The sequence below is a fragment of the Gymnodraco acuticeps genome, unplaced genomic scaffold (genome assembly GCF_902827175.1).
Source record: "Gymnodraco acuticeps unplaced genomic scaffold, fGymAcu1.1, whole genome shotgun sequence".
Lineage (NCBI taxonomy): Eukaryota > Metazoa > Chordata > Actinopteri > Perciformes > Bathydraconidae > Gymnodraco > Gymnodraco acuticeps.
In genome coordinates, this window is record NW_022990082.1 from 1,659,927 (window position 1) to 1,917,811 (window position 257,885).

Genomic DNA, 257,885 nt, shown 5'->3' on the forward strand with positions numbered 1-257,885 from the left:
TGTGCCATCCTGCCGGTTCTCTTTGTGTTGAATTATGCATAATTGCAGCCACGTAGTAACACACATGGCTATAGCGGTTATTAGCATAAAAGATTTCTGCAGGAGATGGTGTTGGGGTGCATGTCCTTTTCTTCCTGAGAGTAAGAGTGAATGGATACATTCATACACGCATGATATGGATTAGCATGCAAGTGCGTGTGCTTCTGTGTTCATTCATACGGTATGTGTACATTAGTGGGGATGGAACAGTTAGGATGGCCGACTAGCATACCCTCTAAAAAACATATGGTCCACATTTCAATTAAAATATGCAAATAAAAATGATAAGGGCTCCAACTAGTTAATCCCCCATGAAGACAAACTACTCTTTATTCTTGGAAAGACTGTGTCCTCCCTACATCAAGAAAAAAACGATCTAGTGACCACACCGACTTCCACATTCCAAATAATGCATGTTAAACACACTTGTTAAATTGTCAATTCTGCAGATTTTATTTATTTTTGTTCACTGTCTTTTTCTTGTTGATCTACAAATCTAACTCTTTCTTACTTATACTAACTACAGTAAGCGTGGGCACTCGACACTAACCTGCTCCCCACCTCAGCCTCATCAGTGTCACTACGGGCTGATTAGACAGAGAAGCTTGATTAAAACTGCCCGAGTCTGATAGAGAAGAAGATAACAGGGGTGAACCAGCCTTTTGTGGATTGCTAAATGACAGCAGCGGTTACCACGCAACTTAAAAAGATAATTTATTTTCCAAATCCCTCCAAGGCTTTCAAGGACAAAACGCCTGCATGTAAATTGATGTACCATAGGCAAATATTTAAAAATATTAGCTTTTTGTCATGGGCTCTTCTCTCGAGACAGCATGTGTGTGTGTGCATCACACTCCCTGTGAAGTTAGGCTACACTACAGACTAAAAACACAAGGCATACAGCAGGTTTTCAGAGTGGATGAGCCTATATCCAGGACACGGACAATTCGCTCCCTCAAATAATTAGCACTGACAGGTGAAAACGACCACGAATGCCACTGGAGATCACAATGTAACGGACAATTTCACAAACTATAGACATCAGAAACACACACACACACACACACTTACACAAAAACATAAACACACATGTCAAAGCACAACAGCAACAACAGAGGATTCATCAGCACAGCTAACACCACATTGACCATAAAGAACCAATACATCTCCTGCTCCACGTACACAGCCCGTATCCTGCTGCTTCTGCACTGATACCCCTGATACCCCTGATACCCCTGATCCCCCTGCGCTTTGACAAGGCGTAATAAAGCCTGTATGAAGCGCTGCATTGTGTGGGGAGAACACAATGTTGCATGCTGAGTGCTGTGAGAAGGGCGTACACCGGTGGGTCCCACGGCGCAGCAGCGCACCAGGGCCTATATCGGGGAGTGCAGAGCATGCTAATGAGGTCATTATGTTATGCCTCTCCCTCGCCCCTGCTCTCCTTTACAGTGTGGGCTTCGCCTGTCACAGGAGGCAGGGTACCCTGGTAATGCAGCCAACCACAGATGTCACATGTGACACAATGAGAAGACACATGAGCGTCTCCGAATGAGTTGCAGAGAGAAAGACAGGGTGACGCTCCATTTTTCAGCTAGCATCAAAAGCACGGCATCAGTGATTTGCATAAGGTGAGATTAGAGCACAGTAAAGAGGAGGGCAGCGACAGGCGACATTCATTTGCTAATTGTTCCTGCTGTGTATTCAATCAGCAGCCGCGCAGGATTGTGTATCCTTTTTTCCTTTTTACGATAGCGCTATTATTTACAATCGAGTGGGAGGGGTTAAGTACCAAGCACATGCAAATGCAATTACATGATATTTGCATAGCCGTTAACAATTAGAGGGCAGATGGCAAACAGCGGGCATAAAAAAGCGACTGAGCGCCATCTTGGCTGAGGAGACAGCTGGCAAACAAGAATCGGCCATTTTGTAAGCACGGGGCGCTGCCAGGCTGATGCGTGGAGAGGCGCCAGTCTCTCTCTGTGTGCCAGGAGATTGGCAGGCTCCCTGGTAGAGGGAACAACAACACACTCCTCCAACAGTCAGTGACAGTATGATCACAGCCAAGGGCTCCTGCTGAGAACTGACTGAGGAGATCAACTGCAACATTATGTGTCTGTGTTCACTTTAAAAACACACTCTGAGAAGAGATGGTATGCTATCATAATACTGTTACAAGGGGGAGGTTATTTATGATCTCCTTGATTAGTTCAATATGTAAAATCACATCTGTGGTGTTGTTAAACACACTACAAGCAATTAAATTAAGACATTGTACTCACCAAGAAGTATGAATCCCGTTCCAACCTCTTCAAGTGTTGCTTCTGGCAAAGCTGCTCATCTGTCCTGTAATGTCCTTCCAGCTCCAAGGATATGTACAGTACAGTATGTTTTGCTGCTTGACCTCTCAAAACTTTTTTTCAGCCGGATGTTTCTGCCAGTGCATGACAAACTTAATTTTTACTCAAAGCTTTCACCTCTACGCTGCAGCCAAGTATTTTCATTCCTGAAGATTTTGCCAATTTTCTTTAGTCACCACCAATTTTGCTAAAACGTCTGAGGGGCGAGTCTCTGTGAAGGGTAAAAAAGTCAGATGAAAAACCTGGTAGTAGGAGGGGGACACGGATCAGTTACAACTACTGTCCTTTTCATCTCTCATTCAATTAGCAGCCATTCACTTGTGCTGCCATGGGATCCCTGCTGCACAGCAGTAAGTGGACTTCAGGTGCTATTTCCACAGAGAGACAGAGAGAGAGAGAGAGGCAGAGAGACAGAGAGGCAGAGAGACAGAGAGGTATGAAAGCCTGGGCCCACCTTCCTCTCTTCCACCTTATAGATCAATACTGCATTGCCATATCCTCTGATGGGAGCTGCTGTAGTGAGGGTAAGAAAATCTAAGGCGAAAAGACAGGTTATGTCTGATACAGGGGATGAGAGAAAAAGTTCAAATTGTTCTTTCATCCTGGCTCATGAGATCTTAGGAATATTGTGCGCTACGTGCTTGGAAGTTGGACTGAGCAGAAACGTCGTGTGTACCGTCTCCAATGGATCCTTATCAAACAGTTCAGGTGGAATGGGTAATAAGAGGGAAGAAAAGCGACCTTCAACGTCCTGTCTTATTCTTCTTCTGTTTTCTCTCCCTCCCTCGCTGTCTCAGTGTCTCTCTGACAAAGTTTTATCAAGTGGTGTTGGACGCAGCAAAAACCCCTCCGGCTGAACCACACACAAAGACTCTCTCTCTCTGCCTCTTCCCTCTGCCTTTTTCTCTCTATTTTACACACAAATGTGCACCTACTGACACGCACACTGCGTGTGGGGTGGTAAGGGCCCTGGCCCCGGCTGATGCTGGGACTGTTGGAGGAAGATAGAAAGAGAGATGGAGAGAGGAGCTGTGAGCGGTGGTGCTGGTTGGTCCCTGGGCTCCGGGGCCTGCAGGCGGTGCTGGGCAACCTCTGCTAGCCTCTCTCCTCTGTATTGATTTCTGCTGCTCCGCTCTGCCGTGGAGGCTCCTAGCCGGCGGGGATGAGAGCTCGCCTCACCCGCCTCACCTGCCTCTCTCCTGGCTTGCCTGGCCTAGCCTGCCCACTCTGCCGCAGTGTTGGCTGGCCCCTGCCGGCTCCACGGGACCCTTGTATGCAGTGCCGGGGCCACAGGAAGAGGGCAGCCAGAGAGCCCATGGCGATCCACAGCTGTGTTCACCTGCTCTGAGTTCAGCCGCTTCCAACCACCTCCTCAAACTGCTTCTATCCTTCTCTCCTTCCATCCTTCCACCCACTCTGCTTCTCTTGTTCCTCCTCCACTGCCTCCTCCTCCTCTTCTTCTTCCTTCTGTACACAAACAACCAGAGACAGAGAAAAAAACAAGTTAGTGTTAACTTTCAGCATTTTACACACTCTGAATGTCAATCCTGGTCTTTGATCAGCGAGAAGTTGGGGGTGAGGATTCTGGCATCCTCTCTCAGCCGGTAATGTGAACCCGCTAACCTCACAGAGCAGAAACTGCGGGGATTGGAGGCCTGAGAGTTAAGTGTGTCAGGCAGAGAGATGCTGCCTGCCAAAGGTACTCTCAGCTATTAGATTCTGATGTGCTGCAGATAGCAAAATATAGCAAGAGTGGGCCCATTATAAAAATCACCACCGCATCAATCGAATACATTAGAAATATTTACAGGAAAAGTTTCTCTTCAACAACCTCCCTCATTTGCTCCTCCTTGGCCGCACAAGCCCACTGAGATGTACATTTATTTGCCCTTAGTGGTTATAAAAAACAAAAAGCCACATTTAAACTGACAGGCTTGTTTTAAAGACTCCCCTCTCTTTGCGCCATAGTGAGTGTGGAGGAATGGAAATGTTTTGGCCATGACCGGTGGTGCTCTAACGAAACTTTGTCAAAGAAAACATCTCAGCTTTTGTATCATCTAGAATTATTCAAATGGGTTCAGCAACCCTCTTCTTATGATAATAGCAGTTGGGGGGACATTTCTTTGAGGAGTCATGGTCCCATTGTGTTCATCAACAGGGAAAGAGCCGTGGCCAAATTCAACCCCCAACACCCCACATTGCTCCGCGCCGCACCAACCACACAATCTCTGAAATATCCTGGCCACAGCCACCACAGAGCTGTGACAGCCCTTCTGTCCACCTCTCTCCACCTCCTCTGCAGGACTGAAAAACAGACTTAAACCCACGGGCCGACTGCCAGGGGAATAGAGAAGTAAAGTGCGGAGGTTTAGAGCGGGTGGGCCAGCAAGGCTTTGGGAGTTAGCGCTGTCTGTTAAGGAAAAAGCAAAGGGGGTGCAGGATTGGCATGGGGGGGGTTACACTGCTTGGACAAGAGAACCAAGTTTGGGAGAGGGGGGGCAAGTTGAGTTAGGGGGACATGGATTGGGACCGGGGGTGCGGTGCATGTCTTAGACACAATAATACTATTCATTGGGCTCAGACATGGGTGTTAACTCCCCTCTGACAGAGCACAATGGGACTCGGCAGCATTCAGGCAGCCTTGGTGATATTGTTAGTTCAGGGCTGCATTCTCCCTGCCGCAGGATAGAGCGCCCGCATTGTACCCGTCCAGCAGGATGGATGGAGGGAGGTTCGAGAGGTGAAAGGCAAAGAAAGAGAGAACAGTACGTTTGTCTATTCGTCAGTGCTTGAGGAGCGAGGGGCAGAGGGAACTGAGGGCAGAGAGGGAGGGGAGGACGGAGTGGTGGCGTTAGGGGTGTTTAGCCTCATGGCACGAGAAAAAATAAAAAGGACAAAACTAGAAGTAAAAGGGACTGCGCAATAAATATAACCCAAGCAGCCGAGTGCAGAGCTAAAGAGGCATTACAGGGGGTGGGGACACAGATGTAGCGAGGAAGGCATGGTGGCATTTTTATGGTAAAAAAACACAGCAGGTTTGTATGCTGCCTCGGAGCCTGGATGCATTATGTTCAAAGAGGGAGAGTGGAGAGGAGTGGAGAAAATGAGAACTGTGGAGGTGGCTGTTTGTGCCTCGGATGAGATGACATGCAAACACCACGAGGCCTACTTTTCCAGAGGAGAGGAGAGGCCAGGAGATGCATGAAACTGAGAGAGTTGAATCAGCAGTCTAAGACATGAGGCAGACAAATATCAGCAGTACAAATATAGTGGCAACATTGGTATCTGAATGAATGTGCATCCATTGAGATCTGCTAGTTTAACATTATAACAAATTCTATATGTTTTTGTCTGCAATTTGGTTGTATAAACCACACGTTGACGTCACCCTGGTCTTTATAAATATGTGAGGGCCATTTCTAGACATTTTTCTGATGTTACAGGAAAACATTTCCGTGATTAATCACAAAAATAATTGGGAATGAAAATGTGCATCAGTTGAAGCACAAATGTATACAGAAAAGGAAAGTTTGATACGTGGGCTTATAGACCAGTGGCGAACTGTCAGGGCCTTAAAGGTATTCAGAGAATACCCTGGAACACTCAGACAAAACAAACAAAAAATCGATTTAATTATATAAATAAAATGTATGTCAAATGAATAAATGAGAATGGTATCTCTGTTGTTGATCTGTAATATTACAGTGTTACGTTGATTTGTTTGTCCTTCTCGGACCATGCACTGCGCATTTCAGTGGTTTTGTGTTAGAAAAGAAAGCAACCAATCAGATCTTGTTCTGGGTCTCTGGGTAGAATATCCTTCAACCAAGGTATTCTACATCCTTGATCGAATGCCCTGGCCGTTGCACTGAATGAGAGCGTACGTTTGGACTGACAGTTTGATCAACCAATCATATATTGATTTGTCGCCAATGGGCGTATTCTTTCAGTTCCCCTCGGTTCCAGGGTATTCTAGAAGGCCCGCTAGTTAACTGGCTCGAGACAGAGGATCTAGAATGCGACGAAGCAATTCATGCCGTTTTATTGTTTTTAACGTTGAAAGGACAAGTGCAACAGGTGAAGATGAAGTTGTTGCGGAATTGTTGTGAGTATCCTTTTCAAGACGACAATTCAGTGAAAAGACGGACATTATAATGCCGCGGCGGGTGTGTGTGTCTACAGAAGGTCCAGTTGTGATAGACACGGTTCGCCACTGTTATAGACATATCATCAAAGGGCTTTGGAAGCTGCAGTCACTGAGCCTCTACCTCCCACTGAATACTAGCAGATATATAGTAGCATATATGGTAGCAGTAAGGTATGGATATAAAGGGCAGAAATATATAAGGGTGAAGTATGCATGTATCTCATCACTCACTAGACATGACACACACACCCCCCCCCCCACACACACACTCAAGAGTATCACTGCTCCTTCTGCACTGCACAACCTGCTTTCATGAACAGTACTTTGTTTGTTTCCCCTCTGGTAAACTCTGACCAACCGTTGCCATAGCAACCGTACCTAGTGTTTTGCTGTTCATGTGTGTGTGTAAAAAGAGAAAAAAGATTGTGGGGTTGTGAGGAGGATTAGAGCAGGAATTCCTGATCCTAATATGACAGATTTACTTCCGTGTGCCTTTTTATGTGTGATGATTACGGGGTGTTTGAAATACAAATCAAGGGACCCCAATAACGTATATAGGCCTACATCTTAATGTCTGATAAACTGGTGGTGAATCTGGCTTAGAGCAACATGCCAAACAAACCAAACATTAAAACGTGTTCCCCTTTTCCTAGTCATCTGCATTGACTCTCAGCAGTGTGGGTTTAACCTGCCTGGCCAGAGGAGGAAGAAGTCAGTGGGGAGATGCTGGGTGTCAGGCAGCAGGGGCACGGCTCTCGTCAGGGAGCTAATGCCCTTCAGGGGTGGCTGAGGTAGGTAGGGTATGGCCCTTTGTCCCTGGTGGGGGGATTACACCGGTCAACCAGCACAGACAATGTTCCCCCCTCCTGGGAAGGGAGGACCAACCTGCTCTCTACCAATGATAGGGGCAGTCAACTGATCACTAACTTAATTAAGGACAAGGGAAAGTAAGAGAGGAGGAGGAAGGGTGAAGCAGGAGACAGAGAGCAAGGTTGGGAATAAATCAAGGTAAGGGAGATAATAGGGGGGTATAAAAAAGAAAGTGGAGGGTAAAAAAGCGATGCAAAGGAGCACAGGGATACGCTAAAATAAGAAGAGGCATGGAGTTAAAAAGAGAATAATGGTAGGAGGCGAAGGGGAGAACAGAAGGCTTCTCTAGCACAGGATTAGGGGAGGGAAGATGAAAGGATCTGGTCTAACAGAGGACAGGAAAAAGGACAGAGGAGGGAGACCAGCGACTTAAACTCAAAGCAAGGAAATCAAGTAAAAGAGTGAGAAACAGGGGGGGGGGGGGGAGAGACAGCTCAGGTATCCATGACCTCAAGGCACTGGTGGAAGAGGCCTTTTCTTATAACAAGCGCACCATGTGAAACCCCTCTCTCTGTTCCCTATTTATGCCACAGCACACACACCTATTCAAATCCAATGAGAAATGCAGCAGATAATTATATTACAGAGGACTGTAATAGAGGATATTTAGGGGACAGTTAGCGGGCCCAGGTAGCATAGCTCAGCCCGCTGCAGACAGATATGGCTCTGCAATACTTAACAACAGGGATTTGGCAGCACTGTTGATTGAACATGCCAAATCCCATTTGTCGGAGGACTGTGCGCGGTTGTATCGACACTCTGTAACCTTGTGGCTCCGTAAAAGGATACCAGAGTATGAGTGAGTGTGTGTGTGTGTGTGTGTGTGTGTGTGTGTGTGTGTGTGTGTGTGTGTGTGTGTGTGTTCCTGGCAGGCAGGTGGGTGGCACGGCTCTAAACTCTCCTCCATCTATGCTCTCCTCTATCCCTTCATCCTTCCATCTTTATGCTGTCCGCCTCGATTCCCTCTCTTCACAAAAAAGGGTGACAAGAAGGAGATGGAGAGGCCTTCTCAACACTTATTTTCTTGCTTTCCCTCCCTCCTATCCTCCCCTTTCCCTCCCTCCGCTCCTTCCATCCCCTATGGTAGAGCTGCCAGACAGGAGTGCTCAGCAGCTCTCCGAACGTTATTGATCCTGAGAGCAAGCCAGCCAGGGAGTTGGTGTCTCTCCCTCTATCTTCCCTTCCTCCAACACACCGCATCCCCCACCACAGCGCCACAACTTTTTCCTCCTTCTCTCACTCCCCGCCTCTACTTCATTTATCAAGGTTAAAGAACTCTTATAAAAAAGGGAAGAGGGGGTCGCCTGGATGTTATCCGACTTCATGAAATGAATCCCCTCAGGCCACTCCACTAGAGGAAGATGCTCTCTGCCAGATCCAACTCTACACACACACACACAACACGCTGTGGCACCAAGCAGCGGCCCACTCATCGCCAATCAAAAATAGAAAGTAGCATGTCCGGTTTGGTAAACAGAAATAGGACAATCAGAAATAGAAATGAAGAGGATGTATGAATAGACAAGGGAAGAGAAAATGAGTCACTGTGGGTTATCATAGTAGGCCAAACATGAGCGTTAAAGTGCTAATTTATTTGAAGGCACAATTTAAGAGTTTATATCATTTAAAAGCCACTAATAACAGTTTCTGTTGCCTCTCCTCAAGAAGGTAAGAGCTTGAAAAGTTCATTTGGCTTGAGGTCAGTAGCATCATCCTGGAGGAGGATTTTTGACATCCTGGCTAAACAAATGTTGCTTGCCTCTTTATTCAATATGTTTGCCAAATTATTTTTTTATTTTACCTGCACTGTCCCTTCACCCAAAATGTTCCCAGAGCGTGACAAATAAATAATTTCTGATTTGTTTTTAAACAATGTGTCATTAACATCAGATGGAGAAGGCCAAAACAAGTTCCTCCTTTCTTGACCGTAAATGTATCATCAACTAGAACTATTAGCTGTCGCTAACCTTAGCAAGCGGCAGCTAACTAAGCTAACGCTAGCTCCGAGAGTTGTTTGAAATGCTGTCCGCGGCTGACTTTATAATGTTTCAATTCCTCACATTCTTTAACAAAAACCTGGAAACACAATATTAAATTCATTAACTTACATTTCTGGTACACCCCACGTTGCATATTACCGAGTAATACAGCCCCAGAAATACCGCTTCAACAGGTGGAGAAATTCAAAGCTAGTTACGTCGCTAAGCAATGACTGAATAATCTTGGGGGAGGGGTTTGAGATCACGTGATTTACATATTTTCTAGATTTAAAGACTAAACTATGAATTACTAAAATAATAATAATCACCATAAGTGACCATAGTTACTTGGATTAATGAATATAACAGATGCACGCCTATCAATTATTAATTAGGTAAATAAAGCCATTTCTATAGGGTACCTTATTAAAAAGCTGTAACAAGTCCTATAGTAAAAATCCTCAGAAAAGTATAAGAAGTACGGCTGAGAGGCACAAAGCCACCAGACCTGTACATTTTAAGCTCCATTATCCATCTGTAGGGGAAATACAGAATGCATTTTCGTTCTTTAGACTGTAGCAGCTATTGTCGCTGTTTGTAGCCTAAAAGGACTGGAAATGGCTCTACGCGTGGAGTACATCCAGTCTTCCATTGTTGCTGCTTTCACTCTACCCTATAAAAGCCTGCCAGCACTCCAGGCTACAACAGCAAGGCAAATACACACAGCAGCACATTACACAGCCATACTTTCCCCTCCCTTTGTGCTCAGTAATTGCCACAATGCATCTTCTCGTCCAGCTAATTAAGTGAGTCTTTCCCATTGTCTCCCAATACTATCACCTCTTTACACAGCCAGAGAGAGAGAGAGAGAGAGAGAGAGAGAGCGAGGGAGAGGGAAAGAGAAAGACACAGCAAGGGATGGAAAGAGCAATCGGGTGGAAGAAATACAAAGGCAGGGATCCAAATAGAAAGACGATGAATGACAAAGGCATGTGTCTGTGTCCTAGTAAATGTTTACCTGTTGAAAAAGGTACAGTGTCTGTGTTTGCCGGTGATCTGTAAACAACGCTTTTCTGCTGTCAGAGTAATTTCAGGAAATTCACGAAATGACAACATAAATCCGGAAAGATCCCTGGCCATTAAAATTACCGAAATTGGAGTGCATGAGTTATTTGGCTGAGTACCATGACAGGGAATGCACGTGTGAATGTATTTTGTTGTTACGTTTCTCAAATGTGTTACCTTCACTGTACAGAGCGATGTATGTACACTAAAGACAACCATGGTCCCATATTTACCAAAAGGTTGTATAATGTGAAAATAGACTTGAAAATGGACTTTATCAGTAGAAGGAGACATCTTTTGTCCACATTTGACATTAACAATATTTGCATTTTAAAATATTTCATTGTTCTCAATGACAGAGAACATGTAGATGTAGGCCAAATTCAAATAAAATGTATGAGGTAATTCAACCTTTTGGGAAAACAGCATTTATATATTATTGTCTGACACCTACTCTCTTTATGCCCATTAAGTCTTCCAAATTCAAGAAAACAAGTCTTCATGTAGGATCACTGGTCTCTCTTATCCTACACACAATAAATAAGAACAATTATATATACAATAGAGCACAATAAATGAATGTAAATACGATTTATATATGAACACTTCTGGAACAAGTCCAGGGGTGAGCCTCTGTGTTTGAACTAAAATGGCCCACGCCTTCCACATTAAAAAAGTAAAAACAAAGGAAATATTAATAGCTTCACTTTGAAGCTTTACTCTAGCTTCACTAAGAATGCATTTGGTTAAATGGAGCACTGAATTCCACTTGTATGCAATAACAGCTCTTTCGTGTGGCTAAACAAGGTTTTTTTTAACTCATATTGTCCCTGGCCACCGTGTGTAAAGAAAAATGTTCATCATCATTTTACAATTTACAATTTTGTTGAAGGAGAGCACTGAATTCCACTCTTGTGTAATATCACATCCTGCATTATGCTGTTGCATCAGTAAGGCTTCATGAGCTTCAAGCAGTCATGACTTTACGTCTGTGCACAATGGAGGATAGTAAACACAGGTGCTTTTGATTCCCCTTCTTTATATCCTCAGACGTCTTGTGTGGCTTACCAAGGAGTTTGAACAACTGCATTATTGGAGGACACAGACCAAAAAACTCATCTAAATTCCACTTCTCTTTAGAGTTGCTAGGAGAGTCCCCCCCTACAAAACACACACACACACACACACACACACACACACACACACACACACACACACACACACACACACACACACACACACACACACACACACACACACACACACACACACACACACACACACACACACACACACACACACACACACACACACAAGCTTCATGCTCAAGTCCACTTGCTGACCTCTCAGGCCAGACACTCTCTACCCAGACCCCCCCCCCCCCCCAAAAAAAATCCCCTCCCAATCCTCAACCCCTCCTTGAACCTCTACAACCCCCACCTCCACCCTCCCATACTGAAGACCTTTCCTTCCCACACTCAAGTTCCTGTCAAGGCCCTGACAGACAGACAGACAAGTAGGGTGACATCATGGTGCAGCGAGAGAGAGACAGAGGAAGGGGGCTGCCTGCCTGTCTGCCCTCAGCACCCACACAATACAGCAGGGCATCTGGCACTGGGGTGGTGGTGGGGGACTGGGTGGGGGTCTGGCAGGACAAAGCGTTTACATCCCCCTCCCTGGAATATGATTATAGTTTGTAAATGGTGGCTGAGATGTAAACGTGTGAGGAGAAGAAAGGGGTTGAGATGCGGTGGCGGGAGGGTGGGTGGACAACACAGTTATGGGTTTAACAGTGATGACACCAACAGATATATTAGTCCTAACATAGGAGGAGGACTTTGGGATGCTCTCATGTCTATATGGAAATTATGCTCCAGTATTTGCGACAAACTCACATTAAAAGAACTGCAAAATGTAAATGTAAAGACTTCTGGTTATGCAGTTTTTGTTAGATTTCCTCACAAAAATCCCAAGAAATGATATTGAAACTTTTTGAAACGAGCAGGTGCATTGGTCATTTCTATGTATGTGTGTGAGTGTGTGTTTGTGTGTGTGAGTGTTTTGTCACTCACATCTTATTAATTTGCAGGACGAAACAATAGTGCGAACGGTGTCATAATTCTCTCCCTGCAGCGACCCCCTCCTCTGTCTCTGTCTGAGAGGCTGTCTACTCGCTGTGTGCATACAAGTGTCTGTGTGCATACATAAAATAAATGAGCTGTGCGTATGCATTGTGCGAGTCCACAGGCCCAGTGTATATATTAGAAATGTGACTTGACCCTGGCAGGCTGAAGCAGGGTTTCTGCGTCGCACTGGGCGTGGGAAAAAGGGGAGACCTCTTTTCACAGCTGCTTTGGCCGTTGCATTGAACCAATGGAGGCCCCCACCACCCCCAACCTGCCTCCGCCGCTAATGCCCCCCTCCCTCCCTCCCTCCCTCGGTCCCCATTTCCCATTCACTCCGCAGCCTGCTGCCTTTCAGTGGACCCCCGTCCCCCCCTCCTGCGCTCTGTTCGTCACCCGGCTGCACCCCACCACAGCCACCACCAACCCTTTTTTTGCAGCCACCTCGCCTTTCAGCCAGTGTGCATTGAGATGCCAGAGGCCTTTAAGGAGGAAAAGATAAATATTGCATCTAAGTGACTTATGAAATAATGTGAGTAGCCCCAATGCAGAATAAGTCAAAAATAAATGGGCTAATGAATGTTTGTACTGACAAAGCTCAACATCAAAATCAGATCTTATTTCTCACTCTTAGAAGAAGAGTGAGATTCAAACAGGATTTGACTTCTTCACATCATGAGATCATTAGTTTCTTCTTTAAACTCTTTTTGTGTTCTTCAAATCCTATTTTTCTCACTCTCACATTCTCTTTTCTATATCCTTCTCTAAGTCCTTCTGCGATAGACTTTAATTTATGTTAACATACGCCACCACTCTACTCTCAGTGCCTGCCCCCCACACATTCCCCATCCAGTGTATTCATTTGAAGAGATTTATTTCCTATCAAGCTGCATAATGCAGAGGGTATAATTCAAATCAACTTTTAAGAACAGCCAAGCAGCGCAGTTTATGTATACAACATCTTGAAAGCCTAGTAAGAAGAAATTATAATTCCCAGCAAACAGCAGGGTGTTAAAAGCAGATTGGCAACTTTAAGAAGCCATGGGTGGGCGGTGGGTGTTTGGTTTTGCCATTAAAGATAACCTATTACTGATAAACCTCACCATCAGCCTGTTTAAACACATAATACAGGCTTCATTTGCTTCAGATACTCTTACTAATCTGACAGTATAACCATGGAACGGCAGGCTCAGAGTGGAATCGTTAAACAAACACACCCACAAGCAATTTTAGAGAAACTTTAAAAGGTCACATAATGTGCAGAATAACTCCAGCAGATTCTCAGGAGCAGTCCTATCGTGCTGTCGAGCTACCCCGCTGATACGCCAGGCGTGTTGCGGAAATGTTGAGAAGCAGCGAGGGGGCAGCGACGGGGGAGGAGGGAGGGAGGTTGTAGCCGAGAACCTGAAAGGACTCCATCTCCCTTGGCCAACATGCCATGACGGTGTGGAGCAGCCGTCTGAATTGGTTTCTCTGGGGTGGTGGAGCTGGAGAGGTGATGGCAAGATGAGCCCGAAAGGGGATGGAAAGGGGTGGGGGGGTTATGGGGGAGGAGATACGGTGAGGTGTGTTTGTGTGTTAGAGAGAGAGACTGGAATCTGAGGTACTGTAAATGAGCGGGTTACTGCCTTCCTCTCTTCAAGTCTTTCCATATACATGAGAGTGCTCGGCTGTGGAAGCACTTCTATGTGGGAAATCACGCATCCTGCACTTCCTATATGAACTATTGTAAAAAAAAATGCACATATCGTACATGGGTCCTGTAAGGGTAAAATGATGCGTGAATGCAGACCTGTGCGGGCTAGCTCTTAATTGCTGTTATGAATACAAAGAGGATGTGAGGAGTGTCACTTCTGGATTGATGTGTCTCTGCGTCAGATTTAGCCTGTGGCTACGCCTTCACTTCTGAAGCCCACGTCTAACCGAAGCTTGTTTGCATCGATTTATCTAGTTTGTGGATATGATATTGACTAAGTAGACCGGCAGCCCTTATCGAGTTGGAGCAAAGCGAAGGAGGTTTAAGAGGTGGTCGAACGCTATGGAGAAGGATAGCCACAGGCTGTGAAATCCTCTCTGATCTTCCCTTGTCTGATTCTCAAACGCAACTCTTTCTCTGGGGGGGCATGCTGATATAGAAATAGGCCAATGTCACAGAACGCTCATGTATCCCTGGAGGGAAATAAAATCACTTCTTCTGTTTCTCCCCAATGACGGACCTCAATCTCTGTGGATGAGGCTTCATCTCCCTCTGCTTCCCTATTCAACGCTCCCTCCATCACACCGGGTACTTTGTTCTCCGCAGGAGGTTGAACATGCACGAGCTGAGCATCATTCACGGCCTTGATGGCCTGCTACAGCAGCTGTTAGAATAGCAAAGGTAATCTTTAGTCGTGTCACTCAACACTGAGAGGGAAGCGGAAAGTGAGTGAGTCACCTAGTTCTGGTTTCAGCCGTTTATCATATTAAACATTATGCGCTGTTATAAAACACACAGCTTAGATGTTTGGACAACTATAGAGCTATGGCAACTGGGGCCTTACTTCTATTTTCATACTTTACAATAACTTGTTTTTTTATGTAATTGTGCAAACAGTCAAAGATCTGCTGCATAAAATCTCTTTTAAAAACCCTCATAATAATCATGAATTATACCAACAACCAAAATGATATGGCTACTTCATATTTAAATTGACAAACTTAAACAAAACAGTTTGAATGTGTTCCATGCTCACAGAGAACTGCAGCAAAAATGTAAACAGATATGAAAGTGCATCTTGAAACTATTTAGAAAACTTAAAACAGAAAAAGAGAGTTTTTTTATCCCTGTAAGTGTGGAAGAGAGTACAAGGCCTGGACACAGAGCAGAGGAGAGGAAAGTAAGTACTTGGGGGGGGGAGTTCAGAGGCAGGGAGGGTGGGAATTAGAGAAGTAAGGGACTTAGCCACCCTGGCAGTCTTTCCACATGAGTACACCTTGAGCACACATCAGGCCAAGGCCCCACATTCCTACCCATGTATCCTTAAAGGGATAAAAAGCATGGACAAAGGAATTAAAATATAGATTACACAAGTGGCCACCCTGCGTCTTATCTGCCAAAACCGAAGAATCTAACAAATTGGATCAGACGTTATAAAGCAGGGGGCGAGAGGCCGGCCAGTGAGAGGGTGAGGAAAGCACACAAGAAAGTGAACATGTAAAGAATTAGAGGAACAATCTTTTGTGGGGAGATAATTAATAAAAACACAAGGACTTTGTAATGTATTGTGTGACTTTTTAAGATTGACAGTAATGATGTAAAAGTACTGTACTGAATAGTTCAAGTTCAAGTGTGTTTGTAGTGTGAGGTGCTTCACTGTCTCACCTGTAACTGAGAGATGAAGTCTTGTTGTGACCTGCGACCTCTGACCTCAGAGCAGGAGGGGCTGGTGTCTCTTCTGACCTTCAGGTTCAGGCGCAGGCTTTCAGATGGGGAGTGTATATTTCTGTGTGACTGCACTCCTCTGAGTCCTGCAAAAAACATAAAGCATTAGGTTAAGAAAGGGTCTATTTCTGCAGCAGGTCACATGTCTTTCCTTTCTAATACACTGTGTTCTTGATACTTAATGAATATCACTCTAAAAACATTTTGGCCACAATTGAAATACTTTATACGCATAAAATGAGTTATGCTCAATTTTAAAATATACTTCTATCTTTAAATGGTAGTATTATTCGTAATTAAGAATACCCCATATTCTGCCGACGGTTAAATAAGAAAAGAAAAAGCCAGGAAAAGTTTACTTACTCATATTATACAGAGCAATAGATTGTTAAAACTACAAAACATACGTAAAAAAAAGTATACATGACACTGGAAAAAGAAAACAGGAAATGCCAAACAGATAAGTCTAACGTAACCAATTAAGATAATTAAATTCCAACATAAAGACAGTGTAAATTGTAAAGAAAAGTGCAGCAGTGTTATGTTGGTGGACTTCTGTGTGGAAAGTTTATTATATTTCCTTCTTCAACTGTCAGCAATAAATGCATGACAATAGCAATCTCCATGTGCACACACACACACACACACACACACACACACACACACACACACACACACACACACACACACACACACACACACACACACACACACACACACACACACACACACACACACACACACACACACACACACACACACACACACACACACACACACACACACACACACACACACACACACACACACACACACACACACACACACACACACACACACACACACACAAGTAACAAACACACTTCACAAGCGATTACAAAAAAATACTCAAAGATTACATCCGCTGAAACCTGATGTCCTTTGCGGGTTTAAAGCCTCCACGTCAGCCTTTCAATTTTTTTCTCTTTGCCTTGCATGGGTCAGAGGCTGTTGCTAGGCTACCAAACCCAGAATTCATAAGTTCAGAGGAAAGGTTTTTATAGGCCATTTCAATTCAAGGTAAAATGATAATAGAAAATTGATAACGCTGTAATATATGGACTTTGGTGATATGGAATCAAATAGCCCATGAGCCATAAATAGTTTCAGATCTGAATCAAAGTGTAATGTTTGTGATAATAATAATACAAATAACAATAATATTGCTAATAATAATAACAACAATCATTATTATTATTATTAATATTATTATTATTATTATTATAATACCAGTCAAGTGTATAAAGTTTGAATAAGAAACGTAAAACATATTTTTTAAAGTAAAATATAACACTCAAATAAATAAAACCAAATGAAGATGCATTTAAGGACGTATTGTTTTTCAAATTTAAATACGTAATTTAGAGAAGCAGATTTTACTAAAATACACACATACTCAATCACAGTCCTGCAGTCAGTTGAAAATCAAAAGGGATTTCACCTTATTTAAAAAGACAAATTCTATATTTGACAATATATCAAATCAGGTGCAGTAGGAGCCCGCTTGAACACATGCAAAGAAGCACATGTGCAACTGTACAAAAACATGTGCACAAACTCATACACACACTCATACACACACGCATAAACACAGCTCTGCAATCTAGTTGCCAGGTGTGACACACACAAGATAACATCTACAGGATGGGGGCTTGGAAATGCACCGAGCTGCAAACCTAAAACAATGGCTCAGCTGCGCATTGGACAGAGTACAGGCAGGCTGCTTTGTTCCCACATTTCTGTCACAAACAACACTCACCCCTATGCAACAACCAAAACCAGGACATGAAAATATTCAACGTTATCAATACAGTGCAGAGAAAGAGAAGAGAAGGAAAAGAGAGAAGGGGGGGCATCCTGACATATCTACGCTTCAGCAGGAAAGGCTACAGACATGACAGGTTGGTTAGAAATGCACGGCATGCATGCATAAACACTCTCTGCTCTTCTCACCTCATTCTTCTACAACATTTTCAACGCTATTCTCTCCAGCCATGACCTTTTTTATTTTATCTATTTATTTTTTTAATTCCTCCTTTGTTAAAGCACACATAAATCCAGGCTGGTGAACTAATGAAATTACTGATAGACGTTTAAATCACTGTGCAAGACAATGGGGAGCGCAATGCAGCCTTATGGCAGGTGTTGGTGGGCTAGACGTAGACTAGACTGGGCTCCATCTGGTGTGGAGGGCCTCCTCCTGATGGTGGAGAGGGCCCAGACAGACACATATTAATGTGGGAAAACCAACGTCTAGCCTGCCTCTCAGACTGCATTTCAATCTCAAAGGGCCCTCCCCATCTCCTCCATTTATTACCCCTCAGCAATGCATTAATTTATACTGCAACTGGGCCAAAGCTGGGAGGGTGGAGCTGTTGGCGTGGCGGTTGGTGTAAGTTATAGCACAAAACGCCATTGTCAAATCAAATGGAACCATGCCGTATTATTAATGCTTTTGCTGAATATTGCAATTAACCCTCAAAAGGACAAAGGGGAAACACATTTGCAAAATATATGGCAAATTCTGAACAAGGATATCCTTAAATCCGGACTCTGCTGCACCAGAATTACTGCCGTTCACAGACCATATGGGTAACTGAAACTATACAACTGTTAATTGTGTGTATTAAAAAAACAGGGTCTCAATGGGACATGATCATTTACTGGTTCCTGTCACATTCAAATTGAGACACGGGTATCCTGACACTCCTGCAGTGTTTCCTTGATGAAAACATTCATTTGCAATGTCCCATTAATATCATAATTACAACAGGAAACAAATTAGGTTTGTAGCTTATTGTTACACATCACTCACAACATTGGGATATATTCAGTGTGGATTAACACATACAGCAGTATAGCATGTTGCCACAAAAGCGAGAGAAAGCATTTCCTTGTTCAGTTCATGCTAGCTCCTTCTCCACCTGCGCTGCTCTGTGTCGCAGTAAGCTGGGGCCTAACAGTAACACCATGCTCTGTGCTGCTACACACTCACAAATTCTCCACCATGCAGAGCACTGCCACCACGCAGATCAGCTCTGTAGCTGTTAGCAGCTAACACAGGATTGGCTTGTTTAAAATTCAACAGGCTCCACTTCAGAGTGCAACCTATCACTCAGGCAGTGCTGGAACCAGACAGGAGCTCCTCTCTGACTCGGATGGAGTGAGGAAAGAAAAAAGATGATGTGCAGCCCAAACAGCATTTTAAAACAGAAAGACCTTGTCATCCTCTTCCTCCAAAATCCCTGCTTGGCATACTGTACTTCAGCAATCAAAATATATATATTGGTGATATGTGTTAGTGTGTGTGTTAACATAGTACAATTCCCTGATCAGGTACGAAATATTGTTGATGAGAGAGAATACATGTCAGCAACTAAAAATGTTATTTTCATCCTGTGGGAATAAACTATATCTACAAAAAAACAGTTTATCAGCAATTGTAGCCAAGCTAGCAATGCATTTCGTTTTAAAAGTGTACATTATGTTGCCCTGACATCCCGCAGGCCTCTTCCTTAGCAATGTGACACATTGTTCTCCGGTTTTGTGCATGAGACCTGAAAGCTGCTGTTAATAAGCGCATCAATCAAGCTAAGTCCTGGGATATAAGATGATCCCATTGACAAACCTGAATCCCAATATTGTCCTCCTCTCCACCTCATAACCTGTGACACATTACTTTGATGACCTACTCATTCTCCTGATCTTTGCTGTACCTGCTGTAAAGCACCACACATACTAAGCTCAGGGAATGCACCTGATAGAGGGATTATTTCTCCTGGCATCCATCATTGGCACAGTAAATGCATCATAGCCACCTACAATCCTCTCTGGCATGTCGCAGTAAAGCTCCCCACATCAACTTTTTGGAGACAAATTAAACATGCATTTGCAGAGGCACAGCAGCTTGCTAACACAAACAAGTGCATTAGTGCTGATTGTTAAAACTATTTTCCATGATACTACAAAGCTAGTCCAGCATGCAGCAATGAGATATGGGGGCTACTGGTGGAACACGTGACTCCCAGGATTCATCCAATCAGGTGCTTTCCCAGCTACAAACCGTGTTCATCTCCCCTCCTGGTTATCAGCATCCAACTAACTATAAAAACACATCTAAAACATGCTAGTTTAACTGCTATTTTGTGACTAAATGTGTGTTCCGGTAAGAGCAACAGCAAAAGCACCACTGCCGAATCCTCCTCCTCCTCCTCCTCCTCCTCCTCCTCCTCCTCCTCCTCCTCCTCCTCCTCCTCCTCCTCCTCCTCCTCCTCCTCCTCCTCCTCCTCCTCCTCCTCCTCCTCCTCCTCCTCCTCCTCCTCCTCCTCCTCACTCTATGAATGGAGCATGTCTCCGGTTGCTAATACTGTCACTCCATGCATCCCCCGTGAGAGAAATAAAAACTACATTAATCCGTTTTTGTATGGTTTCGTTCTCCTCCGCACCGCTTCACGTCCAGGGAAGCAGGAGGCGTTTCTCGGTGCAATGCACGGACGCTGCTGCGGGCTTCCAGTCTCTCCGTGAGGGCATGCATCCATCCATCCGCTCCGCCAGCAGCCCCCTCGCCATTGGTCCCGGTTCCGTCGTGATGAATGCAGAATTAGTTTGTACATTCGGTTCTCTAGCTTTATGATATTACATAACTCATACAGCTAGATAACCAAAGAGAAAAACTAACCCACGTCTCTTAAAGGAACCGCCGCCGCCGGAGCTGCTTGTGTTGTGGTCACATGGAGCCATTGCAACCCGCCTGCATGCCTCTCTCTCCCCCCTTCTCCCTCTTCTGCTGCTCTCCCGGTCGCTCTGTCTCTCTATCTCTAACACACACATTACTGCCCGCATGCACAAACAGGTTATAGGTAATACCCGGTTTTATTATTACGCGTAATGTTCGATTTTATTCAAAACGATGTCCCAGACTGCGTTGGGATAGCTGTGAACTGAAAGTCTATGACCATAACCTCCATCACCATCAGTTGTATGATTTTCAACAAACGTAAATCCTTTTCGTGGTTACACTACAATCTCAGATTAATACTAATTTCCATTATTTAAAACCATGGTGATCTTCCTCCACTACAAGCCTGGAAAGCATCTGCAGGGTAAAGTCATCCAACTGCAGGAGGAGGGTGACACATTTTCCTGTCATCCATGAACATGCGTAACAGGAAAGGCTTCATGCCACTAATAACCTTAATATAGCGTACATTTCCCCACTAACTATACCATAGCATGTCCAGTTTGAGCTCCTGGGGATTATACACTCATACACCTCGTAGGAGACAGTGTTACTTCAACTGTCTCCCTAAAATATCACAATATGGCCCTCACAAACAACCTTATTGTTTTTTTCAAATGCCAGCTCACATCGACCTATTTCAGAGCACATCGTTTCCGCGTTGAGTGGATTAATCCACGAATTGTTAGAAAGCATGACAAACTATAAAGACATACAGTATAGTTTACAGTAGAGGGGGATCCAGCTAAATGTCAACATGAACAAGTCCAGGCTGACTGAATGTCACTATGGATTAGTTCATTACATGTTACATCTTGACAAACTTGCCTTTATTATTTTGTAATCACCAAATAATGCTCTATAAATATGCATCTTTAAAATCTTTAAATCTTTAAAACAGCTATAGGCTACTGTTAAGCGTTTAAAATCAAAATTTAAATTCAGAAAAATGCACATCGTAGCATACATAATAATGGTCAAACGAGAGGATAAAATACTTTTGCCACAAGTCTTACGTTTAAACTACTTTCCCTTCATTAAAACATGTTTTGAATGTTATGAAGCGGCAGTCTATCTGAAAAAGCATACCTTGCATTTAGAATAACCACAGTATACTCACATATTCAGTCTATTTGAAACGGCAGTTTCATCAATCGGACAGTCATGATGCTTCGTTATTAAATCATTTAAAAAATGATTTGAAAAATTCACAAGCGGCCGATATATTCTTCAACACTCGATCCGGGACGGGAGCATCTCTCCCCGGCTCTGTTCAGCCGTAATGCTCCCTGTTTGGCCATGTGGGATGCCGGCACATTCGAGAAAACAAAGCACATTTTACACACAGCACCACCATCGGTGTATGAATATGAATCCTCAGAGGAAGAATTGGGTAGTAACGTCCATTCTTAGCCGTCAAAAACACTGCAGTATGGCCCAAGGAAGGGAAAATGAGAGTGAGGAGAGAGCGCCTCGGCTATCGAAGTGTCAGAAGAGGGGCGCAGGAGGCGGAGGGCCGCCCGGGGGGCCCGGGGTCAGACTGCCAGGGGAGACGTGCGGTGTCCGCAGAATTAGGCATGCTCATTGGAACACACTTGGGTGAGCAACAGAGCTATGGGGTGGACGTAAAGGACAAGGGGAGGAAGCATAGAAACTGGATAGAGTTTCACTAAAACGCGTTGACATCATGCTAGCTCCAGAATACTAATAAAAGGTATTCACTATTGTCAGCAGAGCTTATAATTGGATCTCGATATGGGGCCAGAAGCCCTCCAAAAATAAATTGAGTGGGTCTCAAGAGCCTCCCAAAAAAAGTGAGGAATAATTTAAAATATGATCTAATACATCCACTTAGAGAATGCATGCATGGTGAATTCACAACCAAACGTGTGCAGTACACGCAGTAGCCATTTTCAAATTATCGAGACAACATTCACATATTGTCCTGAATAAAATATAGTTCAACAATTGCAAAGTCACCTGACAGGCTTTGGGCAATACATGGCAAAAGTGGCCATGTTTAAGGTGTGGGCAATGTAGCTATACCATCCGTCTCACAACCTGTCTGTGTAAATAAGGACACAACGTTTGTTCCAAAGAAACACTGAGCCAGCAGTGAGTCATGAGTACTGAGCAACCTGCAGGTTACAGGACAGAGCACTACAATGCTAAAGAATGACAGTTTGAAATACAATTTAATTTAAAATCGAAATTATAATAAAAAATCACCATCATTTTCTAGACGCCACTTTTATGTTTCAATGAGACATTTCAGCTAGTCTGATGAACCAAATGCAAATCTGAAGCATTCCGCTCACTATCCATTTGGACCACAGCCCAGACTTTGCTGCTATATTTCTAATGGGAGTCCATGTGTTAGCGTATAGCCTTTGCCCTTTACCATTCTCACTGTATTAAAAACAGATATTCAAAATTATGAATTTATTTAGAAACGTCAAGGGCACACAGTTCACTTCTAAATGCTATATAATGATGATTGCATATATTGTCATGGTAATTGCAGTCTTTGATGTTTGTGTTTGACCTGTGTTTTAATTTGAATATTAATAAGACAGTTTTCTTTAGGCCTTTATTATCATGGATTCTTCAAGCTGCATGTTTTCTTCACTTATATGGTAAATGTGTTTCATATTTAAAAAAAATAAACAACATTCTCATTAATCATTATTTGGTAATTAATTTTGGTAAGTAATATTTAAGAAATACATTTTTTTTTAAATGATTATCTCAACTTCCATTTAATGGCAAATAAAACAGCCTGGCAATAACTTTGTAGGTATTAACCATTTTTGGTCTTGTACAAAACACGGGTTGGATTAAGTGGAAATAATAACTATTCGAAACAAAATGATGTTTAAATTAAGTGAATAATTAAAAATATTAGCACATTTTAAAGATCAAAAGTCAAAGAGTTTGTGTGTGTGTGTGTGTGTGTGTATTATTTTTGCTTTGCCTTGATTTTACTGTACATTAACCTGACTCTCCGCTCCGCCTTTCATCAGCCTCACGTGAATTCATGTGCACACGCCCCCTGACTGCGTCACTTCCGGCCACAGGCGTACAGTAGGCCTACGGCACAGTGCAGTGACGACGAGCTCAACATTCCATTCTATTAAGTTATAATATATTCCGTTCTATTGTATCCCATTATATTCCATTCTATTGCATCCCATTATTTCCCATTCCATTATATTCCATTCCATTCTATTCTATTGCAGTGTATGCACATCTTGCTTGCCCAGATTTGTATTAGAAATGTAAAAAAAAATGTAACGTCGTTGTGTTTATGCTGTCTGCTAAACGCGCAGTAAAAGAAAGGATATTTTTTGATATCGCTTTTGTTTCTGCCCTGAGCACAACCTCAAAACGAAATCTAAAAGAAAAAAAAAAAGTAGCAAAAGCAGTGTCTCAAATATGTTCGGTAAAAAAGGCTTGAATTAAAATGTTTTAGGGCGTTGACGTTGTATTAAAGAAAACTAGAGAGTGGAGTTCAGCACCTCTGAGTGAAAAGTACAGTCTCTGTCCTTGGTGCTGAAACGAATGTAATAAAAATAACGGCGCTGTTTAAAAATGGAAGGGTGAAAAGAAAAACACTTAAACAATTTGGGTTTGTTCAGGCAAGGTTAAACCTATTTGGTGTTTAATGAAATGTAAGAAAATGTATTTAGAAATTAAAGTTACCTTATTAAAACGTATAATAATGGTCATATTCTGATGCGAGTCACACCTTAGCATTCAACTGAACAGTTCATGTACATTGATACATTTCCGTTTTAGCTCTTTTTAAATGAAATAATTAAATAAATGAGACGAAGAAGTATCATCTAAATCTGCTAATTATAAGAAATCAAATCTATTTTTTATTTTATTTTAGACCAGAAGAGTACACTCGATTTGACTTAAAATCTTATATCTAAATATTATAATTTATTTGGCCAAATTTGATGTCTGATGATATAAGTTGGAATGTTAATATAAGATGCTTAAATATATTATTGATCTTCATAGGCAAACTGTGTGTACTGTCTTATCATTTCAATTAAATCTCGTTTATTAGAATGAATATCACGACTGTTACATGTTTTTATTTGGCCAGTGAAATTATGTGTTCAAAATGATATATATTATAAAGGGGGCTAATAGCTTAGTTCTGTCAATTCAGTGCACACTAGGCCTACACCTGTTGCACTGCAAAGAAAGAAAGAGTGACATTTAATACTTTTAAAAATGTTATATTCATTTGATGGATTTATTTTGCCTATAGGTTTAAAGACTACACTTAAACATCTTAAGATAAAAAGAATACCATTAGTTACCCGATTGAAACCTGATATTAAGTAAATATCAAGTATTTTAACTTGAATTATTATGACTTAACCATTCATTTTGCTGTGCTAGTTTTGTGGGAAGAAATACCTCTTACCCTTGAAAATATCAACCCTGTAAAAAAATCCCATACGTTTTTTTGTCTTACTCTCTTTAAAGGGGTTTGAGGAACTAAACTTTAACACTACACATTAAACACCTGAAACCGAATAAAAATGTGTGTTCCAAGAATATAATGCCTCTCTATTGTACTTAACTGCAAAGGCATGATTAATACATTTCACACTGTAGCTCCGGAGAAGATTTTCCCACAAACAAGTGACCCAAAAAAAAGAAAAAAGAAAGAAGAAGAAAAAAAAAAACGCCCAAAAGAAAGAAAGAAAAAAAGTCAACATCAAGTTCAACAACGTGCTGGTGCTCATTAGCATCACAATGCTGTCTGGGAGCACTCAGGTCTTCTTAACAAGAGGCTCTGGCGTCAAGTCCCTCCACCTCCCAGCCAAGGGGACATTTTCCCAGGCTCTGCTAACAATCACACAACTGTTTGCTTTATAAACGCCAGCTCAGGGGCCACTCAGCCCCCTCATCACCGCTCAATGGAGGCTCCCGCTAATATGGGATGGAGCAGCCTGCTGCCACTCGCCACTCACCACTCCAGGCTGCTCTATTTATCAAAGTGCAGTTTACGGTTTTTATCATAATGTCAATGAAATGTCATATTGTTAAACATTATTTTGGCTTATTATTTATTTATTTCGATAATTATAATTTAACATTGGTATAACATTTTGTCACTTGCCAATCATCCACATATCTCATAGCCTCAAGGTTAAACATCCACACATAACACATTCAGAAATCATACTCACAAGGCACGAACTTTGAATAAATCCCGCAACTCCGGTTCAAGTCCATTATGTATTTTTGACGCACGTTTCTATCACCTCTCAGCTGTAACCAAACTATAAGAGCCAGGATTCCAGCGAAACTCAAACGCTGCATTCACTGTAAACCTTCAGAAAGGATTTTGTTATTTAAACACTGGCATTACTTTTAATTCAGTGACTAGACACCAGCCGAGGCCGAGGCGATACTGCTGCCAGCATCCTCTCCGCATCCTAACATCTCCTGCAGCCTCGGATGACAGTGTGCGCGGAGCTGCTGCGTCGCAGGTCCCCTCCTCTCTCTCTCTCCCCCACTCTCTCTCTCTACCTCTACCTCTCTCACACACACACACACACACACACACACACACACACACACACACACACACACACACACACACACACACACACACACACACACACACACACACACACACACACACACACACACACACACACACACACACACACACACACACACACACACACACAGCTATGGACGACGTGCACAGAAACCCAAACGCATTTTGCACCGCTTATGCATTGACCATTGTGAACTGGTGTCCATTGTTCTGTTTGAATAACGCGTCTCCCTCTTTAGTGGCACCCGGCATGGTTTTTGGAAGCATTTGATAGACGTGCTGAGCGACGTGCACCTCACGGCTGCTGCGTCTGTGGCAGCACGTCGGTGCATGAAGGGGTGGAGGGAGACACCACTGAGGACTTTTAGCAGACTGATACGACAGAACCTAATTTTGGATTGTATGGGTGTAGGCAGGAATGCATGAAAAAGGTCGATGCCGATGCCACGTGATGTAAAAGCAGATCACATCAGCTCAGAGGGTGTGATCCCAAATGTATAGACCTACACTTTTTTTATCATCAGCACACTCCATTCTCGCCCTGTCCCCCAGCTGCACATCCTGAAGGCACCGGACAGAGTCCGTTTTTGGCAAGAGAAGCAGGCAATGATCTCCAAATCTGCACCTTGCTGGACTGAAACACCTGAGTCAACAGCTTACAGGAATACCGAGCCAATACGAGCCTTAACCCAATAGAAACGACTCCAGGTTTAAACGGAGTGATGTCCTTACGTTTCTAGGCAGGCTGCAGGAAAAATGCGTAAAAGAGAAACGATTTGCCAGAGATGGGCACGATCAAAGCGCAGCAGCAGTCTGTGGTGCTGTTGCCGCAGCAGCGCCAGGAGAAGCAGATGCTTTCCTGGACTCCTGCGGGTCACGTTGCTTTTACGTGGAGTGACGTTTCCTTCCTTTCTGTGCGTAAGGGAGCGCACGGTGGACATTCATGTGCCATATGCTAATCATAAGCAGGGTAAAACTAGTGAATTAAGCCAGTTACACAATAACTTCAGACTGAATGTGCACACAGATAAGACTCAACGCTGCGTGCAACAAATCTAGCCCTTGAAATTAACGTAATGTTTACGCGATGACGTCAGTGTCATGGATAGGTTATTCCAAACGTTATCCGATGCGCCTGTGTGAGGGGTCCACGGTGGAGGATCGTTTGTGGGGTCTTAACAAGGCTGATTTGTGTTATAGGTCTAATTTACTGTCTATGGCACGGTGGCATTTATAGGCATAGCCTATCTGTAATGCATTATATTTAAGGAGAAATAAATAAATAAACGTATCTTGCAATACATTAAATGAAAAAAAACTTGAGTATTTTTTGTAATCGCTTGTGAAATGTGTGTGTGTGTGTGTGTGTGTGTGTGTGTGTGTGTGTGTGTGTGTGTGTGTGTGTGTGTGTGTGTGTGTGTGTGTGTGTGTGTGTGTGTCTAGCATCTTTAGCAGAAGTCACAATTGTATGGAAACTATAGAACATTACAAAACGTTAGGATGATTTCCATTACGTGTAACCCAAAAAGCTTTTTTTGGTGCATACATTATTGTAAAATGTTAGCATATAGGTCACGTTTTTAGCTCAACGTTTTAAGCCACCATACGAAGACAAAATGTTGGACCACATTCTCAAACAAGGGTTGTGGGTAGTGCACCAGCATGTTCATATTCACATAATTAATTACGACATTAAATTAAGCTTAAGGTATTTGATACATGTTTTTTTATATCGGCTACCTACATTGGCCTTTTTCTGTTCTATCGTATTTTCTACAAGTTAAAAAGCTGTAGTTAGCTAGACAAATAAATGGCCAACCAGCTTTGAGCCCTATAAAATAAAGGCAAGTGTGTCCTATTTCATGCACTAATGTAAGGATTTATTTTTGTACAACCTAACTGGACGGTATGTCTCATAAGGCCTGCACAATTCAAACATTCAGGGAGGTTGAGTGAGCTGGGCTGACAAAACGTTCCTGAAGCACTGCACACATCTCATCATGGGTATTAACAACCAGATATTCAGAGTCCTCTAGAATCTTCACATCTTAGAAACTATAGACAATACTCATAATCCAACATGTCAGTGAATATCGACTCAATATGAGCTAAACAGGGACATCTATTGGCTGAAAGCAGTACTGCAGCTCGGGCCTGGTCAGGTCTGACTGGCCTAAATCCACAACACGTTAAAACATTTAAAAAAACAAGAAAATATTTTAGCAACGATATAATTACAACACATCCTCTAAATTGATGAGGGGAAATATGTAAAAACATCTCTACATTGGCAGACAGATTGATCGTGTATTTGATGCAGGAAGTGACAGGCCTTTTCGAAATGTGTCCAAAAAAAATCTAAATAAATAAAAAATCCAAAACGAACTTGAGTGGAATGTTGGGCGTGTAAAGATAATTATTTATTCGTTATTAAGGCCCCAAAATACGTGAATATTAACGAATAATGACCCAGTGGGTCCACGTGATGGTGCAGAATAGAATAAACGATTGTACAAATGGAAACCTTAGCTCGAAAATGTGATTCACGTTTAACAAACGACCTGGAAACGTACATTTATACAACAGTGTGATCTAGTTAACATTTTGGTTAACACAACAGGCTATCACCTCTTTCAGAACTGTAAAGTCATATTTAAAATGAATATTAATTAAAGAGATGATAAGTTATGAAAACAAAGCTTCGAAGGTCTTGTTGTGTATTGAGTTGTAGTGTATAGAGTCTTTTGTTTGCATTGCTCTAGCAGGTGATAGATTTATATTCATTTAAGTAATGGCACAAAATGAAGGACTTTATATTCCTAAAATGCTCTAAAACAATAAGGGTTTACACAGATTTAAATTACATTTTAAAAAGGGAATTATGTCGTTGTGATTTTAGATCATCAATATTATCATCAATACATCTTGTTATTTGAGTTACTGAAAATAAATGCGAATTATTATCCTAATAGGCTGTTATCTGAGTTTCAGTCTTTTAATTCAGCCTATTATTGTTCTGGAAATGTCTGGAATTAATTGGCTTAATACTTAAATAGGTATTGTTTTTAATATTGTATTTAGGCTGAAATGTAACCGACACAGCTCAAATCATTTGGTAGCAACATACATACATGTGCTTACATGACTTTAGAGGACTGTTATACAAAGAAGGCACGAATATAATGTTCTGTATAAATTAAATAATTTTTTCAATTCATTTTCAATGTTTAAGTATTATATTTGAGTCTTTAGAGTCAGTAAAACGAACAGGCAAATACACAGAGCCAAACGATTAAAGCAAATTCAGCGCAAATAGGCACTTAGTGAATGAAGCACATTGATGTTCATTAACTTCTGAATTACCTTTATATTTCTGCTCTTTGATTTTCGCTTTTTATTTGTATAAAGTTAGTGAAATAGTTTTCTCCCCATTTCACTTTTTTTTTTTTTTTTTAAATAAAGATGTATTTAATAAATGGATGCCCTTATGTATTTATTCAGTAAGCATGTCTCTCTTATGTTTGGTGTATTTTGGCATTTTCATTACAAATATGTAATAAAATGAAAAAATAAAGATATATATTCTTAAGTAATTAACTTCGTAAAATAATTATCATTTGCTGAGAACAGATACTTTCAAGATTTTATTTTCAAGCACATAATCCAGTATAGCCTGTCAGTATTGAAATAAATGAATTGATACTGTCACATTTTACACACACATTCAGAACACCTCAGGCAGAAAAAATCAAATCCTAATTCTCCCAGTTCAAACATGTCTCCATCATAAATTCATTCATTTCTGTCAAACTTGTATGACTGTCATGTGGCCATGCGTGACCACACCGAGCCCTTTTGGGTTCACTTGTTAATAACTGGCCAATTCAAGTGGCCACTTCTGGGAATTGTAATGGCCGCTCTTCAAAGAGGCTTGACCTGACACAGGGACATAAAGGAGTCAGAGGTCACGCATGAAGACCAACAGGGAGCAAGTGTTTGTCCTTCCCAATGTCATGCCCATCAATTAGCAACTAGCTGCTGATTGTAATACATTATTATTTTGTTATGAGGCTGCTGTGGTGGTGGTATTACAAAGGATTTTAATCAAATCCAAGAAGTGAACACTAAAAAGTGTGTGCTTTTTAAGTAAATTCTGTGTATTATTCTGCTATTGACTTTTAATGTGTATAAAGGAAATCCTTGTGACAACTAACATTAAAAGCGTATATTTGTCAGTAATACCACTTGCATGAAATGCATATTGAGAGCAGCAACAGCGGGTGTCTCAAAGTCTCCGAGCTCTCTTAAATCTATTCTGAATTCCCCGGTGGTTTAATGGAGCAACATTATATAGATCTGTTTATATGTTTATAAGAATGTAAAGCCCTATTGGGTTTCTATATTCAAAGAGTGCTGCCTCATCAGACAAAGCAGCATGATGGGAGCATTTTTCATTATAAACAACAATGCATTCCATAGGCAGGGTATACAATTGGCAACAAATGCATTGTTTACAAATGATATAATACCTCAATAGTCACTGCAAATCCAATTCCCACAAAAGATAATAGGAGATTGTAAGATTTCACAAACAGGTGAGTAAGGTAGATCTAAGACTGTCAGTAAGAAGCACTTAGAGACTCGGCTGACATGACCACACACAGCAGGTCTACTGTAGATTCACGCAGCAGCAGTGATCAATAGGCATAATGCAAAGACTTTCAGGAGAACAGTTACCTATAAGAAATCAAGTAGACCTGGAATTAAACCTCCACACTCGTAAAAAGACATCAAAGGTGCAGCATGTCTTACACATTCAGGCAGACAGGCTGAAGCAAGAGACAAACTGTCATGTGAACACCATCATTCCCACAGCAACAAGCCTCACTTTCATGAACAGAAAGCTGATGAAAATGATAACAAATACTATAAAAATATACTAAATGTAGAGTAATTCCAGCATAATTTTCAAACGCAGATTATAACTTTGAAATTAGTTTAAAAAACATAAATAATATACATTTAAAACAATTCCAAATGAATAAAGCAACTTACATTGCAGCTTCTTCTGATGCTCAGAGAGAGAGAGAGAGAGAGAGAGAGAGAGAGAGAGAGAGAGAGAGAGAGAGAGAGAGAGAGAGAGAGATGCTGGTTCATTCTAAGCCATGTACAAACAGACTGGTCCTCTTACTGCTTTCCTGGTTTAATTGGGAACAGGCTGAAGGTTATGCTAATGAGCGCTGACATCAGTCTTAACGCCCCCCCCCCCCCCCCCCCCCATAAAGGAGAGGAGCAAAGGGCCAAAGTCGCGCCTCTTTTCCCAGGCAATTCCGCCGGTCAAGTTCAAGCGCAGCGCACGATTGTCATTCAGAACACGATAATGCACAGAGCTCATTCATGGGGGGGGACACACACACTGTTGGCCTGCAAACACATTTAGCTTAAATCGTGAAGCACGTAATCAAAGCTTATAATTTAAAGCACAACAAATGCATGATTGTCAAGAAGCAAGTCCACAAACAAGCTAGGTGTTTTTATTTAAAAAATGTATATTAAGACACATTGTGCATTTTAACTGTGGACAGAAAAATGACAATGTAACAGATAACAAGCACTATAAATAAATAAATGAATATATGCATTCATACTGGTTTTTACACCCTTTTAACTTTAATCAAAATGTTGTGAAAATGCTCGTTCCTGTGGGAATGAAGAACATGTCTTACTCGTTTTTTTTTATATTGACACTTCGGTACTTTCTGTTATATTTTCCTAGGCATGCAGTGTTACTCTGGGTTGGGAAAACACAAGGAGCTTCTTTTTCTCATGAAGCATGAAGATGATGAGAGTCCAAGCCATTCTTACATTTATTTACATGAAATAAATACATTCAAATAATATTCATATGCATCTATCAAGAAGTAGGGGATATCATAAAAGAAAGAAGTGTTAGAGACTTTTAAGATCAAAGATAAATGAGTTTCTGTAAAGGGGTTGCAGGTCAGTAATAGAAAGATGTCTAATATTCATCTTCTTATTACAGACATATGCATTTCCTAACATTCGGTCTATATGCTGTAAAATGTATTATCTCTTCGATTTACACACGGCATCTATTGCACGTCTGTCCGTCCTGGGAGAGGGATCCCTCCTCTGTTGCTCTCCCTGAGGTTTCTCCCATTTTTTCCCCTTAAACTGTGGGTTTTTCTCTGGAAGTTTTTCCTTGTACGATGTGAGGGTCTAAGGATAGAGGGTGTCGTTTTTCTCATACTGATATTCTGAACAATCTGTGCTGTTGTATTAGCTGTAAAGTGTCTTTACTGTAGGCTAATTTGATTATATGTACAGCACTTTGGCTCGACCAAAAATCGTTTATAAATGTGCTATATAAATAAAACTTGATTTGATTTGAATATTGCATTTATTAAGTATTAATAAGCATGTGTGCACATATTTTCACTGGCACAGATAAGAAGAAAATTGTATACAAATAAATCCTAGTAATTCTTTAAGCACAAAATGACACTTGTGTTTGTCTTTGTGTGTGCATCGCCCATCTGTGCATGCTGGATCATCCATGGAATCCTCTGCAAACTCTCAGTGAAATAGAATTAGCAGCATGCATTAGGGTAATTACAGTATAAGTGTGCAACGATTCATGTCGTCCAAATCCAGAATCTGTATGAGGACGAGCCAAAGTACCGGCTTAACACACTCAGCAGAGTCAGGCCGAGCTAATTCTCTTCCATCTGGCTCTGGACCTGGAAATCAGACGAGCCAGATGCAGTGAGTCAAAATGCAGATATGAAGCTTGTATGCATATCTTCATTTCATCTTATTAAATCCATAGCCCTGGTTTGATCTTGGGCCGTTACAGGAGGAGGAAGGTCTGTATCTGCACCTGTGACACAAAAAAAGACGGCTTTTTAACTCTTAAACTACAGGTGAATAACTCCACGTTTAAATATTCTTGCTGTGGGATAAATAGACCTTTCTCACTGGAAACAATGTCACAATTAACTAAATAAATGCTGGCTCAATCCATTTGGTTGCTTTTGGAGGAAGAGTCCTATTGTACATAATGAAATAAGTCATCGTTAGCAGCAGTAGTCTAAATATCTGCTTTTAAAATAAAGACGTATGTGAAACTAAGCTACATCTAATTTTGTCTTAACGTAATAGAACAATGTCTACACTGTGTTTCTTGCCCTTGTCTTAGAGTACAAAGTCAGACTCCAAATTAAAGCCAATACGCCATATAAAAGGTTCTTATTTTTACTGTAATCAATAAGTCATGTGGTGTATTTGCTTGCCTCATGACTGCATGTTTGATTGAAAGGCATGCATTAGTCTGGCAACATCTTTGCTTTGACTGTTCACAGCAAAGACATTAAGGAGTTGAAGGATGGTGTATTCCCAATACACTTGTTTTCTCTCTTCCTTGAGATATACAGTAAATGTGTGTCTTTGTAATTAACAGTCATGAGACTCACTACTAAATAAATCCCTGTGACAAAGCAGATCTGGCCCTCCATCGTTGGTTCCCACAGCATTCCCCGCTCAATGCAGCATTTAGGAAAAGAAACAAAAAGGAAAAGAGCGGGGAAAATGAAGGGAGACGGTAAGTAAGAAAAAAAACATGGTGGTGGCTGTGGGAGTTTCCTTTGACGGGGCACCATTGCAACATTTGCATATATTCAAATCAGCAGATGAATACCGTGCATGGGAGCAAACAAAGACAAGCCAATGGGAGGGCTGCATCCCTACCGCGGGCTCCGAAACAGCCGCCGGTATCCCAGCAGCACCCTGGGAGACACACAGGGAAGTGGTGTGGGAACCGAGAGGCCCCCCGAGCTGGGCAGAGAGGGGGGGAGCCACTTGTAGCCCGTGGTGAATTAGCATTTTATTTGTGTCCATTTTCATCAGTAATTTCTGCCCCGCCACTTCAGCCACAGATGGCTAACATGGAAGAAGGATTAGCATTGTGACAAAGATGATGGTTATGGAAGTCTTTTTCCACCCAGAGAGAGACATTTCCTCTCACAGTGTGACTGACAGTTTAATGCCAGAGATGTTGGAAGAATGTACAGAATATTTATCGTGTTGTCAAATGTTGATAAGAAAAGGGTACATGTTAAGTGATGTTATGGCAGTGAATGGAACAACATGCATCTTTATGTTACACTATCCATATGGAAAGACATCCAGATGGAGAAAGAAGACACTTTTTGATTTAATATGCAAAAATGTGATCCTAATTAAAATGTGATCGCTCCATTTCCTCTTGTTCAAAATGGCACAGACTAATTGCCTCAGGGTATAGGCTGGATTTGGATAAGCAGGACTCATACGGATCAAAACACAACACAGAGTTTGATATTGAGCTGAACAACTAATTTCATGTGATTTATGTTTACAGATGCGTGCCCGTTGGTGCATGCCTGCCCACCTGAGATGCTGTTGCTTCATCGCACAAAGCTCCATTTGATCAAATTCACAGCTCTCATTTGAAACGTCATGCTCTTTTGCGCAAATTCACGCGGCAAAGGATCAGACACATCTTCAGCAGAAGGGGTGGCACCAATTAGCAGAAAGTGGGATTTCAATCAACTTCTGCAGACCACCCAAATAACATGCTAAACACAGATTTGAATGTGGTGAATGGGTTTGGTAAAAGATCTTTTGGAGGGCGTGCGACTGGAAACCCTCCGCACTGTTGGAGGCACAGGGGCCTCCGCTTTACAGAGGATGAGCTGACATTATAATGCATGTACAGGCCAGCGTGTGTGTGTGGACAATCATTCTCATCCAGAGTCACCAAGCATACCACAGAGGATGCATCAGTGCACCAAGAGCTGTTGTCCTTTTACCATAATATTCCCAAAACACCTCATGGTTATAATAATCTGTGGTTTAGAGGTCATATGACATAATAAAACAAACACATTGCAAAGATATAAACATGCCTGCCGGCTTGATAGTAACAATGTTAGTATTATGGGGTTTTTCCTTAATTGTATTCATCAAAATGGAAAATGTATACTTTAATTCTTTAGATTACATCAACTCCCTCCTGCTCTCGCCCCCTCCCTGGTGGCTGTGTGTTTAATGCCAAAGCAGAGAAGCATATCTGAGACTTTAAGCTTCACTATTTGCATACTGTTTGTTTTCATCCAATGAAATGTTAAGATGCATGATGGTGCAAGCATCAAACATGGAGATTATTATTAGGAGGATCTCACAGAGGTGGTCTATAGGCAGGAAAAACTCACTAGAGACTGAATTTGTATACGAAGGATATTTGAATTTGTCTTGCTCAATGTGAATAATTGCATAAATACTAAATCTGAAAAGGCAGCATTTGAAATTATATTCATTAGTTTGGAATTCAATTTCAAAACCTAAATGTTTATAGTATGACATTGAATTCATTTGCTCTGAAAATGTATTTGATCCTTGCTGAAAACTCAACTCCCCATACATTTTATACTACCACATTCAGATCATGCAATTACATTTAAGCAAAGGACACTACCAGATGTGTTCTTGTTGTTGTCACTTTGCATGTAATCTGGTGTACAAACTCCAATGCAGTGCAAACTGAATTTGAATTGTAAGAACTTTAAGTATTGAGAGGGTTGCATTTTTCAGCGAGGATCAAACACACTTTCATTTAGAGGCCTTGGTGATTTTAGTATACAGTGATCCTAAATACATAAGTAATTTTGTTCTAGATGAAACAAGCTAATTAAATGTACAGAAAAGGACTATCACTCTTTATTGGACATTTTAACATTCATTCAGACCTGGGAGAAAAGGTAGCATTCATTATTTAATATTCAATAAGATAACTTGTTTGAATTCATACTGTAAACTCTATTAGCATAATAACTCAGTTTTTCCCAAAAGCCCCCTAGTGGGTAAATCCAGCCCTGAATGTATGCTAGACATCTAACAACATGACAAATACACGGAAGTGTGGAAAACCAAAAGACTAACAAGTCGTAACTTACACTTGTGTACATGTCATTGTATTGTATCACGGCCAGTATTAACTTCCCTGAGGCCTCTCCCTATTTGTGATTCTAGTTCAGATTTGAGTTAATGTCCCATTTGTAGGGAGTTATAATCACGTTTGAAAATGTCCCCAAATTATCATAGCAATGTCCAGACATGAAGCAGAAATCTTTGTAGGGCATTGTAACACGAGAAACACTCACCTGTTTGACCTGCATCACCTTGAAATCACGTCAATGGAAAACAGGGCAAAAATGATTTACTTCCGTGTCAAACCACCTTAAAAGGTGATTTTTCTTTTTTTGGAGGGCGAGGGCATGACCCGCCCTCCTCTGCTTCTGATTGGCTGGCTGAACAATTGGCACAGGTAAAATGGACCATGGAGGCTATTCTTTACATTTGATTATCACTCGTTACAATACTATGATACATATGTAGATGTTTAATGGGTTCTTCCTAAAAACATAGGCCTACGTACCCCGAGTGTATCTGTGTTCAGAAACGTCCATTGAAATGGGGAGAAAAGTAAATGTGCAGCATGATCTGCAACCTGTTGTTATGGGTGAAACAAGCAGTATTGCACATTATTTTCAAGTCAACTGACTTTAGCAATAGCTTTGAAACGTAGCATGAAATCAATTGGAGGTCCTTCTAGGTAAATATTCAACCCAGTCTCATGGCATTTCGTGTTGAAATATTGTATATTTCCATTGATTCTCTATGTGAATAAGGCATAACTCAATTTAAAAAAGTTCCTAATAACCACAACAGTCAACTAAATGGTTGGCACACAGTCTCACCGTTGCACAAAAGTAATTCAAAAGTAGTTTAATTTCCATTTCTGAGAGGAAGCAGCATAGATTATTAACTTTTATTAAGCGTCAGTAGAAGCTACTGTTGTGCTGTTATAAGTCTTCTGATTTACGAAGCATGGGGAAGTACCTGAAAGCACCGCGCGACTCCACTACTACATCCGGGACATTCAGGTTTTCACATGTCAGTTGGATCAGCTGTCAAGACTTTCCTGCATGTGAAGAAGCTTCGGCAGCTATTCTGATTTACAACACGTATTTCTTTCGACAGAAGAGATGGTAAGTTACCCCCATTCCAGTAAATCCACAAGGATCAAGTTAGTGTTAACAACCTGCTGTAAAATTAGCCAGCGAACTGTTTTTGTTTCTATTTCTTACAATGAGAGCTAGTATGCTAATGCTAGCTAGCTAACGTTTGCAGCAGCAATGACAGGTGGTGAAGTTTAGCTAAATTTAGCTCGATAGCCATTTGCTAACTTTCATTCATTTTGCAGGAGCTTTCAGCACATTCTTTACGGTTGTTAAACGTGGTTAAATATGGTTATTGTTATCTTTTTAGCATAGTATGTGACTAAGCTTCTTCGACAGGCTTTAACTCGAACTGTTTATATGTCCAAAGATGGGAGTTTGAAAGTTGGTTCTCCTACTTAAACATGTGTGTTTCCTCTGACAGGCGCTGATGGGAATTCAGCTGGTGGTCAGCTTGCTGGCTGCCTGCATTATGCAAAGGATGGCTCCACATTACTCCTTTGCACGCTGGCTACTCTGCAATGGCAGGTATACTTACCCTTACGATCAGGTTATACACTATACAGTACATATCATTGGATGTGCACTATACAAACGCATGCCTGTTGTTCCTTTCAGTCTGTACCGGTTCAAACACCCGTCAGAAGGAGAGCTGTGTGCCCTGGCCGGAAAGCAGATGCCCAAACCGACCAGGAAAGACAGGTGGGAGTTGGGGGAGGGTCTGGTAATGTAGGAAGGACTAAGAAACAAGTAAAGCTGCCTAGAAACAAACAACTAATAAGTAGATATCTGCCTTCTCTGACAAAAGCTACAGAGTTTTACCTTTTGTTGTAAATGGTGTGCTTTACTTTAAAAAACAAACACGTGTTACTTTAAGACTAAAAAAAGACTGATATTTTTTGTTTTAATTTTTTTAACATAGTCATGTGTCTTTGTTTGATGACTAGGAGACAAAATGGGGAGAGCAAGCCTCTCACTGTGCCCAAAGACATCGACCTTCACCTGGAGAAAGCTCCAATCAACGCTCTTGACGCTCTTGGTAAACGAAACACTCCTTTATCTTTATCACCGTGACATTGAACAATTACAAACGCTGCCACAGCTCAGCTTTACTCGCTATGCATTTACATTTCAATGTTTTTCTCTCTGCATCATAAAATGTATGGATCATAGTTCAAACTGACTGGTATAGCACAAAATAATGACTCGATCTTTTTTTGCCTTGTTTCTACTTTCAGTGCTGCGGTTTTTCCTGGAGTACCAGTGGCTGGTAGACTTTGCGGTCTATACTGCAGGCGTCTTCATCTTCACTGAGTGTTACTACAGTTCTGTGGATGCCAGCACAGAAGTCAACATCGGAGCCATCTGGTGTGTCCTGACTGTTCTCTTCAGTCTGTATCCTTCAACTGTAAAGTGACTCATCATGACAGATTAATATGTATGTGTCAATAAGGTTTGCTATTACAACAAATTGGAGAGAACGCACCTTTTGCACAGCTGTAGAAGCCTGCCGTTGTCAGCTGATTTGCTGTAGCTTGCTGATCAGTCTCATATTTATTTCTTTGCTGTTCAAATTTTGGACGTGTCGCTTGGCGGTTTTTACACCGCACACAGAACATGCACGTTTCACACACAGTACAGCCACACACACACATTACATTGCATTTAGCTGACGCTTTTATCCAAAGCGACTTACAATAAGTACATTCGACCAGGAAGACACAACCTTGAAGAAAACAGAATCATATAAGTACATCAGGTTTCATAGAGCCAAACATTTCAAGTGCTACTCAACTGGCTATAGATAAGCCAGTCCTTTATTAGTATATAAGTGCTCTGTTAGCAGTTCTTTGTTAATAATTCTATCGCTCGAGGTGGAGTCGAAAGAGATGAGTTTTCAGTTTGCGCCGGAAGATGTGCAAGCTATCTGCCGTCCTGATGTCAATGGGGAGCTCATTCCACCATCTTGGAGCCAGGACAGCAAAACCACGTGTTTTCGCCGATGGGAACTGGGGTCCCCCTCGCAGCGAGGGTGCAGCGAGTCGTTTGGCTGATGCAGAGCGTAGTGCACGCGCTGGGGTGTACGGTTTACCATGTCCTGGATGTACGAAGGGCCAGATCCATTCGCAGCATGGTAAGCAAGTACCAGTGTCTTGAAGTGGATTCTAGCAGTTACCGGAAGCCAGTGAAGGGAGCGGAGGAGCGGAGTGGTGTGGGAGAATTTAGGAAGGTTATTGTAGAAGTGTTTCAGCATGAGTAAAGAGGACATAACACTTGCAATTTGTAATACCAGCAAATTCCAAATGAGCATAGGAGTACAACCCCTAAAAATAAACAACAAGCCCTGATATAGTGTTGAAGTTTTGAAAAGATGTAAGTTTTGTAATTTCATATGTTTTTATTATGAACATTCACCTGCATTTTTATTGTGCATAAAAGAAAAGAAAGTATAAACATTTTTAAATATGCTTTCAGTTATTATTTTTAGAAAGAAATAACATGTGCATCGTCAGGTCTTTTAAAAAAATGTTTGACCTGACCAGGAAAATCGTAATCACTGCATCTCTGTAAAACAGAAATATCTCATTCTACAGCTGCAGCCTTTCGCTTTTTATATGAAAATGTAACAGACTTAGTAAAGTATCAAAACACAATTCCAACTTCTCATCATGATTTATGCTAAGAAAAATACATTTGATTAAAAATGAATGTTGCTTTTCCCCTGGTTGTTTTAAACTTGACTCAAACCTTCAGAAAGACTCTTAAAACTCTGATGAGTCACTACTTCAGCTCTGAGGAGGGCGGTGAGCGCTCGGTGTGTCTGGCCTTCGGCTTCCTGTCTCTGCTGGTGGCCATGCTGGTGCTGGTGGTCAGGGAGGACTACCTGGAGTTCGGCCTGGAGTCGGCCTTCTCCAGCCTCTTCGACAACTTGGAAGTGTTCGCCAGACAGCAGGGTTACGCTGAGTGGTCGTAAGTATCTGTTCCAGGAATTTGTGTTGATTTATTATTGCTTGACATTGTAACGTGCATCAAGAGACACCACATTGGTTAGAGGCAGAGGTGTGGACTCGAGTCACATGACTTGGACTCGAGTCACATGACTTGGACTCGAGTCACCAATTTGATGACTTTGGACTCGACTTGACAAAATCACAAAACACTTGCGACTCGACTTGGACTTGAACACCAATGACTCGGGACTTGACTTGGACTTGAGCCTTCTGACTTGAGGTGACTTGATCATTTAATTCAGAGGTCTCCAACACGCCGATCGCGAGATGCCGCTAGAAGAGCAGACTCCCGTCGGGGAGAGCAGAATCTTCAGCCGCACCTACTCTTGCTGAGAATCCATGCAGGCAGGGGCGGGGCTTTATTTAGCTGAGCCACCATGCGGCCAATAATATACGAGGACACACTCGGATCATACCATTATGTGAAAGAACGGTGGGGGGGCAGACGCTCCAAATACAGCAGGTGTAGTGGTACAGGCCAGCTACACAGAGCCACGGGGAGACGGGGAGCCGGATTGAAATACAAGCGCGTCGGAAAAAGTCAAGAAATTAGCGAAAACCAAAAAAAGAAGCAGCATCTGGCTGCTTTTCAATGATATTGGAGAAAGCAAAGCTGAGTGCAGGATTTGTAAAATGAAAATAACCTTCAGAGCAGGGTTTTTGGTAACCACTCAGGATTTATTGTCAGAGGTGGGAGAAGTTCAGATCTTGTACTTGAGTAAAGCACCAGAGTGTAGGAATACTCAGTTACAATAAAAAGTCCTGCATTCAAAATGCTATAAGTAAAAGTGCAATCGTATTAGCATCAACATATAGTTAAAGTACCACCTGCAGAGGGATCTAGATTCAGGTGTTCTTTTCCCCATAGCCTCGCTGCACATTATCCCTTGTGTAAGAGAATATTTTAATCTGATCTGTTTATAGAGCTTCTTATTGTTTCTTAGAATCTGTGATACTGCAAACATCTGCTTGTAGTCACTCAAAGACTCCTCTGTAAGTTGAGGTCACAGGTCAAACGCTTCTCCTATATCCGTGGGGGAGGGTTGAGACCTAGCTGCATCTCTTTGAGACAAGGAGATTATTGTCTCCCATTTAATAGCTAATTAGGTATACGCGGGTTTCTGTGAGCCCGCCTTTCCTCATGTTGATGCGTGTTGGGTCTATTCTGGGGCAGAGATCAGGATGGTGGAGCACGGGACGGTGTGAAACTAAGTGATCTCCCCGGCCGTATTAATGTACTGTGATCAATAAAACTCTCAGTGCTTTGGCTAATCGACGTTCCAGACTCCTTCATTCTACCTCAACATTGCAACAACAGAAGTTGACCTTCACACCTTGCATAGAGATATATTGTGGGTCCCTTACAACATGTTGTACACAGTGGAAATAAACATTCTGGTTACCTCAACATCAGGGATCTTATACATTAAACTCCTTCTGAATCAAACCGTCATGGTAGCCTTACCTTACTGATCCCTCTTCAATTAGAAAAACACACGTTACTTTACCAGCAGAGAGAAAATGGATTATTAAATTATTAATGTGACTAATAAAGAGCAGTTTGATTATTAAGTATTATTCTGTTGATCGATGTCATTACATTTGGTGAAAAGCACATAATGACTTGTTTAAGACTCGTTTTGTCAAAGTTTAGGACTTGAACTTGACTTGAACTTGCCCATCCTGACTTGAGACTTGACTCGGACTTGAGCGCAAAGACTTGAGACTTGACTCGGACTTGAGCGCAAAGACTTGAGACTTGACTCGGACTTGCAAAACAGTGACTTGGTCCCACTTCTGGTTAGAGGTCCCCTAATATATGTTTTTCATCAAATATCTCAGATATATACAAAACATGTCTCTGAAGTGCTTGGCTCCAAATACCAAACAGATCATGGATTGTAGCATCCCATAATCCCCTCTGTTTCAGCCCTGTTTCCAAAGTGCTGATTCTGCGTCCGTTATTTTAGATGAAAATAAGGAGCCCCTCCCCACGCCCCTCTGTGAGAGATTTGGTTAAAAAGAACACAATGGTGCTCTAGGAGGAGATTCAGGTGATAAGGTGGGGGGGGTTACCTTGGTTGGTGATTGGCTAATGGTTACACAAGACACAAAATCGTTATGACATCATAAAGTGGCCAAAATCTGATCAGCTCATTTTCAGACCGGTTTTTATAGAAATGGATCAGGACAAAAAGAGAGAATCTTTTTTCCTGACATTTTCAGGGGACACATGTTTATGTATAAAAGACATGAAAAAGTGGATTTTGCACAATAGGTGACCTTTCAGTATTATTATTATGCATGAGGCAATAACAGACTTTACGTGACAAATATCTGATGCCTAACGTTTGGTTGTTGTTTTCAGAATCCCAGTGACCAAGCTGTCAGTGAAGCTGGGTCTGGCCGCTCTCTGTGCGTACATCGGTGCTCTGCTCGCCTTCCCCGGCCTGCGCATGGCTCAGACTCATCTCGATGCTGTTCAGATGAACACAGGGCGGCCACACATCCAGTAAGAACTGAAGTATTAAGAATGGCAACAAGCAATGTACTCCATGTCTTAGCAAATACATTAGCTGTGTTGTTGCTCTATAATGTTTCCTGCAGGATTCTGCTGCACATGAGTTTCCTGTCTCCAGTCATTGTGATGATTCTCTGGGTGAAGCCCATTGCAAGGGACTTCCTGGCCAATGCACCTCTGGGGAAGACCACTGTCACAATGTGAGGGCACATGCATATCGCTATATATCCACTAATCTCTCATAAAAACAAAGGACACTAATGTAAGTTGTCCTCCATATGGCTCATTTGACTTTTCTGATCCTCTCCTAATCTCCCCCTTGCAGAGTTTCCAGTGAAACCTTCGACAGCCTGCGCCTGTGGATCATCGTGGTGCTGTGTCTGCTGCGGCTGGCCATGACTCGCTACCACATGCAGGCCTACCTCAATCTGTCTCAGAAGTGGGTGGAGCAGATGAAGAAGGAGGCGGGACGTATCGCTGCGATTGACATTCAGAGGAAGGTCAGATATTCAGACAATGAAGGGTTGAAACTTTTAAATTCAGAAGTTTTGACATGGAGAAAGAAAAGAGTAACTGAATGTGAGAGAGTAAACTGAGAATACATGTGTTGTTTTCCAGGTCACTCGTATCTTTTGCTACCTGACTGTGATCACTCTCCAGTATCTGGTTCCTGTTTTTCTCATCCTCTTCTCCACACTTGCTCTTAAATCACTAGGTAAGTAAAAATAACCCCACCACCAAAACTACCACTACATTGAAGAAGAAGAAGAAGAAGCCACACTTGATCTTATTGTTCTGCACTTTTCCCCAAGTGTAGATTTGTGGCAATGATTTGCTCTCTTCTGGAGAGTTAGATGAGACGATTGATACAATCTAAAAACAAAAAAAAGAAGCAATTTACGGACAAAGTATCCCCCAGAACATAACCCCCCTGTATTTACACGCTAGTTTTAGAAAGATTAAACAAGATTTAGCAAGTTAATTAGTGAGTTTCTGAGATGCTTGTATATTTTGTAACCTACTCACTGAGCAAGAGCAGCTGTTAATAACCTGAATATCTAACTAGCTGCTGGCTGTGGTCATCTATTTGTAGAACAAGTGGTGAAGCATATTTCCCAACATGAAAGACTATTTATACAACAATATTGAGACATTTGCATCTGCAGTGGAGTTTAAATATTAAAAACATCCAGCGTCGGTATTGACTGATCTCTACCGGTCTTGTAGGGGACTTCTCGTGGAAGGCCGATGCAGATCAGACCCCCGGGGTGACGCCAGCGCTCATACTGCCGATAGCAGCGCCCGTGCTGCCCGGTGGTTTCGATGAAGATGAAGAGGGGATGGACGACATGGAGGAGGACGTCCAGGCCACAGTTGCCCACCTGACAGAGGCCTTCATGGCGCTGCGCTCCGTCCTCACTCCACTTTTCTTCCGAGGTTTCTTCGCCTTCCTGACGTGGTGGGTGGCGGCCTGCCAGGTCATCAGCTCTCTGTTCGGCATCTACTTCCACCAGTACCTGATGCAGAACTAACTGAGGGAGACGGAGTGCCATAGCTCTGCAGTCACAGCCCTGTCTGCAGGTATCCTGTGCAACGGCATACCAAAAGCTATGGGGACATTAGTTTAAAACACACAACCACAGATAGAAAGCACCTTGTTTGTGGCTGTAACCGAAGTTTGATTGAGGAGAAGGGTGATGAACACTGTCTGTTGCCAAAGTGGCTACCTGGTTGCCCTTATGGCTTTTTGTCACCAGCAGGGTACTGGTATTATAACACAAATGTACAGAGAGCACTGGGGTCTGCATCACCAAGCAAGTTAAGCTTAGTCTGGCTGTCCCTGGGTTACCTAGCTTCACTGAGTCTACCATCAACAATCATTAATAACCAGAATCATAAAGCTTGTTATCATCTGGCTCCGGTAGCTCTGTGTTTATTGATCCAGCTGCAGATGCGTTCATGTGAAAGAGAGTTTTTAATTACATTACAAGAACCATGAGAGAATTACTTATAATGACACAGACACCCACAGGGAAATTAGAAGTGTTAGTTTGTTTATTTCTATGGATACTCATTAGTTACTGCATTGCAACAGAAGCCATCTTAATCAAGATATTTTCAAAAAGGTTGAAAAGGGAAATATTCAGTAACATCGCACACAAGTAGAATAGGATAAGAAGTTAGGAAGATACTTTTTTTTAAACATGGCTCTGAATGAAGAATTAGGCTTTTTAAAAATATTTCTGGCTTTTTCAACAGCTGTATAGAAAAGTGAAGTGTTGTTGCTTTTGTTCCTTATACTGCAAAACACTAATCTTGCTTTATGATACAGACCCCTGCCCGATAGTCTTCTAACATATTCAAGCGAAACATTTTTCTGCAAGTTTTCAGATGTGTCCATGCCAGTGTTACCTGAATTGTTCTTCAAACAACACTAAATGCTGCATTTCATGTTATAATTGGTACCAGGGAAAGTAATAGTACTTAATCCCTGTGTAAATGAGACTTTATTTTTGTGAGGGACTATTTGTCCCCCAAAGAAACCGATTTAAGAGTGCTAAATGTTTTGTTTTTTTAATCTCTTCTCTGCTGTAACGGTTTGATTGCAAATACCTAGTAAAGCTTCTGATCCATCCTATTAAATGAAACGCAGCTAAATGTAAATCCAAACTGTGGTTGTGGCTGTGAATCGGCCAAAAACTGAAGAGCTGTTGCTTTTATCTAAAAAGTTTCTTCAGTATTCCTAAGTGCCTGGGAGTTTAGGGATTTTAAATCAATTTAAAAATCTCCTGTCTCCTTGATCTTAAGTATTTAGATATTAACAGTCGTAACTCATTTCTGTTTTTCCCATTCATTTCAAACCACTACACAATGGCAACATTTTAGTTGCAGTGTCTTAATTAGATGCATTCATTTTAGGTTTATTGTTCTTTTTTATTGCCAATCCATGTGATGTAGCTTACTTTAAACCAGTTTTGCATCAGTGGCTTTTATTTATTTATTTATAATACATTGCCTCACAAAATATATATTTTTTAGTTTTTTTTTTTTTTAGAAATGATACAGATGATTTAAATCTGTTCACTCATGTATTCTGTTTGTGGCAATTTCTCATTTTGATTGTGCTTTTTCTAGTTAGTATATTTGAATGGAACGCTCTGAAATCAATATACTGTGAACTTCATATGGAAATGTTGCTTTTTTGAGAAGTTCTGAATGCATGGTGTGCAAACTTTTGGCTGTTTTGTTAGTATGGCTCAATAAAAATAATTTATTATTTTCAGTCACATGTCAGTTTGATATTCCCACTTAATTCTGCCTTCCCTCGAGGAGCGTGGGAGATACTGCGGATAAAACCTTTCCTTTTTAGAAGTCGGTGCGGCAATTGACAAAAGCCATCGTGCATGTCAATGGAGTGTCTCGCCGCTGAGAAGGGTCCTGACCTCTGACCCCCACCCTCCTGAGAAGATCATTCTTTAATCACTGATAATTACTATGAACCTGATGCCCCTCAACCGTATTGGAAAAAATATTGCTCTTGGATGCTCAACTTTGCCACAAGAACTGTACTTTTCTGCCAATCTTCCTAATCCTCTCCATTCTCCATCCAAACTAGATTTATAAGCTTTATGACATTATCAAAACATTCAGATTTACATGGCAGTCGTGAAACATCAGTGGAGGAATGTGACCTTTCTTTGGAGCGAGGCTGGAGAGGCTCTGTCTGAAAGCTGACGTGATTTATTGGTGATATCATTTGACTTCCACGTCCACTTTGAAGCCACAAAGGTTCTGCACTTGAGAGAGGGACGGCCACTTCTCTCTCTTCAGGACTGACTGCTTAACTGGAAGATATATAACAAACACAAGACAAGTCGAGATATTTCGGAGTGTACGAGTATCCGGCACCCTTTATCTATTAGCATGGCTGTTTAAGTTTTAGCATTGATGATGTGCATCAATTGTACTTGCATAAAAGAACATTTCCAGGGTAAAAATGTCCGTTACTGTTAGATATCATGTTTAAGGAGCAGTGGCGGTAGAATAGAAGTACTTGGATTTGTTACTTGCATAAAAGTAGCAATACTCATTGTACAAATATTATGTGAAAGTGACAAGTGAAAGTCCTGCATACAAAGTTTTGCTTAAGTAAAAGAACAGAAGCCTTGGCATCAAAATATAACTAAAGTACTAAAAGTGAAAGTACTCGTTATGCACAATGGCCCTTTTCAGAATCATATATTTTAAATAACTGAATTTAGATTTTGTATTAACTGAGTATCACAGCTTGTAAAGGGAAGCTCATTTTTAATTACTTTACTGCTGCTAGATATATTGACCTATACATAGGTTTCAGTTTTTATTTATTAGATGATATATTTTGTTTTAGCAAATAATCTGATGCTGAAAAGCAATTTATTGAAGGTGTCTGAAAAATGTAGTTCAATATTTGCTTCCAAAATGTACTAGAGTAAAAGTACAAGGTATATGCTCAATGAAGTACTACCAACAGATAGTACACTTGAGTAAATTCTTTACTCATGTACTTCCTTACATTAAACCCCGTTGAGGGGTACAGTTTGAGGTTAGCATTGGGATCTTCTGCATCATTGGTATTTACTTTTCCTTAACATCCAAAAAATTAAAGGAAACATTTTTCTTATTTCTTTTTAAGGTTAACGACTAGTTTGAGTGAGTTATAAAGGATGCTTGCACAGCAGTGGAGTGTGTGTGTGTGTGTGTGTGTGTGTGTGTGTGTGTGTGTGTGTGTGTGTGTGTGTGTGTGTGTGTGTGTGTGTGTGTGTGTGTGTGTGTGTGTGTGTGTGTGTGTGTGTGTGTGTGTGTGTGTGTGTGTGTGTGTGTGTGTGTGTGTGTGTGTGTGTGTGTGTGTGTGTGTGTGTGTGTGTGTGTGTGTGTGTGTGTGTGTGAGCTTGTGCTGCCTGATGTACTGAGAGGTGACAAGATTGACATATCTATATAATCACATTAATTATGTGCATCTGTGCTGCAGGCCTCAGGCCGCCTCAGTCTGAGGACTGCAGCGGGCCAAGTCAGGCAGCCATAACTGTGGTTGCTATAGACACCGGGATTTGTGTGCCTTGTGTGTGTGTGAGGGACACAGACATGCCCTACAGACCGGGCCAGCCTGGTCTCAGGGGAGCAGACCAGACATGACCCCAGTGAGAGCCTCTATCATTTGGGAGACACGGAGGAGGCTCCTCTCTGCTGGTCGCTGAAATGCTCCGTAAGGAAACAGTCTGGCAGGATGACTGTGAGACATCCAGCTGTGGAAACGAGCCTCTTTGTGCCCAATGTATTTCATTTGAAGACATAAAGGTCTACAGGCTTTTAAGTTGTCCATTCTTGTTCCTCTCGTTCCAGGGCTGCGTGCTGAGCAGCCTGACATGATAATGAGGGAGTGTGTGTTCAGCAGATGGAACAGAGGTGAATGCCACTAAATAAATGGACACATGAAAGCTTGATAGCCACACAGTGGATGGTGTTTTATGTGTCCTCAGATTAAATGAAAACTGTGGCAACGGAGTCCCATTTTTTTCGGGGAGAGGAGAGATGATAAACATGAATTCCCTTTGAAGACAAAAAGCAGGTTAAACGTACAAATCAAACCATTTTTATTTTAAAAAGAATCACTACAAATGTCAAATACACATATTTGTTGTATTTTTCCTGCATTGTATTGTTGTTTTTGTTCTATTAGAGGCATTCGGCAAACATCAGAATACTGATCATTTGGTTCTTCATGCTGATATTTATCCACATACATTTTTTAAAGGACTAATTCCACTGCAGCTCTCTCGAACTTGGAGACCTCCACCAATAAATCGTGCACAGTTTGTCATGATGTTTTTGTTAAATGTCTTTACGGTGAACCACTGAACCTGTGTCTTGTCAAAGAGATTCATTAGATAATGAATTGCCTATACTTTAGGCTGGTAGTCTCTGCTTTGCACTTTCTCATTCAAATCTAAATTGTGGAAATAAGACGACCCCTTGTGGACAGTAACTGGAAATCCATTCAAACCAAAGTTCTGAGTATATTTTTTCATTTGCAGAACAAAACTATAACACACATAAATCCAGTGCACAAAAATACAGTGCAAAGTAATTTTACAGATAAAATGAAAACAACATACCTCAATAATACAAAAAAATGTCTATGACTCATTCATTATATATTTGTAAATATCACAGTAAAGCTCAATAATATTAACTATAGGCAGTAACTAAATATAGCCCTTCAGCGATCATTACTTACTTTAATTAAATTAGACCCAATATAGATAAACACATGATGTCTTTGGCTGCTGTTGATTGTAATGCATAGGGACACTATTTAAACACTTTGGTCTTTAGTTGAACTAGATTGCCATTATTCCATTGATGGGGTGAAGTTATAGTATAAAACTAGAATTATTTGGAGGAAAATACAACTAAAACTTAGCTTATTCACATTTACAGTCGCAAAAACTAACATAGACCATTTTTTTCATTTAAGTCCCTGAGAGACACCCAGAGTAAGGATAGGTTTATATTTGAAGCAATACCTGCATGTGATCTCTGTCTTCAGATCTCTGCAGCTGCCAATTGGTCAAATTTTAGACTGCAGTTAAAATAGATAGTTTTTGCTCTCGTTTCTTATATTAGAATATCAATACAAGGGGAATTTTTAACATCCATACTGGAGGGACAATTTCATAAACAATTTTAGTGTGCGAATGGGATTGTAAGAATTGTTTGAAACATACTTATTGTCATCATCCCTTAAAATGTCCATGTGTATTTAAAAAAGAGGTCAAGGCTGAAGTAATGGGTGACATTTTTTTCTGTCGGGTGACCATGTCAGTGATTTTGGGTTAAAAGCGCAAACATTAAAGCTTATACAAGAGGGGCATAAGGTGTAAAGATATATTTTACATAGACTAAGTTGTTTATTCTGGCTACTGTGATGAATCAATTCTCTAATGCGTTTGCCTGAAATAATTACAGTACATGAAGGCAGTGCTGTGTAATTTTACAGCTAATTTCCAATTCTCACACCTGCAGCTTCAGTCAAACACAGTTTTGGAGTAAACTCAGCTGGTCCCGCTGAAGCTAACTTCAACAAAGTCACAGAAAACCAAAAAAAATAATATATTTTTGATTCACACTAGCTCCACACAGAAAACTAAAACTAACCAAACCAAAATCAAAATGTCTGTATGCATCTGTCTCCTCGTGGCATCAATCAAGTGACGCAGAAAAAAAGATTCTCCATCGGCCCGGAGAGACCAGCTCTGAGTGAGGAGACAAAGAGAAGCGGTCCTCTCTGGGATGAAGGGGATAAATCGACCCCACCTCGCTACCTTCTGGGTTATATCTGTGTGTGTGTGTGTGTGTGTGTGTGTGTGTGTGTGTGTGTGTGTGTGTGTGTGTGTGTGTGTGTGTGTGTGTGTGTGTGTGTGTGTGTGTGTGTGTGTGTGTGTGTGTGTGTGTGTGTTGTGTGTGTGTGTGTGTGTGTGTGTGACAGGATGTGATGGAAGATAGCTGATTGGATGGGAGATGGTGTTAGACAGCAGATAGTTATCTCTGCCACCCATCACTTATCTCTAATTGCCTGAGCGGCTGCCCTCCTTCCTCTCCATCTTGTGGGTATCCGGCTTTGGGAAACTCCTTCGTCTCATTGGCCGGTCGGGCTTCTTGAGGGGTTTGGCGAACTGAATCGGGGTTGCTGATTGGAGAGTGCTGTCTGAGGTGGTGCAGAGGAGGGGAGGTGGGTGACGACATGTGCTCCGGAGAGCTACGCTCCAACTTGATGCTGAGGTTGAGGGAGGGCTGATGTGGAGAGGTGGTGGGGCAAGACTGAGAGGGGAAGGAGCACCCCCCACTGGACATCCTGGAAACAACAAGACACAACAAATGTCAGAGTTGAAACATCGATTCTGCAATTGTATCAGATGACAATTGATTGCATTATGTTGTTTTTTTTATATGTTTTTCACTTTTTTGTTTATTTTTTTTACTTTGTCTTACTGATGGCCATATTGTTTACCATTGTGTGGTCACAGCAGAAAGCATTTTTTTTACGATTACTTAGTTACTACATGCCTTGGGCTGATGATTGACATCATATTGAGATGTGTATATTAAATGTGATGTTTGTGTAATTTTGCACAAGAATGATGATCTGATTGATCAAAACATTGGACAGAAAACAAGTAAATAAAAAAATCTTTATCAGAGCAAAAAGGACAGTGTGCCGATTCAACCTCCTGCCATATTTTATCCTCAGAGTCAGAGAGGTACCATATCATGCATTAATATCCTCACCCTGGGTTTATATGGGGCTCCTGAGGCGACTGCCAGGGGTTCACTGATCCTCGCTGCAGACTGACGGAGTGATAAAAACCAGGTTGGCTGTACTCTGAAAAGAGAGGTAGGAATTAAAAGATGATGAAAAGGAGGACACAGACCTGGATTATAATAAACCAAGATCAGTGAATGACAAGATAGTATATTTTCACTACAAGAAAATGTTTCAACGTTTAAGGAAATACAGGTTTGTAGAGAGTCAGAAGAGAAGATTGACACTTAGCGCAGGTTATTTTAGATTGGCATAAACACTGGAACATGGGGAATTCGGTAGTTTAGAATGTGCATAACCTGGTAGTTATTATATATATATTTCAATTGAATCAATTGTTTAATCAATTCGATCTGCGGTTATGCGCAGGAACATATTTATTTGGACGAATGTAGTAACTTCTGGTTGGTGAAATCACTGAAGTTTGGTGTCAACAAGCAGAGATTTGAAGAGCTCACAGCAGCCGATAAAGAATAGTCCTGCACAAAACTCCTGGTAAAACCACAACTTTTGGTAAAACCACAACTTTTATATTTTGTATATGTGCTGGTAGGCAGATTTTGTATCTTTTGGACAGATCCAGGCTAGCTGATTCCCCTGTTTACAGTGTTTATGCTAAGCTAAGCTACAGAGTTGCTGGCTGTAGCTTGACCTTTAACAGACACATATGAGGGTGCATCAATCCTCTCATCTAACTCTAACCAATTAAAGCAACCACCATAGAATAGATGATTCACAGAAGACGTACCAGAGACCCCCGGAGAAGGGAGGCCATACCCTCCCAAACTGTGACCCAACAGGCCTGCCTTGCCCATGGCTACCATGGAGCTGCCGCTGTGCAGGCCCTGGTACAAGACGCCCCTCTGACCAACAGGGAAAGAGAAGAATCAAACCAAAAATCTCAAGTTTGTGGGGAGAGTGACAGCATGACACATTTACTGTAAGTGCAGGCTGGATAGTAACAGCTTCTTACAGAGTTGTGGTTAGCTCTCGTGGCCCCCAGCCCCACGTTAGCAGCATCCCCCCGCAGGTTGTCACTGCCCAGGTTCACAGGAGGAGGGCTCTTCATGTCCAGAGCTCGATTCAGGTTACCATGGGAGAACACGGAGTAGCCGATACCTACACGGCAAAAGAAAGGAGCAGGAAGTGAAAAGAGATGTGATCTTGTTTCACTCACAGAAGAATAATTTATTCTCTGTTATACATTCTTCCCCCCCGCTCTGTTCCTGTCACCAAAAGTGTGATAAAAATGAACTTCTTCTTTTAGTTTGAGCTTACAATTGGTAGATGTTTTATAAGACTAAGGCTTATGTTAACATTTGAATATATTATTAGTGCATTGATGACTTGACAGAATCCATTTCTAAGCAATCACAGAAATCAGTGTCATATATTAAAATAATAGAAATAATACATCTTAAAACACAAAGGCTGTTAATGATCGGTGTCTAATGTGAATCACGGTGTTAGCTATGGGTGTTAGTATTAAAAGAGGCTGTAATGACTGGCAGGTGTGATACGTTCTGTACAGAAACTACAGAACTGGTTGCAGCCGCTGGTGTAGGGCCAGTTTCATAAAACAGACCAACTGCACGTGTGCCATAGTGCGCATACACACACTCACACACGCACACGCACACGCACACGCACACACACTTCCTGTGTGATCTCAGCCAGCTGTGCAGTGTTTGACAGCTCACATAAGAATTGTACAGCAATTTTGAACAAGACTTAGAGGAGCTTTAAATCAATGATCATGCTTTCTACTTTTTTGGTGAAAATGATATGTTAAACATTTTATTATTAAGTTAGATATTGACAATTTGAAAATCAATAGCTGTGAACTGCAATTTTTTTATATAGAACATTTTTTTTCCTTTTATTTGGGAGTTTTATTTTAATAACATCGATCCTTTTTCCCCACATTTTTCACATAATTTACATTTAATTTTGTAATTAAACTCTTTAATCAGTCAGTCACAAAGAAGTAAGATTGTGCAATTGTAAATGAGTATAATTGCATTAATCATTTGGTTGTCCTTCAAATCTTCAACCTTGTTATTAAAATCATTCTGTAATGTTACATAGCACTCTGCTCACCTGAGTGTGGAGACATGAATGCAGTGTGTGCGTGCGGCACAGCAGGACTGGCAGCGCCCGGTCTGCAGCCCAGAGATTTAAAGCCAGAGGGTCTGTGGGACGCCATGCCGGATCCAGAGGAGTTAGGAAAGCCGTTCTCACAACCTGCAGACACCAGAAACTGGGCCTCCGGGGAGAGGAGCGACGGAGCCTGGAGAATAACAACCATGTATAAAAACAGCCAAAGAATTAAGATCAAAAACCTGTCCAAAAATTAGGAAAAGTGTCAATATCTTATTGTATCTTTGGACATTTTAACGTTTTACCTTTTTTATTTCATTAAAATTATAAGAATTAATTTCAACCACAGATCACCTCAGCATGCGTGTGTGTGTGTGTGTGTGTGTGTGTGTGTGTGTGTGTGTGTGTGTGTGTGTGTGTTTGTGGTGAATGTGCAATTGCAGAAGTGTGTGTGGACTGACATAGAAGCGTTGGCGAGCCACAGAGAGATCCATGCCCTCGCTGAGAGGATATCTGTCTGCAGCCACCTGCATGCTCTCCTCACTCTCCAGCTCTGAGGCTTCCAGACCGAGGCCTTTCCTGCGCAGAGTCTGAAACAGAAGAGAAAGTGCATGTGGAAAATTACCCACAATGTTATCAGGAAGACTTAGAAAGGCAACATATAAAGGATCTTTGTATGCATTTGAAACCTGAATGCAATGTTAAAGCTCCCTGCTCTGAACCAATGTATTATTTTGTATTGAATAATGCTTCTCCGTCATCTCCTTTAATAGCAGCGTGCACAGTACCTCCAGTATGTCCGTGTTGGTGCGACTCTCGTGCGGCTCGCTGTACTCCGTGTACTTGAGAAGCACTTTGTCCATGTCTGTGCTGGCGTACTGGAACAGACGGTTGGTGCTGTTGAAGATGATCAGGGCGATCTCACAGTCACACAGCACACTCAGCTCGTACGCCTTCTTCATCAGACCAAACTTACGCTTGGTGAAAGTCACCTAAAAAAACACACCGTGGTTGGGGTCATATTCCCTTTAACTTCAGCCAATTACTAAACATTAAGAGGAAGATGTCAAATGTAGGTTGTTAAATCAATCAAGTCAAATTGTCTAAATAATTTAGTACGCACGTGCTTAAATATTTCTGCAGGAATTAATAATAAATAGAGCCAGAGTGGGTTGTAGCAGAATGGACAAATGAAATCATAATAATAATATTTTTGTACAACTTGGATTCGCTGCCAGATAATAAGTGTTGTAAGATTAATAAATGTAATCTTGATCTTGTATAAAAATAATACTTCTTAATTATAGTTAAAACAGCAAGTTTGCTTTTTTAAATGGAAAAGCCAAACACAAAAATCCAAACTGATTGCTAGCAAATACTGAAGGTGTTGACAAGTGGGTATATTTATAGTGCCAAAAATCACAAGTTTGTCCATGAAGGGTTTACAATCTGTACAGCATACAGCAACTGTCTATCATCAGAGCCTTAATACAGATAAGAAAAAAGTAATCCCCAATAAATTATCCATATCACCAAAAGACATTCAGTCCTGAAGATCAGATAAACATATTGTATTTGCCAGTACTCTGGGCAATATTTAATAAAATATTCTCCTTGTCTACACGGATTCATTGTGTGTGTTCGATATATACTAATGAACATATGAACAGGCCACGTCTATGATATGATATTTTCTGTCACATCGTGACATTACCTCAGTCTGTGTGGTGACTCATACACAGTCTGCAACTTCAGACCCTGACATCGACATTTCACACTGCATATATAATCTCCCTTATCAGATTCATCTTCCATTAAACCGATACAAAAAGAACTTCCTCTAATGTACAGTCGACTCTGTCTTTACACTTATTTAAAAAGCTTTACACTTATGTTCAACTTCAATGTTACTCTGTTAAAGTGGTTGGTTTAGTTTGTATAGTGTTAAAGAGCATATTACTGACATTTTAGCATTGAACAAAATCTCACTGTCACTGTAAGACCTTTCAGATTTTTGGAAATGTACAGGAAATGTTCAATTCTAATTCTTCACTCATGTTGCATCAATATGCAAGTTAGAGCATGCATGCTGCAAAAATGGTAAAATGCTACATCATCCCATCTGATTGTTCCAGCTGTTCCACCCTCTTTGCACTATTAGGAACTAATTCATTTAATCAAGGGTCATAGCTACATACAAAAAACAGGACATAATGCAACAGAACAAAAACAGAAGAAGTGCATTCCTGAATTGCTATTATTTTTAAATGTGCAAGAATGTATTTACAGCTGTCCGAACACGCCTTGAAATTACCCGCTAAAAATATGACTGTCGCAGGCAAACTTTGTACATATGTCGTACATATAAAGAAAATCTTATGATAAATGAAATAATGCCCACCTGTCTATTTCTCTGGTCCAGAATACGAGAAATTTGTATTTTCTTTCTTCCCATTTTTTCTGCCGTTCTGCTGCACACTTTGACACCTGTAAAATAAAACATGACAATGTTAGAGTAGCAGAAAGAAATATGTTATTGTTCATCTGCATTTAACATCAACAAATACATCTGATTTCAAACACAACACAAACAAATCCTTATGTTAAAAGGATTTCTTGAGGTTAACATTTGAACGCAATGGCAATTGAACTAACTGTTTATTCTTCTGCATGTATGCATCTACATTTTGAATATAAAATAAGCCATAATACATGTCATAAAATTCTTGTGAGAAAGTGGCATTCATTTGTTTTAAGCGACTCAAGTCCCTTTCCCCGTGGTAAGGGCAGGGTGTTTATTTATACCACCATGAGGCGATGCGGTCTAAAGTTAGAGCGGCCCTTGCCGGGCCAGCAGTCCACACAGTCTGACACCCCCGCAGTCTGGGTTACCCCTGGGCCAGCAGCACGACTCCACTGCACCGCACAGCCCCAAGAGACAGGGTTAAAAATACAGTCCACAGCTCCTTTTAAAGGTTCAGCAGGCAATAGCTAAAACCAAACAGTAAAAGGAAAACGGTGTGTTTTTGAATGATGGCTGAAGCTAGAAACCACCCACTCCTCTCTCATGCATGGTCAGAAAAAAACAAGCAGAAGGCAAAGACATGGATGGATTGTGGTTGGCTTGAGAATGTCCAATGCACAACCGCTGTTTTTCCTTTTTTTCTTGGTCTAAAAACCCCCGCTCCTGTCCCTGCCCCTGTAGGACTGTATAGAGCTGGACACTATAGAGAAATGTAAACTCAGCATTTAGTTTTCTCTGAAATTGTTTGCATTATGGGAGACAGCCATAAAACATTGATGCTAAATCATAAACACTAAACCTAAATGCATATTTGAATAAGCTGTCTGGATTACTTGTGCAGGCTACTGTTAGTAATACGACTATGCTAAGTGGTGGTCTGACTCCTCTGACCTGACAGTGCTTCTCCAAAACCCAGAGCAGTTTTCACTGGTTTTCCCCCTAATACTGAACATGTATTGGACTTTTCTATATTTAGTCCCCTGTCCCTCCTGATGGTGCCTGAGCGGATATGGCTCCTGTGTTCCCACGACCCCTCAAGTGCCCGCTGTCCCTCAATGTAAGCTTGCCACACAGGCATCTGGGGCATTTTCGAGAGGAATCCACCTCTTTGCCCTAATTATTACCTTATAAAGTCCTGCATTATCCACTGTGCTGAATTTGCAGCAGAGACCAGACACACCTCAACACTGACAGCAGCAGATAAACCCATCATTGGCGCTGTCTGGACGGTAAAACAAGGCATGCTGAGGACAAATGGCTCTAACTTATAATGAAAGGACCAGAAAAACCAGTATTGGTTGGACTTACTAACACTTTCAGCCAAACTAAAAAAAAATGAATGTCACACAAGGTCTGTCTCTCAGACATGAGACCATTTATCCTCATATCAAGGCCGGCTCATGCTGAGAAGAGAGGGAAGTGGGACATGTGTTCTAAACAGGGCAGAAAGATCATTATCTCAGGGTTTTACAGAAAGTTCCTCTCCTACATCCAAACGACCACGATCACAGCCCCGTTAAAACACATGACTAGCTGTATAAATATAGCTACACCTCCAGCCAAACGTGGAGTTAGCTATAGAACTGTATGTGGTTTAGTAGGTTTGTCGAAGGCCTAAAGGTCGAGACAGGCAGGAAAAGGACTGGCTGAGCCTCACACATCAGCTAATTCTGGATGATTTCCCGCAGCACAACTGTCGTTTGAGGTCTGTGAATGCACCAAACACACCTTCTGTCTGTGACTCTCTAAGGTCAACACCTGATCGTGTCATCCCTGAAAACATTTGGAGAGTGAAAGAAGTATCAGATCTTTCTTTTCTAAAACATGTCAGCTAGTGCTATGATAAGATGTAAAACAGAATCGCTTTGCGTCCTGTAATTGTGCAATAATTGCACAAATGAACACTTGCCCCTGGGTCTCAGGCCTCTATAGGGATAGATAAGACCTTTGTCAGACGCCTTCCCAGAGGCGAGAGAGTGGAAAAAACTGAGCTCAGCAGCACACAGTCGCCCTGCAGCTTCACACCCTGGGAGCTTCTGGCTGATCACCGGGGAACTCACTGGGACAACAACGCACATGCAAAGAAAACTAAACGCTTGTGCATCAACAGACATGATCACTTTAATAGGTTTAATCAGATCACGTTAATGCATTGCACTGGTGGGTTTTCTTGCTGCAGTGAACTGTACGCATGAATGAGAAGGGAAATAAGTCGGGCATTTGTAGAGTATTGGGGGTTCTGCTTCAACGGTTTTCTTTCCATGAGTCATTTAGTGCATGATGGCTTGATAATGTTTCAAAAACATGCTAAACACGTGTACGCAGATGAACCAAAGAAGCTCATGGCTTATGATAGAAAAGCAGATTCCTATAAGTGCCAATCACATGTTGTCCATCACAAAGGAATATTTGGAGTTTAGCTGTTGTAGTGTAAAAAAACAGCAACAATAAACAATGTAGTTAACACTCTAAGTGTGTTTGTGAACCGCTGTGTTCCTGCTGCTGCTGCTGTGAAATATTTGTTTCATATGTGTATTGATCATACTATGAAAGCAATCAAAGCAGAAGCTGTTTGACTGCTGCGCTACAGCGATATAATGAACTCTGCAGCAGCAACATTTGTGTGTATGACACATAACCGAGCCTTGTTTCTTCTGCTTAAGTCATTTTAGTCATGCCTGTGTTAGTCACATCACTGTCCCGTGTTAAACTGGTCAAATGTGAAACCAGGACCAAAACTGGAACCTAATTTCACATGAAACAATACAGAATTCCTGTCAGAAAAGCCAATTACCAAAGGTTGTGACTAATAAAAACTGACACATACTATAATAATAATAATAATAAGCCAATAGTGTAACTCTTCTTTTACTACTGAGTGTTTTGTTCAAAGCTAAGGAATATCATTTTGATTAAAGCATCAATACATAATGATAAGTAAATAACGGGTGTTTCTATGTGTGTCATCTTCAGGGTCAGACAGTTCATGCACTCATTGGGTCTTTGCTGAGTAATGGTGAGGAAATATTTGTCTAATTTTACCAGCAGATAATTGAATTGCCTTGATATTACCAGAATAGCAATAGTACCAAGCAGAACATTGGATCTTTCTATGAATAGAAAGAAAAAAATGTTTTCATGACTTTTAAAAGTTGTTCCACTGAAGATGAACCACACCTTAAAGGGAACTGACAGAAGGAAACGTAACGTCTGCTCATTTGAGTGAAACACAGACAGACAATAAAGGAAATTAAATAAGTGATATTTTGAATGATATCACACTCAAAACATAACAATAATCCATGTATATTTTGAAGTGATCAGTGAAGTGATTGGAAAGGCAACAGGTTGAAGGGATGAGAAGGATGGAAGAGCCATGGGATGTCTCTATTAACAAATAATTCAGTATGCAAGGCAGGCTTTTTCACGCTCAAAATAAAAACTGTAAAAATACATAGCATAAAAAATGATACTGGATAATTAGGCCTGATAAATTGCTGACGTCATTCAAAATAGACCGTTTAAGAATAGCCTGTCTGTCTCCGAGTTGCCAAGCATCCCTGTCTAATATAGCCTCATCTATACACTGCTTTCAAATACACAGCAAACAGGTAACTTTACTCATATATTGCATAAATATGTGCACACTGGAAGATTTAATAACATCCTAACAAACTAAACGCACAAGCTTTAATAAAGAAGCAGAAAAACATCTCTTCTCACCTGCTATCGATCTCCTCTTGTTCACCTCGGAGATTCCCCCACTGGCTCGAGACAAAACAAAAAGGAAAAGTCGAAAATAAAATAAAATGTCTTACTGAAGTGTTGTGGTCTTGCGCTGATGCAGAGATACAATCACCTGGTGCAGTAGTAGCGGATGGTTCAGCTGCTCTCCAACAGCTGGCTGCTGCAGCCCGCCTCTCGCTGTCATCTCTCCCCGCCTCCTCCGCCCGCCATTGGACACTCCTCCGCCCCCCTGCTCCTCCAGAAGCACCAGCACTCACTGCAGGCTGACAGCGAGTTCACAGCAGAAGTTACACCTACGGTACATACACACACTCCGGGTTTTATAATGCTGTGGATAAGATCCACGTTGCAGAGCAGAGTAAACATTTGGTAAGATTGTGTCCCGATTAGCCTCTTTAAACAAAAAGATAACAATAATAATAATTTAATCACTGGATGGTGAAGAGGTGAATATACAAAAATATGTATGGCTATATTATGTTAGCATCTTTGGTTACTTTTAGCATCAATTTATGAACACACGGATATATCCACATTTGTGCAGTTTTGCACATGTGAATATGTACACATTTCATTGTATTGCATTTTATTGTCATTGATGCATCCTTTACTTTTAACACTTTTTTAATTAATTAATTTCTGTCTATTTTTATTATTGCATTGAGAGATGAAAAATAAATTATATGAATATCTTTATTGTCACCATACTATAAGTTTGTATGATGACAACAAATATATTCTGATTCTGAAAGTGGGCCCCAGTTGAAAGTACTGTTGTATTGCGATACGTGATTTGCTATGTCTTTGTTTTACTGTTTAAAGGAAAGGTGTAAACATTTCTGCAAAACCACATAGGCCTACAGTAAAAAGAATTGTAAAGACATGCATGAAAATTGTAAATGTGCAATTAAAATACGACTGGCTGACAGGAACAGAAGCTCCCTCTTTGACTGTCAGAGGCTCCATGACCGCATTTTGGAAACCATTAGTTGACATAGTTGATTTCCTTAAAGCTTCAAAACGTCTTAAATAAAATCAATCCATAAACATTATTTAGGATTGGGGGGAAGCTCTTTTTCCTAATTCCCTAATTCAACAACGGTTTCTAAATTCAAGAGGACATTTTGTGTCTTTTGGGTGTTGGTGATTAAAGGAGCCTATAGGATGAGAGTGTTTAGTGTCTGCAGATGAAAGTGAATGGACCCAGGTTGAGGCTACAATCCTTGACATGCTTGCTGTATGTGAATGATGTGAAAAGACAGAACATTAATGTAATTTTTATGCAACAGAACCTTTTTTCTCGTTTACTCCCCTGATTTATGACCTCTTAATTTAACAATCTGAAAGTCCCAGTTAAGTTAGAGAATCAAAACAGTTGATTGGCAACAGATTGTTCCAAAACAGGTTTTTTTTTAAAGTTGGTGCACATTAATCAGAATCAGAAACAGGTTTATTACCGGGTAGGTTTACACGTACGAGGAATTTAACACAGAGAACTAGACAAATATTAAAAATAATTAAAAAAATATAGTAAAATATAACAGTAAAATATAACAGTATTTACATTGCAATGGAATGAAATAGAGGAATAACATAAGGAATAAAAGTCAGCTGTAATACAAAATAATGTTTATTGTGTGCATTAATGTATGCATATAATCTAGATCAATGGATCATAATGATATATTTTTAAAATGCAGAAAAAACATGTGTCCGTCAAAGTAGCCTATATCAGAGTGGCCTTCTGGCATAATAGACCTTCTACGAGGGAGGAACGTTCACATAATTGTCAAACAGTCACTCCAATAAAATGTCCTCAGGCAATTCACCAAATCCCTACAGATTATGTAGGTGACGTGTGTTTAGTATCTCAGTTTCATCAGGTAAATAAACTGAACACAAATAAAGCTGTAAACTGAAACTAATTATGTGATTTAGCCACCTCTGAACATACACTACTGGATGAGACTAATTCATTACAACACCACCCCAAGTTACAGCCCCAATACAACCAAAAGTGAATTCAACGACTCTGATGTCTCGGCATACACTTAACATGAGCTTCAAAGGGGGGCAGCATAAGAGGCAAGGCTGCAATATTACAATGCTATATCGTACAGGTTTGACTATTGTGTTTACCTACTAAACACAGGGCCTAACCATGAACACAACTGTTGTACAGGCTACCACATTTCTGTTTGAGTGGTTTGTGCCCTAACTGATGCATAGTCCACCTTGCTTTTATTATGTGTGTATTAGCTTTTCCTGTGTATGAATAAAGACATACAGTGGGGTGACAGTGTAAAGTAAAAAAAGGAGGAATAAAAAGCCCACCAAAGCTGAGACACTTACACGCCACAACATTATTGGAAAACAGACACATGTCAGCTTAATAGATATATTAATAACTGCATCACTGCATGAGCTGCATTATTGACTATTTTTGGGATGCGACACAATGTGCTCCTAAAAATAATATAGCAACAAATGTGCTAATACAGATCATCTGTTTAAGTGTGGATAACAGCTCTCTCACACGCACAGTGAAAAAACACAGAGACACAAACACACACACTTTCCCAAGAGGCTACCTAAACTGAGCATCATGATGCAATACTTAGCAACATCCCCGCAGACTGCTGTAGCCTTTACCTCCAGGATTCACCTGCGTGGGCCCCATCAATCCAACAGGGAATAGTGCCAACCCACATCTGTAAATACAGCAATAATTACCCGCAGCTTAGGGGAAATTATACCTTTCCTCAGTGTGCTGTTTACGCATGTATCTTCGTACATTTACTCTAAACAAGTGAGAGCTCCGTCAAGCTGAAGGAAGGAATAACAACCAGTTACTTAAAATGAATAATGCAGCAGAGATGTGGAAAGGTGCCTTTGAGAACTTTCCGTGTCAAGTCCATTTTTTTTTTCTTTTTCCTGAAACTTCTCACTTCTGCTTTCGACAAGATCAGCCACGGTCCTTTTAGAGCATGTGGTGAGGCTGTCGAATTCAGAAATAGCCTCCATGGTCAGTGTACATGTGTGAGAGCAATTGTTCACATTGTGTACCTTTATAGCTACAGTCTTATCTACATCTCAACAGAATAATGGCTACACCTTTACTACCCCCTCCCCCCCTTCACCAAACCCCAAACTTTAACAGAACAATAAGGCCTCTGTAACACAGGTCACAGACTTTAAGGTGTTTGCGGTCCAGCAGCGGTATGTGAAAAGAAAATGGAGTTAATTTTAAATATCAATGCTATGAACTCAGGCTGGACAAGTAACTTTCACAAGGTTGCAATGTGCAAATAAAAGCAAAGGTGACAGCTGTTTTTTTGTAAAATAAGTGGATGCAAGGGGGAAAAAGTGCATCCCCATGATAAATTGTGCTTGTTTCCGTGGCAACTGTTGAAAAGATAATTAGATTCAGAGAGTCAGAGGAGCTGCAGGAGGAATACAAGGGGTATTCTGCAATGATGAGGGTCTGCTAAGGTAGCCCCTGCTGCTTCAAATTCCTCAAGAGTTAGTTGAAATGCACACCTGCCGCGGAATCATCTTGCAGAGGAAAAACGTAAGGACTATCGGGACTTGGAGTCACATTTGATTTAGCTTTTGAAGTTAAGGTCAATTATTTGAGTGTTTGTATGAGCAGGCAATTAATTGGCCCTGTTGAAATGAGCTAATAAATATTTGTAATCACTTGGAGGTGACATCACATCATAAGAAGTAGACTAATCTATTAGCCCAGGAAATAAATGTACTATTGATATTTTATAAATCTGTATTATGATCTGTTTTAATTATTAGTGTGAAAGGAACTAGGAAATGTTTTAATGTTGTTATGTGTGTACCTGCAGGGATTGATGGAAATTAGCTTTTGGCTATAATCTGGCATCTCTTCTTTTTGTCTTTTTGAGATCATTGTATTTTATGCACAGTCCTTGTTTAATAAAGATATAATAATAAACATGTAGTCTACATTTTCAGGTCTGTTTTTCTTTTGGAGAATGCCCTAAAAGTTAAAGCTTTAAGTATGCATTTCTCCACTTCTCACATTATAAAAAGTCACTTTAATTTGGTAAAAGTGTGTAGGGGGGACTGCACTGTTTAAATGTCCTTTGTTCTGTCACGGTGTTTTTACTTTGGTCAGTGAGCTCTCCCTTTCCCAGCAGCGCGTCGACACATTGTTTCCGAGGATCCAAGAGGAAAAAGTCCATTGTTGTTGCGAAGTTTATAATCTGGGGATTTAAAGCACATCACATGCTCAGACTGAGCAGCGGGCGCTCTACCACAACAGCAAACTACTGCAAAAATCCATGCTGCAGAGGGAACCATTCATCCCGAAAGGACCGAGAAATACTTTTTATTCGCACTGAAATGCCTGCGCACTTTTGGGGAGTTTAGGATCGCCGGAGAAGTGTATTTAAAGTAGTCCGAACATTTATTCTCTGGAGAAAGCGCCTGCATTTGAGGATAAAAGATGACGCTCCAGTACAGCCAGCGGTCCCTCATAGTTCTGTCTCTACTGGGGATTTTATCGGCCATCATGTCTGTTTTATCGGTCATTTTGATTTTCCAGCTTCAGTCTCAACAGGCGGCAGTGAAGGAGTCTCCCCCGTCCACCTCCTGGTTGATCCCCGCTCCTATCTGGGCCGTCCTGCTGCCGGTGTCCACGGTGCTCTCCGCCCTGTCCCTCACCCTCCATCTGAGCTCGGTGGTGGTGTGTCTCCTCCACAGCTACTTTTCAACAGAGGTCTGCAGAGGAGAGCAGGACACTGAGAGGTATTTTAGCCTGTATATAACGCACCTCCTCTACCACACAACACCTAGCCGCTTCACTCACTTGTTGTCCTGGTGATTATCCAAATGGTTCAGAAACAGATAGTTCCGGTCAGTTCTGAAAAGCACCTGTGTTCGCTTTTCAGCTAACTGCAATATTAATACACACCGAGAAAGTGACATTTATAGAATATCTGTGCACGTTTTTAAAGAAGAAATAACACAACTTGTATTTCTGTAACAAATACAAGTTGAATTTATAAGCAACAATCTCACCATTGCTCAATTCAGTTGGCTTGGTATTATGATTAGCTTTAGTGGGTAGTGGAAACGCGCCGTTAGATTTCTAACTGTCATTGACACTATGCTAAAGAGATATTCATTCAACTGTACTCATTTTTTAAGGTTGTTGTTCATGGTGTATATGGTTGACCATACACATTTAAATGCAAGGCTACGTTTGGTAAAACGTTTAAACATAAGGTATAGCAAATCAAGGGTAAACAGAGTCCAGCATTAAATAAGAAACAATAATTCAATAGATGCATTGATCAAAAACATAACGCTTTAAGAAAGGTAATGATTAAAATGATAAAAGAAGCTTTTATTTCATCATACGTAGGCTACTATTTGCTGTTATCTTATGTAGTGTTTACAACACTTAAACAAACATTTAATCTGTTTTGCATGAGTTTCTTTCTCTGCCCACACTTTTCTTTAATTAATCTCCGTAAAACCCAGCAGATTCTAGTTGACTACATTAAGTTTCATTAAAAGAAACACAGTTTCAGAAGTATAAAGGGCCTTCCTTATGTGTCAGAGTGCAGAGGCCTGTGCTACAATGTTGTTGGCCGACCCCCACCTCTCAAACCCTCTGAATCCCGTCTAAACAATGGCCTTCCTCTCATTATGCACCCAGCACACGGCTTCTGGCTGGCCCTTTCCCACGTCGCTTTATAAACCCAACATAACCCAGGACCTCCCTAACGACAGAGGGGACATTCCCAGAAAATGTGAATAATAATGAGCTTGTATAGCAACCAACCTAGATAATCAATAATCAAATATTATAGGACTTTTATATACATATATTTTAGGGGAGAAATAAAAAAGGACGGAGAGAAGTTGGATGGTTTTGCACAAAATGCATTGAATTGTATTCAAATAAAAGAGTTTAAAAAGGAAAATGTTGCTATAAATGGTCTTCATTTACGAGCTGGTGATAAACATTGAACTTTTTTGTTTCAACAGAGCAGACTGGTTCCTTTTGGATAGCAGAGGTGTGCGACACGTGGCCATCGGACTCTTCTGCCTGGGGGTTTCTGTCTACTTGGCAGGTAACAATAAAAAGAGTGAAAAACAAGATGTTATTGTAGTTGTTTATTTTAAGGTTCCTTTTAAAAACATGGCACTTTATATATTTAATCCTTAAATAAAGTTTACCTTGTAGCAGATTTTTGAGTTTAGCTTTTATAAATGTGCATGCATGGGATATCCTAGTTTTTGACAACAAATTCACAAAGACTAAAAAAGTAGTGACCAAAACATTGGCTGTGCTATGGGTTTTCGACAGCAGAGGCAGAACCAGCACGGATGCTTTCTCTCTGGTTTGTCCAGCGAGTCCACGAGAACAATGCATTCTTTGAGCAGCGTCCATGACTTAAGTGTTTTTAATGCTGAATCTGGCAGCGCTGTGGTGCCCTGTTCCACTGAGCGGCTTGTACTGGGGGGGTCACTGGAGGCAGCCACTCCATTGTGATGAGGAGGTGTCGGCCTTCTGACCCCACTTTCAGTCTCAATCAAAAGGTAGTGGAGCAAGAGACTGTAGATGCAACACACCCAACTCAGGAAGTCACGTCACATCCCAGAGTTGTGCTTCTCTCCCCCTTCCTTTAGCATGCCTGAGTCCATAGTCCTTTTCCTGGAGATAAACATAGAACAACTCTAAGAATAGCTAACCTTTATATGACATTTCAACAACATTCAATACATTTTTCTTAAGCATCAAATTGCTGTGAAGTGGAGAAAGTAATGTGAAAATGAAGCCACATTAAAGAAGCTAGCAGCAGACCCAGATGCAGCTTAAAAGTTATTTTGTTTAAAATGATTTCACTCACAGATCAACATTGTTTGTGGTTATTAAATGTATCTGTTTTAAATAAATTCTCTATTTGTCTTCCATTTCAGCTATGTCCATCTTTATGCTCCTCATATTTGAAGTGGAAACAGGCATTGCGAGCGCTTGCGTTCTCTCATCGGGGATCCTAATTCTGCTGGTCGTTGTGATCCACTCTCTGGTGAAAGCTTCTCAGAGTGCCAAACACTATCACAGCGACCACCTCGGCACCCTCTACCAGAACGACCACAGAAGCAACATTACACCCGTCTCCCGACCCTGCGAGCTTAAAATTGGTGTGGATAAACCGAGGATGCAACGCAGTCAGTCTCACCTCCAGCATCAGATCGCCTACCCTCAATGTGGCAACCCAAGGCAGCAACAGTACCAGCAGGAGCATCAGTACTCCCCTGCTGGGGGCTCCCAGGGCCACGCTAGTGATAAAGACGGCTACAGCAGCAGTAGCAATTGTCCCCGAATGCACAGGACCCTGTCTACTGAGTCAGGTCTACTTCAGGCCCAGGCTAAACCCTGGAATGGGGTCAACAATGAGATGAGGAGTGTCCTTGCACGCAAGTCAGGGATCACTGCAAAAGACTCTACTCTTGTTTGAAACAAAGGAAGCTGAGCTTGTGGTTAAAGACACTGATGACCTTTAAGCATCAAACGGGGACTGCTAGCAAGAGTGTGACTAACCCCTCGATTCCACCGGGTCCGTCTGCGTCGCGTAACGGCTGCGCCGCGGTTTTGGTCCGGCCTCCTCCGGCGTCATACCTTACCGGTCGCGTTTCAGAAGCATTTCAGAAGCATTTTAGAAGTATTTCAGAAGCGGAGCGTCTTGCCTGCCGGCTCGCAGTATTTGTTGATTTGGGCATATTTCCTGGACAGGCCACTTTGTACAGACAAAGTTAATAATAATTGTAATATCCCAGTTATAAACGACATGAATTAAAGATGTGTTGCTGTATTTTAGTGGTAAAAAAAAAATGCATTCATCATCATAATTATTCTATATATATAATTTACACAGTGCCTGTAAACCGGAGGAGAACGCTGGCATTTCTCCTCCTACTTGAAAGACTACGGAGGGATAGGGTCTGCAAATTAGTTTATTTGGGGGATGGGCCGGATGCTGTCACCGGTCCACTTCCTGCCCGCCGCCTCTGCAACGCCTCGCGTCGAAAAATAGACTTGAATCCTATTTTGAGCGGAGCCCAGCGGCGAGACGCTTCGGGGCCGTAACACGGCGCGTCTGGTGGAATAGCACCCATTGACTAGAGTGGCCGCGATCCTTGCGGACGCCGCCGTAATGCGACGCAGACGGATCCGGTGGAATCTAGGGGTTAAAACTGTCAGTTTGTACCATTTGACACTCAGAATGCTGATCCTGAACATATCGGACTCAGGTGGAAAAAACATATAACATGTTCATTTTTATCAACTGATTTCTCCTGTTCCGATTTTTAACTTCACAAAAACTTTTTGAGCACACATTCGGTACAATGTGTAGTGCTTTATGTGAATGAGCTTGATTTAAATCTCATCATTGTTGCCCAAATATCAATCTGGCAAATGTATATCTTTCATTGTAATAATGTGAATACTTTATTCCACTGTGTATGGTGGCCTTTGCCAAATATTTGTGCAGAGATGTTTCGTAATGCTTTGTTCAAAAATCTAAAATTGTTTCATATCAACTGTAAATTAAATGAATTTAGAGAAAAAGTGAGTGCTTTGACACCCAAAATGAGATTAAAATATTGTGCACGGAAAAAACTTGTTGACTTTAAATGTCATTTAAATGCACATTTTAATCATTTCTAAAAAAGAAAAGAAAATATGTAATATCATCCTGAATGTGATTACATCAAGTCTGGGGAAAATACTGACCTTGGACACCTCAGTCCAGAGGTCATGAGGAAGTGGGCGGGGCATGTGGAGGGACATCATGTAAGCTGCATGCAGGTGTCAATGGGAAACAAAATAACAAATAAAACAAAAAATGAAAATGAAAAAAATGATGTTCCCATTAACTACAAAATAGTTCAGAACAGACCAGATAATTATTTTTGCAGTTATTGGGAAAATAAAATGGCAAGAACTGAACCAAAGTTATATTAGCTGATGTTCCAAAAATACTAACGGTCATTATTATAGGATTATACAAAACAAAGGCAAACAAGGATTTGCATGAACAAAAAAAAGGTGTGATGTGGAGCAAAGACTGAATCAAAAGGGGATAAAACTCAAGAGTCACTAGTCATTTTACTCTCAAATTAGTCAATTGCGTTAAAGATATAGGGAAATATGAAAGTACAGTGACTGACAAGAGTATCTTTGACACTTTTAAAAGGTGTGGATGCTACAGCCAAAAAAGTTCTAAAATAATTATTATCTGAAAATAACTATTTTTAGTTTGGAAAGATTAACATGTTTAACTGTTCCTTGTCCAAATGATTGAAGAAGTAACCCTTGATTTGTACCCCTACACTTCAGACATCAATGTATCTCAGTCGGCATGTTCACTGCTGCCTCCTACCTGCGTCCTTGAGAGTTGCTAATCTGTTCCTTCATGTTGATGGCCTGACGAAGGAGGCCGTCAATGTTTTTGAAATACAAGCTGCTGTTCGTCATGCTCTTCACAGCACTGCAAAAACATAGAGATCAATAAAAGTGTTAACAGTCAAGACAAGAAGTCTGCGAATATGTAGGTCTATGCTTCTCCTCACCTGCATGCATACTCTACACTGTAAATAGCTCCTTGACTCTGCTCCTCCCAGCTCTGCATGTCAGTCTGTGTGAAAAATGATAACAAAATACCAGCATCAAATATACAGGAAAAATATATAAGACTAGTTGGTACTGTCTAGCATTTGAAAGCAAATAACTTGTTTTAACACAAAACACAAAATCCATGATAGTACAAATCCAGGACTGGAGAGCCGAGTTCCCTACATCCAACTGATGCATTGTTTAGGCAGGTAAACAATGAATTATAGTAATACAGGTGGGAGGAAGTGAAGGTGTGGATAAGTTGTTCTACCATTTTTGGGGAGATCTTTGGTTTGACTTGGCAATATTTGTGTATCATACAAAAACTACTCCCAACCAACAGGCATAATTCAATGTTACCACAGTGTTAAATGTCTGATTTAAATAACAATGGTCTTTAATTAAATAGCAGACATACAGATCATGTCATCATAAAGAGAACAGGCGGAACACATTAGGGGACTGTGCTGTTTGCTGTGTTTCATAAGTCCATATGAAATAATAATAATGACATTTACATTTTTTGTTTCTTGATATAACAATATTTCTTCTTCCTAAATATACTTGAACACGAGAATTCTTTTTAAATATATTTGTGTTGACTTTAACTTTAATGTGGTAGCTGTTTAACATGTATTTTGCTTTCTCCAACAGTATAACAAAGCAGGTTGTTTACCTTGTGTTGCACCAGTTCGGGCAGGGACCTTCTGACGTGCTCCTGCAGTCTGTACAGAGCCACTGACGGCTCGTTAGCTAGCACGTACATGCTCTCCGTGAATTTATCACTAACTGCCGAGTCAACAAAGTACAGACAAAAGCAGAGAATTGGGGACATAGGTTAGAAAAAGAGGAAAACATTCAACATCACGGGAAATGGACAAATACGCGATGTACAACACTTGCATAGCATTAGCTTAACAGCTAATTTGAGCCAACAACTGCTGGCTCAGTTACAGCGTTTACAAGGTAACAATGATGTAGGTTTATTTAATTGAAATTTACCTCGTCTCACTTTCAGTTGCATCTCCTGGTCCTCCATAATGCACGTAGTTAGACACAACAAAATGCAGATGTATGTCAGCTGATTCTAGCTTCTTCCGTATTTTTGTTGTCATGTGTCACACGACAATCTTCCGGACAGAAACATCGATCATCAAAAGTCAGTTCTCCCTTCAAATAGCACAAACGGCAGGGATACGGAACACGATTAGATTCAAACCTTGATTCATTGTAAACTACGATTGTATAACTAGTTAATCAACTGAGCGAACATATATATATCTCGGTACACTTCAATGGTCAGAAAGACCCATCGTGCGAGTGGAGATTATTCACTTTCAGTTTTCACAAAAGGAAGTTAGCGCGCATTAGACTGAGCCTCGATGTGGTGAGTGGACGGGGAAATGTGCTTTACAAAGTGATTTTTGCTACTTTTTCTTGTCTTGAGAGCAGTGCAAAAATGTTTGGGTAGTTCATGATTTGTTTTTATTGCAGTGATCATGGAGGGCATAGGTGATGAAGAGGTTGCAGATGGCCAACATATTCGGTCATCAAACGCTAATGTCTCTCCTCCCGAGTCAACAGATGAGAGGTCCAATGGTATGTGTGTGTATTTGTATCTTTTAGTTTAGGTTTCCTATCTGTGGTGACTTTCTTGATACATGTCTGGATAGCATCTGTCCCCTGACGTTTGTAGTCTTAAAATAATAAATAGCAGTGACACAGACATGACTGTAGTTGATCTGCTTGGGCCAGTGTCTCCAGAAATCATGGATGTGGATGAAGAGTCCATACATCCCACCACTCTGACTAACAAGCAGCGTGGGAATGAGGTTACAGTCCGCCCTGCAACATTGGACTGTAAGTAGGATGCTTGTTGGGCAAAGTGCTTATACAATTTGTTGGAATCATGGTATTTTTATTGTCTTTAGCAGATTAAGTTATTCATATTTTATTCCCCTCAGCTCTGTCTATACATCAGTTGGCAGCTCAAGGCGAGGTTTCACAGGTGGCTGCACACCTGAGTAAAGGTGAGACATCTGGCTGTCACTAAGCAGTTATACATCATGTTTATTTTGCCTGCCAGTAAGTTCTACAAAGATTCCCACTGATCGGAAGTGACTGGTTTTATTTTGCAGACAGTTCACTGCTAAGTCAACAGGATGAACGGGGCTTCACGCCTCTCATGTGGGCAGTAGCGTTTGGAGAGAAAGCTGTGGTGGATTTCCTATTGGAAAAGGTTAGAAGTAAGCGACTGCTGTCCATAAAGACGTGCACATATTATCAAGACCAAATGCACCATCTTACCCTGTGTTTTGGGGATTTTTTGTTCTAGGGTGCAGACCCCAAAACCATTGCGAGGGAGCGAGAGAGCGCCCTGACCCTGGCCAGCTCCGGGGGTTACGTGGACATTGTGGAGTCTCTTCTCAGACATGGAGTAGACATTAACACATTTGACTGGGTACATCATCACTTTCTTTATGTCTGGCATTTCATCACAAGTTCACAAGATGTATGTCTTATGGCAAGCAACACACATGTATTAAGATGGATACAACATATTTAAAGGAAAATATAACTAGAATGGGATAGTTTATCTTTTTAATGAATTCTTGTTTTTTTTAACAGAATGGGGGAACTCCTCTACTTTATGCTGTGCGAGGGAACCACATCAAATGTGTAGAGTCACTCCTAGGTACATTGCATGCTTATTATGTAGAGCCATGATTGTGGAAACATCTGTTTGAATGCTTAATAATTACCCTTACTCTCTTTTTAAGCCAAAGGCGCAGACATGACCATCGAGTCTGACTCTGGGTACAGTCCAATGGCCTTAGCTGTTGCCCTTGGACACACAAAGAGTATGTATTGTGTTTTTAAATCTAACAAATATATATTTTTTAAAGGTTTACGTTTTCTAAAGGTTACCATCAAACATTTTTTATTTTGTTTTCTAGTTCAGAAAGTGTTGGAGGACCATATTCTGAAGCTGTACACACCACCTACATGACAAGAATACAAAAACGGTCGGACGCTGTTTATCTCAGATCTACTAACAGCTCTTCAGAGACATTACCATCATTTGCTATTTTATACCTATTGTTTATTCCATTTGTATGCATTACATTGTTCATCTACTATGTACAAACAAGGACTAAATGCTTTGTTTTGCAGCAGATTTTATTTTTGTTTGGCTGAAGCACAGCAATGAACAAGTTTTAATAAAAACATATTTTTATACTGTGTTCCACTGGTCTGAGGCTTCAATTCAAAGGCACAATATAAGTAGAAAAAAAGCACCATTACAATATATTAGGAGAACAAAATACCCATTCAATCTGCAATTAAAGCTCAGATTCAGAGTCAGTGCCAAGTCTTATGTGTTTGAGTAATGAAGAGCGAGATGGCTTGACAGGTCCCAGAAATAGTCCATACCAAAAAAGGACACTTTCACATCAGTTCATGAGGTGGCAGAACAGATGACATGTTTCCCAAGTGCCTCCACACCATGCAGCACTTTACTCAGGAGCCCCCTCCTCTCTCACGAGAGGCCTTCAAAAAATGGTCATGAGGTTTTCCCCCCCAGGATGTCTAAGGAATAAACAATAATCCTCCCAAAAAAGTCAGCACTATTCTCAAACATTATTTTTACTTTGTCCACAGCAGGGGCCTCCTGTATGGGAAAGATGTGGGTGTGGAGTTAAGAAAAAGATAAGCATAGTGAAAGGCATAGCCAGGAAAATATTGTCTGATGCTTATTATGAACCATGTAGAACAGTAAAAGGAAACACTGTAAGAGTGACAGATACAGCCAAGCTGCTGTAACTGAATGAATGTTTGAATGAATTAAATTCCAATTGAACTGGAATATATTTCTGATACAGTGGCTTTTTCATGTTATATTTGTGGGAAACATCCTCATTTGTCATTATTATAATTAATGCAATGAATGATGTTTTGTAGAAAATGTAGGTTAACTATCTAAAACATTTAGCATGGAATATTTCAAGAAACTACAGGGCTACTGTCTAATGCTGCACAGTAATACTGAAGGATATCTGGAGAGAGTTGTCGTCCTCTGGATACAAATCGCAGATCTGGGTAAAGGCTCCATCTTTCGGGCAACCTGTGGAAAAAAAGTGGAAAAGAATGTCCCTTATCTTGTTACACCTTAGATCAGGGGTCGGCAACCCGCGGCTCTTTAAGCCCTCTGCTCTGGCTCCCTTGAGCTTAGACAAAAATAAGAAGGAAATAAAATTAAAATATTTGTAGGACTATTTATATTTTGTTACACGGTTGAAAATGTTTCGTATCTTGTATTTTGACACATAAATAAAAAACAAAACGGTTTTAATTAGGTCAACTAAAATATGCATCATATCCTGCTACGGTCCCGCACCAGCGCCTTTTCTTGCAGGCGAATAACCTGACCCCCGGCTCGATGAGCGAACTATGGATAAATCAAAGAAAATAAAAGTATCGGAGGAACACAGAGGGTTTCATTCTGCGTGGACAGAGTTATATGCTTTCACAGCAAACGATGCTGGTTTACCGGTATGTTTGATATGTGGAGAGAAGTTGTCAAAGGTGCTGCAACCTTTACGTATTGGAGGAAAAACACGGAAGAGGAAGACAGCTGACGATCTTCAGTCATAATTCAATCAGTAAACTCTTTTTAGGGTGCAGCTATATGTTTAATTTATTTCAAAGTGGGCCCATTTTAATTATATTCATTTTCTTCAAATGTGCAGAGGACTCCCCAAGTGCTGTGTTGATTTATTTTAAAGTAGGCCTGTGTATTTTTTTTAATTCTCCTTATAAGAGTTATTTGTTTATTATTAGAGGTAAACAGTTTTCTATAATGTAATAAATAATAAATGCAAAAAAAACTGTAGTTTTTGTCTATGATGTAACAATATATACAACTTTATAAGCAATCAAGCTATCAAATATGTTTTGCGGCTCCAGACAAAAAAAATTGATGGAAAAGGGGGCAAAATGGCTCTTTCGGTCAAAAAGGTTGCAGACCCCTGCCTTAGATCGTGTCTGTAAAATGAAACACGTGAGAACACTTAAGCAAGTATGGATAAGTAAACAATTTGTGACCAGGCTTAAAGTTAGAATATTTTATCTCTGAGTTTTACCGTGTAGTCTGCATGTCTTGGCAGAGAAGCCTCCCTGGAACTGGACCTTTAACTCTGACACTTTGACAGATTGAGGGAACTCCAGAGACACCCACTGACAGTCACCCTGTCAAAGAGAAGATGTGAATAACTCTCTGACATGTACAGTAGAACAATCACTTTCTGTGAGAAGTCTTAAAGAATATTTGTTTATTGTTATTTGGTTTTTGATATGAATTGTTAGTAGTTTTGAATACCTAGTGTTATTGCTTACACTGGAAAACCCACCAAACAGATGTGACTTTGTTCGTTTTTGTATAGCCTAAACCAGTTTGCCCCACACAAATTATGAGAGGCCAGGGGGATATTTAGGGCTTAGCAAGGACCACTTTTTATACTTTTTATATATAATGCAGGAAAAGGAGGTAAAGTAAAAAAAACTAAAGAAAACATTATTTTTTTCTTAAAGTGTTTACAACCCTTTGGAATTGAACTAAGACAGCTATAATATAAGAATATAAAGTACATATACAGTATATGCAATACGTATTTTTCATGCTACTGGGACACATATGCAAATGTACCTGGTCTGAGTTCCAGCACGTCTCTTCGTTGCAGTCAAACATGTACTTCTTTCCATACTGCTTCACATCTCTGTTTAAAACTGTACTCACCCTGAAATGACAACAACACTAGCCAACAGGAGGGTGACATACAGCAGAACATGTAGCATGATCTACGATGGTTGATTTAGCGTGGTATTTTAAGTTAATGAGAGACAGCCTTACATATAAGTCCATTGGTTATCTTTAAAGTAATAAACACGATTCATTTACAGTTGTAATTTACCTGCTTTGAGTTTCGCTGCAAATCAATGAAGATGCCATGTCGAATTTTAAATCACAAACTAACGTAAAGCGATGTTTGTTTGTTTTTGCGACAGTGACGTCAATGGGTAGCTTTTCCTTTTCCCGCCACAAGATGGCAGTCACGTTTCGGCCATGAATGAACACACTTTGAATGGCATTTCTGCTTCTCTGCTGCTGACCTAAATGAAGGTAAGACATTTTCTTGATTTATGACATTTTCACTGTTTACGAAAGACAGAGCTTGGATTGTGGGGGGAACACCACATGTGATAAATAAACTCCAGCGTATCCAGAGTGATGCAGACACAGTATTTAGCAAAAACAAAATGTTTGGACACATGGGTCCTATTTTAACTTCTCTTCACTGGCTCCCATCAAAACCACATCTATAAATGGCTTATCTCTACTTTGTTAAAATGCTCAGTGAACTCATGACATCTTCCACAAACTGACTACAACACTGTCCTCTTTTCAAAAACAGACTAAAACATAGTTCCCTTTGCAAGCTTTCAGTTAGCTTTTAACAGTAGTTGAAGATTCAGATATGTTTCTTACTTAGTAAAAGTAGTAGCCCTTATACCACCTTTTATAATTATTCTGTTACAGGTAAAAGTCCTTCATTCATGATGTACTTAAGTTAAAGTTGAAACGCATTAGCATCAACATAGATTTAATGTGGTCATTGTGCAGAATTGTCCATTATGAATGACAATGGTGTATTTGTCATCATCACAATGTTGCAGGATTTATTTTTTACTAGATTAGTCTACTGTTGGCTAGCTTGTGAAAAAAGGGATCTATAAAAGGCTTATCTTTAGACATAATTTGTTGATTGGAAATTGTATTGCTAATCTCAATCTTAGATAGATAGCATTTTTTTTTAGATAGGAACTTTGATGTCAATTAACTAAAGCTAAGCATAGCATGCTATACAAAGTACAATATCACCCTCTGAAATGTAGAGGAGTAGATAGGACCTGGATAGATAGGTATACATATAAATAGAGAACCGCAGTGACGCGTCCTAAAACCCGGAAGTAAGTTAGCATTTTTACCACGTCCGGTTCCTTCGAGAAAAAGCAATGCAATTTCTCCATAGGATTTTGGAAAATAGCTCCAAATAAGGTCTGTGTTTGACACAAATTGAAGAGATGGATCACGTTTTGTTCTACGACATTAAATACATCAGCAGTGATCCCGCTGGTGATTTTTGAAGAGTTTACGTGTCTGAAAAACAATGGTTGTTAACAAGTGGCTGAATAGGACTACAGAAGTTGTCCAGGCCGTTTTACGTCATTACACCGAACACGTAAAACACTCCCGCTAAGTTTGTTTGCCCTGTTCTGCTTGAAAGCAAGTACCTGCCTCCTGCAAACTGTTCAAACAAACACTTCAACTTGTACCATTTACAATCTGTATGTTTGAATATGGATCTTAAGTTGGCGTGACGTTGAAGCAGCGACCCTGCTGTAGTTCCTTTATAGCATAACGTTAGCATTTTGCTTCTTGCGACTAGATTTATGATTCGAAAATTATAAAAGTAGGATAGACATGTGGATATTATCCGGCTGAACAAAACGTGATCCGTCTCTTAAATGTGTGTCAACCACAGACCTTATTTCGAGCTATTTTCCAAAATCCTATGGAGAAATTGCATTGCGTTTTTGACGAAGGAACCGGAAGGAGTTTACATCCGGGTTTTAGGACGCGTCACTGCGGTTCTCTATTACTCGAGTAAATACAGTCAGACACATTCTACCATCGGTTTGTGTGTTGTCTAAAAGGTTATACTATTATACTATTATACTATTATTCCCCTTTTAATGATGGCACTAACAACATCATACCTCCTTATTTGTTTCCCTTTTCTGTAATAATGTATATTACATTATTTTACATGTTTTATATAGACTATCTTATGCATCATTTATGTTATCATGTTATGTTTTTGATTTGTCATGTATGATTTTTGCCTATTTTCTGGTATTTTGAAGCACATTGAGTAGGCCTGTCGTAAATGAATAATTAAGAGCATAATACATTCAACATTGGCTCTTGCACATCTGTTTGCCCAATAGTCTGGCCATAAGAGGCTACGTGCTGTTCCCCTTCATATTTGGACCTGCATGTCTCACTGTGTCTAGGAGACTCAAAGGTCAAAGAATCGATTAGGAAGAGAGGACTAGCCTACAGATACTGCTTGGCCTCAAAAGAAGGGGATCGATCAGCTAACCAATGACAACCTTTAGATCTAAACATAAAGAATAATATAGGAAAGATATCTTTAAATAATACATCTGTGTGTGTGTGTGTGTGTGTGTGTGTGTGTGTGTGTGTGTGTGTGTGTGTGTGTGTGTGTGTGTGTGTGTGTGTGTGTGTGTGTGTGTGTGTGTGTGTGTGTGTGTGTGTGTGTGTGTGTGTGTGTGTGTGGTGTGTGTGTGTGTGTGTGTGTGTGTGTGTGTGTGTGTGTGTGTGTGTGTGTGTGTGTGTGTGTGTGTGTGTGTGTGTGTGTGTGTGTGTGTGTGTGTGTGTGTGTGTGTGTGTAGATGGAGGACTCCTGCTGGGGTTTTGTCACAGTGCGCCCCTCACTGCAGATAATCAATAGGTCTGAAATACAAAACCTGATGAAACCCAGCCTCCGTGAAAATTGCACAAGGGATGACTGGATTTTAAGGTTTGGACACACACACACACATATAACCCCTTACCCATTCTATATCAGCACCGCACTCACACACACTTTGACTTTGTGAGCCTTGCTCTTATATTACGAATGATGATGGTTTATACTACAGGTTTGGTTTTACAGTCACCTGTCAAGTGAGATTGAGTATAAATTGTGATTTAAAGCAGCTGTAATATTTCCATAACTATGAATGAACCTGATGTAAATCATTGGGATTTTTGTAGTGTCGTTAATCAGAAACCCTGGCACAACAATTAATTTTCTAAGTGCTAAGAATCTGGCATGTGCCCAGCATACTCATGTTGTGGTTATATGGGTATAAAATGCCAGCGCCATTTTGGTCCCATGTATGTTTTACCCATGTGGGCTGCTAATCAGCTCAAGGTGGGCTGCCATGGATTCATACAAAGAACCCTCATGGGCTCTTTTTGTGTCAAATATCGAAATAGTTCGCCAGGTAACTAGTGGAGACTCCAGGAAGTAACTGCATCCACCTGAGATACATTCTGGCCAAGTAACAAAATCACAACTGCAATCTAACCACACTTTGTTTTTTGTAGTCGTCAAGCAAATTAGATATAGTGTTCAGTCTGAGTTTTAAAGGTGTTTGTAGTCAGATTTTGTTACCTTCGGAAAGAGCTGGTCTAGCTATTTCCTCCTGTCTCCAGTCTTTATGCTTTAAGCTGAACTATCTGATTGTATCCTTTTATTAAACAGACAGGCGTAAGTGATATTGATCTTCTCATCTAACTGTCAGAAAGACATTCAATAAACATCCTTTAATAAATGACAAACTATTCTTTTTACTTGAGCTCATGATTGGGCTCATGATGGGCTCAAATAGGGGTTCTTTGTGGTTGTCGCTACTGTTTCGATTGGTTGTTTTCAATATATCCCATGCAGAAAAGCAGCTATTTTTTACATCTCCTGTCTAACATCTCATGGTCAACTTTGATGAAACATTGTTGTCCTTTCTCGCTCGCTGAGCTTGTTAGAGGATTATCTTCACCTCTTTGCTCTCAGTTTTTGTCACCTCTGTTTCTGGGTTATGTCCCATAAGGCAGGATAAGCGCTGAGCAAACTAACTCTGGGCTTAACCTAAGCTGGCTTTTTGGTCTCACTGCAGTAATGCAACTGAGCAATAGACCAAGTGTAGCACATGCATCCCTATTGAATTAGGGCGAATACAGCTTTATCATTACTACACCACTTTTAGGAAAAATAAATTGTCATGCTATTTTGTTTTAAGCAGCCCGTATAAATGATCATTTTACGATTTCAAGAAACTCACAAAAACAGGTAATACAAAAAAAAACTCACGCTGGCTTGGACCTTTAAAAGCACCTTTACACACCTTTTTTAAAACTTAATAATTACTTTTGTTTAGCTGACGTTAATAGTGTTACCACCTTTACTTTAACTCCTCTATAACCTCTGTGTTTTGTCCAATTATGTCTAATATGAGGATAATTTGCTGCCACGCTCTCTCCCTCGCCCTGAACCTGCTCTAAACCTCTATTAGAGCATGAACCCCTTGTTCAGCATGTTTTCCATCTAACCCTTCACCACAACTGTCTAAAACCAGTGCAACCCTAAGCTCAGCACATCCGGCGAGCAAGGGCTATTTCTCAGGTGGAGCTCTCCTGAAGTGGTTTTAGAAACATTGACCCAGAACAACTGTTGAGAAAGTAATCCGGCCAAAGTTATAAGAACTTTATTCCTATTGCAGGGAGGGATCTGAGTGGGGAACAACAGACATTATCCTCACGTCAAATATCACATGACATGGGAACCAATTAAGAAACAGAAATAAAATGCAAAGTGGACCACTTTATAGAAATAATCTAAATATTAGCCTGAATTAAGGGATAATTGGCTTGTCAATATTTGAGTGAATATTGCATTATTAATTCAAGGTCTGTAATGCTCGTTTGGCAACATCAGGGAACTGAAAGCCTGCTGCCTGAAAATAGCCAAAGTGCCCATTACCAGCAACTAATGTGTTTTAATTTCAGCTAACATTAAGCTGCGACAAACAAAAGGAAATACAACCAGGAGAAAAGCACCAAGTCTACACCAAGTATCATTATTGACAGTAACTTACTATTAAGTTACGATTCTGATTATCAAATCGTCCTTTAAGGAAAATGAATCTTAAGAGTCAGGGGAGAGACAGGTGGAGCTGCAGTGAGTCAGACGAGGAGAGAGGCCAGTTCAAAGGGAAATAAATGGAAATGGCTGATTGTTCGAAAATCATCCTGAAAAATTAGCCAACATTTTTTTGTGCACTTCGGATACAATGTCCTTAATTTGGTATTACAGGATGTCACACATGAGGTACATCTTGTACTGGACACATTTGACCTTTTCCAGGATAAAGTGAACTTTGTCACAGGTAGTTTAAAGCATCCTGTCAGGTTCTTTAGTCCAACACATGTGGAGTTATGAACACCTCGCACACTAAGCCCCACAAGGTGCACCCGCCAGAATTCCTCTATCAGAAGTGTACTAGACAATGACCAAGCTTTGCATGAGGCTCTGCAGGACATCTCAGAACATGACAAAGGACCTGCTGGAAGTAAATGAGCTGGTCTGGCAAAGCAATTCCAATCTTTTGAAATGTTATTTGGCATGAACGTTTGCATTAATGTATTCTCAAGATCAGAGTTATTCAGCAAGGCAATGCTCTCCGCTGGCTTTGTCGTTGTTTTCCTATGGTTTATTGTTTACTCCCAACTGGCTCAAGCACCGCTTTAAATTGTAGAAGAGCGCAGTGTTTGAAGTTGGAAATATTTCAATTCTGACCTCGATTGTTGCTGATCTTTCAAAGGGAAACCAATAATATGAAAGCTGCATGAAGGGCACCGGCAACCAGGGAAGGTAACCATAAAACTAAACTAACTAGCTGTCTTTACCTCAAGGCTCTACATCTACCTCACTGTGAGCAAAGAGCACATCTCTTATCGTGTGAAGGCAGCTCTAAAGAAAAATAAACTTGAACTGAGCATCTTTCCTTACCCGATCAATATCAACCCAAACACAGGCACCACTGAGGTGGTGAAGTTGGCAATTGCTAAAATACAAAATCTCAGGGAAGCTTGGAGGCTTTTCAGTGAGGCCAGGACTCTGCTGAAAATACTGTTGGCCTTGCCAAGCTCATCAGCCTCAGCCGAGGGGAGCTTCTCACCACTCAGACGGCTGAAGACATATTTGAGAAGCACAATTTCACAAACAAGGCTGAATAGACTACTTGTCCTGCAAATTCAACAGGACGAAACTGACAATTTGGAACTTAATGCTATTGCTCAAAAATGTGCTGCCAAGAATATGAAGCGCCAACACATTTTTGGAGAGTATCAATCGGAATAAATTATGTTGCATCCCATTCCCTGCATGCCTCTAACTGAAAAGTTGAATGTACAAATGTCCAAACAAATGGTAATAACGCAAACATACTTGTTTCCAGATATTATAGGAATTGAACTGTTGATACTTTCACACATTGTCCTATTGTTGCCATGATAAAAGCATTTGATAGATCTCAAGGGTATCTTTCCTAACATAAAACATTTCTGACATTTTGTTTCTAGGGATGGACAGTCTCAACCTACGCCAATCTTGTTTCTTTCAAGTTTGTTCCCCTATTTTAACACATAACCAGGCTCCCATCACCATGGCAACTTAAGTTGTACACGTAACCTACGGGCCATTGATGTCAACATGGAAATGTTGCCTTGAGAAGAGAAAGGATATACAGTAGTGTGGGGGGAAACTTCTGTAGCAATGGAGAGTCAGGACTTAGAGAGACGCGTGGAGAGCTGGAGCTTTGATGGCAAACGCTGACAGTTTATTTGGAGCTTCGGCCGGAGAATTCACAAGACATGTCACGGGCCACGAGTTGACCACACGGTTGAGATGCCACAATCAATTCTCAAGAACCCTCCTGTAGTTCTAGGTTTTAACTAGTTCAGAGTGTAATAATCAACATTCTTCAATAGATAGACTAAACAGCTGAGGACACTGAATCACATTTGTTGTCGCTTATGGCTCGGAGTCATCTACGCCCCGAGAAGGATGTGTTCCAGGTGTCCCACAACAATAACTATTTCTGACCGAGAATTGCCCGGTCATAAACTGGTAACAACAACAAAATGCTTGGGCAGCCCCTCCTTAAGGGAGATTGCGGCTGCCCAAGGTTGGGCATCTGCGTCAGAGGGCAAAAGGCAAACATGTATACAGAATGATTCCCTGACAAGTAGAGAATGGCATTGCTCATTTTAGAGGCTTCAGGCAACTTCACACAGGTTTTTCAAGAATAAAACCTTTTTCTACCACATCACATTACATGTCACTTGTTAGACGCTTCTATCCAAAGCGACTTACATACTCAATACTGTGGCCAATCCCCACTGGAGCAATTTGGGGTGAAGTGTCTTGCCCAGGGACACACCGACATGCTGACTGCAGTGGGGTTTGAACCTGTTTGACCTCCTGATCCGAACACCAACGCACAACCCACTGCACCACACGCCTCCCTTACCCTAGGTGTTCAAACTTTTTAACACTTTTTACAGTCTATTTTCACACTCACTTATCAAGAGCGCCTCTACCAAAGGGATCTTTTTACCACTTACGAGTGGGAGATTGCACCTGTAGTGTTTTAAATGGAGCCTTGGGAGAACATAAGGCTCTCCGTGTGAGCAGGAAAATATTTTCATAGCCTCAATGTGACCATGAAATATTGTCTAATTTGGAAAGCATGCAAATTGTCCCTGGATGGGACCTTGAGTGCACTATTGTGTGAGCTGTCTTTTTGTGTGTGAGCTTTCTCCGCTCTGCATAAACAAAGCCTTGTAAATATTTATATTTTACATAATGGAAATGTTCAGTATTTAGGCTACACTCTGCAGTTTACCTCCAGCAATTCTCTCCAGCCTCTGAAACAGAATTAGGATGTATTGCTCATTTTTTATTCATTACAATAGTGTATTCTTCTCGACAGAAGTGAATCAATGTTAAGAATACGTTTCTGTCTCGTATTACCCTTTTACGATTTCAGTGCAATTCCTCGGTCACCAATGTTATTGATTAGGATTTTGCTTTTATTGTTCTCGCATACCTGAAGAAAGACAATGCCGTGTGCTATGAATAAATATAATGCAGATAAACAGCCTTCGTCATCTGCAATGGGCTGCTTGACTGTACTGAGAAGTAAATAAGCAGATGCTTCAGGAGGTAAAAGCCACTATGGTCTATTCCAGAGTTTATGAGCTGTGGGCACTCGGTGCAGATTGTCTTAATGAGTTTGGTGATTAATGGCTGTGCGGCTGTCAGCGGAGGGAGACTGTGTTCAGGCTGGGGCACCACAGCACATCGGGCTGTCCCTTCAGGTCCACAAGACACTTTATAGTTTAGTTTGATAAAGTCGGCCTTCAAACTTTGTGGGGATTGGGGAGTCAGTTGGTGTTTAAATACTAGGTGAGTTGAGGCTTAACAAAATAGATCTGAAACCTCTGAAAGAGGTTGTTTGAAGTTGTACCTTTTTAAATGTGTAATTTGGGACAAATCAGTAGCTGTAGTTAATGATTCAACACACGTTCAACTGCCTGAGGCCGCAGACAGCATGCTCTCTAAACCGAATAAAGAATGTCGGAAATTATAACGACATGATGCATCTTAGCGGTCGTAAATCATTTAGTTTAGGAAGACAACATTTGGCATTTTCGGGGGCTAACTAATTTTGATAAAGCAGGAAATGGGCGGAAACGTGAGGCACATCTGTCGACTGCTGCAGCAATTAACACAGGCTCTTGAGTCGCGGTGCTGTTTTCTGGCAGCGCTCCTCGCTCATCTCCATGTTCGAATTTTCTGCTCCAGTTTGAGTGAGGTTCTCTAATTAAATCATTAAAAGCAGAGCATTTGCACAATATGCTCCGCTGCCTTCATTACAAAGCACAATCACTTGTAATTTATTCACTCAAAATGGGCGATTGTTTTTTGTAGCTCTGTATCTGTCTCTGCGATATTCGTTGTGTGTTTTGCTTCCAGGCAGTGCAAAGGTAGACATGCAAGCTTTCAGAGCTTCAAATGACTGAAAGATTGATGGATGTCAGGAGCATAATGCAACTCTAGGATTACTTAGTGTTGTGTCCAGGGGGTTGGACACACTTTTCTTTACAGAAGAGAGGGAACAACCTGTCATTTCAAGCAAATACAGAGCTTCAGATGTAGGTTTTAATTAATCAGAACTTGTTTACAAAGGCAAGATATAGCAATGTAATAATTCTGCTGGCTGATGATAATAGACTACACTTCAGGTGTATGCCCACCACTACGTATAGCTGAACACAACAAGTAAGAACTGCAATTATTTTGTTCCCACAGCATCCTATGTGCAGCCCCGCGATGAGCAGGATTTATGAAGTGTGGCTGCTTCGGCTTCATGCTCCAGCAGTCAGAATCCCTGCCTGCTCATGATGTGGTTTGGGCCCACAGGACATGCCTCGCTCACTCCTCGCAGCCTCGCTACCATTACGCGGTGTGCCCAGGCCTCTGATATCTCAACAAGGAAATGGGCCTTCGGTAATGACTGAGCACTGGCAGGCGCTCGCAGAAGACAGCAGTGCAAAGAGAAACCGGAGCGTATCATTTCACGGTGAGGTCACAGGGATTTGTCATGAGGAATAGCCAGCAATATTACGTTTGAGCCGATTTCACTTAAATGTTCAGGTTAAAGTTTAAAACTAGAATGGAAGTACGTTGGCTCAACAGTGCTGTGACATTCAGATGTTACTATGTTTATAAGTGGTGTTCTTTGAAGTCCTACACATTGTCGTTTTCACCTCTATTCAGCTCCAACAGTCTAGACGATCAGGAGGACTAATCCTCGTGCTCTGTATTCCAGCGGGCTGGCGCAGCTGCAAGCATGACCCCACCTCCCATCCTCTTAATCTCCTTGTCTCACTTTATTCGCAGGAACACACCTTGTGAACATGAGCAGCCGCGCATCAGAGCAGCACTTCACACACCCTCCTCCTCGCCTGTTTTCTCAAGGTAAGAAGAGGCAAAGCACTACATCGGCAGAGATGTCAGTTGTTGTTCTCAGTGTCAGACTGGATCATTGCTGCTGGTGTGTAGTATTGGATATTCTAAGTAGTTGTTGTTAGACGAAGCAGAAATCTTAAGTGCTGGTTCCTTTGACTTTATTTACCTGCTTTAGCTCAGATGTTTCGTAAGCTTTGGGTTCAGTTATACCAAGCTGAATCTTCTGACTAATAACATTATCCACATGCACCTCTAGTGATAATGTACACTTTTTATTTGTACTGCCAGAAAGTGTGTGTGTGTGTCTGTGTGCCTGTGTGTGTTACAAAAATATACTTACAACACAATAAAAAAGGGAAAACTCTTGCTAACTTGTGTAAAACACCTGAGGTTAGGTGTCTTTGTCTGCAGTATATATTTATTAGTAAATCACTTTATAACAGGGAAATCAATACTGGTTTGTTGTGGTTGTTAAACTGTCAGAATGCAAAACATGTCATTACAATACAGCATGAACACACTTTAGATCATGTACAAAGATTTTAAAAAACAAAAGTTAAGGAAGTTACATAACGTCTGCTTCCCAAGTTGTGTTTTAAATGTCTCTAAATAAATAAATATTATATTTTATAGATAGCTATACCTTTTCTAATTATCACACAACAATATGAGGTAAATTGTTTTTCCAAGCACAGTGCAGTTATTCACACATGAAGTAGATAATGATGTAAAGACAGGTGGAGAATAATGGGAACATAAAAAGACTGTAATAGTGAAAAGATTAGCCTGCTCTCCCGAGGTCGAGTCTCAGTGTTGGAGGACCTGCCACAGAGCGAGGTCAGGGACACAACCTCCTGCCAGCCGTGATTGTGTAGACACCTGAACAGCCACTTCGTCTAAACCGGCAAATTGTTTCTACAACAATTAAAAAAAGATGACACCTTCAATTAGGAGCTCCCATTCTCATTATGGCTCGTTGTTTCTTCCTGGATGTGACAGACAGCAGCGGCAAACACCTGCCGTGTGCTGTGTTTTTGTGTGTTTGTGTAGGTGTTTATATGCCGTTGTTAGGGTCAGGTTTATTGCGCTGACAGATGTGTGTGTACGAATGTGTTGCTGAGTGTGTAAGGTAAGTTGTTACACTATACAGCAGAGCAGTCAGGGGACGTACATGTGCAGATGTCTGTAGGCTGATGGGGTTAGGTGTACCATTTGCTTTGCACAGAATAATGTGTGTGTGTGTGTTGAAGTGTTTAGCTGCTGTCAGATGGCTGCCTCTTTAATCGGTGCAGGCAGCTCTGTAATTGGAGCATCGAACAAAGAGGGGGGACTTGCAGCTGATGCTACACCCACCTTCTGAAAGATGGAGAAATAATAGAGGTGGAGGATGGGTGTACGCGGTGTGGGCGGGTGTTTCTGAGAGAACAACGACTGGCGGCAGCAGTCCTTTTATACGGCAGAGTTTATTCTGCTGTTTTGTCATTAATCTCACTAATGCACACCCCATTTAACGAATATTAAGGAACAAAAGGACATTATTTTAGGAATAATTGGGATTATTTTGTTGTAAAATCAGCTCAATCCCCACGTCCACAGTCAGCCGCTCATTTATTATCAATTGATTAATGCATTAAGGGTACGAGTCATGGGAATTAGACATCTCTACTGAACACGAAAAATGTAGATCTTCAAGGCTTTATAAATGTGTTAAATTGGATTTTTTAAATTCATGGAACAGTGATTTTGATTTTCTGAGTACAACAACTGGCGGCAGCAGTCCTGGGGATCTCGGGTTCCTGGAGCCGTCACCGAGGCAACAGCATCATTGTCTGGATCGATTCACTCGATCCCCTCCTGTTCACCTACTCAATCTGGTCAAAACCAATTGAGTGCCTTTCTGAACGAATTCCAATGACAGCCATAAGAGGCTGCTCGCTTTTCATTTCAATGCATTTCAAACGCATTTCAAACAGTTTCACTTTCAATTCCCTCCCATTCGAAGGGCCCGCCGTAATGTGGTCTTCTCCTCTGGTCCCGGCCTCCTCTCTCGAGTACAACCACCGCACAAGAGATGAACTCACCAGACAGGTGCCATACAGCTCAGAATGACAATGTGCCTTTTGGAAATCAGCCTCTGGCTCCATTGTATTCCCTGAAATTGAGTTAGCCCATCAGCAGACACTCAACAGCTCCCTCTGGTCCCCTCCTCTTACCCCCCTCTCCACCCATCTCTCCCTGTCAGGTCCTTTTAATGTTAAAGCTAGTGGAGGAGAGTGCTTCCGTTTGAACGTGTTCACAATGGAAGCATATTTTAAATTGGAAAAGCATTGCTTATTACGCAACTGTTAGGGAGATGTCTGTCGGAAAGGTTGTCATAAAATGGACTGTATGCAAGTGAGTAGGCCGCAGTATTCAATTTCATTGGCACAAATTGTATCGGTACATTCTGATTGCTTATTTTTGATGTCATACCAAATAGACAGATAGATAGGGGTGGAAAAAACACTGCCATCCTTTTTGAATAAAAGGCAAAATGACACATGGTCATTTAAAGCAACTACCTTATCTCTAACAAAGCTGACTAGCAGTAACTGACATGATTTATCATTGGGTCAGGCATTCTGCAGAGCTCTGCTAGTTGGCCAACAGAGACAGGGTGCTTGGTCAAGCCTAATTACCCACTGTGACAAAAAGCAAATGAGTTATCCATCAGCAGAAGTGGTTAAGAGATCCATCCTTCTCTGGTCATCCTGCAGAACATACAGTCAGAGAGTTAGTTACTGAAGCAGTGAGGCTTACAGAAGTGCAATGATGGCAGGAAGGCAGAGGACCGATCTGTTCACTTTCATTACTTGTCCAACTTATTTGCTACCACTTGGAGCTTTTCATCTGATAAGGTTTCCTGTAAAACACTTGCTGTGTGTCACATTACTAAACAGTGACAGGAAAGCACACAGCATACAGTTAATGTGGCTAATAGATGTCACATTAAAGGCTTTGTGTCTTTATTCGTAATCGCAGGTCAGGTTGTTTAACTGGAATTTGCTGCTGTCACTCGTTAAAAGGCAGAACAAAGAGTTTATAGCGCTGTTTTATCTTTAATCGCACTAAATGCACACCTCATTTAGAGAATAATAAGGAACAAAAGGGATATTTTTAGTCAGAAAATGTCAAATCAGCTCAGTCACTTTTTATCCATAGTCAGTCCTTTCTGTATCAAATACCTTTAGGGTAAAAGTCATGTATATTTGACATCTTTATTCTTCGTAAAGATGACAAATGTGTGCCTTTTTAGAATGATTATATTACTTTATATATAAGTCAAATTGTATTTCTTTTACTTATTGAACACAGTGATTTAGATTTTAATTGTGAACTTGTGGAAGTCAATTCAAGCGAGCTCTAATCAAGTTTCAAATCCGTCATCTGAAGTATGAATGTTCACACATGAACTAATTACGCTTTATTGTACTGAAACATTCACTGGCATTAAATGTTTCATGATTTGCTTCTAATGGGAATCTGCTCCTCTCTCTAAGTTGTAAACCATGTGGGTTTTTTCCTAACAGAAATTGGAAGAGGATTTATGAACAGAAGGGCCTGGACTTAAAGTGTCATGAGAGTGGAACATGATCTATGAGAGAGCAGCTAATTACTTCTCTCCTACGTTGACATGAAACCACAGAATGTACAGCCAATGTTGTTGTGGTGGTTTGGATCTCCTTCATACTGTTTCTGGGTCCTTCTCCTCCTTACAGAAACAAGCAGTCTTCATTTGAAAACTCGGCTGTATACGCATCACATTATTACATGTTTTTAAAGTTTAGGGAACATTGTCATACATGTATTGATGACTGGATAGAAGAGGGAGACAATGGAAGGAGAACAATGTGCAGTGACATGCAACAAAGTCCTTTGATGGACTTGAATCTGGAGTTTGCTTGAGTATTTCAGTTTAATAAAAGGCAGAGTCTACAGCTATGCTAAAATTCTAAAGTAAGATCCTAGCATTGTCATGTAAAAGTTAAGGGATCACAAAATGAAATACAATGTTTCCTCTGAATGTCAACATCTCATGGGGATCAATCTAACATTTCAGTACTGGACTGACGGACCATACGCCATCCCTAGAGCCGTGTGACTAATATAAACCCATCCATCAGTTGAACCCCGACGTTAATCCTGAGGGTAGCGGGGGGCGGATCCGATCCCAGCTGACACTGGGCAAGAGGCGGGGTGAACCCTGGACGGGTCGACAGTCAATCACACAGAGACAGACAAGCATTCAATCCGAGGGGCACATTTTGTTTGCGTTGCCAATCAACCTGACCTGCGTGTCTGTGGTCTGTGGGAGGACACCAGCGTTTTGAATCATGACATTTAGTGCTGTGATGCGACCGTGCTGACCACTTCCGACATAGTGCCACACCGCACATTGCTTTCTCATACACAGCCAGCTAAAATCATAAATATGTGACAGTCATATCCACTCCTTGGAGAATAGCCATTTTACACAGACATTAATATTTATATTAATATATTATATTAATATTGATCTCATCAGGTCTGTGGACTCATTTCATGGGTACAAGTTTAATTGGATTCACTGCATGTATGCAGAACGGATTAAGTCTTCATCGTCATCAAGGAATCTATGTTCACACAGTTGGTTCATAAAAAAGCTGATGATTGATTGATTTTTAATTAAAAGACCAGTGTATGGGATGTTGTGGCATCTTGTGGTGAGGCTGCGGATTGCAATTCATTGAAAACCCCCCCTGCCTTTCCAAGGGTGTAGATAACCAATATAGGCTTAACAATTGATTTGAAATTAGCGAACAAGTGATTGACTGGTAACCCTGATAGGACAAATGGTTAAAGGGGCTTGACTGCAACATCTCTGGTTTCATTCTAGCCGGCAACCTCTATGGCAACTGTTTACTATCAAAGAAAGGCAAATATGCTGACAACATATATATTTTTAAATCAGTAATGAAAATAATGTACTGTTGAACCCTTACAGATAATTCTAGGCTTGTTATCACTAAATGCATGATTATCGTGGCAGAGAAAGAACAGTGGATGTTCATGCATGTTCTCTTTGAGCACAGCACACAATGCATGCTTTGTGTTGATGTGAGTGTCAATCTGCTGCAATCAAACTTCATATTGTCTCAGACAGTATGATCTTATTTGAGCTCCCTCAGGCACATTTTCAAAAACTGGATATTAGATCATATGTTTCTGGTTTGTTTACATTTCAGATTTTTCTTCCAGTATGCAGGTGCTGGAATCCAAACGTAATTACTTGAGAAGTGAATGGGAATGCTTCGACCAGAGTAATACATCAATGTCAGGCAGCACCGGGATCTACTGGTGAAATATGATTTTCTCTCTATCTGTAGAAATAAGTTCCCAACTCACTCAAATGAAAATAAACTGCTATATTCGCCAGCCATGGCCCATTTACCAGATGTGGACCGTGGGTAAAGTGATAAAAAAGAAAGAAGAAATAACTCGATGTACCTCACATCTACAGGAAGTAGTGAAGAATATGCTTAGTATGGCAGACATTTCAGATGGATCTGGAGCTCAGCGTTCCTCAGTAGCGAATAAGATTATCAAGAGAAATTGGATTTGCAGTTTCATTTCTCCAGAGACTGAGGTTCATGCTATAGTTCAGAGAAAAGCAATGTTTTGTTTGTGCTTTGATATTAAATCCAGCTTTCTAAAACTTTAATGATCATTGCAGCCCAACAAAAGGTTTTAAACGGCACTAGTATAACATTTTGTGAAACTCCTGTGGTTCAGAAAAGCTAAAGCTGCATCACATGTACATCTGCTGTAAAGACTACTAAACAATCCTTCTGTTATTGTCTCTCTCTTTCTCATAGATGTGCTCTTTCTCTATCAAATAGCCCTAAAATACCATAAAAACAGTAACTACCTCACCACAGACATTTTATTATGTTGATGTTCAATGAATTGTCAATTATTAGAGACCAGAAGAAAGTAATGGCATGTTTTGGCTCATTTCTCTTATCTTTACTCCACATCCTTTCAACCACAGGCCATTTCCCTTTGCTCATGTACAACCTGTGAAAACCTTACGAGGGCCAGTAACCCGAATGGAGCTCACTTGACTGAAGCTTGGTACAAATCACCCGAGCCATCCATTCCACTTTGTAGTCATCCTGGTGTATGGGTTGATTTCAAATACCAACTGTCATCTTATGTAACGCTAAATAACACCTTGAAGGTACATTATTTCAGAAAATAGCTTTTTAGTCTTAGTAACAAACTGAGGCTTTGGCAATTGCATCATAAAAGGCAGGAAGGTAATTCGATTTGAAGTAATTGTGAGGCAATACACAGACTGACGAGACCTGAGGGATGAGAGGCTATATACACTGAACAAAAATATAAATGCAACCATTTTTCATGAGATGAACTCAAAGATCTAAAACATTTTCTATATACACAAAATAACCATTTCTCTCAAATATTGTTCACAAATCTGAAAAAATCTGTGATAGTGAGCACTTCTCCTTTGCCGAGATAATCCATCCCACCTCACAGGTGTGGCATATCAAGATGCTGATTAGATGCTGATTAGGTGTGCCTTAGGCTGGCCACAATAAAAGGCCACTCTGAAACGTGCATTTTTGCTTTTTGCTGGGGGGGTCCGAAAACCAGTCAGTATCTAGTTTTAGGGTTAGGCTAATGTTGTGAATCGAGTGGCCTGTGTTCGTCGTCCATAACATACGCCTGCCCATACCATAACCCCACCACCACCATGGGCCACTCGATTCACAACATTACCCTAACCCTAACCCTAACCCTACCCCTACCCCTCACACCAGATACTGACTGGTTTTCGGACCCCCCCCAAAAAAAATGTATGAGATCCATTTGTGGTGGACGATATTTAATTGTGGCGGCTCGCCACAATTAAATATATATATATATTAGAAACAAGGAATTTACAAAAGCCCTTCATATAGCATATATATATATATATATATATATATGCTATATGAAGGGTTTTGTTGAGGTAATACATGGTAATGGTAGTAAAGATCATTCAACATCATCAATCATTTAACTTCTTAAGATCAATAGTAATGATTGTGCTGCTATGAATCTAGTCAAACAGTGAGAAAAAGCAATTCAAAATGCCATTCATCAACATGTATCGAGCATTGCTTTTCTTTTAGCATCATTAGAAACAAGGAATTTCCCAACCTAACTCTTCTTATTTTTGACGCGCACAAGGACATGGCACTGCTTCAGGTGTGTTAGAAATGTGATGTTTTAAAGCACTTGGGTTGCAGGAGTCTGATCACGGATGTATATATGCAGTTTGATGTGTTATGCAGGGCTCGACATTAAGGGCTGCCCGATGGCTCGGGCAATGAAGCCTCACCTGCTGGTTGCCCGAGCGGGCAATCTATTATGTCAGCATCATGCAGCTCGGGGATCAGTAATGAGTGACCCGACAGTAAAACTAAACATATCTATAACAAGTTTAGGTAGTTTGAGAGGTAATTAAAATAGCTATGTGTGATATGCTAACCTGAAGTGTGTGTTTTGTTCGCTCACCACTGCATGTGATTATGCAGAGCTGCGTGTCGACTCGTCAGCAGCAGCTGATCTCTCTCTCCCGTCAGATTAGACTTCACTCGCGTTTATGTCCATATCGATCAGATCCAGCTAGTTCTAGCTAATGATATGACTACCTGTTTATTAAAAGACACCTAAACAATAAGTGTCGCTATGCAACCGGGTGAGGCCACAAAGTATAGTGCAGCATTATGCATTTGTTTACATGCCCACCGGAACCCCGAGGCATTACCAACAGATCAACGCACAATCAACCCATACAGGACATCTCTTTCTCCACATTACGTGTTAAACATTATAATTGACTCTTCTTGTCTGTCACATAAGTGGCGCAACTGAAGCGGTATTGCGCTAAAGGGAAACCGAAGAGATTTAGATTTGCCGGCTAACGGGAACTCTGACGTCCCATTTTGTGTGCTTCGCGGATGCGCTCGGCTCCTCTCGACTGCTGCTCGGGTCTGCTCGGTCAGCTTCCGGATGAGGAGGCATTCGTTCGACCAACTTACAGTAGATAACATTACAAACATTTTTAACAGGGGCCATAATAGTGTAAATAATGTTTGTTTTCGCAGTTATAGCCTCAACAGAGCAGGCAAAAATAATTGCAGACTCTTCACACCCTGGACACTTCCTGTTTGCTCTTCTGCCCTCCGGTAGACGCTACAGGTCAATTCAATCAAGGACAAACCGACTGAAAAACAGTTTCTACCCCAGAGCCATACGAGAACTGAACACCGTCAAACGCTGAACTGAACAATTACAACTGCACTACTTTTTAATAGTTGTATTAACTTATTAACTGATCGACATCAGAGATGCAAAATATCATCCCTGTGTTTTTTATATTGTAAACTGTATTTAAATAATGTGCGGGCATGTATGCATGTTGGTATGGATGTGTGAGCATATGTTTATGTGTGTATATGTTTATATAGATATATATTTATTCGTTTTATGTGGAAATGCACTGCGAGGATTGCTTTTTTAAATTTCGTTGTACCTGGTGCGATGACAATAAAGGAATTATATTCTATTATAACTGAATGTAATGTTTTCTACTTTTTTACATCTGGGAAGGCATTTGCCTTCATCCGATGGAAAGTGTCTTGACCAACAACTTAAGTATTTCTTATATGCAGGGCATGCAAGCGAGCAAACACAAACAAGAACAAACAAACGAGTGAAATGAAGAATAAAATTGAAATTGTACAATACAATATTGTGGTGGTTCATCTTATAATTCAGTCTAGAGAATGCACCAGACAGCATCTAAGACCAGCAAAAATCTAAATGTTCTAGAATCTAGGGGGAGGCCCCCCAAACCCTTCGTGCGTCATTTCGTCCGCGAGCATTTTTCAGGGCAATCTCTATTGGGCTCAGGGCCATCTGTAAATTAGCTTAGATGGCCCAAAATCCTTAATGTCATGCACTGGTTATGTCTGTGCTGCCGTGTAACTTCCCCTGCTCAGACGCATGCATATCAAGTTGTTGAGATCAGTGGTTGTGTCTGCTAGCAAACATAAGCTGTGACATGGCCTGTTACTCTGTCATTTAGAAATGGATATATATTTTTGACAGGAGCCAGATATGTGTAGACAGCTAAAACACTTATCAGAACTATACCACATTATGGTGCCAGATACAATTTGATCAGTTTCTCCGAATTGATCTGATTGCTGCAGTGTGTGTGTGTGTGTGTGTGTGTGTGTGTGTGTGTGTGTGTGTGTGTGTGCGCGTGCTAGAGAGAGGATAATGAGCGACAGATAAAGAGCAGGAGAAAAAAGGAAAGACAAGAGAAAGCAAGTTTCATACACCCTAATTGTCCTGCTCTGCCAACATCAAACAGAACGGTACATGGTGAATGAGATGGCACCTTGAAAGAGACTTCATCCTTAATTTCAAAAGCAGCTCAACAATGTGCTGTATACACTTTAATAAATAACAACAACTACAAATAAATCAGGCAGAGATTTCATGACAGGACGACAAAGAAAGAAAAGTAGGGAGGTGGTGTGCCCAAACAATTTCTAGGTTCAAACAGATGATCACAAATAAATAAACTGATGATGGAGAGAAGCAATCCTTATGATATTTTGATCACTCACTCCTCCAAACCCCGGCTAAGAAACCTTGTGCAGCACTTTGTATAATACTTCCAGTAACTCAAGCAGAACAGCTGTATGGTTCCTTTGTCTCTCGCCCAACCGAAACATCTTTGTTTAAAGAAACCATTTGTTTAATTACCCCCAGTGGTGGAGCCAATTAAGAATTTAAACTCAATTAAATCTTACGATTGAATTTCTGACTTGAAGTCGGATAATGAGGTTGCCCAGACAGGAGCCCCTGTGGTGAGTACAGTCCTTCGTATGGAGGATTGATTACACGTTTAATTACTCTCTGGCTTTTTCCACCACAAATAAGATGCAGAAGAAAACACTCAAATTATTATTTCAGCTTCAACATATTTTTTCGCTTATACAGTATTAAGTCAGATTATACTTCAGGAAACAATGACAGTATTTTTTACAGCAGTGGCTTGAAAAGACACATACATTATCTACTTTTGCCTATGTGTCTGAATGTACAACTAGCTTTCTAGTTAGCCTTCGGGGTGTTTCTCAATGTCGACGAAGGCTGCTCCAGAGCCACTATTTCAAGCATACTACGTCATCGAGTGCCACCGAAGGACTGTTCCAATGTCCAGCATACTTGGAATTCTAGAGGCCGGCGTACTTCGTAGCGAGAAATTTCGAGGCTGCACATGTGTAGACTCCGCGGTCTTAAAATCCCCACAATGCTTTGCACACGGACCAATTTCCAAATCTGTGGCGGAAATCGCGCTCCATTTAAGGCGGGGCCTCGCATATGACGCACACCTGTTAGCCTGTTCCACCATTCTTCGTTTTCCGAGGTTAGGAGGGATTCTTGCCTCGCTTCTGAAACAAATGACTCGGAAGACATGTGCTACCAAGCAAGCGTCCTTGACATTGCGAAACACCCACAGTCTCTGATTCTTCTCTGTAGCCACATCACCATACTGATTCATCATCAGTCCGCCAAGAACTACATCACAGCTGTCTTGTGGCAATTACAACCAGCTGATTTCAAGTGGTACCAATCATCTACTTCACCAACACTTTCAATAATAAATGAGACACAAAGTTGTTATGCTAGTAAATGGTGGCAGCGACAAGTTTTCCTCGCCAATTAATGAAAAACTCCCGTGCTAATGGACTTCTGGCAAATTGTCTGCAGGGCTGTTGCCAGTGTCTATGCATGATCATTTTCTTGCGTGAGCAGAGCTTCTGTAATGAGCTTCTTTTGCTCCATGTACCACCTTTAATCAACTCAATTGGATTACCTACAGTAACAGCCATTTCACTACTAAGCAACACATTGTGTTCAAATTAATGACCGCTAGCCGTAAATGGGTTTTTGGTTATGGCCGCTTCTCTTTCATGCATCATGCCTTTTATGTTGAGGCTCAATACCTAAATACAATGTGCTCTTTAAAAAATAATCTCATAATTGGGCTGAACCTACTCTATAGCAACCAGTTTGGTCTTGTCTCTGCCATACAGTGAGACACAAATAGACACTTTGTGGTAATCTGGCCAAGAGTGTTTTGTTGAGGCTTTAATCTGGTATTTGTCCGTTTGCTAACTCCAATAGCTCCAATCATAGTTTCTTCAAATGTTTAGACTTTAGAGGGATACAACTGCCCATGCTGACATTGTAACCTAAATATGTTCAGTGTGAGAATAGAAAATGCATAAGAGAAGCAACAATAACTTAAAATGCAGGGTTTAATATGATCCACTGTAAATATGCTATTGCATAATCCAGCACATAGGTGAACGGCCACCTTCTACTTCCTCTCTTATAATAGAGTGAGTGACTTTCAAAATGATTGATTTTACAATAGGAATTGTGGGTACTTACAAGGGTTTAAATAATTGCTTCAAGTGCTGTAAGGCTTTAGCGCATATTGTTTTGAAGTATGCACACTAGCCATGGTTGATAAAAGAACAAGGATTTAAACTGTGATGTAAACACGACATGTTTTCTCCGTCATTTTGGTTTGACCTGAAAAACACCGCATGCCAGACCTCTCTCCTGATTATAACACAATGCTAAGATGAGGTGAAATACAGTGTGAGAGGGGACCTGCGCGCAAGATTAAAGCGATGTTAATTTGACAGAAAGCTGAGGTTGCCTGGAGTTTAACAAGTCAGGGAGACACCCACAACAGTATGGCTGTTTCAGGACAGGACTACAAAGCCTAATGCTGGTCCCAGTGGAGCCACATTGTGGATTCCCTTCTGCCTCACTAACTCTTTGCCTTTTGCCCTTCTCTATCCCTCCACTTCCCCAAACCAAGTCCCCTGCCACCTAACCTCTTATTCATCCTCTGTCTCCTTTCTTCACTGTGTTTCTTTTCTCTCTGCCATCTATTCCCAGCCAGTGTAGCGTGGTACAGAGTGAAGTAGCCCTCCACTACACATTTCATTTGAAAGTATTTTATTTTGTTCTGCAAAGAGCAACAATGTATATCTTATTATCACAGTTCGCCACACACACACACACACACACACACACACACACACACACACACACACACACACACACACACACACACACATACACGCACACACAACACACCGTGACTTCACTCAAGTTTGTGTTTACGTTCTCTGTGCACGTATTTACTATACTAACACAGAAACATAATGAACATCTGCATCAACATCCAAACAATAATCATGTCTGTTGCATTGCTATTCCAGACCAGTTTCATCTTGTACATTCAATATCAATGTGTTGCTCCGATACACAGTCAGCCAATCATGTCTACCTAACATTGTCACATTAACCAAATCAATTATGTATCTCTTATAACTTATTTATTTATCTATTAACTATACACGAGCAGTCCGGGCTCTTTAGACCGGCTCATAGTTCTACTTTCCCGCCTAACGCTCGCTCAAGCTAACAAGGCCACCAGTGCTAACTACTGGCTAGCCATTTTCAGTACGTTACGTTTGCTGAACAAGTAACGTTCATAAACACTACTACATAAAGTCCAACCGGGATCATAAACTCACACATAACATATTCACTCATCAATTACACAATTCCAACTCTCCGTTCTTACCTGCAAAGAGCAAACATATATATCTTATTATCACAGTTCGCCACACACACACGCACACGCACACGCACACGCACACGCACACACACACACCGTGACTTCACAAGTGTGCGAGACTTCTCTTTGTCCCCAACACAGTGTAGCGAACGCGCCCTCTGCTGGTCGGAGTTAGACACTACATACTGCTAGATAACACGACATTTTTCAAACAATAAACCAACCATTCCTTATCAGAAAACACACAGACAATTCTCACCACACTCTGAACATGAGCTGTACTAAATGCAAATCATGTTAACCATGTAATTACTAATAATGTAGGTATATCAACCCACTGATGGCTCTGTATGCCACACCAGCAGTATGTGTTTGTTCCCCTTCAGCTCCCCTCAAGCCTCTTCTCTCCTTTCTATCTCTCTCTCTCCATCTTGCATTGTGAGTCTCTTAGCTTTCACACTTTCCAAATAATGGCGTTCACTTTTAGATATTTGTGGTTGGTCAAAATGGTCACTTCTCCTGTGAATACAATAGAAACGTTTCTACTGAGATTGTTAAGTTTAAATGGAGGTAAGCTTTCCTTTAGATGGTTTTCAATTAAATTTATCATGCATGCCAAACATTTGTACAAAATATTTTTTGGAATAGTTTTTCACTTTGAGGAAATACTAAAGGTCAGCTTCATCCATACCGCAAATGGATTTAGTGGTGGAACAAAAAAGCTCATGCCTTTTTTAAAACACAAATATTTGCACACATATTATTACCGACATATCTTAAAGAGAGATTTTCAGGCATTTCTTCAGTGTTTTTAAAAAATAAATGTGACATTGATTATACGAGGGACAGTATTATAATGCTTTAAACATGACATTTAATACTCAAGGCACAGAGTTATAAATGACATTAAGTTTCCTTTTGCAATAAGCCATTGTCAGTCACAGAGATGTAACTCACACACACGAGACATTTAACTCGAGCTTGGGGAATTTCAAAGGTTATGTATAAGAGAAGCTGACAGGTTAGCAAAAGGCAGATGAAGAGGGAACATCCATTTAAGAAAATGTCACTTCGAAAGATGTGGGATGAAATGTGTGTGTGTTTATGTGTGAGTGAGAGAGAGACTGACCTTTTCAATACAAAAACCACAATCATTTTATTTGCCTTGGTTTTTGTTTAAGTTAAGAACAAATGTCTTTTTCCGGCTTTGGTTAAGCTTACACCTGCTTTCCTAAAGGTGTCTATTGAGCCCGTTTAGCTCCACGAGGCATAAATCCCTCCCTGAGAAAGTAGAGTGCTCACAGCTTTATCTCTGAGCCTCTCCCCCTGTGAGCATCTGAGTCCTGATATCTATTCTCCACTGAGATCATTAGAGAAGGAAGAGCTGGAGGCGGCCATATGGACACGACTTCTGCTCAGCTCGGCCCATTATTTAAATAAAGATCCTGGGAGACCCTAACAGTCGGCTTTCTCCATGTGTTTCGGATGCGTGGCATTGACTTGAGGGCCATATATAACGAAGTGACAGTTCAATTTGGAAACTGTTTTTTTTTCTCCTAACATTTTTTCATTTTCATTTTTGGGTTTAATATTAGTGACAACATAGATGCAAGGTATTTTGAGCACCAACAGGGGTCAAAATGGCTTGCAATGAATATCTTTCAAGTTAAAAACATCACACTACAAAGGAAAATACAAGAGCCGAATAACAATGACATGCAATAGTGGTGCAAGCGAGCGCCGTCACCTTTATTAAAAATGTCCTCAATACACAGACGTTCGTGTCTGAAAGAAAGCAAAAAGGTTGCAATTTGTCCTGAAGTCATCAGCCCATAAGTGTGTTTCAAAACAGAAGATGTTTTGCTTTGTCTTTTTTTGCATGAACAGCTCACTTGAGCACCCTTTTCTGCAGATGTATGACATCTGACACATTACTGCATCACCCTTTCTTTAACAGTGGCATCACCATAATGGAGCCACTAAAACAGCAGCTTGTCTGCTCTTTTGTTTTTGTTTAACTCCAGTAGACAAGAGAAAGATCAACATGAAAAAGAGGCAAACTCATAAAGCCCCAGGCATGCTTTTCATGCTAAAATATGCATAGGAAACTGTGATTATTATGCCTGCCTCTGTATGGAAACTAATAGAGCACGATTATTTGGTTTGAAGTAATGTGCAGCTTAGTATGCTGGTTATCAGTGGGCTTCTATAACCTTGATTGTAGAGGAGAATCTCTTTATTTGGGAAAGTAAAGGGATATATAGATGGATAGAGAATTATCTCATCTATCCATCTCATAAAAAACTAAATTCTGTATTTTTCGTTTTTGTATTTGAACCAACACTTATTCATCATCACATTTAACTACAAAGGTTGTTTGACGTTATGGCTGGTAGGTTGAATTTATGATTAATCAGAGACTGACTAGTGGCAGGAATTGCTGGAGGTCAGAGAAAATTATAGTGTGATGCAAGAGAAGTGAGAAAGAGGGTAGGAGTGAAATGATATGCAGGAGGTAATTATAGTCTGAAGTGAACAGATGAATAGAGCCAACCGCCTCCCAATCCCAAATGAATGAGCGGCCCTACAGCTAGACATCAGGCCTTCGGGCTGAAATTCATATCCACTCTTTTTCTGGCCCCAGACTGTACAAATTGTTCCTTGCGCTGGTCCATCTACACACGGCAGGGGGGTGCGGTGCGTTTGGAGGCTTGATTGTGCCGGGTGGCAGACTGCGAGAGGCATTTGGAGACGCTTCAGCAGACAGATCACTGCTGGGCCTCTATGGGCTGTGTGTGTGCCATCCAGCACCCAAGCGTCACGGACAGAACTGCTTCCTTGTTGACTGGCGACACTCAAAACACATTGACTGAGCTCCCTGTGGGGATCGGGAAAATATATGGGGGAGAAAGGATAGAAGAAGAAAGAGAGAAAAGTTCACACAGGAAATCTATGATAAAGGGACATACTACACTTAGTTAAAGAATTGTATAAAAAAATCACCCTTTTTATATAACAAAAGCAGTTTTTCCCTGGAGCCTAACTGAACTACTGCCAGCATGTTCAGTGCAGTAAGCAATGCTAAATACTGTCTAGTGTTTACTTCCTTTTATCACATATTTTTAGACACATTTGACTTACCCTCTACCTGATCAGAGTCAATGCCGTGTTTGTGAAAAAGTCTTCTGCAGTACGAAACAGCGGCACACATCGTCTGCAAGTCCCACAGTACACTGATTGCTGATAATGATGAGCTGGCGTAGAGCGAGAGATGAGGTGGTGATTGCTGCTACTCTATGCAAGTCGATAATGGAGAATATATGTCACATGCAGTTATGTATCTTACTGTGTGCCCGTAACCCATATGCTAATTAATGCTGATGCATGCCTCATTATAATGATTTATAGCAGGGCAGTGCTTTTGACTGACTGTAGGGGGAAAAAAGAGTTGGCTCCATTAAAAGACATGATGTTAGCGTTACTCTCTCGCCGCTTCAGGATGGCTCAGTGAAGCTTTGTCAAATGCAATTCTCATTCTAGAATTATTTTAGGAAAATGAAATATAATAAAGGTATGAAAATAAAACACTCAAGTACCTAGACTGTGGTTTGGCTGATTTCAGCGGATTAAAGGCTCATCATGTACTTAATAATACTGCTGGCCATTTTCTAAACCATAACTTTAAATAGCTACTCTCCAGTCTGTGCATCCAGCACCATATGCAAATTAGAGACTAATAACTTAAGAAACTACTTCAGATAGGCCATCCATCACAGAGAATATGTAGTCAGCCACATTTTGTGTGTTTGGTGTTTTAGGGATACTATGACATTCAGGATTTGATAGTCAGCTACTGAATGGCATCATTAGCACTGTTGTCAGTAATCAAACCTCGGCAAATCTGGCAATTACCTCTATTAAATTACATTTCTCTGCAGGTGGATTGCTGTCACCCACAGTGTCTTTTCACTTTTTGAATAAAGGCACTACGCGTGCATTGGCCCTGAAGTCATAACACAACATTAACATGTTATCACTTTTTAAAGTTTAGAGTTGACATTCATTTATTTGTTTACACATCCCACAGACATTAGCCTTCATTTCAGGGTTTATTTCCAATCACACTGAAGTCGACATCAATTCAGTATTTTCTGTAGCCATGGCTTTGTTTCGGTCTCCACTCTTGAGAGAAATATCTGGTTGAAAATGATTGAGAGCGAACCAAAAAAATGAAGGTGTCGGCCATACATCTAAAGATAATAAACTTAAAGATGCTAACATGCTCTGTAGATCTGAGGGGAACTGTAAATGGGTTGGGTCTTTGTGGGCATGTCCTTATGAGGGGCACTACTCAAACCAGACGTTGATAAAGAAACAATCTGGATTAAATAAGCAGTTTTAATTTAACAACATAGTAAATTGCATGGTTGAATTTCTCTGAATTTTATATTCCTAAATAAATCTGCATATTAAATTCAATTGAAACTGTTCATCTGGAATGCAAGAAATCAGTCTTAAAATACTTAAGAAGATGGTTAGCAGTGAAACATATGCAAGTTGTACTTAATGCACTAAATTATACAAACTACTGCAGTGACTTTACTTCACTACCAACAGCTGCTACTTTGCAATCCCTTCAAGATACAATTTGTACAACCGAATGCCAGAAAATGCCCACTGATCATACATATATTACATTATTAAATAGTCAGAATTTCATTATGGGCAGCAGCAGCCTAGACTTATGCAAAGAGGACTTGACGAGTGTGTTGATATCCTGAAGGAAAACTGAAACACTGGACCCAGGTCTTTCCATTGTCTTCTCCAAACCTTCTCGATTCATCATCAAGCTCCCAGCCACTGGACCGTGACAGACCCGACACAATTACTGCCCTTTTCACTGAACTCTCCTCTTTACTGTTGTCTTTGTAACAGTCAGCACATGTGCATTTAAAGGCCATGTGCTGGAGGATGAGGAGGTCCTGCCCTCTCCAATGGGGCAGTTGTTTGGGTGACAAGGGTCCTTTTAAACAATAAAATGATGAAGGGGTCTCTGGGTCGCGGCTGTTGAAGCCTGTTGAAGCCAAGCATCTCCTGCTTTAGTTTAGACTTGTTAGTTTTTAGCAGTCTTTGATCATGACATTGCCTCTCTGCTCAGAGCTGTTTTGAAATTGAGTTTGGTCAGCACAAATAAACACAAGTAGTTTATGAAATTGGTCACTACAGAGTTGTGTAATTGTTTATGGAACTCTTCAATATATCGTAAAACCCCTTACGCAATTTTTTGTAATCCTCTTGTTCCAATGGGGCCGCATTCATTGTGGTATGACTAATGCTATTAAGCCTCATTAACATGTAATTGCTTTGACAAGGGCACAAGATAATATCGGCTTGGCGCACATTGAATCAAAAATATTTAAAAAAGTTTGCACGTTGTTCTCTCATCACTGAGTTTCTCTTACAATGATGAGACAGTCTATTTCCAGGGATTCACGGCTCTATAGTTCAGCATTTTAAACAGGGTGTTATTTTGTCTGATCGTACTGTTCATCTGTTTACCTGACGAGACAAAAAGGGGGAGAACTGTTGCTTGTTTTTATAAAAAGGGCTGCCGATAGAAACCATAAAGTGGATACAAAAATGTCCCTCGAAATTGAGAAAGATGTTACCGTTTGAATGCCATAAGACCCATCTGGATAAATATGCTGAAACATGCCAGGTCTATCATCTATAACATTGCTGGATTTGGATTTGTCAGCAAAATATTCAGTGTTCCTTCAAGCTTAATTCTTTTTTTGGAAATAATAGTTAAACAAAAATAATCTAAACTTTAAACCACAAGGCCATGATCTTATTCATATATGACACACTTTGAAGGATTTTCCACACTTTTTCCTTTGTGACCATCTCGATTAAGGGATGTCACAATACTAGATATACCGTAGCACCAAGACCAGCGACAACTGCATTTATTCAAGTTTCTTGCTTAACGTATAAAAGTTAGCGCTGAGCTTCAGTCTGCAATGAAAAAATCGATTAGAAAGCTGCAGCTGATTCAGAACGCCGCTGCTCGAGTCCTCCCTAACACTAAGAAAGTGGATCACATCACTCCTGTTCTGAAGTCTTTACACTGGCTTCCTGTGTGTCAAAGAATAGATTTCAAAAATACTGCTGCTGGTTTATAAAGCACTGAATGGTTTAGGCCCAAAATACATTTCTGACCTCCTGCTAAATTATGAACCATCCAGATCTCTCAGGTCTTCAGGGACTGGTCAGCTTTCTGTCCCCAGTGTCAGAACTAAACATGGAGAAGCAGCGTTCAGTTATTATGCTCCAAATATCTGGAACAAACTCCCAGAAACCTGCAGGTCCGCTGCAACTCTGACTACTTTTAAATCCAGGCTGAATACTTTTCTTTTTGCCGCTGCTTTTAATTGAACTATTCATATCTTAGACTGCACTGTAACTTTTATCCATGTATTTTCTCTTTTAATGTTTCTTTTATTATCTTTATTATCATTTTCTTAAAGTCTTTCATGTTTGTAAAGCACTTTGAATTGCCTTGTGTTGAAAGGTGCTATATAAATAAACTTGCCTTGCCATAACATTTTAAAGGTTACTATTGTGCACATGTTCCCAACTTTTATAATTGATTGTGGGTAATTGTGGACATATCAGGCCTGTGACAGCTGACTGTAGAAACTGAGAGTTAGGAGAAAAACACGTACATGGACCCAGCAGGTCACCCTTTAAAAAGAGATCAATGATCTCAATGGGATTCACCCGCATAAATAAAGGTATGAAATTGAAATTGAAATGAGACTGAGATTTAACTCAAAAACTTTTATTTTATTTTTTTAAAGCTGTACAAATCATTGCTGATTTCATTATTATGTCCACCCCTCTTCATTTGCTCTACATAACACATTGATGTAAGCTGCTTTGGGAGGGAAATGCAGGACATTAATAATGGCCATTATTTTAAACCCTCTCAGCACATCCCTGCTTTGTGCTTATTTGCTTTAGAACATCATTAAACACAAAGCCAAACCTCCCCTGCCCCCTGCCACTCCACCAGGTCACCCAGGGGTTCTCTGATTGGTCATCTCTTTATTATAGACCAATAAAAGCCCAGCTAAGACCCTCGCGTCTTCTCCCCTCTAAGCTTCATTCATTATAGATCACCTGCTCCCACCTGCACGGCTTCATTACTCCCTCATTTGCAGCCTCTCCGGTCTGCTGACTCTTCGTTTTTTTCCACACTGATCCTCCCTGTGCCGTGGTCTCAAACCCCACCAGTGTTCCCTCCCTCTTTGTCTGCCTCCCCTTACATACACCACTCTCCACCCCCCATCCTTTCTTTTCTATTTTCTCCATCAGGCAATTTCAACCCTTCATGCAGTCGGTCATCCTCATCGATGACCAATGAGGGAATGCAGTTTGTCGATAGGCTGTTAGTGCTAAGGCAGTCATTTATGGGTTAGTGAGATGTGAAAATCTGCATCGGCACCATGAGTAACCTCACGTTCGATACTCGCATATACCTCACTTTGTCTCTTACACACGTTTACAGTTTTTAACCTTAACCCAGGAATCAATTTTTCTGTTGAATTGCTAACCACAAGTTTCTCCAAGGATTCCAAAAAGCCAATAATTAAAAAAATAACACCTACAATTATTGGCTCGGAGCCCATGCACCTTTCAGTGCCCTGTTTAAAATACATCTCCATCTGTTTCTGTGTTAAGGTTGGTTTGCTTTTTTCCCACTGACCTTGTTTAGTACTTAGCAGGCAAGCCACCCAGAGAAAAATACAAGCAGAAAATAGGCTTAAGGCAACATAACTATCATAAACAAATGGTACGCTGTGTGAGGCCAGTGTTGATGGAAAATAAACAACACATGTCTAATTTAGGCAGTTATGATCAAGTCTGTTCACAAATATACACACACATATTGAAACGCATTGCAAGCAAGGATAACCTCCTCCAACATTTAAATGTGTGTTTAGCCTGGCTGAATGTGCATCAATATGTTTTTTGTTTTATTTAAATAAAGGCAGATGGTGTGAGTCTGTCTTCTGCCCTCCAAAAGATTAACATCAGCTCCTCAGGATGCTTATGTAAATTATTACATTTGTTTCCAAAATGCAAGGATTTCTTAGGGTAATTGGGAGCAGCAGAGTGTCAACAAAACATATTTAAACTCACTAAAACAGATAGTGTGTTTTTTGAGCCATGCTAGTGTTTTGTTCCATCACTCTGGTCCAGACACAGGGTGTCCGCGGGGTCTTAAAAAGTATTAAAAGTTGATAAATCAATTTAGCGAAAATGAAGGCTATTCAAAAGTATTAAAAAATATTAAACTGCATTTTCCAAGGTATTACATTTTGTAGCTTGTTTTCAATAAGTATATAAATTGTCCCAAGAGGTTGTATTCTACAGTGTGCCTGAATGTAATCATTGCGTAGGTGTGATTCTGTGTAGTTTATTTATGGCATCCCGTTGGATTTGACGTAATCTGAACAGGACATTACACGCTCACTGCTTGATAGCGCGCCAAGGTCCGTTTACGCCGGTTGTTAAACAACATCGTTATGGGGAAATGCAAGTTTGCAACTCGATTTTGACAGGAAAGCAACTGGAGACTTCTAGAATTGTGTGAGTAACATTCTGTTTTTAGACTTCTCTGTTTCAGTGTGTGTACTCTGTATCAATGCTCTGTAGTTGATCTGACTGAAATTGTGATTTTAAATCTCAAAACCGCTACAGTATCTGTCAGGCAGAAACTTGGGACAAGTAATTTGACTGAAACCTTAAAACTGAACTAACTGACTGCTAGGGTTAAATTTGATTTAAACATTTGTAGAATACTAAGAGCTTTATTGAGTAGGTGTAACTGTATTAAGGGTTAAACTCATAACTTTATAACTTAGGGTTTAATGTAATTGTAAAACCATTGGGCCACTTAAAAGACAATAACAAGTCAGGAGGAAGCCAGTCTAGATTTCCTTTTGAGACGTGGCCCCACAGCTGTGAGAACTCAGCAATCAGGTGTCCATTTTAGGTAGCACTTTCCTGGAGCGTCAGCTTCAGCGTCAGACAGACAAAGACAATAGAGTCCTGCTGGAGTAAGACTGACAAAGACAAAGGAGTCCTGCGGGAGTCACGAGGGTGGCAAAGAGGAGGCAAATCCTACTTTGATTGAGCTAAAGTATCGCTGGTGTTTTATTTTCTTTGGTTGTTTAGCCCCTCATGCTATAACCATGTGTATTTTCTCTATTCCTGTTTATGTGTCTTCTCGCAATTATCACTGGCCCCGTGTATCTCGTAATCGATATAACTGGCCTGCTCTCGTCTATCCCACATGCTCCACTGAGATCCAACATCTAGTTTCAGGCGGCCTGTGGAACTGCCAGTCAGCTGTTCCTAAGGCTGACTTCATCTCTGGCTATGCTTCCCTGCAGTCTCTGGATTTCCTTGCTCTCACTGAGACGTGGATTACTCCATCCAACACATCCACCCCAGCAGCTCTCTCCACAGCATATTCCTTCTCCCATACACCTAGACCCACTGGCAGAGGAGGTGGCACTGGTCTCCTGCTCTCTCCCAAATGGAGCTTTTCCCTCTTCAAGCTACCTAACTTCACTCCTTCCACCTTTGAATTCCATGCCGTCACAGTAACCCATTCTATACAATTAACCATTGTTGTTCTCTACCGTCCACCAGGCGCCTTGGGGGACTTCTTGGAGGAATTAGATCATCTCCTCTCACACATCCCCGAAACTGGTCCTCCCGCTGTACTTCTTGGAGACTTCAACCTCCAGACAGGGAAGATAGACGAACTAACATCTCTGTTAACCGCCTTTGCTTTCTCACTGTCTCCGTCCCCACCAACTCATAAAGCTGGCAATGTCCTTGATCTCATATTCTCAAGGAACTGCACTACTTCTAACCTCTCTGTAAACCCGCTCCACACATCCGATCACTTCTTCATTTCATTCTCTCTACCCCTTTCCAAACATAACAAACTAATCTCTTCTCATCCTGCACCTGTCCGCCGTAACCTTCGTTCCCTCTCCCCCTCTACCTTTGCCTCATCGGTGCTCTCAGCCCTCCCTTCCTCTGACTCGTTCCAACTCCTACCTCCAAACTCTGCTGCAGAAACTCTCCTCTCTACTCTCTCATCCTCTCTGGACTCTCTAAGATCCAATCTTCCTATTCAAATCCCAAAAAACTATTTTCCATCTTCTCCTCCCTCCTGGACCCTCCCAAAGCCCCTTCCCCCTCCTCCCTTCTGTCAAGCGACTTTGTTAACCACTTTGAAAAAAAGGTTGATGATATTCGCTCTTCTTTTTCTGACTCACCTCCTTTCATCCACACACTGACCTCCTTTTCCCCTCTCTCTCCAAGTGAGGTTCTTACCCTCATTACCTCTGCCCGCCCTACCACCTGCCCTCTGGACCCTATCCCTTCAAACCTCCTTCAGACTATCGCTCCTGATATTCTACCGTTTCTCACCCATTTCATCAACACTTCTCTAACTTCTGGTCACTTTCCAAACAGTCTCAAGGAGGCAAGAGTAAACCCTCTCCTAAAGAAACCCACTCTCAACCCGTCTGATGTTATAAACTACAGGCCTGTCTCTCTCCTCCCGTTCCTGTCTAAAACACTTGAACGCGCTGTCTTTAAACAACTCTCCTGTTATCTCAATCGGAACAACCTTCTGGATCCGCACCAGTCTGGTTTCAAGGCAGGTCACTCCACAGAAACTGCCCTCCTTGCTGTCACTGAGGAACTGCACACTGCTAAAGCAGCCTCCCTCTCCTCTGTCATCATCCTTTTGGACCTGTCTGCTGCATTCGACACGGTGAATCATCAGATCCTCCTTCGTACTCTCCAAGCACTTTCCCTCCTCACCTCATACCTCAAAGACCGCACCTACAGGGTTACTTGGAGAGGGTCCGAGTCCGACCCTTATCAATTAACTACAGGGGTCCCTCAGGGCTCTGTTCTTGGTCCCCTCCTCTTCTCCTTGTACACAAACTCGCTCGGATCAGTCATTAGCCCGCATGGTTTTTCATACCACTGCTACGCTGACGACACCCAATTAATTCTGTCCTTTCCCCGCTCAGAGACCCAGGTCGTCGCACGCATCTCTGCTTGTCTAGCTGACATCTCTCAGTGGATGTCTGATCATCACCTCAAGCTCAACCTTGACAAGACTGAACTGCTTTTCCTTCCGGGAAAAGATTGTCCCACTCTTGACCTAACAATTAACATTGGCACCTCTGTTGTTTCCCCGAATCAGACTGCAAGGAATCTGGGTGTGACCCTAGATAACAACCTGTCCTTCACTGCAAACATAGCTGCTACAACCCGCTGCTGCAGATACACGCTTTACAACATCAGGAGGATGCGTCCCCAGCTGACTCAGAAAGCGACTCAGGTTCTGGTCCAGGCTCTCGTAATCTCACGCCTAGACTACTGCAACTCCCTCCTGGCTGGTCTACCTGCATGTGCCATCCGACCTCTGCAGCTCATCCAGAATGCAGCTGCTCGCCTGGTCTTCAATCTTCCTAAATTCTCCCACACCACGCCGCTCTTCCGCTCCCTCCACTGGCTTCCGATAACTGCTAGAATCCACTTCAAGACAATGGTACTTGCGTACCATGCTGCGAATGGATCTGGCCCTTCCTACATCCAGGACATGGTTAAACCGTACACCCCAGCACGTGCACTCCGCTCTGCATCAACCAAACGGCTCGCTGCACCCTCGCTGCGAAGGGGACCCAAGTTCCCATCAGCAAAAACACGTGGGTTTGCTATCCTGGCTCCAAAATGGTGGAATGAGCTCCCCATTGACATCAGGACAGCAGATAGCTTACATACCTTCCGGCGCAGACTGAAAACTCATCTCTTTCGACTCCACTTCGAGTGATAGAACTATTAACAAAGCACTTATATACTAATAAAGGGCTGGCTTATCTAAAGCCAGTTGAGTAGCACTTGAAATGTTTTTGCTCTATGAAGCCTGATGTACTTATATGATTCTGTTTTCTTCAAGTTTGTATTTTGTTGGTCGAACGCACTTATTGTAAGTCGCTTTGGATAAAAGCGTCGGCTAAATGCAATGTAATGTAATGCGTCCAAATGGTTGGAAGATAAGGAGGAAGGACAGTCAATACTGTAGTAAATGTGAGGTAAAGTGTGTCGCCAATGTAACTGGTTAAAATTCGGAGTGGCGATGAGTTCTTAAAATGTATGAAAAGGGTCTTAAAAAAGGTCTTAAAGGGTATTACATTTGACTTCAGGATTCCTGCATATACCCTGAGACATTAATGGTCCCCAGAAGATGAACCCTGCTTTGGTTATTCATTGACTTTTCATCAAGCAAAACAATGAGATTGACATTGACGTTTTTGAATGGATTACCAAAACTATTTATATAGTTTGGAGACCCCATTTTTTTCCTTAGCATTACATGTTGATTAAAAACGCCCCACAACTATTTGATGTATTGTTATGGACATTAGTAAACACACTCAGGTCCTAACTATTATGACATGTTGTGTTTTTGGTGATCCCTAATCCCCCAAAGTTCATTTTATAAATGATTTGGTTTATGACCAAAATACCTGCAAAGGTATCACATTTCCATTAGCCACTTGTGTACTCTTTCTTAGTGTTACTGTATTGAGCAGATTTGAGCATGATGACAAACTATAAAGTGTTGATAAACATCCTGTAATGGCATGGTCAGGGTGAGCATGTTGGTATGCTAATGTTAGCATTTTGCTAACAGTTTGATTGAGGCTGCAGAGAAGACAGCATTTGAGAGTTGTTTAACAAAAGTGAAAATAAAGCTTGAAGAGCAGCAGCCTCCCTGGCGTCACTACGTCAGCTGACTGTTTTTATTCTATCCACTCCCTCACAGACATAAAACAAGTCAAAAACAGTCAATTTCCCAACAAATATGTTGTTTTTATTATAAACGAATGTCATGGCTTTGTTGTGAATTGTTTTGATGACTTTGTTCACCTACATTTGAGATCCTCGCCTACATACTGTATCTATTTTCATGAAGTTAGCGGGAATGTGAAATGCTCTATTGTTGTCATTAAAGCTGATTTGGGCTTTATGATTGTTACGCCTTCATAATTTAATCTTCGAGTGAAACAAAAGCGCAGCCTCTGTCTCAGACGAGGAGGTAGGAGTCAACTTTATTCTAAAATCCTCTCGGGGACACACACATTCCTCTGCTACGTCTAATTATTCTGTTGGGTTTCAGGGGTGGCTGGACGATATTTTAAAAGAGAATTATCCAGGGATTAATTTATTTTATGGTGTGCCTAATTAAGGTATTAACAAAATGTAATAAACTCTTGCCAGAGGATGCTTCCAAGCAGCCCATTGCTTATAGCTCCAGTCTCCACATCAAATTTGTATTTAATCTGAGTATAATGTAGTGGCTACACAAGATAAACACATTTACTCAGAGCTATAAAGCCCAGGGATCGATAAGCTGCTTCTGTGTTTACTCCCTTGCTTGTAGATGATTGCCTTTTGGTCATCCCGGGAAGTGAAAAGCAGCGAGAAAGGATGCACTGTCTCAGTAGTCTTCATCTCCTCTCCACCATCATCATTGTGAAAAGGTCTTGCCCTTTTGAAGATTTTGTGTGTGAAGATATCTGATAAGCACAATCTTAGGGATGGGGCGCTGCAGTCCTTTTGGTGTCAAGCCCACTGGAGAGTCCGTCTTTAATGCCAAAGTCAGACTCAAGCACACGGCCAACGTTAGTTTGAGTGTAACTATCTCTCATGTGCTGCTTTGAACAGGATGAGGACTTCAGCTGCCCCCGCAACACAGCAATTATGCCCTCAACGAAGGGTCTGAAAACATCAGATGATTGCGCAAAGCAGTGAGATGCGTCTTTAAAAACTCTCCCGACTGTGGTCAGTAAAGTTGCATCTGAGCAATACCACTCTACTGTACAGCTCTGTATGCTGTTATGATTTTCACCGTGTGGTTGGTGAACCGTTTTCTCAAGATGCGAGTGTAAATTGACTAGGTGACTAAGAGCAGGCTACAGCATTGCTTTGTACAATGCATTGTTTAATGTTGCAGTCCAGATATTCTTCCTTTTTCTGAACAATCCACTCCAAACCGTCTTTTGTGAACTTAAAAAATACTCATTCTTTTCACGTTCAGTAACTGAATAACATGCTTCACTAATTGTCTGTTTCTGCTCGAACAAAGCTTTGAATAAACTGCAGACCATAATGCAGCATTGCAAGTGCTGACTATGGCCAGAATAAGAGAATACATTACACATGTTTTTAAGTCCCTTTGTTTGCTGTTATTTGTATACTACTTCTGTTTTGTATAATCACTTAAGGGACCAGCACCTGATTACATAACTCTTCTATTTACAGGATAAGTGTTGTCCAGAGTGTTTGACCTTTTAGCTGTGGCCTGGGGCTGCACTACATGCATGTGTTGAAGCAGGCTTCAGTGCCATGGTCATCACGTCTAGAAAAGCCAACCAGAGAACCTGCGGTCATCACAACCTGCTGACATCTTTGAACAATTTCAAGGTATATGTGTCAGCAAAGTATTTACATAACGGCGTACGATAGAAGCCTAAATATAATGTTATCAGACAATGTCAGCATTAAGCACTTATATCACATGTTCGTATTTCTTATTGTTCTTTTACAAATATATTTGCTTTCCAATTGCTTACTTATGTTAGTTTTTTGTTTTAGATAAAGAAAACAGTTCCATGGACCATATCAAGAGAACATTCCAACAAAAGTTCAGGAGAACAAAGTCATTAAGAATCAACTTTTGCTGCACCATTTTATGTTCAGGGACATAACCATTAGCTTTAGGCTGGTTTAACAGACTCATTGACAATAAAAGTCATTTTAATGTTGTTGTATATGTGAGATTGAAAATGCAATCAATTCAATGTGTTATTGCTCGTTATATGGTGCATTTTCAGGCTGCAGTTTTTAGTATCATTTCTGGAAATGTTCCACTGGTTGGGTGTTTATTTATAGAGTTGTGTTCTAAATAGGAAACCTTTTTATGTCAGAATAAATGTAAAGAACCTAGGACAGACAGTACATTGTTGTAATATTGTTGTCTTACACACATAGTTCACCAGTGCAGTTTTACTTTTGGTATTTTATAAATCCATGTGAGCGGGTAACTTGTGCTGTGTTTGCTTTACTTACTATAATATATGCTAAATAGTCAGGTGTTTTTGTTACTGGAACAAAATGTTCTACAGTGAAAACTGATGCAAAGTGTTTTTCATGTTGACTCTTAAGATGTTATTTTTAAATACCAAAGGACATTGTTTGAAATTTGTGTCTTTTGTTTTTTACCCAGTAGGTAAGACTTTTTATAGTCAAAAAGAGCCTTTTGAAACTAATATGATGGATGACATTTCACCATGCAACATTTATGAGTGAGTTGGCGATGATCTTGTTAGGGTGAGTGAAGCAGGCAGGACCCAAATGCAGATTGAACAGAAACATAACTTTATTTCAAGGTTTAGGTGACAAAACAGAACACTACCATGTGAACACAGTCACAGACAAACAAGGATCTAACAAAGACAGACAGAAAAACCAGAACTTAAATACACACAAGACTAATCAAGGAAACAAGAGACAAGTGAGGAGGGAGGAGAAAACACAGGGGCACCAGGTGAACACAATCAGGAAAACAGGTAGGAGGGAACACACAGGCCGTTTCTCAATCTTGAGGATGCTGGCTTGGTAGTCGCGTACTTCCAAGTCACTTCCTTCAGAAACAAAGCAAGTATACTTCCAAGCCACGGCTTCGGAAAACGAAGAAGAATGGAACAGGCTAACAAGTGTGCCACTCTCTCTAACGGTTTAAACATAAACTGTACCGAAAATAAATACCTCATCTATTTATGAACTTGCTTTACTTTCACGGAACACATTTTTGGTGATAACAAATGTAACAAAGTAACATATTTACCAATACATGTTCTACGCCACTACATACTTACATTTAAATGTGTGCTGCGTCGGTTCAGCCATTCTCCGCAAGTTTTTAAAAAAAAATGGTCCATGCACAAAGCATTGTGGGGATTTTAAGGACGCAAAGTCTACCCATGTGCAGCCTCAACATTTCACCCAAACCAAGGACGCAGCCTCGGTGGAATTCCAAGTATGCTGGAGATTGGAACAGTTCTTCGGCGGCACTCGATGACGTAGCATCCTTGAAATATTGGCTTGGAAGCCAGTATCCTCGAGATTGAGAAACGGCCAGACAGGAAACCAAAGACAGATCAAAACAAGACAAAACACAATACAGACAGATCGTGACAGATCTATTCGAGGTATACCCTGGGCGTACACACAGGGCCGTTTCTTCCTATAGGCGGACAATGCGGGGGCATAGGGCCCCCGTGGCCACTAGGGGGCCCCCAAGCTGAAAGTATTTTTTTTTTTTTGTATTCATCCGAAAAACAAAAATAGTTGAATTCATACACACAAAGATGAACAAAATTAGTAGAAGCGGGAGGGCTGAAGCATAGCTTGTGGAAAGTAGCCCTCCCGTGCATCATATAATACAGCAGCATTATTGCGTCAAAAATGTATAGAAATGAAGGAGTACAAAGAAATAAAGAAAACGGGAGAACAAATTAAATAAAGGTTAGGGCAGGAAAACAATAAATGCATATATATACGAAAACTAGATATAGGGTCATTTTCTGCACATGTCAATAGCAGTTTCAACTATCTTTTTTTGGAAATTAAAATTCTATATATAAATATATACATAGGTACACATGTACTTGGCAAATGAATAATAATAATAATTGCATATGTAACCCACTCAAATAATGCAGTGAGTTTTAGACCCTGTAATAAACAGCAGCTCCCACTCGGGGCAGTGCTGGGGCAGCAGAGTCTGCATATGAGGGAGGAGAGGAAGAACAGGTCAGGTGTGGTTGTTAATGAGGCTCAATGAGTGGCAGCTGAGTGTGGGCCCTGTGTGTGTTCAAATTGTTTGATGATGTGCTTTTTTGATGCTGCGGGGAACCAGGAACTAGCAGAACTGACTGAAGTTTTTGGAGCTGCAGTTTTTGTCTTTTCCTCACCAGAAAAATGATTCTAAAGGATTCTACTCACCAGAAAAAGGACTGATGGTCATTGGATTACCAGAGAGAGAGAAACTACAGACTACCCTGGTTCGATTATTGTTGTTTTTTCCATGATAGCAGATTGGGTTTCACTGGGGTAGATGAGGGGTTTGTGAAAGTGTTGTATGAATGTTTAATAAAATGCAGGCTATATTAATTTGATATTGTTTTTTCTATTTATATAATCTACTCCTCATTGAAAGCAACCTAGTACATAGGAATGTTACACATATAAACTTTGTGAACACTTATTTTCAAGTGACTTTTTTTACATTCATATGTTCACGCTGTGGTTTGGAACTGCTTTTGAATGTTATTAGTCATTTTCTAATGGAAAATAATCAGTACTGTTTTAAGCTGTACTATCTCAACACATTTTAATAGATTGAGTTTTTTTAAATATGGGAGTTGTGTGTTCATATTTACCAACACCACAGACTATTTTTTGGGATGTTATTATTTTTTGTAGATTTGTTGAGTACGTGTTTCCCCATATTTCGAAGCAGTAGTAAAGGTAAGGGAGAAATAGACTGTTATAAAGAGTATCTTTTCTTCATGAATGTTCTTAGTATGATACAAAATACTTATTGTTTTTGACAGTTTAGTCTGTACATAATGTGTATATGGTGCTTCCAATTGAGTTTTTCGTCAAGCAGTCCTAAAAATGTACATGCACCAACTTTTTCTATCTCTGTATTGCAAATCCGTATAATGCAGTCATTTCTACTCTCAGACTTTGTATTGAATAACATGTAATTTGTTTTGGCCACATTAAGGGATAATTTATTAACTGCAAAACAGTTACATAGTATTTTTAATTCTGCATTCACAATTTTAACAAGATCGCCAAGATTATGATGGGAGCAGAGCATTCAAAGTTCAGGTTCAGCCTCAATATATTTGGGGAGAATTCAAATGAGCCGTCTTTATTTGTAGACAGCCAAGCCCCCTCCTGTGTTCGCAGTGGCGTTTCTATATGTACAAAAAGTGGTGGGGCACAAAAAACGTAGATGTCTATATATATATATAAGCTTCTGCATTGAGGTTCATGGCTGGTGAGGCACTGGCACTGGCACTGACTCTTCAGGTTTACAAATATTATATTTTGACCTAAATCAAAATATAATATCATTTTCAAAAGCCTCCTTAGTCTGATGCTTCAATTAATTTTAAACAGACAGTTCAACAGAAGGATACCCAAAACATTTAATTTGATCATTTACATATTGAATTGTTCTCTCTTAGTAAGATCCCATTTTCAATAAAATTGCGGTCTTACCTTGACTTGAAGATGAAGTCCATTTGCCTATCCTTCTGGACAAAAATCTCTATTACTTTTTTGTAAAAGTCTTCCTTATCTTCTTGTAGTTTTAAAAGTCTATCATAAATCTAATCGATAGATTTATGATTAGAAAATGATAAAAGTAGGGTAGACATGTGGATATTATCCGGCTGAACAAAACGTGCATTTATCTAACAGGTACGTTTCCCACAGATCTTATTTTGAGCTATTTTCTAAAATCCCATGGAGAAATATCATTGCTTTTTTGTGGAGGGAAGCCATGCGCAGCTTACTTCCTGGTTTTAGGATGCGTCACTGCAGCTCTCTCCTCTCCTCTTCACACACCACACTTTTCGCGGCACACTTACTTACAGCCAATCAGCTCTGAATTATGTGAGATGACGTATGCTGGGGATGGCAGCTCTATGCCCCTATGATCATTATTTTTTTGCCACACACATTAAATAGGACAATACTCTGAGCATGCGCAGTGTAGTTTTTATAGTCACTGTTCACTTAGACAGTGAGAGGGAGGGGCAGGATCGGGTTTTGTCCCACATGGCTCTAAACCGCTCAATAGGCACACACTGTAGACACTAATTAGAAGAACAGACTAAAACAGCAATGTACAGACGAATCAGATGATTAACCATGATCTTAAAGTATATTTTGTTATTTATTTTTTGCATTTTTTTGTAATCATTATTTGTAATACTTTCTGCTGACACTAGGTTGGGCTGTGCCCCACCTGCCCAAAATGCGAGTGAGAGAGGGAGGGTGCACCGGTACCGGCGCTGTTGTTATTAGAATCTGGTGCTAGCTGCTCTAACGGATATAAGAAGAAGATGTTTCTACAATAATGTGGAGGGAGAGTCCTCTCCAGTCAGACTGAGAGGCTGATAACTACAGCTCAGTGAGGTAAGGACTGAGTGTTTAGATAGTTCACTTTAGTCTAAGTTACCTCAGTGGGTCTCAAACGGTTTGGTCACAATTTATGTAAACACATATTTCCAAGGCACTCCTTTATAATTATTGGGATAAACAGGTTTGAAATCATTTCAATATGACAGTAACCAAAAATATCATTTAAAACTGGAGATAAAAAAATATGCATAAATAAATAAATGTTAAGGTAAAATAAGATATGAATGAACAACACAAATAAAATAAGTTACATTAATTTGTTATTGGCTATGGTAGGTTATTGGTTATGTTCACATACTTATTTGATTACATCCACTTTTCTAAGATGACAACAGAGACTTTCGACCCAAACCCAGCTGTTGACTTGTGGATGCAAGCAGCTAATCGCAGACTCAACCAGAGAGGAAGTAGTAGGCCTACATCATCAGCTACCATGTCTGACAGAGAGGAAGACAGTGAGGAGAACAGTCAGGAGGGTAGTGATGACAGCTTGTAGGATTACTGGTCGTGCTAATGTTGTCTTGTGTTCGCCTCTGCATGTGTGTTCTGTGTTCACCTCTGCATGTGTGTTCACCTCTGTGTGTGCAGTGCCGTGTGTCTGGCAAATAAAGACCCCCTCAAAAGGTACGGTTTATTTCATTTTAAGGATGAGCACCAAGCAACATCTCCAGGTGGTCCTTTGAGAACCAGGGCAAAAAAAGTTATGTGCACCCCTGCTTATATTGCTACACTAAGCGGGTTCAGCACCACAGACAGCTCTTCGAGTCTTTAGAGGCTGCACCGATGCACTCTTTTTTTACACTCCACTAATTTCATTACAACATCTCATCTCAAGCTATAAAAAGAACAATGCTTGTAAAAATACATTTATAGCATAAAGAAAAATGTTAAACCAACAAAAAAAGAATGAAAGCAGCCCATGCTCTGCTTAAATTATACAACTCTGCTGAACAAAGCGTTAATCTGCCTGCAAGGGGAGTCTGGGGGATCATTATTCTTTATATGCAACAAAGCGGTGGGTCGCTCACACTGCCTATGAACAAATACCAACACCACTTTTGCAAGCTTTTTTAAAAGACTCTAGGCACCAGCAAGTGCACTTTTTAAGGACCATAATCATCTTTCTGCCATGCACATTCTGGGCTATTCATACAAGGTCAAATCAAGTCATGTCAGTCAAATTCTCAGGTTAAAAAAGTGTATGTTTGCTGCCCAAGCCTGCAAACTACAAGCGTGGCTATTTCAGTATTAGGTAAATCTAATTTGAAAGCCGATGTTAGCACATGACAAGTCAATCTCAGGTCGTTGCCACACTGCCAAACAAGGTAATTCTAGGTTGTTAATTACAGCGCTTAGACAGAGGCAGAACGGGATTATCGTGCCTGCAGTGGCTGAAATGCCAAATCATGTCTGTCCAAACAAACCCTCTCCCTCCTTTCGTGTCTCATAAATTACAGCAGGTGATCCGGGCTCTGTGGGTGTTGTGTCCCGCATCAGATCATTTATCACACTGAACAAACAATGACACATCAGCGGGTCCTCCTCACACAGACTGCGTAAATGTAGTTATAAGAGGCGCTTTTGAATTAAGTTTTGCGATTCGATGGATGCAGGAACTTCGGGTCTTTACGTCAACCTAAAAAGCACCCTCCTCTTCCTCCTCCTCTCTCCGGTCCTCCTCCCCCCCCCCCGTCCCCCCCCGTCCCTCTCCTGCTATTTGAATAGAGAGCCTGCGAAGGACTCTTTTGTTCAGTAGCGCTCAGCTGCTGGAGAGGTGAGCACCACTTCGCGCTCTGCACTCATCGCGGCTCCTCTCCGAAAGAAACGCGTTCACTGTTCGAGACATTCATACCCTGCATGCACAAGAGACCCTGTGACACCCGATCAGTTTTGCGAATCTGCTTCGTTTTCTGCCGCACTTCAAGTGCTTTTTACGCGTCGCTGGATGGTTCAGCTCTCCGTATCTGTGGCGCTATAGCACCTGCACCGTACCGTATCAGACCGACGCTCCTGTCAGGCTGCTGCATCGCTCTACATTCCTGTGGACCGGACCTCGTCTAAAAAGGTGAAGGCGAGTTTTGAAAAGCTGCTTTTCGGCATTTTGACGACATAATTAGCATATTTAATCAATTGAGCGTTGAGGAACTCCCATACACCAAAGGAATATGGTGTTAACAGCTTATGTTGATGAATTGGAAATGAGCTTGTGAATACTAAGACAAAGATATAGCCCATGGTTATTATCAGAATTACAAGTGCACTTCAGAGACTTGAGTGTGTAGTTTAAGAGTATGGGTCATTTATTCCTGTAATCACTTTATATGTAATGTAATGTAATGTAATATGTCGTATGAGGCTCGTTTTCAGAGAGATTTACCGTTTTGCCATGTTGGACATTCAATTTAAGATATTAGATTTGATGGAAGACACTTTTTTCCCCAAATATATCATTTTGTTATGTAAATAAGGCTTTTCCATTAGAAACATAACATTTTGTAAATGTTCTCCCCCTTTGCATGCAATGACTGTCCAGTTATGCTGCAACCTTTAACATATAGCAGGTCGAAACACGATTCCCTCTTTTCTTCTTTGTTGGGAAGCCAGTTATGATGAGCATCTAAATTAACAAAAACGTTTTAGTCTAACAAGGTCACTGTAGGGTCCAGACTTGTAGGACCATCACGCCCCCTGTTGTAACAAACCCCTGTCTTCCTGCTGTAAGCCTTCAGGTGAGGCAGATAGGGACAGAGGGAGCTGTTGGCTTGGCTGAGAGTCGCAGCGCAGGGCTGTCAGTGAACCAGAGAGGGCAACCCAAGCTTTATCTTAGATGGCACTAACACTTAAATGGGTCTCTCCATTGTTTTTGTTTAAGGGAACTAGCATCTCTAGGCTACTTGATTCATGTGGAGGAGGTCAGGCCATTGCAATGATTGATTTTGGGGAGAGGAGAAAAGAACACAACTTCAGACTTTGCCTTTCGTCTGCTTGTCTTCACATTTCCGAGCGATGGCATGTTGTCAAATAGAGGATGGTAGCGTAGGGTAGGAGCGGAGTTGCTCATGACCCCCTGGGAAATTAAGCAGAGATTCAACCAAGCAGTTTGTGCAATGGTTAGTCTCTCCCGCTCCCTCTTTTGTGCTCTGATAGCCTTTTCTTCGATGTATTTGTCTGGTATTTGCAAATACATTTCTAATATCTACAAGCTGTCTTTGGTGGAATTGATCCCACACTCCTGTTCTCTGATAGTTTATCCCTCCCATCGCCCCACACACATGTGATCCTCCATTTGACCTGTGTGTGTGTGTGTGTGTGTGTGTGTGTGTGTGTGTGTGTGTGTGTGTGTGTGTGTGTGTGTGTGTGTGTGTGTGTGTGTGTGTGTGTGTGTGTGTGTGTGTGTGTGTGTGTGTGTGTGTGTGTGTGTGTGTGTGTGTGTGTGTGTGTGTGTGTGTGTGTGTGTGTGTGTGTGTGTGTGTGTGTGTGTGTGTGTGTGTGTGGTGTGTGTGTGTGTGTGTGTGTGTGTGTGTGTGTGTGTGTGTGTGTGTGTGTGTGTGTGTGTGTGTGTGTGTGTGTGTGTGTGTGTGTGTGTGTGTGTGTGTGTGTGTGTGTGTGTGTGTGTGGTGTGTGTGTGTGTGTGTGTGTGTGTGTGTGTGTGTGTGTGTGTGTGTGTGTGTGTGTGTGTGTGTGTGTGTGTGTGTGTGTGTAAAGCTCATGTTAATTGGATGTGGTTTCAGATTTGACTGCTCTTTTAAGTTGTTCTGCTGGCTGTCGCTTCTTTCTGCCTCTTGCACTCTCATGCATATTGTACAAGGTCTCTATGTTTGTCTTTCTGTCTCTCATCTGTTTCTTTCTCTCGCCTCGCTCTGCTCAACGTTATCACTCTTGCACCGAATCGCAGTCTCTACTGTTAACACCATTGTACTCAGAAGAGGTATATCTTTCTGTGGTATTGCCACTTCACTACCCCCATTTTCACATCATCTGTGTGATGATGAGGCATTACAATGGATGAACAATATGCCTTTTAGAGAGAAGTTCATTGCTTCTCAGGGGCTCTACTCCAACTGGTCAGGGCCAGCAGCAGATTAGAAACCATCAGTCATCACATCTCAGGAGAAACAATTAAAGAAAGAGAAGGAGGTAACATACTGGGAGAATTTTACAGAATGATCTGCTCTTTGCACACGGTTGCGTTGTCACATATTTCAATAATGTGCCTTTTGTGCTTGGCTGCGCTCAGCTTAGTGCAGAAACTTGTAGCGGAAGACGTGAATGGACCAGAATTCAATTTTGCACTTGAGTAGTGTCCAGCACGTGAATGAGGAATAGGACATTTCACAAATGTAAGACATTAATATTCCTACAATGAAACTTCTGCTATGCCTAAAACAGACAAAGCCACCCTGGCTTGAGATGAAACAAGGGAGAGCAGCCAAGCATCTGCACCGTATCAGTACAGAGGATCTCTGGGCTCCAGTTATGCTGTTTGACTGGTGAGGGCCTCCAGCTACAAATCCCATTGTTGGAAGCTTGTGCTATGAGTCGTGGCTGCTTTTTGGCTAATGGCTTTAATCCTCCTAATTCTAAAGTAGAAAAGAAACATTTCTATTTTTACGATTTAACTGGGAGTTCAGTGCCGTCTTCTCACTTTATATGTTACAAATGGATGAAGTTAGTTTGGCTGTAGTGATGGAAGGAGTGGGAGGGATTCTGAAGATTCCTGCAGAGAGACACATTTACAGAAGCAGATAACCCTGATCCAATTAAGCAGTGAAAACACTCACAGCATCCTACACACACTTTCAATTCTGTCTGTATTAATGATCGAGAAAGTCTGTGCTTTCAACTTTTGGTAGGTGCAGGGATCCTGTCAGCCCATATTTAATCTTTTAGGCAGCGTTTCACTTGGCATCTCCATTCTCAGGGTCGTTTCCTCGGTTTAATTAAGGTGGCACCTTTGCTCACCAAAGGACATCAATCTGCTTGATCGACAGCTCTGTGTCCTGACACTGGCGAGCAGATGGAGCCGATCCTAAATGAGCCGCGGTTAGCTTTGCCTTGGCTAATAATATAATAGTCTGGCATTTGCCATATTGAACTAGCCACCGCTACCAGAGCCAAGCAAATGAGCAGCACAGCTGGTCCAGTGGCAGAGCAGACAAAGCCCAGGAGGCACAGAGGCAGAGAAAAAGGTAGTTTACCACAGTCCCTCCAGACGCACCTCTTGAATATTCATCAATGACCCCCCCTGTCTTGCCCAAAGATCGACACCCCTCTCCCACAAAATGTATTATTCAAAGGAAGCATTTCCCCCTATTAAAGACTATAAATAAATAACTACATCTGGTTATAGTTTTTGTCTGCTGAATTAATGACAGGGGCATAGTTGAGTATTTTCCAGTGATTGGATGAGAAGGTGTTAAGGGTGGATTTTCTTTCAGTTATACCTTTCCTGTCCTGGCCTTTCCATTGTCTCTCTGGTTGGTTGGTTGGGTGCGATGCTTCCTTCCTTTGTTCAAATCAGGTGGCTTGTCAGTACATCTGAATTGGATTGCGTCTCATTTATCCACCTCTTAAATCACCATGATGTGGAAGCAAACACTAGAAATCTGTTTGTTTCAACATTATGCCCTATGAGTTAATCCTCATGAAAAGAATGTGGTGTCAGCACCGGACAGCTCTTAAAGCATTCGCCTGTTTTTTACCTCGTTGTTTTTTCATATCTCATGAACAAAAACTCAACAGGGCACATCCTCACACACAGTGAGGTACTAAAAGATGCATCCCTCATGGATATCAATATCAAGTATGTTGGCATCATTGTTGTACAGGCTAGGGCGGCTCGATTATGGCAAAAATCATAATCTCGATTATTTGGGTCAATAATTGATATCACGATTATTAAAAACGATTATCCATTTACTTTGAAAACATCAATTTATTGAAAAAAAAAATGAACAGTATGTTTTTAACAGTTGATTACCCTGAACTTTAAGTATAATTCAACTGAAAAACCAATACAAAAAATAATCGTTTTATTTCGATTATGTTGTTTTCATAATCTTTGCAAGCCAAAATCTTAATTGCGATTAAAATACGATTAATTGAGCAGCCCTAGTACAGGCTCTGTCTGTCACATTCTGATTAACTGGATACATGGAGTGCTTGAGAAGCCTACAGATGGCCAATGTTTTCCAGTCTAGTGTGTCACATTTCCCAAAGGAGAAACACATTTTGTGTGCGAAAGTGCTCAATTTGTATTTATTATGGTACAAAGGAATCCCCGGGATCTAAGAAAAATAGGAGCTAGAGCTACGTGGATAGAAGAAGAGAAAGGTAAGCCATTGTTACTGAGAGTGATTTCTGTCTGTCTTCCTCTAGCTCACACTGCCTGCCTCAACACAGCAGGGCTTTTCATGAAGCCGAGGCACCAGTGTGATACTTATAAAGCTCCCCTCGCTAATCAGAGATCTAGCTCTGGGGTTGCAGAAACCAATCACATGTATTTATGGGAGAGAATATAAAAGTTGTATAATGAATTTCATTCAGAACCCTTACACCCAGGTTGGGCTTATCCATGCACTTTATATTTTGTGTGATGGCTTTGTTTGTGTACAGGGTTTGAGTACTGAGTGAGTGCAGTATTTGACTTCTGTTGCTGTTGATATTGGTTAATCATTTTGGTCACACAAAGTAACACATCATGTGACTTTCCCTCCTTTGTGTTATTCAAACAAATACTGAATGCCAAAAGAGCATTGAGCGCAAAATGCCTCAGTGCATAATTTCTGTAAAATATTGTGGCTTCAAAAGGTTTGTTGTTGGTGTGTTTTGTTGATAGGAAAAAAATCACCTCTGCTTTTATTCCATATACAAACCAGAAAAAACAGGTCTCTTTAATCCTCCAGTCTGTCTCCCTGTAGGCACATTGCTGTGAATCCCATTTTTCTTAAAGGTTTTTATTTTTGTGGTAATACTGCCTTTTGATGTTTTCACATCACTCAATATTGTTTTCATGATATTGCCGCTTCAAACATACTCATAAGGCAGACACATCCAATAGTTGTCGTTTTTGCGGAAAAAACAAGTATTACACTGGAGGAAAGTCAGGAGTTCACTAAAGACATTAGGATTAATCCTCTGGGAACCAAAAATGTGAATAAAAACTTGAATGTAAATCCATCTAAATGCTATTAAAACATTTCAGTCCAGTCCAAAGTGATAGACTGGTTCCAGTTTAACATTGTCATCCCAATAATCTAGCCCATGGATGTCTAAAAACATCAAAGAGTGAAGCACTTTGGTGAAAAAGCCATCTCTTGAGATTTAAACAGAAGAGACACAGACCGAGATACAGACACAGTTTGACAGAGAAAGCATCAGCAACTGGTCAACCTGCAGCCCTCAGTGGATTTGGTCAATTGTGTCGAAACTCAGCCTTTTTGGTTTTGTGGTCCATGCCGGTTTAGCCACCCGACAGATATCAGCAAATATTCTCCTTCAAAGGGTTTGACCCTGTGCAGTTATGGGCGGTTGTGTGTGAGTTAATGAGTGTTTGAGTGTGCACATGTGTGTTGTGAGAGTGGACAGAGAGATCCAAAGATGTGCTGAGCTGAAGAGGTTGAGCCAGGAAGCTTATAGAGAGGGTGAAAAGGCCAACGTGAGATCTGTCTTTATATGTACAGTAAGCACCGTCTCCATTCTTTAATAAGCTGAAGTGAAAATATTGTGTGTTACTCAGTTCTTTTGTTGCCAATTCTTTGATTTCACATCGAAATTTCACTTCATCTCCTCCGCACAGCCTTAGGGACAGGACACCATCCAATTGATTTTAATACGGAATTTGTAAGACTCTTAGCGGGTCAGATGTCTTGCCAGTAGAGTCGCTAGTCGTTTTGCAGTCAGTAATAAGATTGCCAATGCTTGGCCAAAGTGGTTTTTACATGGAGCTGTGAAGCATGCCGCCTTCAAAGCTCTGAGGCATTAGAGTCGATGGTAGTAGACTAGGGCGCAGGTGTGTATGTGTGAGCAATAACGGGTGGAGACTTTGCTCAAGGACTGTGCCTAATGTGAGACTTTATCAATGGACCAACAACTTTTAGTAGCAAGGGAATTTATTTTGCCAGTTTATCTTGCTTTGTTCACAATACATTGCATTTTAAGGTGTCATTTCCATTCAAATTGCTTTCACTGCGTTTTGTCAACATAGAGCAAGCAAAGAAATATAATTAACTGTTTGCTTTTCAAATCACAAGAAAACCAAGTCAGTCACCCCGTCAGCCAATAGCCCGACTGAATATGGAGGTTACAGAAGTTAATGTACCAGACTGTTAGACAATTACCCTTTTGTGGCAGAAGCTCCCCACACTATTCCCCTCAGTGGTTTAGAGTAGCTTCTCCGCTCTGCTCTGGCTAATTCAAAATGAACTGTTGGGATGTTTACCAGTTCTGTTTTGTAATTAAGTGTCAAGGCGCAAAATTAATAGACGTACAATGTAAAGTGCAGACATCTCCTTTTAAACTGATGTGTGCTTTCTTAATCCCACGTTCAGCTCCCTGGACCCTTCATAACAAGATGAACTGCGTCCCCTTGCGTCCTTTCTCTGCACCCATTCTCTTGGCTTCAATAAATGAGGTTGTCAGTCTATCTGTCTTTCTGTCCGTCCTGATAATTACCCTTGGTGTGTGGTGCTGGTGCCCTCCGGTGTGCTCCCGGACCTCTTTGATACATTTGGCAACTGCGCTAAGAACTGTTGTCAGAGCACCTCTAGTGACTGTGGTTGCCTTAGACTTGGCGTGTGTGTCTGTGTATTTGTGTGATAGAGAGCCTTGTCTGCGAGCATTGCTATCCCCAAGTGTCCAGCTCTGAGCTGGGATTGATTGGGGACTGCTGTCTGTGATGGATCAGTCTCTGCACTGGACTATTGGCTTAGCTGTTGATCACTGACTACTGTCTGTCAGAGTGCTGGGGGTTACTGTAGCTGCACTGCGTTCATTATAGATAATGATGGTTATCCCTGACTATTCTTATTGGTTTTTACCTGCCCATTCTAGCAGTGTCCATTGGGCTTAATTGAAGAGCAGCAGAAAAAAGCTTTTTTAAGGCGTAATTGTAGTAAAAAGCCTTTCTATGCTTACTTCTTCTGGTACCACTTTACAATAAGACTACCCTTATAAAGAGTTTATGAATAGTTTGTAATTCATCTATTAATTAGGTTGTGAACACTTTATAAATCATTAAGAGGTTAATAAGCTTTTACAAGACATGAGATAAACAGGGCAACTGTGACCGGTTGCTTGCCAAATAGTGAGCCCACATTTATCTGGACTGCTAAGCCTTATCGGCTACTTAGCTTACTTCGTCTTCTTCATCAGCCAGCATCCTTGGTATCTGTTGCTCACTGAGTTGATTCTCGCTAAGTAGCCAATATAAGGCTTAGTCATCTTGCCAAATAGTGAGCGTGTGTTGACTGGTTTATAAATGGTACTTAATGATTAATAAAGTGTTTACAACCTAATTCATAACCTAATTATAAACCCTTTATGAATCCTTTATAAGGGTAGTCTTATTGTAAAGTGGTATCCCTTCTTCTTTATGACTTGTGATTGTGTCATGCACAAACTGTCCGCATGACTCATAAAACGCAAGGCTTTTGAGGGCTTGCAGGACTGCAGGCACCTCAGGCGTTTGAGACCAAACCCTAATTGGGCCTCGTCTTAGCGTGACCTTTATTGTTTTGACAGAAGAGGGATCAGAGGGAAACACACCAAGCCGAGGTTATCTCCTCTCCTCTCCCCTTCCCTCCATGTCAAACCACCGTGGAGGAGGCATGTGCGTGCAGCCATTAGCTGCCTCCCTTTCCAAGGGTCAAAGCTGTCTGAAACCTTGGAGTGGGTGTTATCACACTCAACTGTGTGTGTGTGTGTGTGTGTGTGTGTGTGTGTGTGTGTGTGTGTGTGTGTGTGTGTGTGTGTGTGTGTGTGTGTGTGTGTGTGTGTGTGTGTGTGTGTGTGTGTGTGTGTGTGTGTGTGTGTGTGTGTGTGTGTGTGTGTGTGTGTGTGTGTGTGTGTGTGTGTGTGTGTGTGTGTGTGTGTGTGTGTGTGTGTGTGTGTGTGTGTGTGTGTGTGTGTGTGTGTGTGTGTGTGTGTGTGTGTGTGTGTGTGTGTGTGTGTGTGTGTGTGTGTGTGTGTGTTGTGTGTGTGTGTGTGTGTGTGTGTGTGTGTGTGTGTGTGTGTGTGTGTGTGTGTGTGTGGTGTGTGTGTGTGTGTGTGTGTGTGTGTGTGTGTGTGTGTGTGTGTGATACACAAGCATTGCTAGATGGTCCAAATAGCGAGTCAGCTCCACAGCGCGTGATGTGATTTAGCACGGAGCCATTAGCAGTCAAGCTGTGTGTGCTTCAGGTGTTCTCAGAGGGAATGGAGAAAGAAATATTCCCCGCCGCAATGCACACTGTTTTTAAATGCTCCCTGATTTATTCGGAAAACATTTCTTCAGACCGCCCACCTTCACTTTGTTACTTTAGAACCTATGGGTGCATAGTTTGGGTGCAGACTCAATGCACTCAGTGCTGAGGCGGCAGGAGAGCAATTTGGAGTGGATTTAAAGTGGCCATTGGAGATTCACAGTAGATCATTGCTAAAGAAGTCATGCATTGGTGTATATCATAAAAGAAAAACAGCACCCATTATTTCTTCCCTCTTCTGTCTCCTTCCTCCTCCTCCTATGCATCTCTCTGAACGCATCAAGGTCATTTCACTTTAGAGAGGCCAGTTCTGCAATCACGCTCCTTGATTGCGCTGTTTATTTTTAATCAGGATCTCAGACAGGACAGCTTCTTAAACAGCCCACCCCCTCACAGCGCAGCAATCACTGCATTTGTCGTTTCTTATGTACAGTAGGCCTATTGCTACAAACAACCTTAATTGGCTGCTCTTCTCCCTCGACTACACTGCTGCGGTTGAAGAGGACGCTCAGGATTATTAGCGCTTTTTTAAAAGCAAACTGAAATTAGCGATGTAAATGAATTCTCAAGATTGTGATTTGATTTATTTATAAACTACGGTTTCAAGATGGATATGCTCCTGTTCTCTGTGTTGTTGGTCCCCTGCCCAGGCTGGTGTTTATGTCCGAGCTGAGCTTTATTTACACTGCCCACCTGCGTACCATCCAGCAGCGGTGTATGTCCAAGTGGCTTTTGTCTTTTCCTAAAGCCAGGAGCTCAGGCTGCTCATCTTGTCACATCCGAGGATCATACTGCCAGCTCCCCGGGCCTCCTGTGGCATCTGCTCTTTGCATTGGCTGCAAGATAAATGAGGTGTTTGCTTTTCTTTGGCAGAGCGGTACCTTTCAGAAGGTCAACAAGGGTGGCTTCGCTGGGGAAAGGGGGCTCTGTTGATGTGGCTCAAACATCATCTCTTTAAAGGGCCAGCAGCTCTGAATGTGTCAGCCCATTACCCACCAATCATGTATTTAGCTTAGTGCCAAACATCTCCCAAAGCTGTCTATAAGTATGTAGATGGGTTCAAACTATCCCCACAGCCACTGGTTTCACTGCTCTAGATGATGAAAGTCCACTGACTAATCCATCAGGTGAATATTTCATCTAATTATCCTCTTTTTGTAAAACGGTAATGGATATTTAAAACCTTTGTGCATGTATGGAAGGTTCAACAAAGATGTACACATTATAAAGAAGGGTTATCAAAAGCAAAGAATTTCAGTGAAATAATTACATTCCGAACTAACATTAATTGAAAGTGCATATGCTGCATAATTGCTTTAGGAAACTGACTATCAGCGAGCTTGAGTATTTCAATATTTTCTTTCAATCCTTAGAAGGCTTTCTCAGTCAGTCTGACTGTAATTGTATGAGTTGCCTTGAATATGGCACACGCATCAACACCAGCAGCTCAACATTTTCAGTTTATCAGTGAACTATTTCAACATTTACTTCTAAGAAAATGAGTCAGAATTACTCTGACAATAACCTGACTTTAGTTTTGGGTGAAATGGCTCAGTATCTATTCATGTATGGACATTAAAAGGCTATGTGGCATAGTCTGACTTACAGTAATAATGAAGTAACATACAATGTGTGTTTGATGTGAAAGATTAGAATAAAGTGGAAAATCAAAGTGGATGCAGTGTTATAATCAGAATCAGAATACCTTTATTAGTCCCACAGAGGGGACATTTGCATCGTTACAGCAGGAAAGAGCCACAGACAGCTTAATGTTACATATGTTAAAAAAAAGTACTAAGTTATGATATAATAAAAAATATAATATAAAAGTAAAATAAATACTTTTCAAAATACAAATCCTGTAACAGTTCATAGGATTTAGCAGCCAGGTATATATTACACAGTTATTAATGGCATATGTATATAATAATGTATATATTGCACATATAGCACATAGTTTGATGGTATTGAACAGCAGCAAGTTACACAATTTACAAAATGCTAAAAAACACACCTTGTAACGGTTCTAAGGATTTAGCAGCCAGGTATAAATTACACAGTTATTAACGGCATATATATATATATATATATATATATATTGCACATATAGCACATATAAATAAGTAAATTTAATAATATAATAATATAGGTTTATCCATTGTATTATATATATCTGTTAACCGAGGAGTTTAGACCAATGGATAAATACTCATTAGTGAGAGATTTTATGAATCTGTCACTGATTTGGTTGTTTGTTTTTTGTTTTCCATGTAAGCCTTTTATATGAAAATCTGACAAAGGGATGACATGCAACAAAGGTCTCGAATAACTGGATTTCAAATGCATTTCCACACACACTTTTATAAGGAAAATAAAAAAACAACTGGGCTTTTGGAGAAATCTACTCATGGCTTAGCCTGGTCTTGCGTCTACCTACAATGAACCTTTCTCACTTCTTTGTTTTGTGTCATTCAAAAGATCTCTAAGTTGTGTCTGCAGGTCTCCCTCAGTTAACAGATGTTTTGTATTTTTTTACTCCTCCATGCTACATCAACCCTCCACTCATCCATTCATCCACAGCTCCATAGTTCTCTCCCTCTTCCGTTCCTTTCAATTAGACCTTCTGGCTGATCATTTACTTTACCAACCCCCCCCCCCCCCCCCCCATCACTCGGCTTAGTCTCTGTGTGGAAGTATATTTTTATATAAGCTGCATGCTTTTATTTTTCCCCTCTCTGTAAACACTGTTTGATGACTTGAAATAACTTTGCCGATGCTTTCTCCTTCAAAGAGGAGGCATCTTAATGAGAAGATAAATATGTGTCCCCGGTGTGTCAGGGAACTCATGCAGCGTCAGAAAATAAAACCCTCTCTCTTTTCCTCCGTACCCAAATCTCTTAAAACGGGGGTATAACGGAGCTGATCCTGATTTGCGTCCGATATGATGTAATATCGTAAATGTGGACCCACGGCACTATCAGAAAGTTGCTATCAGAAACAATGCCCGACTGTTTTGGACGTAATATGGTCTGTGTTTACATTAGCATCGCTAACACTCAGAGCTAACCTGTACTGGAGAGCATGTGTGTGAAGAAGCAGGAAATAAAAAGGAACTCACCTTGTGGTATAGCCGCCAAGAGAGAAAGCCTTTGAGCTCCATACTGTTTCAGAGATAATCCTTGATAATCCATGATATGGCGTTTCATCACCGCAGTATTTAGTTTAGACAGTAGCTGCCGGGTCCCGCATAAGCTCAGACCCCTCGTTTTTAATTTTTTATCAAACTTTAATTTTTTTAAAGCTTTACACCCCAAATCAGCACTTTTGAAACAGGAAGTGAAATAGAGGAATATGAGGCATGGCTAGAATGGGTGATCTATTTGGTATTTTGAGCAAAACACTTCATAGACATGTTTTTTTATATATTTTTATATATCAGAGACCTATGCTATTGCCTAAAAATAGCATGATAGCTGACCTTTAAGAGAATTCTTAAGACTGTTCACACTTCAGTGCTTTGTGGCTTTTGTGATGCTGTGTTTTGTCCTCAGGTAATATTTAAATCTATCTTGGTCTGGATTTAGCCTCGGTGTGCAGCTACCTTCTTCTGCGACTCATTATATCAGAGCAGCCTGGCTTTTTTTGTTCATTGTCATTAATTATACAAAACATACGCAAAAAATGAGCATCTAAGGAGCTCTAAGCATTAACATGGGAAGCTTGTGTTCTAAGCTTTTGTCTTAATACTTCTTGTTTCTTTGTTTAAGTCTCTTTCACATCGGAGGGGGGAGTCTGCAACAAAACAGTAACAAGACACTGTAAACAAAAGCTTTAATTTCTTATAAATAACTCTTTAAATTTTTTTTCCATAACTCCCAATCTCATGTCTTTCATCCCACACTTTCAAACACACTGATGCCATCTCACATGTCAAGACGTATACCTGTATTATTTTGTGCGGACACACTGCACCAGAACACTTCGCACCACCGGTCACACCATTTTCCCTCTGTGTTTATTCCTCAGAGAAGTAGCATTTCCTTTGCCCCACATGCAGGAACTGTACCTCCTCTTCCTCTCTTGTCAGGTGATAGTAGGTATTGGGTCTTGTAGCTGTCACAGTGGCTAGGGGGAAACATATTCTCAGAAACAAAATGACCGACCCCTATCTGCAACATCTTTTTAATATTAAAAATTAGATAGATATTGAAAGTTGCCTGCAAGTTGTATTCAGGGAGATGAGAGCCGCACAGAATAGTTGGAGGAGTAGGTTTTGAGTTGGCATGAACTGGAAAGCAGGTGAAATTAGGAATAAAAACAAGATTTGTAATAAAAGGAACACATAATGCTCTCTCTGCTCCTTGAATAGAGAGTATAAAGTTATTGTTTTGTATTTAATGGATGGATACAACATCAACTTCCTCATCTGACTCAGAAATACAAGCGAAAAAGTCTGCCAAAATCTTGAATTACCTTTTTAATAAATCGCAGTCTTGTTGAAATAGCAATTATTGTCACATACTTTAATTTGTGTCTCTCAACATTGTGACACTTTTTCCAAACTGCTTCCTGCCTCTTTCTGGTTAGATGTTACTTATTATGCGTCAAGAGTCTGCAGACTGAGATTGAACTGCTATCAGGAACACATTACCCACACCACAGGCCGAAAAATATGTCTCTGTGATTCTTTTCGTCAATGCATCCTTCACTCCTTTGGGCTCTGCCTTTGAGATCCTCTTTTCTTCCAGCCAATTCATTTATCCACCAACTGTTGGGTCAGAACAGTCAAAGCAGAGGAAAGAAAAGAGAGAACATGCTTTAGAAATGCAAATTCAAAGGGTGTTAAACTTGCTGTTTGGTCTTTTCAAGATGTTTAACCAGTCCAAAGTAGATATTTTACAACGTCAGCCTAACAGAAATCAATTCAACATGTGCGAAGCAGCTCATAAAATCAAAATGTGTCCCTGGGCTGCCAGTGCTGCATCTGGGGAGAGAGAGGGCATGGAGGGAAGAGAGGCAGCCATTGCTTGAACAGTTGGCTGCGCTGACAGGACAGCATCCATCAGCGCTTGATGGGCAACAGTAGGTTACCAGGTATGAGCCGATGGAGAGAGCAGGCTGCACTGATAAACATTCACAAATATCATCCCGATATTAAACCCATCATTGGCTGTGAAATATGAGAAGCGGGTTGTTTTTCCTGGAGGTAATTACAGTCCATGTCTGTAATTTGCCTCAGCTGTTGCGCTGGGACCTCTTATTCGACGCGTGACTTCTCCGTCAGGCTCAGATCGTGCCTGTAAAGTCCCACTACAGTAGTAATGCATGAGGACTACTGAGAGCCTCTGGCTGTATGTGGTTGTGATGAGATGTGTAATTAGCCAAAGCAGCCTGACAAAGTGCTGCAGGTGCATGCGAGATGAAGGGCGATGAGCCAGGAGTGAGGTCAGTGGAGAGGAGAGACGAGGAGAGGTTATTGTAGCCTGTACAATTCAAGGCTGATCCACATCTATTCAATCATGCATATCTCTCTGTTTTATCTCTTACTCAAGGCTAATCTGAACTTCATTTAATTTCAAACCTTTATTTATGCAGGTGAATCCCATTGCAAGTAGGTTCCACATGAATACATATAAACATAACAGGAAAAAAAGGACATCATACAGCATATTTACAGCGACTACAGTTTACATAGCTAGTAACATTTACAGGTTCCAACAGTTTCTGATTGGATAGCATCTATCTTTGCTTTAAAAATATTTAGTGGAACCAAATTGCTCAGCTTCCATTCCTTTTGCAGACTGTTCCAAGACAGAGGAGCTGCACATCTAAAAGCTGTCTTCCCTAAGACAGTCCTAGCAGTTGGCACATTTAATAAAACCACAGCATTCGATCTCAGGCAGTAGCCACTTACAATTCGCCGTGAGATCAGGGAGCAGATATAAGATGGAAGTTTCCCTAACATGGCTTTGTATATAAAAAGGTACCGGTGACTGAGCCTCCGTACAGTTAGTGAAAGCAAACCTGCCCTTGCATACAGGGTACAGTGATGGGTTAATACTTTACAATTTGTCACAAATCTCAGTGCACTGTGATAGGCGGCATCTACAGTAACTTGATCAGGTAATGGGCAGGTGCATTCATATAGATCAGATCACCATAGTCCAGTACAGGTAAAAAGGTCACAGTGACTAGCCTTTTCCTGGCCTCAAGTGAAACTTCCTCCCTTTGTTTACATTATGTCTTCCCATTTGTGTTATTCAAAGTAGTTGTCATTATGTTAGGGTAAACAGTGCCTTTTAATACTGCTGCTGTTTTAAGAATAAATGGCAAGCAGGGGCAAGGCTACGGTATTCATCAGCGGCTTTGTTTGCATCGGCAAGAGACCAGGTGGCAGAGGTGGAGGTTAACATCACCGATCAGGGTAATTAATCGCTCCAATTTAGTCATTAAGTGTTGAGTTGGAAGCGAGAGCTGTCACCTGCAGAGTCGCAAAGAGAAGAGTGTGCGGCAGGGAGAGAGGAGGGAGGCAGAAAGCTGTCAACTCTTGTTTAAAACTGTTCAATTTATTATTGATAAGCTAAACAACAAGTAAGACTACTGCAAGACGGTGAGATGTGTTTATCATACAGTCCATTCTCACTATAGTTTGTGTGTGTGTGTGTGTGTGTGTGTGTGTGTGTGTGTGTGTGTGTGTGTGTGTGTGTGGTGTGTGTGTGTGTGTGTGTGTGTGTGTGTGTGTGTGTGTGTGTGTGTGTGTGTGTGTGTGTGTGTGGTGTGTGTGTGTGTGTGTGTGTGTGTGTGTGTGTGTGTGTGTGTGTGTGTGTGTTGTGTGTGTGTGTGTGTGTGTGTGTGTGTGTGTGTGTGTGTGTGTGTGTGTGTGTGTGTGTGAAGAAATTCTCCCAGGCCCCTGGAGTGAGACCTTCACTGCAAAGTCTCTCATCAGTGCTCCCACAGAGAATGGGAATTGGCCGGAAATAGGAGAGAGAGAGATAAAGAGGGGTTGAGGAGAGAGAAGAAGAGTGAAATGTGGAAATAAGAAGGTAAAGATAAAAAAAAAGCTGAAACTAGTAGATCCACATTAATAACCGTATATAACGTGTCATGAGAGGAGGTAATGGGAATGGTCATCTGCCCAAAGAATTTCACAATGATGCTGATGGAAATGCATTTTTGTTTCACTCCTACATACATCAATATAGTTTGTCATATTTTTTCTGTAGGTCCAATTTCAAGTAAACAGCCTGAATTGGAAGAAAAGTATTTGTAAAACAAATGACATACTTGAAAGATCCTCTTTTAAAAGCCTTCTGTTTGCTAGAGAGACATAGGATGCCAAATGTCTTTACAGTATGATTTATTATGAACAATGTTCTCACCAGAAAACCATGTCTTTGCAGTTTGTTCACATTTTTCACATCATTTTTAGTTTTTTAACACATTCTTGATAAGTTACCACTTATGGTCAGCCAATTGATTGATTTTCCAAGCAAAGGGACAAGTAGCATATTAAAGCTTAGGCACCCCAAAAGGAGGAGGTATTTGTGGATATTGTCTGAATGGCAACCCCAAATACAGATACATCTTTGAAGGCAACAACACACAACAACGGGATGTTGGGTGATGCAAACTGGACAGACAGTACACTAACCCTTTAAATACTTCACAAGAGATGCACACTAGAAGGCAGGAATAAAGAATAATGCAAATAAAGCCAGAAACATGATTATGAAAGAGAGACATTTCTGTACATTTTTACAGATACCTAAACTATCCAATCTGTAGAGCGTCATCCAGAGAAATTGCTGCTTTTCATCTACGGCCATTTTGTACAATTACATGTTACAGATGGTCCGAGGAGCTGCCCTGCATCTCTGTCCTATAAAGAAGAGAAAGATGGTGATGTTTTGAGCTCACTGGCTCTCCTCTAAATCAGCCCCAATGTTGTTAACTTCTCTTCTGTTCCTTTTTTAATCCACTTTCTGCCTCTGTTTTCTGCTCCTCCTACCTGTCACAATGCTCCTAGAGCTACTTCACCTTCAGCTCTATTTATCTTCAAACCTGCCTCCTCTGACGCTTCGCTACATGAAGCGTGTGTTCCTCTTGTGTTCCAGAGTAATTACTGTACAGGCTGGAGGAGGTTATTTTGGCACGCTAGCACTCTTTCTCTCTGATATTCAAATGAGCGGCTGCGTCCTCGTTTGTCATCAGTTCAAAGGCGTGTGCGTGCATATGTGCCGTCTAATCTCTTATTTAGAGTATCACACAGGAAAGGCATTCACATCGGTGGTGTGAGAAATTAGAAACGTGGCTGATTAATTCCCGGCAAAAAAGGAATTAAAGGGCCCTTCTCTGCCTCCGTGTTTCTTCCAGGATTTACCTGCAGTGTGATTGAAGGTGGCTGCTCCGCGCTGCCACTGTCGTTAATAATCACCAGCCTTCAGGAAGATTCATGCCGCCATGAGCCAGTTGGTTCAAAACACTTAGCCTGTCATACATCAAGCCCTCAGTGTCATGTGTAATGGCTAATAGCTTTACACTCCAACAACAATACTGTTCAACAACAATCGGGTCCATTAAGCTTCTATCAAACAAGCTTCATTTTTGTCTGAATGGCTGAATTAAAAATGAGTGACTATAATTTACAATAAATCTTTTTTATTTGTTTGGTTTTAATTGTTATAACTGAGGAACCCATCAGATGTGCACTTCTATCTGCGTGTGTGTTTATCATATGGTGTGAAGTTTTGTTGGGAAAACACACTGTTGACTCTTCAAGAAGAAACAGCTTGCCTGTGTGAATGGGTTTAGCGCTGCGATGGTGAAATCATTCTCATGTAGTCAACTCCCAGAGTAAAATTATAAAGTCTCCCTTTGTATTCTCTAAAGCAAGACGAAATATAATAAATGTGATCAAATTTGCAGGCGGCTAACACCGTTCTCCTCTGTAAAGCAGGTTAATTTGGTTCCAATAAAGCAGCAGTAGAAACTAAATCACTTTATCACTTTAAATTCAGGTTGGAGCTCCTACATTTACTCCCTGCCTTTACTTCTGAAGGCTGATTCCGTGGAGATGAATAAGCACTTTATGGCTGTCACTAATTTTCCCTGGACAAGTTTTGAAGCAGCAGGTAGTAATTTGTTTCAATACATTAACTCAGTCGATAAGGCCACATGGGAAATTGTGCGGATACGGGGGTCTGCTTTGCCCAAAACCCTTAAGATGTTGCATGTAGTATGAGCCCTATAAGGGGCACTATTGTATGGGTTTTTACTATTTTCTTTAGTGTGTTATATAGGTTTTTGTGCATGTAAATGGTTTGCAGAGGCTAAAATCCCAAAGTTCCCTCGAGAGAGAGATTTTCTCTCCCACTCTGCCTGAAATGCCTTGATTGGACTCCTTTGTTTACTTTTGTAACATAGTGATATTACTATGTAACTATGTTCTATTAGATGACCAATCAGAGCAGAGTGGGCTCTGGTTTCAGACAGAGGGTGAAAAGAGGTGCTGCAGCACAGGCAGTATGAGAAAAATAAAGAGCTTTTTGAACATTAAAGCGTGTAAACATGTCACAGTAGAGGCACAAAATACAAATATGAACCTGAAAATGTGCATCATGGGGCCCCTTTAACCCTCCTGTTGTCTTCGGGTGAAATCTGACCGATTTACTACTTTCATCAATTATAACTTTTTTGTTATATTCGATTGCATTAAGACTTTATGATATCCTAGTAGACATTTGAACATATACAATTGCTGATCACCACTTTGATTGAATTTTGGATGGTTTAGTCAACTTTGTAACACCCATGGTGTTCCTGGTCAAAAATGACCGCCATAAGGAAAAGGAATTAGTAACCATCCGGATCAGATAAAACACACACACACACACACACACACACACACACACACACACACACACACACACACACACACACACACACACACACACACACACACACACACACACACGCACACACTAGATGTGTTTCCCCCCCTTATGTGCCCATCCCCCCATGTGAATCACACCTGGCACACGCAATACATGTTCAGTGTCTGTTCTTTGTATATTTACTGCAGTTGTTCATGTATACCAGTAGTCTGATACAATATTTACAGTTTGAAAGGGTGTTAAATGAAATGTGGTGATGATTAATGGTTTTTGTGTTAATGTAATAGCAGTTAAAACAGGACCGGTCAAATTTGACTGTGAACACCAAAGTAAGGGGGGGGAAATGAAGATAATAGGAGGGTTAAGTAATTTAACCCTAACCCTTGAGCTAATTCCTATCTAACCATGTACTTTAATTGAAATATTCAAACATTAGACATCTGCAACTTTTGATATTTGATGTTAGGCATCATTAAAAAAGGTCTTGGGACGCATTTATCACAGGGTCAAGTTTTTCTCTCCCGAACATAGTCACATAACATAGACATTCAACGCTGTGTGCCAAAAACTGATAATAAGATTGTCACTGGCTGGTGTTATCTGGGAGACGAGGTAAAGGAGATAGAAAGTTGTAGACAGTGATGATAAATGTGTTGTTTTCACAAAGATTTGAGTTTTTGGCAAAAAGACTCACATTTAGATAAAGGAGCTCACTGCAGGCCATGTTTAAGGACTGAGAATGGCTGTGCTTGAGGATGGATGGTGATTAATTTGAAATAAACACCTCTAGTATATCATCATATATCTCATCATCGTCAATGCTCCACATTTCCTTCACAACATTGTACATTAAATACGAAGGCCTTATATCAGAGCACATGGAGACTTCATGCAGGAAGCCTCCATGAGATTTGAGGGTTGTGAATTACTGATAGGAACCACGATAGAGTTGGGCGGATCAAAGGCCTGCCTGATGTAGTCTGGCCTCTTTGTTACCGTCTCAAGGGATGGGGGAAGGGGAGTATCAATGCCCTACTACATCTGGTTCAGTCATGAGCAGCTCGTCTCATCACTGCCCACACACACACACACACACACACACACACACACACACCCCCACACACACACACACACACACACACACACACACACACACACACACACACACACACATTTGTGTCCAGATCACAAAGCAAACATACATTTCATTCACTTTAGTGCACCCAAACTTAAATGCAGATTCATGGAAATGTGCTTCCCGAGTCACACCTTTGCACTCACGCAGGCGCACAAAAAGCTTCAAACTGTGTTAAACCAATATGATGCATTTTCCTGTCGCACCCCCATTGAGACCTGCCAGGCCAGAGAGAGATGAACGCTATGCCTGAGATTGATTCTGAGGTTTGTCGCTAATTATGTTATGCCGCCGTTTAAATCCAATTATCAGGAATTCTGTGTAGCTTACAAGATTGGGGCGGCGACAAGGGGAGGATCGGGAGGGCTGAGAGATAGCAATACGGGCGGAAACGCACTGTCTGGCTGTGAGATACCAGAAATATTATTGAAGGAAAACCTTCATTAGAGATGAGTTAAGACACTATTTGGGGCTTTTTGGTTTATTTGCCTTAAGTCACCAGAGGCTTAAAGCAATAGTTCAACATTTTTGAAATTTGCTTCGTGGCGGAGAGATGAAGGTGGTGATTGAAACCACTTTGATGTTTTTATACATGAATTAAGCTGTTAACCTTAGTTTAGCATAAAGAATGAAACATGGGAAATTAGCTACCAGCATCAGTAAATCGCACCAATTTACATGTTATGTCAAATCAGTTAATCCATTGAAAAACCAAAGTATAAAAAACCCAACTACCTCACTTTTCCTAGACAAGTAATAGTCTTTCAAAGTGTCAAAAGATGTCAAAGTGAGAAGAAGCCTCTGGATATCCTCATTGTTGATTAAAAACCTCAAACTATTTAAGACTAAACATGCGGTAGGGAGTAAAGCACATTCAGATTGATCCCTCTGGTAGCAGTCTGACTGACTCATAATGAAATTGCAAAAACAGCCTAAAACTAACAATCAAGTGCACATCAAATGCAACTACGCCCCTCTGTGAAATGTCAATTTGTGTTGGCTGCCTCCTCTTGATTTATGGTGCGTGTGTGCACAGTGTAGGTGGCCTGCTGCATGCTTAGTATCTCTCCCCCTTTCTCTCCACACAAATGAGTTGCCTTGCCTGTACATTGAGAGCCGCTTGGCCCCAGCAGGTAGCCCTTTATTCTCAGATGGATAGGGCCAAGGCCGGAGCAGGCACCAGGTGAATAAGTAAATAAACCTTGGCCCTGGGCAGGTCTCATCTATTCTTATTCTCCCAAATGAGTGTACCTAAGAATCGATAAACCTAGGGGATCCCAGTCTGTCTCAATCTTACCAAGGAATCTTGCCCGCACTAAGCCTCTCTTAGCAATAAAGCTGTAAATAGCCAGAATCCTCACTCCTCCCCACTCCTCAATATCTTTTATCTTCTTTTTCCCCGAGTTGTGTTAACTCTCTCCACAGTCGTTCCTCTTCTCTGCATGCCCTATGGCTGCACTCACAGCATCTCACACCTTCCTCCCCCTCCTTATTTACACTTCAGATGCACACTCTCTGTTTTGCCGCTCCTAACACGATACTAAAAACATCTGCAGACATTCATGACTCATTAGCCATTCTAAGTGTGATTATGTATTAAGCACAGAACAAACTGAAGCTGCTGCCACTATTGTCGTGCTTGCCTTCCCCCCAGTGTTTCTTTTTGTGTTGCTTTTGAGCGTTTCATTTTCTTCCTCTTTCGTTCTCGCAGTTATCACAGCCCAGTGTCTTTCTACTTCATGCTCTATCTATTCTTACACCTCTGTCAAAATGTGTTTTTTTCTTTTCTCCCCGGCTGCAGTGCCCTCCAACTCCTATTTCCTCCTAATTTATTCATTGTGCTCGTCTTTCTCTCTCATCAGTTGTTCTGCCATTTTACCCTCCCCAAATTGCAGTTCCTTTCCATTCCCTCATATCCACAAGCTGGTACTTTCTGTCCGAGCTGAGGCATCAAGGTGTAATCACACATCTCACCGTCTCTCCTCTTTCTCTTTGTCTGTCTCTACCTGTTAAATCAGAACTCTACTCCTTAGCTCATTTCTAAACTAAGAAACATCTCCTATCTTCCTTTCCAGCCTTGAAATCCAGTCGCATCTGACTACCATACATTAACCAATTTATTATTTTGATTGTATGGCGAAGCCAATAGTTGTTGAATAGTAGTATTCTAAAAAAATAATAAGCAGAGCTGTAGCATTATGATGTACTTTTTAGTGCAGATAAAGTGGTTACAGATAATTCATCAAAGAAACACACTTATGTTTGTTTTTTCATAATCTTTCAGTTAACTGTCTTTACTTTTCTCACATTGAGGCCACATATGCTTCTCAGTGTGTAGTGATTTGTGAGATGATGTAATGAACAATATAAGTGTATTGGATTGAATTTGGAACAGATTGGAACAGGGATTTTGGACGGGAGAGGAAACAGAAATACAAAACAGACACACACACACACACACACACACGCACACACACACACACACACACACACACACACACACACACACACACACACACACACACACACACACACACACACACACACACACACACACACACACACACGCACACACTATACTTTTTTGTGGGAGAAACTTCTGTGTAGCAATGCAGTGGGAGTCACCGACTCAGGAAGGAGACACGGGGAGAGCTGGAGCTCTGCTGTCAAACACTGATGGTTTATTTAGGAGCTTCGGCCGGAGAATTCACAAAACAAGTCCAAGAGCCAGAGGTTCTGACTTCACGGTAGAGTTGCCACGTCAATTCTGAAGAACTCTACCCCAGACCTGTGTATTTAGCTAGTTCAGAGAGAATAATCAACATTGTGAATAACAAGATAGAATCATAACACCTCTATCAGCTGACGCCAACAGGCAGGAACAGGGAGACAAAACACTGAGAGCTCAGTAGCCAAGGTTACAGGTGCGTGTGCTCAGTCAGGACAGTTTGAACTGATACACTGGGTCAAAGTTATGGGCCTTGGAAAATATTTCCCCAACACTTTTCTGTAGGTATCGACAGTATAAATGCATATCTCTCTAGTTTTCTACGTACTGTCCATCTCTCTTTTTTGACCCTCCAGTCCATCCTCACTCGTCATTCAGGCCTCTTAACCTAATTGGTGAAAACAAAAGGGTAGATTGGACGAGTTCTCTGAAAGACAGGCAGCGCTCATCTCTTTGTATATTAGTTTGGTGTCTCGGAATGGAGTGATGAAGGGAGTAGTTTGAGGGCATTTGCAGGAATGGGAAAGGAAGAAATTCCTTTCTTTAACCCATGCATGATGTTCTTATTACATGGCCTTGTGACTTCACAAAGCAGAGCTGGCTGTGATAAATAGTTACACTTTTTGCTCTAGTTCTTGAATCCATCATGGCTCTAGAGATGGCAATGAGTTTTGCCAATCCACCACCTTGAAATAAAATATCTCAACTATATGATGGATTAAAAAATGTTGTTAAAGGATGTAACAATTATTAGATTACCATTGCATTTTCCATATATATACAGTACGCTCTGCAAAAAAGAAAAAGCCTTAGCTGTAGGCCTACTCTGCACTTTTTACCAATTAGTAAATGGTGTTAAGCATATGATAAGTATGATGTGATAAGTACCACTGAGAGACAATGAACTGTAGTATTGATTTATCCCTCGACCCTCTCTGTACTGCTACAAAAACAACACGCCTGTGTGCTTGCAGGTCAAGAGCCAAGCTCGATTACACTTGTGACACTACACATATGGTACGATCCCGCTGATCTATAGGCTGCCACTCTATTTATTCTGATGGGGGATCTGGTGCGGGGCTGATAGTGACGCTTTACTGACCGGCTCCCAGGCCTTTGCCCCTGCATGATTCAATGTCCCCGCACCACCGACTTTGATTAACGGAGGAGTCCTCGCAGCAAAGATTTACGGTACCCTATGCGTCCCTGGATCCTGCCAGACAGTAAAGCAAAGGGAGATAGTGGAAATGCAGAGATTCAAACAGACTGGAGCAGAGCGACAGAGAAAAGAAACAATGGAGAGAATAAGAGTGAGAGGGAAATGAAGAGAGGAAAAACCTGGCAGCTATCCCAGAAAATATGTCCTGCACCCAGACCTCCTGAAAAAATGGATAGTATCCTTTTACCACAAATGTGTACATCTGTAAATGGTTTATGTTGGAGTGTGTGTGGTGATGTGAGGGGTCTTGTGTTGAGTGGCCAGGGGCGGTCACAGAGGAGATCATCATGTAATGTCTTCATGCTGCGTTGTGTGACTTATGGCCTGTGTGTGGTCTTGCTATGTGTGAAAAATATTGATTAGGACAAACCACAATACAGACCGTACCATTATATCTTCCAGTTGTCACGCCCCTTGTAATTGCATCAGTGCACCTTTTACGGGTGAGCTGAGTTTAGCCAATTATGTGTGATAGTCCCTGTACAGGATTCTGTCTTTATACCATTTATTATCATTTACATGATTTTTTTACAGCAACTTTTATTTAATTGGAACGCAGGAGTGCAAACACGTCCTGCGTTCCAATTTAAAAAGGAAGACAGCATTTTTAGTCATTGAAAGTTTACAAAGGTTTTTAAATGTTGAATTGTGGAGGTCACAGGTGAGTTCACTCTTTTGAATTGAGTAGTGGAAATAGGAAATTGACAACATGTTTTAATGTTAAAAATCTCAAACAATATTGAAAAAAATTGACGATTTTTTCTTTGTCAGGTTTGGGATATTGGGTTGAAATGAAACAATCTGAACACGTTACCTTGGACTTTGGGAACCTGTATTGAGTATTTGTCGCTTTTTAAACCATTCGTAGATTAAATTCACAAAAAATGAATTTGTTAATTGAAAGAATTGATAAGTACAATGATTGCACGCTCTAACATTTATCCAGTCAAAAGCATGCAGCACTGAGACTGAACAGTGAATCATTCTCAAATGTTACCTTCATCCAAATCTCCATACACATATGTGCGGAATAAGACAGCCTTTTGTCAGTGTGAACCTTAAAGATATACACTGACTTTTTAAACTCTAGTGTACGAGGTGTCGAAACAATTTTATTCCTGTACCCTCATCTCAAGCCACATTCATATTCCGGGGGACGACATGCAGCCGGCCAAGGGGACCTTGATGTGCCCAGAACAAGTTTAACATTTGCCACCATATAAAGTGGCTTTGCAGCCCGGCAAATGAGAAGTCTCAGACATTTGGAAATTGCCTGGCCACCCTTTCCTGCACGTAAAAAGCTTTCTGCAACCTCATTTTTCAGAGGAATCTCTCTCTCCATCCCTTATTCTCTCCATCCCTTTTACTTTTTTCCCCTTTTCTTTTCTCAGTGGAGAATATTTCACTCCGTATCATTCTCTTTCCTTATGCCTTTTTTATCCACATGTAATTTAGGATGAGCTCACCCTTTCTGGCCACAGAGAGCTAGGTAATATGTTTCACAGAAAGGAAGAGGTGATGCTCTGCTTCCAGCCGACCATTATACAGGGAGCTGGCTGAGCTGGCTGCTGGCTGGTGGGCGGGAGCGCTGTATGAATGAGAGAGACCTGGGTGGTTTTCAGCTGTAAGTAATGGGTTTCTATATAGTTCTGGGCAGCCCTGAGGCTTATTCCCACTCTGCAACATCAGGGTGTTCAGCAATGTCACCCCCGCTTTGTGTGGTGGAGCTGGTCAGCAGCTGGTCTCTCTTTCTCTCTTTCCCTTTGCCATGTGGACCATCATGTTTATTCGAATTGGAGACATAAAGCAAAAAGCATCTGAACCAACACAAGCACTTAATAAATGCACTATGTGTGGGTTTGGGCGAAGACTGTGCAGCGAAACACTTCACAGTAATTGACAGCACTTTTCAGCTCCATGGCGATAACGCTGGAGCGAGAACAGTCTCATCCCATCCATTCCTTCCTCTCTCCTTCCTTTCTCTCATCTCTCCATCCGTCTTTGCAAAACTCCTGATTAACTGCACCTTTTCAAGTGAGCACGAGTAGCTTCTCATTCAGGCATAGCAGTGTTAATAAAAATCTGCATTTGTATTGTACCTTTCCAAATAACAATTACCAAGTGCTTTGAATTAAATAAAATGCTTCAATTGAAATATAACAAAGGGGAAATAATATACAAATAAAACCAAAATCCTATGAAATAAAAGCACTTACAAATCATCTACAAAGCATTGGAGTGTGTTTTGAGTTGAGATGTCTGCACAGATGTATGCCCTGATGAGTCTGTATCATGTGCATGCATGCATGTGCTCAACACTCACAGGAGCATCTGCCCATGTCATTCAGACTTCATTCACACTGTAAGTGCACAAGTACATTTGCATTCCCATAGGTATTTTGTACATGGCATATTCCATTTCCATAATATTGCAGACTTCATTATAATGCAGAGCGATTGCAAGTTCTCCTCCCTCATAACCTGCATCATCTTCAGCCTCTCAGGCAGGAAGCAAAATCTTATTTCCTGAATGTGTGAGTTTGTGTGGAATGAAACTGTCCCTAGCTCACACATACGGTGGTCTCTGAACCTGATGATTTCTTGTTCTTGTTGGGATCTGTGCCATATCCCATCACATAGGACTACAAGCTCCCATTCGTATACATACAGCGGCAGGCCTAGCAAAGCATCAGGGGAAATGTATGGTTGCTTAAGATTCCACCCTCTCAGGCTTGGCATTTGAGTTGGGCGGAAATAAGCTTTGGTTTTCCCTGTACCTCTTCCCGTCTCTCAAGGTTCAAGGTTCTTTATTGTCAAACTAACATAGCTAGTAATTATGTCGTTGAAAATCTTAGGTCACAGGCTTCTCCAACAATGCAACACAATAATACAGATAAGCAGACAATATTAAAACAATATTAAAATATACTATGTTAAAAGTAATACAAAAAGAAAACTAGTTTTAAAAAGATGAGAGGAAAAAAAGTGGAATAGTGAGGAAAAAAAAAGTGGAATAGTGACTAAAATCTCACTCTCTTTGTCTTACTTCCTCCTGTCTTTATTTCCTGCTTCCTGTCGACATCCCACCACTTGTTTACCTCCATCATTCTTTCACTCACCACCTCTGTGTTCACCTTTCCTCTCTCTATATTTCTTCTGTATCCCCAGTCCTTATTCCTTTCTCTGTATTTGACTGTATTTTTGTAGTTCAGTGAGTTAGCAATGACTCATCTAGTATTATCTCTTTCATAGCATGTCCTGTTCTGTTCTTCCTTTTCTGTGAAACGGTGTCCTGCTGCTCCACCTCATACAAGTTTTATAATATTGAATATGCTCAAACATTAAGCTGTTGCTTTTATTTTGTATAGTTACTCCCAAGCTACACAAGAAACCACCATGCTGTAAGACAGGTGCAAACACATGACCAACTGCTAGTGCAGAAAATGTGAGCCGCTAAAGCCATTTATGTATCACACGGTGTGACAGGTCCTGAAACCCTGGTTATATCCTCCCCGAAGGAAAACAGCCTTTTGTCACTCCAAGGCTACCCTCATGTCTCACTCTAAGGGCCTTATACACATACATTGATGGGACTAACTCCCCCTGTGGAACCGGTGCTATTGTGTGTATCAAATGTGTGCATGTGCATCAGGAACAGCCGTGTGCTCTGATGGAGTGACAGGCGGGGCAGCCGGAGTGATTAATGATCCCTCTGAATAATGCACCACAGTGAGGCAAGAGTGACGGGGCAATTTGAGAGGAGCAAAGGAAAGGAAAGGAAAGAACCAACATAAGAAATTGAAGTCATGGGTACAGAAGTTGGCAGATTCAGATTGTCAGCGTCATCTTTCCAAATACAGACAGACAGAATGAGGTAAAAGGTGAGATAAGGATGAGATGACAGATGGGTTGGACCAGATTTTACCATAAAACGCTGATATAGGCTGGTCTTTGACTTAAAAATGCATCTGCTTGGCTTTGTACATTCTTTTAAGCGTGCATATCTGTCTTTTAGGCTGCCTGTCTGTCTATAGCCATCTATCTGTCTGTCTGCCACATTCCTGTGACACAGGCTGGATAGGGAACAGTGTACTGAGCTGACATGAGATCTTGCTAGATATTTCCGGCGGATATCGCACAAACAGCAGGAGAGCTCCTCCTGACTCTCAGTCCGAGGCGTCACGCAGGTGTGGCTTTGGAGTTTGTTTATAAAATAGCATCCAAGTGTTGCATACAAATATAAACTCTGAAAATGACAAGTATTACTCCTTTTACAGCACCATGCACACTGCTTCAGCAAAATCAAAGCTTGACAGGCCTGCCGTGCTTAGTTACGGTTGCTATGCTATGATTGGACAATCACTGTTCAGGGACAGTGTTCAGCGGATGCCAAAGCCCATCCGTACTGTAGAGGCTACTGTGTCAGCAGCTAGGCTCTCTGTGGGTTTGTATGTCAGGTCTGACGCAAGTGAGCGGATGTGTTGAAATGACACTCACAGCATGTTGCCTGTCACATGACATACTGTCTGTCACATGACGTACTGTAAACCTCACACACTTTAAAAATGTGTCCTAGAATTCTTGTAACTGATTCCACAAGTTATTGAATGATAACCTTATATATGAAATCAGGAAAAAGGGGTGTTAGGAAAGATAAGTGGCAAGACTTGCTGAAACAACTGCTAACTTGCTAGAAAAATTCAAATAGATAATGGGAGAGTAAGGTATAAAACAGTAAAAGCTTATTATATTGTTGCATTTTCAATTCACTACATTACAGCAAATGTAAGAGGAGGCAAAAGAAAGAAGCAGGGGTTAAGAGTGCTATAAAGATGATGAGTAGAGAATTAAGTATAAAAGCAAGATCACAGTAAACACGACTCTGACCCTTGAGTATCTGCTATTGATGACCTAAAGAGAGAGAAGCTATGCAGTTGGTATTAACACATTCTAATATACAGTATATGGTAATTCATCATAGTGGTACAACATTTAACCTTATATTGGCAACAACAAAAACACACTATCAAATGTGATATTAAACTTGTTTTGCATCTTGACACTAATTAGGACTACCCCCATGATAATGTATTCCCTGCCACAAAGCAACAAATTAGAAAGACTACAGTTACAACATTTTACAGATTGAACTTTGTCATGAAATAACCCTGTTATGACAATTATAGAAACTTCAACAGGAACTTGATTAAACCAAATAATTCCAATGGTTTTCCATAGTAAATTGTACACATGGCTTTAAATGTAGACTATGTTTTCATACCTTTGAGGTAGCCAATGTTTTCTGTACATTTCACCATGATGAGAAACTCTTGCCAGCTTACCAGAATTCTGCTTTTGTACTTGAATGATGTCCTGTTTAGTCTTTGTCAGAGTAATCTTAGTTGGCAGTTAAGAGCCTCACTTGTTGTGGCAAATAAAACATTTAAGTGTCGGTTAAAAGTAGGAAGACACACTACTAAATCAAAACGCTTAGAACAAAACTTGCACCACTAAGGCCAAAAGTGCTTCTTTGAGGTTTGAAGACTGCTGTTAATAAAGCAACCTTTTTCGTAGCAAACAAAGGTCACACCAAAGAGGCCAATATGTCACCCTCAGTGCCACTACACACACCATCTTCTTAACAGAAAGAAAGACAAATCGTGGACAACAGACTAACATAAAATCAATCTCCTCCTTAATGGGCCATTATACAATAATTGCTCTATATTGAAGTACACTACTTATACTTACCTTATATCAGTGGTTCTCGAACTTTTTCTGTCATTCCCCACTTTGAACAGGTGGGCCTTTTCAAGCCCCACCTGTTCCTCATCGCTCCAATAAAATGGTAGGCCAAGCTTAAAATTGTCAAATGTATCGTTCTATAACAGGGGTCTCCAACCTTTTTTAGGATGAGAGCTACTTTCAAAAAATAAAACAAGTCGTGAGCTACTTTTACTCCTCTTTTTTGTTTTTTTGCAGTGTATATATTTAGCACATTTTAACATTATTATATGCTACCTTTAACCTTTGTGTGCTGTTTGGGTCTGTGGGACCCGTTTTCAGTGTTTACTAAAATAAAATATATGCAATTTAATTATTTTAACCTGCTTTATTTGGTGGTGGACATCCCATCCTCTAGGCAGGGTCCGGGGGCATGCACCCCCAGGAAGATTTTTTTTAAATGTTGAAGTTAAATGCATCAATCTGGTGCACTTTGAGCTAGGGCTGCTCAATTAAATCGTATTTTAATCGCAATTACGATTTTGGCTTGCAACGATTATGAAAACAACATAATCGAAATAAAACGATTATATTTTTTTAAAATAGGTTTTTCAGTTGAATTATACTTAAAGTTCAGGGTAATCAACTGTTAAAAACATACTTTTCAAATGATTTTCTTCAATAAATTGATGTTTTCAAAGTAAATGGTTAATCGTTTTTTTAAATCGTGATATCAATTATTGACCCAAATAATCGAGATTATGATTTTTGCCATAATCGAGCAGCCCTACTTTGAGCCCAACATGAATTTATGGATACAGCTCTCAACACTCAGATGAAAGGGAGCTGTATACTTTTCAATAATCCAAACATCTGTAGAATATGATCACAACAAATCATTTAAACTTGTTTATTCTTATCTTATGTTACCTAGTTAGCATTATTTCTTTTTATTTATGCATATTTGACTAATCCCTCCCCTTTTAAACTTTATACTGTCCTATAGTACACATTGGAATGATTTCTTACTTTAGTTTTTACAACTTTATTAAATAGATAAAGGTGTGCTCTCTCTCTCTCTTGCTCTCTCGCTCTCTCGCTCCACATTGCTTTTCTTCCCGACTGCAACGCTGTTGTGTGTGTGAGAGCGTTTCACATGTGTGTATGAGAGATTTTTACCAGTGGCGAGCCTGTCTCTGAGGGCCTAAAATATTCTACAAAATAATATTATAAAACATTAAAAAAATATACCGCACCGTTGTGACGAAAAGGGAGCTGAGCCAGAAGGCAAAGCTCTCTGTCTACCGGGCCATTTTCGTTCCTACCCTCACCTATGGTCATGAAGGATGGGTCATGACCGAAAGAACGAGATCGCGGATACAAGCGGCCGAGATGAGTTTTCTCCGCAGGGTGGCTGGTGTCTCCCTTAGGGATAAGGTGAGAAGTTCGGTCATCAGGGAGGGACTCGGAGTTGAGCCGCTCCTCCTTCGCGTCGAAAGGAGCCAGTTGAGGTGGTTGGGCACCTAGTTAGGATGCCACCTGGGCGCCTCCCTAGGGAGGTGTTCCAGGCACGTCCAGCTGGGAAGAGACCAAGGGGTAGACCTAGGACCAGGTGGAGGGATTATATATCTTCGCTGGCCTGGGAGCGCCTTGGGATCCTCCAGTCAGAGCTGGTTGATGTCGCCAGGGAAAAGAAAGTTTGGCTCTCTGCTGGAACTGCTACCCCCGCGACCCGACCACGGATAAGCGGGAGAAGATGGATGGATGGATGGATTAAAAATATTTTTTTTTTTCTTTATATATCTTTTTAGTTTTTAGTAATATTTGTCATTAGTTTTACAAATAATAACTTGATTAAATTGTATTTAAAATAACATTTCCAAAGAAATAAATCCTTTGAATCTGCCTATTCAGTTTCTGTTTGAATGTGAAGGGTTAAATGAAAGAAGCTCGTCTCTGCGAGGTGAAGACAGGAGCTGATTGGACGTCCAGCTATGAATTCACAGAGGGCCCGCTATAGTAACTGAAGAGAGAGTAATGTCAAATGACAGTACAATTGACCAATCATATCTTGCCTCTAAATGGGTGGGCTTTATTATCGCGGAATTTATGACAGGTTCCGCCCGCTGTGAAACGTTTCTTGTTTCCATAGCGACAACTGTCATCAGCGTAAACTCGCCTTCAAAATAAAAGCATGCCAAATTACACTTAAGACATACAACTGCAACGAAAGTAACAAACACAATGCAATATCCTTTTCAATTTCAAAGAACACAAATTGGGTTATTTACAGGTGTTGTTTTGTGTGGTAGAGGGTCGCTTTCATTGATGCGTTTTGCACCCCGGGCGAGCCGTTGTTTTGATATTCCACCAGTGTGAAAAAAAAATAAGAATTTTATTTTTTTTAAATAAAAATTATTTTTTTATTTTGTATTTCGTGACCCACCTATCACATCTCTGCGCCCCACACTTTGAGAAACGCTGCCTTATATGAAGATGTATCATGTAAAGAGCTTATACTAAGATACATTTAAGTGCAGTTGTAATTTATATTAAACCCCTAAGGGACTTAATGTGAAGTCTGCACACACTTCCATTCAGCCGTGACACATCAGAGGTGTCTGGTACAGGGCTAGTGTTTTTCTCCTTGGCTACCTTTGAGATTGAATCAGAGTGACCAACACTGCTGTAACTGACACTGGCTATCTGTGTCCAGCATCTCCACTACCAGCAGCCAAACCCCTAGACAGATTAAAAAAAAGTACACTGAATACAATACGGCTAAGAAATATTCAGCCCCACGATTTACACTGAGATAGTCACTTCAAGATCTATTTGTTTTGCTCCGCGTCAAAACAAGTCACTTTCTTTGGGGAATTAAAGGGAAAACAAGGTGGGTGTGTAAGACCATGACAATCAAATCTATGCAGACATACCATAGACGGCTCCTGTCAACCTGGCTCTCAAAGTGAGATTGTTCTATGTTTTAATATGACAGCTTTGATATTTGTATCTGCTTGGCAGAGCTTTCAGCATGCTGTTTGCAACAAGGGAATTCAGAAGTCCATCATGTTAGATTTGGCTCTCATGCTTTTATCGGGCTGTTTCTATGGAGGAAATGCATCAGTAAGTTTCCCTGTTGTGCCGTTGTTTTTGCCAAAAACAATCTTGTTTTTTCGCCACACAGCTGAGTTGGTTTTCTCTGTTAATCCTGCACCGCATATCAACAAGCAAGCTTTTATTTAAAAAGCAAACCTTTTATTGGATTTTCCTTCCAGATATTTTGTCTCAAACACTGGCAGGAGCTCTGTTACACAAAATCGAACTTTTACAATGACGGTACCTTAGTGAAGATGCTTTAAACTTTTTGATCAAGTTTTATCTTTGAAGATAGTGGCTCAGTGTTGTAACACAATGAGCTCCATGTGAGTGTAGATCTCAGTCCAAAGACATGCGAGCCAAGTGGTTTTGGACAGCAAGGGTATAAAGTGAACATCTGCGTCTATGAAACACTGGGAAAGTTGCCAGTCTACCACGGTCTGTTTGACTCGGCCTTCTCTCAGGTGCATGCGGGGATAGCTTTAACCTTGTGATCCTGAGAGGAAATAAGTGGTACAGACATTACGAATGAATCCTTTATTACGTTTCATTAGGGATTGTATTTGTCTGTAAAGTAAAGAGAAAATGTCTTTATTTTACTTGAAAAAGATCAAACACAATGGTCACATTAAGTGAAGAATATTTGTATAGCCATTACAAGCCTTTAATCACAGCTAGAGTCTCAAAGTGCTCCAGAGGACTTTAGCACTCCCACATTATGAAAGGGTAAATTAAACTGAAAAATGAATCGACTGCCCGCTATCCTAAGGCTCTCGTTGAGAAAAAAAGATCCTATGAAGTGGAATTGCAACTGGTGACTCATCTGAGCCTGCTGTGTGTGTCAGACGAGCCTCACAAGGGTAATGTGTTGCTTTCACTTCCCTTTGTGTACTCACGCTCCCCCCTCTCTTCTTCTCTGTCTCCAGGTGCAGCAGGATGCAGGGCGCTCTGCCTGGGTGTGGACTGCAGCCCCTGCTGGCCCTCCTTCTGCTTCAAACTGTGGGCTGTGGTGAGTCCTCATCAAACTGTAGGCAGTCCTGTCACCTGGCTGACTGTGTACAGTTCATAACTCTGTATAATCATCTGCACCGAGTCCCCGACACACCTTTTACCAATCTCTCTGTTGCAAAGGAGCCTATTAACACTTTCTGGTTTTAAAGGTCACCTATTATACAAAAAACACTTTTTCCTGTCTTTTATACATAAACATGTGCCCTCTCTGTGTAAAGAGATTCTGAGAGATTCTGAGAGTTTCAGGAAAAAAGATTCGCTCACTTTGTGTCCTGATCCATTTATATAAAAAACCTGTCTGAAAATGAGCTGATCAGATTTTGGCCACTTTATGATGTCATAACGATTTTTTGTGGCTTGTGTAAAAATTAGCCAATAACTAACCAAGGTAACCCCCCCCCCCCCCCCCCACCTTATCACCTGAATCTCCTCCTACAGCACCATTGTGTTCTTCTTAACCAAATATCAGAGGGGCGTTGAGAGTGGCTCCTTATTTTCATCTAAAGTAACAGACCCAGAATCAGCACTTTTGAAATGGGGCTGAAACAGAGGGGATTATGGGATGCTACAATGCTTGATGTGTTTAGTATTTCGAGCCAAACACTTCAGAGACATGTTTTGTATATATCTGAGACCTTTAATATATTGATGAAAAACAGTATAATAGGGCACCTTTAAAGAGTGGTGCAGGAATGATTTACTACTACCAGTTCCCCCAATGTCAAAGTCAACAGTACTTTGAACCTGTGTGGGTCAAATCCCTAAAAGAAGGTCTTTGGTTAATACTATTTTAAAGGATTTTCCAATTTGTTTTACGACTAAAAACACTTCAGTAAATACCCCTTTCAGGAATATCCGACGCTTCTATTATGTGTCATAAAAACAGCTGGTGCTTACAAGTTACTAAATTACACAAACACTAATTGTTTAGGTTAGCGGTGCTGATGCACAGCCATTCAAACGTTATGTAGTTTGTTTATAGCCCAACATCAGTGTTTCACTTCAGGCAATTGCAATTACACTTAAGAAATCATAAAAGTGTTGTTTTGTGGTGATTATCCTGCTGAACAAAACATGTAAGTATCATAAAGGTGTTTTCACCACAGATCTTTTTTTCAACAATAAGATGCTTACTTTTGGCGTCGGCCTACAATATTACGTCATCACTGCACCGCTCTAGTGCCTCAGATATATCGGATTCTGTATTTGGCCAATAAGCCACATGATTCATAGTTATAGTAAGTACTGCTACAAATCAAATGAAAATGTATGTGAAACTTAATTATGCATTTAAAAGCAGATCATAATGTTGCTCTCCTTCAAAACACCCTCTTGAGGTTAACACTGAGTTTGTATCCACCTTCTGTCACACACCCTCTTCAATGCACAGAATGTGATAAATGATGTCCGCGGTGTAATTAAACTGGGATGGATATATCTGCCTAAAAATCTGGTTGTGGAGCATGTAGGGAAGCAGACTGTATGAGAGGCAGAGTGATGTGTGATAAAGGTAATCATGGATGTCTTTCCAATTAAAGATAAGCCAAATAACCTTCTGGAGGCCCAACAGTAAGTCGTAATCCACCTTTTTTATAATATCTTGTGAAAACGTAATCAAACTGTTGTATTCACACTGAATAATTCAAGTCTCATGTATCCATTTGCAAGTTTGGTATGCTCTTCAAAGGTCAAAACTGCTTCAGCAACCGTCACCGGATTAAGAACAATGTTGCTGTGGTAACAAGGTATTTTAATGAGACCACAAGCTGAAACACTTTTTTTTTATCTCACATTGAAGTTTTGCTGCTCCTCCTAATACCTTTCCCTGCACCTTTGTATTAGTGTTGATGATGTTGTGAGAAAGATCCTGATCTTGCTGTACAGTATGTTCTAACGCTCATGTCTTTTTCATTACAATATTGACAACAAACTGTGAAGTACATCTACTGAATCACTACACATGTGTATATTTTGTATGTACTTGAACTTCAGTATTGCCATATTTTGCCAATTTCAGGAAATATTGTACATTTTAATCCACAACATTAATTTGCCAGGTGAAGTTCCTACTTTTCATATTAAACTATTACATCAGAAACTTATGATACAACAAGATAACATACCAAAGATATCTCCCCACTGAACCTCTCAAATCTGGTTTCATTTAAATAACTGTTTGAGGCAAAGAGCATAAACATTACATAATAAAAGTCCAAAGGCATTATCCCTATTCTGGGAACCACTGAAGTCAACTTTCTAACTGTATATAAAATAGATACATTAGACACAGTGGCAATGTATCTGCTAAATGAGCGGATAATACTAGTATTTTTAGTAGGATATACAATGCAGGTATTTTACTTGTAATAAGTATTTTTACTATTTAATTGTGGTACTTACTAAAGTAAAGGATCTTCTTCTAACACTGCAATTACCACACTTCTGTAAACATTCCTCATGCCAGATTCTGTCTTTCTCACTGGCAATATTATATGTAACACTTGCCAACACTACATGGTCCAATAGAGGGGAACAAAACTATATTCCTGAGTGAGTGAAAGCCAGTTTAGCAGAATGAATGCAACACCTAGCCAGCCTAGCCCGCAGCAGTAGCTAGTGTTGTGAGAATAACTTGTTAGATCTTCTCAGTCGCGTTAATAATTCCTTAGTCCGTCCGTTTCTCATTTATTTCTGTTTCTCTCTTTAACAGTGCTCATATCTTACAACTTGTCAGACCTTCACAGCTTATCCACCAGCCCATTTATTCTTCCACTTATCTCGTAATTGGAACAGCACTTCCAAAAATAGTCGAAAACACGAGTATAAAGACAAATAACTAATCTGAGATCTCCCAAGGCTAACATTCATCCTCTTAGCCAGGGAAATACATTGTCAATTTCGTAAAATATAAATACATTTATTTCTAATGTATATTTTGCAGTGCTCATTAAAAATTGCTTTGATTTGGCTGATAAACTGGACTTTAGGATCTTAATCCTGTCATTATATTTCAGCAAGTTATCCAAACTCTGGGGAGAGATGTGACATTCTGCATCTGTTTGGACAATCATTTTACTGACCTTTTTAAACCCACAATTTAGCTGAGAGAAGGACAGTAGGACTGGGGAAGATGTAAGGGGCTTCATTAAAAGAGAGGGGTTAAGACTATAGGGTCATACATTGACTTACACAGAAACTTTGGTAATCTGTATGTGTCGCTCAACGACCTCCGTATATTTCTATTTGGTAGTTTTTTTGGTCTATTTTACAAAACTCAGTAGGGAAATGTATGCAATACAAGAATTCACATCCCTGAATCTTATGTAGCCTTTTCTACTCTCCTCATATTCTTCTGCTTTTTCATCTGTGGGTATAAGCCTGTGTTTGTGTGTTTGTTGGACAGCCTGCTCTGTGTTCTTTGTGGCCTCCCTGACCGTCTGCTCCTCTCTGTATTGTCTTGTTTCTGAGAGGTAACAGACCTGGCACCGGGGTCTTTCAGTGACTCAGGGCTCAGATTCTCAGGCGAAGTGATGATGAAAATGGAGCCAATCTCTCTGTCTTTCTGTGTGTTTTGTGTCTGTATGCGGAAACCCTCAGGTTACATCTGCCAGGTATTTTATGCAGCCAACTTCTGAGTGTGATGACTATAGCTCACACACACACACACACACACACACACACACACACACACACACACACACACACACACACACACACACACACACACACACACACACACACACACACACACACACACACACACACACACACACACACACACACACACACACACACACACAGCATCTCTGAGGAGCCTAATAACACACTCACATGTGCCTCTGAGAGGGGATATGTCATGTAAATAGACCTTCCCTGCCTCTGCTTCAGGAGAGTTTTTGAGGGCATAATGTCTCCTGTTCTTGCTGCCGTTCTCTCCATTCCTTCATTTTGTGTTTCTCGGCTGAGTGACTCTAGATATAGTCAATGGGAGGTAAAGGACTACAGGGCGGATTGGCACTAATGCTCACCCTGTGACACTTTGCTTGACAGCCCACAGATTGGAAAGAGGGTGGGATGAGGTGGAGGAGGACAGATTAGGGATGAGATTTTTGTGTGTGTGTGTGTGTGTGTGTGTGTGTGTGTGTGTGTGTGTGTGTGTGTGTGTGTGTGTGTGTGTGTGTGTGTGTGTGTGTGTGTGTGTGTGTGTGTGTGTGTGTGTGTGTGTGTGTGTGTGTGTGTGTGTGTGTGTGTGTGTGTGTGTGTGTGTGTGTGTGTGTGTGTGTGTGTGTGTGTGTGTGTGTGTGTGTGTGTGTGTGTGTGTGTGTGTGTGTGTGTTGATGATAGTGATGCACTTTTCTACAAGCACTCCTGTGCGTGTATCTCTGTTTATGAATTTAAAAATGTTGGCTCTGTGCCACACAAGATAAATGTATCTGTATGCTTTAGACGCTGCAGAATTAGTCACGGCAGCAGCCTGCGGGGAGTTCCTGTGAAGCCTGACATGGCCGGGTGCAGGAGTCAGCTCAGACAGAAAGAGCTGCAGGGGGATGGCTAGTATTTGTCATCAAGAGAGGACGGAGAGACAACCGGAGGCAGTTTGGGTCGAAAGGGATGATTGCAGTGTGCAGCAAGTGTAAAGAAATTGAGACATTTGGAAAACACCTACATCAAAGAGCCAGGTGAAGCGCAGATGTTACTGTGACCCCTTATGTTGATTTCGTTTTTAGTAAGCCTTTTGCTTAAAAAAAAAACATTGATAATAATATATGAGTTTTGATATATTTATTTCCGTTATAAAGTAGATTAATACAGCCTCGAGAAACACAGTTTTTGCCGAAGTTGAATTTACATTGTGATGAGATTCAGTGGCTAGACTTTAACCTATGTCTCGGTTTTGAAACTTGCACCCAAAGCGTCACATTTTGTTGACGCAGTGATTCTCATTTGGCCAAAAACTACGGGAAGGTTTAGATGGCTGACATTTTTCTTGCACTAATTCCTACAGCTAGTCCATAAACAGGAAATATAACCCACATTAAACCACATCTACAGTGCTCCATGATGTTACAGTACAGCTAGCTCAGCATAAGAAGCGTGATTCTGCAGGTGCAAGCAGGTCAATAAATGCATAGTTTTATTTTTTAACGTCTTTGAGGTTTATTAAATGTACGCAAGGGAACCCTGGGAAAAAGAGGAAGATGAGAGGTAAACGAAACAAGGAAATAACGGAATGCATTGAGATGAGGAATAGAGCACAATAGAGAAGGAGCTGCTCGGAGTGAAAGGGAGGCTTTGGGGAAAAGATTTTCTGCGAGTGAATGTCAGCATGAACTAAGGCATCAATTCCAAACTCTGCGTGATGTCCGCCTGGCAGACCTGCTGTGCCCAGTCAGCCAACATGAGTGTGTCAGACAAACATAGGCGCACACACACAGTCACAGAAAAACTTCAGTGGGGACTATCTTGGTGTGCACAACTGTAACTTTTTATCCTAATTTAGGAGTGTGTATCTTTGCATATTTGACAGTGTGTGTACTGCTTGTGGGGCAGAAGTGTCTCCACAGCAGGGAAACACTGATCAAACACAGTGGAGAAAGGGGAAACTATCCCCCTCATTCAGTTTACATTATACAGTGCATAGTCTCTGATCTGCTCTTTGAAGACGCCGCCCCTAAAGCGTATTTTAAAGTGTGTGTGATTGTGTGTGTTTTCTTCCCCGATCAGAAGCCTTTTCCCCATTTCTTCAATTTGTGGTGCCTCTGTTGCCATGGTTATTTATTGGGCTTGGTAAAGGGAGTCTCAGCATGCTCTTTCTAAATGAAAAAGAACATCTGAGTTTGAAAGCGGCCGCCACCATGTCTTTGTGCATCATCCTTGTTTAATAAGGAAAGCAAGCAATTTGTCAGACCCTCTGCTCCAAACACAAACAAACCCACACTTACTGTTCTTTGTGGTTTTTATTCATATCAGATGGCATCAAGTGATTCAACTGCTTCCGAGATTTCCCCAAAATATTGTTGGAAAAGTAGTTTAACAGCAACTTCCTTTCATCTTTGGTTTGTAATATTTCCTTAGGGATGGCAGTAGCTCAGTCTGTAGGGATTATGTGGATTTGGCTTTCGGAACCAGCGTTCAAATCTCAATTGGACCATAAATACAAAGAGTGAACTTGGAGCGTGGGCACTAGCGAGATGTCCTTGATCGAGGCACTGAGCATCCAACGGCTCCCTGGTGCTGGAAAACTGGCAGCCTTTTTGCTTTGACACCTCTCCATAACAAAAATGCAATGTGTTTGTACTGGGGGAAAATAACGGGTTTTCTTCTATTTCCTTAAATGATAGAATAAGACTACTAACTTGCATTACAAAAATTGTTAGAAGGATGGGAAATCCAGACACTTGTTATTTCATTTAATGACAGAAGTAAGAAGCATGGCAAGGTCTATTTACTGAAGTACAATTTTAGTTTTACATCATTGATTTGACAGCTGTAGTTTCTGTACTGCAGTAGTTGCTTGTGACATGGCAGATTGTACACACAAAATACCTACTGGTCAAATAAAAACATATTTGTATTGATTAAAATACCCAATATGAAGTTAAAACAACTCCACCTCTCAACATTTTGAAAGTGGTGTTTCTGATGAATGAGTTGTTAATATAAATTAAATTAAAGTATTACTTCTAACAGCCTAATTGTTTACTTTTGTAATACTGTACGAATGTAATCTAATATAAAGGAGCTGCTAATAGTTGTTTCACAATTGGAGACTACTCAGCTTAACCTTTACCTTCTCTTAGCTATTTTATGGAAACTTTTATACAAAAATGATTGAACTGTTAAAGCATCTCTTTCGAGTCAATGTACTCATCTTCCCCTGCATTTCCCTTATTCATCAAACAGCATCTATCGTTCTTTAGATTAAAAAACAACTCTTGAATAGCAAAAGCCTCTTAACCCACCTGCAGTGTAGTTTGTCTTGCATCAGCTGTCATTTCTTAACATAGTGATCAGCTAATACAGCAAGCCTCTGTCAGACACCTCATCTGTCATGATTTATGACCTACACACACGTCTACACAAACACACACACAGATAATCAGCTGACGTGCAGGCAGCAGGAGTGGAGTGGCTACGACAGGAGAGGATGCACTCCATCAGACCCGGAAGCTCTTGACTGGCAGTTTGACAGGTCTGATGAGGGCAAATTGACGAATAAGAGGCCTTTATCATTAGAATAACCCATCGCGGGCACCTGGGGAAGAGAAAGAGGGCGACAGAATATGAAAACGAGGGAGAGAACAAGGAAAGATGTTTGCAATTGTGTTCCATTACAGTGAAAATGCCATTAATAATAATATATTTTATTTCTATAGCGCTTTTCTTGAACCCAAAGACGCTTTACATTTGGGAGGGAGGGTAGACAAACAAAACAAAAACAAAGACAAAGACAAAGCCAAAAAGAAAAAAAAAAAAAACAGAAAAGCAGTCAGGAGGAAGTTGATTGAGAGGGGGGGGGGGGCTTGTGGATACAGAGTTGAAGAGGTGGGTTTTGAGGCGGGACTGGAACAGGGTGAGGGACTCAGACTCACGGAGGTATTTGGGGAGGGAGTTCCAGAGCTTCGGGGCTGCCACAGAGAAGGCTCTGTCCCAGAAGCTCCGGAGTTTGGCCTTGGGGATGGAAAGCAAACCGGCTGAGGTGGATCTGAGGGACCGGGGTGGTTGGTAGAGGATGAGGGGGTCAGTGAGGTAGGGGGGGGCCAGATGGTGGAGGGCTTTGAAGGTGAGGACCAGGAGTTTGTAGTGGATGCGGTGTGAAACGGGGAGCCAGTGGAGTTCTTTGAGGACCGGGGTGATGTGATGCCATGATTTGGTGTGGGTGAGGAGTCTGGCGGCTGCGTTCTGGACACGCTGGAGTCTATTGAGGGATGTAGTGCTGATGCCGTAGAGGAGTGAGTTGCAATAGTCAAGGCGGGAGGAGATGAAGGCGTGAATGAGTCGCTCAGCTGCAGGGCGGGTGAGAGAGGGACGGAGTTTGACAATATTGCGGAGGTGTAAAAATGAGGTTTTTACAACTTGACGGATGTGGGGCTCGAGGGAGAGGGTGGGGTTAAATATAACGCCAAGGTTGCGTGCCTGGGTGGAGGGGGAAACAGGGGTGCCATCAATGGTGACTGTCAGGTTGGGGGTTTTGCTGAGGGTGGATTTGGAGCCGATGAGGAGGAGTTCAGCTTTATTGCTGTTGAGTTTGAGGAAGTTGTGTTGCATCCAGGATTTTATTGCAGTCACACAGGATTCGATGTGGGGGGGTTGTTGGGGGATTTGGTTCTGAGGTAAATCTGGGTGTCGTCGGCGTAACAGTGAAAGTCCAGGTTGTATTGGCGGAGAATCTGACCAAGGGGGAGGATGTAAATGATGAAGAGGAGGGGGCCGAGTACTGAACCTTGGGGAACACCTTGGGTGACTGAAGCTGTGGCAGAGGAGTGGTTGTTGAGGGAGATGAAGTGGGATCTGTCGGAGAGGTAGGACTGGAGCCACCTGAGTGCAGTACCTTCGATACCGATGTCCTGGAGTCGGGTAAGCAGGATGGTGTGGCTCACGGTATCGAAGGCTGCACTCAGGTCGAGGAGGATGAGGATGTTGAGGGAACCGGTGTCAGCAGAGGTGAGGAGGTCATTGAGGACTTTGATGAGGGCCGTTTCTGTGCTGTGGTGGGGACGAAAACCAGACTGAAGGGGTTCAAAAAGCTGGTTGGTTTGGAGATGGCGGTGGAGTTGTTTGGAGATAATGCATTCTATTGTTTTTGAGAGAAAGGGGAGGTTGGAGATGGGACGGTAATTACTGAGGGAGGAGGGACCCTTCTTGAGGATGGGAGTGACAGCAGCAGTTTTGAAGGCAGAGGGAACGGTTCCTTGGGACAGGGAGGAGTTGACAAGGTAGGGGCAGAGGACGGGGAGACAGGACTTCAGTAGAGGGGTGGGTAGAGGGTCAAGGGAGCAGGTTGTGGGTTTGGAGGAGCTGATCAGTTTGAGTATTTCAGGGGGGGTAACCAGAGTGAACTGGGAGAGGCGGCCGTGGGGAGGAGGGCTCGGGAGGTCCAGGGAGATGGGGGGAGAAATGGTGGTGGTGGATGCTGGGGGAGATGTATGTGTGTCAGATGCAGCGGATAGGGAGAGATTAATGGCAGTGATTTTGTCAGAGAAAAACTGGAGGAATGAACTGCATAAAGTGGAAGTGGAGGAAGGGAGGGTATCAGCACGGGGTTTGAGGAGCTTGTTGACGGTGGAGAAGAGGGTCCTGGGTTATGGGAGGGGTCGGTAAAGATGGTGGAGAGGTAGGCAGTTTTTGCGGCAGTGAGGGCGTCTCTGTAGGTAGTGAGATGGAGTTTGTAGGATTCATGGTGAACTGTGAGGGATGATTTCTTGGTTAGGCGTTCAAGCTGGCGGCCGGTTTGCTTCAGCTTACGGAGTGCAGGGGTGAACCAGGGTGAGGAGGTTTTAAAAGTGACATTTTTCCTTTTGAGGGGGGCCAGGCTGTTGAGGGAGGCGAGTAGGGTGGAATTACGTTGGTTGAGTTGTTCATCGGGTGAGCTGAGGTTCGAGTCCAGGGGGAGAGTAGAGGAAAGCAGGTCGGAGAGGTGCTGGGGATCAACAGAGCATACATTACGGAAGGTGATGTTCCTGGATGGGGGGGGGGGGTGGCGGACGGGGGAGGCGATGGTGAACTGTATGAGTTTGTGGTCAGAGAGGGTAAAGGGGCAGGGGTGGAGGTCGAGTACTGGGAGGTTGGTGGAGCAGACAAGGTCAAGGATGTGTTACCGCCCACCCTGTGCCTGTGTGCAGCTCTGTGCCAGCCACGTACACTAAAGGCTCTCCGACTGTGTTTAATCATTTGAGAGCACCTCTAAAGCAAAGACAGATGGGCCAACGGATGGATCACGTAGATGCCACTGTGTGAACCAGCAGAACAAAAAGAGACGATATACGAGGCTCTATGTGAAAGACACTGGATATAGCAGGAGTTGAAAGTGTGTCCTCTCATAGTCTGCCCTTCTCAACACTCACACAGCCAGACACAGACACAGCACAAGGTCAATAAAAGATAGCTTGTTAACATTTAAAAAAGGACCCGTAAGACTGGCTTAGATTTCACTATCCAATGAGCACATATTCGCTTTTTCTCTTAGCACTGTTCTTTTGTACTGACGTTTAGCTCCAGCAGCTCCTCCCCTTTTGAATCACCCAACACCCTGGTGATCTCTGTTTTAGAAAAGGGTGACACAAAGCAATATGAAACACAGATAGACATCCAAACAAAAGACAGCCTCTGTGGGGTTAAGCTTGTGATAATATTTCCATCTAAATGCAGATTTGATATAGCACTGGCATTGGGGCCCTCGCTAGTTTACATTCATTAGCACAGAGAAGGAGAACAATGTTTTTTGTTTAGTTTTTTATCACCTGGCCTCCTTTATAATATAATGAAGGCTTTCAAAAGGGGATCTCCAATTGATTTCATTTGATTTAGTTGTGCAAATTGCAACACCAGCGAAGGAACAAAGACGAATATGTGTCCAAATAAAGTGGACAGAAAGAGTGAAAGGGGGATAGGTGATATAAATGCCACTGTGATTGTAGAGCTTGTTTGCTTTCATTTGTGGCACTGTCTTTCTATTTGCAACATAAGCAGCTTAATGTTACCAAAATGGTGCTTATCCAGGTGGAACCTTGCAAGAAACTAGCAAGCAGATTAAACATTATTGATGCTTCTTAGCCGGAGAATACATTTGCCTGTTTTTGTTTATAGCAAGCTCTCGGCAAAGTGGTTAGGAAATTACAGTTTGTTTGTTTTCTAGTAGTATTTGTTGTGTGTGTGTGTGTGTGTGTGTGTGTGTGTGTGTGTGTGTGTGTGTGTGTGTGTGTGTGTGTGTGTGTGTGTGTGTGTGTGTGTGTGTGTGTGTGTGTGTGTGTGTGTGTGTGTGTGTGTGTGTGTGTGTGTGTGTGTGTGTGTTTGAGTTTGAGTTTGAGAGGGAGGGGCACATGCATGAGTGTGTGGTAAATAGAAATGAGTGCTGCATCCTCGAGGGGGATAAAGCAAAGAGGGTGACAGCAGGGAGTAAAAAGAGATAGCTTTTTATAAAGGATGTGCTCGTGTGTGTGCATGAATGTGTCAATACGTCAGTTTTAACACACCTCCCGCTGAATCACAAAAGTGCATCTTTACTCTTTCCATCACCTCCTCTTGACTTATTTTCCACATCGCATCACCTCAATTTCCCGGTTACTCACCCATTTTGAGCCTTTTCCTTCATTTGTTTTGTTTTGTATTTCTCCTCACTTGCATCCATCCATCACTTGGCGCTCACAATCCTCCACTGTGTTATGCTGCAGTCCATTTTGCTAGTTTCTCTTCCCGGCAGCATTCCTCTGACAGTGTGAGAGAAAAATACAATGCCACTGCTATCAAGTTAAACAATTTCAAAAGTGAATACATTTTCCTGTTCGCCTGTTCCTATTGCAGATTCTGTGGGATACAATCTATCTTTAGATCAATAGTTTGTGGTCAACAAGTGTAACTCACATAATTGTCCTTTTTAACATGTTGGCACTAAAGTATTTGAAGTGCCATAAAACTGGAAATGGTAATCCAACAAGATCTAGAATTAGAAACAAATCTGAATTGTGACAAATAAACTGTTATCATTATAAATAATGATTCTATGCAACTGGTATTAGGGAAGCTTGATTTGTTAACAGTAACCTGTAACCTTTAGGAAACATAAGAAAACAGTTCAACGTTTCTTGAAATATGCTTATTTACTTTCTTGCTCAGAATTTGATGAAAAGATTGATAAAACCTAAATCTAAATCTAAATCTAGCAAACCTAGCATATAGACTGGAAATAGGTGAAAACAGCCCACCTTGTTCTGTTCTTTTCTAAAATCACAACCAGTGACCTAAACAGGTGCAATTACGTGTATTTTGTTAAGGGACATGTCATCGTTGATGGACCGACATGAGACTGATAAAAAAAAACGTTCCATTTCAGCCTCAACCAAGAGTTTTTTATCCAGAAATGTAGAACCATTCTTTTAGTATGCCTTTTTTCTCAGAAGAAATCAAAAATGGATAAAGGACATTTTTTCCAACCCACATCACTTTCCTTGTTATTCTTCACCTCTCCTCTCCTCTCATCTCCTCTCCTCTCATCCCACTGTTTTTGAAAGCCTCGTGCATTTTGCTTCAGGTCACCTCACTTGGCGGGCTGAAATGCTCTCGAGTGGGAAACGAGAGGCCATTTCAGAGCACAAATCCTTTCGATGCTGCGATGCAGAGCAACATAGATCAGTCGTCGGGGGAGTTAGACAAGTAGCGCTTGTCTAAGATGACGATACTGGGGCAAGGGGAAGAAGAGGGTATGTGAGGGTGTGTGTGTCCATGCGTCTGTTGGGAGGAGAAGATAGGATGGGAGGGCTGATGTTAAGCTATCAGTGTAGAGGCACTCAAACCCTTAACTGTAACGGCATAACAGCTGCAGGAGCAATGACAGCAATCTATACGTCTGCGTCAAAAGTCAAACCATACAGCTAGGGATACAAAATGAGGCTTTCAAAGATGTGTATTTGTGCTTATGTTACGTTTGTGTGAGGATGTGCTTTCATTGGTCTAGCAGAAGATATATTTTATTTTGTTTGCATTTAAAAGCTTTCCAGTGCACACACACTCCAACACACATTGGCAAAATGGGCAATCACAGATGAGGTAATGATTTAAAGTTGATCTGAATCATGAAGTGAATTTCTCTATGCATGGCTGAGGGGAAGATCTTATCCTGAAAGAAAACCAAAAACGCAGCTTTATCTATAGGCTGAAGATAAACCATAAAAACACTTTTTCCAGATGAAAAATAAATGAAGAACTGAAATGCTCATCTGAAACCTGGCAGGTGGTCGTACTGAGGGGGAGGAAGAGGAGAAAGAGAAGGAGGGAGGACAATGAATGAATGAAGGACAGAAAGGTTGAGTGACTCATTCTGCGGTGTGTATTTGACCGCTTGAAAAATATTGCCATTTAATTACAGACATGAGGCGTGGTCTCTGTAGCGTTTTAACATGCATGCAAACACACAGTAAGGGAGCAGGACACACACAAATTGTGCAGTGGGAACTGACACAATTGAAAATAAATCAATCGGCACATTTTCTCCACCTTTTAACTGGGCCGCCCTCTTGGGGAGAGCTTCTTTATATCCTTTCATTCTTTTCCCTCTTCTATTCATCATGTCTTGCTTCACTCAAAACCACAAATGTCATCCTAATGTTTGCACAAGAGAAAACGGTCAGGGGCTATAGCCAGAGTCAGTAGGAGTCATCCTCTGGAGAGTGTCAGGACTAAATTGCCTGCTAGTCTGTCTAACAGTTACTGAAATATATCAACCTGGACCAAAATCTTGCACTAACTCACAGAAAGTCGCTGCTATCACACAATGCTTAAAGGTGGGGTAGGTAATTTTGGAGAAACCGGCTCGAGTGCCCTAGAATTTGAAAATACACAGCCGGAAAAAATCTGCCACTTCCTTACAGAGCCCTTCCTCCAACACACACGAACGCGCACATGACCAATGAGGGCACGAGATAAGTTTGTGCACAGATGGAAGGCTGACAGGCAGGTAGGCCATCCAGTTACTTTAGCCGGGCCGGCTCAAATGATTGACTTTTTACAGTATTACGGCTTCCACAGATGACGTTTTTTTAATGGATTTTTTGTCAAAGCACTTAAAATATTCATTGCTATCGGGATGTTAAGAGCATTCCGTGGAATATAACAAAAAGTGTATCTCGAACCGGTTTCTCAAACTTACCTACCCCACCTTTAAGTGGCTAAAAAAGCGGTGAGCTGTTTGAAGACCCATGCATTGATGCTGGGCTTTGAGGCATATTTGATTTAAAGTAGTGACATTTTTGGCCGGCATTTTCAGTAGTAATTGATAAGGGCGTTAGAGAAGGATGAGATTAGGCTTTACAGGTAAACCTCATTCACATACTGTGCACACTGAAGCAGATAGAGCTCAGAGATGATAACCTGTATCACTGTTTTTACTGAGGGAAATTCACATCCCCCCCTCTCTAATGTAAATGAGCCACCGCTGTCTTTTCAGCCAAGGTGACACAGGATTAGGGTAGGTTATGATGATAATGTATAATGTGAATCCGTCAGTGTAAATTGGAAGAAATGACAACAAAGGAAAATGCAGTGGAATATTTTACTGAAAGAAACATCTGATACCAGAGCTTTTCGAAACGAAACCGCACTCTGAATGTATTTATAATGACAACGTTTCTCTCTGTCATCAGTTGTTTTGATGAAAGTAATATTTATATCTTTATGGTGGTGGTGGTGCTTTGAGCTGCAAACAGGGGGTTGGTATTGATTGATATGAAAGGACTTTTGATATCCTCCACGGTCCTGCCCTGCCTCCCACTGTTCAGGTAGCCCAGTAATGGTTTGTTGGATCAATGTCCGATAAGCAGAGCGCCACAGTGAGCCTCTGTTCTGTCCCCTTTACTCCACAACCAGGAGGATCGGATAGAACAAAGGAACCTTGAAGGAGAGCATGTTTTCTCCATCAAAAAGAAATTAACTCACGACTTCTCAGTGTAATGAGAAGCAACGTCAAGTGGCTTAATTTACAAGACTGCATTGATTGACTCTTCTGTTTTTTCTCTTGTCAGGCGTAACCGACGCAGACACCATGGTGAATATGCGGAAAGTGACCCATCAGACCATTAGCGAGGAGATGTCCAAAGCTGTTCTCCTCCCCTGCCTCTTCACCCTGCGCCCCGGGGCCAGTTCATCCCATGAGCCCCCCCGGATCAAGTGGACCAAGGTCTGGGGCCAGAGAGGCTCCGACGGCCTGCAGAAGGAGCAGTCGGTCCTGGTGGCTAAAGACAATGTGGTCAAGGTAAAGTAAACACTCAAGGCGGGCATGTGGGAAATATCTGGTGTGAAGTGGTCTCATTCTTACTCCCCTCTCTCTCTCCCTCCCTGCAGGTGAAGAAGGCCTTTCAGGGTCGTGTGATGTTGCCTGGTTACAATGAGAACCGCTACAATGCCAGTCTTGCTCTGTCAGGGCTGCGCTCCAGCGACTCGGGCCTGTACCGCTGTGAGGTCGTGGTGGGCATCAACGATGAGCAGGACACAGTTCCCCTGGAGGTCACAGGTAAATACATTTTCTTTCTGATAAAGGAAGCTTTAAATTGAAGTCACACATGGAGTGGTTTATGTCAAGATAGAGAAAACCTAGCTGTAAGCTTGTCACATTTAACATAAGTACATTCGACCAGGAAGACACAACCTTGAAGAAAACAGAATCATATAAGTACATCAGGTTTCATAGAGCCAAACATTTCAAGTGCCACTCAACTGGCTTTAGATAAGCCAGTCCTTTATTAGTATATAAGTGCTTTGTTAATAATTCTATTGCTCGAGGTGGAGTCAAAAGAGATGAGTTTTCAGTCTGCGCCGGAAGGTGTGTAAGCTTTCTGCTGTCCTGATGTCAATGGGGAGCTCATTCCACCATTTTGGAGCCAGGATAGCAAACCCACGTGTTTTTGCTGATGGGAACTTGGGTCCCCCTCGCAGCGAGGGTGCAGCGAGTCGTTTGGCTGATGCAGAGCGTAGTGCACGCGCTGGGGTATACAGTTTAACCATGTCCTGGATGTACGAAGGGCCAGATCCATTCCCAGCATGTTAAGCAAGTACCAGTGTCTTGAAGTGGATTCTAGCAGTTACCGGAAGCCAGTGAAGGGAGCGGAGGAGCGGAGTGGTGTGTGAAAAATTAGGAAGGTTGAAGACCAAACGAGCCGCTGCATTCTGGGTGAGCTGCAGAGGTCGGATGGCACATGCAGGTAGACCAGCCAGGAGGGAGTTGCAGTAGTCTTGGCGTGAGATGACGAGAGCCTGGACCAGAACTTGCGTCGCTTTCTGTGTCAGCTGGGGACGTATCTTCCTGATGTTGTAAAGCGTGTATCTGCAGCAACGGGTTGTAGCAGCAATGTTTGCAGTGAAGGACAGGTTGTTATCTAGGATCACACCCAGATTCCTTGCAGTCTGAGTCGGGGAAACAACAGGTGCCGATGTTAATAGTCAGGTCAAGAGTGGGACAATCTTTTCCCGGAAGGAAAAGCAGCTCAGTCTTGTCAAGGTTGAGCTTGAGGTGATGAGCAGACATCCACTGAGAGATGTCAGCTAGACAAGCAGAGATGCATGCGACGACCTGGGTCTGAGCGGGGAAAGGACAGAATTAATTAGGTGTCGTCAGCGTAGCAGTGGTATGAAAAACCATGCGGGCTAATGACTGATCCGAGCGAGTTTGTGTACAGGGAGAAGAGGAGGGGACCAAGAACAGAGCCCTGAGGGACCCCTGTAGTTTATTGACAAGGGTCGGACTCAGACCCTCTCCAAGTTACCCTGTAGGTACGGTCTTTGAGGTATGAGGTGAGGAGGGAAAGTGCAGAGCCTGAAACCCCAAGTTTTTGGAGAGTGCGAAGGAGGATCTGATGGTTCACCGTGTCGAATGCAGCAGACAGGTCCAACAGGATGATGACAGAGGAGAGGGATGCTGCTTTGGCAGTGTGCAGTTCCTCAGTGACAGCAATGAGAGCAGTTTCTGTGGAGTGACCTGCCTTGAAACCAGACTGGTGCGGATCCAGAAGGTTGTTCTGATGGAGATAACAGGAGAGTTGTTTAAAGACAGCGCGTACAAGTGTTTTAGACAGGAACGGGAGGAGAGAGACAGGCCTATAGTTTATAACATCAGACGGGTTGAGAGTGGGTTTCTTTAGGAGAGGGTTTACTCTTGCCTCCTTGAGACTGTTTGGAAAGTGACCAGAAGTTAGAGAAGTGTTGATGAAATGGGAGAGGAACGGTAGAATATCAGGAGCGATAGTCTGAAGGAGGTTTGAAGGGATAGGGTCCAGAGGGCAGGTGGTAGGGCGGGCAGAGGTAATGAGGGTAAGAACCTCACTTGGAGAGAGAGGGGAAAAGGAGGTTAGTGTGTTGGTGGAAGAAGGGTCTGGTGACCCAGCGGTGAGTAAAGGTGAGTCAGAAAAAGAAGAGCGAATATAATCAACCTTTTTTTCAAAGTGGATAACAAAGTCGCTTGACAGAAGTGAGGAGGGGGGAGGGGCTTTGGGAGGGTCCAAGAGGGTGGAGAAGATGGAAAATAGTTTTTTGGGATTGGAATAGGAAGATTGGATCTTATCTTGAAAGAAAGTGCTTTTTGCCTGAGAGATCGAAGCAGAGAAAGAGGAGAGGAGAGCCTGATAGGTTAGGAGGTCGTCACGGTGTTTGGATTTCCACCGTTTCCGCTCTGCTGCCCTAAGGACGGTTCTATTAGCACGCAGTGCGTCATTTAGCCAGGGAGCAGGAGGGGACTGACGAGCCTGCCGAGATGTGAGAGGACAGAGAGAGTCCAGAGAGGATGAAAGAGTAGAGAGGAGAGTTTCTGCAGCAGAGTTTGGAGGCAGCAGTTGGAACGAGTCAGAGGAAGGGAGGGCTGAGAGCACCGATGAGGCAAAGGTAGAGGGGGAGAGGGAACGAAGGTTACGGCGGACAGGTGCAGGATGAGAAGAGATTAGTTTGTTATGTTTGGAAAGGGGTAGAGAGAATGAAATTAAGAAGTGATCGGATGTGTGGAGCGGGTTTACAGAGAGGTTAGAAGTAGCGCAGTTCCTTGAGAATATGAGATCAAGGACATTGCCAGCTTTATGAGTTGGTGGGGAAGGAGACAGTGAGAAAGCAAAGGCGGTTAACAGAGATGTTAGTTCGTCTATCTTCCCTGTCTGGAGGTTGAAGTCTCCAAGAAGTACAGCGGGAGGACCAGTTTCAGGGATGTGTGAGAGGAGATGATCTAATTCCTCCAAGAAGTCCCCCAAGGCGCCTGGTGGACGGTAGAGAACAACAATGGTTAGTGAAGTTAGGTAGCTTGAAGAGGGAAAAGCTCCATTTGGGAGAGAGCAGGAGACCAGTGCCACCACCTCTGCCAGTGGGTCTGGGTGTATGGGAGAAGGAATATGCTGTGGAGAGAGAGCTGCTGGGGTGGATGTGTTGAATGGAGTAATCCAGGTCTCAGTGAGAGCAAGGAAATCCAGGGACTGCAGGGAGGCATAGCCAGAGATGAAGTCAGCCTTAGGAACAGCTGACTGGCAGTTCCACAGGCCACCTGAAACTAGATGTTGGATCTCAGTGGAGCATATGGGATAGACGAGAGCAGGCCGGTTATAGCGATTAGGAGATACACGGGGCCAGTGATAATTGCGAGAAGACACATGAACAGGAATGGAGAAAATACACATAGCATGAGCATGATATCAAATCTACCTCAAGGACCTGGATAACTCATTAAACATGCAATAAGTAGTCAATGGGCCTAGCTCCAAGCTAGTACTCTTCCCCCCTTTCCAGCAGGTGTTCTTTAGCTACATGAAACAGAGAAGCCAAAACAACTATTAAATCCGTCTTCAGGTCATAAAGCGTGTCTGCGCTCAATAACTCTTGTGGTAATTATCAAATACCAAATCATTTAAAGGTTTAAACTTTACTGTAAGGAGAGAGGTGCATTGCAAATAAACCAACATAACCATGACTATATATTATATTGTTAAAATTAAACCCCAGCTACAAGTTTGAAGTACTTTTAGGAGACTTAGTGTGCCTTTTAATAGAGAGAATGTTAAATATTCCTATGGGGAGAAAGCTATCACTAGTCCAGTCTTTAACATTTGAGCCGATGGGTTCTGGGTTAATGAAAGTGTAATCAGCTTTCTGTCATTACTTAGCAAGTAGGCACCCATAGCTGGTCTTGTTTCAACATATTATAATGTGTTTTTCTGTTGAATTTACACTGGACAGTCTCACCACTAAACTGTTGTTTGAATAACTAGAGGGAACGAGCAAGCAAGAATCTGCTAATTACCTTTCAATCCTCATTATTTCTGTGATTCAGTATAATTTCTCTGCAAATGTTATAGTATCATCAAGTGATGAGTGGTTATATACACACACAGTCATTATCAGAGTTTATTTCCCTCTTAGTTTTGTCCATGTTTTCACCCACACGAATAATTGTCTCAAATCAACACTCCTCTCTTTGGCGGAGCGCAGCCCCCCCATAGCTCTCAATGTCTACCACATTGAATAATAATGACCCTGTTTTTTGTGTCAGGCTAATACAGCCATTACACCCAGGGTTGTGTACTGTCAGCGTACAATGTATGATGATGTGGAGAGGTGAGGGAACCCGAACACATTAAACATCATTGACCTTGGCCACTCAGGTGCTGTTCATGCACTGAAAACCAAATGCTAGGAACCCAGCAGTGTATGCTATTGTCAAATAGTGTTACTCTGACCGCTCTGAATGACTCTCGCTGGTCTTAACTAAATAGACCATTCACAGTCATATCTGTATCCAGGACACAGGCGTTTGTGGAATTACCAGACTGGCACGCGGTAGCTCACTGGAGGAGAACAATAATTACTTTTTTCTGGGTATATTAGCTGCTGAGCTTTCATCAGATTCTTTCCAGGTCACTATTTTTAATAATAATCTTTTAGCATAATGACCACAGGGAATCACACGATGCATTATCCACTGTGCACTTTTCTTCCTCATCTTCAAACCCATGCTAGTGTTGCTAACATCTGCTCATAGGCCAAGTAGCCCTTTTCTGTTACCGTCTTTGAGAGTAACAAGGATAGTTTTTCCACTATATCCAATATATGCAAACATGTTTGTGTGAATGTGTGTGTGTGTGTGTGTGTGTGTGTGTGTGTGTGTGTGTGTGTGTGTGTGTGTGTGTGTGTGTGTGTGTGTGTGTGTGTGTGTGTGTGTGTGTGTGTGTGTGTGTGTGTGGTGTGGTGTGTGTGTGTGTGTGTGTGTGTGTGTGTGTGTGTGTGGTGTGTGTGTGTGTGTGTGTGTGTACAGGCCACAATGTCTTTATAATTAACAAGGATGCTGTCCTGTTTTTGAAAGCTAGCAGAGCACTTCATCTTTCTCCATAGGAGCAGTCTGCATTTAGTGGGCAAGACCCCGGTCACAATGCATGGGAGACCAGTGCATCCTCCCCATCTTAGCCAATCGATTAACACCGTATGAAAACCACTCCTTCAGAGAGAAACCAATTACATAGCTGGCGAGGAGTAGCCATCTCCAGGGCTTAGTCTTAATTGGCAGTCACGCTACATGGCAGACCACAGCCGTCCTCACTCTAATTCTACTGAGTGCTTAACGTATTAATTAGCAGGTATTGATGCTGCTCAGCTATATCAATATCATATTAATCCACAGTGCTCTTCTCATAGAGTAATTTGTGCGTGCCTGCCTAAGCCCTGATGAGATGTCCTTCCTCTCTTGCCATCTTTTTTCTTAATTTCTCCCCTGCTGCCTCGCTCTTACTCATTCCTTGTTTAGTCTCCATTTTCTTTCTTTCTCTTGATACATATTGACTGGTCAATTGGCTGTGTCCCGACGTTGTTTTAGGTGGGATATGGATGCCCACTTTTACCTGCTGTGAGGACAATAGATAGAATATGAGCATATTCTAATTGTTTGAACAACTTCCTCATCAGATAGCAATGTATATCTTTCAGTGGCGAGCCGTGACTTTTATACATAGGCCCTCTGACCCCCCCCCTTCCCTCGAAAGAAAAGAAGAGATATTACGTCACAGCGTATACTTCAGCGGAATATCAAAACAGCGGCCCTGGGTGCAAAACGCATCAATGACAGCGACCCTCTACCACACAAAACAACACCATTTATATAAACACCTATCATGACAGGGCACCCACAGCCAAGTAACAATTACAAATGAATTTAGTCGGCACGGCGGCCCACATTGAAAATGACTTAGGCCTACCTTTGATGATCAAATCACTTAAACACAAAGTCCATCCTCCTGTCCTTTTGGATGAAGCACTTGCGGGCAGGGGCGGACTGGGACTAAAATTCAGCCCTGGAAACTGACCCAGTCCGGCCACATGAAATGTCAAATGTTAGAAATCCGCTGTTTATTATTTAAAGTTTTATGTCCGATTCGCTCCTTTTTTCCTCTCTGTACACAGCTCCAGTTTGATCATTGGCCTGTCATCAGATTTCATTTTTAGTTGCTGCTGTAGCGGAAGTTTAGTACAATTATTTTTGATGAAATACTCAATCTCTACCCTCCATAATTGCACTTGCTTGCTACTTTTTAAGGGCGGTGATGACAGTTACAGTATGAACTGAAGTTGATGCGATTTGATTGGATTGTGAGGCATGACGTGAGCCTCATCTGATTGGTCAATCCCTCAATTTTTTTTCACCAAGGGAAGCCAATTTCGGCTAGCCTCCTCTCACAACAGAGAGTGCAATCTACTGTTTCACCATAACATCTAGAGGGGCGCTGTTTCACTCTTTGTAAAATACTCAAAGAGAATGGGGGAGAGACGGGCCGGCAGAATAATTACCGAAACTAAACAAAGTGTTTTTATTTATTTATTAAAATTATAACTACAATCCTAAATTCAGGGGAAGCCTGGCTTCCCTTGGCCTCCAGGAGAAAACGCCACTGAGTTCAAGGGATAATTCTCACCCACCTCTTGCTCTTACCCTGTACTTGTATGAGTTGAGCTGGTTCTTCCACCAGCTCAACTCTGTCCCTCATCATGAACGCAGGAGGCTGGCTGTATATCTGAACTCGTGCCCTCATCATTCTCTTCATCATCTTGCACTAAGCTGCTGCTGATAGTGCTTGTAGCAGCGCTGCTGCCAAAAAGGTCTGTCAATTTGCGACATTTATATGCTTCACCTGCGAGTGACTTCACCTTTTTTTCTCTGGCCTTCTCGGCCCCACCTTTTTCTTTTAGTTTCCTTTGATTTGTATCCATGTGTTTTCATTCTCCCTGTCTGCCGCGGCGTCTAATCCCTTCTCTTCGTGTGGCCGGTCTTTTTTCTTCTTCGTGTGTTATTATTTGACAGATAAGAACCACACAACTGCATTAGCGGCCGCTGTCGCCCTCTGTCGGCCGTCAGCGCAACTTAAATGATGACGTTAAACTATTTTTCTTTAAAGGGCCGGCCGGCCGTCAAGGGCCCTTGACGACCGGCCGTTCTGTGGTTCTCCAGATTCTACAGATGGCCAGTCCGCCCCTGCTTGCGGGTCATTCAGCTGATCCTTTGCCACTCCAGTTTATCATTGTAGGCTAACCCTAGAGAGGCTAACTCAATCTTGAAAATGACTCGGTTAATAATTTCGCAACGATGTCCTCACTATCACTGGCCTGAGCGGGAGTGGCTATATACAGGACCGTCCTGTACACGACGCCAAATGACTATATACAGGACCGTCCTGTACACAACCCTCTGAAATGGCTATATACAGGACGGTCCTGTATATAAGGTCTCTGAAATGGCTATATACAGTGCTTGAATTGGAATGAAAAAGGTGCCAGTACTCTAAAATCAGCAACTTTTTCAAGTCAATTTTATATATACAGCCCACAAACAAGAATTTGGCTACTATAATGCTGGTGGGTTTGTCTCTTTACTACTGTATATTTTAGAAAGGTTCACTGTACTTAACATTTTTTATGATAGGCAGCGGATATGGCTAAAGCTCAGTAAGGTCAATATTAACTGAAAATATAGCAATCAAAGTCTAGATCTTCTGCTGAAGACACATGAAGCAGAGACCTTTCAGGTGAGAGCCCCTCTGGTGGTGTTCAACATTAATGACAAGGAAACAAAGCTCTGGTCAGAAGCATTTTTTATAAAAAGCTTTAACAAAATTAAGTATTTCTGTACATTTTGAATGCAATCTAACTTTCCAACTCAGAAAACGAAAAACGAAAAAGTGCCAAAAGTCTTCTCACATGGCTGAGCTGCTTTGCAATATACTTCACCACTGAAGAATACAAATATGTATAAAGTAAACTATGATGCAATCTAACTTTCCAACTCAGAAAAATGATAAAGAGCATGAACAAAGAACATGTAAAAACAAATGCAAAATTTGCACAATCTAAAATGAGAAACTGTAACTGCAAGTAACAAAGTCTGAGCCATGGTAAAGAGTTACATTGAACACCAAGCTGATCAGATAACTCCCTGGTTGGTCTGAAGTCCTTCTATCTCCAGGATCTGTACAAATCGGCACATTATGCCAAAAGTCTTCTCACTGGGTGAGCTGCTTTGCAATATACTTCACATTGTTAGAAAAGGCTCCAGAAGGCCTTGGGGACATCAGTATCAGGGGCTGGAGCTGGACAGGCTCTTTCATCAGCACTTCTCCTTCCCTTTGCCAGCCAGGACCTCACATAATGTTCCGGATTGAACTGTCCTAGTGATGGTCCATTACATTTAATGAAAACCAGGCTGGACAGTCGGCTGACAGAGAGAGCATTCCTTTTTGCAGTAAGGATATCGTTCATGCAGCTGAATGCCCGCTCACACTCACTAGTGGAGACAGCGATGGTTCGGACTGCTTTCAGTAGAGGCTCCATGGCAGCAGGTGTACGGGATGCCCTGGTTTCCTTGTATTCGCGAAAGCCCTGAACAGTCTCTCTTCTGTCCACTTTCAGCACTTCGCACAAACGTAGCACCTCTACGTCCCCATACTGTACGTCTAACTCCTCTTCAGGCCAACTTCCAGGATGGATAACTTTCATGTCCTGGATTAGCTGATTGTCCCGGGCCTCCCGGCCATGTAATGGGATTTCTCTTGTGCTGACATGAGAGGAGGTTGTGGAAGTCATTCTGTGTCTCTGATTCTCTACCATACTGCGGAAAAACTGACCTGCATGAATCTGTACAAGCCTGCCATTCTCACGCAGGGCAACACCTTTGAAGGACTTCTCAGCTAGAGCTGTATGAACTGTAGTCATGTGTGGGCCAGGCATGGTGACCATGGATTCAAAAACTCGTATTTCTCGAGTTAAGAGCCTATCTGCTGTAGGCAGTGTCATCTCTCTTTTTTGGAGTTGCCGAGAGAGGTCGCTGAGCTCTGTGAGCGCATCGTACATCAGTCCCAGATTGCTGACAAACGTTGCAGATGTGAGCACATCATCCAGGCCCTTGTACTTTGCTCTGTCTCTGGAATCCCTGCTCGTGTCGTTTGCAGCATTTGTGAAGTGATCATGAAGCACTCGGTAGTTTTCCCAGACTGCTCTGACGCTCCTTTCACTTGAAGCCACCCAGCGGATGGACAAAACACGCCCTATCACCAGGAGACGCTGTCCGACTGCTTGCGCACACTGCGCTAACTGCCTCTGATTTTTGGGGGAGGCATGGAACAAGGAATAGAGTTTGTCAAAAAAGATCTGGAAATGATTGAGCCCTGAGACCTCCTTGACCACATCCCCAACTGCCAGCTCTAGACGATGATTGGAGCAGTGCCACATAAACAGGCTTGGGAATTTACTACACAACTGGGTAGCAACGCCTGTTCTCTTCCCTAGCATGACTGAAGCCCCATCACATGCAAAAGAAACGAAACACTGACCTAAAAAGTCCTCGTTAAAATCTCTTCCAAGACACTCCATTAACGCCTTTGTGATGTCATCAGCCGTTGTTCCATCCAACTCGATCAGCTCCCAAAAAAACGTTTCGGGCTCAGCATCAGCTAATGCTGAGCGGAGACACACAACAAGCACCGTTTTACCACTAATAGTGGTAGATTCATCGACCAAAACACAGAGTTTTCTTTGGTTTTCTGTAATGTCTTTTGCCATTTTTTTCTTCAGCTCATGAGCTATGTGGTCGATGATTTCGCCACAGGTTTTATTGGAGTGCAAAACCCTGCCCACGTTCAGCCCATTCAGTTTCTGTACATTCAAATCAATTGGCATGTCTGTGAATGGCCGGCTATGTTTGCCAATTTTATATGCCGTTCGAAAAAACTCTGATAGTGGTGTCTAATTCAGATTTATGCATAGACTGCACTTGATGTTGAATAGTTTCACGTGAAGCAGATGTAAGGATGTCAGCAGCTTTTACATGGGCTTGTGATTCTTTATGTTCTTTGATTTTTTTTCTCAGGCTAGCTTGTTGTTTGCCCTTGTCAACACCGAAATGAGACACTGCACACTCACCCCATTCAGTTGACAGTTTCAGTCCTTGTCCAGTGTGTATTCCCAAAGATTTGACATCTCTGCATATCCGACATCCTAGCTTCTTATCTTTAAGAAGGAGCCATGCATTGGTCTTGCAAAAATATTGCACCTTGTCCGTTGTCCAGCAGTCAGGTGCATCGCTTTGCCCGGTGTTGGTGGTGGCAGTTGCGCCAGCAGCAGCTAACGTTAGAGGCTCTGGAGGAGGCGGCGGAGCTAGTGCTAATGCTAATGCACTAGAACTTGGAGCAGGAGGATCAACCAAAGAAAGCTCCCCATCAGACACCATTTCCAACACAGGCACAGCATTCTCTGTATTTGAAGTTTCTTCCGGCGACAACCGCTGTCTTTTTGCACTTTTATTAATCCACCCTAACATTTTAGAAATGCTAATTTGTGACGTGACTTGCTTTCCTTCTCTCGGGGGCGTGCCTGCTCTGTTCTATCACTCTACATAGCCACCCACTGGGTGGGAGTTGCACTGCATAAACACAACACACGTGCATCTAGGTATGTAAATTGTAAAGCATTAAAACATGGTTTTACTAACAGTTTTCAGTATGTTGTTACTTCGGCATTATTATTATTATTATTTTGAAACGTGTATTACTATTAAATCACGGTCAAATAGGTTAATTTTGACATAGTCGTTTCCACCACAGTATTTACATGGAGAAGATAAGCCCCGCCCCCTCTCCAGCACGTTCTGTTTGAATGACAGGAGTAAACAGCTGACAGCCGCTGTGAAACTCCAGCGGTTAGAGCGATGAGAATGTCCGTTCGGCACCTCATGACGCATCTACTGAGTACCGGGCGGCTGTATATATATATATGGATGTATAATAAGAACGGCGGGAGAGTGTTGAGTACTGGCACGGTGCATGAGTACCGGAGTACCGCCAGCATGCCGGTACTGAGCAAGAAGTGCCGGTACTCCATGGGTCAGAACCAGAAGTGCCGGTACTGCGTACCGGTGAGTACCGGCCCAATTCCAGCACTGGCTATATACAGGACCGTCCTGTATACAAACTCCGAAATGGCTATATACAGGACCGTCCTGTAAACAGCTCTCTGAAATGGCTATATACAGGACGGTCCTGTATATAGCCATTTCAGAGCTTGTATACAGGACGGTCCTGTATATAGCCATTTCAGAGACCTTATACAGTATACAGGACCGTCCTGTATATAGCCATTTCAGAGACCTTATATACAGGACCGTCCTGTATATAGCCATTTCAGGGCTTCTGTGCAGGACCGTCCTGTATATAGCCATTTCAGGGCTTCTGTGCAGGACCGTCCTGTATATAGCCATTTGGCGTTGTGTACAGGACCGTCCTGTATAAAGCCTCGGCCGACATGAGCCATCATGAACGAACTTATGCTAATCATAAATCTATCCATCATAAATCTATCGATTAGATTTATGATTCAAAAATAATAAAAGTAGGGTAGACATGTGGATATTATCCGGCTGAACAAAACGTGCATTTATCTAACAGGTTCGTTTTCCACAGACCTTATTTCAAGCTATTTTCCAAAATCCTATGGAGTAATCCCACTGCTTTCTGTCGAGGGAATCCGAGCGAAGCTTACTTCCGGGTTTTAGGACGCGTCACTGCACCTCTTGCATAGACCTCACAGCGGGCGGAACCTGTCATAAAGTCCGCGAAAATAAAGCCCGCCCATTTAGAGGGAAGATATGATTGGTCAATTGTACTGTCATTTGACATTACTCTCTCGTTGAGTTACTATAGCGGGCCCTCTGTGAATGTAGAGAGGGACCAACAAGCTCTCCCGTCTTCACATAACTCGCAGAGACGGCATTTAACCCTTCACATTCCAACAGAAACTGAACAGGCAGATTCGAAGGATTTATTTCTTTGGAAATATTATTTTAAATACAATTAAATCAAGTTATTTTGGTAAAACTAATGAAAAATGTAACAACAAAAAAATCTAAAAAATAATATATTTTTTAATGTTTTCAAATATTATTTTTTAGAATATCTTAGACCCTCACAGAGGGCCTAGAGGGCCCTGACGGCTCGCCACTGATATCTTTGAAACCTAAAATGTTTCAGAGACATTCATGTCATGAATAGCCTATGCAGTCTAGTTTGCATACACATGTGTAGATCCCTAACCATGTGTGACTATTCATACTGTTGTTAATACATTAGAGAAACCTGTAATTAGTACCACAACTTAAACAAAATCGTATCATATTCTGTGTATGCAGATTTAAATATTAACCGATTTTAAGTCTGCCCTTAGTGTTTATATTACTTTTTTTTTTTGTAGGCTCTTTAATGTTAGACCATGTTTTAGGAAACTATGCATCATAATAGTTGACAGCAGATGTCCTAAAACTGCCGCATTATCAGAGTTTTGACAACGTTACTACAAATCTGTCCAAAAACAGGTTCATCTGCTTTAAAAAAATGGAGAAATACTATAGTATCGTTAAAGTTAATAATTAGCAACTTTCACACAAAACGTGAGAATTATTCGAATCACATTTTGAATTCAAACAAAGTAATTGCTGTGCTGTATAATGCAGTGTAGTGTTCTAAATAATATTACCGAGGGACACCTGCTCAACGGTGCTATAATATTCAATTCAATTCAATATGGGGCAACATGCAGTCATAAAGCACAGGGCCAACCCACAAGTGGTGCCTTCCTGTTCTCTGGAGACTGTGTGGGGATGTGTAAAAATGCAGAGGGTAAAAATAGAGGCATGAAGTATTGGGGCATTCAACCCTCATGTGGAATAGGTCTGGGTTTTTCCAAGCCGACAGCAAACCAATTTGTCTATCTCTTGTGTACGTATTAGCCAGCGAGTTAGCATCTCTGTTTGGACACAGCCTCCAAGGAGAAAGGATGGACAATGAGAAAAGAAACCGAGGAAAAAACACAGGATTTACAGTATGCTCCACATTTTTGTGAAGAGAAGAATAAGACCAATGGCTAGATACTAGACTTTTGGCGTTGAGGAAACTGTCTCCTGCTGTGTGTGACACAAACACACATGGCCCTGCTTGCTTTTCTACGGCCAAAGCCTGGAGTGCTAATGCTCAAATTGCCATGCAGGCCTCCATCTCGCAGGAATCTCTGTCACTCTCCCATACAAAGCCAGCGAAGATAATGGATCCGTGTTAGTAGCCAGACGGCCTATGGCTTTCAAGTCACTGGATGTTCCTCGGGGGAACAGCATTGTGTGAATGACAGGCAAAGGTGGGAGGTGAGGGAACGTTAGATGGACACTTCTAAAGCTATTCCCTTCCCATTTAAGTGGAATATATGACCCTTTCACAGCTAAAGGAATCGTATCTCACTTTGTTCCCAGTTGATTTTCTTTTCCCTTCCAATTTTTCCCCTCACTTATTTGTATTCCTGTCTCCCTCTCACCTTTGTTATTGTCTCTGTGGTTCAATATGCGATGAATCCACTATATGCATCTCATTGAATGCAGCGTTTCTCTGTTTCTATCTTTGCCTTCTTTGTCTTTCCATCATGAGTGCGGTGGCTGTCTTTGTTGGCAGAAGGGTGACATTGTGTGTGTGCTGTTAAAGCAGAAAAATAAACATCACCACGGTTTTTCATACGCTGTATCCAAGGGCAACATCTATTTTCTCTAGTGATAAGCCGACTGACTGTCAGATGCAAATGAGACTCCCGTACACAGGTTGCTGAACCTTGAATGCTTATTTTCCTCCTACACAGAGGGAACATTGTCAGTGCATGATGTGTATGTCTGGAAGGCTCCACGTGAGCGTGTAAATCGTCATGTTTTAGTGCTTCAAGGTTGTAGTTCATAAATATTACGGGGACCCAGAGGTTGCAGGTCATAAATTCTCGCAAATACTTTTCTGGAGCATCCTCCCTACTGGTTATCACATTGTGTATCTCTTTGTTACAGGTGTTGTATTTCACTACCGGGCTCCTCATGACCGCTACGCCCTGTCCTTTGCTGACGCCAAGAGAGTGTGCGTGGAGAACTCTGCAGTCATCGCAACACCAGGCCAGCTGCAGGTTACCTTTGCTGACGGATACGACAACTGTGATGCAGGCTGGCTGTCTGACCAGACTGTGCGGTGAGTTCAGAATCAGAATCAGAAACAGATTTATTTGCCACGTTAGTTGACACGTACAAGGAATTTGCTTTAGTATATATAGTGCTTACATATTGGCTCAGTCTGTAGGGAACCTTGAGAAGCTTGGAAACGAAGGGTCGCCTCGCCAGACAACAATGTTTTTAAACCTACTGTGTGTGTGTGTGTGTGTGTGTGTGTGTGTGTGTGTGTGTGTGTGTGTGTGTGTGTGTGTGTGTGTGTGTGTGTGTGTGTGTGTGTGTGTGTGTGTGTGTGTGTGTGTGTGTGTGTGTGTGTGTGTGTGTGTGTGTGTGTGTGTGTGTGTGTGTGTGTGTGTGTGTGGTGTGTGTGTGTGTGTGTGTGTGTGTGTGTGTGTGTGTGTGTGTGTGTGTGTGTGTGTGTGTGTGTGTGTGTGTGTGTGTGTGTGTGTGTGTGTGTGTGTGTGTGTGTGTGTGTGTGTGTGTGTGTGTGTGTGTGTGTGTGTGTGTGTGCTGTACTTAGTGTAATAACATCTGAGTGAACAACTGGGGTTGAATAAAGGTTTGTATTTTTCTTCTTAAACGCAATGATGAAATATAATTATATAAAAAAATTAGAACAATGAGAAAAAAGTATAAAAACTGGAAATATATATAATATATATACTGACTTTGCATTCCTCTAGTGTCAGGTCTAAAAGCTTCATTTTGTTGGAATAACTGAGAGGACAAACTTTGGTCACTATGGTTACAACTGCAATGCAGATCAGTGCCGTCATTGAAAACAATTTTAAGTCCGGAAGAAATGTTGGCCTCTACAATTTCCAAATGCTGTGAAATGACCCCTTTCTTTCTTTAGTGCTAACAACAAATGATGCGATCCGTGGGCAGAACACAACGTCTATAGTCCCTGATAATTCCTTACAATGCAGCTGCATCTGAATACCCTGCTCTACATAGCAATTAGCCGTCTTAGGCTCAAAGTAAAAAGGTTTGCTGGCAGCTCTTGTTTACTCAACCAGGCTGCTATTTTAAAATCTCCATTTCAGCCTTATATTTTCGATAATTCGCCACATGATCAAACATTGTAACAAGAATAAATGCACTCTGCTGCTCAAGATATGTCTCAAAACAGAGAACAAAGCATGCATGCCATTTTGATATGTTTCTGTAAACACAAAGCTGTGCAAAATAATTGGCTCTAATTGCTTGTTTGCACACTGTAAATGCAGTTAACTACATCTGCCCCCTCTGAGCTGTCAGTCAGGCGTCTGCGTGTGCCTCAGCCTGCCAGTGTCCATAAAGTCCCTCACCATAATCAGTCAGAGCTGCTCTCCACTTCCACATCTTAATTTCTGTTGCTCCAGTCGCCAGGCAAAAACACTTTTTTCACAACCTTCCTGCGGCACAGCTTCCTTCTTTCTTTCTCTCGTTCCGTCCTACGCTCCTGTTGTTTTCACTCGAGAGTTATCTAATTGGTCCAAATCCAGGAGGCTCTGACTGCACATCAGCCAAAAGGGAAGTGTCCAATTAATACGGTGGAGAAAATACAGACATCAGGCCTCGCTTCATCAGACACCAAGCAGAAAGAATGAGGCTGAGGCCCGAGAAACTACAAGACTTAGTTATCTTGTTTTTACTGAAAACAGGTCGCTTTATGGTTATGTGTAGGCATGTGTGTCTTATTTGATGTGTGTGTGTGTTTGTGCATCTGTGTATATGTCTGTTCCTTATACTTCATAAGTCCCTGTATGCCCGGTATAATCTTTTAATCAGCCTCTTTCCCTGTGCCCTGGTGCTGCTGGAATCAATGTTCTTGTGGAATAATTGCTCAGTTGGAGCCTGAATATAGATCGCTGTTTTCTCAGCCCCACAAGCCACTGAAGGTGGATTATTTTAACCTCTCCTTGACTTCCAGCTTCTACATACCTTTCCCTCTCTCTCTATCTGGAGCGTTACTGGAATTCTGAAATTGCCAGAGTATTAAACAAATTTCAAAACGATTTAAAGTAAAATGGTAGGGTAATTTTCCTGTGAAACCCTCTCTGCAGGCAGAATAATTAAAGGAAGCAGGATACTGTATTTATTGAATTGCTTTCCAACTGTTGTCCTGCGGTTGTTGTGACAAGTAATGAATGTTACTGCTGACTCTGGCATTACATCCAGTTTCAGGAGGATATTTATATATTTTCTTTTCTTTCTTAGGGGTAAAATATTTTGGTAATCTCTGTGAGGAAGATATACTTAAACCCATTGTATTTAGAGCAGGAGATGATGAAAGTGCTGTTCAGTTTTTATCTTATTGTGTATGCGTGTGAACACAGACTCGTCCCCAGGGAGACAAGTGTGTGTGTGGCTGCTCTTTCTTTGCCAAGCTAAATGATTCTCTCTCTCTCTCTGTCCCCATCACTTGGATTTCTCTGCAGGTATCCCATCCAGTCGCCACGGCCCGGTTGCTATGGCGATCGCGAGGACTCACCTGGAGTCCGTAACTACGGTGATAGGTCATCCGATGAGCTGTTTGATGTCTACTGCTTTGCTAAGCAGCTTCACGGTAGGGGTCAGGAGCTTCATCCATAAATGTGGGTTTAGTCATGCAGGAATGCACAAAGCAGGAGAGCGCTGCGACCAGGACTCACAACTGTGTTAGCACAGAGAAGAGAAAGGGCAGCGTGAGAGAAGAGTTTGTGTAGGACAGAGGTAGACAACACTGAATCCAGATGTCATGTTACAACCTTATTTAGGCAAAACATGCAACGAGTGTGTCAGTTGTGTTATCCTTAAAGGTGGGGTAGGTAAGTTTCAGAAACCGGCTCGAGTGCACTAAAATGTGAAAGTACACAGCCGAAAAGAATCCGCCCCTTCCTTCAGACTTCCTTAAAGAGCACCTCCTCCAACACACATGAACGCGCACATAACGTCAGCAGACTGGTGAAAGTGGCCGCCTGTTGCTGGCGAGTCATTGAAGTACTGCTGCAATGCACGCCCAATGAGGGCACGAGATACATTTGTGCGTGCACGAGATGGAAGGCTGACAGACAGGGCGGCAATCCAATCCGTTTTGCCACGGATTGGTTGTACTTTTTACAGTATTACGGCTTCTACAGATGACATTTTTTTATGGATTTTTTGTCAAAGCACTTAAGATATTCATTGCTATCGGGATGTTAAGAGCATTCCATGGAATATAACAAAAAGTGTATCTCGAGCCGGTTTCTGAAACTTACCCACCTTTAAAGGACCCCTATTATACTATTTTTAGGCATATATTATAGGTATCAGATATATAAAAAACCTGTCTATGAAGTTTTGCTCAAAATACCAAACAGATCATGCATTGCAGCATCCCATAATCCCCTCTGTTTCAGCCCCGTTTCAAAAGGGCTGATTCTCTGTCTGTTACTTTAGATGAAAATAAGGAGCCCCTCCCCACGCCCCTCTGAGATATATTTGGTTAAAAAGAACACAATGGTGCTCTAGGAGGAGATTCAGGTGATAAGGTGGGGGGGGGGGGTGTTACCTTGGTTGGTGATTGGCTAATGGTTACACAAGCCAAAAGATCGTTATGACATCATAAAGTGGCCAAAATCTGATCAAAATCTGACAGGTTTTTATATAAATGGATCAGGACAAAAAGTGAGCGAATCTCTTTACACAGAGGAGACACATGTTTATGTATAAAAGACATTAAAAAGTGGATTTTGCATAATAGGTGACCTTTAAACTTTACTTTTGCAGCACCAAAGGCAGTTGTTTTAAAGTAAGACGCAAAGGTTAGCTCGTATGCTAACTGGTAAAGGGGTGGCATATTTTCTTACATCAGGAACAGTGCTGGTTCTTCATTTCTACGTCTCCTACTGTACATCATGGATCACCAACTGGTTTACCTTTCACATGTAGCTTTAGCCTAAGTCTGTTGGCCCCCCTCCTCAAACGCTGTATCCAGTTCTCTATATAAATCCGTGGTGAGCACAGCCATTATGAAAATCAAATTCAAAATCTAAACTATTTTGATTTGTTATTTATTGAAACCCGCTTTTGGTTAAGGAGGATGACAATGTATATTTCATATAATCACTGTCCACATAAGGACTGTGTTTTCCATGTATTGTTGGGACACATTCACTCAGCTATGTGGTTGGCTTTCGCTCCTCTTCCGATATTTATTTTGTGTGTTATGAAGTGGTAAAAGCAGGACTGTTATTAAGCATTAGGTACAAGAGGTACTTTTTTAGATATGAATTTTCTGTATGTGACTGAGATGTTGAGCAAAGAAGATTGCATGACCCCCTGTTGACTTTGTATCCAGCAGTTCACAATTTAATTCAGTGAGATAAACAACCTGATTGAAACGATCAGCGCGTAATTGTCTTTAATCAAACTCAAATTACAAGATGATACATAGCAGGTGTTTTCTCTCTTATTCTGTAAAAAGAAAACAACACTAGAAGTTTAATTTAAAAGCTCTGTTTTCATATACACACCATTTACAGCAGACTTTACATATCTCTACATCCAATTATATTTCAGCATGGTTTGGTTTTCTGTAGGAGATTACTTTTAATGTAGTAAAAAAATTGTTTTAGTAATACAATATGCACACAAATAAATGTAACTTAATTATCTGCCATAACAAACAAATGAATACGTTAAATATGACAATTTTAAACAAATGTCTAATAAGGATAAAATATGTGGGGATAACAATTAAATAGATGTAAACCAAATGCATGACTGGCCGTTGACCGAGTATAAATTAGCAACTGTTCTCCTCCCAATAAATATCTCCGTCATCTTCTAGCCTTCCTCCTCAAACATCTCTTCTCAGATAATATGCTTCTGCCTCTTTCTCCTTTCATGTTGTTCGCTTCTTCACCCTTTACCTCCCCATCTCAGTTCAACAAACCAGCCGCACATTTTTTCAACTCTTGTCATAAATCTCCTGGATCCTCACGTCGAGCTTAATCAGTTCTCCGCTCCTCATTCACTCATTCACTGTCCACTCCTCCAGCTCATATTCTTTTCAACACAAGCTGCCAGTGGATCTTCTGATCATATAATTTAATTTGTGCTGCACAGACATCGTGGTCCTCTTGAGTTCTGGCCTATTTTTGCATCTCCACCCTTCCCTTAAGCTTCTCCTTTCTTCTGCTCCTTCAGTCTACTTGCCTTTCTCTTAGATGCTTCTTTGCAACTGCTTTGAATTCAAAGAACTCTCTTTATATAATCTATTCATTGAAAAACTGATGTTTTTTTAAAATATGTTTTACCCGAACAATAGTGCATTCTTATGCTGAGCAAATGCAATATTTATCTCATCACATCAAGTTCCCAACTCTTATTACATTGGAAAAGTTGTATAAGGAGGAAAAGTAAATGGATGGAACTTACTTCCTTTAAACTAAAAGAAGACACTTTGAATCATGCGCACACACATAATATAAAAAGCTAGAGACTCGAATGTTGTTACATACTGTAGTGTTTTACAACTAAACAAACCACACAACTAAAACTGGATGTTAGTCTGAGGGCTGAAATGCCTCCAGTCTCACACTAACACATTTCTCTCTTCTCCTTCTTCTCCTCCCAGGTGAAGTCTTCCACTCCACTGTGACGGAGAAGTTGAGTCTGGCCACAGCCTCCACCCACTGTCACTCCCTGGGAGCCCAGCTGGCCACCGTGGGTCAGCTGTACCTCTCCTGGCAGGCCGGTCTGGACCAGTGTGACCCCGGCTGGCTCGCTGACGGCAGCGCCCGCTACCCCATCAACGTCCCGCGGAAGAACTGCGGCGGAGACGAGCCCGGCGTGCGGACCGTCTACAACAAGCCTGACCGCACTGGCTTCCCCGACACCACAGCTCTGTACGACGCCTACTGCTACCGAGGTAACGCTGCAATCTGTGTTGATAAAATGTATGATGCACCATCATTGTGCATCATCACATGCCATGGCACCGACAGAGGGGTCTGGGGACCTGCTTTCCATTCTGGTTTTTAATTAGCACGACATGTTTGTGTCACACATGAAGTACTTGCAAAGAGATTGTCTGACATTTGGAGACCCCTGATGGATTTGAAGGCTTTGTTGTGTTTAGTGAAGCCTGAGAGAGGGGGAAACCAACAGAAAGAGGACAGAGAGGAAGAGATAGATAGAAAGTGCAGGAATGTGAACGAGTCCAACAGGGGTTTGCAGTGACTCTGTGCCTGACCTTGTCTTTTATCATGTGCCAACTGAGACTGAACTAAGTTAGTTTCATCCTCTCTTTGGATCGACTTCACGGCTCATTCTGTTCACTGTTGTTGTTTATTTACAGCATTCTTCCACAGTGATATCGTTCCTCCGGGGCGGCAGGCTTTTGCGTTGACGTAGAATGTTTGCGATTAGTTAATGTAGGCAAAAAACAAACCTTGGTTAGTTTTAGAAAAAGTTTCGTAGTGTCACATGACATATTGAGGTCACTCTGGTTGGCCCTGGACACTGATGGTTTCTCCTGGGGAGAAAGTCCTGAAAGACTATTTTAACACCAACCTGACCCCTCCCTTCCTTAGCAGAATCTGCGCTCTTAGTACTACAGATTTGGCTCTGTTGAAGAAACAGATGGGTTAGTATTGGAGTTAGTTAAGCTGACAAATAGGGCATCTGTTAGCATCTGTATGAGAGCAAATGGGCTTTCAAGTATCTCCAATGTGGTCTCCAACCCATTGAACTGCCCAAGCATCAGTATGTGGCTTCCTGGTATTTTGAAGTATGTGGCTTCCTGGTATTTTGAAGATATTCACGCCTGTGATTTTTGCTTGATTTTGCTTTTCTGGCCTCTATTGATTGAAGCAGAGTAATATTTGACATTTGTATTTTCACAGACAGGAAAATAAAGGTGGCAATTCCATCTCTCACAAATTCAGCGTATGGCATTTTCACTGAACAAAAACATCTGCATAACCCAATAATTTTAAATATACAATAACAGCATGAGAGCGGAGCCACAGTGCATTTGTCCAAACAAAACGTTGATAGATGAACCTCGACATTGCAACAAAGCTTTATGCATATTTACATTAATATTTAAAACTAATTGTCTTTCAGAAAGCTTGGTCTCGGTAGAGTAGATAAAAATGGTAATATGTTTTGCTTAATAGCATCAATATGGCTCATGCAAATAATATTGTCGATAGAATCTCTTGAACACAATATATGCATGTTTGTTCATTTGAAAATGTTTGGATTTTATGGAAGAAAAATCAGAGCCACATGTGGTACAACTTTATCAGCCGAGCGTCGTGCAGCATGCTCTGAATTTAATATTGTTTGAGAAGCAATGCCAGGGAGGTGAGAGGTAAAGATGAGCAGATAGAGTACATCAGGTGAATAACTACCACTGTTGTGTGTTGCAGCCCACCACACAGAGGGGGTCCAGGCTGTGGAGGCGCAGGCTTTGTACCAGGGACCCGACCCAGCAGCAGAGCCCATCTCTCCAGTCACTGAAGCCCAGCGTAGTGCCTCTTTCTCCAAAACCTCCACCTGGACTGGCCTGGTTGACTTGGACAGCGCAGGAGTCAGCTCCATTGCTGGGAACAACGACTCCTCTGAGATCTCTGAAGAGCACGTAGTCATCCATTTAAGACCGGAGGAGGTTTGGGATGAAAAACAGGCGAGTCAACTGAGCCAGGAAGAGTCTGAAGGCCCAAAGAGCAGCAGCGCCATGAGCCTTCCAGACCAGGAGAACCATGGGGGGTCTGCTCATGAAGAAGAAGATGGTGGCTATTATGGTTCATCTGACACCCCGACGTTATCCTCCATAGCTTCTTCCACTCCCCAGTCACAGACTAGTAACAGTGTGTTGGCTGAGTTTATGAACACTCTGGTAAGGCCCTTTAGGTATTTGACAGCAGGTAAGGAGGTGGAGGAAAAGAGACTTTCAGTGATTGAAGAAAAAGAAGGGGAGAACCAGACACAGGGGGAAGCATCCAGTAGCAACCTGAGTATACCGAGACCAAGTGGAAACAAGGGCAGCATGGACAATGCTATTCTGGAGCACAGGAGTTTATCCTCCAGGACTCCCACCAGTGGACTACAGGCTCCAGAGGAAGGTCTGTCTGAGCAGGAGAAAGAGGTGATGCCACTGGTTCGATTAGTGCCTGCAGTCCAAAACGATGACACCACTACCCAGCCCGGAGAAAAAGCCTCCAGCACGTCTTCTAACAGCCCTCCATCCAGCAGCAGTAACGGTATGAAAAATGGATTTTATCTGTGTGTGTTTGTTGTTTCACCTTTCAACCTTTTGAACTCATAACTGAGTATGAAATTGAATTGTAAATGAGGGTAAATTGAAGCTGTTTTATATCAATTAGAAGCCTGGTGCATTAATACGTCGATGGTGAATGTAGGATCTGTTTATGTTGTGGTTTTTAAACAGTATCATACTCTCTATTCCACCCTCTCTTCTTTTCCCTGGAGTATGCTATAATGTATTCCTCCGCAGGGCAATTTGAAGTACCGCTGTAGATTTAATCAAACAGTAATTGCAAACAAACAAAAGAGGCATACCACGTCATACCACATGCAATTCAAATTGTTGGAGTGGAGACCGTTCTTCACTTATTCTCATGTTTATCGACAGAGTGCTTTGTTTATAGTACAGGCTGTCATAGCGAGGACATGCTAAACTTGAATTAATGTAATTTGTAATAAAAGGTTTGCTCACATATGTAATGTATGTTCAGAATAGCAGACCTGCATCACAAATTACAGCTTATTTATTTACTTAAGAATTGATTGGTATTAGGTGTGGAGAATGTATTACAAAGCAATGTTAATAGACATGGATGGAAGTTTAAGAAGTCTGTGTTCAGACATAAAGAGAGAAACGGTCTGGGGACTAGGAGAACGCCTGACAAGTGAAGGGGTTCATTGTTTGTGTTTTGGGTCCATGTGTGTGGGCAGAAGAGCCTGAAAGCCCCTATGAAACATCTAAAGTGGAGTGAATTAGCCTCAGGAATAGTGCGGTGCAACACACCCAAAGAAGGAAAAGGTCACCAGGTCACCTCTCATGTCTTCTTGAATCCAGCCTTGCACCAAACCCAAGATCACTTCTTTAAATGTGTAACTGCAGGGGTAAAGTTCGACTAAAGATTAGAGGAATGGCTCAAGGACTTACTTTTTTAGACATAGTGCTTTATAACATTTCATTTTGGAATGGTGATGCTCCGAAATGTATCCCAGCCATGCCTTGGATTGCACTCCTTGCGATGAAAGCAATGCATAATGTTGGCCATTTGATCATATCTAAGCCACATAAATTGGTCAAGCGGTTCTTTGCATTGAGGAGGAGCTCAGGGCCCAGATCCAATCAGCTGCAGAGTAGAGGTGGATTTTCGCAGAATGCAGGTGGAGAAAAAAAAGGATAATGACGCACATATACACAAACAATAACAGACATCCTACATTTGACTCACAACGGTGCATCTAACAATGTTTTTTTGTTGCACTTCACCAAAATGGTCACGCTTTGGAGCCCTTAACCCAGACAAACTAATCCTAGGCTGAAAGTGGAGAAATGTACCAAACAGAAGCCAAATAAAGTTTACCAACACATTGAAAGAAGGAAGCTTTTCTTTAAATGAATAAAACATCCGATATAGGGGAGGATTAAAACAAGTATCTCCCACAAAATGATTTAATAAAGGTGATAGGCTCTTCTCACCTACCAATTGCAGGCTTTATTAATATAAATGCTGCTGTGCTACCTGAAATCCAACGCTAACCTCCATGGTATAAAGGAAAATCCAAGCTTTATTCCACATGCATTATTCACAGGCGTATCCAATTAACGTGGAGGTTGGGCTGCACCGCCGTTCCCTCTCACCTCCATCTTTGTCTCTGCCAATTAGGCCCCGGCTCTCTGAAGGTAGGCGGTAATGATCACTACAGCAAGGACGAGCATCACAGGAGGGGGATGAGGAAGAGGGGAGAGGGGAGAGGGGGAAGATGGAGGGTAGAGGGGGGAAGATGGAGGGGAGAGGGGGGAAGATGGAGGGGAGAGGGGGGAAGATGGAGGAAAGGGGGGGCGAGGATAAGTCTTTCTGTCTTTAATGTTGCCATGATGGAAAAAGCTACCCAACTGATGTCTCTTCTTAAACCAGCATCAGTGAGCTGAATAAACTCGGTTATTGCACACCTCAGGCTATCCCTTGGATCTCAACACTCCTCAGTAACTGATGGTGCCATGTTGCCTCTTTTGATTGAGGGGGGTGCAAAGCTTCGCACTGCAGACAGCCCGTCCAAGAGAGATTATAATTTAAGTGTTGAATCAAATTACTTTGAAAAGGGCTCTGCATGTAGAGCGATGACTTAAATCATCTTCCCTGCAAATCAAAAACATTTAGAACATTTTATTAAATTAAGTTTTATTTTGTAGAGCTCCTAGTGGAGTGATCTGCCTCCGAAGAGCGCATATAGAATTTGAATAAGCTCTTAAGGGTCGCCTTTCTGTCATGAAACGAGTTTCTTCAATAGCAGAGACTGCATTCATGTGAGAGAAGACAGGGGGTTCTGTGCACTGACACTCAGTGTAGATGCTCCTGACATTATTCCCATGGCCATGCAATATCTTCAGCTCAGTGCTTTTTTTTATTGGATGCCATACAGTAAGTGCAGGTGGGATGAGGTGCCATTGGTGGCAGCTCTCTCTGTGTGTCTCTCTCATTGTCAGCCTCATACCTCTCAATTTAATATCATGTCTGCCTGACCCGAGGGATTTTTCTCAGCCTGTTTACTCCAGTAAAGTGGAATCAACACAGCAGAACCACTCAAAGCGGAAGCACAAAATTACCATCTGAACAGGGTTTATCATAAGTTTGTTTTGCTGCATTTCAGTTAAAGCTGTAGCTTTTCCACCAACAGATTAACAGAATCAGAGCTGAACTTTAACTGTGCTCGAACCATCCAAACCGTTGCCTAATTGTTTCATTTTATTTATAACATGGGTCATTACATGAATGATCAAACCAAATGAATGTGTTTAATTATCCTTACTTTCAGCAGAAAGTATGTAATTAGCTATTTGGATTATTAATAGAACAATTACGCCTCTCCACACGTCTCTTATGGAAATGAACCTCAGACTCGTAAGCCTCGCTGGGCATAAAGCAACAGCGGACCTCTTGAATAATTGACGCACATTTTAATATTTCATGCATGGACATATTTGTGTATGTTCTCCCTCTCATGGTAATTTGTTGTGCTGGGTTGTGTAGCACACGCCCTTCAGTATTGCTGTACTTTTCCGACATATTAACTGAACTGAGGACAGCCAAACGGTGATGATGATGTTAGCAACACTATCCGGGCCTCTCGGTGACATGACCGCACTGTGGCCTGAAAAAAAACAACCGTGAGTCACACATGCAGACTGAATGAATTATTGATGGTGTGTAGACAGTGTCTGGTTTATAGCCGTAAGCTGATAAGGTACAGTGGGCCACTTCATCTAAATAAACATGTCTAGATGGAGCTTGTTTTGGAGAAAGTCATTTGCTTATCGTGTTGCCAGTGCTCCTGCGTTTTTCCACTTGGCTTCTCTCACCACAGGCAAGTGTGTTCCTGTAGGAGACGGTTTTGGGTAAAATAATCCACAGGGAATAAGAAAACAGGGACAGAGAAGAGAAGTGTGAAATTACTTTGAATACATCCTTCCAAGCTTTTGATGCGTTTGTGTCAGTGTGTGTGCACAAGTGTGTTTGAGGGATGGCTGGCTCCCATCTTTCTCTACAAACTCCAGGAACTTTTGTAGCCGCACTGATCCGCTCCACTGGTGAGGAAAGAAGCCTAAAAGATCTACTTTACAGTGAATTATAACGGCTGCTTTCAGTTCACCGAAAAGTGCAGTCCGTCTTGAGCCTTTAAAAAATGGAAGGATAAAAGGAAAATAAACATTTATTTGGTTTAACTCTATTTGCATATGTACAGTATATCTTCAACATACTTCAAAAAGCACATGTTAGAGAAAATTGCTATTGGTTAATGTGTTGTATTATTAATATATAAAAGACAATTTGGAGAGTAGAGTTTCCCATGTAGTAAGGTTTCTGCAAGAATGTTTTATTGTTTGGATTTATTATCAATTTAGTTTGATCTGGTATAATTTGTTCTTAATGTGATCATTCAAGGCAAATAACTGAAGTGATTGACATATTTTACAGGAAATATTGTAGGAATCAGATGCCCCTAATCAGGTTCAGCCCCTGTAGTAAGGAGCAGTTGTTGATGACTATAAAACTCAATGATGTCTTGTGTTTTGACAAACGTAAACTGTAGTTGTTGCCAGTACTCAAGTTGTAAAAAAAAAAATCAGGGGGGATGGTGGATTTTATCATATGGGGACATCATTTGTGCTGATAACCCGCCGAGGGTGGGAAACCAACCAGCATAAAGATAATTATTATACTCCTAAAACAACATGCATGTTATGGATGTTCAGATACTCCTGTCATTGCTCTTGACCAAGGCACCTCAGGATTAGAGTCGGTCCCCGTGCTGCCATGGCACCACTAACATTTAGGGTCAAATGCAGAGGACAATTAGTGCAAAATCTTTTTTTCACTTTAATTTAAAGGGGGGGGAGAGGATACAAAAATGTGGTTATAATGGAAATCTATGGTACAAATCTTGTAGGTTAACAGTCCCTCATTTATTATTCAGATGGATCAACTGATTATACTAATAATAAAGTCAAAATAGTTTTTAGAATATTGAATTATAGTGTATTATTTCAAAAAAGCAGTTGCTGGTATATGATCAAAACTGGTATCTAAAGGGTTACATTTGTATCGTAATTAATTAAATCATTATGTAAATTAAACACTTCATGAAAAAATTGATCCGTCATCATTTTATTGCAGTTCAAATACAAATATTTTATGTTAACATTCCCAATGTTACTTTTTTTAACAGGGCATTAAGTGCAAATTGAAATTGTTTACAAAATATGAAAATATATTAAAAGATTATACAGATAATACAAAATAGGACCAATGTTGTCAATTGCTGCCTGCTCCACTCTCCCCCATCTCATATAAGTTTCCAAAGATTTTCATAATCATGTTTTTTGGTCTCAATTTTTCTGGCTCTTGCTTTCGGATTGTTAGCTAAGCAATGGCTTTGAAGCCAAGTCTTGACATATAATACCTCTGGTCTGAACTTGTTCAGTGGAGGGCCAACACACTTGATGAAAAGCAAGGCTGACATGACACCTCTAGGGAGCTTCTAGTTGTGGTTAAAATATTCATCTGACTAAACCCACGTTCACACTCAGCTGTGGAGATGACCAGAGTGTTCACTGCTTGAAGGAGGGGTTTCAGCTCTTCTGGTGCTGGTGGTATCATTTCATCAACAGTTTTGAGTCTTACCAGCTAGCTAACACGAGAGAAAAACGTAGCTAAACTCCAAACTAAGTTGTTATTGCTGCTTATGTCCATAGATTCCACCTTTGGTGAGTAAAGTAATGAGTAATGACTAAGATTACTGACTCTTGACTTACCTGAAATGTTATTTTTAGTATTTTTAAATATGAAGTCCCTCAGATCGCGTTGTCCTCCTGGTCGCTTGGCCATTGTGATGACCATTACCTGCGCTTCTGGCATCGATTAAATAGGCGCATCACAGCGCTCTGGCGCCCTCTAGGGCACTCGCATAGTATAGCGTCAGTGACTTGGTAATAATGTCATTGCGTGTGTGCGTGCTCCCTCGCCCACAGTATTTTACTCAAAATGCGCAAAATTAATGTTGAAATAGCAGTAATACCAGTGCCCCGTTCAAATCAGATCAAATGACATAAGGGATGGAAAGGGGGAATGGCAGTTTTAGAAGGGGGATGATTTTGACCGTTTTTATTTCAGGCGGGATGCCATCCCCCCTCAACTCGAGTACTGGTTGTTGCCTATTTAGTCAAGAATACATGATGTTGTAAAGAAAAGCATTTCATTTTCAGTAGTACTTTATTTGTCTGTTTCACGGTAAGCTCTATGAACAGATGGGACTCAAACCCAATGGATGTGGTCCAAGTTTCTACACAATTTCTACAAAGTCTAAAAAAATAGAAAATAAGTTGAAAAACAAATCGGTGACATAGTCCTCACATGACAGAAACTCATCACCAGACAATGCTCCCACCTGATTATTTGGAAACTGATCCCCCTGTACGTGTAATATGGGGCTCATGTAAGCCAGGCTTTAGTTTTAATTGCCAATTCCACATCCATAAAATTAAACCCACCCCCATGCTCTCCACCCCCGTAATGGAATTGTTTTAATTAATCTATTCTGTATCTTTGTTCCCTTTAGGATTCACTGCCACAGGTCCCAACGAGAGATCGCCACCCACTGAACATGTCATGGTATCCAGGCCTCAGGGTCCCAGAGGTGGCCCTGCTTTCTCTTCAGACCCCAACAACCACTTTCAGTGGGCCATCAAATCCATGCGTGCCTCTAAACTAGGTCCTCCTGGAAAGGCGCCGTTTTTGGGTAAACGCCCCACCTGGGAGCCTATGGAAGCAAAGAGTGGGCCAGTCGAGGTGATGACCCTGCCCACCTCCCTTCGACGGGACATCCCTGAAAACTATTCTGGTCAGGGGAAGGACCAGGATGCAGAAGATGTTAATGCTGCCAGAGTGGCATCAGGGGAGGAGAAGGAGATGGAGGGGAGTGGTGAGGGGAGCAACTTTCCTGATGGGTTTGGATTGAAAGCCAACAAGACTTCACTCAGCCAGACTGAGGCTGCGACTGTGGCAGAACACACTACTCTCTCCCACTGGCAGCTGGTGCCACAGCCCACCACCACACCTTCAGACACAGCAGAGGAGGCCAGGGGAGAGATCCTCTACGTCCACAGGCCCACTGACCACCTCTCCTCTGCTCCTTCACGAAGAGGAGAAAGCAGTTCAAATCCAGGTTTCACTCCTTTATCTACAAAGAACAGTGAAGAAACCAGCGTAAAGGAGGTGGTGACATCTACACCTGAAGCTCGTATGGAGGTGCTGACAACCTCTGAAGTGACCACAGTGGAGCTTCTGACAACCAGAGACACGCAGAGGACGGATCCTACCACCACAGCAACCACCACAGCAAACTCCTCAGAGAACGCCACCACCGAGGAGTCGTCTATTTCCATCTCATGGGTTCAGGAAGACAGGGAGAAAACAACACCCAACCTCTCAGCGACTCCCGCAACCGGCGACGGATCTCAAACGACTACGGGCGTTGTTCAGTTGACCACTTTTGCATCTGACTCTAACGTTGGCGCCACACAAATGGAATCCAGGTCTGCCGTGTCTGAGTCCTTCGTGGTTGGAAGTCGATGGACACCTTTCAAAACCCCCAAGTCAGAGGACCATAAAACTACAAAAGACAACAAAGACACAAACAACCCTTTCGGCATGCTCATACCCAACTGGGCCTTCGGACTCGTCCCATCAGGTAAGTGAGCTTCCCCAGTGTTCCTGATGAATGTACTTCACTGTCACCATTATCCTCGTGATTATGAGTGATTATCTAATCAGTAGCGATTTATTTAATTATGTATGCAGCTCAGCGAGAGCAAGGATCATCCCTCACATCCTCTCTGTTCTGAGGGGACATACAGTTCAGTAACATCAGTGTGTTGACTCCAATAATAATCCTCCACCTGAGTTCACAGCCTCTGCAAACCTCCTGAAATATACACACCTCTCTTATTTTTACCGTGTGCTGTCTCTTGTTGTTTCATTCTACATGTCCCCTCTCTCTCCCACGCATCATGCATTCTTAATCTGGGCTTGTTCTCTCTTCTCTCATCCTCCCACGTTGGTTTAGACTTTAGAGAGACGGCTCGAGACAGAGAGGCAGTCCACTGACGTGAGACCAACTGGGTCCTGTGAAGTAATTAGCGGGTCAGAGCGAGTGCAATTAGGTGAACTGGGGAGAGGCGGAGGTCCTAGTCCCCATCAAATCAATGTAGACACAAACTACAAGATGGGACTTGTAATTGACTGACGTCTCTTCTCCTTTCTCATTATTAAAGTCTGTCCGTGTTCACTCTGTTCTTTTTTTTCACGGTCGGTTCAACTTCTCGCACTCCAAACTTGTTGTTCACAGTATAAGCAGTGTATGTGCTGTTTGATTGAGTGTGCTCGCATTAATTTATTTTGGTAGTTAATGGACCTGCTGCTGTGGCAGAAAACCACAGGGTAAATGAACATAACAAACGCTATGTTTGTAATATCAACGAACAAAATGTGTTTGCTTATGTTTTATGTATCAGTCTTCAATTACTGCGATATTTATTTTATGTTTCTGCCAAAACTAATGTCATTCTTTCATTTTCGGCTCAGTGCATCTGGTATTTTCAGGTTTTTTGAAAATCCATTTACAAACTTCTGACTCGGATCATTCGTCATCCTGCGCAGCAAAGTGCATTTGTAAAACTTTTACTTATGAGACAATACATGGAGTGGTCAGAGCCAGTAGGGATTCAGTCGCTGCACTTACATGAAGCCTTTTGTTCCCCTAGTAATGAGTCAACACCTTAAACATTCAGACAGGAATGTGCTTCTGTCAAAGGGAAATGAACAATTTGCAATATGTTGAACAGAAGTTAGCTTGCTATGTTCACTGTAAAAACTACTCACAATTACTTTTTAAAAATCTGTACTCCTTTTCTGTTACCTGCTTTCACATTGTTGTCAAAGATCTTCTCCTGGGAAGAATCACCACTTGGTTAACTCCATTGATTTGTAATTTCTACCTAAAGTGCCCCATTTTTAGTAGAAATGTTACCTTCTTCCGTTCATTAAAACCAGGAGGGGCATCTTCTCATAAAACTGTGGTTTTGGTATAAATGACAGCCACTAACCAATACAAAGTAAACAATGCTTACTGTGGAGCATGACTGTGACACTAATATCGTCTTTTTATGTCGTAAACATAGAGAATTATTCAGGTTTCTTTCAGAAATAAATAATTTGGTTTATGTAGTTGGAGCCCAGTGACACTTGCTGAATTGTAATATGTTTACTGCAGCGACTACAAGCAGACTCCTCCCTCTGAATGACCTTTTGTAGTTGTCAGTCATAGTGCAGGGAAAATTACAACAATTGTTCTCTCCCCATTACAGTGGAGAGATGGAGAGAGAGGAGGGAAAGGGCAGAAGGATAGACAGCTCTGAGGAGGAAGAATGGGAGAGAAAGAGAGAGGGGTGAGCGTGTCCTCTACTAGGCTGTAGTTGGGAGTACATAAACCTCTTTAATCAATGATCACACACTACTCTACACAGCATGGGCCTCCAGGGAGCACGTTGTTCCTCCTCAATTTCCCTTCCTTCCTTCCGTCCTTTCCTCCTCCCTTTCTTTACCTTTCTGGCCAGGTCAGCATTGCAAATGAGATTTTATCTCAATGCTTTTTATCTGGTTAAATAAAAATGTACACTTCATCCAACCTTCATTCATTGTTTGTTATCAGGCCAGTCTCAGCCCCTATGTGTCCTATTTGGCCATATATCAGAGTGATAAGACACCGGTGTATAACAGCACATCCAGCTTTCCAATTCCCCATCGCTCTGGCCTCCAGCTAAACCCACACAGATGGTTGGATGTATGCACGAACACACATAACTAAATGTATGTGAAAAAGCAGCAGCATGCCAAACTTGCTCAGGAGTAAACCTCGATAATCCACCCCGCAGGCTTCACCATCATACACACACACAAAGACACAGAGTATATGTCTTTATCCTTCACTGTGAACGCTGTCAGAAAGTAAACACATTTCATTTTGTTTGTTTTTTAATTACTCATATCTTCATTTCCATTTTGTATAATCCTAAAGACAGTTTTTATACAAGTTTGAATAGCACAAACAAGTTACAATAGCAGCTTTAACTGCAGAGAATCCCAACATGAGTGGAAATACACCGAATGCCTCAGAGTACTGGTACCCAGCCGCGCAGGGTGACGAAGCAAGGCAGGCGGATACGGTACGGCGCGCTGTCTGTCCGGCCTTTTAATGACCAGCGCCCGTTTGAGACTCTGGCAAACAGGGAACAGGATGTCTCTGAGTTATAGGCATCTTGACTAAAGCCTTGTCCTGGGCTCCAGATAGATCAGACCTTTGGCAACATCAATAACACAGCAGCCAGCGCTCACCCAAATTAGAGTGTTACATTTGGAGGAGAACAGCCAGCATCCTCAAGTGTGTGTGTGTGTGTGTGTGTGTGTGTGTGTGTGTGTGTGTGTGTGTGTGTGTGTGTGTGTGTGTGTGTGTGTGTGTGTGTGTGTGTGTGTGTGTGTGTGTGTGTGTGGTGTGTGTGTGTGTGTGTGTGTGTGTGTTGTGTGTGTGTGTGTGTGTGTGTGTGTGTGTGTGTGTGTGTGTGTGTGTGTGTGTGTGTGTGTGTGTGTGTGTTGTGTGTGTGTGTGTGTGTGTGTGTGTGTGTGTGTGTGTGTGTGTGTTGTGTGTGTGTGTGTGTGTGTGTGTGTGTGTGTGTGTGTGTGTGTGTGTGTGTGTGTGTGTGTGTGTGTGTGTGTGTGTGTGTGTGTGTGTGTGTGTGTGTGTGTGTGTGTGTGTGTGTGTGTGTGTGTGTGTGTGTGTGTGTGTGTGTGTGTGTGTGTGTGTGTGTGTGTGTGTGTGTGTGTGTGGTGTGTGGTGTGTGCCATCGTCCGGGATGGAGGGGGGGAAAGAAGGAGATAAATGGAGAACAGGCTGGGTTGGCATATTATCAGCATGGGTCTCTGGATAGATGTTCAGTTTGTCTGTTGGCTGTTGGAGTCCTTGGATAGGCTGTCTGGAGCAGCAAGACATTCTCATGCTGCATATAGAAGTCTATTGATTTTTCTGCCTCTCCCTCCAAGTGTATCCCATCCTTTATTTTCTCCATCCTTCTTTTTCTCTGTCTCGCCCTTCCTGGCTTCTTCTTTTTTGTTTCGCTCTCCTTTGCTCCCCGTCTCCCTGACTTAATGTCTTTTATTACATCTCTGGTCATTGTTATGACTCTTGCTGGCATAATGTTTTGATAGCCTCTTGAACTCCAACGTGATACAACACAGAGCAGTCAATTGCCATCTAACTGTATCCGTCCCCTGTACGATCCTCAGCCTCAGCAGGATCCTTGTCACTACCTTTTAGAAAAGCCTCACCTCCCTTAAATCCTCTGCCTAATCTGTCAGCCTACTATCTGCTTCTCGTCTCCAAATTTCTTTTCATGGTGTAATGCCTTCATTTTTCCATATCAAACACTCCTGCTGAATATAATCCTGTGCTATTGGCTGCTGCATATTAAATGAATGGGATTTGTTAAAGAAGAGCCTTAAGGGACACTGGGCTTCATCGTGGTGTGGGATGAAATGGCGATACTCATGCTGACTGAGCACAGGCTCTTTGTATCCTGTCAACCAAGGGAAGTAATCTAAGTGTTGAAAATGAGCTTAAGTACACTGTGGTGAGAAGAGATTCAGTGATTGTTCATAATGATAGGCACCAGAAAAAATCCAATGAATTTGCTTTATGTTAATTACGTCAAACTCTTCTAATCACCTGTCTAAATTCCTGGGTAAAGAAGTGGTCCCTTCTCCGTAGGGTGAAGGGCGTCCATTATCATCAGGTCAGGGCTTCTCAAGAAAGAAGGCCAGTTAAACACAGAAAAACACGAAACATCATGATCTCACAGGTTAGAGATATCAAGTTTGAAACCAATTATACTGGAGAAACTAAATGTGCTAGATAGACTAACCTTTGTGACCTCACACACTTCAATCTTCACGTTATCGGTACCAACTTGGATGACAATGTTGCTAAAGCTTGAATTGTTGTGTTTTCTGTTTCTCCCTGGGCAAAACCAATACCTCCGGATTAGCCTCTATATTGGAAGCCCTGGTCCTTGATAAATATTTTACTCTGGCTGATGCTAATCTCATATTGTGGATAATGGAGTTCCCTAAAAATGGAGTGTGTCGTGGGGCAACAGGGCTGGCATCAAAGAACTGTTGCAGGCGGGAGTGACTGTAGACCAGACCACATGATACATACAGCCTTCCCATGTGCAGAATTATCAGTAGCGCTAATAGGCAGAGAAGAGCTGGAATATTTTATCATCACTTCTCTCTCTTGAACTGAGGCTAATCTTGCTGGGCTAGAAGCTTAAAGCTAAACTAACATGGCAACAACAACATAGGCAATCCTTTTGAGGCAAAAGATTGTTTTGAATATTCAATGCAACTTTGCTGATATAAAGTAGTTTAAGCCCAGGGTGAAAAAACCTTCATGGACAGGACTCTTTGTGAACTCTTTGTGAACTCTCTTCACAATCTTGATCATCCCGATCAAGATCGTGAAGAGAGTTAAAGAATATGGATGAGATAAAGAGTTACACACAAGTTATTCATCTGTAGGAAGTGTAAATGTGTTTTAAGAAGTTGTACACTAATGTCGAAGTTGCCATGTTTAATTTGTTCTCACAGCAGTTTTCAGCATTTAAGAAGTTGTGTACAGACGCGTGTGAGCACAGCAGTATACGATACTCAGTCTCTCCATGGACCAAGTCAAGTGCTGTGCCTGAAAAGGTCGCTGAACATCACAGCAAGCTGCGATATGAAAGGCAAATATTTGCCGCTTTGCAAAGTGCTGTTGGTTTTTTAGCTGTTAAAGTTAAAGATAGAGACTAAATAATTCAGTAAGGAAATGTCTCTTTAGCAGGCCAAACGCGGCAGAAAAATATCAGTGTTCACTGACGTTCTGGGGAATAGAAAATGTTGATTTACATATTCAAAGTAAATTAAACAAACTGCTATGTTTGTAAAGTTAATGCACCATCAACATGTGTTTAATATTCTGCAGTGAGCCTGAAAAAAACAGAAGAGGTGACTTAAACAGGTATTTTTATGGCATGATAAAAATGGTTTATTATCTTTGGTGCCACAACAAAACCTGGTGATTATTCAGCCTCTATAGGAGCCCCATCACAGACAGCTGTATTTTATTTTCTGTATGTATGACCCAGAGCTGCCATTATGGCAGATGAATGACTCTCTTGCTGTCACTGCTGGCAGATCCACAGCAGAACTGCAAAACAAGTTTTATTGTAGTTTTTATGAATATTTTCTAACATCCCAGCTAGGGCTGCTCAATTAATCGTATTTTAATCGCAATTACGATTATGGCTTGCAACGATTACGAAAACAACGTAATCGAAATTTCTATTACTTTTTTTTTATTGGTTTTTCAGTTGAATTATACTTAAAGTTCAGGGTAATCAACTGTTAAAAACATACTGTTCAAATGATTTTTCTCCAATAAATTGATGTTTTCAAAGTAAATGGATAATCGTTTTTAATAATCGTGATATCAATTGTTGACCCAAATAATCGAGATTATGATTTTTGCCATAATCAAGCAGCCCTAATCCCAGCCCTCTAGAGATAAGCTTGGGGGCTGATCATACTGTACCATGTTGACTTCAGCAACACAGTAACTGTGAACGCTACATGTAGCTTTAATTTCTGTTTCCCTCTGCACAACATATGCTTTGTAATAATCATGTCTTTGTTTAGATAGGACAGTGCCTTATGCTCACATATAAACAAAGCATTGTTCCGAGAGGATTTCTGGTCTCTAACGTGTTACTTTCCATAATATTGCATTTTTGGATTGGAAGTTCACAATAATCTTAGATTTTTCCAAACCTGCCAGCATAGTGAATATTTACTCCTCTTGGCTTTAAGAGAAGACACAGTCAAACCCACAGGCTCAATGAGGAATATAACTACATAGTATAACATTCAGCCAAACAGCAAATATAACCATCTACTGCTTGTTGGAGCATTCAGGCATCCTCATCTCCTCTGATTTTATTGTAGTCATTTTCATTTAGCCGCCTCTGTAAACCAGATAAGAGAAGTCCTGTGCAGAGCCATATGTCACCCCATTAAAACACAGACAGGGATTCACTGAGGAAGGTTTTTGTTCTTCTTACTTCTTCCACAATGAATTCCTATCTGAGTTTTATTGTCAGTCACAGCCTTAGGACCCCTGAGGGTGCATAGAGTTTCATAAAGACACGAACAACATCACCCCTGTGTGCCACCAATTGGGAAATGATGGGAGGGATGGATGGGGACAGAGAGCTTGGCAGGAGGCTGTCAGAAGGAATATAATCCTCTGTGTGGAGTCATTGTGTGGCTTTGCAGAGCGGGAGAGACTTACCTGCTTGTGTTTGTGTGGGTAACCGTTACAATGGAGCATTCAGGCACTATCAGATGAGACGTCAGGAATCTGTTTCCTGTTATGGAAAGGATATTTCACTTCTCTGTCTGTATCAAACAAATCGGTCCTCTTAGAGGTCAAATAATGGAAGCTAGAAATACACAGCCATGTTGCTTTCAGATCAGATTCTCTCTGCCTCTAAACAAGAAGGATCTGGATATATACTTATTATAATGTGAAACTGCTTTTATGCCTGTTCACCCGACAAGATTTAAACATCAGCGTCCCTGAAATGCAATTTTTCTGCATTTCTATTCTCTATTTGCAGTCAGACACATGCTTGCACACGCTCGTCGAAAAAACGTAGCCGCCTGCCATCAAGGTTAACAGTGGATTTAAATTGAGGTATTTTCTAGCTACCGAGGAGTGGCAGTGAGAGGATGAGTGCGCCCAGCTGGGGTTTGGAGCTGCCACATTGCCTGACTGAGTCTACTCCCCCTCACTGACGGCAGAGTCAGGGGTCTTTGGCTCCTGGCGTCAGTCACAACGCATCATGCAGCAGCCAGCCCACAGCGGGTGTAGGGGTTGAGGGGGTCTCCTCATGTAGGGCATGTCAGACACACCAGCAGATATGTCCCTGCGGGGAGGATTCAAAGACCTGGAAAAAAGCAGAGCATGTTCTTTTTTTTTAGGGTGGTGGATATGAAGGTGTAAATTATAGAATTTGCGAGTTCTAAAGATAAAAGGGTGTATTTGTTATAGTTGCTTCAATGATTTGCAAGCCTATTTTCATAGTTTCTGCTGGCAGGGGCACTGTGAGGTCATGTAAAGTAGTTCTTCTTTGTTGAGCTGAAAACTGGTCTCCAGGCAAAAACCCTCCTCAACAGCTTGCGTCTCTTAATAGCTCTGCTCTGCTGTCAGAACAACTTCTTCATAGAAACCACAGTGGAATACAAACATGCAGGAAAAAGGAGTCTGAGATCCACAATGTGTGTGTGTGTGTGAGTGAGTGTGTTTGGCTTATTCTTTCTGACTTGGGGCTCTTGTGTAATGGCAACAAGCTGAACAACGTGTAAGGTCATGTGTTCAAGGTCAGGAAAGTTGTGTTAAAATATACTTGTTTGTGTTGTTTGTATTTGTGCATGATAATATGTGCAAGAAAGGTAGAATATATATAGGAGGGTTGGGTGATTAATCATTGTCTGTTTTTCCGTGGTCTTATCCCTCTTCAAGCAGCTGTGCCAATCACAGTGGGGCAGGATGACAATGACTCACCAAAATAGGGAGAAGAGAAGTGTGCAAAACAGCTTTTCCTAATAGGGAACTAGTGTTGTTTTCTTTGAGCTGCAGACTTACAAGACACAAATACACAGCGGCACAGATGTGTTGCCAAACCGGATGATGCACCTTCGTGGGTGTCATTTATATTTGTGGGGTTATTGAAGGTTTGGTCAGATTTTTGCCATAGTGATGCGTGGTCTTTTTCTGAATCATAATGATCGATACTTACTATTCTGTGCATGTACTGCTTCATTCCTGCACCATCCTATTGAGATTGAACCAAACCAGTCAGACAGTCAGAGTTGTAGTTGGAATATATTGCAATTTAATCTGCAGTTTAAAAATCCTTGGAGACTTTTTCCCTTGTGCTGTGAGTTTTTCCCCCAGTGATAATGTTAATAATTATAAGATGAGGGCCTTTCATGTCACCCAACGGCATTTTACAAACAGGGAACAAGTAAAAATCTTAAAACATTTGGATTCAAACCTAGAATGAACGCTGTGCTGATTGAGGCAGTTTGTTTTTCAGCAGCCTGATGTAGGTAGTGTATGATGTCATAAAGCTACAGTCCCCACAGTTGATCCTAGGGCATTTTGACACGGCACTTCATCAAGTAGAAGCTGCAGATAAACCGATGCAGTCTATCTGGTTGGCTTCAGTTTGCTGTTGTGAGATAGCAGATGACAAAAAGATGTACCCACCTTCTGGCTGTGATCACTCTACGGTTGTACTTTTTAGTTCGATATCTGGAAAGTGTTTGGAGAGTAACTAATGAAGGTGTTTATGTCTATTTTTCAGGATTATTTTGTATTTTGTGACTCTCAGACCCAATGTTAGCCAGCATACAAACACCTCAGTGTGCACTCATTAATTTGCATCCCTCTCTTAAATGCGCCCCTCATCTCCCACTTGATCATCTCACTGGCCTTGCAGGTCATGCAAAACACAAACTGATGGGCAAAGTGCACTTCAACGTCAGGAACATATCCATTTGTTTTTATGCACCACTTTTTTCACCATTATAAAAATGTGAAGTACATGTCTAATTGTACTGGAAATAGAAACTCAGCCTTGATCTGTGTGCACATCCCACACTTAATTTCATGCATACTAATCAAGAGTGTGTTTGTTCATTAGACGCTGTGGCATCACTTGACGAGTAACAATACATGTTGTATGCCGTAATCATGTAAGGCGGAATATGAATAATTCATGACACATCACCGGCAGTAATTGTTACGGTCTGCCTTATACAATATTGCTAGATAATAAAAAAAAAGTGGAATACGGTTGATTCAATATTCTCCTTTCACAAAGCCCTGAATATGAGAGTGAAGAGACATTGAAAAGAAGAGGGGGAAAAATCAAAGGTGGATAGAATGTGTTTGTGATGATAAGCCGGGATGGATTATTTTCTCGCCACTCTGACAGCGCAGATAATGCAATTTATTTAGGACGAATGGAGACGCCACAAGTGTAGCTCCTGTAACAATAGATCCTCAATTCCTGCGTAAGTCTCACCGCACAAGCCCGCTGTATTGGCTTGTATTGAATTGCGGGCAGTTTACCCCCCTCTCCGGGCTGATCCAGTGTGACACTCTGAGGAACTCACTGGGAGCGCATCGGCTGCTTTCTGCTGTCTCAGGCTTCTGGCACAGTAACTAATTGCAAGTGTCATGCTTTTTCAGTGTGTGTGTGTGTACGTACGCTTATTCGCGCATTTGTGTGAGCTTGCTTGGCGAGGGGAAGCAAACCATCAACTGAAAAAGAGGTGAAACTCAACATATTGAGGATTCTAAATCGAAAATCGGAAATAGTTTGAAATAGTTTGTCTTTATATATAAAAACAAATACATGTGTGTAACAAAAATATAGTTTGTTTTTATATATAAACACAAACTATATTTTCTATATTATAAATGTTTTTTTTCTTGCATCTTTCATGTCTTATGTCACATACACCTGTATGATAGATGTACACCATTAAACTGATCCTAGCTCTTTGTGAATAAATAATAACATGGAACAGTTAAATAAACTGGCAAGCGACTCTCAGTTATTTGAGTAATCCAGTATTGATAGCAGCTTTCAGCGTGCTCAGTAATAATAGATGCGCTTCTGTAATGGATTACATATGGAGTGTTTACAGACTGCAGTCTACATCAAGTGTTGTTTTCACTCTCCCATCTCTCAGATACACAAAGGCGTCTATAAGCAGCCATACGCAGGGCGCTGCATGTGTTCAGACGGACAGAAATAGCTGCTCCCTCTTCTGCAGAGCTCATCAATCCTAGTTTGTCAGAGGCCGCTCAGCCTGGGCTCGGGACAGTAATCACACAGCTACACCTGCTCCTTCGACAACCCTCGCTCTACGGGAACACATTCCCAGAGGATGCAGGGTGGCGACTGCAGCCTTTCAAGTGGTCAAGCTGGGATCAAGCCCAGATTCAGTATCTAAAAGTTGTCAGTTGTCCTTGAGAACTGACTTCCTGCCAGCCTGGGAACGCTCAGCCGGGTGCTCCGATCTCCCTGTGGAGAGGAGATCAATGGAGTGATACTTTATTATTCTTTACAACAACACACTTCAAACACTATGCAACCTCTTGGACTAATAGAACCGTAGTTGTCTTTAAGACCACATGTTCAACACCAACATTAGCCATTTTTTGTGGACAATCCCCACAGGAGCAACTTGGGGTGAAGTGTCTTGCCCGGGGACACAACGACATGCTGACTGCAGTGGGGTTTGAACCTGTGACACCCTGATCCAAACACCTACGCACAACCCACTGCGCCACACACCGCCGCGTATAGATAAAACCTATACTTACATTATAGTACATTTAGCTGTCACTTTCATCCAAAGCCACTTATAATAAGTTAGTTCTAATGGCCAAGGTGCAGTCAAAACAGGCAGGTTTTTTAGTCTTAGATTAAAGAGTTGTACATGTTCAGCACTCCTGATATAAGGGTAGCTTATTTTGCCATTTCGGGAGCCATGAGAAAAGAGACAGGGTTTTTTAAGGCGATAACTGGGTCCCCCCCCCCCACAGTGAGGTAGTACAGTAGCTAACCGATTGGCCAATGCAGAGTGAAGTGCATATGCTGGAGTGTTGGGTTTAACCAAGGTCACGAAGTAGTAAGAATCATATCAATCCACAGCAGGCCAGTACCAGTGTCTTAAAACGGACTTACAGAACAACCATCCAATCCAATCCACTTTATTTATATAGCACAGTTTAAAAACAGAGGGTTTGCCAAAGTGCTTCACAATATACATAACATTATAATAAAATATAATATTACACGAATAGATAAAAGGCACACATAAGTTCAGACAGACAGTAAAAGCATACAAATAGGTATGACATAGCTCAGACTGACTGGTAAGCGAGGGAAAAGAGGTGGGTTTTCAGGCGGGACTTAAAAGCTTCAAGAGTGGGCGACAATTTTACATGAGGGGGCAGGTCGTTCCAGAGCCTGGGGGCTACCGATGAGAACCCTCGGTCTCCCCTGGTCTTTTTCTTTGTTTTTGGGACGATCAGCCGCAGCTGATCAGCTGACCTCAAAGCCCTTGAGGGGGTGTACACCTGTAGGAGGACGGAGATGTACTCTGGGGCCAGCCCATTAAGAGATTTAAAAACAAACAATAAAATCTTAAAATATATGGCATCAAATGACCTTACTGTCCTTTATTTGTTTTTTTAGTGTGAAAGGCCATGTTTGGTTCTTTTCTGTCCTGTCATTTCCAAACAGAGGTTTTTGTCGTGCTTGTTTTGACTGACAGTTGGAACAGTGGGTTAAAGAGAGGGGTGGACGCCTACATTCAGGGAGGCGAGGCACGCTGACCCTCCCCGATGTGTTTTCGACCTCATGGACTGAGTTTGTTGTAATGCTCTCACTGCAGACGCTCAGGCTCTGCTCACATTAGATTGTCTGACTCTGCAGACTGACTGCTGGGGCGCTGACATCATCAGCACCAACCGGAGCAGCTCCACCAACAAAACCTAACCTCTGTGTCTCTCTCTCTCCATCTCTTATTCTCTCCTCCGCCACCTCCTCACCCTCCATTTCAACCCTCATGCAGCTCACCTCCGCAAATCAATCACTTTGAAGTAATCTGAGACCACATTGGAGTTTGCGTCTTAGTGCAAGAGAGAGGTGTTATCTCTATTTCAGAAGAAATAGGTTTCATTTTCCCCTGGTGTGTATTCAACTTGCCATGGCAGTAATTGTAGCTCATCTGCAGTGAGAGACTTGTCTGTCAGGGGACACGTTGATACATGGATTATATTCCTTCCTGTGAGTCTGCCTCAGTCCTTCCTGTCTGGGAAGGGATGGAAACTTTGAGACACTCGGGTCATGCAGATGATACGGTGAACAGTAACAGTCATTGCGTTTGGGACAAAGAAGACAGACATACTCATCAAGGTCAGGTTGCAATGGTTGTCACTTATCAGATAGTTAAGGTAATGAGTCAAGCATCACCAAAGATAACCCAGAACCAAGGAGTATCAAAACTACTCCAGTAAAAAGATACCTGCACTTGATCCGATTTGTACCCAGATCGGAAAAAAGGGTTTTACTTTCAAAACACTATGCAACCTCTTGGACTAATAGAACCGTAGTTGTCTTTAAGACCACATGTTCAACACCAACATTAGCCATTTTGTATTGTCAGGATAGGGGCTAAACGGGAAATCTTGGGTTGTCAAACATTCTGAAACATCACCTCAAGTGTTATTCTATTTAATGAGTCACATGATCGACCCGCAACCACAGCAGCTATAACCAATACAGGCTGTTGTGTGGTTTAGTTGAGTGCTGTCTATTGCATGGAGTTGGAAGTAAAGACTTCATTGCATAGTAGTGACATGACAGATATCAAATCTAAAATAATACCCTATTGTTTTGCAGTATCACTTTATGGGTATTGGTACTGGTTGTACTTGTATCATAATTTCTTTAATCACCCAGTCCCACATTACCGTAACATCTCTGGTACACTCGCCATCATTTCCTGTTTGCATGAATACTATCTGCTACCCTGCTGTAGCAATGTCGCTGTGTTCTGTATGTGCTTTTGCAAGTCACCATCAAAACGATGAATAATGAGTATGCATAATTTTGAACTGTCTGCAGAAAATTATTAATTTAGGCTTACCTCCATAGTTGGACCAGGCATAGGTGACATTCAGCATTGACAGAGCCACTTACACTGATGTATTATGTATGCCTTGTATGGCACTGTAACGCTCAACGCATAAAACACATGTTCATTGCGGTCATCATGCAAGTGACAATATGAATATTTCACACTACGTCAAAGTAATGATGACAGGGACTGTATTAAGTCCATGCTTTGCAGTTTAGTACAGCTATCCACATGGCTCTAACTGTGCTGTGTGCCTCAGCACCTTAGAGGGAAACATTTTAGCGGGGCAGCTCTGGCCGCAGGTGAAGTCTTATCACGCTCATGGAGGGGAACACTTAAACAGGCCATTGCATGATCTCTTTCTCAGCAAAGCTATTACAAGGTTCAGTGAGTCCAAGCACAGCATCACGGCGGTGTATATACAGTAAATGCAAGTGTGTGCGAGTGCAGTTTTGCTCCAATTGTGTGTGTGTTTATCTGTGCAGAGTTCAGTGTTTCTGTCAGCATAACCTTTTCTGCAAGCTTCCATTATGTTGAATTTGCTAACCACTCAGCTTGGTACTTCATGGGATTCGTAACATTTTCCTTATCCCCAATCCTCTTTCATTGCCCGTTCTAAATCCTGGGTGCATGTATGAGTTGACATCAGGGAGTATCTTCCCAAATGTGGCAAAAGGCTAAGATAATCTCTTAGGAAGGAGGCTTCGGAAAACTTCAGATGATCCCATGGAGCAGTGAAATGTCACACGTAGGAACATCCATCCATCCTTCTCCCGCTTAGTAGGAACATATTTTAAGAAATTGTGCACAGGATTGAAGAGACGTTGTGGTATCTGTTCAATGTCAGGGGAAAATACCTTATATGATCTATTCTATTTGATAGATATGCCTGCAAAGGAACTGACAGCTGAACTATTGTAAGACCTAATATATCTCTCTTTTGTGTCTATAATAAACTGTAGTGCTACAGAGACTGTTCTTCCCTCCTTCGTCTCTTTCTCTTTTCATTTCTGTCTTTCTCGCAGAAAAAGAAAGATACACAGTCTGCATAGAAGAGGAGACCTATTTTAAGACCAGTGTGTAATTAATCATAAGCTAGCAGCATGCATTAAGAGAGGAGGAAATGTATGATAGCCCCCTCTGTGACTTTCTGTCCCTCCCTTTTCTCTCGCTTATACTTGTGCTACTCTATACTACATTTTAAATGTGTCTCCCTGCCTAATACCAGGGTCTCTCTGTTCTTCCTCCCTCCTCTCTGTCGCATTTTTTATCTGTTCTTCACTTGCATATTCATTTTTTGTTTCACATCTTTGCACACACACGCACCCTCCTAATTATGAAAACGCAAAATGTCATCTAATGCCCTGACGGGAATATTTAAACACTAAAGCGCTGCATGTTCAGGGCTGATTCGAGCGTGTGTTGATCCATTCATGCATTACGTTTCTGTCTACTGTACATGTGATGACACCACTAAGATTGCAGGCTCATGTTTGTGGGCAGATGGTGAAGAAACACAGTCTCATTTGTGTGTAATAAGTCGTAACTAATTGTCTGCAGAGTGGATCAATGTGCTATTCTGCTGCAGCGCCACTCTCAGTCTGTATAACCACAGACAGCACAGCCACAATTTATCAGCGCTAGCAAATTCTACTGGAGGAAAAGTCCTTTTCATCTCTTTAGTAGGGCAATTTACTGGAACTGTTTAACTTATATAAATAAATTGTTTATGTTGTTAAGGAAGTGGACCAATAGAAATAGACCTAAAGGATTAGATGGCGTTAAACACATGCATGCCCACACACAAGTAAACACAGTTGTCACACACTAGCTATGCTCTAATGGTCCTATCAGATGGTGATGCCATCCACTTAAATCCTAAGGAGCTTATTGATTATGTTTTAAGATATGTCACTCTCATTTTTCACGTCGACAAACTATAAAGCATTAAGCCCTAGCTGCAGTATTACCCTCTGTGGTGTGACTGACTCGCAGTGGTCTTAAGAAGTTTGGCCTTTTCGCTGCTGAAGCCCCCCTCACTAAGGCGACTTGATGACCCGCCCTCAGCTGTCAGTCACACTGTGTGCATCACTGCAGCAGATACATATCCACCTGTGCTGTGACAGAGCTGAAATGTAAAACCGAAACTGCAAGCAGAGATACCCACATGTCAGACTTAGTGTGCGAATATTATCTCAACATTAATGTCCACCTGATGGATGGCCCTAACATGTTCTATCCCCAGAGGATGAATACTTCAGACTTATTTTACTTTCAGGGCCACTTTTTTTGAGTAAAATATGTCATAGTTTTAAATCTATTGTTTAAGAAAATACTTAAAACTCAGACAATTAATTATGAATAATCAAAATGTAGTCTATTTCTGGTTTAGAAACAGCAGTAATGTTAAACCTTTTATCTAGTTCCCCCTTTTCCTACATCATTGCTTGCATTAAATATACTCATGCCTAATTTCTAGAATGATATTCTGTATTTTAGGCTTATAATGTATTAAATGCCACACACAAACACAATCATATACTATTTAAATGCCATTAAATGTCACCTGATGATGGCAATTTTGCGAGTTTGTGTCACAAAGACATTACATTTCACAGTGGATTAGAGAAAGCGATCGCATGAAATTGAAGGTACTGTGAGCCATTTCTGTGTAAACGTGAAGCCACCTTGAAAAGCTTATTTTACAAAATGGTTGCATTTTGACATTTTGAAATATGTCATCGAGAGTGAGCGTAGGCCAACTCTGACTCACAATAGGTTTTCATATCACATCACTTAACTGAACAGTTGCTGTTGTCAGCAGCAGAGTAAAGTAGATTCAGGTTCACGCTCATAAACTCCCACATTCCCCTATTTTCCCTCATGAAAACACACCGAAGGAGCTGTCGGTGACATGCTTTCATCCTGCCTGCTTGATGCATGGACTGAATATGGCACATTGTTGGGTTGTTAACATGTAGCAACAGCAAACTAATCATTTAAGCATGAAAGCTAGCAATCTGAAGCAACGATATTAGTCTTTTTTTTATATTTTCTACACTGCTGGAAACAGATTAACATTTGGATTTATCGTTGTTTACAGTGTTGGGCAAACTACTTTTAAATGTTAGATATTGAAATGATAAATTACTCTCTTGATGGATGGACGGATTGATAGATGGATGGATGGATAATGACTCAAGCAGCTTCTTTCCTTCACCTATTTTCTCCATTTCCCCCCCTCCATTACCTTCCATTTTGAAACCCAACCAGGCAGATACATTGAACATATCTTGTGTGTCATTCACTGCTCAGCACTTTTTTACCATCTCCATGATTACCCTTTAAGTTATGATGTTCTCAAATCACACACGGGGTGTTTTTCTTTCTCCTTTCTGCTGTTGATTTTAGAAAAGAGCCTGTCTCTAATGACTTTTCTCATTCAGCGAATCCCTTTTACAGTATGTCATTTCAAAGGCAGCCTTTCCATCTCCCCAGCCCTGTATATCACCAGCTGCCTCTCTGCAGCGGTGGGAGTCTATCACTCCGTTTCACAGGAAATTGAGCACACACCCACGTCAATGTATTTCTCTCCAGCGTTGCAATGAGTCAGGGTCACACAGACATCCACAATTGTACACACATATGATTGCAAATGTACACACATGCATAAACAATGTACAAGTAGAAATGTTCCCAGACTTTCAGGGGAACTGCACTCTGTGTTCTGCAAAGCATCCCTCTGCTCATACATCATTACGTGAGTCTGGGTGTTATTATGGAGAAGATGCAGTGTATTAGATGGCCTGGCACATTGTGTCAGGGGCTGCAATCCTATCAGGATGGATAATAAAAGGACACTTAATCTAGCCAGTTCCCTACAGTCCTTTTTGCTCACAGAATAGAAATTCCTGACGTCCGCTCTGCGGTCTAACCGTCCTTGTCAAATTCTCTTCCTCCCTCCATCCCATCCTAAAATATAAGAGCAATAATTACGACTTAATCTCCTCAATCTCCACCTTCATCCTGCAAAATGTTTCCCACCAAGACATAGAGTTATAGCCCAGCAACATAAAATCTGTTTATTACCTCTTTTGCAACGCTGTTATGTGCCATAAAAATAGATGCCTATGCCAGTATGCACGGCTGGGTGATGACTAGCTAGTTTATGAGGGTCTTGGCTCATCGGGGGACCTGGGATGAGAGGCTGGAGGTTGTCGAGTCAGCACCCTGTCCTTCACCTGGCGAGCATCCGTCATGATAAACTGGCACAACATACGTAAAAACATCCAATATGTCACCTTTTAGAAAGTCATGGAGTTCCGGACGTGTCTCTACGTAATGTCTGCCCACTCTACTCTTTTTCTGTTCGAGGATGAGCTCAGTCAGGATATTGAAGAGCATAATGCTGGCTCACTGCCTGTCATAGTTTGTCAACATTTGAGGCACTTTGGTAATGCTCTTTCCCTGTACGAAATCAATTATAAATTCACATTTGTCCCACTCTGTCTGTCTTTACAGTGGAGAATAACCCATGCCAGACCAACCCGTGCCTCCATGGAGGGAGCTGCCTGCAGGAGGGGGATGGCTATAGCTGCTACTGTCCTCAGGGCTTCTCTGGAGAGAGCTGCGAGATTGGTGAGTCACTGCGGGGTCGGGGCTGAGCGGGGAGAGGTCAGAGGTCAGCAGCTGAACACAGATGCTGTGTCGCTGTGGAATAAGGGTAAGCGAGACATGCATACTGTATGTTGGCATAACATTTACCAGATGTACTCGACTGTGCAGTGAATTCTAGAGAAAGCAACAACTAGTTCCCTTTGTGGGTTTTCTTTCCTTGTTTGTGCTGGTAGGACTCTGTATTCAATGCTCTCAAAGCCAAGATGAGTTTTCCTGTCAGGCCCAGTAGTTTTGGTTGAAGCTCCCCGACTGAAAGTGAACTGGGAATATCCGTAAGCGTCAAGTCAGCCAGTTGTGACAGAGGTTACTGAATCCTTGTTATATGTGCTCAGCTGTGTGTGTGTGTGTGTGTGTGTGTGTGTGTGTGTGTGTGTGTGTGTGTGTGTGTGTGTGTGTGTGTGTGTGTGTGTGTGTGTGTGTGTGTGTGTGTGTGTGTGTGTGTGTGTGTGTGTGTGTGTGTGTGTGTGTGTGTGTGTGTGTGTGTGTGTGTGTGTGTGTGTGTGTGTGTGTGTGTGTGTGTGTGTGTTTTCCCCTTCTGCCCCAGGAGTAGTTGGCAGCTCATCTTTCCTCTCAGCTGTGTGAAGGGAGATTGCGGCTGTCAGAAAATGGCTGTGCACTGTTTTTGTTGCGTGTGTATGTGGCAAAGAGACGCAAGGACACATTGGCCACAAAGGAGCCATGATCAGGATCAGTGAAGGATGTAGCCGCTGATTAAAGTGCTGAAGAAAAACTGTAAAATAAAGTAGGTGTGGCATTTACAGAACATATCAAAGTGACTTTCTTAGTTACGAGACATAAACCCTAGGAGTAGGTTGTCATTGAGCTGTAACACATCGCAGTTGGTTCAAAGTTGTTGTTGTTGTTGACGGCGTTCAGTCTGGAACATTGATTCGTTGTCCAGGCCAAAGAACCATGGGTTGAATTGAAGTAAATATTAGATGACGTGCTCAAGTGACCCTCTTTTGTGGTGTAATTTGGAACCATTGGAACTGTAGTCTCACATTTTTGTCTTTCAAAGCTTCTCTTCGGCAGTTGTCTTTTTTCCAAAGCTTGTTTTGAGCACTGAGCTCAATCTGCTCTATCTAAGGCCTTGCAGAAAATCAAAGGCCATTCCTGTTTTAAATGTGAACTGTTATTATACAGATGCACCATCAGCATTCCATATCCTGGATGTCCTGAAATAAAAATGACCAGAATAAATGTTATACCTTTTGCTAGTCCTGACTTCTCGAACTCTGAGAGATCCATATTCATGTGTAGGCAGAACAAAGGCCAAGCTGAGGTTTTAAGGGTCAATGCTTTTGGAGAAAGGTCATAGATCAGGGGTCATATGGGACATTTTGTCCTGGGTCTGATTATCAATAACCTTCAATTATTTTTAGCAAATAGTACATATTATGCAGCATTAAGGTGTGCCTGTGCATTTAAACCATTGGAGATCAATCAACAATCTGCCAGTGGATCAATAACTTGTGACAAATGTATGTAAACTGCATCAATTACACACACATGTAGTTTCTAATGAATCACTGCAGTCAATGTGGTTTAGGTTTGTTATTGAGACCTAATGCGATGAGAATAAATTAGGACATTTAAGCCTTACATAACGTCCACAAGGTTCCGTTGCGTGCTTCAACTGAGACCCTTCCCATTTACTTTGAATGGGGTGACGTCAAGCTTTGTCGAACTGCATTGTGGTTCCCGTCGCGTCGCTTTGCCTCCGTTGCTCGCTTCGAAAGTTGAGAAAAGTTCAACTTTTCAAGCGGCGACGGAAGCGCCAGCCAATCAAATCATATGCCAGTACAAGCTCTAGCCAATCAAACCGCGTGCTTGTGTGTCCGGGGCGGGAGATGAATGTGATTGGTTGTTAGTCGTGCGCCAGACACGCCCACCGGCAAGCTTACGAACCGTGTGGACGTACCGTTATGTCGGGAGGAAAGCACATTCATAAAATATTTGTTATTTACTCATTACTTGATCGTAGCTTGATCATATAGCCTACTGATTTCCAAGATGGCGCCGGGTTGTCTGGCAGGCCGTCCAAGCATCTCTGTTTTAGTACTAGTGTTTGTTCTGTGTCTGTTTGCTCAGTGACAAGGACCATAGACTCTCTGTTAGTATACAACCGACACGAGCTGCTTAAGATCGATGAAAATGTGGGCTTTTTTGCGAAGTTTGGCCAGGGTGGACACACCCCCCCTCCCCCCTCCCCCCCTTCTATCGGATGTACCTGCACACCTACTGCGGGCCGGGCCCTCGTTACCCCGAAGACGCAGACGCCGAGGCACACGCAGTGGCCGGCTGGTTAGGGTGAAAGAGTGGCTAGCGTGGTCTCCTGAGCTGGCTCAGCACCCTTTTCCCCCGGAATATGGACCTTGTTTTCGCCGCCTGGCCTCCCCGACGCCCCCTTGCCATGGTCGGCACCTGGCTGGTACCTGTCGCTGACCCGACTCAAGATCTGCATATCCTGCGCCCCCAGTGGTCTCGCCTCTCCCCCCCGCTGTAGTGAACCGCCGCAACCTTCGGTCGCTGGGTCGTGAAACTCACGCGACTGTTGCCCCGGTTCCAACTAAAGGCTCGCTGATAAACGCGAGATCGATCGCAAACAAAACTTCATCATCCAGGACTTCTTCACGTCACATGCTGTGGATGTGCTTTTTATAATGGAAACCTGGATATCTGCGGGTGAGTCTGCTGCTTTTACAGAGCTATTGCCTCCGGAGTGCAGTTTCATTAATTCTCCACGGGTCGTGGAGGAGGTATAGCGACTGTCTTTAGGAGCAGTTTATACTGCAAACCCACGCCGTCTATCTCATTCTCCTCCTTTGAACTGAGCCTGTTTGAGCTGGGACGGATTAATCCTGTACTGTGTGCGGTGGTCTACCGACCGCCCAAGTACAACAAATACTTTATAAAGGAGTTCTCTGAACTATTGGCCGGTATCGTGACAAACTATGACAGCGTTTTAATTGTCGGGGATTTTAATGTGCATGTCTGTTGTATCTCGAAACCACTAGCTAAAGACTTTCTTGATGTTTTATATGCTTTTGACTTCATACAACATATCTCTGGCCCCACGCAAGAGCATGGGCACACATTAGACCTTGTCTTATCCCATGGTCTGCCCATTTCAAATGTCAATGTGTGTGAGGCAGCTTTATCGGATCACCTGCCTGTGCTATTTGATTTTATTCTGCCCTGTCATAGTCTTAAATCATGCGCTCCTGTCCGTCACGGTCGTATGATGAAACCTTCCACTGCTGCTAGTTTTCTCTCCTGCCTTTGTTAAATTAACACAGTCTGATAATATGTCCGCTGACTCCATGGACACTGAGCTATTAACCTCAGCCTTTCTCTCTTCCTGCACTGGAGCTCTTGACATTGTTGCTCCCCTGAAACTCATGCGCCCCAAAGTTAAATCTGAACCCTGGCTCAATGACGTCACTCGTGCTGCCAGGCGTGAGTGCCGGCAGGCTGAACGCAGGTGGAAGAAGGACAAGCTTCATGTAACTCGTGACATTTTGAAAGAGAGTTGGAGAAAGTATCAGAGCACTGTAAAAGCTGAAAAGATTAGTTACTTTTCTGATATTATTTCTAGTAATTTAAACAAACCTCGTGTTCTCTTTAAAATAATCGATGCTATGTTAAACTCTCCTTTATCCACTTGTATTGATGCTTCAACTGAGATGTGTGAAAAATTCCTCTGCTATTTTATAGACAAGATCTCCACTATTAGAGCCAGTATCTCACCACCCTCTTTTGACCCCTCCATTGACTTCACATGCACTGCTGTCTTCCAGCAGTTTGGACCTGTGTCGTTGTCATCTCTCAGTGACATTGTTGCTAAATTAAAACCCTCATCTTGTCCCACAGACCCAGTCCCTCCTCGACTTTTTAAAGAGGTATGGGACACTATTGGACCTAATGTCCATAACATTATAAATAGCAGCCTAGAGTCCGGTTCTGTGCCAGTTTATTTCAAACAAGCTGTTTGAAATACCCCTGATAAAGAAAACTAATCTGGACACTTCTGTCTTCTCAAATTACAGACCCCATCTCGAAGCTTCCTTTTATTTCAAAGATATTGGAGAAAACCGTACTCTTACAGCTGCAGTCTTTTATACATGCACACAATATTTTCGATATTTTTCAATCCGGTTTTAAAGCGCTTCACAGTACTGAGTCTGCCCTTCTAAGAGTATTCAATGACCTCCTGGTCACTACAGACCCTGGTGACTCTGCCATCCTTATGCTCTTAGACCTCACAGCTGCCTTTGATATGATTGACCACTCCATCCTTATCTCTCGTCTAGAGCACAGTGTGGGTATCAGGGGCACTGCCTTAGAGTGGTTAAGGTCCTATCTGTCCAAGAGATCTTTCTCTGTTACGCTTGGTGACTTTACATCCTCTTCTGCCCCCTTATCCTGTGGAGTTCCCCAAGGTTCTATTTTGGGGCCTATTTTATTTTCCTTATACCTTCTCCCCCTTGGACTGATTTTTAGAAAATATGGCGTCTCCTACCACCTTTATGCGGACGACTCCCAATTATATCTACCCCTAAGAAAAAACACTAGCTCTCTGATGCCCCTGGTTGACTGTCTTAATGACATAAAGGCCTGGATGGCGCTAAACTTTTTAAATATAAATGAGAGCAAAACGGAGGTAATTGTGTTTGGACCAAATGGTGATGTCCCTTCCATTGACCTGGGTTCCCTGCAACAGTTTGCAAAACCCATGGTCACAAATCTGGGTGTCAAAATCGACAGCTTTTAAATTAGATAAACAAATAAACTCTGTGGTTAAATCCAGTTTTGATCACTTGAGGCTCCTGTCCAAAATTAAACCGGTTTTATCCTTTTTAAACTTTGAGCGTGTAATTCATGCCTTTGTTTCAACTCGTTTAGATTATTGTAATGCACTTTATGCCGGCCTAAATAAGATTTTGCTGGCCCGCCTGCAGCTTGTACAAAACGCTGCGGCGCGGCTGCTTACAGGAACCCGCAAGTTTGACCACATCACACCAGTTCTGGCTTCGCTCCACTGGCTTCCTGTCCATTTTAGAGTCCATTTTAAGATTTTATTGTTTGTTTTTAAATCTCTTAATGGGCTGGCCCCAGAGTACATCTCCGACCTCTTACAGGTGTACACCCCCTCAAGGGCTTTGAGGTCGGCTGATCAGCTGCTGCTTGTAGTCCCAAAAACAAAACAAAAGACCAGGGGAGACCGAGCGTTCTCATCGGTAGCCCCCATGCTCTGGAACGACCTGCCCCCTCAGGTTAAATTGTCGCCCACTCTTGAAGTTTTTAAGTCCCCGCCTAAAAACCCACCTCTTTTCCCTCGCTTACCAGTCAGTCTGAGCTATGTCTTACCTATTTGTATGCTTTTACTGTATGTCCATAGCCTTTATGTGCCTTGTATTTATTCTTATGTGTGCTTTTTTATCTTTTCTTATGTGTGCTTTTATCTATTCGTGTAATATTATATTTTATTATAATGTTATATTCATTGTGAAGCACTTTGGCAAACCCTCTGTTTTTAAACTGTGCTATATAAATAAAGTGGATTGGATTGGATACTTCTGTGCTTACGTCTCTGTCCTCCAGCTCTTTTTCTCCTAGGAGTGTTTAATTACCTTTCCCAGTGTTACTAAAGTGTTGATGTTGATTATGTTGCTAACAGCTGCATATCTGATGTTTCTACGGCCATAGGCAAAAAGGTTAATTGCTTTTTACAGCAAATGCTTGACCAGAATTTTAACCAACTTAACACAGTGCTGTGCGATACTGTGCCTTCATTTATTTTTGTTTATTTGTACATCTACAGCTTCTATTTCTCCTGCATTATTCATGGTTGACCCAAGGTCACATTTGTTCTCCTTAGGTGCCTAACGAGTGTAGATTCATACATCACAGCCATGTCATAGCCTACTGTATAGAGACGCAAATAAAGTAATATCTCCTGTTCTGCTCTTCACATAAAATTGTTATTTAGTAAGAAATGAGGCAGTGGCACTACCGATGCAACACACCTAAAAGGCTGTCTCCAGGACTTCGCTTGTAGCTGCAATTATTTGGGTAGAAGCGTTTTAGGGAGCTGCATTATTGATGGCCTGTGTTTCCACTGCAGTTCTCTGGTTAATATTTATGAGGGAAAGAGAGAGAGAGAGAGAGAGAGCGCGGGAGAAAAGCTGTGGACGTTTCAGTGTTAGCTCCACAGATCCTCTAGATTCGGAGATTAGTCCTTTGCTTCATCTGTATTCCTTACCTGATCTAAATTGATTCAGGGCTGTCAGTTAAGACATAGACAATACCATGTAACACTTTTTATCGAAATCTCAGCTTTAGGTTTTTATATATCATTAATCAGCAGAATTGTTTGTTAAAGTCTAGATAGTGCTGCAGGATGTGTGATTAATGAGGCACTATACAGCCTGTCAGTTTGATGGCCATGTGTTGAGATACAATAATGAATTATATTCTCTTTTCCCAGAAGCTGAAATAAACATTTGTTCACAGATATGAGAGAATAAAGTATAGCCCAGAATAGAGATGTAAATACCTCTGGGGGGGGTTGTTATCTTCTAGTCATTATGTTGAGATAAAATAACCAAATATTTCTATCTAAATGTCTCTAATCATTCTTGTTGTAGCGAAAGTCGGTCCTGTTGCTATGGGAATATATATTTGTATGGGTATGTATTCTCTCATTATAATGGGATAACTTACAATGTGATCATTTGAACAAGGACATAGAGTTTGGTTACGTCATGTACTTCCTATGTGGGAGTCCAGGGCCTTCAAGTGTACTGAAGATCAGTCAAGCTACAGTATGCAACACAGTCAACATGTCACTTACTATCTGTGATGCATCATTGAACAAATCCACCAGATGTTGTATTCTACAAAATAAGTATACAAGTACAAATGGCATGTAAACATAATAAAAAAGGCACTTTATAGACTGTATAATTTATCTCTGACTCTCTAATGAGAAATACACATGCACTACATTCTTTAATTGACTGTTTTACTTTAAAATAGACCAAATGAACTTAAAATGAGGGATATAATGCCCTTTATTTAAGGGGAAAATGACTTGGTAATGAAAGTAACAATACATTAATATTCTCAGTATGAAAATCATGATAGTAATGATAAAAACAGGTACATTATAACTTAACAATTAATAATAAATAACGAAGATAATTGCAGCAGTGCTTTAGTGCTAAGCAAAGTGCAAAAATAAAAAGCCTCAGCTAGTTGAATAGCGAAGTCAATAGAGTTCAATTTCTCTTTAAATATTTAGGAAGCTGGTTTTTCTGATATCTATAGGTAGAGTGTTGTGCTCTATAGTTTTTGGATGTTATTGACAAAGGCTGCTTCTCCGATTTTTGCTCGGCTGTTGCTGAAAAAAACCCAAAGCAGATGATCGCAATGTTCTTGAAGGCAAAACAGTGAAAACAAAGGAGTTAGCAATAGAGCTTAGTCCCAAAGATTAAGGCCTTTGTATAGAAGAAGGAAAACCTTAGAATCAATTGTAAATGTTACAGGAAGCCAGAGCACAACATCCTGCCTGACATGCCCTCTGTTCTCGGTTCTGGGTTTTCGCCTGCAGCAGAATTAAAAATTAGCTGCCATGTTTAAATTCTGTCGGCCTTGTTTTCTTTTGTGGATCTTTAAAAATCAAATGTCATTCTTGTTGACAGCAGCAGCTATTTTTGTTTAGTTCAAATGCAGTTTGTTGTGGAGGAAATACATTAACCTGTCGCAGTCTATCGCTGAAGACGGGTCATCAAATCTCCGTGATTCATACCAGAGCACGAGTTAGGGAAATCATTTCTGTTGGACTGCTGATTGTTCTTCAGAACAACCATTCAGCAGAGAGGGAGCGAGCAGGCAGGCAGATAAATCACTTTCTGTGAGACATTCAAATGCATCTGGACCAACCAACAAGAAGCATTATTTTATTTTTGGCAATCCGCAACAGATTCCAAACAAATAGCTGGTAGACACGTGTTTTTGTATTAGAAATGCAGAATACGTAGTGAGGTCAAGGTGGTAAGTGCTCCTCTTCACAGGAGGAAATTACTTTTATCGCACTCTCATCCTGTCTTTCAACCGCATGTCCCTCGTCCTCTCCATCTATCTTCCTCGGGGACCTGTGTGGATCCTCCTCCATTTTCTACGTCTTTATCATCTTGAGTTAAAGGACATAAAACTACCTGAGCTGCCATTTCTTTTTCCATGTCGTTCTCTCACTCATACATTTTTTTAAACAACTCTTCGAGAGCAGATGGGCACAACACAACACATCTGAAAAAGGCAGAGACACCTTCACTGTCCTATCAGAACGTAACAAACTACATTCAGGCAGATTCACAGGTGGTTCGAATAACTCCCAGGTCAATTTCAGCCAAATAAATTGAATAGCAAACATCTCCTATCTGAGCACACAGACATGTCCTCAAGTTTATTTTCTGCTCGACACGGACCAACCTGATGCCTTTTTTATATTATTATTTTGCACCTCCCCTCTCTCTGGCCTCATTTCTAATCATGTGATAAGATCTGAGTTCTCTCTCCCACTTCTCACCTCTCTCCTTCCTCGTGCGGTACATTTTTATAGGAAAATGTATGCATTTATTTCTCTGACCACGTCTTCCTTTCTCTATCATTTTCTTTGTCTCACTTCAATCATTTTTTTATTCTCCTTTCATGTTCAGTCCATCTCCCTGCCTTCTCTCTCCCCCCCTCCTCACCCTGTTTGGTAAGACCTACAGCACAGCACTGCATTGAAATTGCTCCGCAGTGCAGATATTGGGGTGAAAACAAGCCTGTAGCCCCCCAGCATTTCTCCTAAATAACACATTTAATTTCCTGCCACACTTCCTCTCTCACCCACAACCCCTAACCTCTCTCGCTCACTTTCTCTCCATGGCTCCCTCCTTCCCTCTGTATCTCTCTCTTGCTCTGTATTTTCCTGTCAAAGGCCAATATAATTATTCATACAGAAATGCCTCTGTACTCATGCATAAAATGAAACTTTTCAAGCTCACACGCTCACTCACCTGCATACTCGAATTGCAAATAGGCTCACAAGGGTGTGCATGAAAAATATTCTCCTTTAACGTCTTTTTTTTGTGTTGACTCTTCCTCTCACACAGATCCAGCCTCCCACACACACCTGTCTGGGCCAGTCTTATATAAACCAATATCTACCTGAGAACATATGAAGATTGAATGCATTACTCATGTTTGAAGAGGCCAAGAGAAAAGCTCCTGCTGGGCTTCTGTATTAACTAATTCATCCTCTGGGACCCACTCCTCACATCAGCTCACATGATTGAGCTTGAAAGATTCATGAGGTTGCGGCTATTAATATCATTGGCCCCTAACCCACCTCACTAGTGTGTCCACAGATCGGAGAGATGAGGTCAAGGGGATAGAATGAGAAGGACAAGATTATGGATGAGGATAATGGTGCTTTGTTGTAGAGACAGGCTTTTCGAACATTTGTCCTCCAAAATCATGTAGTTTTAGGCAGCAAGAGAAAATGCTGAGAGCTAGACATATTTATGTAAAATAAACAGACTTATAGCCAAACAAGTTGTACAAAAGATTGCAGATGATTAGATTTGCAGTGAGTTGCAAGGATATGTGGAGAAAGACGGATGGAAAGGGCCAGTGCTGCCTTGCTGCACCACACAGGACATCACATTCAGTCCTTCATTAATGATGGAATGGATTTATGTGTTTGGGCTCCCAGTCCTCCAAGTTCAAGTGCTTACGTCAATACAGTCTAGAGTTTTTACTGCCCTTTCTTGGCTTTTAATTTTCCTGCAATATGAGATTCAATGCTAGACACAAGGTGAAAGAATGCAGCTTTAGAATGATGAATAATGTAATGAAGACCTGCTCACATATGGTACAACAGCACATACTCTACAAAGATGGTGGGGGTAAATACAGGAAATAGCAATTATGGTATATGTTGGCAAATAATCTGTTCCCTTTTCTCTGCAATAAACCTCCTGGGACCCAGAGGTTTTGTGACAATATAAACATTCTTGTTTTGTAGTGAAAAAATACTTCTCCTCATAATCTTGAATATATTTAACTTAAAGAGCCTGTGACAGCATCCCAACAACTGTTTGTGCAATGAAATATTGGGCTACTAGTAATCTCGAACCGTCAGTTTAAAAAAGAAAAAGCGATACCGTTCCGTTAAATATCAATAATTTCGAACATCGCGGGAAATTCCTTCGACTCATTTTGAAGTTTTGGGGGGAAGCCGGAAGTGACGTCAATGCGGGAACGCTTCACTGTGCAGCGAGAGAGCCAAACACGGACAAAGTGTGTTGTCATGCGTAGAAATGGTGAATTACTGAGTTTAGGCACGTTAATAACGTTTTAATGAAGTTGACTACAGTATATTCATATTTGTCAGTGCTTTCATGTCAATTCGGCGAACATAAACATAAATGATCGTGGTGAAGATGATGATTACATTAGGATTAAAAATCGGTAGTGAGAGCTACTGCATTTCCTCCCGTAGGATGTGATATAAAAACAAATCGATTATTTTTGTAGTTGTAAACTCAAGTGGATGAAACTACATTTATTAGTGCTTTCGTGTCAATTCGGCGAACATATGATACATTAAATGATCCTGAGAATGATGATTAAAAATCGTTTGTTTGTGCCGGTCTGCATTTCCTGATGAGAAAACAAACCGATGCTTTTTGTAGTTGTACACCAACATGGATGAAACGTGTGTTTTTTTCACCACAATGTTGGGGAAATTAATGGATAAAATGCACGGATTATTATTATTATTATTCCCACTCCGATCGGGACACCAGGTCCACCGTTTCCCCGCAGCGAGGCTCCCCCCGTTGACAGTTTACGTGGGCTGGGTGCAGTCGCGGACTGGCCATTGGGACGAATCCCGATGGGCCGCTACCGAAGTGGGCCGGTCGGATAAATCACTAGCACATCGCCCATAGGCGGCGCGTGAGGCTCAGGTTTGGGAAGGCTAAATAACTTTTTTTACGCCTCCGGCGTCTATAGAAAAGAGATCAACTCAGTGTGCGGAGTTTAAATCTCTCAAGTCATATTACAGGATAAAGGAAATACAGTTTAAACTGCCGTAGGCCTATGCAGAGAAGACGCCGACGTGTCGCACTTATCATTCATATTACATCATCAATCAGATCATCGATCATATAATATCATAATATATCATATATTTCCTTATCTGCCGTGTCTGGCCGTGCAACACTTACAGTGTCACATACTGTATGCAGAAGTATTATTTTTAGCAACACATTATGTTGACGAAACACTCGAGACAAATGTAATTAAAGTCAGATCCACTCGTGTCTTAGACGTGAACGCGCTCTCAGCTGGTGAGAGAAACCCTGGCTTGATTTACCGAGTTGATAACCAGCGTCGTAGGACCGCTTAGCGAGATCTCGTTTGTTAGTTTGTTGTTGTTAGTTTGTTTGTTACTCAAACATATCCAGGGTCTGTTGAACTGGCTTCGTAGTACAGGGCACAGGTGGCTGGCAGCGCTAATGTCAAAGACACAGACATTGCATTATATTTGTATTTTACCCAGGATGCAGTGACACAAATATTTACATATTTACATTTACTATCTACAGCACCCGCCGCCCCTGACATCCCCCACTCCCCCCGTTGACAATTTACTAGCGGTACCGAAGTGGGCCGGTCGAGAGTCCCGGGATGATTTTTAGTCCCATTCCACCACTGGCTACATGACCGTATGATCGCCCATATTGACGCACCTAATTCCTAAACTTCTAACAGATACAACATAAACCGATCCTTCAGCCTCATATGAGCTCTCAGACACGTTCAAAATGAAACCGTCTGAGCTGTCTGAGCTTGCTGCTGTGTGCACCATCGTGCATTTACATGCAGATGCTGGGATCCTGAACGGTGCAGCTGGAGCGCTGTGCCCGCAATGACGTCACACGTCATTTGGCGGGACTTGAAGAATCCCCGAGAAAATCCAGGAAATGGTCAACATTGAAGGGCAGATTAATGGTTATCAAAGTACAAATATCCAAAATCAGTTCAGTAACGGTTTTCAAGGGGACAATATTTACTCAAATTGATGGGTTTGGATGATGGGGGAAACTCGTGTCACAGGCTCTTAAGTGTAAACTTTGTTTTGCTAGTAATTTAAATGTGCAGCTGCAGCAGCTCATTCCAATTAAAAACGTAGAATGTAGAAACATGAGATGTTTGTTATGTAGATACACTTAGTTATTTTCCCAAAATGTGCTTATTTACTTTCTTTCTGTTAGTCACACAATTCTGTCAATAACAAAAACAACAAAGCTCTATGGTGCAAAATATGCCCCAATTAACAAAGGTTTATCTCATTTGTTTAAGCAATGCAAACACAGATTTGTAGAAACACCACATTGCAGATTTTATATTTAGTTAAGTGTAACTTGTTGTGTAATATTCTGGTTTTCTAAACAATTAGAACTACATGATTTATATAACAACATAGCGCAGTGACTGTGTTAACCCATGCAAGAGGTCTGCTTTGAGGCGGAGTATGTGTTTTTGGTGAGATTGATGACTAGCAGTTTGTCGGCAGCTGAGGAGCTCTGAAAGGGCGATGATTGGCTGGCTCAGCCCGTATTCACATGCCTCATTAATTCATCAACGCCATCGTATTCCTCAATCAACATTATGATTGGCTGTGCCCTCCCCCACCACAGAAGATACCACCAGCATTACTGCAATGCTGCCAATACAGGATAACTGAATCTAACTCAAACTGTGAAACATAGACACAACCACATAGTCAAAACTGGTCAACATAGACAATGGAGTCATAGGAAAATAACACATTTAGACACAACACAAAGATTCAACATTCAGCTAACACATGATGCAACCCCAGTACCTGCAGGCTGTGTACTAGTGTGTAGTTATACTCTATACAACACTTTAATAAAGAAATGGGTGGACTGTACCATTTCCCCGTACTTAATCAACGTGGTTACTCCGAGTCCTTCCTCTCCAAAATCCTCCGGACAATGAGAAGCAAAGGACATACTGCCGCGGAGTTTGAATGAAAATGCACTGTGTGTGCTACATGCAGTAATCTTTTGGTATAAACACCACCTGCAGATTAATGAGCTGCTGGCCAGGACTCACCTCTCGCTCTTCCCTCTCTCTCTCTCTCTCTCTTCTCGCATCTTTCTCAGTCTCTCGCAAGTCGTCTCTCTTCTCTACTCTTCTCTAAATTCTCTCTGTTTTTCTCTCTTCATCTCTCTCCTCTTCTTCTCTCTCTGCCTCAAAGTCCTCACTCTCGCTCTCTCTCATCTTCTCTCTCTCTCTCTAACACACATGTTTCATCTTTGTTTTCCCAATCTCCCATACACACACACATTCACACACCTGCCACCTTGAGTTGCTTCATCTTTACTTCTCTTCTTTGTAATTGCGTCTTCAGCTGAAGTATCGGCTGCAGTTAATGAATATGCATGTGTGTGTCTGATATGTGTTTGGTTTAGCTCAGCCCGTGTGTGTGTGTTTCTGTGTGTGTGTATCGTGCTGGATGGATTGAGGCAATGACTGGTATACACCGGGTGACAAGTGAAGCATATAAAAGGCTGGCCACGTAGAGAAGCAGATCAAATTGATTTCCCATGAAGAGAGGGAACAGGGTTTTACACATGGGGGCCTTATCAGTGTTCTCGAAACACTCACACAACAAACCACAACATACAGACACACTAACACCTGCACACTGGGACAAATATCATCTGGTATGAATCTGGATCACATAATGCTACATTCACATGAGTGGCATAAAAACACATGCAAACAATGCACACACATTTTCTAGCTCTAATGGTCCCCTTTAGAGGCATCCTGTGGAGTTGTGGACCACTGCTAGCACTACCAGTATTTTATTGTATAAGTGTCCATGTTTTTTTTTCTGCATGCTATCAAACACAAATCACATCTTGCTGTTGTGTTCACCCCATTCCACACATCAACAGTTGATTTGTGATAACGTGCCAACAACCATTTGCATTTGACACTGAAGAAGAAAAATGCTCGCTAGCAAACATAGATTTAAACGATGCTTAAATGCACTGAGAATGTAAGGTTAGCTTAGATTAACTCGAGCAGCTACAGTGCAGAGCTTGCAACGAAAAGGGTCGAAACATGTATAATATGAATTAGCAGCAGTTACAATAATCTTATTTAGCAGATCTATCCATAAATATTCAATTATAACACTCAATTTGAGTTTGACTTTTATCTGACTCACTCACTTAATAAGAAATTAACATAATTATATCAGAACTTGAAGTTGTTATGTAGGTCTACAAAGGCTATTATTGTCTAATAATTACGTATAACAATCAAAGGTTTCATCAAGTGAATCAGCCCTCAAATAAACATCCCATTTATTTGAAAGCCTCTTTCAGAAACGTAAATGACCAAATGTTCTTCCTTTTGCATGATGCTCTTTAAGTATGTACGGATCCTCGAAGAAGTCTAAACACATGTTATACAGGTCCATACATTTACAACAGTATGTACACATACTGTACACATCAAGTGAACTACCCATACCAAACAGTACAAAAGTCATTTCATATTTTTCCTTTCCGGTGCCGGACAGAGATTCTGAAAAAAGAGACAAGAATGTGACAAAGAGAAATGATGCAATAAATATAGCATGAAAGAGACACAGACAAGATGACTAGAAGGATACAGCCCTTGACCAGGCCTGAGTGTGATTGACTGTCAACACAAATTATCTAAAAAAAAATAGAAAACTAATCTTTCCTTAGATATACCAGAGGCCGTTTGTTTGGTTCATGAACCAGTTATTTTCAGAAATAGATCTAAAAGATTCAACATCAGAGCTTCTTTAACTCAGAACACATCCTTATATAATTTCTCTGTCAATGATTAATAGATTCTGATAGCACTAAGGAAAAAATAGATGAATTCCACTCTACTATTTCCTCTTTAATATGTCCAGAAATAGCGACAGGAGGCAGAGAATAGCCTGTCATTCACCCCTCTGGGGGAACTGCTCTACTTTAAGAAGTAGAAGATATTTTTTAAGTGTGTACGCTGACAGAAGTAAGAACCAAAAGATAAGAAAGGAGGAAATGGAGTAAGGAGAATGGAAGGATTAATGGTAAAAGTTAAGGAAAGGTAACGGAGAAAGGACACGAAGAAAGAACCGGGTGGAAAGGCATATAGAGTGAAGGAAGGAAATAGAAAAAGCAGCATTAACAATCCCTTTTAGGAGACGTCTAGCTCCTTTAAGCTGAGAGTCGAGGTGTGTTAATGATCTCACCCTGGGTGTCTCAAGCAGATACAGTTATCAAAGAACAGGCCAAACCATGTAATGCCCAGAGGGAAGTGCTACTGCTAACACCAGAAGCCCTAAAGGGACACCTGCAAACCCTGCTGTTTCCAAGGAAATTAGCCTGGTGGGACCACGGGGCAAAGGAGGATAAAGCAACCATTTAACACATCTCCAGAGGGAGAGAAAGGAAATAGGTGAAGAGGCTCAGGATGACTAATGAAAAAGCAGTATGCAAAGCAGAGAGGGAAGGAGGAAATATCTGGAGACACGAAGAGGAGAAATAAAGGGAAAGCATTCAAAAGCAAGGGCACGTCTACAAATGCTGATAATTCTCTGAATGTATTTGTTATTTTCCTTTTTTATTTGTAATTCTTCCACTATCTCAGTTTCTTTCCCCCTTTCTGTGAGGAGACAGAAATAGAGATTGAGGCAGTATGATACTGGTGGCGCTGTGGCTCTGTGGCAGCTTGCTTGGCTTCTCCTGCTCCTGGCTGCTTTTTCCTGCCTCTTCCCACACAAACATATAAACAGACACTGCATATGGAGCCAGTGAATACACGAGCAACACACACACACACACACACACACGTGATTGGAGTCAGACTGTCAGAACGGAGGGCTAGCAGAGCGATGTGAGATGTTGTGACACTTTGCCTCATTACATTTTCCCCTGGCTGTTATGAGTGTGCAGTAGTGCTGTCCAACCAAAGCTGGGACCTGTCTGAAACTGGGCGCACACACGCCTCCAATGCATGAATACCCACATACAGTAAACAATGTTGCAATACATGAATTAAGTCAAATCATTTTGCTGTTATTGTATGTCATATCACTGATTTTTTTGGAAATGTCTACAAGGCAGGTTGAAGGCTCACTTTGCTTGCCTCCCCTCGACACACAAAGAAATCTGGTAAACCCAGACACAATTTGGATTGTTGCCTCTCAAAAACACCGCCAGGGCTCAAAGATGTACAGTAACTGCGTCTGGGCCTAGCGCTCAGGTACTATATCCCTGCTCATTCTAACATGTTGGCAAGTGGAATAGATGGAGTATTTTCTCAATATTTACCACAAACCCCAGTGATTTTTCCTCCAGACGCTGGATCCTCTGATAGGTTGTATCAGCGTTGAGCCTTGGGCTGTACCATAGCTGCCTCTGTAGTGTGTCTGTTTCCTCTCCTACCCGCGGATCCTGATCCCTTTATAATCAAACCCACCCGAACACAGCTGAGGGCCCGGAGACTCTACTGAATACTGCTAGCACAAACACTCATCTAAATACAGACACACAGAGAAACCACAAACAACTCACTTGTCCATTCAGATAAACACACACTCACAGGTGCCAGCAGAACACAGATGTATGCTTTATGTATTGTATTTTAGAATAACACTTACTACATGTGTGATTCTAAAACCAATGTTAAATATTGTTATAGTTGGGCACCAGGATTCATTCTTAACCTTGAATACTGCATTCATTGTCTTTTGTGGAAACCAGTTCTGTTATTCCTCTCTAAAGACTCAAGTACGTCTTGTCCTTAAAGTAAGACTGAGAGAGTATTCTGGTTCTTGGAAACAGCAGATGATAAGACACTCCCACGTCAAGGTTCAAGCTTTCACACCTAGGTAAAATCCTCTGCTCAATATAATGTAATATGAACACAAGCTCCGGAGCAGCTGCTAAATGGACCTCAAAGCAAGGTGAGGTTTTCTGCAAACATTTTGCAATACATATCATAGTTTGCGATTCAGTTTCTCTGCTATTTATTAGGCAGAAATATCACATTCTGTTCGGTGTGTGGAAATTGTATCATTATGTAGGCTTATGTTCTTTGTATGGCCACTGAATTCAACCCACATTCTGCCATCATCTTCATGTATCTCTGTGCTTAAGAAGATGGACAGCAGCACACTCTGTAAGGCGTAATACAACGGTATATACACTAAATATATACTATTCCCTCTCCTTATTCTAAAGCAACCACACAGTTATCCTGCAGGCATTATGGGAACCCATGTTCCTCCCTCTTTCATATATTTTCAGTGAGTCACTTTCCAAAGCATACGTGTTTGCGACCCAAGATTTGAAATGCACAAAATATGGAAGGTATTTAATTAAATAAAATGTAATAGAGTGAAAAGCTTAAAATCAACACCTGTTATGACTTTATTCTCAAACCCCCTGCGCTCGGCTGTTCAACATTATTTTTCCTGTGATTCCTTTTTTTCTTTATCCTACCTATCAACATTGTCATTGTACCTACTGTAACCAAATATCGACCGAGAACTCCTCTCCAACTACAGACCTTATCTCTAACCTCCCGTTCCTTGCTAAAGTACTTGAGAAGGTCGTGGCCGCACAGCTCCAGTCTCATCTGTCTGACAATGACATGTATGAGACCTTCGATCAGGTTTCCGCCCCTGCACACAGTACAGAAACATGCCCTAATAAAAGTAGCCAACGACCCTACTGATGGCAGCCGATCTGGGTCACCCAGCATCCTGGTCCTTCTTGACCTGAGTGCGGCTTTCGACACAGTGAACCATACCATCCTCCACCGCCTCGAGACCTACACCAGGGGTGACGGACCCGGCTCTGAAGTGGTTCTCAAGCTACCTCACGAACTGGAAGTTCCACGTGTCTCTGGGGAGTTCAGGTCTGACGACACCGCAGTGACATAAGGGGTCCCACAGGGCTCAGTGCTGAGGGCCGATCCTGTTTTTAATCTATCTATTACCGTCTGGGTCATAATCATCAGACAACATAACATCAACTTCCACTGCTATGCCGCGACACTCAGGTCTACAATCAAAACACAACCCAATACCACCACTATCCAAACACTAAACACCTGTCCTGGAATGACATCCGCTCCTGGATGACCACCAACTACCTTCAGCTCAACAGCAGCAAGACGGAGCAATCCTGATAGGCACCACCGATCAGCTTGCCAAGGGCCGCAACATCAGCCCCTCCCTTGATGGTCAGCTCATTCCTCTCTCCTCCGTTTGTCACTAACCTCGGTGTAAGGTTTGACCCCACTCTGTCTTTCCAAGCCACATCAAACATATCACCAAGACCTCCCTTCTTTCACCTGAAAAAAACATTTCCGACTGAAGCCCTCACTCTCAACTGATGACATCAAAACAAACTGGTTTCATGCACTCGTCTTCTCAAGACTAGACTATTGCAATGCACTCCTCGCCGGTCTCCAGCCAAATCCATCAATCCGCTTGCAACTTGTCCAGAAACAGCACAGCCAGAGTTCCTCACCGGTACAAAAAGGTCCGCACACATACCCCCATACTTGCAAAAACTACACTGGCTCCCGGTCCACTACAGGATCCAGTTTAAGGTTCTGCTCCTCACGTACAAAGCCCTGAATGGACAAAGCCCAAAATACCTCTGTGACCTCATCCATACCCAGACATCTACCCGCTCTCTCCGCTCCAGCCATGCTCCTCTTCTTTACATCCCCCGCACACGTCTCCGAACAATGGGAGACCGAGCCTTCTGCTCACTCGCCCCGCGCCTCTGGAAACTCCCTCCAGATCAGCTGAGATCTGCCCCTTCCACCGAGGTCTTCAAAACCGGCCTTAAGACCCTCTTCTTTCGGTAGGCCTTCCAATAAACTTTGAGCATGGTACACCTGGAAGTAATGCATTTTATCGCTATCACCGACTTTTATTTTTGTACTTTATTTTTATATTTTATTTTTTGATTTCTTATTATTATTACAATTATTTGTTTAATCTATCAAAGTGTATTAGTATCCTTTGTTGTGAAGCACTTCGAGATTTGTCTTGGCAGATGAGAAACGCTATATAAATTAAATGTATTATTATTATTGTAAAAGTGTCTCTCTGTAGTGACTCAACATTCACAGGCATACATTAAATGTGTGCTTGCAGCTCTGGATATCCATTCTGCAAACATAAACATGTTGTGCCAACACACACTCACACATTGAATTGAATTGATTATTTAAAACAAGGGACAGTGTACATTAATCAACATATTAAAAACATGTAAAAGTACTCGAAGTAGCCAAAAGGCTAAGTTTTCATCCATAGTCCCTTTGCCAGATGGTGATAGACATCCTAAAGCAATAATAAAAATACCACAACATTGTTATACCATTGTACATATTTACAATAGATGACATCACTGAATACAGATAAGAGCAAGTCATGATAATAAATAAATAAATACAAAATGTACAATACACACTCATACACACACCTACACCCACACATCAGTGCTGACATGCACACATAATACCAAACATTTGTGGAGTGTGGTTAAGAAACTCTTTCTCTCCTGCACTCTTCACACACGCAATCCTAACATAAACATATTCATATAAAACCCATTCAAAAAAATTGCTAATGCTGATTAATGCTGCCTTACGCACACCAGCATTAGAGTTATTGACAGAACACAACACGCTCCATTGAGTGTGCATGCTGTCTGGACGAGCAGGCGGTTCAATAGAAAGGTATCCATCTTTGTAGAGGGGCTTGGAAATGGTCAATGCCTCTCAGCTAGCTAAAGGAAGTCAATCATCCAGGGTCTCGCACAATGAATGATGACAAACACAAAGAGCCTTTTAGCAAAAAGCCTTTGTGTGACAAACATTTCCATTTCAAAGCGTCCATTTTACAGGACTCCTTGTCAATTTATCTTTACATAATGTCGGCTGTGGTTTGGAGGCAATTAGGCAAATGTAGAAAGAGTGACCAGATCTGTCACTGCTGCCGGTTGATAATGGAGCAGACTTGCCACCCAGTGTGTTTGCTACAGTGTGTGGTTTGCTACAGTGTGTGTTGCACGTATTGACTGATTCTAATTTTCTTGCATGAATTTACGTTTTCTTCCATGTTACGGATGGAAAAAATGTCTTCTATTGGATTAATGTTGTCCCTTCATGCCCCCATACGACCCTGTCAGATGTGAAGTCTCCACGTGGCATTTACTGGTTTCAAAGGTTCTCTGTGTAACTGATCAGACTGCGGTTTGATCTGTACGCCTGGCATTTAGTCTACATAGAAAATGTGCTTTTCCGGCTCTGTTAGAACAACTGGCTGGCTTTCAAATGCCTTTGCCTACCACCTGCAGAAGTTTGGATGAATCATATGCAGCGTATAATGAGATTTTCCTTTGCTCACCGTCCACCTTCTACTTGTGTTTCTGTACACATGTGCTCTCGTAATGAATCAAAACAGTTGTGATGTCTGTATTACATTTCTTTCTCTCTTTAACGTTTTCTTTGTTCATTGCCTTCTTTATCTTTTCACTAGAAATAACAGGGTTTTTTTCAAAGTTGTTACCATTTTGACGTTTCAATCACGCATTTTACAGATACTTTCAGTCTTTTAGGGAGTTTTCCCTCAAATATGAATGCTCTTAAGAATAAAAATCAAGCTTAGCACTGAATTCTCTGCTCCCAGCACACTTACAAACAGTCATTAGGTGACAAGCAAAATGGATACAAATCTTGACCTCCGATGTGGATGTTTGTAGTATTTTTGGCATTTGAAATGGGCCGCCGGCCTCTTTACTTTCTCTCCAACTCCTAAACACAGGAACAAAAAATGAATTTAGTAAGACTGCAGAGGAAATTGTAGCTATTTTTGTGTCAAAGGCAACAATGTAAAAATACCTCAAACGCTTCTCACTTTGACATATCCTTTTATTTGATGCTGTTGGTGAATATTTATGAGCATTTGGAGGAGAGTATAGGACACAACACAACTCACTGGTTCACATTTAAATAGTCTGTCTGAAAGAGTTCATTTTATATAATCCGTGAAGGACATACAAGAAGACACAAATATCAGACTGTGAATGTCTTCAGTAAACTGTGCAACTAAGTAACACCAATGTTCCGGTTATCAAAACACTAAAAAACTATTTTGAATATAGCAATAAATACAAAGCTTACAACCTGCTAAAGATCAACATCAAGCAGAGTTACCAATGATGGTCGCATGTGGAATTTCGTCCTCATTACAAGACTTATAAGTGTTTTGGTATAATCAGAAAAGTGCTCTGGTGCTTGTTTAACCTCGCCCAACGGAGATGTCACAGTGTACTGACACATCCTGGAGTAAACTTCTCCATATCTGCAGCAAATGAGATGTTATAGCACTGGAGGTCAGAATTTGCGACTGTTTATGTGGCTGTCCAATCAGTGTTGCAAGTAACTATAGTTTACTGTAGCATGCATTCCTCAATGCGTACCATCTTGATTAAGAAAGTCCGGTTCTTCTGCTCAGAGTGGCCTACATGTACCAGAATGCATTGCTTCTAGCTTCTGACGCCTGGAGGGTCCCCCGTCGGCCATATATGCATCCTCTCTCTTATAGTATTCTCTGGCTTGTATAAATGTGACTAAATATCAAAGTTCAACTTTAATGTCAATATTTCAGTTTGTGTGTACAGAGAGATCGAAATGGCATTTCCAACAATCCCGAATACACAAATAAAATTATACAAATATGTATAAAAAATATGTATATCCTATATACACAATCAACAGACACATTTTATATCCAAAACACTGTAAAATATATCCTCATCTACAACAATCTCTGCACTCATTTTGGGATGCCATTCAAGCATTTTAGGGAAGTTCTGATTTGAGCTGCATGTAACGTGCATCCCCTGGTTACCTAGTTACCAAGCTGAAACAGCCGGTGGTTCTTTAATCCCTCCAACTACGCCACTGTCACATCGGATGAAGGTGTTGGGAGCAGGAAGAACAACACATTTTTTGCAGCTGTCAACTCCACTTTGTTGTTCATTAAAGCCAACACTGAGCAAATTAATATCTTCAGTCATCAACATTTACAACTAATTGGACATCCACATAAACAGCGGTGAATATTAAATATTAAACACTTTCTGAGTTATGATTTAATATTAATATGACTCTCTTGAAGTGTTTGAAGTTAACTAAAAAAGTGAGTGTTTGTGTTCCCCCATCACTCATAGTAGAATCCGAAAAAAGAAAATGTTCAGAACGTATTGATTTGTTATTTAACTTGGTGTAACTTCTAAGAAAATGTCTTCATTTTATAAATGTAAGGCTCAGAATCTCGAAATCATCATGTCTCATTCTACTCAGTTGCCATCCTCAATACGAGGAATTTGTGTTGTGAGAAATGACCGAAAGGCTTCAGATCCTTTGAGTGGTGCTTATATGTTGTCGTTTGTGTTTAAAGAGGGGTTTTAATGAATCCATAGACCTCTCAGGATCCTCTAATCTCACTAAGAGCCCTGATATTTGATTTCAGCCTTTTTCATCTTTACAAATCAGACACTTTTTGTTGGTTGATCTAGCCTCATTATTTATTTTCTTCCTCATTGGTGGAAGGAAAATAGAATCGACTGTTTATAATGTGTAGTTGGTATTGTTTTTGTGTTGTTGGCAGAGTTTCTCCTTTTCAGTATCTATTTTTCGTTGCCAGCAGAAAGCTACAGTCTGGGATTGTAACCTTTTTCTGGTTGTATAACCATGCCATTCTTTTTATAGCAGAGTTACTGGACCACTAAAATAATATACCATGCCGGTCCTTGGCTGAAATATGGATTCCTCTCTCCAAGGCGTTATTGCACTCCGAGTGTGACTCTCCCCCCTTTCTGCTAGACTCTTCCTGACTAAACCCGCAAGGATTCATAGCCATGAAATTGCTGAGATCTCATTTATAAAACGCCGAAAGAAGCTGTTACTTATTATTTGGCCTGAGCATTTACAAACTCATAAATCCCACTGTGAAAAAGACCCTCTAGAGAAGGACGAGAGAGTCAGGGAGGACGGGAAGGTGATAAAGTTGATCTTCAGGTAGACTAAGCTTTGATCGAGTATACAGGTAAAAGGCGTTTTAACTGATAATTGAACTGACAAATAATCCTAAAAGGGAAATGAGTTGGGCTTTTTCTCTCCCAAAATGTGTTTGCTCTCCATCTCTTTCTTTCTGTCCCTTTTTCAATTATTCATTCCCTGGTTTCGACACATGCCTGCAGTAAGCCTCCAGATATTCTGTCTACTGACACCACCCTCCGTTTGTCGAGCTGCCGTCTTACTATCCTCCCTCGTATTTCTCAATCTGAATTTCCCCCTCCTCCAACATCACCCTCATCATCTATTCTCAGAAGTACACAGAGAGGCGGGTTCCATATTTATCCTACAATCAAACATTCCCATCAAAACATCATCATTTTTCAATCAGCAGTGAACCACATTTAATCCTCAATTTAATATTTGTATCAACTCTGCCATTACATGTATGTTAGTCACATCGACTGCTCACATTTATTTACTGCCTCTCCTGACAGATTTGAAATGAAAAATGCTGGGCTTAAAGAAAAGATGGTAGTGTCACTTGTGTTTTAGCTGTGCCCAGCAATTACCACAGTGGCTGGCACATGTTTATCCCTCCATCCATTTAGCTGCCAGCAGATAAGTGGAGCACAGCTCTCCTCGACTCTCTTGAGACTTTCCTTGTGCCCAGGCCTGATTTTGTTGTACTGGGGAACGGGCCAGAGACTCACAACCCCACACACACACACACACACACACACACACACACCACACACACACACACACACACACACACACACACACACACACACACACAACAACACACACACACACACACACACACACACACACACACACACACACACACACACACACATACAAATGCACAAGTACAGTCACGCAAAGACACACTCTGCCACCTGCTGAAGTTAGATGGTTTCTTTCATTAAGCCGAGATGGACGGAGTGAACATTGAGAGGGGTTTAAGTGGACAGGCCTGCTGCGCTCTGGCTCTGTTTGAGTTAAGGTGAGGGTTGACACCGACAGACACCAAGGATCAGTGTTTTGTCATCGGCCACACAGTTTTAACAATATCATCAGGTATTTACTGTAGATTTAGCATGAACGTGAAATTCCTAATCCACACAAAAATGTTAAGCTTGATGTCACTTTATTGGGATGTATAAGCGGCATACTGTTTGTGGAGTGATCAACACATATCCTGCAGAAGAGTGTACTCAGGTTAAATCTGATTTGTACATGTGTGTGTTGTGAACAGGATTATCTACATCAACAGTTTATAAGGAGGTTAAAACAACAGTGTGATGTGGAAAACCTTTTAGAGCACATACACTGTGATGGACTTTTCATTATTGTAGGAGACATTGGAAGTCAGTAGTTGATGAAAATAAGCAATGTTTGGATATACATTCTTTATGAATATGTAAACCTTTATGTTGTAAAATACCCAAACTGTTATTTTATTCTCAAACATGTCTGACTTGGATATGGTTTATTTTCTCAGGACTTTTTACATGCAACTTCATCCTTATTTAAGTGTGATGCTTGTGTCAAATCACGACATATCCATGACAAAAGATTCCAGAACCACACTTTGTTTTCGACCTACTTCCACATTTCTGATGATAATCCTTACAGTTTGTCAAATTTGGACCAAGAAATGTAAAGAGTGAGCCATTTTATCATTAAAGCTTTCAGGTATTAGCTCTCAGCTGGAAAGGCACAATTTATAATCAAGACATGGTATCAAATATCTCAAAAGCTACTTATGTATATCTGTATTGCAATGTTCTGTTACCTCAATACTGACATGCACATAATTTGAATATGTTTTCAATAAGATAATATATGTTGATGCATCATCCCAGCCAATTTACTGATCTAGTTTAGGTTTTCATCCTCTGTATTAGGCTGCTCAATTAATCGTCTTTTAATCGCGATTACGATTATGGCTTGCAACGATTACGAAAACAACGTAATCGAAATAAAACGATTATTTATTTTTATTTATTTATTTATTTCAGTTGAGTTATACTTAAAGTTCAGGGTAATCAACTGTTAAAAACATACTGTTCCATTTTTTTTCTCCAATAAATTGATGTTTTCAAAGTAAATGATAATCGCATTTAATAATCGCAATTACAATTATTGACCAGCAGCCCTACTCTGTAATCTATCTGCATTAAGACAGTATACAGTAAAGCCTACCGCGATTACATCGGAAGTGATTAGTTCCTCATGTGTTTATCCCTTGTTGCCACAGTATAACGTTTTTTCGAGGACAGCCATCTAATTGGTTGAGAGTAAAAAGAGCTATTATCAAGCTACTGTGTTTGGTCATTTAAGATAAGATGGTATTTTATTGACCACCTTTGTGCTTGAATTTTCCTCAATTTGAGAAATGAAGTCTGTGAACCCCAGCTGCCACTGTCTATAGATGGTTTCACTATATTGGTTGCTATACAGCTTAAAACATGCCCACTGTGGCCCCTCTAATAGCCGATGTTCAGAGGTAGATACTTTATTGACCCCAGTGCTCCTAAATCCAGGGGCTTCCACCACTCCTTATAGTGCTGCAGTGCTTAAGAGGCCAGATGCTGGCCTCGTATTACCCCATAGCTGTTCTGAACAGCTGACTGGCAACCTGCTCATCTGGTTCCTGGTGTAGAGGGAGGAGGGGGGGGATATTTGCAGCATCTAATCGGGAGGCGTGTGGCGCAGTGGTATAGAGCGGATGTATTCGCATCAGGGGTTCACAGGGTTCAAACCCCACTGCAATGTTGTTGTGTCCCTGGGCAAGACACTTCACCCCAAATTGCTCCTGTGGGGATTGTCCACAGTACTGAGTATGTAAGTCGCTTGGATAAAAGCGTCTAACAAGTAACATGTCATGTAATCTATCGTTCATCATACATGCTATATTAATTATATTTCCTCAAATGTTCACTCAGGGATCTGTATAATCATATTTATTACAGATATTTTGGGGTTATAATCATTCTCTGTTGTCGATCTGCACTGGAAATACTGTACTTAAAGCTGTGGTCTCAAATGTATTTTGGGTACTCAAACATTATAATTCCACACATTATTTTCTACAAAAAACATAGAAGAAGATGGCCTGCTCTGCCTGCTATAAGTACTTGTTATGTCATCACTCCCTGGACTCGAGCAGGCGGTTTAATTACCCCAGACGGGTTTCTATCACTTGATGCCTGGTTGGACTAAAATACAGCTTTGTCCTTTACTTCAACATCACACCATTTAACACCATTAAGCGAGCGTGCCTCTCTTCACTGCAGAGCACCTTTTAGAGAGTGGGGCCAATTGTTTTGTGGCGGTTAACTGTCACAATTAGCTAATAATCCTGTGGAGTAATGTCTTCACTTAGTGGTGACGCGGGTCTCAGTGGTGAATTTAAACGTAATGATCTAAAATAACATTATGTCACGCTGTATAAAAAAAATATGATTATAAACAGCTTACGTGACTGGCATAGAAACCCTAATGCAGTTTCTTATAAATATTCATCTTTAGGCAATTCTCCTATCATTAATGTTGCAGACTGTCAACAACAATTTTACTCATCTCCAAACTTTTGGATCCCTTAACAAAGATCCCTTAGTCACGCAACACAGCAAGATTAAAGGTCGTCACCAGCGATTTGACATCTAACTTTTTCAAAGTTGAGGGACTCAAAAAGTGACAGATTTAGAATCATCAAATGAGTATCCTGATTTTTTGTCCCTAGGATAAATCACGCTGGATCATTAAATTCCCATAATGCAATCCAACAGCATCTTTTATCAGACCCTCTCTGCCTCTACTTTGTAATGCAGACTGACTGTCGTAACAAAAATCAAAGTTTTGGAGCCTAAACTCAGCCCCCCTGTTAGATTGTATGTCAGATCATCTGCCTTCAAACGGATTTTTGAAGTGTGTGTGACTCAATTGCTGCCCCTGCTGTGAAGTTCTATTCCCTATTTATATTTTATTTCCACCCCATCATGAGTCAGACAGAGAATTAAACATGGATTTGCGACGATACACTAAACCAATACAAATGCCATCTTATTATGACTCCTCTGACTGGGTCTGTACCTCCTGCATCAAATTCAGCCTATTTAATATCAGCCAGCCCAAAGCAGAGCAGCAGCAATGGTGCTGTCACACTGTTTTATCCAAAACAGACTCCTCCGCCCCAAACTGTGTGCCTGCAAAGCCCCTGTAATCCAACCCTGAAACTTGCCAGCTTCCCAAAGTCGCAGCTTTAAATCACCTCTCCCCTTGTTTTCATTACATCTCCTTCACTCGTGTTTTTTTAGCATTTCCTTCCCTGCATCTTTTCGTCACTTCCGACCTTCTCCTGCCACCCCCGCCTTGTTTCACTCCACCTCTGCTCCAATGACCTCTTGCCGTGGCCCCAGGGACTCACCGAGATGTTGTGATGGCAGAGGATTGTGGGATGCCAGCCTGCCGTTTTAATGATTTTGCCCCTCGGCACAGATCAGCTCGAGAAATACAGTTACCATTGTTTCAACTGAAATGAGAACTCTCACCCCTGCAACGCCTCTGCAAATATGTGTGTGTGATTGTTTGTGTGAGTGTGTACATTATGCGCACAGACATCGAGACTTGATTTGGTCATTGCGAAGCTTGAAGACGGCATCATGTCTGCTTGCATTGTTTGGGCCGCTTATGCACGTATTACAATGGATTTGCACACAGTTGCACACAACTCGTTGTGCATGAATGTGTTGGATGGATCACTCTCTAACCTCCCATGTCTCTCGGTCTTTCTACCCTCTACCCCTCTCCGTCAATTGCTCTTTCAGCTCATGTTTAGAAAACTGCAGCACGTCCTGCCAACACATTGCTATTAGCATCATGCGCTTCAGTGCATCCCAAACCTCTCACTGATGAAGTTCAATCCATTCCCTTTAATTATACCTTTCTCAAAAACACCTCTAATCTGTCCAAAAGTTTTGATCTCCCAGGGTTCAGTCAAAACTGTTGCAGGTAGTTTGGAAAGTACCTAAAATGATTTTGCTGTGTGTGAATGTGTGTTGCATCAACCTGACTCAACCCGTATCTCCCCCCCCACCCCCTCTCTTTTCTCTCCCTCCAGACATTGATGACTGCCAGTCTAACCCATGCCAGAATGAGGGAACCTGCATCGATGAGATCAACTCCTTTGTGGTCTTTGTCTGCCCAGCTACGGAGGAGCGACTTGTGAGAAAGGTAACAATTTGCACTAAAACTCTGCTCTCTCATCAATAACAACACAGGGGAGTGTGTTTTGTGAGAGCAGACAACTATGCAAATGGTAAAAATTGGTGTAGATAAGAAGCAAGATGATGTGATAGTAGAAGTAGCAGGCAGGCAGAAGATAAAGAGGGTGATGAGCAGTTAAAGAAGAACTGAGGAGGTGACACATTAAGAGAAAGATTATGCTATAAGAGCAAGATGTGGAGACAGAGTTAGAGAGAGAACAACAGGGTTAATGGAGACAGAGTAGGCGGTGCAGGTGGGAGGAAGAGGATCTGAATGTAGACAAAGAGGAGGAGGGAAGCCCTTTGGAATAAGGTATCCATTTCTGTACGACACCTGCGACCAGCTGGGTGTCTTTTCTCATTACGGGAACTCCCCTGTGAGATGGGCGCTAGCAGGGAGGCTGCTCACAAACTGCATGTTACATCAATGAGGGAAACCAGCAGCTGCTATATACATTAGGGTTGATTATTTAAGTTTTTGCACAATTTGATGGATAAGTGCCCAGATTTCTTAAGCTTGAGTGTACATCCCGGAGACTGAAGGTTTTGTGACATTAACAGTAAAGAAAAGGCTTCCAAAAATAGATTGGAGAGATGGTGAAGAAGTGCACATGAGCTGCCTTTTACAGTATGTGCCAGATTATGTGAGGAAATGGTTCTACAAACAACCAAAATCAAACAAACAATTATTATTAGTTGTAGCCTTTTTAACTTTAGATTATACAAATGAATTCCAGGATATACAAATTCCTTTATATTATAAGTGTAAAGGGATACTTTGGGAATTGAATACAAGTGAGTTTGGAGCTTGCTTCCCAACTAACAATTCTGACTAATGCAAAACCCCAACATCCCTTGAAATACAAGAATTAAAATAGCACAATTAAAAATGTAAGAATGAAAAGTTGGAGGGGGCAAAGAGAGTGTGAGAATAGTAAAGGAGACATATGTAATAGATGGTTGAGAGAACAGGGAATAGAGATTTAGGAATCTGCTCTGAGATATATAAAAGCAACTGTATCTCTACTGGTCTAGCGTGACCTCCGACCTCGACTCTCAGAAGAGTTTTTACGGCTCTTCTGTGGTCTGAGAGACTCGGGGCAGAACAATCGATGGAGAAAGAAGAAAATAAAGAGAGAGTAAACCGAGCGAAGCCAGAGAGAAGCAGCAGACAGACCTTCTAAATGTTGTAGAAACTACAGTAGTGTTTGGCAGGCCCCAAATGAACTTTTCACTTTGCCTCGTTTGTGCAGGCTTATTGTAGTAGTTGGCAAACCATCAAGAATTTCAATTCTACTTTCAGCACCTCAACACAACCCTTAGTGTGTGTTATTTTCTAGTAATTCATACACAGGCATTCACACACAAACATCAGCTACCGACTGGTGATATGTCACCCTTGTGCTTTTTCTCGTTATTTAATCTCCTTCAGCTTATATGAATGCACTAGCAACTTTCTCTGGACTTCACTAAGGTTGGTAGATAAATATGAGAAGTCACAAGAGGATTAAGTGGCTTGGAGAGAGGAAAAAATCCACTAACTTTAATGAAGTAAATAGCTCGAATGGCCCTCTAATCTAACAGTATTCCACATACTAGTTAACTCTTACTGTAGTTGCCCTTTTTTGATCGCCCACTGCAGGAAATGTAACTTCAGTAAGTCTTACTTGTAATTTCCCCGAGGTCATGGCTTCCTTTTTTAATATGTATGCCCCTCCTGTGGTGTAGATCATACACAAACAAGAAAGTAAAAAAGCCACAGAGACTTTACAGTACATGGATTTTTATGTTGTGCTGTTTACAACTGTGTTATAATAAATATACAGCTTCTTTAAATCAAGGCAGATCATTAAATACTTTATCTGCTGTGTCTCACAAGTTTGGATTTTCATTCTCGAGTATTGCACACCCCTATACTGATTCTCCCCTCCTCTCATCTCCTTTCCAAACACACAAATAGGCACGTACATAAGTACAATCTCCATCCAGAGTGCCTTTGATTTGACATGCACTGGAGCTGCGGTACGTTTCCTCTCCTGCTGCGCCGCTGCCTTAATACCTGATTGGGAGCAGCAGGTCTGATTGTGTAAATCGGAATTCTTTGTTTTCCCATAGCTTTATCTCTCGCTACTTGCCGGTTGCATAAATATAGGAAACAGCTGTGAAAAGTACAATTTGCAGCAGGCGTTGCTCTGCCAGTTCATTGTGATCTCAGTTAGATATCGAGAGGGGGGTCTGAACCGCGACATGAACGCTGGAAATGAACTCATTCGTTCGAGGCTCCATCTATTTAAATGTCATCCAATTGGTCCCTGTCTCAGTGAAGTGGTCCGGCTGTCTCATTTCCTGGATGTTTTGTGCTGAAGAGGAGGTGGAGAGTGTTTAGAGGCTGAATAGATTCAATGGCTATTTATTTATTTATTTTTGGCATTTCTGCTTTATTTAACAGTGAGAGAGAAAGGATGAAAGAGAGGAGGCATCTTTGGTAATGGCTTTAATGGCGCACACTCTGCCCTATTAGCTACCAGGACAGCCTTCACTGACTATGTGTGCAATATAGATTCTCACCTGAGGGATAAAGATGTAAACATACACATCCGCAAGTAAGACCATCAAACAAAGCCATGTCATTACAGTAACTCAAATAATTTGCATTGTGGCTGGCATTATTTTAGTTGTTCCTGCAGAAAATCTTAGCGGGAAAACTGTTTCATTTCATGTGCAAGGTGTTTCTCAGTTCTACTCAACTACTGAATATGTTTGTAATGTTCCCTGGCCATTTGCCAATTCTGGCTTCAAAAGAAGTCTTCAATAAATTGCAGGTAGCATACACTAATAGTTCACTTATTTTTAGTATCAGTCTGTTGTTTACACCCAATATAATCCTTCAAAACACATTCGTTCTGGGATATGAGTTGTTATGCTTGGTCTTATTTGCTAAATTATCTTTTACAGTGCTCTATATTGCAGATAAAGGACACCAAAACCATTGTTAGTCTAAAAAAAATTGAGAATGCCGTTGTGACGTTAAAATAAAGACGTATACGGCACATCATCAAATTGCTGTTGTGCCATCATTTCTATTCTCTATATATTTATTATTTACCTTGCTTTGAGTGGTAAAATAAATATATAGAGCAGGGGTGCCTAACCTTTTTTGAACCGAGAGCTACTTTTAAAGTTGCCAGTCTGCCGAGATCTACCAGTCCAAATAGAGAGGCGTAGCCATTACTGACAGCCTACTACAGGTAAATACACACTTCTACTTGTATAAAACTTACCTTTGTACGATTAATACTTCATAAAATACTATCCTTTATCTTACCTCTTTCTAATCTACACACATACAAGTATTTAACTGAAGTTACACAACAGTGTTGTTGATACAAAGTTGGAGTTTATTCACACGTCACTACAGTGGGTAATGTTTTCAAGAAACATTGAACAGTGCTGCCACATATGACACAGGAAAAAAGAAAAGACTCTTAACCCTTTCTTTGCCATTATATAAAAATAGTGTTGCTACAAAAGTATAAATTAGGCTTACTAATAAGACAACTCAGATCTGAAGCTACTCAGGAATCTGCTGCCAAAGTGCAATAAAAATGACAAAATTAATAGAATCAAACCCTTTTTTTGTTGCATTTTAGTAGAGTATAAAAATAAATGCCTTTAAAATAGGATGCAAGCAACACTAGTTTTCTTAACCTGAATTGATAATAGACTATAATCAATTTAAGTTTGCATTTTTATACCGTTTTGTACAATAATTATAATGAATATGTTCAAACAAACTAAAACTTACAGCTGATTAATAACGGTATCTAACTTGAGTTTTTATTATATCAAAAACCTGTTGAAATGCTACTGTTATTTTTACTGTCCCCCAAAAGCGCGTCGGCAGCCTCCAGGAAAGCTTCTTTCACAACTTCGCAGTCTTTGAAAGACTTCATGTGTTTCGCAAGAACGTGACTGACACGATAAGATGCTATGGTAGCAGCCTTGCTCTTGTTGTTGGGCCTGGTGAAAATGGACTGCTCTGCATTTAGCTGTCCTTTCAGGCCCCTCCCCTTTTGGGAGCGTCGGGCAGAATTAGGAGGGAATTCCGTCTCGTAGCGTTTGTGCACTGTTTTGAAATGCCGCTCCTAAATTACCCTTCTTCGATAAAGCCACGCTCGCATTGCAGATGAGACAGATGGACTTTGAATTGGAATAGATACAAAAATAATCATCCTCCCACTCGGAGTGAAAATTATATATTTTGGGCTTTTTTGCTTCTGCCATAATTGCGGTCTTGTGTGTGTGCGGACTGTCACTCCTGTTGAGTTGACACGGAAGGAGTTTCGCCAACAACAACAATGGCGGATCACAGGTTTGCGTTCGTGCTCCAGACGCTACTGACCATGATACAGATTTTAGTGCAACATTTACAGCTCCTCTACCACAACCATCAGCAACAATAATAATATAATATAATAATAATAATAAGTCTTCTTCGCTGCTTTTGGTGTATTTTGTGGCGGAAGTACAGCGCCACTTACAGGCCCGGCATATGTACTACAGCGTCTCCAGCGTTTTCTAACGTTTTCGTGTGGACTTACACGTTTCTTGAGCCGTTTCTGTGTGGACGGAAGACCTTTTTGAAGACGGAAGACCTTTTTGTGTGGACGGGGCCTTTAGAGCGCTGGCCAATAGAAGCGTGAGGGTTACAAAGTGATGAAATTATGTTACGGAAGTAAACAAAGGAGTCCCTTAGACCCTTTTCAGGCAGTGGGAGAATGTGTGGGAACTGTGGGAAACAATAAAAAATCCCTCCTTTGGCAGTTATTTTTTCAACAGTTCTGTATCAGTAATGAATGGATATTTAACCAATAGAGACATCTTTCAGTTGTTTAACTCTCCTCTCCTCCCAGCCCTGAAACTGACTGTTGAGTTCGTCCTGCCTTCTTTTAGACTCGCTGCCTAATCTGGGGAAGCAGAAACCACATTTCTCATCACGTTTCTTCTCATCAGCTCCTTTCCTGCACTCTCGCTTTTCATCCTGCGTTCACTCGGAAATTCGTTTCGCTCAGACTTTCCAGGGAGAAATACAACATAACGTGCATGTGTAAGAGTGCAGATTTGATACTTTGCCATTCCTCTCCTTTAGACACCTCTGTTTCATGTTGTTTCCTTTCCTTTTCTCTCCCTACATTTCTGCTGTCACACCCTGCACTCCTTGCATCTTGTCGTGCCTCTCATCTCTGGTGCACTGCAGGAGGTTTTGTCACTCTCTGTCAGTGTGTTTGCTTCTGTTTGTGTGTGAGTGTGCCTGTAGTCTGTGCAGGCCGCATCTGCTGTTTTGCTGTGACTGTGTGTGAAATGTTTGTGTGATGCTTAAACATTTCCTAGAGTTGTGAAGTTGACATATTGCACCTAACAGACCGTCACACAGCTACGCATACACTGTAGTCCCTTTCACACATGCACTGCGACCCTGAACTTATCTAGACATTAACCGCAGGACATGTATGTGAGAACGCAAATGTCCGATCAATCCGTCCTCAATTATCAAAATATGTTCTCGCTGTTTATTCAAGCAGTCGAACACATTTGACGCCGAGCAGTAAACTACAGTGTTAATAACTCTTGGTTACAAAAATAAACTCAAGCTAAATGAAACAATAATCCTTTAAAAAAACGAATAATTACAAATTTAAATACAGAAAGCTTGTGGTTAAAGGGATTGTCTAGATAATTAATCCCAAGTTTTACGCTGTTCACCCAAAACTCGCAGGCATGCTAGCCCTTTACTTTTTCTTCTTCTCCCCTCTACTCTCTTCCGTGCCCTGCTACCATTAGTTATTACATGTCATTTGTTAGACGCTTTTCTTTGTCAAATCATTTATATTAAGGTGACTATATAAGGTTGGTGCAGTGATCAGTAGGGCAAACACAGGTGAGTTTGCCCTGAGTTTTGCTTAGAAATAAAATGTGTTATGTTTGCAGTGCTTAGAAAGTTCAGTGTGACCATTATATAACCGCCACTTTCCACTGAAACCAATATAATCCAGTGTAAAATAGGGTTTCAGGCCCTGTGACTAACTCATTCTTCTGGCAATGATACACACTTCCAAACACACACTATACAAATGCATGCACACAGTAGTCATTGACAGAAAAACAAAACAAGACAGAGTTACAGAAAACCTAAAGAAAAGTAGAGCAAAACTCCCCCTAAAGAGGACTGCGGGGGTGAATCTGGGGCAGAACAGATAGGACGGCTTTTGAGTACGTCGATGCCAACAGCAACACCAGTAACTGCAGATTGGAAGCAGCCAGCAGACAATGAACTGTAGCCGACACTCTGAGACTAATGAGCAGGAGAGCAGGCTGAGGGGTAATCGCTTCAGAAAGCTCCAGACGCTCTGTCACTTCTTCATTGTGCTCTCTTTATCTGACCTCATATTCTACCTTGTCTCTCACATATACATGTTCTTACAGTGAAGGTAATGTTTTTGTTATGTAAAGTCACTAGCTGTAAATAAATGATTGTATGATGATGCGTTGGCATATCAACTACTTCCATATTGCAAACTTCCCTGTTAACATTCAATATCTCTGTGACTTAGTGCATCTTAATGAGGGCATGTCTGAATTTGCAGGGGAACAGAGTTTTGCTCTCACAGACCTGCATAAACATTCTCTTTTTCACCGTAACCACACAGTTTACCCAAGTGTTTCAAATTCCTGACTCTATCTCTACATTATTTGTCTCTAAGGAGCTCTGATTTTGCACATCAAAGTGTCAGGGAGTACCTACTGAATGTGTTAAATAGCTGTAAAGAAGTATTTGAGGCTTCGGTGTTGTGCTGTTGCAAAGTCAGATAAATAACTTTACGTAATGTCACTTGATTGCTACATTTAATAATGAAAGAAATCCTAGGGTGTGGAGTCAGAAAGAAGTGAGTTTTACCGTACCTCGCTAACTTGCCTGCTCATGCTATAGCTGCAGGATAAAATTAGCCGATAGGAAGCATCAATAGCTGATCTCCATGCTTACTGTTGGCGACGGCGTTCGTGGTGTAACGTGGCAGCTTTTGACGAGAAGAGAGAATCCATGGCATGAAAAAAGATTGATATCTCTTGTTCAGCTTCATAAATGTTGTATTATTTTTTTATACTGACAATCTTGGGTCCAACAGTGTTACATAAACTACTTTATTCATTGTAGCACATTTCAAACACAAGGCATTTAAAAGTGCTTTACAAAAAATGCTAAACTTATGCAGGAGAAACCCATTATTAAATTACATTAAAAACAGTTATTAAAAAAGCCAAGAGATATAAGAAAAACTAGCTAATATCGAATCAGACATTGGTATTATTTGATTTATAATAGCGTTCAAAGGTAATCAGTCACTCAGCCCTCATCATGCCATTGCTCTGGACCACAGGTTGCTATTGTTGGAATCCCATGGTCAATTAGTCATGTCACTCCAAGTGTATCTCCCCTCACACGCTCTACACTCTTGTTTAAGCCTCACTACACTGAGTACTTTGGCTGAACTTGTCATCTTACAAACTGCTGTGATGTTTCTAGTTCTTTGTTTACTGGTTTGTTTGTTTTGTATATCATTGTTGTAAGAGTGGGTGTTTTTTGTGATCAAGTATCGGCTCTCAGAGTTGACAGAGAGGCTGAGGAGGAAGGCAGCTTGAGTTCACAGACTTTCTTATAATCTTTCTATTTTCTGTCTCTGAATGTAGTGCCACCGTGTAAACTGGTGACTCAGCAGAAAGCTTGTCTCAACCATTTATTTTTGTGTCCTCTGGGTCTTTATAGGCTATTAATGCTAATGAAGATTAATGCGTTCTAATAACAAGGTCCGAGAAGGATACGTGCCAAGAATGAGAAGAAAAGGGAACTGGAGCATCTTGGTTTTACTTCGCACACGGGGGTCTCCTGAAGAGTATGAACAAACACTGACAGAAACTCAGGTGCACAAACATGACTCAGGCAGATGCACCACACAACACATCCCTAAAGTATTGCCTACTGTAAGTCTGGGCAAAAAAACTATTCAACATTGACTAATAGCGAGGCATCTCTCCCTCACTCCTTAAGCTTTTGTGTTCAAGACTTGCCAACTCTCCTCCTAACAGCACAGTTAGGAGCACTTTATTCTCATTCCAGGTGCTTAATTAGACAATTTCCCTGATAGAAAATGTCATTCTCTCTCCTGAGTCGCCGGGAAGGAAGTTCAGGCCAGAAAAGGAAAGGAATAGTAGTAGAGGGTGAGGAAGCATAGAAGCAGGTGTTACAATAGATGAAAAGAGAAAAAGAAGGAGTGTGAGAACAGTGAGTGTTCCTCTGCTGTGCATTAATGAGGTTTCTGATGGAGCGCTGTGTGAAACAGTACTTTGGGCTGTGCTGGAGGTTAAGTTCACTTCTGTTCTACCGCTTTCTGATATTTCCAAGGAAAACTGTAAAATTACTCTGATGGCCAATGGTATAAAGCCGGGCTTACATTTACTGTCATCTCACAGTTATTTCCACCACCGAAAGTTCAGGAGCTTAGGAACCTGAACTTTGCACTACAGGAACATGTTTTAGTTTTGTCGCTTGACTTCATGCAGCAAGCAAATAAAAATAAGTTGTATAGAGACAGATGACTAGAAAAAGAGTGTCAGCAGAAGAAAAAACATTATGTTTATTTATAATTTGTATGCTTAATAATGTATATACAGTGTGGCGCAGTGGAATGTGCGTATGTGTTCGCATCATGTTCAGGTTCTAACCCCACTGCAGTCAGCATTCACCCCAAATTGCTCCTGTGGGGATTGGCCACAGTATTGAGTATGTAAGTCCGCTTTGGATAAAGCATCTAACAAGTAACATATAATGTAATATATCTGTATGTAGTCAGCTGAGTTGATGGTTACAACTACTAAATTACCTAACTACAAGCGAGTAGTTGATAAAAGGGTTTTCTGTGATGCCGCCACATTTATACTAGACTATTCTTATCTATTTGCAAGGGAAGGAAGAATATTTTAGCAGGTTTTCCCAAATGTAAGACACCAACAAACCAATGCACATGCTAATTGTTGGTTGTAAAAAGGGATATAATAAAATAGTTGCTAGCTTAACGGTAGTGCTCATCTCCTGGTGATTTCATAACTAAACAACGTTGGGCTTGAGAATGTGGTGATCGCTTGTGTGTGCTTTAGTATAGCTGCACACTGATAGAGTATTATCTCTAGAACAAAACTGAAACAGACAAAAATACACATATGTCGAGTGTGTGTGCTCTCCTCACCTTACACCAGTGGTTCTCAAAGTGGGGGGGCGCAGAGGCATGCCAGGGGGGGGCGCGAGAGACCAGGAGAAAAATGGTTAAAAAATAAATAAATTAAAAAAAATAAAATAAATCATAATTTTAAAAATTATTGATTCGAAAATAATATGATGCAGTACAGTATTATTACGTGTTGAGAGATGTATCCATAGATCTCTTCATTTTGCTCTCAAAGTGCACCAGATTGATGCATTTAACTTCAATATTTAAAAATGAAATCTTCCCGGAGGAGCTTGCCCCGGACCCCCCTATGTGAGGTCCACACACCACCTATAAAAATAGCACTTTACCCCTGCTAAGCTGATTATCGAGCCTTCATTGTAACAGTCGCGGGTACACTGTGTATATGCATGGGGAATGTTGCAGTAGAAAATTCCACTGTAGCGACCGGTACATTAATGGGAAACCCTAAATGTTTGAGCACCCCTCTATGAAACGTCAAGCTACCTGAGCTACTGAGCCTGACTATTTGTGTTGGGGGGGCCCGACTTTTATTTTTTCTCCAAAGGGGGGGCCCTGACAGAAAAAGTTTGAGAACCACTGCCTTACACCAATTAAAACACTGTATCTGTATTAAGCGACTTGTTGTCTTTTGCCCGCGCTGCCCTCACTTTTACCTCTGCCCCCCCCATCAGCATCAATCTGCATAGGCACATCTATCGACTCATTATGCAGAATGAGCCTTCAGACTGGCATTGGTCCTTCATGTTGTGCTTTGTAGCTGTATTACTGTAACATCCATAACTCCTAGTTGTGAGAATCACACTATTAAGATGTTCCATAAATCAATATTGCACTTGTTACAACCATTAATTATTCCACAGTCCGTTTTTTACATTCTTCTTAAATTGTCACCTTTTGTTGCTGGTTATTTATCTCTCTCTCACTTCTCACCTCCTCTCTGTCGACTGCTGTCATCTGCATGCTTGCAAATGGCACACTGAGCTGTCAGCCTTCACACAGAGAGGAGGCAGAATGACACACACACACGTACACACATTCTCGTCATTCAGGGATCTAAAAAAGAGGAATCGTGGAAATTTCCCTCGGTGATGTGGATAAACGAGCCAATCAGTCATCTGGAAGTATAAGACTTTTATTTCCTAACTGCCCGCTCACTAAAGTCTGGTCGGAATATTAATCGCCGAAACATACCCCCCGCCTCTCTCTTTGCCTGAAGAGGGAAAATAGGAAAGAGAAGACGACTAAGTAATGTCTAAATATTTGAAGAGGTTGATGTGATGTGGGCTTTGAGCCTCACTGTCAGCGAGTGGGAGAAGAATCAGCTGAGACTAGGTTGAAGATCTGAGGGGGAGAAAACATGCCTATTTACTTTTTTCCTCTGATTTTCTTTTCTCTCTGCGTCTCTTGGTCTCTGTGACTCCTTTGCTTTCTGTCTCTCTGTTTTCAGTGCTCCCACCGTGCATTTCACTGCGTTAGATGTACTTTGTCTTCCTTGTACACCAAATGATATTATATATGAATGTAAATCCCAAGTAGAAATCACACCACGCTTGCATGTGTGTCGTTTGTAGTTCTTGTTTTTTAAGCTATTAGTCGGGTCTTTTTTGTGGTCAGCATTGGCCTTACATTGCAGATATTCACAGCAGTCAGTGTGATCGAATGAAGGTGTGCATATTTAATTTGTTTTGTCTCAGCAACACCTACCCTGACTCTCCTGTCCCTGTAGATAATAAACCACCGTCCACCTTCATGAGCCAAACTGGACCCACTCCCAATGCCAATACATGTACAAGCTGCCATGTGGGCAACATATTGAACAGGTAGCTTCCAGGTCAGATGACGGAGTGAGTAAATTAGCAGTCAGCAGAGCAAATCACAGCTGTCGGGTCTGATTTTTGGTCTCATAAGATCAGAGATTACCGTAGTTACATCGTTCTACCGAATGCTAATCTACTGCTCTCTGCTCAGAAGCAAAACCGTCTGTGCTACAGGGAACATGTTGGCTTCAAAATGTTGACTCTGAAGCAGCCAGTGTCCTGTAAAACTGTGATAAATTCCCAATGTTAACCTAGTCATAAATGTCCTGTCCTCTCAAAAAGGCACATGTTTTAACATCCATTAGAGTTTACTCGTGTTAGCTTGTATAAAGGGGTTTCAAATCATGTCAAAGCAAAGGAAATATTTGAAGGAAACCAAGGATTGATTCGACCCAAGCGCTATAGACAGACACTGTACTCATATTCACAAGCACAATCTGAACAGGAAGTAATCCCAGGATCATCTTTCAATAACAAATGGGGCTAACCAGAAAGCCACTGAGCCACCCAGAGGAGGCTGAAAGGTTACAGTGGCTAATTGGATTTCATGTCATTAGCGTGTTTTGAGGTCATCAGATCCAGTCCCCAGACAACCATGAGAAACTTGAGCTGGCCAAGTAATGGATAAATTACCCACAGTTACAGTAATCGTTGTCAGAGCTACTCGCATAACTGCTCAGAAGAAATGAATAGATACAGTAGGAGAAGTAGCAATTTTACAATTCCTCAATTACTGATCTGAAGTCCAAAGAGGAACTCAAGCACTAAACGTCTGTATTGAATGATTAAACTAAATCATTTTCATGTGCAGGTTGAACATAAGAGCTCATACCTTTCATGCTGGATTTTGATTAACATGAAGAACAAATATTTACGTTCTTGTTACTTTAAGAGAACCCACCGTGCATTTTCTAAAAGTAGTACGACTGGAGCAAAACCCTGAGGTGATGACTCACTACTTCAGTCTGCGTGTATGTTAAATCTTGTTTGTAAATACTCTGTAAATTCAGATTAGAATGACAGGAATGCATTTTAGTGTCATTTTTTACTGACATGGATTTATGATCCCAAAATGTCTGTGATGAACCTCATTTTATATGTAAAGAAATGCAAATAATTATTGAGTGAGTATTAGTTGATTTGGGTTTGCCTTGTCAATCACATTTTTACTTTAGTAGGGCATAGAATTTCTTAAACACGCTTCGTAAAGAAAGATTACCATATTTCTTACCACCACAATACTTGGTGGAGACCTGGCTTAACCTGTAAAATTCAAAAACATATTTAAAGAGAAACATTTTTTAAAACAAGTAGCCATGCAAAACCTTTGGTTTCATAAAACACTTTTAAGTTTGGGACATTTTGATTTGAATAACTTATTATGTGATCAAACTAAAACTAAAGCTTTTGGTATTTTACGGTTTTCAGATGCTTTGATTGAAGTTACTCAGCCCATTACTCAATGTAACAGTGGTAATAGAACATTTCTTTACATTGTAGGACTCTGTTTCCACCAGACGGACTGTATAGGACTGAATAATCACATTTCAGACGGACCAGTGGAGGAATGATTGACAGACACTTGCCTCCATATATTTCCCAGATAACTTTTCTCTCTCTATTCTTCATTGCTCTCTTTCTATCTGCAGCCAACATGCACATGTGGAATGTTTTGAATGATCACACACTTATGTGTGTCTGACCTTGAGCCTTTCAGCTTTACAGTATGTTAGCTGAATGAGACATGAAGAAGACATGACACTTCTGAGAGTCAAGTATATCTTAGCATGCTATTGCATGTCAGATAAACTGTAGGTTATTTATATTTACACATCGCTCATCATCATTACTTTCAGTTACAATGTTCATCACTTTTACACTAACTGTATCTTCTGAGCAAGATAATATTAAGAGTTGGGAGAAAGAATATTATAAATATATGTTATTATATGTTGAAATATTTAAGTTGCATGCCGAGTCCAAACAAGACCTTGAACCGAGGAGGCAGATTTGCTGGGAGCCGATGCATTGCATGTTGGGAAAAGAGTGTCATTGCACTTCTCAGCATTGTACCTCAGACAGCCCTGAACAACATGGTGAATGGAGCAGAGCGTATAGGTTTTAAAAAGCACTTACCTTCTCAATGCAGTATGCAGGTTTCGAGGCCCTTGTTTATATCACATTGTAGAAGGGCTTTCATAATGGACCTCCTCTCCGCTCGGCATCTCTCTGCATACTAAGCAGGAGCCCCATACGGCCCAATTTGCACCTCACAATTTACTGGTGTCGCTTCACATTTGGTGGAGGAAAAGCTGAGGCCTTTTCCCTGATCCGCACACTGCAGGGGAGGGGGAGGGGGCACAAGGGGGGGAGAGCGGAGGTTGCTTAGCTCAGTGGTTCCCAACCTTTTTTCCCAAGAAGCCCCCCCAAATGACTCCGGTTGGAAGTTGCGCCCCCCCCCCACCCCCCCACACACCACACACAAGGGGGGGTACAACAGCGGTAATTAAAGGTTAAAAAGTCTCAAAAATGCTACAACTACTGTCACAAACTGGATGAATGTGAAGTATTTTGTTAAAGGAGGATGAAAGCGTAAATTAAGGAGCACTACTGGAGTGATGTTGATGGTTATTGGACTCAGGATTATTCATTTGGATATCCCGCTGTGATGAAGACATTAAAGGACGGTGCAAGTGGGAAAAAATTCACAAAGGCATTAAACACATGCTCAAAGTAAGCTGGATTTTGCCGATGTGTTTATGTGGATTCAAGAGTCGTAAATAATCTACAAAATGGAGGAGAACGATCTGATCGGAGCAACTGTGACAAATAATCCAACTGAAAACCGGCATGGACAATGACTATGTTTTAAAAATGCGCTTATCCAGAAAAGCCTGGTTTGGACACTTTACGGGCAGAAGAAACATTTCTATTAAAGAAAGAATTATACATTTCTGTCTTTTATGCCTTTAATAGCTACTAACTTGAATTGCTATTCAAATGAATAAATCAATTATTTTTTATGTTTTATTGTAATGTAGAGACGAGGCTTTTAGTGACAATCATGTATTGCTTTACAATTATATGTAAAAATATATATGATATTTGGCCTAAAATCATCTGAGGCCTGGCGCCCCCCCTGCGATCTTTGGGC

At 41.5% G+C, this 257,885-nt stretch overlaps 7 protein-coding genes and 1 long non-coding RNA gene across 11 annotated transcripts in view; 4 read left to right on the forward strand and 4 right to left on the reverse strand.

Moving 5' to 3' along the window:
- LOC117546161 overlaps nt 1–26,262 on the reverse strand; it is a 36,869-nt gene extending 10,607 nt beyond the window's left edge. Inside the window, exons 1-3 of the long non-coding RNA XR_004568944.1 lie at nt 26,001–26,262; nt 15,948–16,093; nt 2,325–3,869 (exon numbers count right to left, since the gene is read on the reverse strand). This is a non-coding gene — a long non-coding RNA (uncharacterized LOC117546161). The remainder of the gene's footprint in view (nt 1–2,324; nt 3,870–15,947; nt 16,094–26,000) is intronic.
- Nucleotides 26,263–37,222: 10,960 nt separating this feature from the next.
- On the forward strand, nt 37,223–46,270 carry tmem161a (transmembrane protein 161A). The gene is made up of 11 exons (XM_034216312.1): nt 37,223–37,485; nt 37,880–37,983; nt 38,074–38,157; nt 38,403–38,494; nt 38,694–38,850; nt 40,210–40,425; nt 42,835–42,978; nt 43,074–43,187; nt 43,313–43,487; nt 43,606–43,702; nt 44,215–46,270. The coding sequence occupies exons 1-11, from the start codon at nt 37,483–37,485 to the stop codon at nt 44,517–44,519; spliced, it is 1,491 nt and encodes a 496-aa protein (XP_034072203.1). The 5' UTR covers nt 37,223–37,482; the 3' UTR covers nt 44,520–46,270.
- A 2,326-nt stretch (nt 46,271–48,596) lies between these two features.
- Nucleotides 48,597–59,900, reverse strand: mef2b (myocyte enhancer factor 2b). Of its 2 annotated transcripts, XM_034216189.1 has the most exons (10): nt 59,833–59,900; nt 59,697–59,737; nt 55,851–55,936; nt 54,238–54,441; nt 53,911–54,039; nt 53,450–53,639; nt 52,323–52,468; nt 52,098–52,212; nt 51,316–51,409; nt 50,569–50,881 (listed from the first exon to the last, which is right to left on the reverse strand). In XM_034216189.1, exons 3-10 carry the CDS (start codon nt 55,902–55,904, stop codon nt 50,569–50,571), a joined length of 1,245 nt encoding a protein of 414 aa, XP_034072080.1. In that variant the 5' UTR covers nt 55,905–55,936; nt 59,697–59,737; nt 59,833–59,900. The 2 variants fall into 2 exon arrangements, with proteins under 2 accessions (XP_034072079.1, XP_034072080.1); XM_034216188.1 differs by having other exon boundaries at nt 48,597–50,881; nt 59,697–59,876.
- A 3,931-nt stretch (nt 59,901–63,831) lies between these two features.
- Nucleotides 63,832–67,434, forward strand: tmem221 (transmembrane protein 221). Its single transcript, XM_034216282.1, has 3 exons — nt 63,832–64,502; nt 65,751–65,836; nt 66,687–67,434. Exons 1-3 carry the CDS (start codon nt 64,201–64,203, stop codon nt 67,226–67,228), a joined length of 930 nt encoding a protein of 309 aa, XP_034072173.1. The 5' UTR covers nt 63,832–64,200; the 3' UTR covers nt 67,229–67,434.
- Nucleotides 65,865–70,522, reverse strand: borcs8 (BLOC-1 related complex subunit 8). 2 transcript variants are annotated; one of them, XM_034216288.1, is made up of 6 exons: nt 70,390–70,522; nt 70,064–70,176; nt 69,345–69,409; nt 69,155–69,262; nt 68,506–68,570; nt 65,865–66,420 (listed from the first exon to the last, which is right to left on the reverse strand). In XM_034216288.1, the coding sequence occupies exons 1-5, from the start codon at nt 70,424–70,426 to the stop codon at nt 68,528–68,530; spliced, it is 366 nt and encodes a 121-aa protein (XP_034072179.1). In that variant the 5' UTR covers nt 70,427–70,522; the 3' UTR covers nt 65,865–66,420; nt 68,506–68,527. The 2 variants fall into 2 exon arrangements, with proteins under 2 accessions (XP_034072179.1, XP_034072178.1); XM_034216287.1 differs by lacking the exon at nt 68,506–68,570.
- rfxank (regulatory factor X-associated ankyrin-containing protein) lies at nt 70,089–72,632 on the forward strand. 2 transcript variants are annotated; one of them, XM_034216285.1, is made up of 9 exons: nt 70,089–70,353; nt 70,882–70,986; nt 71,143–71,247; nt 71,352–71,417; nt 71,526–71,626; nt 71,723–71,848; nt 72,016–72,082; nt 72,168–72,248; nt 72,345–72,632. In XM_034216285.1, the coding sequence occupies exons 2-9, from the start codon at nt 70,887–70,889 to the stop codon at nt 72,395–72,397; spliced, it is 699 nt and encodes a 232-aa protein (XP_034072176.1). In that variant the 5' UTR covers nt 70,089–70,353; nt 70,882–70,886; the 3' UTR covers nt 72,398–72,632. The 2 variants fall into 2 exon arrangements, with proteins under 2 accessions (XP_034072176.1, XP_034072175.1); XM_034216284.1 differs by lacking the exon at nt 70,089–70,353 and adding an exon at nt 70,518–70,774.
- nr2c2ap (nuclear receptor 2C2-associated protein) lies at nt 72,550–75,489 on the reverse strand. Its single transcript, XM_034216286.1, has 5 exons — nt 75,360–75,489; nt 75,095–75,185; nt 74,532–74,637; nt 73,446–73,513; nt 72,550–73,075 (listed from the first exon to the last, which is right to left on the reverse strand). Exons 1-5 carry the CDS (start codon nt 75,395–75,397, stop codon nt 72,953–72,955), a joined length of 426 nt encoding a protein of 141 aa, XP_034072177.1. The 5' UTR covers nt 75,398–75,489; the 3' UTR covers nt 72,550–72,952.
- A 43,526-nt stretch (nt 75,490–119,015) lies between these two features.
- ncanb (neurocan b) lies at nt 119,016–243,580 on the forward strand (the record flags this gene model as incomplete). The annotated part of the gene is made up of 11 exons (XM_034216250.1): nt 119,016–119,341; nt 152,461–152,543; nt 167,278–167,507; nt 167,597–167,765; nt 181,620–181,794; nt 184,196–184,323; nt 187,360–187,653; nt 189,161–189,994; nt 196,107–197,237; nt 214,946–215,062; nt 243,468–243,580. Coding segments are annotated over exons 2-11 (3,264 nt in total), but the record flags the coding sequence as incomplete, so codon positions are not given.
- Between the last annotated feature and the right edge of the window lie 14,305 nt (nt 243,581–257,885).

Coding starts and splice junctions, on each gene's coding strand:
- borcs8 (XM_034216287.1), bottom strand. CDS start 70,426: ATGGAGGACCAGGAGATGCAACTGAAAGTGAGACGAG. Junction 69,263..69,344: donor AGTGTAGAGTATGCATGCAG/GTGAGGAGAAGC, acceptor ATGTTTTTGCAG/TGCTGTGAAGAGCATGACGA. Junction 66,421..69,154: donor AGCAACTCTCAAGGACGCAG/GTAGGAGGCAGC, acceptor GTTTATCTCCAG/GAAAAGGACTATGGACTCAG.
- rfxank (XM_034216285.1), top strand. CDS start 70,887: ATGGAGGGCATAGGTGATGAAGAGGTTGCAGATGGCCAACATATTCGG. Junction 70,987..71,142: donor AACAGATGAGAGGTCCAATG/GTATGTGTGTGT, acceptor TGCTTGGGCCAG/TGTCTCCAGAAATCATGGAT. Junction 71,418..71,525: donor GGCTGCACACCTGAGTAAAG/GTGAGACATCTG, acceptor TTTATTTTGCAG/ACAGTTCACTGCTAAGTCAA.
- tmem161a (XM_034216312.1), top strand. Junction 38,158..38,402: donor AAACCGACCAGGAAAGACAG/GTGGGAGTTGGG, acceptor TTTGATGACTAG/GAGACAAAATGGGGAGAGCA. Junction 43,703..44,214: donor ACTTGCTCTTAAATCACTAG/GTAAGTAAAAAT, acceptor CCGGTCTTGTAG/GGGACTTCTCGTGGAAGGCC.
- tmem221 (XM_034216282.1), top strand. CDS start 64,201: ATGACGCTCCAGTACAGCCAGCGGTCCCTCATAGTTCTGTCTCTACTG. Junction 64,503..65,750: donor GGAGAGCAGGACACTGAGAG/GTATTTTAGCCT, acceptor TTGTTTCAACAG/AGCAGACTGGTTCCTTTTGG. Junction 65,837..66,686: donor GGTTTCTGTCTACTTGGCAG/GTAACAATAAAA, acceptor CTTCCATTTCAG/CTATGTCCATCTTTATGCTC.
- nr2c2ap (XM_034216286.1), bottom strand. CDS start 75,397: ATGGCATCTTCATTGATTTGCAGCGAAACTCAAAGCAG. Junction 74,638..75,094: donor CGTGCTGGAACTCAGACCAG/GTACATTTGCAT, acceptor TCTCTTTGACAG/GGTGACTGTCAGTGGGTGTC. Junction 73,076..73,445: donor AGGACGACAACTCTCTCCAG/ATATCCTTCAGT, acceptor CTCCACACCCAC/ATCTTTCCCATACAGGAGGC.
- mef2b (XM_034216188.1), bottom strand. CDS start 55,904: ATGGGAAGAAAGAAAATACAAATTTCTCGTATTCTGGACCAGAGAAAT. Junction 54,442..55,850: donor TGGACCAGAGAAATAGACAG/GTGGGCATTATT, acceptor GTGTTTTTTTAG/GTGACTTTCACCAAGCGTAA. Junction 53,640..53,910: donor TGGCTCGCCAACGCTTCTAT/GTCAGTCCACAC, acceptor GTTATTCTCCAG/GCTCCGTCGCTCCTCTCCCC.